General features: G+C 37.1%; 1 protein-coding gene and 2 long non-coding RNA genes across 3 annotated transcripts; 1 reads left to right on the top strand and 2 right to left on the bottom strand.

Moving 5' to 3' along the window:
* Window positions 1-57,635: 57,635 nt before the first annotated feature.
* LOC138918806 (uncharacterized) lies at window positions 57,636-59,993 on the bottom strand. Its single transcript, XR_011428576.1, has 2 exons — window positions 59,753-59,993; window positions 57,636-58,667 (listed from the first exon to the last, which is right to left on the bottom strand). It is a non-coding gene; the product is annotated as an uncharacterized lncRNA (long non-coding RNA).
* On the top strand, window positions 59,699-285,431 carry TMEFF2 (transmembrane protein with EGF like and two follistatin like domains 2). Its single transcript, XM_001502318.5, has 10 exons — window positions 59,699-60,719; window positions 63,011-63,120; window positions 70,396-70,525; window positions 75,673-75,699; window positions 183,846-183,942; window positions 238,144-238,292; window positions 239,000-239,059; window positions 279,541-279,664; window positions 281,468-281,626; window positions 285,103-285,431. The coding sequence occupies exons 1-10, from the start codon at window positions 60,548-60,550 to the stop codon at window positions 285,197-285,199; spliced, it is 1,125 nt and encodes a 374-aa protein (XP_001502368.1). The 5' UTR covers window positions 59,699-60,547; the 3' UTR covers window positions 285,200-285,431.
* LOC138918808 (uncharacterized) lies at window positions 205,019-208,616 on the bottom strand. The gene is made up of 2 exons (XR_011428578.1): window positions 207,502-208,616; window positions 205,019-205,858 (listed from the first exon to the last, which is right to left on the bottom strand). It is a non-coding gene; the product is annotated as an uncharacterized lncRNA (long non-coding RNA).
* Window positions 285,432-288,358: the final 2,927 nt, after the last annotated feature.

Genomic DNA, 288,358 nt, shown 5'->3' with positions numbered 1-288,358 from the left:
GGACTGAGTGAGAACAAGACAAGGACGCCCACCCACCATTGCTATTCATCATAAATGATAGCAACAAGGAAATATAATATAGTAACTGGAAATTCTAGCCGGTATAATAAAGCAAAAACTTGAAATAAAAGCATACAGATCAGAGAGGAAGAAAAAAACCGTCCCTATTTGAAGATGGCATGATTGTACATATAGGTAATCCCAAGGAATCTAAAAAAAAAGAAATCCTCCTAGAACTAATAAGTGATTTCAGCAAAGTCAGAGAAAACAAAATGAATACACAAAAATCAGCCATATTTCATTACATGAGCAATATATGATTGGAAACTGAAACTGAAAAAGAAATTGTGTTACCATTTATGATGGTTCCAAAAAATGGAATACTTATATAAAAATCTAACAAAATGTGTACAGTATCCATATGCTGAAAACTATAGAACACTGATGAAAGGAATCAAAGAACAGTTAAATAAATGGAGAGACAGATCATGTTTATGGAATAGAAGGCTTTATATAGTAAAAAGATGAATTCTCCTCAAAATAATCAACAGGTTTAATGCAATTCTTGTGAAAATCCCAACAGAATTTTTTGTAAATATAGACACACTGATTCTAAAAGCTATATGGAAAACAAAAGGAATCAGAAAGACTAAAACAATTTTGAACGAGCAAGTAACGTTGGAGGAACTCCACCATCTGATTTTAAGACTTCAGTAACCAAGACTGTGGTAGTAGCAGAGGGATAGACCTATAGACTAATGGAACAGAACAACAGTCCTGAAATAGAACCACACACATACGGCCAGTTGATTTTTGATGAATGCAAAAAGCTATTCAATGGTATAGGAATATTTTCAAAAATTTATATATATGCCAGAAAAAAGAGAATATCAATCTCGTACTTTATACAAAAACTAATTCAAGATGGATCACAGATACAAATGGAAAATATAAAACTATATAACTTTTGGGGAAAAACGAGAATATTTTCATGACCAGGGATCAGGCAAATAGATCTTAAATGCAACACCAAAAGTTCAACCAAAAAATGAAAAATTGATAAAACGACTCATCAAAATAAAAAACTTTTGCTCTGTGAAATATATTAAGAGAATTTAAATACGAGCTACAGACTGAGAGAAAGTATTTGTAAAATACAAATCACCAAAGGACTCACGTTAAAACTAAATAAAGAACTCTCAAAATAAGAACGCAAACAACACAATTAAAAAATGAGCAAAGGACTTGAGCAGATACATCATCCAAGAGATTATATGGATGGCTAATGAGCCCATGAAAAGTTGTTCAACATCATTAACTATTAATGATATGCTAATTAAAGTCACTATATGATATCATCATACATATGTTAGAATGACTTAGCTAAACAATGTCAAAGTATTGATAATACTAAGTACTGTGAAGACACAGAACAACTGGAATTCTCAAACTTGGCTGGTATGAATGCAAAGTGGTACAGGCCCTCTACAAAAAATTAGGAAGTGTTTTATAAAGTTAAAAATATCCTTACCAGGTCACTATTCTTAGGTATTTAGACTAGTAAAATGAAAACGTATGTTCACACAAAACCCATACACAAATTTTTAACAGTAACTCTGTTTATAATTACTGAGAAATGGAAATAACCCAAATATTCTACAATGAGTGAATGACAACACTGGGATATTATTTAACAATAAAAAGGACAAGCTTTTGATAAATCTCGCAGGCATTATGCTAAGTGAAAGAAATCAGTCGCAGAGGTCACATTTATGAATGATTATATTTATATAACATTCTCAAAAAAGACAAAACTCTAGTAATGGGGTTGGGAGTAGAAAGGTGGGGAACATATAACTACAAACTGATAGCATGAGGGAGTTTTGGGGGGGTGATGTCAGAGTTCCATCTCCTGATTGCGGTGGTTACATGAATCTATGCATATGTTAAAATTCACACCACTGTATACCAAAAAAGTCAATTTTAATGCATGATAATTAAAAAATAAAATTAAGCAAGGAGTAATGGGCCTTATCTCCTTGGGATTATGTATTTATTGAATAGTCACATTACTGTAAAAAAATTCATCTCACAGAATTCTTATAAAGTTATAAAGTAGACCTCAAAATTTCTAAAAATACTATGTAGACAAGGACAGATGTTCAATTATCTAAAATGCTCTTGTTTCAATAAATAGTACACTTATTTTGTTTTGCCACAAACCGTATCTTAAACAAACCTAACGATCATTGTCTGTTTCCTCAGGAATGCTGAGACTCTGACATATGAACATTTTCTCAAGTCGTTTAAGCCCCTTCTGTTATGCTTTCCCTAAATTTCATAATGCAGAAAGACCATTTTGATTCTGGTTATATTAGCTGGCATTGTACAAGGTTCTAGGCAAGTTTTACTAATGTAATATTTGATTGTTGGTTAAAAATAAACTTCTTTGATGGTTTAACAAAATATAGATTCAGTTACAAACACAATAGAAGATCCTTGGGAATTTTAAATGAGGACATGCCTATTTCATAAAATGAAGCTGATTCTCTGAATAATATTATTAAAGGTCAGTGCCACAGCTGTGCATTTGATGAGCAGCTGCGTGAGCCACCAAGAACAATGAATGATCTGATTGGCACCGGACCCGGCCGTGCCAGCAGTTAGGGTGGAAGGATTCTGAAAGGATTTAGAATGAGTAGCTACTGGGTCCTGCTGTGGACACCCTAACTACTGGAGAGTTTAAAGTAAATGGAATAAAGATAGTGCAATTTGAGAATAATATAGATATCCTATGGAGACTAGGCTTGGATTGAGAATAAGAAGAACAAAGAACATTCCCCAGAGGCAACACATAGAGTCTCTTCAAAAACATTAAATGAATTTAAATCTTTTAGTTTAAGAGTATCAAAGTAGGATGTTTTTGACAGCATTTATTGAAATGGTGGAAAAATTCACACAATCCCACTTTCCACTGGAAAGGTGGCACATAAATCTTATTTACTTAGATCTAGAATTTGTCTTGGATTTTTATGAGCCCGGAGTAACAGTAAAATTTCTCCTTCCAGGAGGATGATTGGAAAATAAAGGAACATAGGATTTGTTGTTCAAGTAAAACAAGGGAGTCAGCCACTCACAAACGCACGTGTGCTTATTTGTGAATAGGTATTGTTCATTTCATTTGTCATTGTTTTAAGACCACCGTGTGCATGTGTGTGTGTAAAACACCTTTAGCATTGCTCTTCATACACATAATACCAAATATGAAAAACACTCTTACTGGCACGTTCTACAGTTTTCAATGCCTATCAGGGCTTACTCTTGCCTTAATTAGGGACAGTTTTCCCCTGCTATAGTTATTCCTCTCGATTGCTTCCCCACTATCTTCCTGACTTTTCTTTATTCTTTATCCTTTGCTCTATCCAAAGCAACTGTAACATGGGCTCTTCCCTTGGTCTTCAGCCTCCTGGACTACTCTACAGATTTTGGATGTTCCAGTGTTTATAATTGCTCAAGCCAATTCCTTAAAATAAATCTCTTTATACACACACACACACACCCCTATTTTTGGTTCCATTTTTCTGGAGGATATTGACTAAAACAGTTACCATTCTGTACTGAAGAGATTAACTATGAGTGTGGAAAAATGACCAACAAAGTTGGTCAGCCATGCAGAATAAGTTTGTTTTTATTTTATTTTTTTAAAGATTCGCACCTGAGCTAACATCTGTTGCCAATCCTTCTTTTCTTTTTTCTTCTTCTCCCCAAAGACCCCCAGCATATAGTTGTATATTCTATTGTGAGTGCCTCTGTTTGTGCTATGTGGGACGCCACCTCAGTATGGCCTGATGAGCAGTGCCATGTCCGCGCCCAGGATTCGAACCAGCAGAAGTGGAGTGTACAAACTTAACCACAGGCAAAAAGTAAAGATTACATATATATATATCTTCATAATTGAATTTCCATGTATAAAATAAAAACTTTTTAATTATTTGATGACTTTCCCTTACTCTTTTCTCTGGCCCTCTTAATACGCTGCTCGTATATTTCTGCTGGCTTCCTCAAGTTTTCTTCCCTCTCATATTAACTTACTCTTCTTGAGCCATGTGGTTTTATGCTTCAGAAATGTCTAATCATTCTCTGTGTGGCGCTCTACGATGTGCAGCTAGACATTTAACTAATGTTACAGTAATCATTGATCATATTTTTCCTACTACCTATTTCGCTGGCCTGTTTAATTTTTTTTATCCTTCTCATTAGTTGTTCACACTTTTATTCTTTATAGAAATGGATAATTTGCTGCATTATTCATTTCTACCTCTTAAATCTTTTCATAAACATGTAACCTAATGCACTGATGAGTGAATCTTGCTTCTTTGGAAATTATCCTAAATGCCATCAGCTCCAGAACATTCTCTACTGTAAGGATTTAAAGCAGGAGAAGGCTATCTTAGTCTACATGGAGAGCTCCCAGAGACACAGGGCATGAACATCAGTGGAAGACGTGGACTCTGCACCAAGGCTACGTCTGCAGGAGCTAAATTGGAGGAGAACAGGAGTCAACTTTTAAGTTGGCTGATCGTTAGGATGAAAGGATTGACTTATATCTTTATTCTTTTGAGAAGAAGAATGAGCTGAAATCCTGGCCCACTTATCCTGAACAATTACATAACATGTACTTATCAGTGGTAATAGAGAATGGAGATGAAGAAATTCTCAGGAAGTCTCTGTACCTCATTTTAGGCATAATTTAAATGTCAATGATAAGAACTATTTAATCTGGCTTTTACTAAAGTCTTTTCTTTGGAACATTAATTCTGTTTTATGTCCTAAAAAAAAGAAAAGAAAAGAAAAACTCTCTAGAGAAATAAGTTTGGGAAATGCTGTGTTCAACAGAGTTTAAACCAGTTTCTTTATTGCAGGACAGCTAGAAGCCTTCCATCTCCTAGTGTGCACTGTGGATTTCTAAAAGGGAGATATAACACGCAGCATCTCTTTATCCTATTAGATTAAAGCACCCTTTTTTTTCAAGAAGGTTCTTAGAGCAGTATTTTATAGATCATTTATTGGAAAACACTGCTCAAATCAGAATTGGTAACAGATAGAAAACATACATGATTGCACTAAATCTTCTTTATCTTCCTTGATAAACCTGCCAAAAGAGAGCGAAATTCCTAAGGGCAAGTAGACACATGGGAGAAGAAATCAAAAGTCGTGGATAATCAGTCTGCAAATGCTTCAGAGTGAACCATACTTTTAGTAATAATTGGCCTCCAGATTGTTCTGCAAATATGCTATTTATTGGAAATGTAAATCAACACACATCCCTACCAAATACCTTTTTAAAAGTAAGCTGCTACATTTCCTAAGCAGTAATCCTCTCTCCTCCCTCTCCAAAGCTAAGGGTGCTCTCCACCAGCATCCAGTCTGCTAGTGACTGGGAAAAGGTCCAGCAGAACCATGGGTGAGCACTTCCCCTCTCAAAGGAGTGATCACATTGATTAGTAGCTGCTCCACAGGAGCTGGGAGACAGATGCCTTTTTCTAATTACAGTTTTAGCACCTTCCACTCCACATTTCCCTGCTGCTGAGGGTGCTGTGAAGTCTCTGCAGATGCTTATCGTTATCAGTTAAACTCCATTTTCAATACAAAGTAGTATTATTACCTCACAGGAACTCGAAGTACAGGCTAAATTCACATGGTGCAGTCCGAGACTTCACCTGAGTAATACAAAGGAGACTATTTATTAGTCTCTTACTGACACAGAGAAGTGGAGGCCTCTGTGGGTCTCTGGTAGCTTCCTTTATCTTATACTGGATCATGAAGAGAGCAGGAAATGATACTTGTGCAGATCATTCCTGGCATCTGCACTCAGTGATCACGAGAAAGTAGAGGGACCAATGAAAGGAGCGGAAGAGCTAAGATCAGGGGAGTAGAGCAAGCCGTGTCATTTCATGCCGAAAGCTCTCTTCTTAGGGCTTCCACTGTACCTCTCCAATGGCTTTGTAGCTCCTCAGACTCTCTTATTGCTTCTTTCGCTTTAACCTCGTGCGAATGCTGGTGGGTTTTTTTCTAAATCAACAGCTCTTTCCCCACTAAACACTCTTCACTGGGACTCTAATCCACTCCCATGGCTTCAGTCACCAACTCTAATTGGACAACTAACAAAATTGTACCTAAACCCCTGCCTTCTCTCACGAACTGCAGAGTCATATTTTCCTTTTCCTGGTGAATATCATCACATGGGTATTCAACTGCTGACTCAAATCAACACATCAAAAGGAGAATGTTTCTATATCTACTCCCCTAAGCCCATCTTTCTTCAAAAAAGATGTTTTTATAGACATTAAATATTTGCATCGCGCTAAACATTATTAACTAGACCATTAATTCAACAAATATTTATCGAGAGCCAATTACAGTGAAGAAACTGTCCTAGGGGCTGGGAATACAGCAGTGACGAAAACAAGAAAACAGTATCAGCCCTGCTTGAGCTTATATTCTATATTCTATTCTGTATTCTGGATTGCAACAGAAAATAAACAAACATGTCAAACACATACTATAATGTAATAAATTTATGGGGAAAAATTAAGCAAATGAAAAGAGTCGGAGGCAAACAAGTAGCAGAGAAGATGAATGAGACTGAAGCAGGATGAAGTAGGAGGAGAAGAAATTAGTTCAAAGATACAGTGAGGCCAGATCATGATACAATTGCACTCAATCCAGGCTACTCTTTATAGTTACCTGACAAAATGTTTTTAAAAATATCAATGCCCAGATCTCATACGAGACTTGTTAAGTTAAAATCTCTGAGTACGAAACCCAGATACTGGAATCTTTTAAAATCTCCCAATGTGATTTTAATATGAGGTCTGTGTCAAGAACACTGAAATGTGGGCTTGCTGGCTGTTGTAATGGCTTAATCTACTCTGAGTAAGATGGAATGTTTTCATTAGAGAAGCAACATGATCCTACCTACATTTTAAAAGGATAACTCTGGCTGATGTGTGGAAAATAAATTGTGGGTAGGAGTGACAAGGGCATAAGGATGGAGACCACTGGTGGGCTCTGGCAGTAATTCAAGTGAGAGAAGATGGTAGACCAAGGTGGGAGCAGCGGAGGTAGTGAGAAGTGGTCATTTTCTGAACATATTTGAAGAGAGAGTCAACAGGATTTTTTAAGGCATCAAAGGTGAAAGGAAGAAAGAATTCAACTTTAACTCCAAGATTTTGGTCCAGGAAGGGTGGAGTTGCCATAACTGAAGTGAGGAAGAATGTGGAAGAAAGCTTAGAAGGGAACATTGAGAGTTGCTTTTGAACTTGTTACGTCTCTTATGTCTCTAGTAGACATGGAATGAAATAAAGGCATCCAAGACTCTGAATTAGACAAACAGATCTAGAACTCAGAAGTTCAAGGGAGAAGTCCAAACTGGAGACAAACATGGGGGAGTCACCACCAAATAGAGGGTTTTAAAGCCAAGAGACTGTATGACAGCACCTAAGGAGTGAGTGAAATGGAAAAAAGATGTACAAGATTTGACTTCCATTGAAACTTAAAGGAAACAAGGGCCGGCCCAGTGGCGCAGCAGTTAAGTTCGCACGTTCTGCTTCTCGGCAGCCCGGGCTTCGCCTGTTCGGATCCTGGGGGTGGACATGGCACTGCTTGGCACGCCATGCTGTGGTAGACATCCCATGTATAAAGTAGAGGGAGATGGACACGGATGTTAGCTCAGGGCCAGGCTTCCTCAGCAAAAAGAGGAGGACTGGCAGTAGTTATAGCTCAGGGCTAATCTTCCTCAAAAAAAAAAAAAAAAAAAAAGGGAAACAAGCGGCCAGGGAGGTAAGAAGAGAACCAGTAGAGTAATGGGAAAGAAGAGAAAGAAATGTTTCAAAGAAATCTGCTTCTTCCAATACTGTTGCTAAGTCTAGTAAGATAAAGACTGAGTATTGGCTATTGGAGTTAGTAATACATATATATGTGTCTGTGTGTGTGTATTAATACACATTGGTAGACTTGATGGAAGTTTTAATGGAATTCTCTGGGCAAAAGAAATATTAGAGTGAGCTCAAGGAAGAACCCAAGGATTTGGCTTGGAAACAACTTTTTGATAAGTTGTGTAATAGAAGGGAGCAGAGAAGTGTGCTTGTAGCAGAAGAGGAAACGGGGCTTAAGAAAGTGTGTGGTATTGTTATAATTATTAGAGTGATGACAACATGTTTTGTGACAGTACAAGAGTCCTCTAGAATAATTACTGGAGATACGTCCTTGAGTAGAAGCAAGAGAGTGCGATCTGATGCGTAAGAGAAGGGTCTGAGCTTTACTGAGACTACCAACAGTTTTTCCAAGAAACAAATGGGAAGACGAGGATAAGGGAGGATGGTGGGATTACACGGAAGTTTTTTTCTGATTGTTTACCACTAAATTTTGGAGTGTTTCTAAATTCCCTTCTCCCATAATATTGCTCTTAGGTCAAGAAAATTCTTGCCTTACAAAATGGCTTTCAAATTCTTCTAGGTTAGATGGATATACTTTTTAAAATTGTGACATCTTGCTTTTCCAGTGCCAAAGTAACTTTATCTCTCCTTCCACTTTCTAAGCCACCCATATGTCTCATAATTTAGTGATTTGCTAAACAATTATCCTTCAAAAATAAATGATACATTGTGGGAGATAACATCCTGCGTGAGTTTACTATGAGAAAATCATGAGTCAGATGTAATGATTTTTCTCTCCCAGTCTAAGAGCCCTCACAAACATTCTGTCCCCAGCTCCCAACTTTCTAGGAGAATTTTAATCATCTGATTCCAACAGACTTCAATTCAAATAGAAATAAACAAACGATAAAAAAAATCATGCCTCCCGCTTTAACACGTGTCAGACTGATTATATAGTTTCCAAAGGATATCCAGATGAGACTGTCCCTCATGTAGGAGAACATCTTATTAGTTCACAGAAAAGTGAAATTTATTGAATACTGATTATAGGTACGTATCAGTCCATGGAATACTGATAACTGCGTTACAGAAACATTCTTCAGTGTAACGACTAACAATAATACTTAGATTAACTACCTTTTTTTTACGCATAAAACAACTTTTAGCAAATCCTACAATTAAAGTTGTGCTTATCATTTTATTGTCAAGGAGAAATTTTGGATGCTTACATCAGATCTTGTCATTCTTTTACTGTGTCTGGAACCATGGCAGCATATTGAAGAAGCCCAGACAAAGATCGAGTTTCCACAATTTCCAGCAATCCCACAGGAATGAGAATATAAGACGAGCACAAAATACCTAATGAGGTAAATGTAGTTGAAATTTTAATTGATAACATTAAATCAACAATAAATTTATCCATTGATAACATTGTTAAAAGCAGTATAAACAGGATTTTAACTGATAAAATTCATTAGAATATAAACTCCATGTGGGTAAGACCTTTGATTTTTTTTTAAACAACTATTCCCAGTACCTAAATCAATACCTGGTTCATGCTTCAATATATATTGTTCAGTACATGCTGAATGATGAATGCATAGATAATTTTTCCTGCTTGCAAGCATTAGTCTATGGTCTTTCGTGATGACATATATGCCAAAGGCTGAAAAGAATATCATTGTTTTTTTTATTGAGTTATTGATAGGTTACAATCTTGTGAAATTTCAATTGTACATTAATGTTTGTCAGTCATGTGGTAGGTGCACCACTTCACCCTTTGTGCCCACCCCCCACCCCACCTTTCCTCTGGTATCCACTAAACTGTTCTTAGTCCATAATTTTAAATTCCTCATATGAGTGGAGTCATACACAGATTATCTTTCTCTCGCTGGCTTATTTCACTTAACATAATTCTCTCAAGGTCCATAATTGGGGAAGCCGTGTCTTCCATGGCCAAATCTCTAGACCTCCCAGGGATTCTCTGAGCTGCCCGATATTCTTTTAGCAAAGGACTTCTTCTTAAATTTGTCAGAGACAATTTTTGTTATTGAAAACTAAGAATCCTGAGAAATACAGGATCCCCCTGCTCCTTGGAGCCCAGAGGAGATTTCATCCCAAGGACATAGCTAGGCTTAACCGCTGGGGTCCCTGCCTCTTTATTGGAACTTTCTTCCCTCAGGGCAGAGGAAAGGATTTTGGGAGAGAATTGGAATAAATTGTGAATCTGATGCTAATAATACTTTGTACTTTCCTTACAACTTTTGTTCCCCACAGAGCTCAAAATGTTTTACAAACTCAGCTTTTTGTTCTGTGGCTATTATTCCCAAGGATATTACACTTGAGGAGAATATGCATTCCTAGAAAAATTGGCAATGAATTGTTACATATGAATAGAAACTGAAGAAAATCTTGCTTCTGATCCACAACTAAAAGAAATTCTTTTGCTTGCTTGATGATATTAATAATCATGAGGATGATATTTTAATACTACATGTGTGCATTACAAAGGAAAAAGCTCTAGAATCAGTCCTTATTTATTTCAACTGCTTGGACCATTAGATGAAGAGCCATGACTGGCTATTTTTGCTATGTACTATATTGTTTTGAAAGGGGCTGTTTTGACATTCTGGACTGTTCAGAGTAATTATTCCAGTTTTTATTTCTTACAAAGAATGCAGTATTATAACACACAATGGAAATGGCCATCTTTTCTATGCCTCTCTATATTTTTAGAAATAAAAACAATTTTTAGCTAAAACAAATAGAAAAAATCACATAAATGTGAACTACAGGATTCGATCTGTTTAGACAACTAAACTAGGAAATTTATTTTGGCCCCCCCCGCCCATGGTTTCCAAGTCCCCGCCTTTAATTGTGTGATCAATCATAGTGTCTATAAATAACTAACAAATTACTGATCAAATGATTTCTGTGGTAGGCAGCCTCCAAGAAGGTCCCCAATGCCTCTTTTCTCCTGGTCGTCACACTCTGGTGTAGGTGCACCCCCACACTGTGTTAGGGGTCACTTGGGTGACCAATAGCAAGTGTTATAACCCTTATAATGTTATATGTATTCCACTTCTAGGATTAGGTTATAAGTCTGCAGCTTCCATCTCGGATTCTCTCTGTCTTTCTCATTTCTCTCTCATGCCATAAAAAGCCCGTGAGGTGAGGAACTCCAACCTCTGGCCAACAGGCAGCACAGAACTGTGAAACTGAGGCCTGCCCACAACCACGCCAGGTTGTTGAGACTCAGCTGATTGCAGTTTCAATAGACAGCTTGAATGCAACCTTGCGAGGCAGAACCCTCCGGCGACGGTGCTTCTGGATTCCTGGCCCTCAGAAATTATGTGAAATATAATGTATTCATTGTTGTAAGTCGCTAAATTTTGCAGTAATTTGTCAGCTACTATAGAGAGCCAATACCATTTCCAAGGTGTTAATCTGAAAGAAAAATTATATTGTAAAAATAAAAATTGTTTAGGTATACATTTGATTGGCACATGGCATATCAAAAGTGAGATGGTCATCACCCACAATGATCAGTGCCTCTGCCCTCAATGCCATTTGCAATTCACGTTTAGCTGTTGGTAATATTAACAAAAATTAAATGAAGTGAGAATGAAAGCAACTTTGAATGTTATTTAAACAAACAAAACCCTTCATACATTTATATTGACTACCTTAAAAATCTATTGGTTTTAAAGTACCGTCAAAATTATTTTGATTTTCTATTAAAGTCTATCCTTATAAGCAAAGACTTTGAATACAAAGGGAATTTCTCAGGGAAATCTAAAAGATTTTCTGTCAAAATCCTTAGTCCATAATTCCTTTAATTAATTATGGGACAAATTAAGTGTCTACCATGGGGCAGATACCATTCTAGGCACAGCGAATAAGATTGCAGTAAAGAAAATTTAAAAATCCCTGCCCTCAAGAAGTTACATTCTGGTAATTTCTCCAAAGTATTCACGACCTTTGGGCAACAAATTCTGTAGCCAATGTCAGAAGGCTTACTGCCTCACATAACATCATGGATTTTCATAGGACAAAATATTTATTTATATTGTGCGGAAGCCTGTTTTCCTATGAATGGTGTTCATTAGTTTGTCCTCTAAATGACACACTGCGTATCTGCGTCCTCTATTATGCAACTTCCTGCCAAATATCTGAAGAGTGGCTATGGCATTTCCTTGTGCTATCCCACTCGCCCCCCCCCCCATTTTTTTAACTACGCTAAAACTTCAGTAACTTTATATGTATTTTTGAAAATCTAAATATCAGAAGTTTAAAGGACAGTAGTTGCTTAAGGCTAAATGGATTTTTATTTTTGCACATTTTTGCTCTATGGTAAACGCCAATACATCATAGCCTTACATTGTTACATTATTAAGTTGTTCCCCTCATGCACATTAATATGGCATTAGCTGTACATACAGTATCTTCTTTTAAATGTCTCATTGTTGGCAAATGGAATTTTCAAATTATCTGCATTTTAGTGTTCCGTTTTGGCCTTGCTTTGGTGGGCACGAAGTTAAAGCACGGTTCTCACGATGCTGCCTTGGGATGAGACTGCTTGGAAATCTGGTATAGATCATCCAATGCGGTGAGAGGGACTCATTTTCTCTGCCATAAATATACAGAATCAGTGAAAAGCTGCCCATCTGTATGCCTTGTCAAATGTAATGTATTGCACCTTGAGGACAGAAAAAGATATTCAGTATATACAGTAGAAAACGGTTAGCGGTGAAAGATGAACAGGATGCCAGAAAGGAAAAGGACAGCTTGTATTTAAAACATATTCATCATTTTGAATGGGATACCTGGTCTGGATGGCTGCATTCTTTGACAAGGAAGGGAAACCTTGAGTATTTGGAAGATGTTGCCAGAAAAAAAAGAAGAGTGAGCAATTTTCTTCAAAATACAAAGTAGTTCTGGGTGCATCATCTTAGTGCTTTCCATTGTCTGTCAGTGACTCATGCTATATCCAACTGTAGCTTTGTGTTTTCTCCAATTTTGAGAAGACAATATATGACTCATTGACAGACAACGGGAAATGTTCCTCAAGATAGCAGGGGGCATGAGAAACAAATATCTGGGAACTAAGTTGTAAAGAACTAATTTAGGAGTTAAGATGCCACTGTCCACCTCTATCTGTACATCTCTTCTCCTACAAAAAATTTATTTGTTCTTCTTTAAGTAGAGAGAAAAGATACATTGTGTTACAATGGAAATAATAGCCTTAGAATAATAGTACAGCTACTCAATCATGTATCACAGTGTTCATATATTTTCCTATCACAGACAAAGTTGAAAAACACTGATCGCTATTGTTGTTGTTTTTAACGCATGTAATTTATAGTACACATCTTTTTAAATATAGGAATAAAATAGAGGACTGGCAGAGAACAAAAAATAGTAGATATTTGGCCATATTAATATACTTCAATATAGTAAAATCAAATTTTTAACTTTATCTAGATCTTAAATATACGGACTTCCACTTCTTTTATGCAGTTCTTTTTATGCTCATATGTTAGTGTTTATCTTAATATATGTTGCTTCCATCTGATCTCAATTGAAATAAAAAATTAATGTATTCTGTTTCCTCCTTATGTTTCAAACTGATTTTATGTATTTCTGAGAGTTCTTTTCTTTTCCACGACATATATATTTTGCACTGTACAGGGATTTTACAAAAGTCCCATTTTTTCTTAAGCAGTAAACGATTTTTTTAAATAATGTATATTAATAGAGCAAAAAGTTTAACGTCATTCATTGAGAAAGAAGTTCCAATTTTTGAACCTTTCTGTTTTACCACATCGTTTGCCAAGAGCGTCTAATGAACACCCACATTTCGTATCACACTGTGTTTCTCTGACCTTGCAACGATTTTTCACCACAGACTAGGCTGAAAGCAATAGCACATGAAAACTTCCAACATGCTATGTCTCCAGCACAGACTACTTCATGAAAATTGTTGATTCTAATGGTTTTCTATGGAGAGACTCTTTCACTGTAGTTGCAGTTCTATGTGTGTGTTTACATGTGTGTGTCACCTGATTTTATGAAATTACTCTGCAATCACAAATCTTAGTGTTTCGCTGATGTTCTTGGGAGATTCCAAGTCCAGCCTCATGTCGATCCAGCCAATTCCTCTGACATCCTTGGAAAACCAACATCTACTCTTGCATTTGTTCTTCCATTTTTTACACTTAAAAAAAAAGATAGATTTAGCATCAACTATGTTCTAGATACTGTCTTGTTGCTGCAGTCATCAACATGAATACTGTGTATGCTGGTTCCCAGAGGGCTCCCTTTCTCCTTGGAGAAATGAACCCACAAGCAAATAACTAGATAACAGTATTATATGCATCAAATTGGAATCAAATCGATAGAAGGTAACGAAAGACTCTCTCTTCCTTGGAAAGTCAGAAAAGACCTCATAAAAGAAATAATGTTTGAGCTAGATTCCAAAGAATTGTTGCCAAGTAATTGAAAAATAAAGGAGAAAATGTAGTCCAAGTAAGCCGAGGAGCAGTAGTAAATGTTTAGAAGTGTGAGTGTGCATGATAATCCAAATAAATCAAGTTTCCAGAACTGACATGTGAGATGTATGCAGTGATTGAACAGACAAAAGAAGACACCTGCAATGTATTTCTTGCCGGATTGAGAAGGCTTTAAATGTGTTTCAGGATTTGGATGTCATCCTCCAGGTGAAAGGACACCACTAAAGATTTCCAAAGAGAAAGACATGCTCATATGTATTATTTCAGAAAGTCCTTTTGACAGTAAAATAAAGGATGCACATTAGGGTTAGGAAACTTGAGGCATGGATGTCAGTAAGCAGGCTATTATAATAGGCCAAGTGAGAGACAAGTAGAGTCTGTCTTAAACTGGGGGGCATTGGGTGGCGGGGAAGAAATATGAACAAATCAAAGAAGTGAAAGCAACTCTTAGAACACCAGACTTTATGAAGAGACAGAAATCGCCTCCTTATAAATTTCGTTTTTCTCTGCTACTTGTGACCTCTGCTCTGGGATTCCTGCATATATTAAATAAGCTTGATTAAAAATATATATATAAGAATTATCTTCCTTTTAAATCTGTAATTTTCCAGACCAGATAGATTCATTCCATTTAATTTTTTATCATATGACGTGATTTTCACCTTATCATCTTGAAGGCTCTCCTCCAGATATGCTCAAATTTCCTCTTAAAATTTTATACTCAAATTTTTATTGTTTTATTGATTTATATTCGTATTTATAGTTATGTATTGTACATTCTGATTCCCTATTATAAGAAAATAATACCTCCTTTGCCTGTTTCAAACATACACACAATGCTAACTTGTTTATATTCTCTCTTCATCTTCCTCAGGTTATCTAGCAAAAATCAGAGAATTAATACCAAAAAAGGGATTATGAAAGGGCTAGTTGTAGCAAATGGAATAGTCCATCAAAATAAAAGTTAACATACACAATTATATTGATAAAATGCAATTAAAGAGCTATAATTAACTAGATTAGTTCTTTTTAGGCAATGTGAAGATAGCATACATAATATTTCTCTAATTCTGAATAAATTATTTGGATTTTGGTAATAAAGCTCCTCAACCGTTTCAGTTATACAGAGGCAGAAAATAGCTTGGAACTTAGTCTAATACTTCCAGTTAAAATGATAAAAGTAAAAAATGAAGTTAATATATTAAGTTTTTTATTTTAACTTAAAGTTACCAAGTTAAACTATCACAGAGTAGCATTTTTGTAGACAACTGACTATGTAGGCCATTGACTGAATTTTTAAAAATTTATTTTAACTAAATTTTTTTCGGGATATACTCAAAATTTCTACATTTTAACAATTCCTAAAGCCAAGACTATTCAACTTGGCATGCTTTTTGGCTGAACAATGACAGAGGCTGTATTTATTACATTTCCTTCTGACTTTTAGTAACTGATGTCTTAGTAGGGACTATCAGAGTGACTACTGACTAGGTAATTAGCCAAGAGCACTGTTTCCTCTATATGTGTTCACACTCCCTAGGCAAGAGACAAAATGTAACTGTCACTTTCAGAGTTTCTCTTAATATGGGCAGCTGAGGCTTTCGAGGAGAAAACATAATTGCTATCCTCGTACACACTCATCATTAAACTGATAATACTGTTATCTCTCAATCTTTGTTAATAAAGATGACTGCACTAACAAAGATGTGTAGGTTTTGTCGGATTATGGCTGTGAAAAAGGCACAGAAGTTTTCATTTCAAGGGAGCAATTAGAGAAAATGCATGGAATTTTAATTTCTCAATGTGCTCAATAGCAAAAGAGGACATCTGGCTGTAAGCAGACCAACATGCAATCAAATTAACATTATGAAAATACCACTGGCGATTCCCATTTTCTTCCCAACATAAACTACTTTTGAATTCTTTGTAGTTTAAAATATTATCATTTTATTTGGAGTCTCAGCCAAGAATTTCATCTCCAAAGAGTATTAAAGTCATAATCGTTTTAAAAGTGACTGTCTTTGGTCTCTCAACAGGTCCAAGTAGGTTTGGCTTAGCCAAGTGGACAAGTTGTCATGACGAGGCTTACATAGCATTGTCTCTGGCTTTGTTTTCCCCAGAGAGACCACAGCCTGCCCACTTTTAAGGAGGTAAGAGGTAAGATTATCCTTTCAAAGGGAGGAGTGAGGCTTCCATGAGTCTTTGTGATGTCCTACTGTATTTCTGGCATGTACTATCTCTGTATGGGACTGAATAGCTGGCTTTGATGCTAGTCCCTGATGAGTGAAAATAATAGCTAGTTAGGAGTATAATCAATATTATAAACAAATCCATACAATCACACTTCAAAAAGATTAGTATATTTTTCTAAATAGTGCTAATTGATGTTTATGATTCAGAGGTTTGAATAAATAGGATATACATATATGAAATCATATTACTTTACAAATGCTGATCAATTTGTTAGCAAATATTTGAACTACAGTGCAACTCTGTGTGTGTGTGTGTGTGTATTTACATTCTGGAAAACGTGGTTTATTCAGCAAACAAATATATTTTATGGCTATCTTGGTAGTTTTATTATTGTTCAAGAAACAAACTTGTATTTCACATGTCGTGTGCTGGTTAGTGATCTTCATCATTCATTATTCAAAAATAAAACCAAGTGCTTGCTATATTATAATAGCCAAACCATTTAAATGAAATAATGAAGAGAAAACAATAATAAATCTCCTCCTAGTCCAGACTCCAAGTCCCCTGCTCAGGAAGTAAACGTCTTCATAGTTTATTGTTTATTCTTCCAAAAATTTTTTACGTGGTTATAATTAGATATGGTATAATATTTTTATGTTTTCTAATTTTAATTATTAATAATGCATTTAACATTTTTAAAATATTTTACTGTCATTGTCAATACGATGGAAAAACTAGATTATTCCAATGAAAACCAATTATAATTAACTTGTTAAGTTTTGTTTTCACAAAGCATTGTTGGATAGATTTCCAAGATATAATACGAGCATTAGGATTTCAGACATAGCAGAAAGAGAGAACAAACCTAGATTAACTTAATTTCTATAGATATGTTCTTGATGCATCAATATGAAAAATACTTGTCTTATTTTAGAAAATTTTATATTAAGAAACTCAAAATCAAGTTGAATACTCCATCTTAACGTATATTGTCCTACAAGTAAAGAAATATTAACAAAAATCAGAGAGAAAAGCAATCTCCATATAACTTTATTATTTCCCATGGGAAAACAAATGCGTAGTACATTGGGAATTTGGTAGTTACTCCAAAGAATTGAATTTTAAGTACATATGTGGTCATGTGTGGAAACGGTCTTCTTTGTTGGACATGGGGTAAGTTTATAATCATTTGTGCCAAGACATTTTTCGGAGCAATTATATTACTTGTTAGAAAAGTCCAAATTGGGATCATAGGAAAAGAAGAAAAACAAAGAAATGTGAGAGACAGAGAGATGTCCAGAGTTGAATACATGAGTTACTCAAAGTGGAATAATGGGAGGTACAGAGGAAAGGTAAGAACAATAAAGTGCCTTTCTTCCATTGTCCTGCTCAAGTAAAGTCAGGAAATAAGCAATGTCTCTTAAGCGTCCACCTAAGGCCCAAAGGACGACAACCATAGCCCTTGGTGTTCTCTCCCAGCCACTCCCAATGCTCCACCACCCTGGAAAGCAAGCAATTGTTCTCTGTCGTAACATCTTATCCATGTTTATCCAATGTAATAATAATAAACTGAACCAAAAAATATAAATAATTTAATATTTACTTAATATAAATACTCTAGCCCCTTAGGACTCTCTTTTAGGCTGAAAATATTCTTCAAAAGGCTGACAGAAAATTTGATAACCATTTCAAGTTAACATGGTTTTGTAATTCATTAACAGTCAAAATAACAGCCACTGAATCAGTCAGTGGAGGAGAAGGCGGGCTTCTCACATAATACCTGTGGTAAGAACCCCTATTAAATTTTAATCCATTAAGCATGTCAGGAAGTAGAAATCACGAAAATGTCAAGCAGCATTCATTCATGTCTGGAAGGGAGAATAAGTATAAGAAAAATTTTGAATTATTAAGGAATTGTTAATAATAACAATGTGAAAATACATGTTTTAAATATTTAGGGAATTGGAGCAGAATTAAAATATCAAATAATAAGTTTAAGATTGGGCTATCAGTAAAGGGAAAAAAGGTTACGTCAGTGGTTCCAACTGAGAAAAGATCATATTATATTACAACCAGGATTGTCTTTTATCTGTTCAATGTTTTAGAGTAAACATTTCATGTAATAGAAATAAATATATTATTTTACAGGACTGTGTCAAGTAAAACCAAGAGCCAGTGTGAACAACGGAACGACAAAGAGTAAAACGAAAGAAGAGGAAAGTTCTTTGTTAGATTGGAAAGATTTTAAATTACAAAAAAACTGAGAGCCAGATTGGTAAAATGAGAGAGCCAAGGAAAATGAAATAACAGGATATAATGAGATAAGAAAGTGTTATAAGGGAGAGAAAGCATGACATTCTACCAAAAAAAAAAAAACCCTACAATATCACAAAAATTCAAAGGCAGATTTGCAGTTTTCTTCCTAGAAAATTGGATATATCTGCCCAGCCTAGGCAATCAATCAATCAGTGTATGTCAATAATATCCAAACTCTTAAATGTCAACGGAAATAATGTGTTTTCATGTTTGCCCATTCTTGGCTAATGAGGTAATTGCGTAAAGCTTGTGTTTGGAATGAATTGAATACATGAAAATGCATTTCAATTAGAGTCTACTTCAACTGGTACTGATGTTAGAAATTTAAAAGCAGCAATTTTAGTGCATCCATTTGTCACACTTTTCCCTGTTCATTTAAATGATGGTTGACTTGATAGATTTTAGACTGAATATATTTGCTATCTAGCAATAAAGCTTTTAAACTAAACAATCAAGAAAGTTCTTTTAATGTTGTGTGCCCTCACAAAACATATGGAATATGTAATTAGGATTTGCAATATACCAAAGAAGTATAAAAACTAAAATGGCTTGGTTTTTGATAGCTGAGCTACATTTGCCAATTTTCCTTCTAAATTCCATACTTAAGGCACGTTGTTAAAGGTCAGTAGTAGTGGTAGAAAAGGTTAATTTCGAAGTGACTGCTTAGGACAATTGCAATAAACCTTTATTGAGTCCTTTGGCCTGAAGCAGGATGACTGTTAAATTGTTTATGATAGTGGTGGTTCTTACCTGAAATAAAGAAGGAAAAATCCACATCTGTTTATGCTTAAACTAAGAATAATGAGTACATTGTTTAGTGATAGGACCTCTGGAAGATAGCTCAGCAACCTTTATTTTTTTTCTGAAACAGAATGTTAAAGTAAACAGTCTCCTATATCAAGAATTTGACAAGTTTAAGTTAGGAGTTCTTTCGAGGATTGAAAAGAAGGAAGCAAAATATATAGGTCTAATCAAAAATCCTCATGTTTTAAAAAATGTTTTCAACCAGAGATATCCCAGTTGATTTGGTAAAGAATGGAGCACTAAGCACAAATGCATATTTTGACTGCTATTAACTACAAACTATAACAAATTTTAAAATGTGGAATAGGCCCATGAGATTCCAGTAATTCCTGATGGCTCCCGTCTGGCACTCAATGAAGTCTTATTAATATAGATGTGTTCAATCACTTTTTGTCAAATGAAAATACAGTTGTGGCTAAGCGTGATGTTTAGGAAGGGCTGCCTAGGTTGGGTCTACTGACCTGAAATCGTCAAACTTCAATTCAGCAATTATTTTGTCTCTGTCATACACAAAACTACATATTAAGTATTGGTGGGGGGTGGGAGGGGGACAAAAGAAGAAGATCCTAAACAATATCAGGGAGTTCACAAACAAGCGGGTTATGGAAAAGAGAAATTTAAGAGCCTCTCATGGCTTCACTGACCTTCATATCATTCCTGGATCGTGACAAGCACCTTCCATCTCGGAGCCTTCAGCTCTTTTTTCTGATAGAAAGACTCTTCTCTGACTCTCCACCAGGCCAATGCTTCTTCCTCTTGCTTGAGATTCCAACTTCAATGCTACCTTGTTGGCTGCGGTTTCATTACCCTGGGATTAGGCAAGGTCCTGAAATAGGTACCATTCTGGCTGTATTTGCCTTTCCTTCATAGTACCCATCACAATTGCAGTAAATTCTAATTGTCTGATTAATGTCTTTTTGCCAACCAGACAAGAAGCAGAGGGTGAAAACCACTGCTATCTCAGGCATGCTTTATCTCCACACGTGGTAGATTCTAAAAGAAAAAATTAGGTTGGATGAATAGTCTATCCATCAGGAGTTTTCCATTTATTTCCTTTAATTCTATGAAGTGATATTATTATCAGTTGTACTAGGAAGAAAGAAATTCCACAGAGTAATTTGTTCATGATCACACAATTATCGAGTGGCATAGCATGAATTTTGATCCAAAACCCATTCCTCTTTCACCATACATGTTGAGTAAAGTTCTGTTAGCTTGACAATTATATAATAAATATATTCATAAAGTAAACATTTCTCAATTTTTGATCCAGCATTTTTTGTAAATCGCCTCATATTTTCTTTATGGGTAACGTCAATTGTGCTAAACATAGACCCTTACCACTTTTAGAACTGCAATAACACCTCTTTTTTGAGAATCAATTTTAGTGTCTGGTTGAATAATGCATTTAGTCCAGCAGAAAAGCTAGCAGTGGAAGTTTTATCTGCCTGAACTCCAAGAAAAATATTATTCATTAATTAGGTTAATTTCTGTCATGATAGCATATGTTGTTATCCACAGTAATTTAATCTTGGCTATTAATGATTCCCATTACAGAAGGGAATAGTTGTTGATAAGGACAACAACCAAAACGGAAGTGATTACTTATCTCAATTTTTTACGGTAAAGTATTTATCTGTTTCTGAAGTGAATTTAGGTATTTACCATTTTCAATTGCAATCCAAAGTTCTTTTTAGGGGAAATGATGGCATCTTAAAAATGCAAAAATTTTGTTTCATTAGAAGACATTGTATTGATTCCAACTAGTAAGCCTAAATTTAACTGCGAATATAACGGGTCTCTTAACAATAATAAATTATAACAATTGTACTAAAATAGGTGAAAATTATCAGCATTCCAGAGCTTGAAGTGAAAATTACTTGAGAACTTGTGAAATTAAAAGACCTTGAACTATTATTGTCAAAGACACGCCTTGACAACAAATAATATGTTGCACAGACCAACGAATTTTTAAAGCAATATTCTTCAGTGTGATCATACGGTCAAGTGTAAGATATCGAACATATCACAATTAAGTGTTTAATTCGCAATTATAAAGAAAACTCCTCATCAATAACCTCAGTTTTTCCATAGAAAATTACAAATTAAGTGAGAATTTGTGAACTCATCACACCATATCCATAAGAGGAAAGATAGAAGCAAAAATACAAAGTAACATTGAGAGTCATAGCTTATGCTCGCTCACTGTGCTTCCTTACTGTGCTTGTGGTCCATTCTCCAAATTCAATAATCTTTCCCAGCCTGGATGAAATAGTTCCTGGAGTCCAGTTAATACCCATTCTGTATTTAAAAGCTCCAGGCTATTCATGATTTCACTGTCTTTTGTGCAAATATAAGAAAGGAAAAGAGAGATTTGTTTGTGAAATGGTAGGGAAGCAGTAGGATAACAGATGAAATAATAATCTGAAGAAAAGTAAATAGAGCCATAAAAGTCAGGGGTAGCATATAGGAATGAAAGGCATACATTCACACCCCATGTCAAGTCATTTTCTCAAAGCTTGAAAACGAAAACAGCAATAAGCGAGGAAAAAGCAGCAAATTGGGTATTCTAATCTGTTTGCGAGGATTTTTCAGAGGAACAACACAGGCAGAAAGTTTGAAACACAGCAACCAAACCATACACAGCCAAATCTCGGGAATTTACCTTTTAAAAGGGCAAAAAATAAAGAGAAAAAAAATCAAGTGGGAAAGGTAAATACTTGAAAGACTGCTTTTACCTACAGATCGACAAATATCACTGAAGTGGAGTCAGCTGCTTGGCATTTCTGTTCATACTTGACTCCACTCCAGAGTAGTACATTAAGAGGAGGTGGAACGACGGGCACAGTGCAGATTATGTGTAACGGCAGGGCCTGCACGCAGCCAAGCGGAGCGGCAGAGTGCTGTGCGCCATTCACTTGGCATATAGAGTCGCAATCTATGTAAACGACTGTGAGGCTCATCAACTTAAAAGTAACACAGAGAATTTAGAGTTCAGGGTAGAATGACAACAATCATGGAGACCTCTAAGGAAACATTAAATAGAGTCATTAGCCTGGAGAAATCTGAGAAGCTGCATATTTATCGATCTTTAAACAAATTATGGCTTATCCCTCAAAGGAAAGTAGCCCATACTTTTTACTCCGTTGGGCATCACAAAAAGGAAATGAATTTAAATTGCACCATGAGATTTTTAAGTTAGACATAAAGAGATATTTCCAGGTAGAGAGAGAGTGGTTTAAAAATTAACTTTCTCCGGAGGTCGTTAAATGTATGCCGTCTTAATTGGGTTAAGCCTAATGCTGTCTCTAATTTTCTATCACATGTTTCCTTTAGTGCTGTTATATTACTGCCCCTGTTATTTTGGCATTATAACAAATTATATTTTTATTATGATGGCATCTATTCCTTTCACTGAATGCCTTTCACGCTCTCCTTTTAATACGTGCAAAACATACAAGGAATAAAATTAGAATAGTTTGTGCCAGCCCAGTGCCTTTTTCTTTGTTCTTTTTCGTAGAGATATTTTAGGGAATATTCTTATCTCCACACTGATTTCAAGTTTAGAAAAGGTTAGGACGCCTTGACTGCTTCTAGAAAGACTGAAATCTGGGAGAGAATAAAATAATATTCCAAGTATTCATTAAGCTAGTTTCCTGTAGAGTTAAAAACATTCCTCCGGCCCGCAAAGGGTGGTATTGAGAGCACGTCTGGGGAAGGCTCATTGGAAGCCTGTGGTTTCTCTCCCCCAGGAGACTCTTCCTGGCAAGCCAGGTCACCAAACTGTCTGGGCAGAGTTGAAACAAGTATCCTCAGACTTAAAGAATATTTGTTTGGTGGGGGGGAAGAAAAGTAATTTTTAAAGTTTAAGAATTTTAAACTCCATTTGTAGGATCTTTTGTCCTAGTCTGTTTAGTACTGAGTCCAATCAGATAATTCAGGGAGAGAAAAGAAAAGTCTTTTGCAATCATATTTAAACAATCGGATGAACTCTGCCCCGCAAACACGTCTATTCCAATGTTCTCAATGAAACTCTCCCTTCGTTTATTTAATCTTCATGCAAGATTCTAGAGGGGAAATTTACAATACCAAATGTGGGTCAAATTGTTATTCCTACTTGATTTAAGTCTTTAAAACCAACCATTTGTCAAGTTGGCAGTTATTAAAAAGATTAGTTTGTCAAGTTATAAATAAACATCTCGAGATGCACTGTCAAATATGATAGCCACTAGCCACATGTGACAATTTGAATTTAAATGAATTAAAGTTAAATAAAATTTAAAATCCTGTTTCTTAGTCACACGAGCCACCCTTCAAGTGCTCCATAGCCACATGTAGCTAGTGGCCACCATATTGGACAGTACGGATATACATCGTCATCATCACATAACGACAGTGCCAAGCTACATAAATGAAGACATAAAGACATGTTACATGTTACATGAATACTTGTGACACAGGAAACATTCCTTGTTTGTCTTTATTCATTATATTATAATCCAATTCTCTGTAATTTGGATAAGATTTTTTTATCAAAATATTGTCCTCAGCACAGACAATGTTAAAAGATTTGAGTCTGTATTAACCACATTCTGCTCTGGTCTCTGTCATTGGCTGAGCAAAGTTGGGCAAGTCAATCAATTCATTCACTCATTTTTTTCAACAAGTTTCCTGAGTGTTACGTTAAAGGCACTGCGCTGAGCACTGGAGAGAAGACAATGACCTAAACTAGGTTTCTGAACTTACATCCTACTGAGAGAAGAAAATCATATGCAAAACAATATGTAATAAAATATCACAAAGTATTCGTTGCTACAACAAATATTATTCATGGTAAGGAGTAAGTGGGTAGGAAAGTCCTCGCTATGGAAATAGCATTTGGGAGATGAAGCCATGCTCATTGAACATCTCAGCCTCACTGCCTGGGTCTTTAGGCCCTTAATCCTCCCTAGCTATTGCTGCGTAAACTAACTTCATATGGACTCTGACCAACTTCAGACACAACACTGTCTCAGAACCACTCACATATCTCTTGCCTCCTGCTCTAGACAGTGGCTTCCCTGTTGATGCTGAGGCATGAGACACAGCCTGAATTGCTTGGTATCCATTCACAGGCAATCTGGGAATGCAGAGGAGTCAATGCCTCAAGGTGCATACTTTGATCAATGGGAGGTGGGAGCTGAAGGATAAATTCTTCTTTCTTAATAATCCCAAAAGTAAATCCCAAGACACAATCTTTTATGACCTCAGAAGATGGGCCCATGACATGGAGACATTAGATGCACTTGATACCAAGCGGTGGTCAACTCTGTAGCACAACTGTTTTCATTTTCCTGTTTTGTTTTCTGGTCTCAACGGCCTGCCTCAGTCTCCTTCGCCTTAGTCTCTCTTTCTCTCACTCCTGCATCCCAAGGATCGCACTCTCAACTTACATCATAACACGTAAGACTTTGCCTTAGGCTTTGCTTTGTGAGAAACCCAGGAAAAGTTACTAGAGAAAGAGCCTTGTAAGTAGAGGGAATTTTTCATGTCCTTGAGTCAGGAGCATGCTTGGATTGTTGAGATACAGCTGGGTTCTTGAGTCTTGGTTTTCATGTTTAGGAAATGTTAATTTATTGCTATTTATTAAAATCTGAGGCTCTTATGCATAACATTTGTATATGGGTATCCTGTGTATTTATAAGATTACATCCAATGTTTGTGGTCTTTTTCATTTGTGCTAGGTTTCTTCTGCTTTTACAATTTTGTATCTTACATGAGGGCGACTTATGGAGTCTCAATAGAGTTTTTACACACAATGGTTGCTTAATAAGTCTTGACCAGCTGGCTTACTGCTCTCGTGCTACTACTATTGAAATTTAAATAAGATTTTTTTCACTCCTCCTCTGACCTAATAGGCCAGGGTGTTTCAAACCCTTGTGGACAGCTGCATCCCCTGGAAAATTTCCTAAATGCCTGTATTTGCCCCCTATCCAAGATACTGTTTCATTTGATCCAGGAGGAAAGCCCACAGTCTGTATTTTTAACCAGTACTCCAGACAGTTATGAGAAGGTCCTCTGAAGGCCACACTTTTGAGTGACATTATATCAACAACAAACGATGCGCCACATGGAATTTTGGCACTCTAGTGGTTTATAAAACTTGGTTATAAGCAATCTCTTTCCATAAAAGGTTTACACTTCTGCAGTACAGGCAGGTATAAAAAGATATAAATTTTCCATCTAAAACAGTATTTAATGATGAAAATAATTCACACAATTTATAAAAAAGCAAACTGCAATTGAAGTGTCAAAGGCGAAAACGTTTTAGCTATTAATTGCTAAATAGAGCTTCCTCTACTAAAGTTATCCTGGGTATTAGTATTCAACAATTTTTCATCCTGGTAAATCATAAAACCATTAAAATAATGATCTTAAGAGATAGATGATGGCAGACCAAAATCAGTGGAACCATTATTCTAGCAAAATTTGGCATTCAGTCTACTCAAGAGATGCACATTTTCTTAAATGAAGATGGAGGCACTAGATGGTAGCAGAGGTTGTGATGTGTAAAAACTTATTGCATTGCTGAAATATCTGTAATTATTATTAAATGTTCAAGATACATGGGGTATTCTGGGTATTACATTACCACATCACCTTCTTTTCCAAAATTCTTCAAGAATTCTTTCCAACTTGCTTGCAGAATTAAGTGCATTCTCCTCAGCTTTTCATTATAAGCATTCTGTGATCTGGTGCTGATTTAGACTCTTGACTTTCTCTCCTGACAACTAAAAGTGCCACTTGTGCACTCTATGCTTATTTCCAATAAGGTAGTGTTTCCCACAGGATGTCTCCGAAAACACTAATTTTGGGAGACTAATAGGTGTTATATTTTAATAAAAAAAGTCTCCAAGTTCAAATGCATTTGGGAAATGATATGATAAGCAAAATTAATCAGGTTTCTTTTCTATAGTTCTTGGAGCCTTTAGGATGCCAGCGTAAATTACGAATAGCTAGGGAGTGGATGTGGAGTGAAATATTTCCCAAATGAATTTTTCATAAAATGCTTTTTTTATGGAGTACCTGTTAAGAAGAGTGTTCTGAAGGACATAGTCTAGAAAACACTGCAATGGTGGGAAAAGCACGAGGTTTGGAATCTGGTGGCCTTGGGGTCAAGGCTCAACCTCAGTCCTTACCAATGATTTGACCCTGGATGAGTAAATCTTTAAACTTGTGTTTCTAGCCAGAAAAATGAGTAGCATTTTGTTTAATTTAGAAGGTCATTGTAATAATTTAATAAGGAAACATATATTAAACACCTAATATTGATCTTTGCCATACTTTATATGGTCAGTAAATATTAGCTTTGTGGTTTTTCCTCAACTTGCAGCCAAACTAAACTCCTCACAGTTTCCTTGAATACACATAACTCTGCTTTTGGAGGTGATAGAACCCTTTGAGGGCCTGTTATGTCCATGAGCCCATTCCTTTTTCTATAAATGGGTTAACACATACACACGTTTCTTCATGTGATTTTTGGCCTCTCTTCCTGACTGGTATTATTCCTTCATCCTTCAAATCCACCTCCTGTATGAAGCCTCTTCTTTAATCTTCACTTTAAAATTAATGTCTTCCCTGTTTGTATTCCCGTGGAAATTTTTCTTTGTACCACTATTGCACACACCCCTGTTCTTCTACGAGGTTGTACTTTACATGTATTCAGACATCAATTATTGTTTGACTTGAGTAAAAATATTTTAATTGACATAAACGTATAAGTGAAAGAGAAATGCTTTATTTTCTAGGAAAACCACAGTCAGCAAGACTCTCTCCTCTTAATGACGTAGCAATAAGGTTTAAAAGAGTGATTGTTGGTATCAACAAGCTGCCTGTTGATTCCTGACACACACTTTTCTAAATGAATTTTTTATTTTCAATTGCTTTCAGTGTTTATTGGATGATGAAAAACCTTGGTTTATTCATGCCTCTTTTGTAATCTTTTCATCACTATTGGTGCAACATTCTCTTCCAAAATTTTGGTAATTTTTCTCTTGAGGTTCTCAAGAAATATCTAAGCTCTATACTTCACTAGCTTTAATGCAAAATGTATGTGACTGCATCGAGGCCGTAAATTAGTTCATAAAATTAAAATTTCTCTTCTGGTTTGCTGCTTAAATCTCAGTGTTAAGAAGCCACAGACAGATTGGATGAAAACATGCATTTTTAGCCAAACATTCTTGGCTTGAAAGCTTGGATACACACTTATTTAAACGCATGAACTTGAAGTTTAGAGAATTTGAGCATACTCCCAATTTTGTTTTCTCTAGGAGGGGATGTTACTTCATAGGGTTATTGTGAAGAGTTAATGAAATAATATATATGTATATACTGGTTATTGGTAAACGAACATATTTTAGATAGTTTTTTATAAATGTAGTTTTATTATTTTAAGGTTTATAAAAACCTTATTTTTAACAATACTTAATTTGAGTACTGCAAAATATATTTGGTACTATTTTCATATTCACCACTTGTTTCGGTATTATTCAACAAACAGGAAATGTGGTGATTCCACATATGGACTGAGAATAATTGGGAGTCCAGGGTGTTCCTCAGTCTTCATCCCCAGCTCTCAGCCCCCAGACTTTTTAAACAACCTTTTTACTAAGTAGTAATTATGCACTGAGTTACATTTCTCTGGAAGTAATTTTTATTTGTTTACTCCTATTTCATGTTTTAGTAGAAGGTCTCAGTTAATCCAACAGAAAGCAAGAAGGAATAAATTCCACATCTTGAAAACGAAGAAAGTTATAAGGACATAAAGAACTTTTAAGACTACAAGTAAAAATGGCTTTAATATATAGCCTCGTGTGATATTTTGACCCATCAAGACCCAATGAGGCTGATAAAGCAAGTGTATAAATATTAGTGAACCTCAGATTTACCCTAAGGACAAAGCCAGAGTCAAAAGCTTACCTCATTGGTCAGCTATCAGGCTTACTGGAAAGCTGCGCTAATTTCATGGTATCCCTCCGCTCCAGTTCCCTCAGCTTTAGAAGTAGTTGCTTGCAAGTTTTGATAAATTCATTCTTGATATTGGTTCCCTCTTGTTCTCTGAGCCACAAGAGAAGCCACAATTCCTGCTAATGAAAACTAACTTGGGGTTTCAATAGGAGTCTCAAATGGACTTTAATTGGAAGAGAACTTATCGAAGAAAAGAGGGAAGCATAATTCTCTAAATACTTCAGAAGAAGAATGAAGAAAGTGATATATAATCAAAAGATTAGTCCTAAAAGACTAGAAAGACATATTTATTTTGGATTGAGGAAATAATTTATATCCCAAGACAGTTCATATTGAAGATAATCAATGTGGGGCTGTATTTCTATCGCCATTCTACTCCTGTCTCAGTGTAATGTGTTTTTATCTTATATAAAACAGGTCAAAGTTCTTTGAAAATATTAAATGGGGTAAAAAATAAAATAAAATAGCCATAATAATGACTTGATTTAAAATGTGTATTTTAAACTCAACCAAGCATACAAATTTTTACCTGACATTTAAGTTCCCTTGTTATCTAGCAGATAAAAATTATTATTTCTGTGAGAATAATTTTCCCCAATGGAGAGCAAAGTGTTCTATTTATTTTGTCAAGTCTAAGATCTCTGTGTTTCACTAGAATTACCAGCAGGCCACTGCTGTCCGCCTGGTGCCTGCAATAATTTTAAGCTCTCTTCTGCTTTGGCTCAGGTACCCTAAGTTGAGTACTTTTTTTATGAGGACCCCAAGTCTTTCGTATTAGATCAATCTTGTCTTCCCAGGTTATACTAATCCTGGTCTCTTCAGGAAACAAGTGTACGTGTTTTTTGCAGGTGTCGTGTCATTTATGGCAAAGGCAAAGAGCACCACGTAGAAACCTATAAAGACAGAGAGATTGGAAATGTGCGCTGAAGTGGAAAAGTGAAGAGGGAATAAAAATAATAGCGTTTTCAGAGGAAATGACCTTGCTTGATTGGATTTGTACAGTATTCCCACCAAACCAACCCGCTCACCGCCCCCAAGCACATTTTACACCTGCACTCCTCCGGGCTGCTGCGCTTGCTGCTCTCCCAACTTTGTGTTGTTACCCAGCTGGATTACATCCAGTATTCAGCTATTTGATAATGCCTTGCTTGTTCAGGAGCCGGGCTGATCATTTTGTTCTCTGAATAAGCTTATTATCTACTTGATTGGTAACTATTTTCCAGTTGCCCAGGACAGTACTCCTTCTCTTCTCATGCAAGCTCCTTCCTTGCCTCCTGCTCAACCTTGTGGTTCAAGTTGGACCTGGCATCTTCTTAAAAAAATCCACTGTCACTTGGCTGACACAGAGTAACCAGGTGTAAGCGCCTGACCAATACCAGGCCAATCATATTACTACACTCCTTTGCCAATTTGCTCAATTCTTGGTGTTTTGTTAGTTGACGTATTTGCTTTATCTTGTTTTGTTTCTAGTTTGGGACAAGAAAGAAGATCATTCATAGTCCATATTTTATAGCGAATCTAAACAATGTGAACTTGGGACCCATCTCCTAGGAGCTGTGTTGAAGTGGCTAATATCAGGGAATAAAACTGACATGCAAAGAGAAGAGAGACAGAGGCAGAGAGACAAAGAGAGAGAGAGAGTTCTGGAGTGCAGTGTTTGTAATCTCAGTCTTAACCATATATGAGGTCTAACTATACCTTTGCACCCTTGTGGTTTTTTATGTTAGATAATAAGTTTCGTTCTTGATATAAATCCATTCAAAAGAGATTTCTGTCTCAGAAATTAAAACACAGTGAACTAATACGCCAATATCACTCTTTAAAGATACAGGATACTATGCACGTATTGGTCTTACATATATGGAGGGATTTCAAATTCCTTGGGAGCAGTGACTATGTTTTATGTTTCCTTGCATTCCTTGTGGTACCACCACAGCCAAAGAAACTCAGCGAACCCTTACTGGTTGACCCGAACTGTAAGGCTGCTTCCAGTCTTTTGAAGTTGTTTCTTGCCACTTTCATCAAATTCTGGGACTAGTATTAACAAGCTAAGGGGGAAAATATCATAATTTACCTTGTCTTCATTGAAAGCGGTGTATTTGGTATTTGGATAGAGTATAAGCTTTTATATGGAGAGATTATACAGGCCAACTCTACCATCTTCTATATAAGGAAACTGAGATCCAAGAAGATTAAGTAACTTGCTCAGGGGTATACAGACATAATCGAAACAAGGATTAAAAATTCAGTTCACCCGAGCTAGGATTTCTCTGAATCACATCTCTGCCCCTCTCTTAATAGTTAAAAATGAGCTATTAAAATAAGCTACTTGAGAGTTCTACCAAAATGGATGTTTCAGAGAAGGGTCTTCATTGCTTATGTATTTAAGTGTTTCAAATATATTGCCATAAATCAGATAAAATAAGCTTGTAGATTTATGTATTTTTTTAATTTCCTACACGAAAAATATTTTTGGTGTCTATGCATCTAAATTATCTTTTATTTTATTTCTTAATCAGCTTTATAAAAGCCTTAATCTTTCTATTCATAGAATAAAATAGAAAATGGAGTATCAAATGAGACTAAGGGAACATCAGTAATAGTAATAGACCCACAAAAGTAAAAATTAGAGACAATCCAAATTCATTCTCTTAGCTTGTTTGTATTGTGATTTCTTTGGAATGGAATCATATAGCCAAGTTCACTTCTATCAAGTCAAATGACTAAACTGTGTTGATTACTCTTATTTGGATAAAAATCTTATCTCTGATTGCACACCTGGGCTTCTACACATTAAATATTCCTTGTTATGACATTTCAGAATATGTGAAGTATGCACAAAATTGGCTGTTTGATATTCTAATTTGCATATCAGAAAGAATGCTTTTTATTTGCTTTGTTGATGGCAATTGTGTTGTTTGAGATCAGGAATAAAATTTTGGAGTTTGGAAGTGATTTCAATGAACTGAATTATTTTTCCGTACAAAGGTAGTAAGAAGTTGGAAAGGACTAGAAATTCAAAACTTTTGTTGTCAGATTGAAAATAGGAAAGTCAACAAAACACTCAACCTACTTAGCTACCTCGTAGATAAGTTCAATTACGTTCTATTATGTATTTCACCATCAGGAGGTCAATTACCCTTGGCTGTGTTTCCTCACAGGTGATGTTTAGATTTACCCAGAAAATCTTTTCTTATCTGAATTTCACTCCTTCTTCTCAATATCTTGTTCTGACCTACTTAAGATTTAAGAATAGTTAATGATCAATTGCTCATTTATTTGAAACTGAAGTTGAAACCACCATTGAAGCTCCACGTTGACTTACCTGTATGTGGACTTAGTCACTTTCATGATCATTGCCTGTGGTTCTTGAAAGTATGCATGAGATTTTTATTAAATATTTTATTATTTTAAGGTTCCCGAGGAATACGTATATATGTAAATATGTAAACATATATAAATAATAGAAAAATTTTAATTATATATAGTCAGCCCTCTGTATCACTGGTTTCACATCTGCAGATTCAACCAACCATGGATCAAAAGGGCTACAATAGTTGCAACTGTACTGAACACGTATAGACTTTTATATCTTGTCATTATTCCCTAAACAATACAGTATAACAACTATTTACATAGCATTTACATTGTATTAGGTATTATAAGTAATCTAGAGATGATTTAAAGTATACAGGAGGATGTGCATAGGTTATATGCAAATTCTATACCATTTTATATATGGGGTGCTGCCACAACATAGCTTGATGAGCGGTGTACAGGTCTGCACTCTGGATCCGAACCTGTGAACCCTGGGCCACTGAAGTAGAGTGTGCCAACTCAATCACTATGCCACTGGGCTGGCCACACTATGGATTTTTAATGGGAAAAGAGTAGATAGAGGGAAACCAGTTAGAATTTTATTGCAAATATCCAACACAAGGGAAAAATGATAAGGGCTTGGATGTGAATGATGGTAGAGGAAATCAGCTGTTCATTTTGGAAGTGAATCAATATGAATCACTACGACTTGCTGAGGGAATGGATGATTTGATCATGAAAGAAAGAGAGAAAGCAAAGAAAATTTATAGATTTTGGCCTGATGGATTTAGATGTTTGTTTTGTTTTTTTTTTTTAACCAAGATAGAGAAGATTTGGGTAGGAGCTGGTTTGGGGTAGAATTCTATTTTGGTAATGTAAACTTTGAGATGCCTATTAAATTTCCATTTGAAATGTCAAATAGGTTGTTGAATATATAATTTTAAATTTTGTGGGAGAAATCAGGGATGAAGGGAGCTACTATACCTAGAAATTTAAAAACATGATAATTGATGAGTCTACCTAGGAACATCATGTATAGAGAGGTCACTAGGGCTCCCTAATATTTAAAAGTTGAAAAGAAGAAGGTGACCCAGTAAAGGAAACTGAAAAGAATCAGCCAATGGAGTAGGGGAAAAAACAGCAGATTGTACAAAATCAATATTAGTTTTCTTTTCTCCGTAAATAATAGCTTTACAATATTTCCATTTATGTACAATATAGTAATCTCAAAGTAATGCTATCAATCGTTTCTCTCTATTATTTTATAAATCCCTTTTGATATTGCTTTGAGACATGTAAATAATTTATAACATAGTATTAGCCTTTATACTGTAATCTGTTGAGATTTGCTTTTAAGTTCTTTTAGGGAAGATCTTTTAGGGTAGAAAGTACCGCCATCAGTTATATGGGAGATATGTTTGGGAGACAAGCTATAAATATCATCAATAGTTAGGAATATTTATTTAATGGCATATCATATAACTTTTGGTGATTGTAAACACATTTGAGATAATGTGATGTGATAAAAGTAAAGTATATTTGGGGTCAGTAGATTTAAGTCCCAGTTCTGATGCTTCAAGCATGGTGACTTTTCTGAACCTCATGGCCCAGAGTATAAATTTTACCAAATAATAATAGTGACTATGCAGCTTTCTGTGAACATTTATTGAGATAAAATATTTAAGAAGCTATCGCTAAGTGATGATATGCTATAAATATATTGCTTGTTTTTATGTGAAAGTGTCTGCAACATATGGTTATTTGTATATATTCTAATGACAATCGAATTACAGTCACTTATTTATTAATTGAATTTCCACTTTTGACTAATTGAAATTGAAGAAGTCTAAAAACTTGTATTAGGAGTTGGTTTGCGTTTCTTGACTTCTTTGATATCTAGTAATTTTTGTTGGATGACAGACATTATGCATTTATGTTGTCGAGTGCTGAATTTTTTGAAATTCTTTTAAGTAATTAACTTTTCCTGGCAGGCAGTTAAATTACTTGCAGATTTCTGTGATCTTTTGATCTTTTCTTTTACATTATTTTAGGGCAGGTCTGGAGAGGCCTTTATTCTAGGGACGATTAAATCCCTGTGTAAGGTCTGCCCCTTCTAGGATAGCTACTGAATGTCCATGCACTGAACAAGGTGGGAAGTAAAACAATTCCCAGCACTGTGTGAGCTCTGGGAGCTTTCTAGCTTACAGCACTACACTAACTTTTCTTTCCTCAGAAGTTGTGCTTGTCCAGCTTCATGGAGTCTCACCCTATTCATCCAAAGACTCAGGGAAACCTCTTTGTAGATATCTTATAGCTCTCTCCTTATGTGTCTCTCTCTTCTTTCCTCTTAGATAGTCTACACTGCAAATTAGAGCTGTCTTGACCTCCACAAACTCCAATCTCTGTCTCCTCAACTAGTTTAAGAACCACCAGATTCAAACACAGAATTTCATTTTTTTAACTAGTGAAGAGATTGAAATAGATAATTGAATTATAAACACATTGGCTTATTTTAACATCAATATTTTAAAATATATATAATTTAAAACATTAATTTTAAAATACATAAAAGATCTTTCTTAACATTGGGAATAAATGTTTCAAAGGTACTGGAGTAATTTTTGGCATGTTATTCCAAGAACAGGACAGAGTAGAAGAAGATTTTTCTCAAGAAATTGTGGATCTGATGACACTTAAGAAATAATATTTTAATCTTATCTATAGATATGATTTATAAAATAAATGAATGTCAAAGTAGTCAGGGACCAATAGTAAAGTAAGATTTTTCTAAACTGATGTCATACTTAAGTCTTTTCTATACAAAAATGCAAAGTTATTTTGGAATTAAAATGTAGTTTTGGAAATCTGATGGTCATCACAAACCTATGCATTATCAGATTCAGGTTTTATGCCACCACTTTTCATCTACATATGGGGTTTCTTTCTCCTTTTATTTGAAATTCCTGAGGTTTCTATTTAATTATATAAATAATAGAATATTTGTTTATTAATTAATTTGTCTTACTCCTTATTTTATTAAGTCAACAAAAAAGTTATTAGGTGTCTGTTATATTCTAGGCAATGTGGTAAACAACAGTAGTACAACGGGGGTCCATCACTGAAGAGTTCACAGCCCAGATTAAGATTCAGAAAAGTAAACAAGTTTATAATTGAGCATCTTGCTGTCAGGATACAGTGAAGAGGGCAATTTATTTGGCTTTGGAGAGGGAGGGGACAATATTCTTTCTAGAGGTAACATGCAGATGGGATTTTGAAGAATGAATAGAAGTTATATATATGTATAGAGAGAGAGAGAGAAAGAGTGATATCTATGTAGATAGATATTTATCTATCTATACAGACATGTGATAATGCTTGCTGGATGCTTCTTTGTAAGTGGCAATACAAATACACAGGAGTCTTTTAGAATTCAGTACTTCATCTTAAGTACACCAGACTTTGAAATCCATTTAGTACGTAGTATGGTGGTTCTGCCCATTGCAACATTCTCATAGTCCCAATAAAGAATGTGTTGTTTTCACAGAAGTGATATCTAAAAATAAAAAGCTTTTTACCAAAACATTTGAGTCAGTGACAACTTTGGAAGTAGCTTCTGGAATTAATAAATCTCATCAAGGTTAATTCAAGTTTGTTTTTCTTAACTGAATCTTGTAAGGGAAAAGTAGAATTGTATCAAGAAATCTGGATAAGTGATTAAAAACTATAAAGAGCTAAAGACATCAAGGTGGTGAATAAAAAGAAAAACAAAACCAGTTGACATTAGGCATTTTTAAGAATTTCATATTATTGGAAATGCTTTTTTTCTGGCTTTGAGAGGTACACATGAGCTCTTAGCTCACAGGATATGAAAGTTTTAATGCCTTTATTCACAAAACACAATAAAATTCATTGTCCAAAGTGTGCTTAAACCTTGGCATGTATGAATGGCTTTATTCTGCTTTCAGGCAATGGATGAATTGTAGTTTATATAATTAACATAATTAGAGTGTCAAACAATGAATGAGTGTAACTGTGTATTGGGGGAAAAGCAACAACAAAGGGATCAGGTTTTCTGAGAACTCTTATGAGATATCAAAAAATAGATTATATGGGCATCAGGGGTCTCCTGTGGGCTTCGTCCCTGGGCAGGTATGTGCCCTGAAGCCTATCACTTAATCTCCCTGGAAATGTGCTTTCTCCTCTGAAAACCAAGGGGGTGGGGCCACGGGAGCTCTGTGTTTTTGGGGGGGCCTAAAATTCTTTGATGCAACAATTTTTATTGCCTGATGAGTGAATATATGGCCATTGCTCATAAAAGTACTGTATGAGATAACACTGAACATTTTTTTTTTATCTCTAATTAATGCCCCAAATATCATGAGATATACTGAGAAAGACTCTTAAAGTGTAAGGATATAAAATACTTTTTTGGCAAATGAGAACTCAGGAGATTCTAAGTTATATCACACCTAATACAGAAGACATTCTGAGACTTAATTATAATGATTTACCCAGCAAGGAGGGAAATAACAGAAATCTTTACAACCCACTAGTCAATAGTGAGACAGAAGTTTACAAATAGCTGCCAATAAATATAATCATAAATTTAACTACATATAATCTTTTCTTTCCACTTTCTTAAGGAAATAGGAGGTAACTGAAACTTAATTCAAGCTTAATTCCAAAACAGTTTATTAAAGTATCCTTCTTATTACTGATGCCAGCTTTTAGCAAATTAAATAGTTTGTTGAAAGGGCATATGAAAATAAAAGAGGGAAAGCTTTAAACTAAGAAAGAATCCCTATTAACAGCTTTCGAAAAAATGCAACAAAGGCCTCGATCCTGAATCTACAGCTGCAGTTAACACTTTATCATCGAGCTGTGATGGACAATACTGGTACTGTAAGACTCAGGCTAAATTAGTGCTGTGGGTTTTGTTTCTAAAGACAAAAAAAAAGAGTATGAAACAACTTCAGTTCTCACCAAGCTGAATCTGTGATCCCATCTGTTCGGATTTCATGCTTTAAGAAGGAAAAAAGAAATCAATCTCAAAAACAAACCTCCTTCATCCCAACACTATTAAGATATTCAGCAGGAAAACTAGATAAAAATCCTTGGAACTTTATTCAACTTGAGCCACTTTAAATGGTAAAACCACCATGGTGTTGCAATATGGAAGGCAACCTGCCGATTGAAGGAAGCATGTGACTGAAGCCGAGAGCTGGACCTGGATAAGTGATGTCGCCTCTTTTTCTTAGCACAGTCTGAGTGGTGAACTACACATTTTAAGGGTTACAGCTAAGAATCCTGCTCAGTTCTTCCATTTTACTAAAGGCAAAGAGGTGATCTGTCTGAAACTATAAAGTAGAAACATCATGTTAAATTTTCCTTTTAATTTTTAAGTGACATTTAAAAAGGAAAATACAAGTCCATCAAAAAATTTTACTGCTTCTTCTTTGTTTCTTAGCAGGGAATAAATTTGACATAAACACAAAATACTATTGCTTAATGAAATGTTTACTAGAGAATAACTAATTGGCTTAAATAGTTTAATTATACCTCGCTGAAATTTTTTCAGTCCGTGTTTGTATTGGCTTCCTGGGGGCAATAAGTACTGAGTTTCTTTAGGATTTATGACGTTTGTGAATAATCTGCTCCATAATTTAAAACACAGTCAATGAACCGTTGTTAAATTTTAGGAAGAAACTTTAAATTCTATAATTTCTCAGAATTAAAATTTATTTTATCATTATTGATTACGATAATTTTACATGTTCCAGTAAGGCTTCAAGATAGACGGTATATTGATGACTTTGCATTTTATTAAATACAATTAATTTTATGAGACTCTTTTGGTATTAATCTGGGTATAAAAGTTTATTATCTTAATGTTCCTATTATCATGACTTAGATACATTTTCCTTCACAAATGAAAACATAGAAGGCAGACTGAAAGCCTAAAAGCCCCATATTGGATACCAGGAACTGGGTAAAGCAGGCAGCAGGAAACACCTGCAGCGGATTAAGGCAACCTACGCAGACTCGTTAAAAAATGTGCTGAAGTAGATTGATCTTCGAGTCTCGATGCTAGTAAGTAGAACAATTATGACATTCTGTGATATGAATGAAATAAGAGAAGTTCTCTTTTAAGATGATCCTAAATCCTTATCCTTTAGTATTTTCTTTATTATAATAATAGCAGCTAACATTTAGTGAGCACTTTCTATGTGCCAGACATTAGACAAAATGCTTTTGTATTGTCTAATATATGTTCTCCAGTGTAATCTCTTCACAACTCTCTTATTATCCCCATTTTTACACATGAGAAAGCAAAAACACAGAGAAGTTCAGCAACCCGCTCCAAGTCATACTGCTACTAAGTGGGGAGCTGCGATTCAAGCCAAGGATATTTAGAACTTGTTGTCTATCTGAGGATAACAGAATGGTTAAAGATCTTTTTCAAAAGGTTTTTCATTAAACAGAGAAAAAATCAGAAATGTTTAAGTAAATTGTGTGTTATTTATTCCTCATTTTACTTTTTTTAAAAAAAATTTTTTAAGGAAGATTAGCCCTGAGCTAACCGCTGCCAATCCTCTTCTTTTCGTTGAGGAAGACTGGCCCTGAGCTAACATCCATGCCCATCTTCCTGTACTTTTTTTATATGTGGGACGCCTACCACAGCATGGCTTGCCAAGCAGTGCCATGTCCGCACCTGGGATCTGAACCAGCGAACCCCAGGCCGCCCAAGCGGAACGTGCACACTTAACCGCTGCACCACCAGGCCGGCCCCTCCTCATTTTACTTTTTAACTGATATTCAGATCATGTAGAGACTGGAGTAAGTGGTCTGGATAATTCTCAAATTTAAAAAAAATTATGTTTTTCTATAGTTTTGTTTAGGTAAGTTTCCTCAACTATAAAAGATCAATGAGAAATTGAAAATAAGCATTTTAAGATGGCTACTACAGAAGTCTTCCATTTGGGGGAAAGGTCAATAAATTTGTTACTCATTAAATATTTACTTTTGCTCTAAGGCAATTTAATATGTAAAAAACGTAAGCAAGGAAAAAGTTATGTACTTACGTTATACATTATAATCCTTAAAATAGAATGCAGGATAATTTGTAGAGCAAAAATAAATAATTCAGGAAACAAAACAAATAGAAGAAACTAAATGTATCTATTGCCGTAGATATTACTTATAACAATGGTTTAACTTGGAACACTTGCGATTGCTGCTTCGCCTTAGTAGCATTCTCTGTGGTTTCAACAAGTTTAATGATAAAAATACACTATGCTTCAGCTTTTCTTTAGAATTTAGAAACAGCTTTTGCATTCTTGATCTCACTTGATAAGATGAAAAAATGACCATTTCTCTTATTATCAGGTAAATAGGTATCAGATGGAGTTTTTTGACAAAGAGCTTGGAGAAATTCTTTGCGTTAAGGTCTTTTTCAATAGTTGGGGTCAGAGGGTGCAGCCCCTTCCCAATGGTGGGAGCATCCTGATAGAAGTAGATTTTATAGAAGGCTAATAGGATGATAGCCCACAAGATGGAGTGGTGAGAGTGGAGTTAGAAAAACATTTAGGAGAAAATTAGAGGGGATGACAGAGAGGGTTTTCCACCTTTAAGTGTTGAAGTTGATAATTGTATATCCACATCAAGATTTCCAAAATGTTGTTAAAAATGCAAATTTTTACATGAAAAAGATAAAAATGAAGTCATAGATGTAAATATAGGAATCATTCATTTAGTGGGAATAATTTAATTGTGAAAGTGGAGGAAAATAATAGCCTGGAACACAGAATCAGAAGGAGACAAGAAAGTAGAGGATGGAGCATCAAGGAGTAAATCTCTGAGATTAGGCACCGCCTAATATTGATTATTTTATGTATATGCTGATCTACACTATAACAAAGAAATAAGCTTTTCATTGTTCTCCTTGGTTAAGAAAGAAGGTAACTGCTGTTATCACTTTGATTCTGTAACCCATGTAGAACTACTTATCTTATAATTTTTATATTTCCCAAATATAACAGTTTTTTTACTTCTATTTTTGTAACATTTACCTGTTTTACAGAAACTTTTGCCAGGAAATAAAATTTGACAGGCCATACTAGAAGATAGTGCCTTTGCCTCATAACTGTCACGTCTACAATCACCCTCACCCCATTGAAACTATCCTCCTTATGGATGATCTTTCACAACATCTCTTCGTACATAATTTCACTTCCTTTGTACCTCTAGTTTAGGGATTCTTATATGGAAGTTTTTAGCTTTGAATGTAAATTTTGTTATTTCTGTCCTGAATTGCAACCTCAAAACTACACATTCATACACTGAAACAGATAGTGTTGTGGGAAATAAACATATGATGGTAGAAAATTGGTGTGCGAAGGAGGAGGAAAGGTTCTGCAACAAAGTTAGAGCAATAAAAGATACCCTTTACCATTCCCTTGGATGGGTGAAACACTTTGGCCAAGGGTCACGAGCAACTTGGAATTAGGGGCAAAGATATATCCATGGAGAGGGTTTATGAGCTTATATGTGTACTCCTGAGAGACAAAAGGCGTACAATATGGCAGGTAAGTTGACCTCTTTGAGCTTAAATATCTTCATCTTCTATAAAAACAAATTATATTAAATTGTCTTTGTGAATCTTTTCGTTACCATCTTTTCTAATAAGCTATAATTTTTCTACACAGCAGTTAGAGTGTTTATTCTATTACAGGATAAAAAAATATAGTCTATGTAAACAGCTGTCACCAAAATTCATCTTAATTAGGGAACTGTACCATTTGAAAAAAATATATTGATAGGTGTTTGATTATAAGGGTTATAATTATGAGTGAAATAGTTCTGAATAAGACATGGGAAAACACTGTTTATGGTGCCTTGAAAGAGAGAAGATGAGAAAATGAAATAGAACTAGGGAGATGGTGAAAGGGCTCTTATTTTCAGATGAGTCTCTTCCCAATAAGGCCATGGGAAAGCCCACTAGAATCATGAAATACTTAATGTGTAGATTGCTTATGGAATAGATGAAGGAATTGAGTTGTAAATCCCTGTGCCATGGGTGGAAATGCAGATACAATCCTCAAGCAGCCTGGAGCACAGAATCAGAGAGAAGCATAAGATAGAAAGCTTTTGAAACTTGCAGAAACCGTGGGGAAGGCTTTGAAATCCATCACAGATGGAGGAATTGGAACTCAAGCCAAGCCAAACAAAATCTTCAAAAGCAAGAAATCCCTATAGGACATCTGGCTTACAATTCTAAATTGTGGGTGGCATTGCTGCCTTGCTGGAAGCCTCTTCATTTCTCCATTGTCCTGAGAATAACATCGAAAATCATTGACATGAATTATAAGACTATGCTCCATTTAGCTCCTGTCTACCAAACAACATCAATGCTCATGTTTTTCTAGCTATTGAATTCCTTTTAGTGAGCCAGATTCTGTATAAATCCTGGACCGAACATTTCATCTTTTCTTTATCGAAAACATCACCCCTCCTCATTTCTATTTGACCCTGGATAACAAAGTTTTAGCTGAATTTTTTTCTCCAGTTGGGCCTTCTTGAAACCCTAGATTTGGTTTAATCTCCATGTTTTGTGCTGTCCCCAAACATTTTCTGGTTCTTACCCTTTCATTCTACTCCTCATCCTTGATTTTAATTTCATCTTTGTCTTTCGTTCTAAACCATCAGATTAGACACCATGTCTATCTTGTTTACCATTCTATCCCCAGTACTTAGCATTGTGCCTAGAATATGGCAGGAGCTAAATAAATTAGTACAGAAGGACTAATTTATGGAAATACTGAATATCTTCAGGTTCTAGGACAGGTTTGAAATATTCTCTATCAGTTCGGAGTTATACTGTGACAGCCGCATTCCTCAATCACAGAGTGGTCATATCTATTAAATGATAAAAGCAACAGGAATTATGCTACATGTATATATCAGTAATCTAAAGAGTAGAGATTCCACTTGCCATCATTTATTATATGCACAACAATGTCTTCGCTCTAGTCATTACCCAAAGAAGGATTTAAATGTCCCACCTTCTGACTACCCATTCTCTGGCTGTTTGATCTAGATTGTTTGCTCAATTACTCCAGATTTTTTTTTTCCAATCAGGAACACTGAAAAAGTTTTATAACTGGCCTACCTGCTCCCTTAAAGTCTGTTTTACACCCTGGAGCCACAATGATCATTTTAAAACATAAATCCAATCTGGCTAGACTCTGAGTTAAACCCTTGAAAGCATTATACTTGGAAAGCAGCAAACCAAAAGCCCTGACATGATTTACAAGACCTTCTGTGATTTATAAGATTTGATCTCTGCTTACCCTCCAGAACGCATATCATTCATTTATTTGGCAAATATTTAAAAGCACGATTTGTGCTGGACTTTGTTCTAGTCGCTGGGGATGCAGAATCTCTGCCCTCATAGAGTTTGCTTTGCTGGTCAGCTGAAGCTAAGTCAATCTCTTCACACCACCTCCCGACCCACCATCTTCTCTGTGGATTACATCCTTTTAGAACTGTCCTTGATAAGTTACTAATGATCATCACATTGAAAACTCAAGAGGCACATTTTTAACCCTCATCTTACTTAGCATCCCCAAAGCCTGTGACAAACTATCCACTCAGCCCTATAAACACTTATGTGTCGTGATCTTCCCCTACCTAAGTAGCCACACATTCTCAATCACCTATAACAATTCACCCTCAACTCTACCCAAGCAGAAGATGAGAAAAGGACGGCGGGAGACAGAGGCTCCAAGAAACTCAATATTTCAATAAGTGCATAAAGAAACAGATGAATAGCTGCCTGAGCCCCTACATCAGCTCACTTTACCCTATTCTTTACTCTATGTACTCAAGTGCAGTAGGACCCTGCCCTGCTCCTCCATGGAAATTTTCAGAGTTAATTATTTGTGAAATTAATTATTTAATGTTTATCTTCCCCACTAAACCCATTTCCCTGTTAAACCCATTAAGATTTTCAACCTTGTGCCCCGCTGGATCTTCAGAATTAACTTAATGTCTGACTCATATTAGACATTCAATACTGTGGAATAAATAAATGTACAATCTTACCACATGTTTGCACACTCATCTGCATATTGTTCAGTGTGTAACTATGTGATAATGTGTATGACACCCAGTTGACAGAAAAGGTAGATTAATGCCCCTCGATTACTAACAGATAAATCAATATACTGATGTTGGAGGAGGTCATTGAGAGGACATCAATACCGGTTGACTCAAGAGCTGGATCCAGACGGTTGGAGATTCCTCCTCTCCTCCCGTCTTCCCCTGTCCTTAGAATGTATGTTCTACCCACAGTTCCCACAGTGGGAACCAGTTTCAAGGATGTAGCCTTGAGAGAGCAATGTGTTGTTGAGAACATCTGAACAGTATACATGACGGAACCCCGTTAGTGGCCTGCATCTTTCTTCTGTCTCTCCTTGCCTTTTGTGTAAGGGGGCCAGTTTCTTGTTTCACCTGGAAAACTCTCAAGGTTGCCACCCAACAAGTCAGTCAGGAGACTGAAGGAACGGGCCTTGGGAAAGAGGCATCCATGGGGAAATCCCAAGTTGGCCATTGACGTCTTTGTGGGGAGGGTTGGTCCACATGTTAGAGGCTTAGGGACCACTGTGTGAGCACAGAGATGCCCCCAAAGTGCCAGCTTGTCTAAGGGCTTGTTTGAGAAACTGTTCATAGAACACTGTGACAAAGAACAGAAATCAATGGCTGCCACAGTGGGCGGGCCTCTACTGGGGGCAGTCCAGTGACCACTGAGGCCCAACTAGAGGCTGAAGCTAGAGTTAGGAAGTTGGAAGAAGAGCTGAGCTTAGAGAGGGACATGCCACTGTCCACTGCTCTGCTGGCTTCAGGGCTGGGAGACAAGGTAGGAGAGCAGGATAATCAGTCGGAGACGTTACCTCACCCTTTAGCAAAGCTAGGAGGGTGCAAGCTGCCTCGTATTAAGGTCCAAATGCTTGTGACAAAGCCTGATTGGGACACTCAGAGATGGAATCCCTGGGAAGGTGAGGAGAGTGACGAGGAGGATGTTGTGGTGATTGACAGTGAAATGGACAAAGTGCCCTGTGCTATCCGACCCTTAATACAAAGGAAAGCAAAAGCATAGCAACACTGCCCCAGCCAGCAATGCTACCTCAAGTATGGAAACGTTCATGATGAGAGAATATACTCCCACTAAGCTTACTGACATAGCTGCGGCGTTCCAGCAAAAGGCCAGGGAAAGTACTCAGACATGGTGGGTGTTGCTATGGGATATGGGTGATGGGGAGAAGGCGATGGCATTTCTCTGAGAGGGCAGGAGGCAGAGAAAATGAGCAACATCACCACATACCCTGCCCTCTGGCAGTGCCTGCATGGCACTTAAGGGTTTCAAGATACTCACTCCCTTATAGACTGGATTATTCTAGTCTGCAGAGAGGTTTACTCAATGAGGGGGTTCTCTCTGCGCACATGGGACCCTGGAAACCTATAGAGGAGGCACAACAAATTCTTAGGAAGTTGGGAACAAGACAGGTCACCTATGTCTCTATCTTTGAAAGCCCTGATCAGTCCACACTCACTGGAGGAATGAAAGCCAAGACACTCCAGTCCACCCCCAGCAACTGGTATGGGACACAGGTATCATGCTGAGTTCAGTGGTGAGATATTTATGATATAATAAAGATATTTACGACGTTGGGGAATCCATTGTTGATCTGGGGGAAACTGACAGATCCTGAGAACGGGTAAAAGCTGTAGGAAAGACCCAAGACAGACAGGGAGGTTGAGAAGCCAAAAGTCTATCCCAATGCACTGTAAAGTGTCCAGTAAAAGTAACCCCGAAGCATATGTGGTTTGACCTCATTGCTGCCAGGACTCTACCTGAAAATATAGGCTGGTAACTCGATACGGTGTTGGTTGGCCTACAGAAAGCCTTGGATCCTGAACAATAGTGCCCCTACCAGCCCTGATGCTCCACCTGCTCCAGCAGAAGCCTCAGGAATACAGTCTTATTCTGAGTGGGTGCCTCCCACATCCTGGGTATAGGATGCAGGCCAAGAGTGCCTCCAGGTGAGGGCTGTTGGAGGCAATTGGAGGCCTCATGTTGAGCTCACTATTCACTGGTCACCCAGAAACAATAAAAAGGTGGTGGCTCTTGTTGATACTGGAGCCGAATGTCCTCTAATACATGGTAATACTCAGAAGTTTTCTCCCCCATCAGTGCCATTAATGCTTACAGAGGGCAAACGGGTATGGTCAGGAAAGTCCCTCTGACACTGCACATTGGGCATTCTCCCCCAGGAGAATATGAAGTTTTTATCTCTGCCATATCAGAGATAAAATACCAGAGAATATATCAGACACTGATATCCAACACAGTCAAACTCAGCAAACATCTGTTGGTGAATTCCACCTCCAGGTTAGAGCAATCAAACCAGTGTTGAGGGGATATGCCAACTGGGAACCAGTAAGTCTACTGCCCCATGAAGAGTAGTTGCTGTCCAATAATATAAATTGCCTAAGAGGCATAGGAAGTAGGAGAAACTATCCAAGAACTGCACTGAGTGGCTGTTGTATGCCCTGCTCATAGTGCTTTCAACAGCCCACTATGGCTGGTAAAAAAGCCAAATGGCTCATGGCGGATGACTGTGAACTACCAAGAATGAACATGGTAGCGCCTCTCATCCATGTGGCTGTGCCCAATATTACCACAATCTTAGACAGCTTGGCCATGGTCCTGGGAGTGTACCACACTGTACTGGACTTAGCAAATGCTTTTTTCAGTATACGTGTGGCCACTGAGTCACAGGATCAATTTGTCTTCATGTGAGAGGGACAATAATGGACCTTTCAAGTGTTTCCGAAGCCTACCTCCACAGTCCCACAATGCCTCCTGGGATGGTAGCCTGGGATCTGTCTCTGTTCTCCTTCCCCACATCAGTAAAATGGGCCCGTTATACCGATGATATGTTGTTTACATGTGAAGACTTGCCTCTGTTGCAGGACACTCTACAGATTTTACTAGAATTTTGAGAGAAAGGATGAGTGGTGAAACCACAGAAAATTCAAGGCCCAGGTACCTCCATAAAGATTTAGGGAGTTGTTTGGTAGAGTAAGATGTGTGTTGTCCCAGAAGCTGTGATTAAAATGCAACCCTATCCAACCCCTGAGTCATGAAAGAGGTACAAGCCTTTGTAGGGGTCTTGGGGTTTTGGAGGACTTTTATTTCCCACCTAGCACAGTGCCTCTGTCCCTATACCATCTGGTAAAAAAGGTCATGTGTAGGAGTGGGAGTCAGAGCAGCAAGCCCTTACTAAATTCACCCAACAAAACTTAAATAATACCCGGCAAAATCTGTCTTTACTGAACACTAAAATATCTGTAATGAGAAAAGCTGTTCTCTAAAATAAGATGGCCTTGGACGTTGTTATTGCCTCCTAAGGAGGCACCCATGCCATTATCCAAACAGAAGGCTGTGTGTTCACACCTGATGAGTCGCCTAACGTACCATCTTAATTAAATCACATGAGGACACAAGTGAACACCCTGAGTTACCGGACTCCCAGCCTAAGGGACTTAATAAATCAGTGGTTCGGATCATGGGGCTCTTGATGCAAAGAATTGTTACTTATTTGGGGAATCACTATCTTAATCTGTGTTTTCTCTTGCACGTGCCTATGCTGTTGCTGTGGCATCTGCCTCCAATGCAGCCAGATGGCTGCCCAGCGAGCCACCTCCATGCTGATGGAACCCCTTGCTGACTGATCAGGGCACATTGTGGAAGAGAGGGGCCTGTGTAAGATGGTAAGAGCTGGTCAGGAGGGATGGAGTGTTGGAGGAGGGCATGAATCGAGAGGACGTGATCCCCTGTTGAATCTGGAGCCAGACCTGGGCAACGGGAGATTCCTCACCCTCCTCCCCTGTCCTTGGAATGCACATTCTGCCCACATTCCCACCGTGGGAGCCAGTTTCAAGGATGCAGCCTTGAGAGAGCAATGTGTTGGTGAGACCATCTGGACAGGACACCAGACTGAACCTGTTAAGACCTCTATATAAACTGTTCAATTCTGGCTGGCAGGTGGGGAGATCTACTCATCTTGCTGCCCAAGACAATTTTCACATGTAAGTTCCCTCCCTTATTAAACCTGCCACCTACCTATCTGGAGTGGCTTGCCTCTTTCTTTGGTCTCTCCTTGTCCTCCCTGTGCAGGGTCTGGATTCAGATTTCACGCAGGGACTGCCTGAGGTTGCGACCCAATATCTGAAAATAAAAGCTATTCATAAATTACGGTTAATCCCACAGCAGCATGGTCTTTCCTATTCTTACCAAAGATCATTGATAAGAGATTTAAGTATTTTTATTATTTTATTGTTCTAATTATTCTTCCTAATAAAACCCTAACTTGGCCTAGAAAAGGAAAACACTCAAATAGTGATTAGAAAGTTGCAGCATAAAATATGTAAAAGAAAAATGAGGCTGCAACTTGAGAAAATTAAATACAAGATTCTGATGTAAAGATCAAAATTGTGTTCTCACCTCCCTCTTGTTACAAGAGGTGTTTCTTTGCTCTATCTAATTTATCCTATCATAAATTCACTGAGTGTTCTTGTAACAAGTAATGTGAGTCAAGGAAAAATGTGCAGAGTAACATACTAAGCAACAACTGGAGTGGACTTTTGTCCTGCCTGCATACTTGTTAGTAATAGCCATTTAATTCTCGATTCTGAGATATATCTATTCAAGGATACAGAAAAATCTTTGACGTCATCATAATTTTAAAAATTGTCTACAAAATTCTTTTGATTGGTTTTTTTGTTTTTAGTTTGAAGTTTTACATTTAAAGACAGTACTGGATAATGAAGAAGTTGGACATTGATGTCGATATATGTGCTTTGTAATCTATACCAGTGTATATATATTTGAAATATATTTTTCCTCTTATCTAAGTTTAGATTGACATATACACAAATATTGAAATGATCACAGACATAACATACAAATATGTTCTTTGGTAATAAGATATGCATTCAACATGGTTTCGTAATTCTTCATATTTTATTTCACCTCCAATATTCCCAAATTTGAAATCTTATGCAAACTTAATAATATAAGTATTTATGTTAACTAGTTCGTTGATCATACGCAACCCAACTTTTCAGATAAAATGCTTGAAAGGGCTTTTTTCTTTTTATCAAAGAGTAGATTTTTATAGTAGAAATGGAAAGTGAACCAAGTCATTTGGAAATAAACTAACACGTTTCCACACTAAACTTCTTCTTTCATATGAAAATGGCTTAAATAATTTGGTGATGTTATTTTCCCATAAATAATAAAAAATGGCTCATATAAAATAGAATGTTTACCCTAACGGTCATGAATGGGTTTTGGAGAGGTCTTTGAATCTCCTGAAATCATGTTAAAAATATGTGGCATAAGCTTATGCATATTTTTCTGGAAGAAGAACCTTTTCTTTCATGTGAACCTGTAAAATATAAACACCAGTAATATATAGAGAAGGGCCCACAAGTCCACAGTGAAATATAGCATGAGATTAACGAGATCTCGGAAGACTTTTTATACAAAGCTGCCATCGTAATGGGGAAATGGGGAAATAATAAATTTAAGACTTATTTAATGTTTGAATTAACATTATTTAGATTTTGATACGTGATTTTAAGATCAGGAATCTATGACTGAAATAACTTTAGGCCTGTCTATAGAAGTCAGATTTTAAATTGGTTGAACTGATTGATTGCCATTTCACATGCACAATTTCAGAGATATCAAAATGTCAAATCAACTGGCTTAAATTTGTCTTAAATCTCTGAAATAAAGTGCAGTAAAAATAAACAAGATTTTAAAATTGAACTGAAACCTTAAGTTATAGAGGTGACCTATGTGTGCAGACAGATTATGATTCTTAAATGTACATTTTGGTGAAATGTAACTTTCTACAACATGGCAATGCTCTGAATATGTTTATATATAATACAAATATACATTGTACATCAAGACAAGGGCATTTTGTTGCTATGTCAATAAAAACAGCATCTTCCAACCTTTACCTTTCAATCAGATGACACTGGCAAGACAATATTTTGTTAGAGAGGCAGAACTTGTGAGAGAAATAGGTTATTGTTATGGAATGTAAGCCTATTAACGCTGTAAATTTATCTTCACATATGTCATTTAAGATGCATTAGTACCCATTAGATGAAGGTATAAGCTAAACATTAATGGAGCTATTGTTGATATCTTTTCACCACAATATCCTCCCAGTTGTGTGTGCAATGTCTCTGAACAGAGCTTTCTTCTAAATGGTAGACCATTCTAAATGATATGCAATTAAGAAATGTGCTATTCTACTGCATTAAAGCACAAGGCAAATGCAAGTTATTAACATCCATTTCCAGTACAATTTTGCAAGTGAGAGAATGTGCACAACAAGGAAACGATCATTTACCTTACAATCACAGTTAAAAAACTGGTATTTACAATCCACATAATCTAGCTGGTGAAGCTTTCTTTCAATGCTTTGTAGTTATATTGACAACTCAAAAAGTAGGTTCGTTCTTAAGAACATTGAATCTTTGGTTAGAAAACATTGACTAAATCTTTTAATATTAATTTCCAGGCCCCTAAAATGGACATAAAAATACCTATGTTGTAAAGTTGATGAGAATTTTTTTTTCTTAAAGATTGGCACCTGAGCTAACAACTGTTGCCAATCTTTCTTTTTTCTGCCCTATCTCCCCAAACCCCGCCGTACAGAGTTGTATATCTTAGTTGCAGGTCCTTCTAGTTGTGGGATGTGGGACGCCGCCTCAATGTGGCCTGACCAGGGGTGCCATGTCCTCGCCTAGGATCCGAACCCTCGGCGGCCGCACTGGAGAGCGCGAACTTAACCACTCGGCCACGGAGCAGGCCCCGAGGAGAAATGTTTAAACAGTTTTGTAAGAAGCAAGTGCTAGGTAAATATGAACATCAGTGCTAATGCATAACTAAATAGTTGACCTACTAAAATGTATATTTGGTCATAAAATTAATAGTGGCTTTTTCCACCTTCACCGATGACATTGCGTTTCTCTCCTCACCTATTCACAGGATCATATGTCACAAACATCTCAAAGATATATAAGTCAATTACAAAACTCTTTTTAAAAATGTTAAAAACCTCTAAATTATTAAGTTTCACTGACTTAAGAGGAAATCATAGATCAAAATTTCAAAATAAAAAGATGGATTATGAAGAAAATCCATTATTTTCTACTTCAGACAAAGTGACTTAATTGTGTTTAAACTACATAGGTCCTATCTTCTAAAATTTCCTAGTTTTCTGGGATTCATTAGTCCACATATAAAAAATAGGAAATCTCATACATAAAGTGATTTACAACATACTTCAGATTTACATTTATTACATATTGCGTAATTTATGTAATATGTAAAATATTTTTAACATGTAAAACGTATTTAAATATGTAATATTTAAAATTTATGTATTATACAAATACACCTATCTGCATTTTATCATATTTTCCCTGCCCTTCAATTAGAAGTAATTTCTCAATCCAGAGTGTTGGGGGCTGAGATGTCCCCAGTAGTTGTCAGGTCTCTGACTCAGACTTCAGCAGCAAAGAACAAATCACATAAACTTCCTCTGCTTTGTACATGCTTCAACAAGCAGCAAATAATATCTGTCCTATTACAGAAAGCCTTGCAGATTACAGATCTCATTTAACCCTCATATTGTAACTGTCAAGTTACATATATAAAGAGGATGTAAGGAGGATCGGTGAGATGAGGCTCACGCGGCTTCAAGAGTCAGAGCCAGAACTTGAAATCAGATTCCAATTCAAATTCAGAGTCCTGGCCTTGACCCCAAAGCTGCTCACGTGATGGCTAATCCATAGCCAATTGTCAGTGTCGGGGGAAAAGTAACATTTTTAAAGTTTCTATAACTCGGAAGAAGAAAGATTTAGCTTTCTGAGAGGAAAGCACTAACTCACTCTGTCTACACGGGTATGTCATGTTAAACACTGCCCTTTGTATGTCTGACAGATGCAACTATCTTTGTATAATACAGTTAAACTCCTTTGGAAAGAGTTCAAAACCAACCCACTTTATGTTGAATTCTATAATATGGCAACTAATGTTACATTAGATTTTGGTGGTATCGCTATGTTCTATGGCAGCAAATGGACAAAAATTAGCCTGTAAGAAATTATGTTCTAACTGAAACACTTGTGTGCAAGAATATCAGAACAAAATTTGAAAGATATTTCTAATATTTCCAATATTGTACTCAGCTTAAATACATTCCTCATTGAGAGTAGTTAAGAATCAAAAGGTAAGCTTTGTTTGCTAGCTACCTCAGTATTTCCCCCTAAAAGCATAGTCATGATGTCCTGTGGCCTTTTAGTCTCTTTCTTGGGGGAGTGGGGTAGATATCCTTGTTAAAAAGACAGTGTATTATATACACTGCTGCATTAAATTTAATTAGCAAATAAAATTAAAACATCCATAAATAAGGAACTGAATAAATTATGAGATATCCAACATGGAATTCTACCCAGCCAAATGAAGTAGCTCTCCTTGCATTTATTAAGTGAACAAAGCAAGAAATAGAACAGTGTATATGGTAAGAACTCATTTGTAAACCAAAAAGATACACACGTGCACACACATGTAAATATATATAAATATACAAAAGTTTATTTATATTTACTTATATGTGTGTGTATCCTTTTGATTTCCCTCTCTCTCACATATATATATATATATATATATATATATGGCAGTGGCTCACATAGAAGAACTAGAAAGACTTACAACTATGTACTGGGGCTTCAAGGAGGAAGAAAAAAAGAAAGGAGGAATATTGGCAGCAGATCTTAGCTCGGGGTGAATCTTTCCCAGAAAAAAAAGAAAATAATGGAATATTGTGTAGCCAGCACATCTTTAAATGTGTCTCTATATATTTCAAGTATGAGAGAGAGAGGATATATGCCTGGACAAATCTAGAAGGATTCTAAAAGACTAGTAGCAGCAGTTATCTCTGTGGAACCAGAAGTTCTGGAAGCTAGAAAGGCTGTATGACTATATAATCTCTTTATTGTTTGAATTGTTTATCATGTGTAGATGTATACACGTGTACAAACATACATACACGTTACAAGTATATATTATATGGATGTATGTACATGCATATGTGCATACGTATACATACATATACATGTGCGTGTGCGTGTGTATATATAGTTTGTGTATGAGAGAGGCCCCCAAACATCACCTGCTGTATATCTTCCTCTCTCTTTGTTCATATCACTCTAAAACCTCAAATTTCATATCAAGACAATTGTTCTTTGTTTTACAGTCTGATTAATTGGGTGGTTGATCTCCTGACTTGAAGCCATGGGAAATATGAAGGTAGCAAAAAATAAAGGCACAATGAGAGGATGAGCCCATGAATAAAATCCTGCCCATGTGAGGCGCTGAGACTAATGACCAGGCGGTGGGAGCAGGGAGGCGACAGGAGGAGTTCCACGGCACCATCCATTGCTGAGGTACCCCCTGATGGCTCAAGCCTCGCCTTCTCGGTGCCGACTTTTCATTCCAAAATAGGTCTTGCTTAATAAAGGAAATCTACAAGGAACTTCGAGGTTATTCCAAAGTGCTTTCACTACATTTCCTGGTGCACTCTTTCTGGAGTGTGTTGATTGACACGCTTAGATTTAGCATCTTAATTTAATTTAGTGTCATCTGTTGAATGCTAACTATGAATAAAGCATTTTGCTACATCCTTTAGGTATACATGGACAAAGAATGATGTCCCTGAGCTGAAATTAAAGATCTTTGAAATTCAATATTATTTCACTAATTATTATATATGGAAAGCAAATCCTACATATGAAAGTCAGGGCTCATATAAAGTAAATTGGAGAATTTATATAAACTAGTTTTATAGTTGTTAAATACTTTACCATGGAAACATCTCTTCTCCATTCTTAGAGGTACTAAAATTTAAAATACATACAATTTCACAATACTACATATGTAATGTACAGTAGACATCTAATGCAGATAAATGCAATTTATGAACACATCTAAGATGGTGATGTTAAGATCGCAGAGAAAATCGGTCTATAGGGAGAAAAAGAAGGGAAATAGCTAAAGAGAAGTAAAAATGAGATGATGCTGAACCAAAAAGATGAAATGAGCATCTGCCTTAACTCTCCAGACAGCTTTCTATTTAAAGATTTCAGTCCTTCCGGTAACCTGCCTCCTTCCTCGATTAGAACTCCACATTTTCTTCTTACACCAAGCTAAATTTCTCTGTTACTCAAGTAAGAAAAAGCACTCTGGCCAAGACAGAAAACTGAGGCTCAGAGAAACCAAGTAACTTGCCCGTGGACACACAGCTTCTAAGAACCTGGGCAACGACTCCAACTCACGTATGCACAGATGCCTGGCCACTGCCATGTGGCTTCGCCTTATCATTATATCAGAAGCTCTAATAATAGCCAGTGAGTGGCTAAGAGTCCAGATTTATGCTGCAAAGCCTAGAGATAAGTATAGAGGCGTAAAGAAGTCAATTAAATTCTCTTCAAAATCTTGTGAAAGTTTCTATATTAACATTTTTAGCTTGTTTAACAATGTAAGATACAGCTTTTCAGAAAGCTGTGTTATCAGACACAATCTGTATCTGATCCTATGTTACAATCAGTGCTAAGGAAATCAGAGTATCTAATTTAGAATTTACATAGGACAAAACTGAGAAAAATTTTTAAAGGTTGTAAGGTGGCGGGGCTGACATTTTAATCATCTTCCCAAAATGTTTATGATGGCAGGAAGAGCCACATTGAAAGACAGGGCTGTGGAATATGTACTCTACTGTGAGCTGGCTTTACTGCTGTTTCTGTGAAAAGAGAAGTCAGAGAGGATGAGCAGCTTTCTCACCAAGCCTGCTGACACAAGTTTTTAAGGAGTCTCATTCCTTTAATCTATCGCTACTAATGGGGTAATATGAGGAAACCCATGGCCATAGTTTATTGTAGCGCTTTCTTGCTAAAAGGGAGTCCATGATCAAATAATATTAGAAAATCAAAGTTCAATAACATTAAACAGGTGTTTCATTTTATTGGATGCGTTTGGTTTGATTTTACTGCAGGCCTCCTCAGGGCCTTTAATATGCAAATGTGCATTGGGAAGCTACAGCGAGCTGAATGGCATTTACAGGAAGCGTTTCCCAAATTTATTTTATGACGGAAGCCTCTTTTCTCCATTTTTTCTTATTTTGGGGCTGGGGAGAACACAGGTAGAAGGAGGAGCAAAATGATTGAGAACATTAGTTCTTGAGTGACCTGCTCTGCCACTGACAAGTAATTTGAGCAAAAGAAACCAAAAAGCAATACAATGTCACAGATAATAGAGGGAGAAATGATGCAGGCTTATTGTAAAAACTAAATGAAATGCTTAGAACATAAAAGACTCGATGCTGCTAATAACACAAATTGAAAGAACTACCGTCACTAATTCTTTCCACAAAGCCGGAGAGCAGTCCACTTCTAATTTAGCTCAGTCGAAGCCGCAAGCAGCCAAAGACAGACATGAAAAGCGGTTTCATCCAAAACTGATTCAAGCTCCTGGTTCTGACTGCAAAAAAAAACAAGTTCCATAACGATTTGAAGAAAAGTATTAAACTAAGCCCTAAGATAAGGCTATGATTAAATTAAATAGCAATTGAAAACTGTTTGAATTTGTAAATAAAAAGACACCAAATCGCACTGAGGTGCCTGCTGCTTTTTTATATCCAGCTCTTTTTAAAACAACAGGTTTTTTCAAACTATTGGCAAACTAGTGGCAAACTGTTGCATATTGCTTTGGCTAAATATCTTAATCAAAGAGCACCTTTTGTGAGATGTTTATTTTTAAGAGCTTTAACTGAAAAAACCACCCTTTTACCTGCTGAAACTTGGATATTTGAATAAGGAAGTCACTGTCTCCATCGCAGTGGCTGTCAACAGAAGCCACCCATCACCATCACCAGTGAAACTTTAAAAAAATACCCCAGTGCCTCTGCCTCACCTCCACACTATCCAAGCCTTGGAGTGCGGACAGTGCACCAGTGCTTTTCAACCCCCAGGTGATTACAATGCACAGTTGTGACTGGGGCCCACTGCCCTAACAGGAAATAAACTATTTCTCCAGGGCTGAAATTACAAATCTAAACATAAACTATCAAAAATAATTAAGGGCACAAGACTCTATAAGGCATAGGGAAACTTCTACATTATAAAACTATCTCTTTCAATCACTGCTTGTTATTTATACATCATTACCTAATTATAGGAAAGAGTGGAAAAACAGCAAATTTAATTACTCAGTGAAAAAAATGAACCAAAGATGAAAATGATGTCTCTGAAATATAACATATATATTATGTGTAATATATAATTATTTATGTATAATATATGTATATATGTATAATATAATATATAATAATATTGTCAATAGCATTTTACCTACAAATTAAACACTTAATGTTCTAATACATTTGTTATTTACTGATAATATAATATGCATTTTTTATATCAATAAATTATAAATGAAAACTGAAGGAACAATGATTTGGGACATTATTTCTATCTATCTATCTATCTGTCTATCTGAGGTAGGCTAGAAATTAAGGGACAAAATGTTAAGGTATTGAGTTAGATATGAAAATTATACTGTGCTTCATTATCAATAATCAACACATTGTATACTTTAATATCATACACATATCATTTGTGTATCCTTAAATACTTTTGATTATATGTAAATATATAGCTAACTACACACACACATACACACACACATTTATGTATTCATTCATTCATTTATATAGGGATTCTCCCTAAGGCCATTACCATTAACTTGTATATTATATTTCCCTTAATCTTCAGAAGATCCCTGGGACATAGGTACTGTTATTACCCACATTTTACAAATGAGGAAACTGTCTATGCTCACAAAGTTAGTAAGTCAGACATAATAGAAGCTTAATACATATGTAGTGAACATACGCATACGGAAATGCAATACTTAATGGTAGAAAGACAGACACATACAACAGCTCCTCTGCACACTTAGTCAAAGCCTTTCTCTTGTCTTAGAAATCTCTCTGCGAAAGTCCTGTGGAAACTGAGCAAGAATTCCGATATCCTTCATTCGTCACATAGATGTAGGTAACACCTTAGTTCTCAAAGATGACTATTAAATCTTAGATTCCCAGACTCTCTGAGTTAGAATTTCTGCTAGTGAGACCTAGAATTTGCCTATATTTTAAAAAGCTTCTTAAGTAATTCATACGAATTCCAAATATGGAAACCACTGGATCTCATTGCTCATGGTTGAGACAGAATGAGTTTGGGCCTTACTGGTGCTCCATAAAAAGGGCAGATAAAGGCCTGTTTGGACAGAGGGGATATATTCCCAGTTACAGTTTCCTTTCTCAGAGGCCAAGAGGCAGCCATACAGCAGAAGATGTGACTTAGGTCCTGGGCTCCAATGTCAGAGAGAATTGGGCTGAGTCCCAGCTGTGCCACTGCGTAGGTTTGTTAAGTGGAGCAAGTTGTTTGCTGCTTTAAAAGCCATATGCCTTTTCTATAAAATGGGGATATGACATTCCTTGTCTCATAGGGGTGCTGTAGGGATCACATAAAATAATATGTTTCCTGCATGGCAGAATGTCTGACATCTAAGAAACACATACATCTTACCATTACTGAAGCATCAGAAAGTATTACAGCTCAGGAAGGAGACAGAGTTCTGATGGGCAATGTGTTTTATTTTCCCAGATTCATTTATCTTAAATTATTCTTCTTCTAGAATAAATTCTCCCTTTCCCCACTCCTACCCCACTAAAGCTCTGAGTAATCGCACACTTCTTAATGATGCCCTTTCCATGTGGGGAAAAGAAAACAAAAAGTCTTCTGGAAAAAAATTCTGTGCTGTTTCTACCTAAAAAATATGATAACTTGACTTTACCCCCTCTGAGTCCATTCTAGAGTGCGTATGCCATAAATAAAGTGTTTTAGCCCAGGAATATTGAAAGCAAATATTGTGTACTATTTTAAAATAAGAAATTTTGCAAATTCATGATATGATTGGATTAGATTACTAGTAATCATATAATACACAATGCAAAGTACAATTCGTAGACTTAGTTTTAAATTCAATCCTAATAAGTAAACTGATTTGACCCTGCTGGGGGAAAAGTTGAAGCGCTAATCCAATCACTAATTCAATCTTCACTGCCATAAAATTTAATGCCTGTCTACTTCCTTGGTACTAATGACGAAATAATGTATATATTTTTATTTACGTGTTCAATAATACTGTGCTCCGTTCAGTGAATGATGCTCTTCCGCCACTTGGTGGTGCCTGCCAGTTTCAGAATTTGTTTCTTGGTGGCACTGTAACACTAACTACAAAGTAAGCCGAACAAAATCACAGCATTCTTACTGGAAAGACTTTGCTTCAAACTGTTTAATAATTTAAAGAACCTCTGCAGAAGCAACCGCATGGTGTTAACCAGTCACAACTAGTAATTAACTCCTTCGGAGTTTTAAGTTACTTTGGACAAAATGTCTTAGGAAGAGTGCATATTATTAGAGAGCATGCCAAAAATTTACTTAGCAGAGAATTCAATAACAGTTACTCACTAAGAGGTTCTGTAAAATTTTACTAATATAGCCAAGCACTGAAATCCTAGCAAGTCCTGTTTCATTACCATAATTACTGCGTGAACACTTTTAAGGACTTTGCCTTTAGTTTCAAGCATGACTTATTTTCATCAGCCTCATTAGTTATCACAGCAGCCTTACTACGGAAAATGACGTGTTCTCAGTCTCGACTAGGCAGTTGTTAAATCTCGATCTATATTAAGCGTATATTTATGTTCTCGTCTGTGCTGAAAGGGCGCAGTGGAAGACATCTCTGATTCCTTGTTTTTGCAATATTGGCTGGCAGCTCTAATGGGTATTCCGTTTCCTTCAAGAATTTAGTTGCGCTGTCTAGAAGCCGATTTTCTGATGCCTCCAACGTCTGGTCAAATTGATCTGTTTTAATGGAGTCTTCGTTGGTGAGGAGCGAGATGCCACCGACTAGAATGCTGGGATCTGCTGCTTAATTGCCAGGAGTGAGACGCAGAGATTCAGAAATCTTTGGAGGTGGGCGGGGTGGGGGGTAAAGGCGAGGGATCTTGGGGCGGAGGCGGAGATGTAAGATAAAGGGATGGGTTTCACACAGGAAAAAAAAAATGCGATTTCTTTGAGGCACTGAGGTGCTGCACGATCACATCTCTCAAAGGAGAAGTTAAAAAGCAAGAAAGTGGGAGGAGGTTGGAGGTTAAAGTACTTAAAAAGATAGCTCCGGTACAATTTGTTTCTCTGGCATTGCCTGAGAAGAATAGATAGTCCCTCTTTTCAAAGTGTATTGGAGCCTCTTTTAACTGATTGGGGATGGAGGCTAATTGCCTGTGAGAAGCTATCAAACAATGCTCTTCTAAATTCAGGGGACACAGAAGGAGAGGGGAGAAGGCGAGATTTAGAGAAAAAAAGCAAAGGAGGGTTCTCGAAATGAAAGAAAGAAAGAAGGAAGGGAGGGAGGGAGGGATAGAGAAGGAGAGTGCAGGGAAAGAAGAAAAAAACATCCTGAGTCACTGAACAATCACACAGAAAAGAAAACACTGTGACTGCAATAACGACCCGGGTCACGGGAGAAAGCTCTTCCTCTCCATTCGTGTCCCAGGAAGCTCTGGGTCCCGTTACTAGCGACTAAAATACCATTAGGCTAAATTGTTCTAACTGCGTGAAGAATGCAGCAGGCAGAAGGCGGGTCCGCTCGCCGTTGCCCAGGCTGGCTGGAGCTGAAGGAAGAAAGGCGCAGGGCGAGTCTCCTGCGGAGTCGGACCAGCTCGCCTCGCCCAGGTCTCCGGCGATTGGGCAGAGACCGGCGGGAAGCGCCAGGAACACTACCCGCGCCGCCAGGCAGAGCGAGCCGCTCTCCTTGGATACCGCTTCCCTGCCGAGGCGCCCGGCAACCCACCCACTGCTGATGCAGAGGAGCCTTCCCTTGCTCTCTGTGACCACTTGTCCCGACCAAATCTGACCTTCGAAACATTTGCCCGCACCGCCCAGGCAGCCTCACAAATAGGCTCCCGGCTGGAGACGAGCGTGTGACGGAGAGAGGGCTTCGAACCTTCGGCTCCTCAAACCTTTGGCTGCTCAGGGCTGCAGGGGGCCAGGGAGGGGAGGAGAGAGACGGAAGTGCAGAGAGCCTGGAAGGCTGGTTGAGCCAGCTTGGAGAGCAGCCTCGAGGTCGCAGGCTCCTATGGGAACTGCTGCTGCTTCCAGGCTGGCCAGAGCTGTTCTCACAGCAGCGCCTCTCACCCTCTCCTGCTCCCTGCTCCTCCCCAGAGAAACATCCCTGGGCTCTCCGCGGCGATTTTCCCAGCCTGTATCCCGTTACAGCCAGGCGGCGCGCTCCCGCACGCTGGAGCGCCGGCGCCAGCAGGACGCCCTCTCCTCTGTGCCCGCTTTCCCCTCTCTACCCTGCTGCTACCGCTCCTTCGCCACCTCCACCCTCACCAGCTCCAGCTCCGAGAGACGCCACCCAGCCACTGCCGGCGCCGGCAGCCCGGGGTTACGCACAGAAGAGGGGCGCTGGATCCGACCCGGCGCTCGGTAGGGGGCGTCCTGGGGCGGAGAGTGAAAGGGCAGGTGGTACATAAAGGTGTGGAGGTCGCCCACCCTGAAGCCTGAGCTTCTCACTTGAGCCATCCCCGCCCAGCCCCACTCGGGCCAGCGCCTGGCGAGCTAGCCCATCTGTGGCATCCGTCGTCGTCGCCTCCTCCTTGCACCTCCTCGCCGACCCCTCCCTCCCGGGACCTGCATCCCGCTCCGCCAATCAGCGCCCGATTGCCTCTTCCCACGTGATCCCGGGCGGGCTAAGGACCTGCTGCTTCCCAAACGCCAGAGGGATGCGGGCGGCAGAGCGCGAGAGGCGGCTGCTAGGCTGCGGGGCGCGTTGACTTTCCCTCCACCCTGCCTCCTTGAACGCCTCTCCTCTGCCCCTGGACTCCGGGCTCCTCCCGCTGCCCAGCTTGCCACAGTCCTTTCCTTATGGCATAGCCTCCCGCGTCTCCGGCGCAGCTTCTCCGCGGACGACCCTCTCGCTCCCGGGGCTGAGCCGGGTCACTGGATGTTGCTGAAACTCTCAAGATCATGCGCGGGTTTGGCTGCTGCTTCCCCGTCGGGTGCCACTGCCACCGCCGCTGCCTGTGTTGCTGCTGTCCGCGGGATGCTCAGTAGCCCGCTGCCCGGCCCCCGCGATAGTGTGTTCTTCGGAAGCCGTTTGCTGCTGCAGAGTTGCGCGAACTAGTCATGGTGCTGTGGGAGTCCCCGCGGCAGTGCAGCAGCTGGACACTTTGCGAGGGCTTTTGCTGGTTGCTGCTGCTGCCGCTGATGCTACTCATCATAGCCCGCCCGGTGAAGCTCGCGGCTTTCCCTACCTCCTTAAGTGACTGCCAAACGCCCACCGGCTGGAATTGCTCTGGTAAGTCCGGAACCCCAGCCCCCGACCCCTTAAACCCCTCAGAGGAAACGCGCGTTTCCGGCACAGACCAGTCTACCCTAGCGCGTCTCCCCAGCCTCTTCCCTTCTACTGCCCCAAACCCCTGAGACGACCGACCCCCACCCAAAGGAGCACAGAGAACTGTTGCAGGCCGCTAAGGAAGTGGGGGAGGGGTCTGGGGTGGGCAGAAAGTGCAGGTGTAGGAACCTTTGCATCCTTGCACTGAAACTGGAGCTGCGAAGATTTTGAGAAATGTTAAACGGGATGGTTTTGGGGATTCACTGAAAAAAGCACCAATCCTTGGAGAAACACTAAAACAGAACGTTTCCCATCATTAAAGAAAAAGTCTAGCTAGAACGAGCTGGAAATAACTTTATGAGAAAGAAAGAGCGAGAAAGCAATAAATCAAATGGTGACTGCAGGGGAAACACTGATTCCTGGCAAAAGTGCCATGAGGGTGCCCTGGTCTCTGGTCTCGCATTCAAGAACAGGTCACGCAGATTCTAAACGAGCTTGGGTTTCAAGAGATTCAATTGCTGGCTCTCTCATACTCCTTCTCTCCTTGGCTGCAAAAGACGTTGTTTTTGCAGCCCACGGATGCCTCTCTCTTGCCTCCGAAAGCTCTTCATGGTGGAGGGAAGTTGAGAAAAGAATCATTCGTAGGTCTCCCAGGCCGGGGTGGGCATGACCAAGGCTGGGCAGGCTCACGCGCAGGCGGGCGGAGGGCGGAACCGACCCGGGTAGGCGCTGACTCCGTTTCTGGGCAGGCTTCCTTGGAGTGGGTCAGGCGCTCTTCTTGCGCGCTCAGGTCCCGTCAGTGTCTGAACGCGAGAGCTTGGCAGGCTTTGCTCTGCTGAAGCTTCCTAGTTAAATAGGGCCCGAGGATGGGAGCTGCTGCACTTGAGGTTGGCTTCTCATTTCAGTATAACAGCCTGTAGTATACCAGGCAGATTGTGGTGTGATTTCATTGGCTTTTTAAACTCCATTAACATGCCTACGTATTGTCCCCGAGGTCTGATCTGTTCTTGTTTTAGCAAGTATGTATGTAATTTTTCATCTTCTGTAAATATAATTCTGCTGTAGTTAAATCGGTCTCTGAATAAAGTGGCTTTCAGGGATATATGTGAGCTGAAGTGTATGTAACTTTGGAGAGGAGAGAATAACCAACTGTAATTTATAGGATGAAAGCATATGTAGTCTTGGGTTGTTACTGATGTAAATTTCACGAGGAAAATTATTATGCAGCATTGTAGTTTGTGCTTTTTAAAAACAGGTTGATATTTGCAACCCTATTAGATTTGGGTCAATAGATTGCCTTTGTTCTGTTTTTGGCAATTTCCAAATTTGGCATTTCTGTAAAACTCAACATGTTTTCTTTAACTCATTTGTGGTTCATGCGTGCATATATGTTATTTTGGAAGGACTAAGTTCCACTTTGCAGGTGCCTAATCACTTTTTAGGTGCTCTATCAAAGGAATATTAAACAACCTGCAAAATCAATTGTTTGGAATGTCGATAGCTTTGTGGTCCCATTCTTAACTAAGGTATTGTTTTAGGAAATAACTAACTTAAATGTCAAATTGAGCTTGGCAATCAAGAAATTCATTATTAGCCAGATATCTTAAAGAGATTTGCAGAAACTTAAGAGAATGAACTGGTTTCCCAGACAGATTGTTCAAGAACCTGGCACCCCCCCCTCCACCCCTGTTAACTTAGAGGTGATCAATCTTCATTTGAGCCAGACAGACTATCACAGAAAACACTGTGCCTGTTTATCTTTATTATTGGGCCTTTGTTTCCTCTTTGTCTGGAGAAATTCCAAATAAGGGGTTGTTTCAGACGTTAAAGCAAAAGAATGATTAAAGATGGAAAAATGATAAAATGGCATTCAGAGACCATCACCAGCTGTTTTCTAAGACGTGGAGTTTGGGGTTCATAAACTATAGTCCACTTAATAAGAAAAAAATAAAGAAGCTGGGAAGCAAGTGTTAAACCCTCATTCACCACTGCCAGTATTAACCTAAGCTAAAATAAAATAGCACTATCAAAAAAGGATATTAAAAGGGAATTAACTAGAAAACAATTGTGAAAAAAAGAAATTAATATTGATTACTTAATGAGACTTTTGAGGTTATCAACAGAGAATGACCTTGCAGTACAACTGTGATTGGAATTAAAATTTGGGGACAATTCTTTTAAAGCTTCAAAGTAGTGCTTTTTTGTTTAAGTCTATAGCATTTTTTAATGACTAGAGTGTTCTCTTTAAATTTGAGGTTATGATGACAGAGAAAATGATCTCTTCCTCTGTGACACCAACACCTGTAAATTTGATGGGGAATGTTTAAGAATTGGAGACACTGTGACTTGCGTCTGTCAGTTCAAGGTAAGAAGTCTGATATTTGCATCTTTTAATTCATTAACGAGACTACAAAGCAGGGATCTTCCTTAACAACCTGTTCCTTGGCAATTTGTATGTGTGCAAGCTAAGAGGGAAGCTGGCACCAAGCAAAAGTACTGACAAGAGAGCCAACTGATGTCAAGAAGACATAGCTTTTTGGAGAAATGTATATGCCATAGTTATAAATGCCACTGGAGGGAGAAAGCTTCGGGATGTTCTTTTGGTTTGTCAAAGGAAACGTATGTTTCTGTACTCCTTCTAGCATGCATTTTATAAGTCAGCTACTGTGGATAATAGTCAAAACAGGTGGCAGATCAGAAGTGTGGATTTGTACTTTTGTTCTTTTTGATTGGAGCTATCATCTGTTGATCATATTGCTCTCTGTTTTAATGGTCTGGGTTTTATTATCCTGGCAATCCGGCTAAGGTTTTAAATGAACTGCTTGTTAATGTGACTTCAAAGCTACTGTACTAGTTTGGATATCATGGAATTTATTAAAATATGTCAACTTTTCATGGGTACCACATTCAATTACAACTAATCTCTCAGGAAGCCAAAAGAGGGCAAATAGCTACAAGTCATTCATAAACATGAGAAAGGTGTACTTTGCCTCGTGTTAAAAAATAAATAAAAATAAAAAGAGTCAGAGACTGCAATCGTATCCTCGAAACTCGTATCCTCAAAACTAGGTTATTAGTGTATATTAAAGATGGAACTCAATGTCATTATTGTAGCCATCATCTAACAAAAGCTTTCTGCCATGTAAATTATAAACCTTCTTCTCTCTCAAAATGTTTATGTGATCATTTAACCTTCAAATATCATAGATGCCATCCTAATGTCTATATTAACCTTTGAGTGTTATTGAATTACTTTTTTTGAAAACACATGAAATCTAACATAAGCGTCAACCGGGAAATATGTGCATAAACACAACTATATGTGTGGGGTCAGGGAAAACTTTTCCAAGATTGTAAGCAAAACTAAAAAAAATAAATGATATAGAGCAAGTAAAACCGTTAGACTTCAAATTCAGGCCTAAATATTTGTTATAGTATGTAATATTTAGAATTGTTGATGAAATTTAGGTATTTTAGATTGAATTCAACCTCCCAGTGAGAGATAAGGGAATTCACATTTAAATATAGTTCGAATGGTTTATAGATAAGCTAAAAGCTTCTTGGATGTTACTTTCTTCTTTCTAAGAAAGCAATAAAACAATTGATATTTGTAAAGTGCACCACCAGCTGGTGGGTAAGGGTTGCCGTGACCCTACTACAGTCTTTAGACCATACTGGAGTGTTAGAAACATATTCAAGCATATTTAATATGCATGTGACACCAACTTCTAAAGTTTCCAGCCACACTGAACAATGTAATTATGTTCTTTCAAGGAACTACATGAGAGAGATGGAGCATGAGAACTCTCCGAGTCATACTTCCCCCAAATGTTAACTAAAGGGAAAATGCAGTTGGATAAATCACTAATTAAAGGCCCATAGGATTTTGTGAATTTTTTCCCTTTCCATTTGCAATTCCCATAAATGTCTTATTTTCATAAACAAGGGTAAACATAAGAAGTGAACTCATAAACAGTATAAAATGAACCAAGAAGAATGTTGCTCAAATGGAAAGCCATAATTCTAACAGGATTTGGCCAAGAGAAAAAAGGGGAGTTCATAAAATTCTAAATGCATGCATGCTACTATAAGGAAATGTCTCATTTTCTCATTAAAGAAATTGTGTTCAGTTTTCAGGTTCCACAGAGTCTTGGTAAAACTTGTATCAACAAAGACATTTGTGTTTTTCGTGTATTGGTCAGCCAGTTACATTTGTCATTAATTTAAATAATTGTTGAATGCAATAGATTGGTGCGAGGGGTGGAAATGAATGAAAGTTCGAATAAGAACCTAAAATGTAAATTTTCTTTTCCTAATGCCTGTAGCATTTTAAACTTACTACTAGATTACTACTGCTATTAGTTTGTGCTTTGCAATAGCTGTCAGTCTATCAGGAGAAAAAACCATTTCCCTAGTGGAAAATTTAGACTCTAGAGTGGCTGAAATAAGTTGAAGATCAGGGAAAATGGACAAATTGCTCAAAGAATAATAGGATCTTTTAGATTAGGAGTATCTTGATTCAGTCCTTTCTGACACTTCCCAATGAATTTGAGTTTTTTGGGTTTTTTTTTGTCCCAGTATCTGACGAAAGGGAGATGTCCTAAAACTCTATTTTCCAGTATCCTATTCTAAACTAGCTGAGGTCATTTACTCTCTGTTTCTCCTGCATTTTCAGATACAAGCACAAATTCTTCCCTTCAGAATAGGATGCAAACTATGCTCCTTCTGGCTGAGAGATAAATTTCAAAGAGAAATAGGTCTATGTGTTTAGAATCTGTAATGTTTCCCAATTTGGATTATTATTGGAGCACTAAAGTGAACATATATTTGTCTTCACCTCTGTTAGATGATTTAAAATAAACATATTCTACCCTCAAATATGTTATCTCATTTATTTCTCACAATTGAGAGGGATAATTATTTTCTTCTCCTTTTGAAGGTGAGCATAAATATAAATAACTTACCAATAAGTGGCTATCCCAAAGCAAGAACCTGGGTCCTTTGACATCAAATCTAATTTTTTTCCAGGACCTTATACATGCCAATAAAAACATCAGTAACAAGGACAAAAGTACCCATTTATTGTAGACAACTCTTAATATCAAAAGTAGTACAACTAATTCTTAGATGATGATGTGACTTCCAGAAATGGCCTACAACCTCCTGCGTCCTGCCTTCCTATCTGTATGCCAAATGGCATGCTGGTCAATATGGTAAATCGGTTGTGGGGATGAAAATTTTGAGACAGTGGATGGACAGGATAGATGGATGGATGGAGAATGGGTGGATGGTTGAAAGCAGGAAGGAAGGAACGAAAGAAGACTCACATGCAATTATTCATAGATAGCACTAGTTATACAATGATCAATTATCACCTTATAATTTAAAAATATGATGAAGCCTTATATTTTTTAGATATTATTTAATTCAAATGTTAAATATTTTCACTCAATAAGCCATGTTTTAGATCTGCAATTGTTTCAGTTACTAGGACTGCATAACAAATTGCCCAGAACTTGGTGGCTCAAAGCAAGGAACATTTATTTGCTCATGAATCTGCAGTTGGACAAGGCTTAGTGGAAACAGCTCAGCCCTGCTCCCCTCGGCATTAGGTGAGGGGAGGAGGGAACACAAAGGCTCAGTTCTGTACTCATCTCAGGGCTCTCACTCGTATGTCTGACTGTCAGCTGGGGACCTTGGTCCTTCTCCATGTGGATCTCTCTGTATGGGCTACTCTGGGCGTCCGCATAGCACAATGGCTGAGTTTCAAGGGCAAGCATCCAGAGAGAGAGAAAGAGCCAGGTAGAAGCTGCATCCTTTAATGACCTAGCCTCGGAAGTCACACAGAGTCACTTTCACTGCTGTCACAGTCCTGCCCACTCTTGTAAAATCATAAAAATTTTTTCAAATAAAGAAATGTAGTCACTGAGAAGTAAAAGCTACCTATGGGATGATCAAAGGATTGGGACATATGCAGGTTACCTTTTCTTTCTTTTTTAAGAAGAGAAACATACCATATCTTAAGTCGTTATTCCCAAGCCTTTGACAACTGGGAATATAACAGAATTCACTTAACATCTGTGGCGTGCCTTCTACATGCCAGACTCTATAGAAGGTGCCGATAATATATAAAATATAAGTTATGCATAGCTTCTACATGCTGAAATCCCAGCTAAAAGAAATCCTTATTATCCAAACAAGCAATAAATCATATGAAAAACTTCTCACATAAATTTTCTTTTCATTTTTATCAAAATGAATTTCGTATATTCTAGAGTGTCAAGTCATTGACTCCACTAGTGTGGCATGTAGCTGCTTCCTTAAGTAATGTGGACATTTTGGAACAAAATCATTCTACTGAAAAACATATATTTGGAAAATAAACTTAAAATTTTAAAACATCTTAAAAAAAATAGAATTCCTTTTCCCCTGAAAGGAAGTTTGCACAACACATACATTTATGGGCCTAACCATCTGGGCCTGAATCTTGTTTTTCTCTTACCAGCCAACTACGTGGCCTTTAGCAAGTCACTTAACATCTGAATCTGTCCCTTCATCTGAAACTGAGCAGTATGATGATTACCACTAAAAACTATTTCCAATCATTTAGCATATTTTAATGTAGTAGTTAGCATATTTTTATGCCGAGGGTTATCCTATTTTCCTTTATTTTTCTAATTTTAGACATGCATGTTTTAGTGTCTATGTTAGATGATGACTCTGCTAGTTAAAATACATATTATGAAAGGCAAATAATTTACATTTCTTTTTTATGAATGAATATTCCAAAATGTTTTAACAACATGACTCTGTTAATCCTCCCAAACGCCCCGGTTAACCACTTCAAATGGGGAAACTGAGCTATAAACTTGTTAAATATTTCCTTGTTGAGTGATATACATGAGGTCGGTCCTTCACCAAGGCAGTGAGAGAAATGGGAGCACCTGGGACAGACTTCCACTCCGGAGCCTTAATGACTTAGAGCATGCTTCCTCCTTGTGTTGTTCCTATTAATGAGTGCAAGTCATGGTACTAAGGGCCAAAAGCATCGTGCTGATCATCTACAGTTAAGCTCTTTTCAGCTCCGTGCAAATCTCTCTTTTGGCTTGTGCATGGAACTTGGCAGCTCTGTTTTTAGCACTGTTCACATTTGGCTTACTGCATCCCTCTGAAGTGGCATATGAGCACTTTATCAGTTTATCCGATATTTTAAGATGCATATCAGCATTGTGTACTAGCACTCGACAGAGATAATAAATACTTCCCACCCTTCACTCCCCATCCACTGATTGTGCCTGAGTAATCTGCAGAAGTAGAAGAGAAGGATAGAGAAATCCTGGGGATTGCAGAGAAGAAAATATGAGCCCAAATAATCTACACACAGAGTATTGTAACCAGGGTTGAAGATAGAAATTAAAAGGTAATCAGGGACAAGAATGCTAGGACCCGAGCATGAGAAGCTTACTCGTCCAGCCAGCCACACTAGTTATGCCTCTCTTCTCCCTATTGAAAGGGTCAGCAAGTCTACTGACTGTAATCTATTACCAGCTGTTCACTTCTTTCTGGTCTGTCCTCTGTGTACTCAGGCACCATTGCATTGTCAGTGAGTCCTCCAATCCTCCCTACATTCCACTGTCCCTGGTCTTGAACACAGCGCATTCATCAAGCACCTATCCATCCATCTGCCTCCCTGGACATGTTTCTGCCACCAACCCCATTTATTCGGTGTCTTCTCAGTACTGCTCATTGGAAGATTCAACTCTTCACTAACATATTGCTATTGCCCTTTTTCTTCAGTAGTGATGAAGATGTTCAGTCTTGTGGTAGGTATATATATACATATTGGATAGCATGTGGAAGGCAGCCCTTACACACATATCCCCTGATCAGAAGTTACTGAGTCATTGAGTTAAAGATCCTCATTAGCAAAAAGTTCCAATCAAAACAGTTTTAAAATACAGTCACATACATGCACTGAGTGTGGGAGACATTAGTGTAATAGTGGAAAGAAATTAATGTATAGAGGGTTTCCAGAATGTCTAGATTAGAAATTATAGAAATAAAGGTTTCTAAAATATGTCATATTTAAAATATTTGTCATTTTAATCATATTTAAATAATTTCTAAATAGATACGATTTAATATATAAATTACCATGAAAGCAATTATAGTGATCATAATATGAGTGTCATACAATTTGGATTTACTATTGGGAGGAAAATATATCACTATTAGTGAAAAATTATATTCAAGTTTTTCAATGGTAGATACAAAGTCAGACTCATAAAATAAGACTTTCGTTTCAGAGAACATTGACTTATACCATTTATAAAATTTTAGGATGATTAAGCCGTTATTACATAAAGGCAAAAAACGAGAGTTAAGTGGTAGATTGGGAAGGAGAAAGTACAGATCGTGTAAGGAAATAGAGTAAAAAAAAATCTCAAGTTTTTATCATCAGATTGTAACCTTATTGAGGATTTGCTCCTTTCTTTGCATAAATTCCCAAGTTTTAGGCTTATTATCGTACATAGTAAAACTTTCCTAGCCAACTCACTAGATCATTGATTTATTTTGTATGTGTTATTAATTTACAGCACATCAAAATCTCAAATATTTTAATAAGACATTGTAAACAGAAAAGCGTTTTCACATGGCGTGTGTACGTATGATTTACTTGTCTTAGTTTCTGGCATAGGTGAGTATTTATAAATAATTATCTTGATCATTGCATTTGTTATAATTAACAATGAAGTGCATCAGTAATAGTCATCATGAGATAATCACATCTCGAGCGTAATTAGCACGTATAGGACACAGCCAAGTATCTCTAATGCCTCAGAGGGTGATTATATTATGATGAGGATACCCTGTAGGTTGCCTAATTTTCATTGTAAAGTGTGTACTTTTTTGTAATGAGGTTGTTATAAAAATGAACTTTTCTCTTTATGAAATGTATATTAATAGTCATACTTTTGAATAGTCAATGATATTTACATATAGTTCAGTAGTTGTGGCATTTTTTCCTGTATCCCATAGTCTATTGTTTCTCTCTACACTGTATCTACATCAATATCCAGTGACCTAAAGATATCTGAAAAATTAAACTAGTAACCCAAATGTCTTATCCAATATTTAGAAATTTGTAAAGATTAAAATTCAGCAGAGAGAAAGCATGCTAAGGAGTAATGAATTCTTTGGTTTTTCAGCTATATATTTCTGATCCAGACACAGATAGACATTACTTATCTTTTGAATAGCTTGATTATTGTAACATGTTTTGATTTTTTCCACCAAGCCAGATGGGCTATATATTAGAAAGGCAATATTAAATAATATTGATACAGTTGTTGCTATATCGTTTTAGTATTTCTTCTCCAATCACATTGTTGGAATTGCCTGATCAATTTAGAAGCCTTTTTTTCCTCTACGTGAATCAAATGACTGATTGGCTGACTTGGCATTGCTTTTGTATATCTTTGAATGATGCCCTTGCAAGGTCAAAGACTGAATGGATACAATGGAGATCCCTGTGAAAGAAGACAAGTGCTTTCTTTTGTAAATGATTATTTCTGTTCAAGACGTCAGAGGCATACAGACTCCAGTACTAACCATAGGCTTACATCTGTGTGTTCCCCAGTGCAACAATGACTACGTGCCTGTGTGTGGCTCCAATGGGGAGAGCTACCAGAATGAGTGCTACCTGCGGCAGGCTGCGTGCAAACAGCAGAGTGAGATACTGGTGGTGTCCGAAGGATCATGTGCCACAGGTGTGTATGTGATCCTGAAGATTCCCTGAAACCTTCTGAATGGATTCTGAATTGAAAGCCATGCCTTACAGTTCCTGTTATGTTATCTTCAGATAAATAACTCAGATTATATATTGGCTAGACAAGCCTCTTATTCTTTTATACAAAGTATGCATTATTCTTATTCTACGTGTTTTACATTTCAAATCACTTCTGGAAGAAAGAGAAAATCTACCATAAAGAAATTGGTAGATTTTAATACACATGTTATTTAATGAAGTGCAGACAGTTGAATAATATAATTAGAAATTTAGATTGACTGCCCAGGTGCCAAATATATAGAAACCTATCTACGCATGAATAAAGTTTGTTAGTTTGTTCATTTTGGACAATAGCATTGTCTGCTGGAAGGCTGCTTTGCAGATTCAGTTCAGAAGTTAGGATGTGACTAAGTTTAGCAGCTCTAGAAAATTCTCTTCTTACCATTTAGCAGATTATATTGAAGAATGTCTTGGTGATAGACGTTATTTCTAATGCCATCTGTCCTTTCAGACACAGTCAGCTTGGGATTCCATAAAGCTTTTTAATTATATTGTACCATGAATGCTCTAGAGAAAGTGAGAAGAAAGAGTGACTTCATAAGTTCCTTAGCTTTTCAGGTTTTCCTTTTGTGTACACTGGTTGTTAGAGCTGAACAGCGTTACGGTCAGAAAACAAAACAAAACAAACAAACAAGAGGAAAGAAACCCAACTTGATAAAGCAATGCTTTAAACTGAAGCTGAGTTTTCAGGTTAGGCTGGAGACCTTAAAATCACTCATGTTAAAGAAGCTTTAGTGTTCCATGGTAGTTCCCCTTAATGGCCAATAAGCATCTTTTTGGAAAGTCATAATTTCTGAGGAATTGGATGATATAAGCATCTTCAGTAAAAAAGTATTGATATAAAATATGAACTTTCTTCACAAAATGGAAATATAGAATAGTGCCAGTAACAGTCTATTTTATTGAAAAGTCCATCTTGGATAATAAGTATTTCTATTCCAGGATATTATGTTAAAAGTTATGTGTATGATGGCTGGGGCAGGGTGATAAATGAGCAAGGAGAAAGTCTCATATTCTTTAAAAGATTATCTTAAGCCTATTGATTGTTAGTAATTGATAATGTTCTAAGTTGTACTCATGACTACCAACATTTCTAAGAAGTAGTGAAAGAGAATGGTATCATTCCTCATGGATAATAATGTAGGCTTTTTTGTTTGGGTTTTAATTCTTAAGTAGTCTCTTCTCCTACATGATTCTTTGCCTCACAATGTGAATGTCCTTTCTGGAAGGTGACTGGAAGGCAAGCTGGACTGGTGCTCCACTTTCTTCCTATTTGCTAAAGCAAACAGGTCATTGCTGTGGGATCTATGAGGGAGAAGTAGAGAGTGAAAGTAACAGCGACATGTGAAAGTCATGGGACTATCTTCCCCAGTAGGAAAGGTGGGGGACCACCATGCTGCACTCATAGTAAGGATGAGGGACATAGAAAAAAAGACAAGGAGCAAACTACTTATGAAAAATCAATCTGCCATACCTAATGAACAAAAATAGGATAATTGACACGTTAGGACAAATGAAATAGAAAAACATGGATCCTCTGACTTCCAGAAACTAGGAATGATGTAGTCAAATACCAGAGAATGCCAAGGAAAACATTTTCTTATTCAGCATCATATAGGATATCTGTCTGTCTCTGACAACAGCCAAATGAGGATCAGCAGGCAGTAGTCATAATAGCAATGAAGTTGTGCTTATGGCTAACAATGTTTGAAAGCAAAATCTCTCTTTCTTACTTGCCAACCTCCAAGTTCTTGTCAGAACATGCCATCACATTCTCCTGATTCATTCAAGTCTTTCTATTCTAGTCCCTAATGTGTTGGTTATACTATGAAAATAAATACTTAGCCAAGTAGAAAATTTAATCACAATTGAGTACCATCCCTAGCTCATTCACAGACTTAAATTTCCGCAGGATTCAATTAGTAATCCAGTCTTGATGAATGCATCTTCCATGACTTGTAAGTCTAAAAGGTTTTTGATTTGAATAATGATGGAGGGACAAAAGTAATTTTGATTAACCAGGTCTGACTGTAAATAAATTGAAGTTCTGACTTTTGATCTAAAAAAGATCCTCATTCTTTTCTTCGTAGATTTTCCATTTATTTTTTTAATGCTATTTGACACTGAGTGGAGGTGGCAAGTTGTGATCTCTAGGAATAAAGGCAGTGGAAGATATAACTTTCCATTTATTATATTTCATTGAACTTACAAATAACTTTTTGTCCAGAAAATGATTTCCTATTGGGCAGTCTTCTCAATAGCCTCATTGTCAATTTCACTTTTTTTGTCTTATAAGAAATGCATTGACTAGGAGCGTAGATTCAGGGCCACCAGCATGACTTCTTCACTAATAAGGCTTTAGTAGGCTACTTAACTCTGGTTTGCCAAGATGATTCATCTTATAGCAGAGAAACCATTAAAGCTTCCCATCACTATTTCATAATGATGCCATGGACTTAAGTGACCATTTTTTTCAATCAATTTCTTTCCTAGCTACTTAATTTGGATCAATCAAACACAAATTATCTTAAGGACATGCCTCTTGAATTTTTTAGAAATATGCCTGGGAAATATAAGCCATAATATGACTACCATTTTTCCTGATTTTCTCCAGCCATGTGTGTATTTATTTTAAGCCAGTCCCGGTGGTCTAGTGGTTAAGATGTGGGACTCTCACCACCATGGTCCAGGTTCATTTCCCGGGCAGGGTCATGGACCCATACCACCTGTTAGTTTTGTCATACTGTGGTGGCCATGTGTTGCTGTGATGCTGAAAGCTATGCCACCAGTATTTCAAATACAAGCAGGCTCGCCCATGGTGGACAGGTTTCAGCAGAGCTTCCAGACTCAGAAAGTCTAGAAAGAAGAACCTGGCACCCACTTCCAAAAACATTGGCCATGAAAACCCTATGAATAGCGGTGGAGCATTGTCTGATACAGTGCCGGAAGGTGAGAGGATGGTGCAAAAAAAACAGGCAGGGTTCCGGGCTGCTGTCCACAGGGTCACTAGGAATCGAATCAACTGGATGGCACTAACAGCAATGTATTTATTAGAAAACCAATAGATGAATAGGCAAGATGTTTACTCAAAATTTTAGTTATTATGTTCCAGACACAGTGATAAGCATTTAAAACATGCTATTGTGCAGTAAGCCTCAAAATAGCCCAGTGAGATAGACATTACTATACCCATTGAATAGAGGACAAATAAGCTTAAGAAGGTTAAATAACATTCCTTATGTCATCCAATGAATAATGTTTGCAGCTTAGAATCCATAAGCTTTTATGCATTTCCTCTTAAGTGCATACAAGTATAGAAAGCTGAACAAGACATGATTTAAAGAAATTTATAGTCTTAGTGGGAAACGGAAAGAAACTGTACATGTTCAACCAAAACAGGTAGAATGTATTAGTGCTATAATAGTACAATCTGTTATTAGCCTCTGACGATTATAAGTAATACTGAATTAAGCTTTAAAATTAATTCAAATAAAGTCAGTTAAAATTTTAGCTGTGAAAGTATGCAAAAAGGAAAAGTGACAAACATTGACCATTTAAGCACTGTCCCATCCAAAAGTGATGGTGCCATGACATGATTATGAGTTCAGTTGACAGGACTATTCTCCTACTACAGAGATGAATGTATCAGCCTTTCTTGATCGTTATCATTAAACAGTCAAATCATATTAAAATCCTTATTTGATTCTGCATTTAGTAAGAAGGGTTGCTATTATAAATTGCTTTACCAGTTAGCTTGCCTTTAAGGAAAGGATATGCTGGTCCAAAGACATACTCCTTAGTCACATTAGCAGTGAATTAATGACTTGATATTCTGATTTAAGACAAGGTTAGATTCTGTGATTTTAGTTAATGCAAGTCTTCACCAAGGCTGACAATTCAAACTGTTCTCCTTCATGGCAGTGCTAATGCCTAACATGATGATAAGGAGGACTATTGGGGAGGCACACATTCTTCAGTATGTGTCAGCCTTCTGTGGATTTTCATACGTGGTGCTTCTTTATATGCTGGGTCTCTCAATTAAGTGTCATGGAGGCAAACAAGTAGAGGTAATGTTTTATATCAATTGCACTAAGACAGCAAACACAAATTCGTGGAAGTGGCGTTTGATACGTCTTGAACCCTGGTTGAGATTTCAATGTAAAATGAGGGTATATCAGACAGAGAATACCAGTATTAGTCTTATTTCCTGGTATTAACATTAAAAATACATAAGCAAATGTGTTTAGAATGCAAAGAAGTGGGGAGGCATAAGGAAGATGATGTCCACACTTAACAGGTGGAAGCAGATGGAAATTCAACGGTCTTGACTCCAACTAGAAAACTGGGTGTTTCTGGGAACTGAGTTCTCAGAAATAGACAACTTTAACCAGTTGTAATTATGTGTGAGGGAGGAGAGAAAATAAGCGGAGAAAGAGAAAGGCAAAAGGCAGTTATTGGTTTTTTCTGCCAGCATCACCTAGTATATCTCCAATTTAATCACAAAGGCAAAAATTAAGCTTACTTTTCAGCTGGTTTCAAAAACAAAGGGTGCTTTTGGTTGCAGATAGACTCATCCATAATTGTGTTATTTGGAAAACATAATAGGAATTATATAAAAAGGTATTCATTTTAAACTGTTTTTTCTTTGTGCAAATGTGATTTACAAGAATATAAGCGTTAATTATGAGTTTATTTAACACGTCTTAAACTGTTTTATTTCTAAATCTCATTGATTTGTTATAAGCATCTCATTTTCAATTTTTTTTTGTTAATGATGCCAAATTCATCCTGAATAAAATAAAAATATGAGAGATTTTACATAGTGAAATTTAGAAATTATTCCAAAGCTAGATAGTACTTTTTTCACAAAGTTTAAGAATGAAAATAACGGAATTTATTTTATGTTATGTTATAGAAATTACATTAACTTGATATGATTAAATATTAGTAACTTTTTCAATTATACTACTATCTTAATGAAGAAAGTAATCATGAATTTTAAAAAAGACTTAAATGTTTTTTGAATATGTTTTTCAAGCAAAAACAAAGTATTTCTTTTCCCCCCAGATGCAGGATCAGGATCTGGAGATGGAGGTAGGAGTTTCCTTTTTATATATTTGAAAACTTACATGTGGATATTATTTGTGGATATTTATTCATATCTTTGCCATTATAGATATCTGAGACAAATTTACATTTTGCATTTTAAGGAAAAGGAAAACAAAAAAGTATCATTCTCCTTATTAGATAAATGTACATACTATGCAAATTATTTGATATATTTATAAAATCATACTTAGGAACTCTATCTTCATCTAATCTTCCTTATTCTTTTGTTTGTTTGTGTCTGAGTTATCTTTGAGATATATATGCATGTGAAAACTTCCTAATGGAAGCTTCCAAGCATATTAGCAAAGCAGAAAACTCATGAGGAAATCATTTAAATATTGAGTTTTTAAAACATGTAATACTGCCCTCAATTACTAGGTATTAATATTAACATATACATAACTATCATTTAAACGAAATCTTAATTATTGAAATAAGCATTTGAAACTGAAGGAGCTTTAGTTCATAAAAGAAAAGTTAAAAAGATAAACAAAATTTAAGCCAATGAAAATAAGATAGTATCTTTTTAACTAAATTAATCTATAGTTGTTTTTACTAAAATAACATTTATATTTTCATTATTTAGTTGTGTGTTTAAGGAAGTGTATAAGATTAGAGAGAGGCAGAAATTTGCAAAATCTGATCTAATATATTTACCGCAAAATAAGATTTTATTTATGGATTGAACCTTCACTATAAATTTCCCAAAGTGATTTTCCAAATGAAAACTAAGCAAAATCTCACCATTATACATAACAAGAAAAAAAAACTAGATATAATTTCAACAAGAATAATAAAAAGAGAAAGAATAAAAACACAATCATTCTCTCAAGGCCTTGCTTAAGTTGGATAAAACTATTAAATGTATGATTCCAAGTAAATTTTAGTTTAGTTTTTAAATGCAGAACTTGATAAAAAAAAATAATAAGGAGATGAAGGCCTTGGATTCAGGAAAGTCAGATGTCTACTGCACACCGTATCTAGTTAGGGCCACACTTGAAAGATTTGTCAAATCACTTCATGTAATGAAAGGCTTAACTAGCTCAAATAAGCAAAATACCCAGAGAACGCAACAGAGCAGCATATTGGGGCACGGGTTTTTTCCATAAAGACTAAAGCTGAACAGGAGACAAGATTCAGTAGCATGTGAGCAGGAAATGGAGTTCAATGTCACATGACATTGGACAGCTATTTGATGTTAGGATAGTCTTTCACTGCCTTCTAAGAAATCAAGTTTGTGCTTTTGTTTTCTCTAGCTGATTAATATAGTGTTCCTAAAAAAGCTTCCCTAGAGGTTTTGAAAAGAAGAACTTCTAGAACAAATTAAATCTTAAAGAGGAAAAAAAAAAGGAGAAAAGATAGTTCCTTGAGTGAATGTTTCACCATTGGAATATTAAGAAATTAATCAACTTAAAAAAGGTTGCTTTGGGAAGGAAGAAGTTTCTATGCAAAATTCTGTCTATTTTCCAGCTATTCAGTTTTACATGTAGACTGCCTAATTTGGCAGATATTGTGTTAACCTTCAGCTGTTCCACTGTTCACGAAGCAAGTCTTAACTTTTTAGCATCTTTAAAAACAAAACTTAACAAACCAGACTACAAAGCACAACGTATCTTCATTGCTCTTTCTGTTGAAACATCAGTATGATACACTTTTTCTGAGTCTCCTCCTAATATCATGCATCATTTCTTCTTTTTTTAAAATAATAAGGGGTGGTTTATGTGTCAGACACTAGTTTCCAGCTTTTGTTCACTGTAATTAGCACATAATCGTGGAAGTGACATCAGCTTCACTCCTCCTTGTTACATTTTACATTGAAATCCTTGGTTCATTATGTTATCCTGTAATCTGAATAAGGTAATGTTTTTAGGAAATAATTTTAATGTCATGAACATGATGTTTCTAACTTAAATTTCGTACACTAGTTGGAAGCTACTTTCCTACTGTTCCTTTCAATTATAGGTGCTTTTTAGTAAGAGAGGAAAAAACACAGAACTTCTTAAGAGATAATTGCTTTAGAAAGAAAAAAGACCGTGTAACCCGTTTAATTCTGAGTTGTATTCTTTTTAAAGAGTTATTGTTCTGAAAGTTGTGGTAAATAAATATTTACTCCTAGTTAGTTGTGTAAAATTTTTTTTTTTTAATCAGAGACTGAATAGTGTTTGGTTTGGTTTGGTTTGGTTTTTACTGAATTACTTTTTTCTTTAGTCTATATGTTACTTTGCTCTGAAATACTGATGGTTTTAATTTTCTTTAATCTTTTTACTCTATTACAAAATGCCAAAAAAGCTTAGTAACTAGAACCTAAAAGCCTACTTTGGAGTGGCCTGCACAATTCCAGTTCGCATATCCATTGGCTTGTACGTAGAGTATGCTTGACTTGCTACCTCTGCTATGCACGGGATGGACCTGCCTCTGTGTTCTGACCAAGGCCCTATGCCAAGGTGGCAGAGGAGCAGAATCACTTTCCTTTGAATTAAGTGATTGAAGTACCTGAGACTGTTCTTGCTGGTCTGTACGTTATATTCTCAATAATGTATACTTAATTAATAATTGGGGCTTCTTTGCAAGCACTTTGGATGGTTAATGGTTATTTTTACAATTTCTTTTAACAAAAGTTAATATAGTTCCCAACTAGAATGCGTTGATCGGAATAGTGAAGTGAACAAATTTATTGACAAAACACTTATATGTGTGACTGTCGTAAATGATATCATTAAACCTCCAAACCCAAAATCACGTTAAAAATACATCCATTTTTACTTTCCTTAGATTGGCCTATATTTTTTAAAAGAATGAGTGTTACATTAGCAATGAAGATTAGACTTGATTATTTTTAAAATAATTTAAGTTTAACCCATTTGCACAAGGGCATATCTGTCATTTACTGCATTTGAGGGAACATTTTTACTACAATATAAAAGGGATAAAAGGTTTCATAAAATTTATGTTAACTTGTTAGTATACGTTTTACAGAGTTTTAAAATCTTTATTGATCTATTTAGTCAGATGAAATAATTCAAAAGGCTAACTTTATTTAGGTAAAACATGTTCGTTGTGTCGCCAACATGATCTGCACATTTGCATTCATCCCTAAAGGTAATTTGCAGGGGTAATAAGAAACAAATACTGCCTACAAATCTGAAAGGTTGGCTTTTCCCATTTCAGTGACTGTATCTGCTTAGTGTTTAGGAAAAATTAATGGGGCCGTCCGGAGGTGTAGTGGTTAAGTTTTCGCACTTTATTTCGGTGGCCCGGGGTTCACAGATTTGGATCCCATCATGCACACCTACACCCCTCCGGTCAAGCCAAGCTGTGGCAGCATCCCATATGGAAAATAGAGGAAGACTGGCACAGATGTTAGCACAGGGACAATCTACCTCAAGCAAAAAAAAGAGAGGAAGATTGGCAACAGATTTTGGCTCAGGGCCAATAGTCTTCATCTCTCCCCGAAAAAAAGAGAGAAAACTCAATATAAAGAATCCTTTTTCACTATTAGTTTTGAACATAAGACCTGCTGTTTATGGAATTCTGGTTTTAAAAAAATGTTTAGGGGCCGCCGGTGGAGCCAGCAGTTAAGTGCGCACATCCCGATTCAGCTGCTCGCGGTTCACCAGTTCGGATCCCAGGTGTGGACATGGCACCGCTTGGCAAGCCATGCTGTGGCAGGCATCCCACGTGTAAAGTAGAGGAAGATGGGCATGGATGTGAGCTCAGGGCCAGTCTTCCTCAGCAAAAAGATGAGGATTGGTGGCAGACGTTAGCTCAGGGCTAATCCTCCTCCTCAAAAAAAACCCAATATATATATATATAAAAAGATAAAAAAATGTTTAGTTGGCAAGGCATCTACATCAAATAACCTTTTGGATAGGCTATCACTCGTAAAAAAGGTCAGGATGAACTATAATTAACTATATATTTGCCCTATGGGAAGTTAATACGTGTTAATGTGTGGACCAAATTCCAAAGAATCTCAGAGAGGAGTTGAAAGAAGGGGGTTGGTGTTTCAAGTACTTATATACAGAGACTTAATGTTGTAAATAAGAGAACGGGTGTGTGTAGGAGGGATAATAACATCTTATCCACCCACAGACTTCCTTAAGCAACAAATACTGCAGTAGGAAAAAAGTATTAAAGGCCACTCCTCTCAAAATCCTGGGGTGTGTGGGTGGTTAAAGGACGCTTTTTAACCCCTGCTTTTCTCTCTCAGTCTTTCAGTTTTATTATAAACACTAAGCTATGAATATTTTCCATTACCCTCTTTTAAAAATATTTCTGGATTGATTAGATTTTTGTTAGACTCCTAAAAGTAGAAAAAGCCCAGCAAAATGAAAACTATATTTTAACCATTAAAATAATTGTAAATGTATTATCCTGCTATAGGTCTGGAAGAGTCCACAATTAAATTTTAATAACATCTCATGGGGAGTTGTATGATAATGTCTATAGAAATAAAATGTCTCTAAGATACACAGCATAGAAACAATGGGTATATATTTATTTCATTCGATAAAATGAAGCTCTGGGTCCATTTATACATATTATGTAATTATATAGTTTTAAGAGAATACTTTAATAGATTAATGTGAGATATATATAGCAAAAATTCAAATTAAATTTACATCCATTATTTACATAATGAAAGCCTGATTTTTATTTTAATTATCCAAGTAATTGTTATTATGGTAACTTCAGTGTACAAATCCAGTTATTAAATGTTTTTATTTAAATAAAATAAAATTTATTCTCAAATTTGTCCTGCAAAATTGTCCTGAGCCAATTATCTTTGTATAATATTTCTTGGATGCCCATAATTAAGACATTTACTTCGTACACATTTTGGCGAGAACAAGAAATGTTTACACTGCAACAAATTGTAGACCCTCGTCTGCTATTTCTGATTATGTATATTGGTAAAAACTGGAAAACAGCTTTTTAAAAAAATCCTTATGTTTCTAATGTGGATTTGATGATATTCAGGAAATTGGTTGAATTGAACAAGCCTAATATAACCTGGGTACTAAGGTAAGCTTTCTAGAGCTGTAAAGCTGAATATGACACAGTTCTTTACACTCAGGGAGATTACATGTAAATTCTCTTCTCAGCAGACAATGGGAAAAATTGTGATTCTAATTATCAAAAGAAAAATAATCCCCTGCAGAAATAAAATGTTAAATATGCTGTAAATAACAAGGTATGGAATATCTACTCCATAAAATATTCTTATATAAGGCTAAATAATTGTTTCTTCCGCGTTGCTGTACACCCTTTCCTCACCTCTATTTGTACCTTCTCCCCCTTACCGTCGTGGTCAAGTTTTGGCAAGCACAGCGTGCCTCACCATGTACTTTCTTCCTTGGGTTCACATTGCAGCCGAAATCCGGCAGGCATCAGTTGTAAATAGGTTCAGCTGCAATAGTGATTTGGTAAAGAAATGCTACCACATGCGCAAGGTCTGAGATTCTTCCAGGGCCCCACATACAGGGAGAAAGCAGAAACTAGCCTCACTTTTGCCGTCCCACATCTGAGAGCTGCCTAGAGATGAGCTTATAGCCATCTGAACCACAATTGAAATCTTATCTCAGCCTTTCATGGGTTGGAATCCATTTTACTTTCTCTTTACCTCAAAAGAGAAACAATATTGCGATGGAGTAATGAAATCGAGGTAGAATGAATGAGGAACACCGTGGATAATGAAATTGGAAAAACACAAAAAGCAAACAGAAGGTGGGAAACAAAGTGAGAATGATGGAAAACGAAAAGGGAGAAGAAAGGAACCTTGTTATCAACATGGCTGTGCTTTGTTCTCACGCGTGACTGCCATCTTAAAAATAAAAATAACTTTTTTTTCTCCAGTAGAACAGTAATAGTTGTTTGAATTTCTAGGTGAGATTGCTTGAGAATATGAAATGGATGTTATAAACTTTCTTCTGAATCAGTCATATAAGTTTTTGAAAACCATATTTAGGAAAAGAAATGTAATTATTGAATGCAATGTGATAGAAATGGCTTTGGATTACGAATCAGGAGATTTCATTCTAGATTTTTAATTGACTTGAATGATGCCTGTTTGATTTTTACTCTCAGTCTCCTTGGAGATTCATTTATTTTATCAGTAAAAGAGAATGCTATCTACTTATAGGAGAGATGATTATAATAAACTAATGCAAAGTGCTTCGAACTCCAAAAAAGTAAAGATGAAATTAAAAGAATTTATATTACCTTTGCTCTTTATCCCCATTTACTCTAAGAACATAATTTCTCTGAAGGGTTTAATTAGAAGTTTGAATCTTTTAATTAGTGATTTTTAAGTCCATGATTTAAAATATTGATGCTGAGATCATAATAAGAACTCTATGAACCCAGGCACAGTGTTCAGTCTTTAGAGGAGACAGCCAGCTCTGCAACTTGAAGAGAAGTGAAATCACAGTGTTGATAGCAGAATAACTGCGGTTATGCGAGATAAAGAAGAAATAAGAAATAATGTTAAAAATTTCAAAACCAGAAATAAGTATTCTTAAAACTACAATGGCAGGCATATTGCCTCCATAGAAATCCAAAAAGAAGAAATGGGAGGGGTTCATGATATGAGGGATTTGGCATATTTACAAGGAGAAATTTTCATCAGGGATCTAAGCATTGCAAAGTTTTTCTAGGGAAATTTGAGCTTTTTAGAAAGAGATTCTTTTAAAATAGATGGGAAGATTTTATTGTAGTTCTGCTGGATGTCAGAGCATGAATAGATAAATCTATAAAGATGCCTATACTCAGGTATAATATGTGTAAAACACTGTATGGGTTATAGAAAGCACCATCATAACATTAATTTATTTAATCACAATAACAGCCTTTGGATGTGTGGATGACGATCAGAAAGGATGAGCATCTTACCCACAATCCCAACAACAGTTCATATGGTAACTAAGCCAGTCCTTGAACTTCAGGGAGGGAGGAAACTATAGTCTACAAGATTACCCTACCTCTTGTAGTAGCTGTTTGCAACAACTACACCAGACCACATATTCTGTGGTTTCTATAAACCATAAGTCCTATCAACAATCATTTGAGATTTCGTTATCCATCTCCTTACCCCTTCCCCACTCTCAGTTTTAGTTTTGAATCATCTGTTCTATTCAATGTAGTACTCAAACCCCTATGGGTTTTGTCATTGTCTGTTATGTAAGTTAATCATGTTCCTCAGTCCATAATGATGGCACATAATGATTGCCATCTACTCTCTTCTGTTAATTTTCTCCTCATCCCCAATCCCTAATCCCATTCCTTTTCTTTTGTAAGTATTCAATCTAAGGTATTTAATATGCTTTAAATTCTTGGGAAAAAAATATGGTTATGTGAGTAGCAGCAGGAAGTAATGGTCAAAAAGACAGGCTCTGGAACAAGACTCTGTGGGTTTGATCCTGGCTCCACCATTTAAGAGCTGTGTGACCACAGACAGATTACTTAGACTCTCTGTGTTTAGTTTTTTCAACTGTGATCCTAGCAGGGTTTCCTGGGAAGTATACTCTGAAATTGCGATTTGTGCATTCGAAGTTTACTGAGCAGTGCTCTCAGGATCAGCATCTGTGGAAGGGAAGAAAGTAGGACTGGGCAAAGGGAGAAGCTGAACTGGTGCAGTTAAAAATAGCCACGGGAAGGTCCATGTGGAGCTCTGGAGATGGGATGGCCCCTAAGAGCTGTGCTGAATCGAGGCAGTGAAGCTGGGCCTTTATACCCCACCGATCGTCATTGATGTGAGCGACCCCAGAGAGGGAGAGTTACCTCGGGCCAGGTGTCTCTCTTCAGCTGCAGACTAGACTTGGAGAGGGACTCAGCAGTGAAGTGTCTGTACACAACATTCCTGGCAGCTGTGAAGGGGAAAATACGGACATTGCACCATGGCATCCTCTAGGGTCTGTAAAATTTAAAACAAGGAACAAAACAGACAAAATTCCTGCCCTGGCAGAGCATATCTCAGTAAACAGATAAACAAGGAAATATAGGTTGTCAGATGGTAATGAGTACTATGTAGGAGGGGAAAAGTGGGCCAGGAGAACGTGAGGGGGGTTGTTAATTTGTTTGGGGTGACCAGAAAGGCCTGGCCAAAGATAAGGAGGAAATGAAGGAGCAAACCTTGCAAATAAGGGAGGGAAGGGCATTCCAGAACTTCAAATACAAAAGCTCTGAAGCAGGTGCATAACTGGGGTGTTCCAGGAAGATCAAGGATGGTAGTTGGACCAAGGTGAGTAGGAGGGTGCTTGGAGATGAAGAAGAGAGGTCGGGGGGACCTTCCTTTGGGGTTTGGCTCTTCCTGTGAGTGAGCTGGGCACCATTGAGGGTCTGGAGCCGAGGAGGATGTGGGGCCTGACTGACAGTTTTACAAGATCTGCATTGAGAATGTGTTGAAGTAAAGGAGGAAGGGAAGAAGACTTCTACAGTTAAAAGAGAAAAGATCAAGTTTCTTTTGTCTGGTTGTTGTTGATTTGCAGGAGTTTTTGGTGTGTTCTCTAGAGAATCCTTTGTCTGTCTTACATGTACCAGTCTGCTACCCATCTGAGGGACATTGGTCCTCAATGAATGGATATCATAGGTTTTACTGTGGTCGAATCCATTTATTTTCTTAAGATATTTTTGTATTTGGGGTTTCATTTAAGATCTCCTTCTCCTGTTTTGATATTTTTAAGCAAGCAGAAAATTTCACTTGTTACAGATAGTATTTAATACGTAGGAATCTCTGCATGCTGCAGTGCATGCCAAATTGCATTGAATTTGTTTCAAATTTGGATTTGAAAATATAGCTTTTTTTTACTGTACTAAATGTACAATACATATTGTAGCATATGATTTTCAATGTGTACTTAACAAAGAGCAATTTCATTTTCTCTGGTAAATTACACACTTGTTATAGCTTTGGGATTTAAATAAAAACCAAGAATAAATAGAAAACAATATGTTTAAATAATGTTAGCATCCTGGCTCAATGAGTCAAACCAAAAGAATTATTCCAATGACTGTCAGTTAGTAAACTGGTTCTGAAAAATCTTTTAGTTTTGTATTCCTTGCTGATCTCTCTCTGAGAAGAATAAAAGGGGAATTAACTGGGTTTTAAATAAGGCTGAACTGATGCTTCCAAGAACTTGTTCTGCAGATGGATCATTTAAACTGGATCCATTCCTAATTAAATAATACTGCTTATAAACTTAATCTTTCCCCCTGTTTTCTCTCATTTTCCAGCTGCTTTTCTCATTCCTTAACTCTATAGTTTGGCTCACATTGTGGGTATTCTGTCATTACCTTCTTTTGGTGAAGATCACAAACAGAAAGACCATTATTAGCGTAATCAGTTAAAGCAGGAGCCCATTTCTAGGATGACTTTGACACAAAAGTGATGTACTCTGCACATATTTGGTCCTGGGTAAATTGAAAAATTTTGCATGATCTTGTAAGCATTGAGTTAAGGCAAGTGTCATTCCAGTTACGCGGACCATTCTCTCTAGAGACTGTAGCACTGACAGAAAAACATGACCTTTAGCAAGTAGAATTTCTGACACCTTGGTTTAAATGGTAGTGGTGGAAACTTGGTGAAAAGACATGTTGAGCTGTATAGTGTCATCTTTCCTGAATTCTTCGAGCTTGGTGATGCATTTTGAGATCTAATCCTTAAGAGTTGGAGTTTACAATGTTGAGGATTTTATTCAGTTACTCAAAAGACAGCCATAATAGCAGCTTGAATGTGGTTATCTTTGAAAGTAGGTGTTATTTTTAAATATAATGAAAGAGAAACACAGCTGGCAGTGGAGAGAAAAAAGGGAATTGGTAGTAGAGTTATTATACTGCATCTTAAATAGTGAGATGATATTAAATGCTTGTAGCCTACAAGCTCTTGCTCTTACTGCCTCCAAGGTCCATGCTGTCCAACCATGTTCAGGCATTGATTCAGGAAACTCCCTTGGCCTTTCACGAAGAAAGAGCTCCCTTATGCTGAGCTCTTCTTTGAGATAGAATGTGGCAGAGTTACAGAGCGAGTCCAATCCTATAAATCAGCACACTCTGAATTTTCTATCATGAATAGTTCTCAGGTCTATATCTCTAGACCCTCCACCAATCCCCCATTTCAGTCCCTAGTCATCTCTTGTCCATAACGTTGAAAAAAAGGCTCCTAACAGGTCTCTCTGCTTCTGGTCTTGTCATCCTAAAATTTTTCTTACTTGCACAGTCAGAGTGATTTATATAAAATACTTATGTGAGCATGTCATTCCCCTCCTTACAACCCAACAATGGCTGTCCATCATCCTTAGAATAAAAGTCAGTCTTCCCAGTAAGAGATACAAAGACCTCCAGAATTGGTCCAAAGCCTGCCTCTCCATTCTTGCTATTAATCTTCTTCACCTCAGACTTGATACTCCAGTATACTTTTTCATTGACAGTAGTTCTTTGGGATACAGTGCCATTAGATTTCTTGCCTCTTTGCTCTGCTAATGCTCTTCCTTCTTCCTGAAGCCCTTCCTGTGTGCTTGCCTAAATATTATTCATCTTCCAAGACTAAATCAGGGATCAGATTCTACAGGAAGATTTCCTTCAATCCCTTGCTTGGACTAAATATCTCTCATCAGTTCTACTTTGCATTGCCAATCTGATTCATTGAACTAATCTGTTTGCGTATGTGCCTGGAGCTATTTACTGGTAATGTCCCTATACGCAGACCACACGGCCCCCTGCTTAGTAGGACCTTGTTAAATGTTTGCTCAGCTGAACCAAGGTTGTAACATGAATAGCAAAAATGTGTGCTTAAATTTCAAAATGTTTCCATTTTTCCATTCACCTTTGCATACTACAGTTTAAATTATATGAAATTCTGAACTAAAAGTTGAATGTACAGAGTTTCGTGTACTAAAATAACTGTAGGACTATTTTAACTTAATAGAAGCGGACTGAAGAATAACAAACCAAAAAAAGTAAAAGCACGATCCATCCCACCAAGAATAAGGCAGGAAAGTGATATTCACAAACCTAAACCAGCTTCAAAAATAAGCACCCACTTACATACCCAGGACCTAAGGAGGATCAAGAGAATCCAAGAGGAGCCTACCAAAAATACAGGTGGCCAGCCCAAGCTGGAAGGCTTTTCCTTTGCATTTCCTTTATTTTGTGAAGTGCACGGCATCTGATAGTAGTATATCAACTTATTCACTTGTGATTTACCACGTTCTCCTAAAAGTGGTGTGCCAAGAAAAAAAAAAAAGTTATTTTAGGGTTCTAGTAAGTTAGTTTGTAGGTAATTGAGGTAATTTTACTCTATGTGAATACTTTATTCCACATCCAAATTGCTCATTAAAATACCAAATGACTTTGGCCAGAGAAGAGAATCATTTGGAAATTCATTTGATGCCTTCATTTGACATTGAAGCAGTGAAAAAAAGCCTGTCTTTTTTGAGTTTCCAGGGAATTACAATGATTAGCTCACATAAAATGTACTTTAACCATAAAAGAATATTACTTGGAAAATAAAACCCTGGATATTAGTTCCTTACATCTAGAAATTTTCTTAGTTTAATGAAATAAGAGAGAAGAACTCTGTGAGCTTCAGCTTTTAACTTATGAAATATGCAACCGTATATGGAGGAGGAAAATGGCGCCGCCGTGTGATGCCAGGGAGAAGTGAGAGGAAATGATTTTAGAGTAAGTCACCTCAGTGCCATCAGACTGAAAGGGAAGATGCAGCCAGCAGAATTTCATAGGACTGTGCCTGGCCTGCGGTAGGTGCTTCATAAATATTTGTGAAATTGATGGATGAATGATCTGGTAGGGTGGTGATGTCACCTCCTACAATAGCAGTTAATTGGTGCATTTGTGCACACAGAGGCCACTCTACTACCTCCCAGTAGTGCTAACTATGGCCCTCAACTTGCTGAGTGTAGGCATCGAAATGCCATAAGAGATGTCATTCCTTCAGAAATCTGCAGTGATTCTATTTCTTCCACCAACTCTGAGTCACAGCTCTTCCCCACCTCCCCGTGCTCTCCTATTCCATCCATTTCCCCCCATAGATGAAACTGGAGCAATGTAGTTATGCAGTGCTCAGATATAAAAGAAGATATTTATGGGCGATAAAAAAGAAAAGTTTGGCAAAACAAAACAGGAGAGCAATCTGGTGAGAGAAAAGGACTTTCAATGCAAAACGTCAGAAGGAAAAAGGAGAAAGCAGTGATGTTCAACATTTTGTAGAAAAAGAGTTTTAGTGCCCAACTAAGGAACAAAAAAAGTGGAATTTTAAATAGCTTCAGGCTTGGGTAGGCTGTATGGTTTTTCATATGTTCTAACTCTTAACATTTCTTCCATATTAATGCATACAGTATTTCCTCATTTAACGCATGTCTCCCTTCGATTGTTTCTCTACCCCCAACACATATATGTTTTGAGAAGACAATCTTTTTAAAAGAGTTCCAGACGTGGATTTTCTTCCTAACTCTACCCCACACACATTTTTCTCCCTCATCTAAAGCAGCATTTATTGTCGCCAGAGGATATTTCATTAGAAAAATAGTTTTTTTCTTGCCAGACAAGACAAAAGGTTGAAATCAGTGTTCCATGCTGCTGGGTGGAAGATCAGACAGCCTCCCCCTACCCCAGCACTTTTGAAAATGTGTTCTGTGGAACTTGAATGCCTCAAGAAGCTGTTATACCAAAGGGTATCCAGTCAAGTGAGCTTGAGAAATGCAGCAGATTTTTGACCCCTTTTGAAGAGTCACATATAGGGTGACCAACTTGTTCCAGTTTGCCCAAGACTTTTTTGGTTTTAGCACTGAAAATTCTACATCCCAGGAAACTCCTCAGTCGTGCAAAAACCGAGACAATTGGTCACCTTAATCACATATGACAGACTGAAAAGTCTTGCAGTAAAGAAGCATGCTAAATTTTGTTTAAACGGTGTTTTTCAAGAACCCCTGACCATGAAACATTTTCCTTAAAGATATTAAAATCAAAGGAATCTGTAAGCCATGGTGCACACTTTGGGAAACTCTGCTCCAAACCATCCATTTGTCTCCTGGTCTCTGCAATCTTATTAGTGGTCTTCTCCCTATTGCTCTGTGTTGTAGGGCACGTGGAGACCTGAGGAATGGTCTGCCAACTCTAGCTGCTGAGTCTCCTGCTGAACCTTAGACTACGAGTACTCAAGCCTCAAGCTTGAAACTTCAAAGAATTTTCCTATAGAAATAGATTTCGTCACTTCGAAATTATTCTCCTTTCTCAGTCTCTTTCACAAAAATTTACCTGTCGTAATGCAAATCTTGGGAATTTCTACAGGAAGGTAATATATTATAAGGAAAGTCTTTAAAAAATCTATATCACAAGTTCTTTTGTTATTTGCTCTCGTATAATTACGGATGAGCCTCGAATATATGTTGGGCAGTATGTGTTAATTTCAAAGAAAAAAATTAGTGAAGAGTTTTGAGGCTGCTATTGTATGACAGCATAGGCATTCATGGAACTCTCCTCTGATGGCTTTCTCTGTAGGAACAATAACGCCTAAGGGGAGAGGAGAGAATTACACAAGGGGATAAAGATGAACAGAATGGAACACAAACATTTTTTAAGGTCTGGAAGAGGAGCAGGATTCAGATCCAGAGCTGCTTAGTTCCACTCAAGCATTTTTTTTAACTGACAGTTAAAGGCCTGGTCTGGTTGAGTAGATCCTCTGCCTGCCACTGCATCGCCGACTAGGAACCGGTGCCTCTTCCTGCACCTGCAAATGATCATAGAAGGCAATGCCCGTTTTTTGAATTACAGAGGATTGGCTGGATTAGTTGATGAAAGGGACTCTGTTACGCTGAATCATGTGTTTGTTCCAACAACGACTTAAATTTTTCTAAATTCAGAGATTTTTTTTCTAACTTTTTCTAAGTAGTTTTCAGCTCGAAATATCTGAGAATTTAAAAGTACTATTTCTGACATTTCTAGCACACAGTATTTACTGATAATGCTGAGGGAGCATTCCCTCTGACAAAGTTTCTAATTTTCGTACCTCTGGGACAAGGCCAAGCAAAAGAACAATGCGGTAGCTGCATGCTCCTCCCCGAGGTTACTGGGAATGAGAAGAAATAGATGGCAGAATACTTTTAAATAGCCTGCTGCTTCTAGGTTTGCTGCTTTCAAATGGGGCAATTATAGAAACACGAGTAAAGATGGATAATTTCTTTTAATGAAGTAAAACAGGGTGATGGAATACAGAGTGACTGGGTTTTTTGGGAATAGTGAGATGTTCCCTGAACACCTGAATTGTAAGAAAGATAGGTGCGCCCGGATCCAGAGGCAGGGCCTTCAGACCAAACAGACGAGCAAAGGCTAATGCCCTAAGGAAGACCTCAGGGAAGTCCAGAAACAGAAAGAAAGTAAGTGTAGCTGGAGCACAGTGAGTGAGCAGGAGAATGGTAGAAGAGTGGAGAAGTGGTAAGGAATTTGGATTTTATTTATAGTGTCATGGGAAGCCTTAGAAGGGGAGTAATATAATCTGGCTTATATTTTTAAAAGACTACTCTGGCTGCTGTGTGGAGAATGAATTATAGATGAAACAAGAGAGAAAGCAAAGAAACCAGCTAAAAGGATTATTGCAGGGGACAGGTAAAGATGACTCTGACCTGGTTAGGGTGGTAGCAATAAAGATGGCAAGAAGGAGACAGATGTACTGGTGTCCCACATCCACTCAAATTCCTTTCCATTTCTTTCTGTATTGACATTGGTGTGAACAAAATGTTATATGCTAATGTAAAGAAGGATCTGGAAAGGGGAAATAAAAAAGATAACAATTCAGTCACCTCATTTTGCACTCCTCAAATTCTCCATACACATTCAACATGAATGAATGCATAGGTTTACTTTTAAGACATGAAAATGTTTCATAAAAGCATCATTTTGAAAAACCAAAGCCCGTGCATTGAGCCTATTGTATTCATCTCAGGCAATTTTCTCAGACTTCAAGAGGGAAGCAGATTGATGTACTTTTGGGATTTTCAACCAGTGGCTTTTCAACAAAGCCTGGATATAGGGAAGTTTTTGTTTTTCATTTACCATTTTAAATTTGTACCACTTAAGCCTCATCACTGGTATGGCAGTAAAAGGTAAAATATAAAAATAGACAGCTCTATAATTTGGCCTTTAAATGGTTTTATGTATTTATATTCTATGTAGGATATGTAACAGATTGTGATAACAGACAGAATCAGATATAATCAAATTGCAGCCTTACAAATATAGCAAATATCATGAAACAGCTCCCTTCTGCTGACTCACAGAGTGGGAGTTCTGTTTCTCTCATTATATTTTTTCTGTAACAGCTTATCACTAGCAACACCTTTGTAGAAGTTCTTCTGCTCTGTCAGTGTGAATGTCCCCACAATAACACTTTACCTGTATTTACCATTGATTCTCACATTGGATTTTCTTCTCTGGAGACAACAAATTTGACTGGCTTGAAATATAAAACTTATGGCTTCCACTTTTAGTTTCCCAGTTCACATAGCAGCATAGCAGAAGTCACTCCTCAGTTCAGAAAACATAAGGCCCTTGGATTCAAGCTCCCCTTTGTTCAACCTCCATGGTGCTGTTCTGTTTTATTTCTCTAAAGCCGGTAGCCTCTCACCTGTGCTGTTAGAGGGAAGAATTCTACCAGCGATATATAGCATCACTACAAGTAAGGTCTACTTGTTGCTACATCTGAATGCAAATGAGGACAACAGAGCATCCTGTTTACTCTTTAGTTCACTCGCCTGTCCCTTCTAGGGTGGGAACTTAAAGGTGCCGTCAGATATTTGTAAACGTGCCTTTTGCGTGTTTCTTTCACAGAGATTATTTTAGAGTGAGTAGAGTTGTTTTCCTTTTTGTTTGGGGTTGTTGTTTGGTGTTTTAAAACTTGTTTAGCTTTTCCTCCTCTTTAACCCTAAGTTGCAACTCTGTTTTAATGCTCCAGCTTGCAGGAGCCATTCCTCACTGGATTCCTGAAGTGGGAGTAGCGTTCTACCAGTAGGGGGAGCTCATACCATGCCTATTTTGTGGGTTGTAGAAAGTCACTTTTGTAGGATTGTGTAGTTAGGGTGGAGCTATTTTAACTCTGAAGCCAGCAAAGATTATGGATTGGAATAAACGTTTTTTTCCTACAATTGAAAATTAAAATTTGCTAAAGTTGTAATTCTCAACTACAGTAAGAGTTGAGGTGTCTGGTTAACGAATCTGTATGCTGAAATGTTGAATTTTTCAGATAACTGAAATGTGGAGACTTTAAAACATGTCAAAAGATTTCTTTCCTGGGATGTATAACCAAATTTCTGTCCTCCATAAATAATAGACAAAGCGCCTGATTTTAAGGTTTTCGTTTGTTTGTTTATGACTGTAGGTCATTATAAACACGGCAGGCACAGACGTGAGTGGTGGTGGACATAGGGTTGAATGGATGCTGCTTGCACTCTTAAACTTGTTTTTCTCGTGAATATCTCTCACATAAATTTACTTTGGGTCCATTTCCCTTTCTTACTAAATTGGTGTCAAGTGTTGTCTTACGGGCACCAGAATTGTGATAAGTTAACTTTCAGGAATTGACCTGGAGCATCCTCTCTCACTCCTTTTTCTTCTTCAAGGTTATGTTCTTTGAGATGTCAGCATCCTTCAAAATACTCTGTAATTTTGGAGCCTCTAATATGGTGGACATCAAGCACCTCATCCCACAGCGTTTAGTGTATTCACAGGAAATGCTCATTTCTTATTCTTCATTGAACACCCATTTAATGACAGGCACTGAGCAAGAGACCAGAGATTAAGATAAAAGATAAGCAAGACTGGTCTCTACCCACCACAAACTCATGATCTGGATGATTCACTACTTAGTGTGTTGGGAAAAGGATGGCTCCAAAGTCTGTGTTTTCTTCATCAGAAGAAAAGGACACGGTTGTCTCCAATCTGGTCCGAATGTTTGATTTTCAAATCATTCCTGACTCAAGCCAGTTGACTAATTGAATGCATTATGGATAAGAAATTTGAAAGTCTTTGAATTCGATAGTGCACAATGCCCTCAGTTAGATGGACTTTACTTATGTAATCACTCCTGTCATACGATTCTCATCCAAATGGACGTGCTATTTCATAGGATGAATCCGTGTGGAAACACTGGTGTGGAAGTGACAGGGTGGGAGGGGGGAGCAGAGAGGAATGCGAGGTGAGATGGGAGGAGGAGACTGGGAGATGGTAAAATGTTCCCCAGCATTTACTCTGTTTCCTCAGGGTGAGCTCCACAATTGTCTAGCAATTTTCTAGCAATAAAATAGCTGTCCTCTGGTTGATAAGCCTTTAGCATGACAGAGTGATGACCCTAGACTGGATTCTCAGATTTAAATAGCTCTTTGGTTCCCAGAAGGCGAAGCTCTTTTCTCCTCTCTCCCCTCAAAATAGACTTTCTTCTGCTGTCAGCATTGCTAGTGTTTCTTGTTCCCACTCCGGTGCCCAGTTACCACAGCTTCATTGCTGCCACCGTGGCCTCTTTCCCTGTGCTTCCCACATTTCTTTCTCCATCTATCTTATTTTTCCCGACTTGGATTTACCTGAAAAATCTGTTCTATAAACATTGTCAGTTCTGCATGAGCAGACTGACCACAGCAGTATGCAGAGGCTGTGATATCATGGAACGTGTGTAGCTTCAACTTCAGGGCCTCTCACTTTGCACAGGCCCCTTCCAGGCTTCTGTACATACTTGTGCATTTGTAATGTTGTCTTATTTTTTTTTCTAAAGAAGTTCCACTAAATTGTATGAGCTCAGTTCCCACAAAAACTTAGATCTGTCTCTGTCCATGAGTTTTACTATTCAGATCTTTGGCTTATTTTTCAATTGTTTTGTTGTTTGTTGTTGTTGTTTTGTGGTTCTGTATGTAGATTGTTTCAGTGCTGGTTCTTTTTTGTTTGTTTTTTTTTGCTGAGGAAGATTCACCCTGAGCTAAGATCTGTGCCAATCGTTTTCTATTTTATACATGGGTTGCCAGCACAGCATGGCCACTGACAAGTGGTGTAGGGCTGCGCTCAGGAATCCAACCCAGGCTGCCAAACCCAGCCCCAAGGTTGTTTCTTAATGAATATTTTAAATTTTTTTTTCCTCCCAAGCGTCGTCTTAGTTCAGAGTTGTATCAGAAGCCAGGTTTTCTAATAGAGTTTAATGGATTTTTCAACAATTCTTATAAAATATGGTATCTTAAATCTCTATCACTGTACTATAACATAGATATTACATGAGCATATTCAACAAAGTTCACAGCATTTGAGCCAAGCCAATTGGTGATATACACCATTAATATGATTCACTTGGACACTCATATCTCGGGCTCAACAGTGATGTTGAAACCAGACTCCTTGTGAAATCTATTGGGTATTCTCTCAGTTCCACCTACCTCAACCTCCTGCCCCCATAAACACACACTTGCTCCACCCAAGAGGTGTAAGAGTCTCAAAATTTTAGAAGGCAGTTCCAACAAGATGCCCCCTTCCCAGGCAGTAATATCACAATGGAAAATATTCTGGAAAAAGTAAGCCTCTGGCAACCATGAAGTCTGTCCAAGCCATTGCTAAAGGAAATGGTGACCGAGTAATTCTCATTGGCCCTATTGCTTTTCATCATTAGCCCTGGTCTCAGACAAAACTGAAGTTCAAGTCCTTGGTTTAGACTTGCAGCTCTCCAAATAACTGATATGTCAAGTGACTTTCATCCATTAATTCAACGTTTTATGTATCAGGCTCTTCTTGTTCTGAGGGTTTAGAAGTGAATAAAACAGACAATAATCATGTTAACATGGCAGTGAGGTTTAGTTGAGCAGGGCAGTGAGGTGGGAGATATTGAAGGATGGAGAAGGACTTTTTAATTATCTAGAGCATTTCCTTGAGACAGATCTACAAATTCAATACCAAGCGGTTTAGAGCAGGCCATTGCTCAAAGGGACTGCTATGACAGTTCTTTGCATTACCAAATTTTATTAGACGTTGGGTCCATACAGAGGTTGAGCTATACAATGGCACTAAACTGAATATGAAGTCATTAAAAATTAAGTTTTATGTTATTCTGTTGGGTGTCATGAGAATAGCAAATCTAGCACATTCAGTTCCCAGAATCACAGCTTCATCATAATGATGAGTCATGGTGAACTAAAGGGACAATATTTTAATAAACCAATCTGGTTACTGTAGCTCCTCTATGCTCAGCAGCAGACTGCCTAGGGAGCAGGAGACAATCTATTTTTCAAATGAAGAATCAGTCCGCAATGCGATCCTTCTGTCTTGACTCCCCTCTCAACACTGTCCACTCCGTTCTTTCTTGAATACACTCTTGCCTTGGGGGTTTGTTTAACTACAGATAATAGTAGCACAAAACAGTCTCCGTGATTCTGGTTGCAAATCCCCATTTGGCATTTGTTAACAAATAAGAACCACTAAATATTTATTATGCATCTACTGTGTTCACAGTGCAGTGTGGTTAGTTAAGCAACTTTATAAGATAATCTCTTTTGCTTGAGAAGGAGTTCATAGTCCTTTAGGAGAGTGAAAACATATATATACACAAAATAATCAGACCAAAAGTCGTGATGTGTAGTCATTCAGAAAGGAGTGACTGATCAAATGGCAGGTAGTCAGTAGGGAGAACCTTAGAAAGGAGATAGGACATGAGTTAAACTTTAAAGAATAGTTTAGGTTTTGAATAACTTAGCATTTTTATCATTTTCCAGTTTGCTTTCTTAAATTCACGTGCTAAACATTTCATATTAACAAGTGGATGGTGCACAATTATTTTTATTCATGGTATCAACTGATGTTTTATGAGTAGCTTGGGTTATTTTTCTATCTCTAGGAAGGGATTAATACCTTGAATGCTTACTTTTGAGTCTCTCACTGGTTCTAGGCTTACTAAAGTGTGGGGTAATAAATTCCAGTGTCAGGGAACTATAGTGGAGACAAAAAGATGGGGAAAATAGCAATTTTCAGTCACGTTAATGTAACACGAGTAATTTTTATAGTATGTGATCTTCTGATGAAAATGTTTTTAAGTAGATTTTAAATATGTTCTCTTCCACTGAGTATCATGTGGTATTGTTTTGAAAATATTTTAGTAAGCACCAACTATGTGCCATGTGATGCACTTTACTTATGGCTAAAATGCTTGGCTAGTGTCAGATGTCTGGTTTTCACGTTAAAAATAATAAATCTAGATTTACAAACTTTTTGACACACAATATTTTAGAGGAGTAATCTCCAAAACGTATATCCAAATAAAGGTTGTCCTTTCAATTTGATCCTTCGTGAAACCATAATCCCGCTTGAACAGTAATGCCATCGGTCAATAGATTTTTTTAAGTCTGTGTTTCAGTCTTTGTTAGAGAGCCAGTATACAAATGCACGAATAAATTTCCTTGCATTACTATGAAATTCATATTTAAATGACAATAGTATTGCCCTACTCGATTATTGGCCTCATTCATTCTTGTAACAAACATTTGCACGGCACTCATGCCCTCAGTGAGCCAGGCACTGTGCCAGAGAGGCCTGGGTCGTGCCTCAAAGGAGTTTACCACTAGTACAAGAGGACAGGGTGAGAGTTTGGCAAATGAACAAGAAAGAGAGGACCATATGAGACAGAGGAAATGGCATGTAGATACATGGACGTGTGGAACATCATGGCATTTTGAGGTAACAACAGATGGTTTGGCGTGACTAGAATGAAAATGGAAGGAGAGGTGGGGTGCAGAGGACACTAAAAATGTTATTTTAAGCCAGACAATGAAGGATTTTTCTTAAGCTTAAAAAGACTTCCTATTATCAAAAATTTTTATCTGTCCTTTTGCCATAGTCTGGAAGAAAGTTCTAGTAGGCTGCTCAGGAATACTTTTATTAACATTCAAGAGATTCAAGACAGGAGGAACAAATGGCATAGATAAGCCTTGAAGTGTAACCTGTAGTGTCAAAATGATGTCTACTTCTTGTGAGCTAACTATTCCTCTTTTGGTCACAATGATTAAGAAAACCCCAAGGTATACTGAAACTCACTTTTTTGTATATTTTGTTGTTTTAATACTTAAAATGCATTATCCTATTTAATGTATATAACAATCTAAGTAATAGACATTCATCTCCCCGTTTTACAGAAGAGAAAGATGAGGCCCAGAGAAAAAAAATTGCCCAATGTCTCCAGGTTACTAAGGGGCAAAATCAAATCAAGATTCAAACAGATCTGTTTGGCACCAAGGTTAATGGGTTATACCGTGCTGCCACTTTCTGGCTTCATTTATGTCATATTTGAGTGTGAATATCCTCTCTTCTGAAGAACATTTAAATCCTTCCTTACACTGCCCTAAGTGAAGGATAGGAAATGTTGATGTTGATTTCTCTAAATCACAATATTCATATTAAACATCTAGAGGCTACCAGGGAGAGAATTTCGTAGCTATCTTATCTTCAGCTTTCTATACAAACTGTGTCTTGGTCTATTAATCCTCGAATTAGGTTAAAGAACAAATGGGCATATTGCAAAGTCCCTAAGTGAGACGAGGTTCTCAAGTGTGACTTTAGGAAACCTCTTTTAACCTCAGTTTCTCATCTCTAAAATGCAGCGTTTGGACTAACAATCCTAGCGGTCTCTTTGCATGGCCTCGGGATTCAGCACACAATCCAAAATCATTGGCATTTAATTCTATAGAGATGGTGTATGCTGGCTTAGAGGTGAGAGAACACTTTAAGTGTGATTATTTATAACTGCCAAATTCAGAATCAGATTTGAGAACTGTGATTTTTGTGTTTATTTTTAAGTACTCTCATGGCCTGCATATTTCTGACACATGTAGAATTTGTTACTGGTGATATACTCGGTTTATAAACAGAAAATTATTCTTTAAAAACAAAGTACTGATGTGTTTCATTTTTAAATCACTGGAAACAAAATAACCAGGAATGCCTATTAATAGCATGGCAGAGCGTTTGTTATAAGGTGAGGCAATAGAGTGGAAAGGTGAAGGACCCAAGCTCTGTACCCAGACCCTGTGGGTTCCAATCCTGGGGCTGCCACTTCTCAACTGTGAAACTTTAAGGAAGTGAATTTCATGCTCTGTGCCTTCATTTTCTCATCTGTGAAATAGCTTCTGCCTCATAGAGTTGCCGTGAAGATTAAATACGCCAGTGTTTGTGTAGGACCTGGAACGGTGCCTGGCTCATATGAACATTCACAACGTGGTACCTGTTGTTAGCATTTTAGATACGAGATGATTTATTTGAATTAAAGAAACTATAGAATTAATGGATAAAATAAAAATACTGGAGGTAAACTCCAAGAGGGCAGGGGGTCTTGTCTCTTTCTTTCACAGCTGTATCCTCAGCGCCAACCTAAGTGCCTGGCTCAGATTAGGGCCTCAGTAGATATTTGTTGAATTAAAGAATAGGTCAAGAGGAAACGCTGTTGAAGATTCTATTATCCTGTTTCTTCCAAGCTGTCCCCTATATTTTAACGTTTCTTATGTTCAAAAGAATAGTGCCATAGTCTATAAATCATATAACATAGTGATAACTAACAGCTTTGGTCTCTAGACTGACTCTTGTTCCAGTTTCTTTGTGATATTGCAAGCAGAAATATCTGAAAATCTTAGATAGCATAGAAACAATTGTTAGGGTTCATCTTCTTTTCTTTACAAGTAAAACAAATCAGACCTCTCCTTATTTAGACCTTTCGTGGGTCTTGGCAGTTCTCTCTGTTACAGCAGTAGCTTTATTGATCCAGCTGTTGCAGTTGCTACTTGGGCAGCTGCTGGGCAGCACTGCCAACTCCTCTGGATGCCTGTAAACTGACTTCAGAGAGAAACACAAGCTGGGAATTCCAGAAATACTGATAAGATAAGCCTCTCTTCTCCTTTGTCCAACTAGAAGCTATGACCTGGAACCGAGGATTCCAAATTTAGGAATCCCACTCCTCTGGGTGCAAGTTCATGCCTACCTTGAATAGTCTAAGTTTGATAAAAATTTTACAGACAGTTTTAGTTTTAATAATAATGCCTCAGAATTACAGATGTGTAAACCAAGCGTTCATAGAATTTTCAAAGTCTGTATCTTATTTCGTTAAAAAGGCATGCTTTCTCCTCTTTCTTCTTTCCTACACAGACACTGTTCCCAAGTCACTGTTGATTTGCCAGAGTGACAAGGACAGCCATTTTAGTTAATGAAACTAAATTACTCCTCCCAGTGGGCTCTAAGTCAAAAACATGCTGATGTTTAAGATGCCTTCGCTTTGTACTATTTTAAATATTTTATTGTTGTCTAAATGATTTTGTTGGAAGCACAAGCTTTGAAAACAAACAAAGAGATACTGTACGATTGTACAGTCTGATAGTTGTCATCCAGTGGGGTGCATTGGCTAGTGAGGAAAATTTCACTTTTTGTTACAGGAAGAATTATTATCCAATTTAAAGTTTCTGGGGAGGGATGGAAGCTTTTGCATAAAGACTTCTTGGGCTTTCTAAGAGGAAAAAGACAAAAAACCTATCTAAAGGCTTTCTCCTCAAGAAGTAATGTTATAGAAACCTGTGAGGGTGGAAAAGATGGTTTCCAAAGATCGAGATGGGAAGAGCAGGGAAGCCTTCCGAATTAGCTGCACGCAGATGCTGGCTGCACTGTGCTCAGCCTCATGAGGGAACACCAGTTTTCACTTGACTGTGGAGGTGGAATCCGAGCAGAACTGACCCCCTAGAGACTGCCTGAACAGTCTCCAGATAAAATAGAGAAAAGAACCTAGCTGCTAGCAGCAATATGGAGGTGCAGATAATTTAGATGGATTATTAAAAAGAGATGCTACTTTATTTGTTGCCCCTAAACAAATGAAATACATGATAAAATTCACTAAAGCTGATATGGAGTTCTGTCTGTGATCCTCACAGGAGACACAGGCGTCTAAGTAGTTTCTGAATAGAAACTCTCCACTACTCTTGGTCTGGAATTTGAGGTGTGACTATCAGTCAGAAATTTAAATTAGCATGCTTATTGCACTAATGTGGAAAGTCAAGTGTTCATGGGATCATTACGTACTTACGTAGTCAAGTCATACTCTCAATCAGAATGATCTCTCTTGTACACAAAGCTCTAACTAACACTGCCCTATCCGTTAGAGATAGTTGACACAATGTTACATATTATTTGGTGCCAACCCACACACACCTACCATTTCTGAGCAGCAAGTCACAAGCCTGGGTTCTAAATACTCAAGTACAATACTGCCAAGTCAGCTCCCTTTCCTTGTAATCTTTGACTCCTCTAATCAGAGGAGCCACTGGAAGCACACAGAAAATCTTCCCCATTTTCACAAGCAACCATGTGTCTAATCAAAAACTGGTTAATGGAATTAGCAGCACATTTAATTTTCTCTGCCTTCAAATTTAACATACTAGCACTGTTTTATATTCTCACTCCCTCTGCCTATTATGAAAGAATATAGGCTGGTTTTGATAAAATTGTATCTAAAAATGAAGAAGCTATTTTATGTTTATTTACTGGTTGAACCTGTGCCAGCAGTTCTAGTGTGTTCCCAAGGAGGCATCTGCCATTTCATGCATATTTGAGTAGCATCAGCACTTTCACCCCTATTCGAATATACAGTATTTCAAGCATTAGAATGTACATTCGCATCTGTGGCAGATCAGCATCTTTCAAAACAGAAAACAAATACTGTAGATGGTCTATAGTATGCATTTTTCATACCACAGGTGTTGATGTCGCCCCCAGGAAATACAAGAATGGTAAATCAACAGATATTAGCCATCATGAGTTATGGTCTGTCTTCTGAGTGTTCATTTTAAATAGTCTAATCAGGCTGTCACATGACTGGCAAAATACTGATGGTCAGCCTGCTCAATAGTTGTTGGTCTATCATGGACAGAGTAACGTTGGCTCCGACACCTGATCATTGGCCTACATCAGTGAGTCTGCACAGAAGTGGTGATGCATTAGCAAATATGCATTGGAGAATTGGCCATGAACCAATATCATTGGCAGATATGAAATGGATGTATACTAGGAAAAGATGCACTGGGAAATTGGATGCAAAATCAGCTGTGAAAATCCATAATTTTTTCAAAAGTACAAACATTATCAGGTGTATCATGCTGTATAAAATGCATTCAAATTATTTACAAGTATTAGCATTAAAAATTAAATGAATATATAATTTAGTTTAGTCTCTACCTTTTCTAATATCAAAAATATTTCTTGTATAAAGGTCTACTATATCTCTTGAGCAAATAAACTAATTCTTAGACATTATCAAGAGTAATAAATCGAATATTCAAATATAGGCTCTTTAGTGAGTATTGAAAAATTTTATTAAAATTAACATTGCCAGTGCCGGCCCCGTGGCCGAGTGGTTAAGTTCACGCGCTCCGCTGCAGGTGGCCCAGTGTTTCATTGGTTCGAATCCTGGGCGCGGACATGGCACTGCTCACCAAACCACGCTGAGGCAGCGTCCCACATGCCACAACTAGAAGGACCCACAACGAAGAATATACAGCTATGTACCGGAGGGCTTTGGGGAGAAAAAGGAAAAAAATTAAAAAAAAAATCTTTAAAAAAAATTTTTAAAAATATTAACATTGCCAATCAGTTTAAATGAGATGCCAAATTAACTAATATTTTTATCATAAGATTCTAAATGTTAAGATTCTAATCAAAATTGATGTATGACCAGCTCATTCTTACAGAGTATGCTAATGAATTTGCTGAAATGGGGTTTTGATTAACTATATTCTAAGTATAGTTGTCTCTCCTTATAATAGGAGTTAAAAAGCAGTATTCAACATTTCTCAGCTTTTTTGTATCAGTGGCCTGTAGGTTATTTCAACATAGTTCTTTTGTACATATTAGACAAATGCAATTGTTAGTTAAATAAATCAGCTATCATTAACAGATCCAATGACTCTGAGTTATTAAATAGTTCTCCTTTTTACTAATCTGTGCTCATTTCTATTAAAATAAATATTTAGTGACTATCTACTCTGTGCAGGCACCATACTAACTCCTTTGTAGATGTTATCTTTTGTGCTGTTTACAACAATCTCCAAATAAGAAGTTTTGCAATTGAGGGGCCGGCTCTGCGGCTGAGTGGTTAAGTTCACGCGCTCCGCTGCGGCGGCCCAGGGTTCAGATCCTGGGTGTGGACATGGCACCGCTCGTCAGGCCACATTGAGGCGGCATCCCACATCCCACAACTAGAAGGGCCTGCAACTAAGATGTACAGCCATGTACGGGGCGGGGGGTGGGTGTTGAGGAGATAAAGCAGAAAAAAAAAAGAAGATTGGCAACAGTTGTTAGGTCAGATGCCAATCTTTAAAAAAAAAAAGAAGTTTTGTAATTGATAAGTGTGGCCTTGCTCCTGAGGCCACTCACTACTTTTACAGCAGCATCGAATCCTTTTTGCATGACCCTATTGCGTTATATGAGGTCTTGATCTCTCTCTTGCTTAATTACCTTCTGTGAGGTTAGAAATAATTACGACGGCAAATGTACCAAGTAACTTAGTGTCTATACAACAAGATGGAAGGAAATCTCTGATTCCAGTGCCTACTTTAGTCCTTTGAAAATGGGATAGATGTGGAGGTGAATAGATCCTATGGCCGATTATCCTGTCTTGAAGCAAGCCTTGCATTTAGTATTTAACAATACAAAAGACAGCTCTTCACCGAACTGCTCAGATCACCACTCACAACTGTTGCAAGCCGGACAGTATGGATTACTGAGTTATGCATGAGACAAACATTGGCAGCCATCCTAGCGCACTCAGTTCTTGATTATGCGTGAATGAATTATTCTTTTGTGGGTAACACATGTTTCTCCGGATTGCCACCCCCTAATTGCTATTATGGGACCTCCAGCCCCCTTCCTCCCTGAACAAATCTTTCCCAACCACTCTAGAAGCCCCTAAGGACATGACTCACAAGATTCCTGAACAATTACCCTCAGCCAATGTGGAACATCCACTGTTTTTCCTGCTTTCCGGCCAGCTCTCTTTGGTCTTATTGCTCAGGAAGCCAAGTGCAGGTCTGTAATGGTGCAGCTTCGCCGAACTGGAGCTGCCACCTGTTCATGCTGCCCCAACGTCAGACTAAGAAAACGCTCATCACTAAACTCCTCTGCAGGAGTGGGGAGAATAAGGAGGCCAAGTCATATTGCTCCCTAAGGGGTGGCACTTCCAAGTGTCAGAGAAAAGTTTATGTGAGAACAATTTACTCTTTAGTTTCTGCTTACACTTCTAGTCCAGAGGATTAATCTTTGAAATTAACCTCCAAACTCCAATCATCTCTTCCTTGATTTCCTCTAAAAAAAACCCTCACCTTTCCCAATTTTCCCCTATAGTTCCTTCCTCAGTGTATTTTCTCCTAGACTCAGGTTCCAGATATTTCACACTTAACATGTGAAAAATAGAACGCTTGGTTTCGCTAAACAATTCTCCGTACAACGGTCACGGTGATGACCTTAAAATGTTACTCGGGTCAATGGTTCTCAACTGTTGCTGGACATTGGAGTCACCTGGAGAGCTTTTAAAAAATACCTGATGCCAGAGTTCTTAACCCAGATAATGAATCAGCTCTAGGGGAGAAAAATTCAAAGGAAATCATGTTGTATGACCCACCTCATCTCGAACTTTCTAAAGAGAATGAAAATGTGAACTTCATGTACTAAATTCAGCCTTTTCTCCAAGGCTATGGAAGAGTGACAAGGATTTGTACCTGAAGACAAAGGAGAGGCTGATGAGGAGAAGCGTGCTAGGTGGGAGAGCCTTCCCCACCACCTCCACTTGTTCCCTAAGAAATTATAATAGGACTGAATGTAAAAGGAAACTGTGAGGCATCTGCTGCTTGGACCACAGAGTGTGTGCCCAGGGAGCACTTTCAATGGCTTGAATGTGAGACACTTTAGGGAAGGTGACCAAAATCAGAAGAGAACTGAGAATGGAGCAAAGAACTCAGGATTCGAAGTAAGGGCGGGATGTCACTGTGAAGTAATTGTGTACTGTGGAATACACCAAAATCACCATGCTAGCAATGATTTTACTTTCTCTTACTTAGATTTGTTTCTTAAACATTGTAAAAAGCCTTCAACTGGACACTGTTGGGCTGAAGCAAGTGAGGGGTTTTCCAAGATGCTGAATCAAAGCTTAAAGACCAGTGAAACTTCCCACCCTGGTCCTTAGTTTCAGGGACAGGGCTGATGCTTGGCTGGTCCATTTATCCTTTGGTCAATGTAGGCCCACATTTTATTGTCAATAATAACAATTCCTACATGTCACTGTCCTTGTTTGTATATTTCTTTTCTTTTTTTGGTGAGGAAGATTGGCCCTGAGCTAACATCTATGCCAATTTTCCTCCATTTTGTATGTGGGATGTTGCCACAATATGGCTTGATGAGCAGCGTGTAGGTCCGCAGCCGGGATCCAAACCCATGAATCCCAGGCCGCCAAAGTGGAGCACAAGAACTTAACAACTATGCCACCAGGCCAGCCCCTGTATATATTTTAAAGACATAATTTGGTAACTGAGTTTCCATTGAGGAAAAAAATGCAGATTCTAAAAAATCAAAAAGATAGTGTAGTTTGTTCATTTGCTCACTAGTTAATTTTTTAATTAATTTTTCAACCATATGTAGATAAACAAGTATGTCTCAAAAATCGCAAGTGGAATGTATTAAAATCAGCTATAAATAGTGTATGGCAACAAAACATTGGTTTCCAGAACTTTAAATAAGACTGTTCTACGATGGGCCTTCTGGACCAGTCAACACTAGATAGAAGTTGTACTTAATAAAGGCATCAAAATATTAATTTATTGTAGTTGAAAGTTAGCCATGAAGTTATATAATATTTTGCTTTCATTGGATCATTTATTCAGTTATCTCCTTCACCAAGAAATTGTATAAAAATATATAATACTAAGTATAAGATATACTTATCTCTCTCATTGTAGTGTGTGATTACAACAATTCACCCCAGGTTATTCCTGTTCTTCAGGGGATAGCAGTGTAACCATTACTATCATCACCATGAGCACTAATTTTGACCCTAATTACATGGTACAAGTGCATAAAGAACTTTACCAACTAAGCTCTTACTCTGAACTTCATATCTCAGGCAGTCTTTGAATTCAACGTGCCCCTGAAATGTCCTCCCCATCTCCTTAGTTCAAAGCTCATTTCTTCAAATATTAAAAATCTCCTAGAAGAGTCTTTAGTAAGCACTGCTCTCTAATAAGGAAAAAGCCCGAATGAAGCTTGAAAGATGGAACATGCACAATCTGAGCTTTTTCTTCAATTCTTCTTTCCTCTGCCCTCCCTGTGCTTGTCTCTCTCGCTCTTGTGTACACACCCACTCGTACATATTTTTGGAGGCAGAAGAGCACTGCTTGCTTTTTGTGCAAATTAAATTGCAAAGAGAAAAGAATGTTGATGTAAAATTGAAATACACTTATCAGACTAACGAGCGCTTATGGAAAAGCTTTCCCTGAACACCTCCCGGAGCGCAGCCTCCTTCCCGTCGGAGTCCTACCCACAAACCATGGGACCTCCCAACCACCCAAAACCTGTTAGACAGTAAAGAGCGTTTGAAGGCAAAATTAAAAGCCTGCAAATTGTAGTCACAAAGTGATTGGTGGGATGTGATCGCCGGAAATGGGGGCAAAAATAAACCATTCTTCTGCTTCCTTCTCTCTTTGTTGTTTTCTTGTCACTTTAAAAAAGCTGGAAATGCTGAGGGCCTTAGGGACCTCCTGGACACAGAAGATAGTCTAAAAATACTTTTGTTTAAAATTTTTAAAAGCCATCCACTCTAGAATTTGTCTTCTTTCGAAGTAATCTGTTACCCAAGGCTGCTGTAATTTGGCTTTCGGCAGTAACCACTAGTTATGCCAGAAAAAGATCATAAATAAAGTCTCGACAAATGCAGTGTTTTATTCCAGAGGCAGCCAGCAGATGCTTGTGTACCCCGCGCTCTCTCGCTGGCCAGATTCGTTTTGCACCATGCTTTTACGCTGCATGCCTTAGAACAAAACACATTGAAAACGTGTCCTTTGGCCACTTGGACCTCCTCAGATCACTCACTGTAGCATTCTTCAATAATAATGAAGAGTGAACTGTCTGTTTAAAGGCTCTTCTGATAGTCAATAGCTTACCACACAGCTCCACATAGGCAAGGAGATCACAGGCAGAGTAATCAGTACTCCAGAGATGTTCTTCAATTGTCAAAATCCTGTAATGTGTCAAGTGTGGGAAGAAGGACAAGGCAAGGCAACGTAAACCTAAGGGAACCTAAATCTCAAGTTTCTCTGTGGACTGTCGATCAAGTGTATGATTATAATTTCTGATAACCTCATCTTCCCCTTCTGTGACATTCATATTATAGTGGAAATGATGAAACCTTTCATATCTAGCACCTTCTCTTCAGAATACTGTTATATTTTGACAAATAACATTGCTGCTTTACCAAATGGAATAGTAACAAGACCTTAAAAATCAAGCTTTTTTCCTTTCTGTGCTGAGAGAAAGAGCAGAAAGGACTTACCCTTGAAATATAGCCCAAAGTGATAACTCCATGCAACCAAAAAGTAAGCATTGGCTGCAGTGACTGTGGGAAACATGATGGAGTTTTCCACTCATTACAAGCATTCTCCTAAGCTCAATAGACAGAATTTCCTTAATTGAGGAACAGGCCGTACCAATGAATTTTTATGAGTTTATTCATTCTGGAAATTTTCTTCATAATGCAGTCAGTTTATTATATTAAAAATGTATATCACAGCTCAAGCAGTTTTGTAAAACAGGCATTAATACAGTACTGTGTCTATTTATTTGTACCTTGGGGAGGTAAGGCAAAAAAAAAAAGAAAACAACTGCTTACTGCTTGAAAAATCATAGCCATCCAACAACTAATGGCGGTGGTGTTGGAAGTCAGGCAAATGCTTCCACTGGACCCCAATCAAGTGGTTGGGGTTGGTTATAATGAGATAGAAGGGTTAGTCAAAATTGAATCAAGATGTAGCAGAATTGAATCTTAATTCTCTTTAATGTTAGTTGAAGATAAGACATGAAGGAAGATAACTGAAGTGCGTTGTTTGTCATTATGACCCTTTAAACTACTGTATGGTACTTCTAGCCCACAGAGCATCCTTGAGTACATCCACACACCCACTGTCATTTAGACTTTACTGTAACTATTGGATGCCGGTCCCTATTTCTAATACAGCCATAAGAGTTCCTGCTTGTTTCTGTGGCTACTGACACTAATAGTACTGGCATGGGAAGTCTTAAAGCTATTTTTAAAGATGAAGGGTGCCCCCAAAAAGCAAACCTAAAGTGGAATCCAATTGTGAGCTCTTTATGTACCCATAGTGTCTTACATGATGTCTCTTAATATGTTACTCTGGTTAAAAATAAAAACTGCATATGAAGTCTTGAAAATTAAAACAGGAATGCTTATCTTTTCTTTAGTGTAATTACAATTCCTCCTTTGAACTTCCCAAATAAAACACTCCCATGCAACCCCATAGGGAATCAACACTACTCAGCTTTCACTAGTCCGTAAATGGAGAAAGTAGTTCAAGGCTAATCACCAAACCATTAATTTGGCACTGGGTGCTCTCATGCAAGTTTCCCAGCCGGTATTTTCCAATGGCTTGTTGGAAGATTTTCTTTTTGGATTTGAAAGAGTTGCTAGAAAATGTGCAATTGGAAAATAATTTACACATACAGACACACACGCAAATTACAGGCTGTCGCTATGGGGCTCTCTATAGAGCTTGCAAATTCAGAAAATAGGATATTCTCATTCTCTCAATGAATCAGAAATGTAGCGGTCCACATGACTAAGGAGATGACTAAGCAGACGCTTTGGAGAAAAGCTTGCAAATCAGGCTGTAGGGGAAATGCTGTCATCAGACTCTTAAAAGTCAATGTGGAAAATTAATTAAAATACTTTTTAGGTCATTAACTTTTCTAGTTTTCAGATTCCTTTCTCCTTCCACACCCGTCCCCTTTTGTGTTGTAAGCTAGCCCAATATCAAAAATACTTCGAATAAGAGAGGAGCTCTGAAAACCAAACCAGGAGTTTCTGTTAGCTGTTTTTCCACAATATTTTTATTGGCCAGGAGCCTATCTTCTGAGAATAATCTATTTTTTCCTGACTTAAAGATTTTAAAATTTCCTGTGGTTGCTATAGGGATGGTATCCTGCATGATGGTAGGATTTTGGTTATTTTGTCTCATGTGATATTTACATCTTTGCAAAGATTCTTTATGGTCTTATTTTTATCCCCTGCCTGCGTGAGATCATTCTTCCAGATGTCCCGTGACAGTAAACACAGAAGTAAACATGCCTTGTTTCACTCGTCTGCCACCATTTGGATGTGGAGGCTTTTCAGTTAATCAGTTCATCTAAGCAACTGATAAGTTGCTTTTCAGTTTTTTCTTCTTCTTTCTTCAGAAGGACCCCAGCTCCTAGAAGTGGCACATCAACATAAGAAGAACAAGTTTATATGATACTTGCAATATCCTGCTCTCTATTCTAGGTTCTATAGGTAAAATAAAACATCTAATCATTGTGTAAACCCTAAAATCTAGAGATGAGAACTGAGGCATGGAGTGGTTAAGTAACTTTTCCAAAATAGTGTATCTGGTGGGTGGCCAAGTCAGGATTTGAACTTGAGCAAATTGTGTCTAAAATCTATGACCTTAGCTACTACTCTATTCTCCCTTATATAGAAATTTACTCATTTTTTCACGTGTACAGAAGAGACAGTCCCAAAATGTTAAGTAAGATAGATGTTTTGTCCTTTTTATCAGATGGGGGACATACTACTTTAAAAATGTTAAAGTCTTATTAATTAGAATCACTCTGATTCCAAGCATAATATAGACATTTAAAAATGCTATTATCAAGTTCGTATAAAAACAAATATCTTATTTGAAAAAGAAAATATCTTAAAAATTGGCACCATGTGTCATCATGTTCTCTATTGCTTTCTCTTTGCAGCTTAGCATTTTAGAGTAAAATAAAATGCGTGTATATTTAAAGGTATACAATGATAAAAGATGCCATTCATTAGATATTTTATAGAAAACATAATCAGGAGCATAGATAAATATGTATTTTGTAATGACAAATGTTGGTTCAAAATTAAAATACATAGTTAACTTTCAAAAAGTTAAATCAAATTCCTTGTATTAAATAACATTAATATTAAATAACTAATAATTTAATATTGTTAAATAATTCAGTGTTCTATGTTCTATGAGTAGCACTATATAACATGTACTTTTACATCCTTAAAAAAATGAGTTTTGTTCTGTTAAGAATATTCATCTGATTTTCCTCCAAAAAGGGAAGATATTTCAGAAAATCATGGCTGTTTCTTTCAAGTAAGTTAACTCATAATGATGTTTTTAAAAACTCCTCGAATTTGTATTTTTTGACAATTCTGGAAAACTCCCAAATCATAAATTAGTCATTATTTGGCCTTTAATTATTTTAATCATTCCATCAAAAGAGTTGACATCCACAAAGTCAAATTATAAATAGTCTCACAAATGAATATGATATTTAATAGGGAAATTATGTATGTTGAACCACCTGTTTATTGGCATGCATAGGAGCATTATTTTTTCTTTGAATAAGGTAACCTAAAAAAATAAATGGAAGCCAAACAATTATGCATTTGTCCGTATTATATTTAAGTAAGTTATTTAATCTTTTGTCACCCACTTTCTCTCACTCTGGAACAAGTATTGTTCCAGACAAGAGTCAAAGTATTATCAGATTTACCTTGAAATACACACACACACATACATGCACACACACTTATTAATTTAGCCAATTTTATGATTGAAGAATCAAGTTAAAAGAAGTATGGAGAATATTTTAATGAAAATGTTTTTGGAGGAGGGACCCATAAAAGGAGCTAGAAGTGGCTTCTATCTCTATTCCACTGTTATTGGATGAAGAAAATGAGACACTCAAAGAAAACAGAAGATGGAATGGGAATAAAAGGATGGAAAGTGTGGAACCAAATTTTTTAAAACATCAGATAAATCCACTTATGATTCTCCAATATCGTGCCCTTGACAATTATGAAGACTTAATTTTTCATACTAATCTCTCTTAAAATACAGAAAAATGAGGGAAGATTTTCCTAAGTAATATTTAACAAATGGAATCAGAAAATGAGGAGAGTGATGGTGACAGTGACAATTTGGGGAGGACTCTAAGCCCTGATGAATGAGAGTTTTCCTTGTTTCTCCTTAGTGTACTTGAACATAAATTCCAAAAAGAAAAAACAAACAGGAATTATATGTTTTTCCTTTCATATAACTCGACTTATAATTTTGTAAGTATTTTGATATCAACCAAGCTTTCAAACTAATCCAACAATACACGTAGTGTTATTTTTTAAAGAAACTTCTTGTATGAATACGTAGCTAATAAATGTTTAAATGGAATACAGACTGACCTAACTAAGAACAGGACATTATGAAGGAAAAAGTCAATCAAAATAAACAGCTGTCATGTACATATGATCTTTCATTGTAAATTGAAGCTGACGTTAAGAATATCACTAAGAAGAGAGTATAGATCTTACATCCTTCAAAGAAACCACTTGATAAATGCAGACAATGCTACAGGAAGGTGCTTCTACTACTCAGAAATTAACAAAAATTTGTTGTTGTCATGGGGATACTTAAATTACAGAAAGAAATAAATCAGGAAATGATGAATGTAATTAATTTTTCTTGAAGTTCAACTGATGCAGGGTAAAAGCATATTTATTATGTGAATGTCTAGCCACCCGTGATATTAAAAAAAAATGAATAAATACCAAATCTGCAATATATGTAAATTAGGCAAGCTTTATCATTGAAGTCCACAGCAAATACAATAAAGTATAGTTACTCACTGATGACTTTAATTTTTTCGTATGGCTTTGCATCAATAAAAACATTAAAAATACATTTATAAAAATAGAAGGCTGATTTTCATGTCTTTTTGCACTTTTTAATATGAACAAATGAACAAAGTGGATGTAATAGCCCCCATACACTAGAAGTTATCTGATGCGTAAAAACTTGCCACAGTGCTGAGCAGTAGAGCACATCTTCAGGGTGGAATCTGAGCAGTTTTCAAATGTCCAGCTCAGATTCTAACTGTAAGTTAATGAAACAATAGATCAGCATTAGAGTAGAAAAACAGATCAGGCAAGTAAGTGAACAATTGGATGTTTAAAAAAAAATGGAGGAGTAAGAGGGGTTGGGAAGGTCCTTGGTAAACCAAAAAGCCCATGCCTTGTTTAAATGAGCATAAGCAAGTTAATATCTGTAAAAGTTGTCCTGCATGAATTTGTATCCATACATGCTAGGTCTTCTGATTTTTCATGGGAAGCTGGAAATCTAGATTTTTTTTTGCAAAACCTCCAATTGTGGGCAAGTAACATAAAACATTGAAATCATCTCTTAGGCCACAAAAGAACTACTGTCAGTAACTGGTTTGTGATCTTCTTAGAGGTCTTCGTGTAGAGTTATCCTTAATAAATAGGCTAAAATCTGATCAATTAGGGAATTTGTTGGTTGGAATACGGTTGGAATCGTACTGCATTTCCTCAATCACGGGTTTATGAATATGAATAGTCTGCTGTGTTTAATCAGTGGTGGCTTTTAATAAATGAGAACTCCTTCAGTCTGTAGATATAATTCTGCCTTCATGTGGCCACTGGATCCCAGCGAAATACCTAACAAATCCTATCAGTCTTCCGTTCCAGACCGTGGACTTTTTTTACTTAACAATTGTTTATGGTTCACAATGGAACTTTAAATAGGTTCCAATCAGAGAATTTTCTACGCTCTTCCCATCATTTTTCAGTCTTCAGACAGAATTTTCACCCCAATAACAGCAAGGAACCACTATCTTTGTGATACAAATTAATGTACACTCATTCCTTCCTGGCTCTCTAATTAGAGAAGTAAATGTGATATCTTCAATGTTGTAAAATATATATGATCTTCAAATCAAAGGCATCACATTTGGCCCACTGAAAAGTAATTCATTCATTAGAGTAATCTCTACATGCCAAATTAAGTTCATCGTTTCTAGGAGAGTCCAGATTTTCAATCTACATGTAACAGACACCTGATAGCTAATATTTATAAAATGCTTAAAATTTACAAACTACATTCTCATGTAAGATCCTAAATATAATATTTTGATCCTAGATATAGTGAAAACATACATGAAACTCCTCCTTTCCCCCTTTGACTCCCCAAATAGGGTTTTTCAAAAGTATCCCAATGGATTATTTTCTTATGTTTCCTGGAAAGACTCCATTGCCTGAAAGTTATAGATGTGTTTCTGGCTTATATTATCACAGTGTTAAAACATATGGCAGATTTTATATGATGTTTTCAGTTATATTTGTTCATGTAAGTCTATGAGGATTAAGGGAGATGTTTTATGTAAAGGACTTCACTTAGCACCCTGGATTATATATGACATTCATAATTACGAATATCCTTGGTCGCCTCTATTTTGACTGTGTTCTTTCCAAATGTACCCATTTTATACAACTTGCCCACTTATACAAATTCCTAAAACAAAATTCCAATCGTAGTAATTCCATACTCCAGCTTGTGCTGTGGATTCTTCCTGCCTCTAGAAGAGGGCATAGATTTCAAGGTCCTCTCTGAGCCTATCTTCCATTGCTTTCCTTTTACCATCATGCTTTATCTAAACTGAACAACCTTCTGTTTCACTTCTCTCTCAGCTCAGTGCCTTTGCTACAGTTTTCTCATCCACCTGGAATGACTTTGCTACCTCATTCCCTCAGCAATTGTATCCTATAACAATCTTTCATATTCTGGGGTCCACTTCCCCTTCTCTATTTCAGAGCATTGTATGGCTCATAAATCACTTATCTACAAGTATTGTAACCTTAAAATTAATAAAGCACATACCTCAGCTCTATTACGAGATCACAAGTATGTTTAGTTTAAAATCTTTACCCCGTTGACTTTTGTGTGCCCACAAAAAGGGGAGGTCTCCTTCCACATACTAAATGTTCAGTAAATAGTTATTGAATTGACTTCGTAGAAGCCATAGAAACCATTAAGACCAGCTTCCTACCCAATTCAGAAATCCCCTCTACACCTTCCCCACGACCTGGCCTCTGGCGGATACATGTGGAATCTCATTACTTCATGACATAGTATTTTTCTTTCTTTTTTTTTTTCTCTTGTGGTAGTGCTCTTTTATTTAGAGAATAGTGTGCAATAGCATGGGGACAGGACCCATGGGCAGTCAGAGCTGCTGCTGCCGGCATGGGGACAGGACCCATGGGCAGTCAGGCTGCTGCGTGGGGACAGGACCCACGGGCAGGAGGAGCCGATGCTGCTGCCGCTTCTGCTGCAAACATGGGTGGAGAGTAAGGCTAAATTTAAGGCATAGGTATGTGAGCCATCTCTTTACAAGACAAAGGAAAGAACATGGAGAAAAGTTAAAATGGCATCAGTGCAGGTGGGATCTGGCCATTGGGTGGTCCTACAACTTTTAGATAAGAATCAAATCGCATTAAGTAAAGGCCAGAAGCCACCACCCTAAATCAGTTACATGAGGTTGCCAGACAGTAACCAACTTAAGTCCTTGCCTTCCCCATTAAGAGTTTCCAGAGACAAGGCCATCCCCCTTCCCCCTGGCACAGAGAGGGAGGCATCTCCACAGATGGAGGTTCCCCCCACAAATGCAAATGTCTCCCAACAAAGGGCAAGCAAATTCCACTCCTCGGAGCCTGCTTCTCATCTTCAGTTTTAAAATTAACCAGCCTAAAATCCTCATCATAAACCGCCCCCCGCCCCCCGAACCCATTTGGCCCCAAAATCTTTTCTGTTGGAAAATGGAAATTCTCAGAAAGTTCTTTCTTGTTTTGAGCTGAAAAACAATTCCTGTGGCATTTGAATGTTAAAAATTTTCCTTCTTCCACAAGGCAACATCTGATATGTTGATAGGGTGCATATCCTAGGCATTCTCTTCTCCTGTTAAACCTCACCCACCAGTGCCTCCCACATTCTGTTTTCTAATCCGACACCATTCTGGTCACCCTCTTTTTAAATGTTACTTATTTTGTCAGTTTACTTCTCTTAATAAAGAACCTAGAACTGGACAAAATGCTCTGTAAATGATCTGAGCAGTCCAGGATGCAATGGAAATGTTATATCTCTCAGTGCAGACACCACACTCCTGCAATTCAGCCTACAACTTTCGTAGTCAAATCATAGGATTAGCTGGTAGTGAGCTTCAATAAAAAACAACTCTTCAGTGAGTGCCTGCTGTCTGCCAGGCACCATAAGGCCCTTTCACACCCCTTATCTCCGTCAGTGTAATTGGTTAAAGTTCCCAAGTCATTGTCACCCAAATTGCTGTCAAGAAAGGATCTTTTATCTTCAATATGTATAATTGCTATCCCAACACAAATCTCAGATTTTTCCCTTATCCCAGTTAAATTGCATTATGTTGGCCTTGGCTCATCCCTTATCCCAGTTAAGTTTCATTATGCTGAGTTTGCCTCATCCTTTTAGCCTGTCAAGATCAATTAAATCCTGTTTTTGGTGTCAAAGATAGTAGTCAATTTTCCCAGCTTTGAGTCAACTACGTATTTGATAAAGACACCCTTTAGTTTTCAGCTAAGATACAGATAGAAAAAATGTCAAACTGAATGCAGCAGATCAAGAAGGAAGCTACCTCTCTAGAGTCTGTCCTGCTGATTCACAATTACACTCCCTAAGGGAGGGCTCTTCTGTTGGTGAGATTCACCCACACGTTCTAGCATTTGTTGCACATTCTCTGTGCTAGCTACAGGGGCACCATGAAATTCCCTTAAACGTCTTACTTAGAATATGACAGAAATCCAATGAATTATGAGATTGACTTGGCATGCCCTAGTCTGAGTGCATTCTTGGTGTTACTTGTTTATTTACTTATTTGTTTATTCATTTATTTATTTGGTTTGCATGTTCACTACTTACTAGACTTTCTGAATTAATAGTTTGATAATCCTTTATGAAATTTTGCAGTTAGGAATTATTTGACAAGTCTGTGGGTTCCATACTTTGAATTTTATCCACTTTTGAAAATTGGATCATTTGCTCATCTCTAATCTTATGAGATTTCCTCTATTCACCGCCATTTCCCAGTGATTACCCAGAATGATTTGTTTCACAACCTTTCAAATGTAATTCATTTGTGTCTGGACTTGAACATTCATTTAAAGAGGCTAAATGCTCTCAGAATCTTTGCTTTTATTTTGTGCTTCAATTACCTCTTTACGATGCTATCCTTCCTAATGTGAAGATAATTCTCCCAGTGGAGAGAAATGGAAGCAAACCACCATTTTATCATATTTAGCAGTTATTGTTTTTCCCAAGCAGTTATTATATCTATCATTTAAAAAAATCTTTTTTTACTATAATATAGTATTTATGTCATATATACACACATTTTATGCACATTTAAAAGAAAACTCTTTAGTGTCCTCAGTATAGGTAAGAAATTCCAGATATTTCATCCTCTTGCTCCTATTCTTAAAGACTGCTGCTTCTCCTTTGTATTCCTTTTTGGTTATGTGTTCTTTCCTTCATATTTTGCACACGTTTTATTCGAGTCGGAGCTCATCAGAAAGAGAGCCCAAAGCAACCACACTGGTTTCCGTGGATACCAATTCTTATTTTCCTCATCAGTATCATTTGTGATTGTATTATCAGATTTTCAATTTTTACTCTCCACCTCCTTTAAATTTTCTGGCCAGGGAACCCCAGGGGAACTATGATAGCTGTTGCTTCTTAAATTGTTTTTCGATATAATTTCCTAAAACCTAGGGTATAATTCAGTAGCCTTTTCTCAGCTACTAAAATGTCAGGGATGCTTTCTTCAAAAGTTTTCGTTATTTCAGAGTCAGGAAGAAGCTCTTCTTTGCTGGTAAAAATTACATCAGGAATAGAAACTCCCTTCATTGTTTTGTCGTCAACCTGAGGAATGCTGTTTCAGCAAGACGGCACAATTTTTCAATGTTCTCTAGGAGGACAAAGGGCTTTCTAGGAAAAGCCCAGGTGGTTGAAGTTTCCCATAAGTTGCCTCTTTTAACACTTGTGGGATTTGTATAATACGACATCAGCATCATATGTGTACTCATCGGAAATGCGAGTTCCGAGCCTCAGCCCACACCTACAGTATCAGAAATTCTGAACTCTCAGCAATGTGTGTTTCAACAAGCCCTTGAGGTAATTCTCCTGCCCACTGAAGTTTGAGAATCTCTGTCGTAAACCAGCATTCACACCTTCTGACTGGGAAGCAATGCAGAGTATTATCCTTAGCCACTTCTACTGGCTCAGATATTCTCTATTAACATCACAGGTTTCTAAGCAGATGTACACTTGTTCCTGCCTTTTCTATTGACATTTCTCTTGAACACAGAGTCTTCTGTATCACAGACATTGTAGCATCCCAACAAATATTCTGATACCTGTAAGATAATTCACTTATAATGTGAAATTGCCAATGTTACCAGAAATATGTTACCCGTCAGCCTCACTGTTTAAAAATATAAATATCTGAGGCCTTTCGTGTAGTCTGACTCCATCAGGATCATGTTCTCCTGAGAACTTCTGGCACCCTCACCGCTACTGGTGGCCATATTACCCAGACCACAGCAACCACATTTATAGGCTCTTCCTGCTCTCAGACTCCCCTCACTTGGATCCATTCCTCTAGGAATCGACCTGAAACACAGCCCTAATTATGTCGTTTCCTTGCTGGAAATCTTTGTTGATTTCGAACTCCTCAGACTGGCATTTATGGCTTTCTATAATATCATTTCAATCGTCCTCTCCAGACTTTGATTTATGACCCCCTTCCTTCTATCCCACACTCCACTTCAGTGAGACTACATATTGCTCCTGGGACTTTCCTGCCCCCAGGCCTTTGTTCATGATCTTCCTTCCTCTTGGTGTGACATCTAGTACCTTCATTTTCTTGTTAAAATCCTTACTTCACGTCTCTGGGGTACCCCACCCTTGTGAATCCTGTTCTATGCAACTTGGTTAGATGTCATCTCTCTTCCTCTCCCCTTGGTGAGCACTAACAGAACGTAGAATGTTGTACTTTATGCTCCTGATTGCATACTACTCTGTACAATGTATGGTTAGGAACTTATCATAGACCTCTTTTAAGAAGGGATTTCTGAAGCATGCTTCATCCTTAACAATATTTGTGGAATTCAAGTAAATATCATGCGACAGCAATTCATTTCCTCATTTATTCTAGGCACTTTTCTCTTTGTCTTTTATTCCCCTCCTAAAATTTTCTCGAATGGTATAGTTAATTTCAAAATGCCCAAATAGAAAATCAAGGGCTTTGCTCCCAAATTATTTGAACTGAGTGATTCAATACAATATTGTTTTATGTTTTTGATGAAAGGCCATTGAGTATAATGTTCTTTTAATAAGTTTAAAGTTAATTGTTCACCTTTGAATGACTTATTTCCAAGTGAAAGATAGTAATTTAACAAACTTGATGCTAAAATAAGAATCATAAATGTGTGTGTATGTGTGTGTGTGTGAGACAGACAGAGAGAGAGAGAACAAGGTGAAAGAGGGAGAAAAGGAGAGAAAGAAGAAAAAAGGAAAGAATTCACAAAGAATGATTGATAAATCTATTTGTGTTGGCCATAAATGTCTTTAATCTTTCTTTCCCGTCCTGTCAGTAAGACCACTACCACACACAATTTAAGTGAAACCTCATCTAATGAATATAGGAAAAAAATTCTTTAATTCTACATGTTTTTTTGCAGGTAAGTGGTGGTTATATTATGAAAATTATAAATTATAAAAAATTATTTAAAAGATACCATGTATTTGGACTGTATGTGGCAGAATTGAGAAGTTTTATGAATCATAAAATGGCAAGAGATAAGGAGGCTGACTTTATGAAAGTAGGGGACAAGTCTTAGTGATTAACCTTAGGATGAAGTATCTTTCCTTATCACGATCAACTCATATTTAAGTCTTTAAATGGAAAATGACTGGTATTTAACCTTTTATGATTCAGAGAGCCATTTAATTATAATTATAGATAATCCAATTAAAGATGGGTTATAATAACTGCAAAATTAATAGGTCATGAAATATTGAGTTTAATTAGTAGATTCTATTTATTTTGAAAAAATGAAAAAATACTCTTTTTGAAATACTATCTGAAAACTCCTTAAAATTTTAATCTAACCTAAAATTGTGAAGGTTGCATTATTTAAAAACAAAAAGACAGATGAAGCTGAAGAAAGAATGGCATAGCATGAATTTGAGGAAACAATCTGTGTTCCAAATTTTGTATTTATTGAATTTAAATTATTATTTTATACCCTTAATCTTGAAAGAAAAAGTAGTAGTAGTAATTTTTAATTTCCTCTTTCCCTAGATAATTAAGATTGTTAATATATAGATACATGGAAATGTTAATTTTAAAAAGTAATAACAGTATTAAATGACAGTTTTACTTTTTTAAGATTGCAAATCACAATGCAATACAAATGTATAGACATTTGCATCTGCTGGTTGCCTATTTAGGGAAAAGCACACAGTTGCAATTAAATTAGGCCAAGTGACCTATGTTAGCATCAGATGTAATGTTTTAATGTTAGTGTAATTTTTTCTTTTTAGAGGAGCTATAGAAACAAATATGAATAAAGGAGGGCTTTTTAAAAAATTAATGACTATTGGTATGGCAAATAATTACACAATTAAAATTAAAGGACTGTTTTATTATGTGCATAATACAGATTATACAGTGTGATGTGCCTCAATCTTTCCAGCTATTCCAACAAGCATATTAAAAAGGATCACATTCCCTTAGAGGTGCACATTAAGTCAAGTCCTCAGACAGGCAAATCCCTAATCATAAATGTCATATTTCCTTAATTTTATGCTACAGTATTTTCATATTTTAACATTTTTGAAATCAGGATGTACCTTAAAATTGAAAGGTAAGAACAAATATGAGGTCTTCAAACTCTTGTCCCACTGCATGGGGACATAAGTAAGATAAGAGCTAAAGTACTAAAATGCTTCCCTCTAAAAGTGTCCTTTTTGCCTGGATAGCCCGATAACTCCATACTTCATGGCCAGACGGCATTGCTCTGAGGGTAACACTATTTCTTTCTTTTTTTTTAACACGCTGGTAAAAAGTGTCAGGATATTTCACCTTCTCTTCTTATAAATTCGCCACTGGGTTATATTTTGAAGATAACTAGAGGTACCCAAAAGGGAATCGGTACACATTAAAAAAAAAAAAAATTGATCCAGAATATGCAATTGGGGAACTCTAAAGGAGCAGATTCTAAGGTCTGCACAAGGGTCCCAGGATTCCTGGTAGCTTTTCAGCTTTGGCCCCCCTAAGTACACAAAAATATAAACTGGCACCAGAGCTAAGATACCTAATTTAGGAGCCTCACACCAGAACAGGTTAAGATTACACTGTGCTCAACACACTCACATGGGGCACCCAGGAATGTCCCAGAGGAAATATGTGGCTATTCAAAGATCTACTGTGGTGATATGTATCAGACACACAAGTTACCCACAGTGCCCCGTCTGTGCTGCACACTGGAGAGTCCCACTGCCTCCTGGGATATGCCGAATGTGCCGCTGCAGCACTTGGATGAAATGCATTCTCTGTGAGCAGCGGCTTCCTGTGAAGAAATGCTGTTCTCCTTTAGCTTTGGAAGCAGCTGAGCAACCCATAATCAAGGTTTGCTTAATGTTGTTTTAAACAGACCCATTATCAGAGTCACATCTCTCTGAAAGCTTCAGACTTCATTACGCTATTAGAAAAAAATTAACATATTGTACCTGATAAGCTTCTGGCGTATTCAAAATCGTGCAGCCTTCCTAATGCTGACTACTCCAACATTTTTTTCTTATTAAAGTGAGTTGCACAACAATTAAAATATATGCCGTTTGTCTACTTTTTTCTTGAGATAAGGCACAACAGTCAACTTGTTCTGAAGCTAATTTTCTACCTTTAAATTCAAGTATTCATTTTTAGCATATCCTTCCTTTTGTCAAAACGTTATATCTGTGCAAGAATTTATAAAGGAAAACCAATTTGGGCATGTTTATAATAGGTGATATTAAAAGTAAGTTTGAAGGTTAAAGTGATATATTAGAATATTTGTCAGTAATCTAAGTAAAAACTAAGAATATCATTATATTGTGCTGATACTGAGATGCTGCTTCATGCATTAGTTCTTAAATATTTTTAAAATTGAGAGATTTAGAAAAAATGAAAAATATATGTATAGACATTGAGTAAAAATAGTATGTTTTGCTTTTTGAAAATAGGCTTTACCTGAAATGGCAAATTTAAGGAAAAAAACATTTGTGACAGATGCAATTTATTTGGACTTAAGTTTAATCAGCAAAAGGCTAAACTTATATAAAAGGCTGAAAATTGCAGTGATCTGAAATCTAAGGTTGCCGTGGCAAATCACGGTTGGAAACATGAATCGTATCACTATCTCACACAGTAGAATTGTGTGACTTGGCACTAAGAAAACTACAAAACAGCCCAGATCTATGTATCTCAAAACCTTAAATTAATGGGCTGCCAAAGAGCATGTACATATGACATCATCATTAAAAGTAAGATTAGAATGATGTAAAAGTGTAAGTTGTGTTGGGTAGAAAACTTTTCTTGTAGTTTTAAGGATTTTTGCTAAGCTCAAACTCACTATTAAGGAGGAAGAATAACATACAAATATAAAGAGATTATTACTCAAAATGCCCAAGATGGGTGTCTGCAACCCCCAGAGCATCATGGGTGAAGTTCCTTGTGCTCCACTTTGGCAGCCTGGGTTTGTGGCTTTGGATCCCAGGCACAGACCTACACCACTCGTCAGCCATGCCGTAGTAGCGATCCACATACAAAATAGAGGAAGATTGGCACAGATGTTACTTCAGTGACAGTCTTCCTCCAGCAAAACAAGATAATTAGATAAATAAAATGCCCAAGATTTCTTGAACTAGCATATTTTGGACTTAAATGAAAAGGAGTGGGCTTCTCAAACTAATGTAAAACAGAGTTAAAATTACACAATTGTACCGTTGCCCCATTTTTGACTTTAGACATAGTCAGCTGTATTCTTGTAATGCCTTAGCACAATGCTTCAATGTTTGCCCCAAATAATTGTTCCATGCCAACAAGTCACTGATTTCTTCAAAATAGAGGGACTTCTGCTCTAGTTTAAACAAACAAAAAACTGTGTTGTTGGTTTCTTGAATGTTCCCCAAATGAATAATTTTTACATTTTGGATTTAGGAAAAGAAAGAGATAGAAGAGGAGGCAGGAGGTGTAGCACTTAAAGACAGAAGGGAAAATATTCTAACAGCATTAAGGATTCACGCAGATAACAGCTGTGAATTAGGTGGCTTGTGATATTTAATGAACCCTGTATAATTTGCTCTATTGTTAGTCAATATGCGGCTTTCTGTAAGCATTTACAAAATTAAACCTGGATGAACAATAAGCTTCTGTAAATTTTTCTTTCTTCTTGCTGATAGAGAATCATTTGGAAATGGTCCGAGACAATTGAGATGCCATTAGTGCCCTAGCTTCTCCCAAGACTGAGGAAGGAGCTGCAGACTCTCATTTGTCAGAAAGCCTGGCGGAGGGAAGGGTCGCTGGGTGCTAACAGTCTCATTCATGCACTTAGCGTTTTAGCTGTCAGAGTAGGAATGCTTCCCTGCCACAACACATAACTAAATACGATGGTTCTAAATTATTTAGCAAAACAGCAAAACTCAAAAGTCCAAAGCAAGAATTACTCCTATATATATATAAATAAATATACAAATACAGTGGAAAAATGAATGAATGAATAGCCTAAAGTGGGAAGAGGGACATTCTTTTAAAGCAGCCAGAGCAAGTGTTTCTTTGCACTTGGGAGGTAGCTTCCCAAAACGAAAGAGGACAGGGTTTGGAGTCTACCCAGGCTGGGTTTTACCACCCTGGGGAAGTTACCCAGCCTCTCGGAGCCTCAGTTTCCCTAACATGACTGTGAGGAGAAGGCACCAAGGTCCTGTGTGTAAAACACCATATAAGGTAATGAGCATTCGTAATTTTCCCTTCCTTCTAGTTGCAAGTGTGTCTTTTCCCTTATCTCAAGTGTCATTAGCATGGCAGTGTCCGGAGTGCGTATGGCAGAGACTGAAATCTGAAAAATGCAGTCAATATCTTCCATTTGGGACAGGCAGTTTTAGCTGTCACCTTTGATTGTTCTCGTACAAATCCTGATGCTTTTTTTCCTGAAATATATCATACAGTATCTTCATACAAATAATTTAATGTATTTGAGATACCTGAATAATTTATAGGATTTCTGTATTACCCAACCTGTCATATAGACTTGGCAAATGTATTCACAACTGGGAACATTTTCATAGAAAAGAAATGGTAAGTTATTCAGATTGTACTTTTTTCCCATCACCTAATTAATTAGCACAGTATATTAAGGACTTATTTTGTGTATTAAGTAATCTTCAACTAGATGAAATGAAAGAAGATGAAAATGTCTCAGAAAATGGTTCACAAATACCTCATCGTTTTTGTTTGTTTGGAGGGAGGGAGAGTATTTCTTCTTTTTCAAATATCTGAATAATCAACTGAATTTTTCCATTTTCAGCAGGATTTTTGGTAGATATGTCCATGTTTATTGGTATTTTTTAAAACAGAATTTTATTAAACTTGCATTTTCTGAAATCTTTCACTTTTGTCTGAACTTTAAATGAAATTAATAGCTAGCATACTTTAAATTTAAGGATATTCTTGGTGACTTTTAAAATTAATCCTTTAAAAAGGTGTCTAAACGGAACACAATACAATATAAAATTAATTATAATACAAAACCATATATTTCTATCGTATTTGTTTAAATAATTATGAAGTATACTTTTTTATTAGAGGTGTGGTGAATTTCTTTTTAACTCATAGGTAGACTTTCCTTATATAATAGCTTGAGAGTAATTTTATCTCTTTTACTTGTTTTCCTCTCTCCTCTGTGCTGTATATATTTTAAAATAATATTCAGTTAGAACAAAGATAAGGAAGGAGATTTCTCAGAGCTTTGAGACACACTGGTTTCCAACTGGTTCCCTTTTCAAATGAAAAAACTTAAAAAACATAATTCTGTACTATGTACTATGTACAAGCGACTTTTGTGGTATGCTTTCCCAATAAAGCCTCTGTTATGAGACATTTGTTCATAAGAGCTTTTCAGAGGATATAAGGCCCAACTAGCTAATGGAAAAGAGTGAATTCTGGGTATATCATAGCCAAGAAACAGAAAGGGTGCTGCTATGCAAGAGGCCAAACAGTTCTAGAGTGACTAATATCTAGTCTTCCAAAGGGACGTCCTTGTTGGGCAATGTGGATGGATTCTGGGAAATAAGGAGGCACCCATGACTTGTGACATAGTTGAAATACTGGAAGAATATATCTGTGTTTCCTTTTAGTTTTATGATCGATATGAATTACTCTTCTGTCCTTACATGTTTAAATTCCATTTGCCAGGTGTTAGCCAAGAAACCCATTTTCTACCTACTTATTCATGTTTTCTGTCATCTGAAAATTTTTATAAGTGTTCGGTCTGCTTCTCTGAGGTTGGCTACATAAATCTGAAATACTTGCTGATCTTATCCATCCAGAAGATCCTGGCAGTTTCACAACTGTTCAGGGGATCCAGATATTATTCTCAGGAGTCCTAATTTGACCCAGAGAAGGTGCAAAGCATCCAGATCCACAGAAGAGAGAAGGCAGCATCCATCACTTTGGTCAGCCCTCTGTCAGGTGACCCACAGAGCCCCATCAGAATGTCTTCAATCGGGAAAAGCTTGACTGCTTTCTCAGGTGAAGGAAAGGTGATGCCGTTTATAACTGCTGAGACAGGGGAGGTGAGAAAGAGACGGATAAATCAGTTCAAATGAAGCCATAAATAGAAAAGAGTGGGGGTGCTCGCCCCTGTGGTCCTGTACCCGACACACCCTCCAATTTGCAGACTAGACATTCGTTTTCATAACGATTGCATTCATGCATGTTTATCTTAAAGTGGTGGAAGTCAGGTGATTAAATTCAAATGCTGCTGGATGAGATTTATTACCAGCAGCACTGCAGGCTCGGGCTGCTTCAGTTAAGGCAAGAGTGAAAGGTGCATTTAGAGGAGCAGCTGATCAGTTCTTGGCAGGCAGTGTTCTGCTGAAGTAACAATTTGCAGTAGTTTTACACTCCTGTCAGTGCCAGTTGGCAAACTAATGGAGATGATGGAATGAAAGAACAAAATGTCACAACAGAAAGGAGTGAGTTGAAAATTCAAACATTTTCTTATTTCTCATAATCCTACTGAATCAAAATTAACTCAGTCTACAAATGAACCGACTCAATATTGAAGAAAAGGCAGCTATCTGCACAATTTTTTTCGAAGTTGGAAAATCGATCAACATTCTTGTGACCATTAGCTTGTTCGAAACATCGTCATGATTTGTAATAACTCAGAGAACTAGTTTATAAACAAGAATATTGATTTTAAGAGAGTAAGTTTTTGTTGAGGATAGCAGTTGATACAGATGTCAAAAACTTGCATTAAGGATGCCCTTGTAGTGGTGCAGTAGAAAATCAGTGCCAAGGTAGCAGGTCAATTTTACACTATTATTTTCCATTAGCAGATATAATACATCTCTGAGGTGTCCTCCTAATAATGGTCATGTGGATTTACTCTAATCTTTGCCTGTCGCTACAGGCTTAGGCTAGGAAAACCAATTCTGTATACACCTTATAAGTTATGTTTTTGAACTTCAAAGATTTAATAAGTGTTCCTGACTTCATGATTCACTCAATTTTGTGTTTTTGTAACCCAGAGAAATTACCTCCATTTTTGACTCTAGAAAAAAATGTGAGTTTATTTATCAAAACAGGTAAGGGAAAATCGAATCAGCTCATCACATCAGAAGTTCCACACAGGATAACTAAATTTGAAATAAAGATGCTGCCAAATATCACAAATACTGGTTCAGTAAATACACTGAAGGACAAATCTTTACTTCAGAGGAACTACCAGCAACAGCAATTAGCACATCAAGAATGAGCTACAAGTAACTTGCCAAAGGTTGCAAAGTAATTTTCTCCTTAATATAGTTTTACAGTGCAGCTATGTGGTGGCTTACTCATTTTCATTTGGTATAAAGGAGAAATTTTAACATTCACATAAAAAAATAGATAAATAGCTTTATCTATTGCATGGTTGCTATAAAGCTCAGAGCCCAATTTGTGGGCCTTGTATTTACATATACATCTTAAAATATATACATTCCTTAATTTCATTTCTGGATTCCAATCTGATTCTCATACCCTCCTTTTACATTTTTGCCATTCTGTTATGCTTTCCATATTTATAAATGATTAAATCACATTGAATAAGACAAGCATATAGTTCTATCAATCTATTAATACCTGATAGTATTCTTTTACAGGGCATATAAAATACAGGGTATTTTTATTTTTATCTAGTGTTTATATTTACATTCAGTCTGTAATGGTAATCTTCTGATCTCATTCTTCTGCACTAAATTAGTCTTGGGACCAAGCAGATGTATACAGTTAATTTCATAAACACACTTGATTTCATTGCCTGTGGATCACTACAGAAGCCATGCAATACAGTAACAGGCACTGTGTTTAAAAGGACAGTAAAAATCGCACAGTTGTTTGGCAGAGCTAAGCCACTCCAAAAGGAGAAATGCCTATCCCATTCTTAAGAAAATCCACGTAACTTACCATTGAATTTTTTCTGGAACCTTAGAATAAAGCTCCTGCGTTGGCAGAGCCTAAATTCCTCTGACATCAGTTTTAGCAGAATGGAGGTTAGCTATTATATGCCAAAATATTTCTCATGCACACATCCTGTTGGAATGAGTTTTGTTACTAAGTACTTTTTCTTTTAGCACTAAGGAAATTGAATTCTGTTTTTGCTTTTTCATTGGAGAATAGAGGGGTTGGCGTGGAGTGGGGCCAGATTTTATTGCGGCTGCCTGGTGAATGTTTTTCAGGGAACGTAGATATTGCTACTTCATCCTCTTATTCAGCCATTCTCCTTATCCAGTGTGCACGATTACCTGTTGAATGTTTTTAAAATTTTTATCATTATTATCACTGCTTGCTCAGGCTCTCAGCCTTTCTCTCATGAACAAGTTTCTCTCAGCAACTCTCTCCTATCCTCGTTCTTTCCTATGTGCAGACCATACTCCTTATAGCTATAGCTCTACCTTTAAACTTCCAAAATTTGATTGTGTTACTTCTCTGATTAAAATGTCAGCCACATCGAATTCACTGCCAGAAGAGGGAAGAGGGCTAAAACCCTTAGTGTTGTGTAGAATCTTGCTATTCAAGTGTGATCCTCCAGCCAGCAGCTATCACCACCACCTGAGATCTTGTTAGAAAGACAGAATGGAGTTTCCATCAACTGACTCTGAAGTTGCATTTTACCCAGATTGTCCAAGTGGTTCGTTTGCACATTAAAGCTTGTGAAGCTCCGGTTCCAAAGGCCTCCTCAATCAGTCTAGCCCTATCTTGACTCTCCAGTTGCATCCTTCCACCACCTTCTTCCCCTTCTTCCACTTTGCTTCCTCTGGCTCTCGTTTCTCTGGATGCAAAATTATCTTTTCATGCCTCCAGCCCTCTACATACAAAGAGATCTCTTTGTCCCGAATTTCTTTTCCTGACTTCTCTACCTAAGAATCTGCTACAAATGCTTTATGACGGGAACTAAATATCTTCTCACTTGGTGTTTCTTTTCAAACTATGGCATCTGATACATCACAATTTTTCCTCTTTGCTCCTATAGTACACTTATGTATTCCTTCTTAGCACTTATTATATTATGTTGGCAGTACCTGCTAACATGTCTCTTTCCTTCATTTGTCTGTGTTTTTAGTTCCCTGATACCTAGCAAAGTTCAAATAGCATGGTAGGCCCTTGACAAATGGTTGTTCAGGAAATTCATGAAAGAATGGACACTATAAGGGTTCTCTACAACTTGCTCAGGGCAAATAATAACTATTTACTGTGGGACAATTTAAATAATTGCCTTTGGTATCCTTTAGAACAAGGGTCCAAACCTACAACCCTGGTGACAAATCCAGCCCTCAACCACTGTGATTTAAGCCAAATTGGCTTCAGAAATTAGCTTTTGCTGCAGACTCGATAATGTTTCTTAATAAATTCAACCTAAAATTACAAGGCAAACACTGTCTATATGCAGAACTTACACTGCTGTAAAGTAATTTCAAGAGCAATTGATGTTGCTTGAATCACAAATAATGTCAAGCTGCTTTAGACATTCCTGGTACAGTCAAAGTAAAGCAAAAAGTGAGATCTCCATTCCCACACAAATCTGCAGCAGATGTATTTTCTGAGCTCAAACTACAGTCCCGCAGCACTTTTCAGGCCTTGAGGCAAGTGCAAAGGAAATTTGCGTATTTCAAAACACATTTAACTGTGCAATTGAGGAGCTTCCTTCTAACCTTCAATTGGAAGTCATTAATCTACAATTTAAAGACAAGCTAAAAAACGAATATCAAGATGATCTAATAGAATTCTATAAATTCCTTCCAAGCGATAAATATACCCAATTAAAACTGTGTGTTCATGCATTTATATCAGTATTTGGCACTACCTTCCTGGGTGAAAAGACATATTCAGAGAAGCAATATATAAAATCACATTGCAGAAGGACATTTGCAATTAATTTTGATGATAGGGAGCACTATCTTTGGACCGCAATTAGGCAAAATGTTATCCCCCTAAAGAAGAATTGCATTTTCTCACTAGTAGGTCTGTATTACACAAAACTGTACGCAATTATTATTATTATATTTTGAGTTTCATCAATAAAAAAATGTGAAAATCTCGTTTCTCTTTTGGCATATAAGTACCTACATATATCCTTGATTTTTCTTCTTGGTCCATGATCCTAAAATATACTATCTGGCACCTTACATAAAAAAATTGACTAACCTCTGCTCTAGAACCAAAGACAGAGAGATTAAACATTCGAAAATGAGTAACATATTTAGTAAGTCTGTGAATAAAATGTAGACATTTTCACCCATTTAGAAGTTATATTATCAAACAGTATGTTTACGTATTTTGTAAATAATCTTTGTGAAGTATATAACAATAAAAATTTGTATGCTTTTAAAGATGTATTTGAATTATTTTCTGAGAATAGTCATCGGAATAAAGGATGACAGAAACTGTATGGGAAGCAAAAATGGAAATAAATATAGAATTTTCATATCTGAATGACTCAAGTCTAGGTCAGATTTACTTTATAAACATTTTAAATCTACTGTATGAAGAAAACTAGTCTTCAGGGAATTTATCTCTTTCAGGCAGTAAATTGTTATAATTTTTTAAAAGCTGGACCCAGCCTTCATATTTAGGTGTGCTGAATAAGCTCTCAGTTCCTGAAACAACTTACATAATTAAACTCAGCAAGTCTCTCTTCACTGTTGACTGTGCGTCTCTCCTCACACCGAGGCATTTGTGAACACATGCCAAGGGCTCTTCAGAGTTGGAGAAAGGGGAAAGGCGTTTTGTTTCGCTTTGTCTTGCATATATCCCTTAAAGACAAAGCAATTTTCAGTGTTGAAACTTTGATTCTGTTAGAGCTGTTATAGTGGAATAGTTATGTCATCTCGAAATTTTCACCACAAAGTGGTTGCCTGTTAGAAATACAATCCTCAGAGAATGTGTTCCAAAACTGGCAGTCACTCTACACAGTCAATGGAAGAGGATCAAAGCCATCTGTTAGTAGGTACATTCTTTATGAAATGATCTCTAGTCTAAAATTCTTGGTACAAAACCCTCCGTTTTGATTAGAACATCGTCGAGGAGTTTACAAAGTTGAGACCAAAACATTCATAATCTTTAAGGTGTAAATCATGAAAGAATAAAAACAAACTGCTTTCTGGTAGATTAGTTTTATTCCAATTCTATATTTTATCAAGGAAACCGAGAACCTTCGTTTAACTCATTGTTTTTGCTTTTCCTAATATTCTGTTTGGATCCCTGGCTTTCTTTAAATAAATTGCCATTTCCCTGTACTTAAGAGTCTTTCACTTCTAATTAGTTAACCTCTCACTAGTATCTTTTTATTTTCTTATGACAAGTTTGTGTGAGTATACACAATTGGATCTTAAGTAATTTTTGTCTACTTGTCATTGAGTTAATTATAGGTCTCAGAAGTAAATTCTACTATCATGTATAGTTTATGAAAATTATCTTTAAGTGTAGCTATTCTAACTTTGAGAGAGCTCTGCACTTTTGTAAGATTTCCGAAACAATCTTTTTACCACCTCTGATTACAGGCGTTCTCTGGTAGCCCCTATCTGTTGGTAATCACATTTTAAGTCTCATTAATTAAAAAATAGTTGGCTAAAAAATTTACAAATATCAGAGCTAAGAAAAAGGGTAACTTTGGTTAGTCTCAAAGCATCTATTGGGAATATATGGAATAGCACTTATTAAAAGGACGCTGTTAGATAATGATGAAAGTAAGAATAATATGTATTCTTTCAATAAAAATAACTACAGAAATAAAATGACATTGTTCTGAATGGCTATTGAGCCATAGATATTTAATATCTTGCTTAAAAGGTTTACAAATTTTTATCAGCAATCATAAATAACATGCTGCACTCAGATTAAGCATTTGTAAGAATCCTGATCTTCAGGTAAGAATTGCTGCCTTCATTTCTCACGTCACGATACTGGCAGTAACCTTAATTTATATCAGAAGATTTCTAAAAGATCAGTCTCACACTGTGATTCAGTGTGATTCAGACCAGCTTAGAGAATACTTCCTTAGATGTAAATAGTTATGTTTTGAATAAAATCCTGTAGTTGTTTTGTCAATCTGTTCAGCTTATCATCATCAACAACAAAGACTACAAAATTATTTTCTTTACAGTTATATCCAGTGACATATCAAAATTTAATATTCTTTTAGTAAAATATAGTAACTGAACTGTATGTCGTTGAATCGATTCATTCATTTATCTTCATTTTGCTTCCTGAATAACATTCAGAATTCTATCAATGTCTTGTGATCTACTTTTACTTTATTAAACATATTTATTAAATTAAGCTTATATGTATCATTATAGTTTTAATTTTTATTTTATTTACTCCAAATATATTTTCAGAATTCAAGACTAAATATTATACTAGTAAGGAAAGAAAAATTATCTTCTACAAAAATAGGTAACATTATGTGAATTTTATTTTCACATAAGATAGTTCTTTTGGATTAAAGATTGTATTCATGTTCTTCACAATCTGAGCTGTTTGTTTGATATTTGCTCTTGGGGGCTTTTGTTTCTTGATGAAAAATACCCCAAACAGTATTGGTTAAAAGCTATAACACACACACACGCGCGCGTGCGCGCACTCGCACATGGACACAAATACACTTTCCGGGCTTGATTCAATATTGTTCTCTAAGGGAACCGAGTAATTCTAAGCAGAAGACCCATATCAGTTTTGGTTGTGGATGTTATTAAAGCATAAAGGTAAAGCACCAAGCTTTGAAATAGAATCTAAGTTCGAATCTCTGCTCCACTGCTCATCAGTGGTGGGCCCTCCTCTGAGCTTCAGGTGCTGTCAGTATAATGGGGTCATAGTAATACTTACCTCATTGGGAGGTATGGACAAACAATAAGATCAAGGGTCTGGTGAATACAAAGGACTTAGCGACTGCTAGCTACTATTCACGTCACTTACTTTTTTGAACAACTGCTCCCATTAAAATCCCTGTTTCAGAACTTGTATCATGTTCATTTTACAAGTTCACTATTTATTGAAAAATATCTTTCATTTTCTCCTGCTATTTTTAGGGATGCTAATTATATCTACCATCATATGTATTCAAAACAATCTAAATAGCTTATTAGAATTGATTTAATGTGATTAAATGCCATATTTATTTCATATCATCTCTATTAAGAGAAAAGAAATTTCTTAATGAAGAAATATCCAAAGCAAAAATATGTCCTATAATCCTTGCATCCATTTACTTTTCATAACCATAGACTGGTATTAATTCGTGTGAATTAGTTTTCTTGTTTCGTGTTAACATATGATAAGTGATAACTAAGGCATTCAAAAATATATGAAAAGCATTCATCTTCTCTATAGAACGTTGTAATTTACCTGAAAAAATCAAGATAAGGACTTCTTTGTCTATTGAAAATGCCCAATTATTAATATTTTCATTATTAGCAGTCACTGGTAGAAATAAGAATAATAGAACTGAAATAATCTTTCAACGTTTGCAATCGTGCCAATATTCTTTCAATAGTACATAAGCCTAAACATTTTAAAATCAAGAAATACTTTTAATAAATGGTAATCTTAATTTTAAGTGCTTGTGTACAACTTTGAGCATAATGAGAGCAAGTTAAAACACATGATATATGTGAAATATATATTTTTAATTATCCAAAAAATCTACATATATGCAGAATAACAGAAAAAGCATCTTAAAAAGAACTGATTCAGCTATAAAGAAACGAATAGCAATGAGTGAAAAATTAATAAAAGGGATGTGCAAGAATGGCGACAAACTTTAAAATACTGTGTTTATAACAAATTAGCATATAGTAAATACTTAATAAATGCTATATGTCCTGGCGGAGGTAGGAAGAGGTGGGCAAGGGTTTAGTCTTGAAAGGAAGGAGAGATGCCTTGTAGACAGAAAAGAAGAATAAAAGTCTAGTTGGATTTTTATTCTAAGGATGAAGGATACCAGCTAAAAACAACAGGACTCTCCCTCCACGTCTAGGTACAACTCCTTTTTCTTCCCTCGTTTAGAATTGTCTACACTCTCCAACCCTACTACTTCGCTTCCTCCTCACCACTCAACCCACTTCAGTTTGGTTTCCTACTTTATCTCGCCACCTAAAAAGCTCTCTAAAAGGTTACCGATGACTTCTGGGTCATGAAATCCAATGGAATTTTTTAGTCCTCAATTTAACTGCTTAGAAAGAGGTGACTCCATTGACCTCTTAGTCTTTGAAAACCCTCTGTTTCTTCTGCTTCCATGACTTGCCTGGCCTAATTTCCTCTTATGGCTCTCATAGAAATTTCTCTGTCTCGTTTGCTGGCTCATCCTCATTATCCAGGCATTAAATATTAGAGATGCTCCATGGGCAGTCACAGATTCTCTTCTCTCTTTTCCTCTCTTCTTTCTTTCCATCTCCATTTCTTATTCTAAATTTTCCCCCTCAGCCATATCACCTATACCTATGACTTTAATTATGACCGATATGCTAATAGCTTCTTAATTTACATCTCTAGTACAGAATTTTCTGAGGTTCAAACTTGGAAATGTAACCAACTGCACAGCATAGCTATTGGGTATATTTCAAAAGTGCTTTAAAAGCACCTACAACTTAATATGTCTGAAACTAAATTAATTATCTTCCTATACCCAGTCATGCAAACATATTGCTCACATTAAAATCTCATTTTCCAGAATTTCCTACTTCAATTCAATTCTGTAAGCCAGAAACCTAGAAGTCATTATGGTTTTTGCCCCTCCCTCATACCTCCCCACCATATACAGTCTAGCATCAGGTAGCATACCCCTGGCACTCAAAGTCTGTCTTGAAGCTGTCTACTTCTTCCCTTATTCATCAACTGTAACAGACATGTTATAAGGAAGTGTTCCTTAAATCCAGAGGCGTCTTCAATAAGTAACTGTTTATTGTTGGTTAATAATTTAACGTATCCTGGTAGAAGTGGTTAGAAATAAATACAATGAGGATCAATGTAAAAGAAAAAATACCTTGAGGGGATGGAAAATTGGTAAGAAGTGGCAACCAGCAATGTGTCAAGGTAGCAGAAAGGGATTTGCAGAGAGTTAGCCTGCAGTAGATTGCGTGTGAATCAACTACATGACTTTATTGATTTTTTAAAAGCAGAATGTAAGATCCATAAATAAAAATATAGTACGTGGAATCTCATACTAATTATTTATTACACATAGCTGTCATTGATACATTTATATATAAATGTAAATTGTATATATTATAAAGTTTGCCATTTTAACCATTGTAAGTATATAATTCAGTGGCATTAATTATATTCACAATATTGTGCAACCATCACCACTTCCTAATTCCAACGCTTTTTCATCACACTAAACGGAAACTCTACCTGTTAACAAAAACTCCCCATTGGTAAATTCTAATCTACTTTCTGTCTCTGTGAATTTGCCTTTTCTAGATATTTTATATAAATGGAATCATCCAGTATTTGCACTTTTATGTCTGGCTTATTTCACTTGGCATAATGTTGTCAAAGGTTCATCCATTTTGTAGTATGTATCAGAACTTCATTACTTTTGTATAGCTGAATAATATTCCACTCTGTTTGTATATATCACATTTTGTTTATCCATTCGTCAGTTGATGGATGCTTGGATTGTTTCTACCTTTTGACATTTGAAAAGAATACTGCAATGCACATTGACATACAAGTATATGTTTAAGTTCCTTCTTTCAATTCTTTCGGGTATATACCAAAGAGTTGAATTATTGGGTCATATGATGATTCTGGTTAACTTTTTGAGGAATTGCCAAACTATTTTCCACAGTAGCTACATCATTTTACATTCCCACTTGTCCATAGTTTCTCTCATTGGTACCTTTTCAAGGATGGTATTAGTTTAATACTTAATAATTTAGGATTACCATAGAGAATTTATTGCAATGGATTAACAAAGATTATCAAAGAATTTTAAAATGAAAGTTATAAGGCATAGCACAATGACCTGAAAAATTCCTTTAGTCTAGAGAATGCTATGGAATTACCTAATATTCATTTTATTACAAAAAGATTTATGTCTATGTTTAAATAAAATCTTGTCCTTCATAGAAGTGGCTTATACTAACAACCCATATGAGTATGACATGCAATTCAAATTGTTGTTAGGGTCATCAAAAATTTGTTCTGATTTAGCCACTTTTTTTGTTTGTTGTATTCAAGCTCTGTGTGACCCAAAGTACCCAATTTAACCTTGCTGGCTAGATTAGTTACTTGCTTATGGAAACAAAAAGTTAATCGCCTACTAGGAAAATCAATTTAAAAGGTTGACCTGTTTGAACTAGCTAAGATAATTGATCACGTATAATGGATGACTAGCTATTTGCTTCTTTTTTCCATTCAATTCCAGAACCACAAAAAAGTGAACTTCGTTTCTAACACAGTCATCATGACGTTATTAAACAGAAATTTTCTGTTTTAATTATTTTCTCAAAAGAAGTCATATTGTTTCTATCTTTTGTGAAGAATTAGAGAGATTTATAAGGCATGCAGAATCTGAACAAGATGATCTCTTAATTTCCCTTGTTGCCTTGTGATTCCCTGACTATCCAACACTGTGAGATACTGAGGCCATTTTGTTGGGACAGAGAATGTGAAGTCTTCCTGCAGCATATGCTCTCCACTCTGACATACGAGGAGAAGTCATTTGAATGATTGTATTTGGGAAATTAACAGAGATCTCATTGTCTTATAAGCATGGAATGATTATCTTGTGCATGCCTGCACATTTTCTAAGTCCAAAAAGACCCTGATCTTTGTTTTGATACACTGTTTTACCAGCATATAATATCATGTAAATTGGGCACTTCTGCTTTAGTGAAGCGATTTTTTCCTAATTACGATTCTTAATCTCCCACAGATGATTGTATCTATCATAAGTATTTGCACTGATATTCATGGTAAGATTTAGAACATTGGTCTAAGTAAATTTAAGAATCTTAAAAAAGAAGTCTCAAGCCAGCCTTGATGGTCTAGTGGTTAAGCTTCCGCGCTCTCACCGCTTAGGCGGCCCCGGGTTCGTTTCCGGTGGCAGAACCACACCACCCCTCTGTCTGTTGCCATGCTGTGGTGACTCACGTAGAAGAACTAGAAGGACTTACAACTAGGATATGCAACCATGCTCTGGGGCATTGGGGGTGCGAGGGTAGTCTCTAGTAAAAGACAACAGAGAATTTCCTAGATGTCCTAGATGAAAGAAAGAAAGAAATTCTGAAGAACTTTCTTTTTTACTAATCCATCAAGATATCGAGATTCTTTATTCTCATGTGATGCTGAACTGCTTGGAATCTAGGGCTTGGTTGATCTGTATATAAATTAGCAATCCCTTAATCCTAAGTGTATTTAGCATTAATATTATTCATATTTTAACAAAGATAATGTCATTTCTTTGCTCAAAAGCTTTTAATAGCTCCCCAATAAATAGGTGATAAAATCCAAACAGCTTAGCCTTTTTTTTTCTCAGAATGTTTGGACCTTATTTCAACTCCCTTTTCAGCCTCCTATTTCACTATTACTTACCAAATACTCAATGTAGGAAACAAACCATACTATTCACTCTGCTTTGTTCACTCCGAAGTGTTTCTCATGTAATTGCCACCCACTAGAAATGCCTAACTCCTTGACTTCATCTGTAAAAGTCCAACCCATTCTTCAAGTCCAATTTCAAGGTCAATTGCCATCATCCCCATCAAACTTCTCTTGGTTCACTGAATGGGAAATAATTTCCACCTCCCTGCTACCATAAGACTTTTTACCACTGTTGACATACTTGTTACGTTTTGTCTGGAATTATACTTAGGTTTTACGTGCCTTATCTCTTCTTCTCTTGGTGAGCTCCTTAGGGGCTGGGGCCATATATTCTTCATCCTGGAATTTCCCAAAACACCAAAAAAAGTGGCATTCAGACAGGGGAGTACTTAAAGTATATTATTTTGGATTGAATGGAATTTACATTCTCAAGTGTAGCTTATAAAAGATCATTTTGAAAAGAATATAATTTATTCTTCATTAAGTAAAATAAACAAAGAAATTAGTAAATCATGGACCTCTTTTGAAAATGATGTAAGCTAAGCAGTGTCAGTGTTTCAGTACAGGAAGAAACATGAAATGGTGACTTTCTTAGAATAACTTTTTGGTTTTATTATCAAGTCATCTGTTTATTGTATGAAATAATAAGAAACAAAAAAATCCTCAAGAATAAAATTACTTTTACCTGCATTACCAAAGATAACATCCAGATATAGCAAGATATATTTTTAACCCCCCAAAGGGAGCATAGTTTATATATTTTTTGTAGTTTGTGTTTTTTCCTAATAACAGTTTTTCATGACCTTATTTCTATATCAATAAATATACTTCTCAAACATTATTTTTAATGAATTCCTAGCATTCCTTTTTTGTCTATACAACCCCCATTCTTTAGACATTTCGAATTCTACTGTCTCACTATAGTTAAATCACTAACTCTCATTGATGTGATTAAATTTTTGCTTTCCTTTCAAACCTTTTTCTCTTTTGCCAGTTCCTATTGGCAGTAGCAGTGTTTTAGAGTACCTAATAGGGACTTCCTTAACTGCTCTGTTTCTGACTCAAGCTGCATTCTCTAAAGGTTTCCTCAAAATGTGGATATGTCACAATTCTAATCTGCTTGGAAGACATTAGGTGAAGTCTTTGCTGAAGAAAAAGCAATTGGATTAAGGACATAATAGCTTAGGTTCTCTTTTATCTTGTATTTCCTACATATCTGAAAATACATGTTTTGTACTTAGTGGTCTCGTGACACTCTAATGGCATGTAATATATGGTGACTCAATATTCTAAGTTCAGAAATGCCAACTGAATTAAGGAAGTATGCCATTGTCCTTAGTATTCCAGTTCTGGAGTTATATTGCCCAGTTAAACTGTCACTGATCACTTACTATTGTGTGATGTTGGGCCACACCTATATATAGCTCTTAGCTATCATTTCTGTATTCACAAAATAGAAATAATGAGGGTACCTTCTTTGGAGGGTGGTTGTGGGGGCAAGATGAGATAACGCACAAAAAAACATATTGCCCAGTGCCTGCCAACTAGAAGGTCTCTGCAAAATCATAGCTGTTAACTATTTTTACCTACGATATTTGGAAAATAGCTGCCTACACTACAGGTTCATTACTTAATAGATATGCTGAGTAAATGGTTTTATTTATTATAGAATGAGCTATCATGCATAAGGGGGGAAGCACATAAAAATAATATTACGCTTTATGTTCACTTCAAGAACACTTCGCGAAATACATATGTAATCAACCTCTCTATTTCATGAACATTGAAACAATTTGGTAAAAGAAGTTGTGTGTCATTTTGGAATAGGTCAAATGAAAAGAGTGTGTTACTCCACATTACAACATCAATTAGGCTTCATATGAATATTTAAAGGATTCTGGTAATAATTCATGTGCTAAAATCCAACAACAGCCTTTTCAATAAATGAAAAGTTTCCAGGTCAAATCTCTTTACGATATTCATGTGTATTTTCTTGTCTTGAGTTAACATGAGATAACAGTCAGGGTTACAATTTCACGTGTAACTAACTTAAAGAAATAAGACAGGTAAAAAGAAAAGAACTGCCTTTCATAACACAAATATAGAATTAAACTGTCAAGACTTGAAATGTTCAATAAACTGCATGTAGAGTAAGATTTTTTAAATTCAAATAATTTTTCTTTGAATATGATAGGAAATGAATGTATTGGCCAGAAAATTGTGACAATTAATTGCAAAATGGCTGAATTTTAATGAAAGGCTCCAAGAAAAAAATGATGAAATGAACATGCTGCTTGCTTTTAAATCATTTACAGTTGAATAATTTATGTTATCTTTAATTCATCCAGTTAAATTATCCAAGATGAATACAATATGAATAGAAGAGGTTTAAAATTGTCAGATTTTTGCGTTAAAATGTTTGCCAATAACCACTCTCTGTTTTTTTTTTTTTAACTATTTTAATGGATTTATATATTGCGGTATGAGTTAGGAGCCTAAGCTAAAGTACACAATATAATGAGTTTGCAGGGTTATAAATATTTGACCTACTTCTTCAGACATTAAAGTAAAATTTTATATAGATAGGTTATGTGTTCAAGAAAAGAAAGCCACTTAACTGGAAATTATTCTGATAAGCTCCCCCAAATTTGACGCACCCTATTCTCTCTATTTCTGTGTCTAAGCATTCTCCAGTTGTTCGTGTCAAAAACTTTGGAGTCACCCTTAACTACTTCTTTTCTCTCAATCCTCACATCTTATCCATCAGTAAATCCTGTCTGAAGCTACATACAAATATATCCAGTATACTCCCCAGAAACGCCTACTGCTTCCACCCTTACACAAGCTGCCATCATTCTCTCCCTTTCTCCTTCTCAGCCTCCCTCCCTCTCTCTCTCTTTCATTGTTAAAGTAGTCTCTTAATGTTTCTCCCTGCTTTGGCAGTTGCTTTCCTACAGTCTTTTTCTGATAAAACAGCCAGAATGATCCTTTATATATAAAAGTCAGAACAAGTCACTCCTCTACTCAAAACTCCCAATGGCTTTCCATCTCACTCAGAGTAAAAGCCAAAGGTCTTATAATGAACTTCACAGCAATACTATAATGATCTAACCTCTGCTACATCTCTGATTTTAGCTCCTACCACTCTCTTTTTCCCTCAGCTCCTTCCTCAAACACACCAAGCAGGCTCTCACCTCAAGGCTACAGCAGCTCTGCATAAAACAAAGACAGACAATTTCTCACTTTCCTTCTCTTTCTACTAATGACTCCACCATTGCTTTGATTCTCACCAAGAGAACTCTGGAATCCAACTGCAAATGCTAACCGACTGACTGCCTGACTCAATATACACAGTAATTCATGATTTATTTAGCACTCTACTGGGTGTTTTGCTTGCAGAGTTGAAAGCAAGTCTACCTCCCTAAAAGCTTCTAGAGCATTGAGAATTAGATACTGAGTCACAACTAGGGTTTTGTTAATATATAGTTGGCAATAGAACCAGCCAAGTTGCAAAGGTTAGAGCTGACTCCTCATGGAACTAAAAGAAGATTGCTGCAGTTCTGAGATGGAGGCAAGAGAGAGACCAGTTATTCTAGGGGCAAACACATGAGAACACACATCTGAAGGTGAATCCAAAGCTGAAAGGTCCGTGTACTGGCCAAGATCCAAGCAGAGACGGGACAGGATCTGGGAGACAATCTAATAATCGTGTCATTGGTGAAGGTACTTCTCATTTGTCAGTTGGTGCTGGGAAACAGGCATAGGGAAAGGAAATACAGACAGCTGTTGTACCCATTTTGGGATACTGATGTTCAGAAAAAAGATATCCCTTGGGATCATAAATAACCATCAGAAAACAGTTTTAGGAAAAGAGAAGATCCAGAAAGACCATATTCAATGAGAAATTGAGTTACAGGGCAATGACCATGGTTAATAGGAGAGTAAAATTCAATTGCTGAGTTTCTGGGGAACCAGCTCCCGTTTTGAATTAGTGAGAAGTCGCTCTTCCATTGCTTAGGTGCAGTGGTGATCCTAGGTGATCCTAGGGTTTAGGAGAAGACCCAGGTAGACCCAGCTGCAGTATTCCATTCCTCAGAAGACTCATAGAGAAAAATGAGCTGCATTTCAGGAATAAGCTAGAGGTTGCAATTTCTAGTAAGGTAGTTAAGAAAGGCCTTATTGCAAAGGTGACATTAAAATAAAAACTTAAAGAGGTGAGAGAGAGAGAGACATGGAGATATCTGGGGATAGAGAATTCTAGGCTTTGTTTGAAGAATTGCAAGAAGGCTAGCATAGCTGGAGCAGAGTAAAGAGGGAGGGAAACAAGGAAAATGAAGTTGCGGTCAAGGCACATTCTGTGGCAACTTACACAACACCATGGTGAGGACTTTGCCATTTATTCTGAGTGAGATGGAATGCCACTAAATGGTTTTTAACAAAAGAATACATGATCTGTGTACTGCTGATAAGCTCATAAGCATGACCTTCCTTCCTGGACTAACCATTGCAAAATGGCTAACTAAAAGCTAAAAGAGTTGCAAATACAGGCTTTAATTTTACTTGTTTTTATGTTTTATTTGGTAGTAGTCTCTGATTACATAAGGTTCAATAATTTTTGCGTCCTGTGTTTTATACACATCTCCCTGACAGGCTATTATTATTTAACATTCCAATTCCTTCCAGTTTTTTAGTTAAGTTGCCCTAAAGCTAAATTAAATTACATTTATTGAGCCTTTGTATGTGCCAGGATCTGTGCTATATGCTTTACATGCAGAATCTCACTGATTGCTCCAACAATTTAGAATAATCGTCATCTCCAGTTTACTGAAAGGGAAAGTGTAGTGCAGAAAACTTTGGAATTCTGGACCATGTGCCTTGCCTAGAGTTGACATAATATTTGTTTTCACAGACCTGAGTTCCCTCTTCAGATATTTTCTTTCAGTTGACTAATATTTAGTTAGGAGAGAGTATATTTTCCATGTTGGACTAGATTTCTAAGCGAGATTCACCATCTGCATCCTCAGACGTTTGTTACAGCCTAAAGCACTCCTTGGATGCAGTAGAGTCTTAGGGATTCTGCACGTGTTCATTGAATCAGAACACAGGGGTTCCTATCCCAGCTCGTCCGTTTACTGGCTCTGCAGGACTTTCCAGTGTCTAGTTTTTGTACTTCCGTAAAATAACAGAACCTAAAGTAGGATCCAAACCTATAAGATTTTGAGGTCACATTTTAAGAGAAAGTATACAAAATTAGGTACAAAAATGAATATTTATTTAGATGGAGAAAATAAAACATAGCAAAATACAAATTTAAAATAGATGGCAAATACCACAGGCATTATAAACTCCAGAAACAATTAGCAATATCCTTGTTTTATGCCTAATAAAGCGACATAACAAAGAGTTGTTGGAAAATAGCTGGAGTCACAGTCTCCTGGAAGCCCAGGGATGAGGCCAGTTTTTCTGGACAAAAGTTTCCAGTAGGCCACTAATCCAACACAACATCACACACAAGATCGGCTTTTCAGCCTCCAGGTTAATCAAGAAATTACCTTGAAGTGTGCACAGTTTACATTTTAAGTAAAACCAGTCTGCTGTAGGCACACTCTCTCTGTTTCTTTAATTGAATTAAATTTGAATTAAATTGGGTAAGGCTGGTTCCTTGGTATGAAATATGAAGAGGTTATTGAATTTAAAACTTATTCATTCAGCTATTTTAAGGCAATTACTAACTTTGATAATAAAACTGTGAACAGGACCATAATTCATTATTAGGCTAACATTTCTTCTTCCTGTGAGCATTTGTCAATAACTTCCGGCCATGATATAGAGTGGTGTATATATTTGCAATACACTTGAGTAATACTTATAAAAACAGTTTGAAAATCTAAGAACTGTCTACAGTTTTTCCATTAATCAAACTATGTTTATTCAAAAGCACTATTGAACTAAATAAATGGTCACTCCTAAGGTGGAAAAAAAGACATTCAGTTGTTATCATGTGGTTTGGGAATGAATAGACGTGGAAGTAAAACGCTAGCTTCTTATCCGAGCTTAATTTAAACTTGCTGATGCGATCTTGAGCAATTCATTGAACATTTTTGTGACACACATTTCTTAGATGCAGAAGAAGCCAATGGTTTTAGGTCTTCCTAAAGAAGTTGGGGAAAAATGAATGTTGAAATGAACATGCAAGTCTGTGTGCTTTTAGTGCCCGAATCTGTTGGGTAGCAGCATAGTCTGTGGCAGATGAAGCAATCCTACGCGCCAAACTGAGAAAATGGTTAGAAAACCTTTTTTCCCTTAAACAACCTTTGAAGCTGCCAGTAATTAATCTGGTACAGTTTTTTTGAAAACTGAAACCAATCTCTCTAAAATGTGGGGCCCTGTACATGAGCCACCTGGAACTATCAGGTACTCTGGACAATTTAAGTTATGCTTATGTAATTGAGAATAAGGAAACTCATTTTGGTCTGAGTTCAAGGGTTTAGGAAAATAGAGCATTACCAATCCAAGAAAGTTTGAAACACAAAAGTAGCAGAAGATAAACATGCAAAAATATCTGATTGGAGTTAAAAAATAGGTCTGAAAGCTCTCAGCGTCCCTAATGTCCCAAGCTTACCAAAGAACTAGTTCACGGACTTAACTTCAAGGAGTGAATCCTAACTAGATATTACTCAGATACTAAATGAGCAAGCAAACAGTGCAGGCTTGTTGACTACTGAAGAACGCAATTTAGCTATGATCATTAGTCAAGGCTTTCAGTGTCCATTTCTAGTGAGAAGAAAAAATAACATTTGTTTGCTATAAAGATTGAAACAGAAACAACTGGCAAGATGGAAGAAGGGAAAGGAAAATAAGGAAGGAGGCCTATACTGATTGTCCCTCAATTCTCAGTGTGTATGCCCTGTGGCTGCTCCCTGCTGTCTTTTGAGAATATTAACCAAGTGCTAATGTAGTTTTAGAAAGCTGACATTGTTGGGGATTTCAAAAATATAACACCTCTGTCTTTAAAAACCAATTCTTTATTCAACAAAATTGTATGCCTGGTTTCTATAACTGAAATACTCTGAAAACTTTAAATCAATTCCTTTTGAATAACTAAACTGAATAATATTTTACCCAAGTCTTTCTCAATACTTACTCTAAACAAATTTTGTAACATTCACTCAAATACATATGATGAATTACGACGATCAGCTCACAGAAGACGTGCTTTTAGAGATTCCGTTCTGCTGCCCTTCATGGAATTGCCATTTACCCAGAAGAAAAAAATCTTCGTGAATGCAATTTTATTGAACTGCCAATTTAGCTAGTTTGTCTATATTTTTCAAGCTTTGCTTTTTTCATCCAGTTGAGAGAAGAGCAGCAGACTGCTTCTGCCCCTAGCTCAGCTGCCCTCCTATAAACGACAGTAGAAAACATGGCAGAACCTTGGTTGTCTCTTGTTCCTAAAACTCTCCTGTCTAATCAGGAATCTCTACAGGGAAACCCGCCCTGTTTCCTTAAAGACTTGATTTCTTAGCATTTGACCTAGTCTCATTTCAGCACTTGCCTTGTCAAATAATGAGGAGAATTTTTTGGAACAAATTATTAGTAGTAGTAATAGTAGTAGTGTTTTTGTGTGCGTGTGTGTGAGGAAGATTGGCCTTGAGCTAACATCCGTTGCCAATCTTGTTCTTTTTGCTCAAAGATGATTGTTGCTGAGCTAACATCTGTGCCAATCTTCCTCTATTTTATGTGGTGCACTCCCACAGCATGGCTTGGTGAGCAGTGCTGGGTCCACGCCTGGGATCTGAACTGGTGAACCCAGGGCCACTGAAGTGGAGCACATGAACTTAAACACTACACCACCAGGCCAGCCCCCAAATTATTTTAATTCTAAATGGAAGGCAAATTAGTTATTTTTTAAACATTGATTTTATGTTGACCAAAAAGTTTAAAAGTTACACATAAATAAAATATAAAAGAAATTTTTTCACAAAGGAGTGGTCAGGGTTCTATTCAAATAAGATTTGGGTTGAGAGTGTTTTTGCTCCGTAGAATACGACCTTGCATTTGATAATACTCGCTGGGTAAAAAGTCACTTTGTTTTTTAAAGAATCTATGTTAGTGTTTTATTTTACTCTACTATTGTGGTTAAATTCAAGTTAGAGATTATTATTTCGGGGACCACTTCCTCCTCTAAAGCATTGTCAAATGATGATCTACGCTATTAAATAGCAAACACAGAATCACCCATGTATTCGGTTAATGGAGGCAAATGTAACTGTCATCGGCCAAATGCTTGTAACCTTTCTTTTCTTCATCTTCTCTTTCCGCTAAGCTGCTGTTTAAAGAGACTATTATTACCACTTTGGTGAAGTCTAAATGTGATAGCGTATGCAATGTACCTAGAATCCTAGCCTTGTACCTTCCTGACTTCATTTAGAAGATTTTTAGGCTAACATGAGCTCTGAATGTGAATGTGTTTTCTTCACTGATGGCTGTGCATGATCCAATTAAAAACAAAAATATGAGGACCTAAAGAGATTCTAATAATGGAGGCCGGAGAGCACACAGTGAGGTGTAATTGAGACGTGATGACCTGTAATTGTCTTATTCCTGCTCTCCCACAAGGACAACACAAGTACTGAAAATTGCAATGAAGATTTATTCCACTTTGGTTAGATTAAAAATGTGCATTCAAATGTCTATTTCTCCAAGAGAAGAGCGTATAGTAGCTCAATTGAAGGTATCTGTTGTATCTTAAAATCTATTTGAAATATTTGAGGAAATTATTGTCTAAATTGGCAGGTGATCGCTATCCAAGCTAACAATATATTTCTGTTAGCATAGCTCAAAAGGAAATACATTAAAGAATATATGCTCTTCATAAGCTTTGGCTGAGTAGATAAGATGATACGATACATGAATTAGGAAACGAATAAGCTAGAATTACAACTAAATCCACATAATTCTATTGTGAGATGTCCTTCCTTGCATTCCTTTGTAAAGCAAGCTGTGCACAGTGCGGTAAGTGTGCATGTGATAAACAATTAAGGGAGCTTGTTACATGGAGAAATGCACAAGCAATTTTTAAAAAATCATCTCAGTAAATAAGGTGAAGCCAACCTGATTTCATTAAATTGTTTTAAAATGTATGTGTTGTAACTATACTATTTGCAAAATTTAGTGTACACACAAATCCGTAATTCAATCCTTTATTAAATATTATATTAGTATATGCTAATACTAAGAAATAATAATACAAAATAGGTGCAAAATACATTTGTGGTTTTTAGAACACTTAAAAATTCAAATTTAGGGGCCAGCCCAGTGGCACAGTGGTTAAGTGCGCACGTTTTTCTTCGGCAGCCTGGAGTTCACTGGTTCGGATCCTGGGTGCAGACATGGCACCGCTTAGCAAGTCAGGCTATGGTAGGCGTCCCACATATAAAATAGAGGCAGATGGGCACGGGTGTTAGCTCAGGGCCAGTCTTCCTCAGCAAAAAGAGGAGGATGGGCAGCAGTTAGCTCAGGGCTAATCTTCCTCAAAAAAAAAAAAAAAACATTCAAATTTAAAGATACATCCAAATTTTAAAGTATATTTTTATTTTTATAATTTTCAAAATAACGAGTACATTTGCAAACGCAAATTAAGTTTATAGGTATAGAGGATTCACTTGGAAGAAATCAGTCATGCAAGAAACATCTTCCTATGTGCAGAATGAGTATCTCATTTCTAAATGGCCTAAAAGAAAAGCTCTTGGAATATTACTCCTTAAACCATTAAAAAATTAACTGTCTAATAAATACAGTCACATTTATGTTGTTTTATATTAATGCTTCATCTACATTTATGTCTATAAAATTTTTAACTTCAGTTGAAAATCTCTTGTAAAAGGTTCTAACTGTCCTTGGGAATGAATAAGATCCAATTAATATTCCATTGATTTCATTGTTAATGGATGACCACGTCACAGCCTGAGCAGGAGGGAAAGTTAAGTCATATCAGCTGCTTCCTCTTTCAGGCACAGAACACCCATCCAAATTGCATTTTCTGTATTCTGTGGAGCAGTGTTTCCAAATCCCATAACACCGCTTCTCCTCATTATGAAAACCTCTTCACAGGGTACAAGGTGAGAACAGAAGCCGAAGCCGTGACGAATGTGCAAAGCAGCTTTTAAGTTACTCACACGACCTACATATAACTTCACTTCAAATTACGGATTATGTCAAAAACTATGACGCATGTTTATCTTACATACATTTCATTTGTTGGTTGTGGTTTCTAAATATTTTGGCAGTTGATTATTTATTTGTTTTGTGTTTAAAGTAAGTTACGGAAGACTTTTATTCCCAGAGTGCAGGAAGCACTGGGCTTGAATTAGAAACTCGAAATTGAATACTGTGACAATATCCAGCTTTGCCATTAGCTTATCCCCAGTATCATTATGGAAAGTCTTTTGGTCTTTGCCTCTAAAGTGGATCAGTGACAAAGATTCTCCCTATCATAAGGACTTACGTTGTTATTGTTTCTTGTCTTTTTGATTCTTTGTTTTAAATAGTTGTTTTCTATATTTCTTTTGCTGCAGGAAAAGTGTCAGGTTTATTGAGTTTCCCTATTACTTTATAATTTTAATATTGTGATGAACACTCTTGAAAATAAAATTAAAATAGTGTAACCCTATTTGTCATTAAAAAGCACACATTTAGAATTTATTTTCAGGGCAAGAAGGATAGCTGTATTTTTCTCTCATTGAATTCTATGATGTTGCTATTTCAAAACTTCCTTAAGGACTCACTACCATGCCGTATACATAAGATGACACATGGCAGCTGCCAGAGGAAGGCATCTATCCAGCTGGAAAGAGAGATTTCCATCCATTTCTGTCCTTCATTGGGATCAATTTTTACTTCCTCCATTAATATTTACAAAATTTTTCAATGTCTCTAATAAATACGGTGCTGAGAGATTGAATTATATTCCTCTTGAAGCTGTTATTTAGAAGTTATAGGTGATCATTGAGGGTTTTGGCTCAGTGGCAAAATAAGCAGCGTCTTGAGGCCTAAATAGTAAATTGTATATAATCAATTCTACAGCTCTCTAAGATTTTAGTTGTGAAATATTGTCAGGCCAGACAGTGAACCTCAAAACATGGGCTGCTTTGTGGCTTCAGCTGTGTCCCCTCACCCAGGTTACCTTCAAAGCTCCCGCCTTTGTAGGATCTGAAGGGAGAAGCTTAAGGGGACTCTCCCGTCTACCAGAAAAGGAAAGCTGGCTGTGGGTGACACAGAGCCACATGGCAAAAACCAATATATGTGAGATGAAGGGAGAGTAAGAAAACAACAGCAAACCTACTGAGCACGTAATAAAGGCAGGAAAGGAACGATGAGGACAATCACTTAACATGGCAGACCGTCAGTAGTTGCAGAGAACCATGTGCGTTTGAGGAAAGCTCGACCCTGATGTTTAAACTCAGTTTTTGTGATCCAGTGTTGTGCTTGCATAAATGTGAGAACTCTGCCTTACTCAAGTGAATTTACTCTGAGCTTCTAGAATATGAAAAGCAGCATAGACTCAGTTTTGAAACAGGAATAAGCAGTTAATCTGGTAAAACCCAAAGAAATACATTGACTCATCTTATTTTTTAAGAGAGTCATTATGTTTGGAAAGTCATTGGGTTCTAGGAGGAAATGCATGCATTTCTGTTGCTAGTGGGATGTTAGAATACAAATTTTCAAAAATTATTTATTTAAAGCAAAAAAAATTGCTATTAATAGTAGTGAGTATGAAACTTGATTATTGACAGCTTAATTTCCCCCTCTCCAAAATATGCATTAACTAATGCCAACTGATGTCAACACAAATTATGAGCATGCAAGAAAAACTAATTGTTCCACATTATTTTACAGTTATTATTGATTACCATGCCCTTTGCAAATCAAGACAGAAATAGAAAGTATAATAATCCTTACGCATGAATTTAGCAATTACTAGAGAGGAGGAAGAATATTTCCAAATGCTTCCTTAATCACATATTAAAATCACAGGATGCATTTAAAGGGTTTCAACTGAGTATGAATAAAATCTGACTAAATTTTAGAACATGATCTCTAATCAAGTATGCACTGATTTAAGAGGAGACTTCTCATTTCAAGTTTGAAAACTGTTTCTTCTTTCTATAAGAGTGGCAACCTCTTTGTCTACCAACAGCTTAAAGGCAAGATAAAAATTGAGAAGGGTGTATCAACCACACACACACACACACACAATTACTAAGAATGTTTGCCCTCTGGTTATGTGGTAGAATTTTATTTCAAATGGTCGGTGTTCAGGTGCCACTTGAAATGTGTTTGGGTCAGTGTCTTTGGAACTTAGCCTTATGCTACATTAAATGGTCCTGGGTAGGCTGAGATGCTACATTTACACATTAAAGTAAGAACAAAAGCAAACAAAGAAGCGTGAAAAGCAGTATAATAAAAGTCACATAATATGAAGCTTTTATCTGTGTCCCAAGCCCCAACTCCACCTGAGCCTCTCAGTCTAAGCACCTCATAAACCTCCCCCGAAATACAGTCTACCCACATTCCTCCTTTTCAAAAGATTATTTAAATAAAGTGGATAAGCCTCATTCAAACCAAATTAATAATAAGTACATTCAAAACTAACTGTTTGTAATATCAAAGTTCAAGACATTTAAATATGCCTTGTAGAGAATTACCAAGACCTACTGCTAATACCATGAGTCTGAAAACAATCCAGAGGCTTATAAAAACAAAATGTAACAAAACCCTAGTTCTGGGCCGGACACTATGACTGTAGGGCCAGCCCTAAGAGGGATGAAAACCCAGGCCTTCCTTCCTATCCTTCTCTTCTTTCTTCCTTTTTTTTTTTTTTTTTTTTTTTTTGCTGTTTATTCTTTCTGACTTTATAGAGTAATCAGGGTTTAAATGTAATCTCAAAGGCTTTCATCTTGGATTTCAACTCTAACCTCACTGCAGTTGATCTGGAAGTAACCAATAAGGTCTGACTGGGCCTGGGTCTACATGTCATCAAATGGCAAAATTTACCTGGGGATTTCTGGCAAAAGCTCTTGTCTGGTTCCCACGTAGCCACCACTATGGAAGAGAATAGAAATGTTTTATGCTGTCGTGGTTGAGGTCTTGGAATTCAGATTTAGAACTTGTATCTAGGTGATTTCTTGTGCTATTTTCTATATGTCCAGTTATGGCTAGTTCTTAGGGATGAGGGACAGCCAAACTTCTAACAGCTGAAGAGAGGTGAGACGTTATTTAGAAACAGGCAAGAGTCTATTTGGGAGTATCAAATGAATACTTCTTTATGGACAGAGAATTGGCAATAACATAGGAACAGAATTTGAAATGTATTCTAGAAAAAGTTATTAAACCAGATCAAATACTCCCTCCGAAATAAATAAATAGCACTAAAACCTCACTTTCCATATTCTTGTCTTGATTTATTTTTCTTTCCACCTACTGTATCCCATACCTATTAATCTATTTGTGTAGCATCTATTTCTTCCCAGTAAACTGTGCACTCCGTAAGAACAGGGACACAGTGTGCAGGGAGGGTACCTGCCTTCAACTGACCCCTAGTCTGTAAGCAAAGCTGAAGAAGGAAGAACAGCTCAACAAACGGCAGTGATGTGCATCCGCCCGAGCAAGGGGCAGCTGGAGAAAACATCGAGAGAAACTTTCCTAAGTGAATCCTTTATTGGGGGGTTTATATTCATTCCCTATTGCTGCTGTAACAAAGTACTACAAACTTAGTGGCTTAAAAACAACACAAATTTATTATCTTAGGGATCCAGAGGTCAGAAGTCCAAAATAAATCTTCCGCTGCTATGATGTGAGAAGAGCTGTGTTTCTTATGGATGCTCTAAGGGAGAATCTGTTTCCTTGCTTTTTCCAGCTCCTAAGGCTACCCACATTCCTTGGTTCATGGCCCTGCACCGCAATGACTTTTCACTCTCTGCCCTCATTGTCACATCACCTTCTACTCATTTGATCTGCTGCCTCCCTCTTGTAAGGATCCTTGTGATTACATCGGGCCCACTTGAATGACCCAAGACAATCTTCCCATCTCAAAGTCCTTAATCGTGTCTGCAAAGACTCTTTTGCCATGTAAAATAACATATTCATAGGTTCTGGAGAGTAGGACATAGACATCTTAGGGAGGCCATTATTCTGTCTATCACAAACTTCTATACAAACCTCTTTCACAGCCAATCTCCAATCAAAGACGAATATGTTGGTCCTTGGGAACACTGAAGACTTTTCTAAAATGTGGAACATTCTCTTCTTGACCATTTATATAGTCTCAAAATTCTTTTTAGAATTCCAGATAGTCTATCAATTATCCTTAAATGCCACACGTTTAGTAAATGTCAATTACCACATGGTTATATAAAGAATCTTATACATTTTAGAGTAAGTATATGGAGCCCTGCATATTTGAAAATAAATGGAGAATATTGAAGAGAATCCCTGAGCAGCAAAGTCAAACTTTATCATGATTCCACTTAGTTGACGCTGATTCAGCCAGAAATGGGAGAAAGCATCACACAGAACACAACAGGAATTGTCATGCCAATAAATATCCAGCCAACCATCCAGGAAGATTATTTCTTGTAACTGAGGTTTAATAAGAGAGAAAGAGCTGAAATTTGAAGGTTCAAATCCTGAGCAAGTACCTGGACTTCAGATGTTTCAGTTTCTGATGAAGAAAGTAAGTTATCTGTTTTTAAAACTAACTTTTAGGGGCTGGCCCAGTGGCACAGCTGTTAAGTTCGCACGTTCCACTTTGGCTGCCCAGGGTTCACAGGTTCGGATCCCGGGTGCGGACATGGCACCGCTTGGCAAAAGCCATTCTGTGGTAGGCATCCCATGTATAAAGTAGAGGAAGATGAGCATGGATGTTAGCTCAGGGCCAGTCTTCCTCAGCAAAAAGAGGAGGATTGGCAGCAGATGTTAGCTCAGGGCCAATCTTCCAAATGAAAAAAAAAAAATTCTGAAGAGGCAGTAATATGCACCTGCTGGAAAGAGAGCAGGATATCAGGACATAGATGTCACTGGACTTTAAGAATTTTATCTCCGTCTTTTTTTCCCCAGTTTTCAGATACTTTGGCCTGAAGTACACATAGCAATGCAGAGTTTTTAATGAGTTGGAGAATTATACTGAAATTCAGAACTGTGATAATAACCTCCAAATTAATATTTTCCTTCAGATAAATTGCATTTGAACAAAATCTAATCTTATTGCTCATAAAATGACATCATAAAACCAGAATGCCAACTCTCCCAGCAAATGTTACAGACAGTCCACTTTCCAAGTGTTTGCTCTTTGTGTTTAGCTATTAAAATAAGAGTTTAATTTAAAATGCATGAATAAGCTTCTTACTGGATTGCAGACAAGCAGAGGAAGTGAATTTTTTTTCCCTCTCTTTTAGAGAGCTAATACTCTATCCTTTTCTTTCCTTCATGCAATTACAAATGTAGTAGGTGACGCGGGGGTGTGGGGGGTAGGGCAGGAGAGGAGGGCGTTGAGCATAACTGCTCAGTAACTACCCCACTGTCCTGATAATCTCCATGGCTTCCCTGGCGTTTCTGCCACTGTGTGCCTTTTGCTTAGGCTGGGATTTTTAACTCTGTCACTCAGGAATAGGTGTTTGAGAGGAGCCCTTAAACAACCATCAAAGCATTAAACAGCTACACGCGCAGGAACCTACCACAAGTACCACCATAAGCTGCTGCAGAGAATCCCTAAGCCTTGCGGCAGGTGTGATACTACTCAGACTAGGAGTCTTGGGAACTGGGAGTTGACAACAATGTCCAAAGGACCCGAGGTGAAAGAGCACACAGCTTGAGTGTGTGAGACAGATGCTGCTTCTTGCTGCGTTCACCATCTCCCACATGTAATATTTCCAACACATTAACGGAGCATTGGCGTTTGTGGCATGCTTAGTGACAGGAATAGAACCGTGAAATTAGTAATGTCTTGCCAGCTTTAAAATGTAGATGAATAACTTCTTGTCAGAGCAATGAAATCTTTCTCATCCTATAAAAAAATCTCTGTATAACTAATGAGTCTTCTGGGCCAGCCTACCGGCTCTGTTCAATTCCTTCCACTAGTTTGCCTGTTCAACTACCTGTGGCACCTGGACTATGGAGATTGGTATTTTCAGAATTGATTAACACTCTAATAAATTAATATGCAAATGCCCGAGTCTGAGTTGCATCCTGGATGTAATGGGCAAATTTGACGTTACCATTTGAAAGCTATTCCTGGTGTTCCTACATCAATTATCAGACTTCTTTGATTCTTCTTTGTATAGAAAACATGTAAATTAGCTTATATCACACACCTTGAAAGGAGAGCCTGGGGTTGGCAAGGTGTCAGAGAACTGCCGTTTTGACTGATTGTAGTCCGAGTAACTTATTATGGTAATAGATTGGGTTTTATTATATCGCTGCTTTTGGCAGTGATGATATTTAACTACAGAAGACTAAAGACATGTCATGATGCAAGAGAACTTTATGAATGGGCGAGTACATTTTTGCCACACTTGAAACTGGCAAGCCAGATCAGTAATAAACAATTCTGGGAAACAGCAGTCACTCCACTAAAGAATGCACATTTTTTGCCTGTTGGCATTTCCTTCAATTGTTGAACCAAGAAATGTTTATTGTTTACTTTTTATGTGCTGGCACTAGGCTAGGCCCATGAAGAACACGTGACCATAAACATGGCTCTGTTCTTAAAGATCTGATAGTCAAGTTTTTTTTTTTTTAATTTTTTAAAATTTTTCTTCATTTTTCTCCCCAAAGCCTCCCGGTACATAGTTGTATATTCTTCGTTGTGGGTCCTTCCAGTTGTGGGATGTGGGACACTGCCTCAGCATGGTTTGATGAGCAGTGCCATGTCCGCACCCAGGATTCGAACCAACAAAACACTGGGTCACCTGCAGCGGACGCGCGAACTTAACCACTCGGCCACGGGGCCAGCCCTGATAGTCACGTTTTTGTAAGGCAACATGACAGAATACAAGATAATACATACTATTTCTAATTTGCAGGGTACAGAAAATAAGTGATGTTTACAGAAAAGACAAGCAGATCAGTGGGGACAGAATCATATAGGATGATTTGATAGTCAGCTGGTGGATGAATAGAATTTCATTAAGGAAAAGGAGAAAGGAGGTCACCTTAGACAGGGAGACCAATGCATGGAGGAAGAAAAAGTATGGTTATGCAGGGAACAGCTGAGACCATTTCTTAGGCTTAATGGATGCCATGTTCTAGGCATTGTGTCACCTGATTTACACGCCTTTTCTTGTTTAATCTTCTCAGTAAAGTAGACGTTATTATCTCCGTTTGACAAATAAAGGAACAAAAACTTAGGGAGGTTCCGTAAAGTTGTACAGCTTGGAAGCAGGATAAGTTGGACTCAGACCCAGCCTGTGCAGTGCCACATGGCATGTGGCCTGAGAGGAGCATGGGGCACACAGTGGGTGCACGCAGCTCAGTCTAGGGTGGTGGCTGTGGCACCCAGAGGTGGACCCAGATCGCAGATGCTGTTCTCAGGAGAAGTTATCAGGGCTATCTGGATATGGAGACAGGCAGGGGGATTGTCAAAGAAGACTCCAAGGGCTTCAACCTGGAAGTTGGGTATTGACTTTAAACCTCACTTGGAAAGAGAGAGGGGAGTCTCTTCTCTCAGATCTTATACTCTTCGGAGTTATCAAAGAACTTCGAGAGCAAGCTTATTTGCCACTTAGAGACCCACATTCAGTCATCCTCACCTTTGGGAGAAAAAAGTCTGAGATTCTTGTTCCCTAGACTGCTGACCTAATTCTTCTATCCAAGTAAGTAGGTCAAGCAGGAGGAAGAGCGGGTGAGTGGGGGCGGGGAGAAAGCCTTACCTGAGCCTAGAGGAATTTAAAAAGAAAAGGAAAGGAGGTTAGGAAAGACTGTGCTGGAGCCCGGGGAGCAGGAGGTTTGTCTAGATACTCTATAGTCAGTGAAGAATTGGAGCAATTAGCTGATTCAATCCCCCAACGTCACTTCTGTCTCGATTTTCAATATATGTGTTTGTTAAACAAGTATCTACTGAGTACCTACTATGGTAAGTGGCTTAAGGGATAATAAATATAAATTAGACAGAGAACCTGCCCTCAAAGAGTTCACTGAGAATTATGAGACCACACAGCCATAATTAACCCTACAGCCAGGGCGAAGGTGATTGATAGCCCAAGTTAGGGGCCAGGTGCTCCAGAGTCGAGAAAAGAAAGACATACTTCAGGAGGAAGGGCACGGGGACATGGAAGACTAAGCACAAAAGATCTTTTGGAGGTGGTATTTGAAATGCACAGGAGACGCTTTGGGCATTCAGAGATGGCAGAAGAAAGAAAACCAGTTTTTGGCAAAAGGAACAGCATGAGTTAAAAGATTGGGAGGTGGGAAAGCACAAAGTACGAGAAAGAAATAAACTGAGTGCTTGGGTTTGCCTAGAGAGCAAAGGGTACATGAAGATTTCAGAAGATATCAGGATAATTGATTCAGTTTTGTGCTACATTCTGCAGATCTGTTGTTTCATTCAAAGCAGCTGATGCTGACACCACCAGTAATGTTATCAGGGTCAGCTTGCCCTGACCCAGTTGTCACTCAGTGCTCTTGTCAATCAGGTGAGATGAGACCCTTCTCTCCCCTTGTAAATTCTGCAGCCAGTGGTGATCTGGAAAATGCAGGGATCAGCTAAAAATCCATTAACCAGATATTCCTATGGCTCGTGGACAGATAGGCCCTGTAAACCGTTAGCCTTGGTACAAGTGTGAGCTTCCTCTCTCCAACTACCCCTCAATCTTCCATGCCCCTTCACGGACTCAGTCCCTTCTTACCTGTGGGCACCATTTAGCCTCCTTGGATGTGTTAGGGAAAATAAAACATCTTATTTGCTTTGCGCTGATGGAAAGTTTCTGGAAGTGATAGAAGGAACTGAAGTCCTCACAGAGCCTCTACAAGAAAAGTATTTTCTCACTGCTGAGCTACAGACAGAAGAATCCAGCACTGAAACACCGCAGTTCCTAGCGAATCAGGAGCTATGGGACTTGAACCATGCTGGAAGAGGTTTGTCTTTTATAAATCAATGTTTGCTTCAAGGTGAGGAACAGGGACTAATTGTACTAAGTATTGCCTCCCAGAACTTCTTTATAAAGAAATTTATTTTGAGTTTAATAAGCAAGCTCTTTCTTCTTTTGTATTCAAACATATAGCTGGAATTTATGATGTAGAAAGATAATAAATGATTAACCATATGATTTTATTAATAAAGATATTAACAGAGGAAGTCAACAGACATAACAGAGGGATCTGAGTCTACCAGGGAGGATATAAAGAACTTCCCCAGAAATAGGATTTATCTTTGCACATACTATACGTTAAACATAGAAAAGTTTCTAATATAGTCTTTAGTCTCTCTCATTTCATCAGGTTGTAACGGATCAGCTCCCTTTTTGTTTCTTCTTTAATTTCACTGTGGTAACATGGTTGAGTGAACACAGACATGGTACATTTAACCAATTTGGCACTATGCCTTAGGTTTATTAAAGAAACAAAGATTTGATGGGCTGTCTCTAAACTCTAGCCTCTCACGTAATTCCTGCAGCTGTAATATTGGCCTAAGGTGACTTCTCACTCTGCTGGTGCTGGGACTCAGGACACTGTGAAAGTAGAAGCCACACATTTTGAGACCAACGTTTATTCCTTAGATTTCTTTCCTCTTTGTAACCTGAGTATTGTCTTCTCTCTACCTTACAAGTTCCACAACCCTGACACTTTATTGACTAGAATTATAGCCTGTTTTTCCTCCTTGCTTACACTCCCTTAGAGCCATCATGGTTGGGGATTAAATGTTTTGTAATGTTGGGAAATAAATGAATGAATTACTGTAAGGTTTTTCCCAATGAACAGGCAAAGTTCTCATCATTCATTAATTAGTTGGACTTCTTTCCTAGAATTCCTGCCCAGAGTAGGGTATAGATATCTATTTGTGAGTTCCCAGATTGAGAATTTAGTTTTATGTATAGCGTGGAATTTTTTTAACGTGAAAACGATATATATTTCAATTCTTTTCTTCCCAAGTCCAATCTAGCAAATTATGCCTAATTTTTATGATACATATGTCATATTAAAAGAGAAAATTGACTTCCAATATATTTTTCTGCCATTATAACAGCTAGGCAAATTGTAGCACTATATGCTAACAAATAAAAATATTTCAAAGCAAGTGTCTTTAGAGGTTGCAGATAGGCCAAACACAATGGGAAGTATGTTCCAAAAGGAATAAAAGACCTGTGAACTTAAGGTTCCTTGTCCTTTGGTAGGAGATTTTTCCAATTCTCTATTGGCTTGGTACCTACCAATATGTAGACGGATCATAAAGTTTGATCATTACTATGAACATTTTTTATAACCCAAACTTACAACCCGTGAACACCACCTCATCTCTCAGCTAACAGCCCTTTCCTTTTCTGGAGTGTTACCAAGGTGATACATACTATGGAGCATGTACTACTAAAAAGATAAGAATTGCAGTAGAAATATTTCATGAGCAAGCAGACTGTAAGCGATTTCTATAATCAGTGATTTTGAAATAAGTCTACATAAACTTTGACTCAAGACAAAATCTCATCAAAAGGCTATTTTTTTCCAAAAGAAACTAGGACCGATTACAAAATAATTGGAGTTACCCTTACTCATGTAAGATTTTTGAAGGAAAGAAACTTTAATGTACTTTTATATAGCTTTTGTGGTGGCTCACTGATACTGCATAACAATTATGGAGGCAAAAAGAAACCAACGAGTAACCAAATGTACCAAACGCTTAAATGCTGTTAGTTGTGGAGAGATGTCAATGAATTCTATAACCAATTACAGTCATGCATCGCTTAACAACAGGGATACGTGCTGAGAAATGCGTCGTTAGGCGGTTTTGTTGTGCGAACATCACAGGGTGTACTTACACAAACCTAGATGGTATAGCCAACTATACCCCTAGGCTGTACGGTACTAATCTCATGGACCACCCATCGTATATGCCATCCGTTGTTGATCGAAACATCATTATGTGGCACATGTCTGTACTTGTTAAATAATTCCTTTTATTTTCTGGTATTATTGATGATAAATTAGCCAAAGATGCAGATTTAACTAAACTAACAAATTTCATTTGTCATATGTTAATGCCTTTGATGTTTACAATGGCGTGTGGAATTTGATGGGGTCTGTTTTCCTGTTGAGGGAACTGACACACAAAAAGATGAAACAATCTGTTAAAGATCACAGCAGCCATTTTAAAGCAGCTCTGCGTCACATTTGAGAAATGGACCTTGTCCATATGAACAAATCCCTTGAAACGCAGGGCTCTGTGGCATGCTGATTGCGTGATGATTAAGTGCTATGAGATAATGGTAAAAGTCATCTCCTAAGAGCTCTGTGATCAGATTTGTACATTTGCACTCTGAATTTTTGTCCCAATTTTGTTTACTGAATCTTGAAATTACCTCCTTGGTGTTTTTCTTTATGCTTATATGAGTTCACCTCCTCTCTATCTCCCTAGATATGGATTTCCCCTTCATATTCTTCTTTAATATGGTTATTAGATATAAACTGCTGAAGATTCCGCAGGTGAAAGAGAGATGGAGCCAAACATACTGTTTTGAAGTCTGCGTCCTCCCAGCTTACCTCTTCATTTGGCTGCCTGAGATGGGATTACCTCCCTCTATCTTTAAGAGCAAAGCCTTTCAACTGCTGTCGGTTTCATTTAAAGAGCCCACAATGAGTGATGCCTGACTCTGTGGTGCTGTTTCATGTGCAGAATATCCTGGGGTGCATCAGGAAAGTGTAGCCCTGATGGCTGGTTGATCTCATTTTGGCCTCGCCGAGTTGGTTTTCAGCGACGTGCTGCCTCCGCCTAGCACTCCATCTCAATTTACTGAGGACCTGTGAGCTCAAGTAACTTATCCAAAGTCACACATGAGTGGCTTACCAGAATTCATACCCCAGAACTGTCATGGTTCCTAAATCCTTTATTATGAGCATTATACCATACCATCTTCCAGGTCTCAGTATTAACATCATGTAAATTTATTCTCCAGCATGATTCATTAAAATGAAAATGGGCCATTTTCTCTGATTCTCCGAGTACTTCAGAAGAAGCGTTACATCCTGAATACAGATTTCATCTTAGAAAAGGAGACAAGAAAAGAAGTTAAACCTTTACTTGTATTGGAGCCTGGTTCATCTTAAAAGGGCTTTATTCCAGTTTTCGGTTTAAAATATTTAAAGGAAAACCAAGCAGTATTAAGGTTAAGAATAGCTACCGTTGCATTTTTACTAGCAGGTAAAGCAAGGAAACTAAAAAGTGACTCTAATTCAATGGCGGAAACCTGATGAGTTCCCTCCAGATTACAAATGAATGTAAAACTAATTAAAAAAAAAAAACCTGTGTTAGACACTCACACATTTTTAAATATTTTCTGTCATCATAAAATACATAGCATCAATTTGCTTTTTTGATGGCATCTCATTTTCTGTTTAAATAGAGAATTAAAATGATAATAGAGGAGTCAGCCCAAGGTTGCAGCAGTTAAGTTCGCACGGCCTGCTTCAGTGGCCCTGGGTTCGCGGGTTCAGATCCCAGGTGTACACCTACGCACGGCTTGTCAGGCCATGCTGCGGCAGTCACCCCACATATAAAGTAGAAGAAGATGAACACGGATGTTAGCTCAAGGCCAGTCTTCCTCAGCAAAAAGAGGAGGGTTGGCAGCAGATGTTAGCTCAGGGGCTAACTTCCTCAAAAAAAAAAAAAAGATAATAGAGTAACCACATACACAGCTCCCACTACAAAATAATATCACAAGAAATAAAAACTCAACGTCTAAGTGTGTTTAAGATTATATTCAACAGGTAAAAAGGTGAAAATAAAAGTGGAGAAATTATAAATGTGACTTTGTCTTTTTCTTCTCTTAATGAGTCCTCGTCCTTTGGATCCATTCTTTTTCTTCTTTTTTTAATGTAAAGAACATTCACTTTTTTTCACATAGATGCTTAGATTAACAATTACCCTCAGCCAAAATCATTTATTAAGTACCCACTATGGAAAAGCATCTTAATTGGCACTATTTTGATAATAATTATCTCCTTTCTCAAGGAAGTTGTAATCTAGCTGTGGAACAGAGCATACATATAATGATACAAGCGTACATCTATGACACAAGGAAGGGAGTGCTAAATAAGGGGCGCACACAGTAAATAACACAGGTGTTTAGATGAAAAATAAATAATGATAGAACAGAAAATGAGCCCTCCAGACCAGGGCAGAGGCACAGAGACAATGAGGGACAGTAGGAAGAGCCTGACTTCAGGATTCCAATGGACCTATTTTAAATCCTGTCTCTACAGCTGTTAGTTGTGTGCCTTTAAGCAGGACTTTTAACTCCTCTGATTCTGCATGTGTAAGTAGGCATGATAATGCCTAGCCCATAGAGTTATTTGAGTACTAAATTAGGAAGTGTACGTAACTACCTCCTCCGGGTTTGTCTCTAGGTAGGTGCAATTCAGTGGTACAATTGTTCTAGCGGTGGTAGTAGTAAGAACATTTTTGAAACTCCTGGGACCAGAGCCTGGCATAGAAAAGGGCTTGAATGAAATTTCGTTCTCATTCCTAAGCCCTCCCCTTACCTCCAACACCATCTAATTCTCTAATTGCTTGAGCTGAACCCCGAGTCAAAATAGCTCTTGGAAGTTGAAAAAGGGAGATGGACATTTCAGATATGAATGAAGAGTGTACAAAGTCTGGAAGTTGAAAATAAAATTAGGGCATTCAAGAAACAATAAATTTCTGTTTTGTTTTATTTTGTTTTGTTTTGCTGAGGATGTGCTAAGTGTTGATTGTGAGGAGGAGTACCGTGATATGTGTTTTGAGAACTGACGAGCTATCTAATGGTACATGTGGTAACCGCTATGTAGAGACTTTTTCCCTACTACTTTTTGACTTCAAAACAACTTTTCTCCTAAAACCCTATAAAAGTCTGGCTAACATAGACATGTTCCAAAATGCAAGAAACATAACATAAAATACAATGTTCTGTTTAGCACTTTGACATTTTTTACTGTCTTCTATTTTTATTTAATTGAAAACATATTTTATGGTTAAAAAATAAACCATATTATCCGAAGTGATAAAAATTGATTTTTAGGGATAGCAGTTTTGGAAAATGCACCAAAATAAATACCAGATGTAGTAAAGATAATCCAAATCTAACTGTCAAGAAAGGTCATTTGTCTATAGGACCCCAGGATATAGGCAGCCAGTTTTAATAAAAACTCATTCCAGAGTAAAGGGAATTAGCAAACATACGAATGGGAGAAAATTTATCCTTACACATGGTACAAGGGACACAAATGCAATAACTTTATGATAAAAGTGATATAAAGTTAAATGATAAAATGCTAGCAAAAGCTTCACTGACTAAGAAATTCATTTGTTTTTAATAGCACTGAAATTTGGATGATTGCTTTAGAAAACCCTAGAGGAAGATGGCAGATAGGTCATATTTAGCATGCTCACTCTGACTTTCTGTCTAACCATAGTGGCTCTTTGGAGCACTCTGCTCCAAGAACTCTAATCCACACGGGGTCTTAGCAAGGAGGAGCACTGACTTCAGCACAGTGTCTGCTATGCATAGGGGCACAGCAGTAAGAAGTAAAGACGCTAAAACATTTTCAAACTCTTTGATTAAAAAACTCCACTCCTAAGCACATGCACCAACGCAAGAAAGAAATGATGTGTTTATGAAGATGTTCATCACAGAATTAACTATAATGGCCAAAAAAGGAAAAAAAGGCAACTTCAAAAACAAGTAAAATAGCTTAATACACTGTGACACTTCAGCATTGATTTTTATGCATGAAAAAGTATAGTTTTAAAGATCACATAGAAGACTTTAATATACCCTCTGTTGTTTTTCCTCCCTATACCATGCCCATAGCAGGCGAACAAAATAGCAACTGAATAAACTTGAAAGCACTGGGACTTTCTGCCACTGCGATCAGTTTTGTATCTTCTCCCTCCCCTCTGGCATTTTTTTCTAGTAGTTATGATTCCCTGATTCTTTGGAAAGGAAAGCCTGATATTTTGTCACAGTTAATTCAGTGGAAATTAAGTTTTAGGTATATGAATTTAATAAATTGGCACATCATCAGGCTGATTGTTTTATCTTTCTTAAATTAGAATTAATATGACCAGAAAGTAATGACTTCCATCTTGTGCCTCTTTATAGTGAAATTTGCTAATTAAACAAAACCTCAGACTACTTGGGAGTGAAACATATTTTCATGTCCTGCATTTCCAGGCTCAGTAGTAAAGTAGACAAAGCTTCTTTGCAAAGAAATTTTTCAGAGAAAGCTTCTAGACTAAATTACGAAGCATACTGCATTTTCTGATGATTTCTGGTAAACCAATAAGCTATGTACCAAGATGCTGCTAGAAAAACAGAATATCACTTTCTTTTACCAGTTGTTTAAATATGTTTTGCAAAGGCGCTAGTATTGCATCTGAAAATACCTATCACGAGAAATTCTTTTTTTCATTCTTCACTGTCTGGCATAACAAAAAATTTCTGTTCTTACAACAGTCCTGTACCTTCTTTCTAAACATCATGACAATGAATGCTAATTTTAAAAAATACTTTATTCAGGTAGCACAAATGAAATTACGAAAGATGGCTTCTTTCAAGGTTTGCTTATAAGTATCACACCTATTTGATCAACTATTTTTGTGCAAAGCTTTATGTGTAATGAGAAGCAGGTGAGAATTTAGCAAGCAAGTAAGCTTTTTGATATATAAAACAGTAGCTCATGTTTTGGGTTCGGCAAAGAGATTATTTTGTATAAAGTCTTTATTGATGTCAAAAAAGAAAATCATGAGGCAGCAAAACTGATCATTTCAAATGATATGTATAAAACTTGTGCATTTGCTGGGTATCTGGAAACATCAAATTGACTGACTTTCTCTACCTCAGTACAAGATACAGAAAAGTGTCCGAGAAATGTGTGCTGCGTAAGTTCCTGAGAGACTGACTATAGAAAGCCTATTGATGGTAAATGATTTGTCATAATATGGTGTAATTGATGTGAGAGAATATACCCTATGTTTATAATAAATTACCCTCTAGCATATGCAGTCATTAACTAGCCATTTGTAAAATCATCTTTGTTCCCACAGCCTCAACTCCCTCATTACAGTCACCACGTTTTTGTGTAAGGTAGAGGCCAGTTCTAAAAATAATATTATGGTGTTTTGGATTAGGGGAAGTTAATAAAGTACACTCTATACTTATCATAGTCTCTCAAGCTTACATATTTTTAATCTTCGTGGGCAGTGTTTGTGCAACATGATATACAAGCAATCCAAGTGCTTTTGGTCTCTAAAAGCTAAGAAACAAATGAAGAATTTATTTTTAGAAAACTGTTCAAAGCTTAGATGAAGAAGTGACTGAGTCATATAAAATTTTGGAGGAATAGAAAATCATTTTCATCTTCTTTTATTTATTTGTACCTAGCTTAGCTAGGGTCTGTTGCCATAACAGCAAGACACAATAATACGGTAGCATTTGCTCTCACGTTACCATCCAGGACTGCAGGACAGACGAGTAGCTTTGCTCCAAATGATCATTCAGAGACCCAGGTTTTTCCTAACTTGTTGATCTGCAATCCTCTAAAGCAGGGGTCAGCAAACTTTTTCCACAAAGGGTCAGAGAGTAAATGTTTTAGGCTTGATGGGCTATCTATGGTTTCCGTCACGTATTCTCCCTCTTTTTATTCTTTTAACAATGCTTTAAAAATGTAAAAACCATCCTTAGCTTACGGACGATATAAAATAGGCCCCCGGGCAGCTTTGGCCTGTGGGCTACAGTTTGCTCACCCCTTCTGTGAGGGAATTTCCTGCATATTAGAAGCTCTATCAATGCCACATCGATGTGCCAACTTTCAGGAAAAGGAAAACAACAGAAGTCGAAGGCAAGCAATTTCCCCTCAAGGAAGTGATGCAATAGCTTTACACATCACTTTCAGTTATATTCCATTCCCAGGAACTTGGACATATGGCCGTGTCCAGGCACAAGACCAGCAAATGAAGCCGCTAAGTAGTTTTCCACATACCCTGCTAAAACACTACTACTATATGTGTCGCTTCAATCCTCTGGGAGGTAGACGCTAAGACAAATTTAGAGTGCAAAAGGTTTATTGGAGGAATAAAAGACAAAACGCAGAGGAAGCAGAATTGGGCTGGGGAAGCCCTCACACTGTGATGCAGATCTGAGACCTGGGAGAGGAGAGACGGAGGGGAGCAGGATTGGGCAGAGCAGACCTTGGAGCAAGATGCAAACCTGGTAAAAATTAGGTCAACCCTATGTGCATCTCCAGAGCAAATATTGACCGCTAGGGGGGTCCTATGTTGGGCAGGAATTGCCAGACCCTAGTGCTCCAACCATGCTGTAGCGCCATAAGAAGAAAGTGGCCTAGACTTGAAAGCTGAGGCGAATCTTTAAGTCGCTGACTGCTGGAGGCTCCCAGCTAACTGTGTATCTTGCAACTAAATGGCAAATTCTTTCTTCAAATGAGATCTGAGGTGGGCTTATCCACAGCTGCCCGTCATGTAATAAAGGGAGAAGGGAGTTAGGGAACACTAGCAGCTGGCACAGTATGTATATATCCCCTTAGTAGGAATAGAATGCAAAGAAGTGCGGATTCCACGACTGTATGAGTCCTGCTAAACCTACCAAGAAGGAAGCAGTGTCACAGCAGGCAGTGTCATACCTACTCTGAGTTTGGGCAACATTTATGCTTTTTCCTTTTTTCAGGACTGAATTTATATATAGTTGATTATAGGGTCCACTTTGTTGTCAGATTTGTGATTTATTTTTTATTTATAAGCTGACACTACATAGAATATAGTTTGCAGTTTGTATGAAGTGAAATCCAACTGAAACGTTGAGAAAGATCTGATGAGGGCCCTAAGCCTGAAGTCACCATAAATAATATGTAATATAGATATAGAGAATCAGCACGGTTCAGTTGTGAATTTTCCTAAGTATAGGAAAGTATACCTCTGAAGTATATCTCTAACACCCATGGTAAAAATTCTTACTCTCCATTGCAGTCCAAATCCAACAACTGGAATTAATTTGAGTAAAAGGGAAGACAAAAGACTAAGTTCAAATATAAATGTTTTTGTCCACATTCAATAAATGAATCCAGTGAATAAATAGCTCCCAATGCAGAAAGGTAAAGAATAATAATTTCGACCATTTATTGAAGTCCCTGCTATATGTCAAGACCTATACGAACGTTGCATCTAATCTTGGAACATCCCTGCAAAAGTTTTTGTTATCCTCATTTTGCAGATGGTGGAACAAAGGCTCAGAGAGTTTTGGTGATTGCATGAAGGCACATGACTGGTATAGACTTCACCGTGTGTTAAACTCAGATCCCCATGACCCCAGCACCCATCATTTTTCCATGATGCCATTTTCTTTCTAAAATGAACAATCCTGTGGAATAATCATTCTTTACTCTTCTTAAGAGTGTTTACATTTAGTCATATTTGAAAATCATAGCCTTTCCTAAAATACTCTAGTCCAGTACAAATTAAAGTGAGAGAATGTTGTGTATAGCTGTTTAATGCAGACTCTGCTTTTTTGCTACTGTTTATTTTCTGAAGCTCACACACATGGGACCAGGTTCAGTTTAGGAAAAATATTTAAATCATATTTTGAAATATATGTTTCATTAGATCTCTTTCTTATAAGAAATCAGAAAGCTGTGCTTACGTGTGTGTGCGTATCCACGAACGTGGCCAAACGTGAAAACATAAGCCTAAATATCCATGACATCTTTCTGTATCCTCTCATACATCATTATGTAATTGACATTTCTCATTCTTACCCTAATTATTACCTGATCTAACGATCAAGAAGTAGAAGAGAGACATCCTTGGAAGGTTAATAAGCCATCCAGAAAATTAGTTTAGGATGATCAAACCTTAATGATTATTATTTCTCATTATATTAGATCACCTGAAAAATTTGAGGAAGAAAAAATAAATTGGCATCATTGGGCAATTATACTTGTAGTTTTTTACTGTAGATTTTACAGATGATCACCAGTTATGCGTTCTTTTCATATCTCAAACCAAAGATTTTTTATAAATTATCCTACCATTATTATAGTAATCAAAGCCCGTTTATTTGATCATCATCATAATGGAGTACTTGAGGCATTTTCTCTTTTGCTAATTGACAGTTGGTCAGTTAAGAGGTGCTTTTCACAAAATCTTCCGTAACCCGAAGGGTTTGAATTAGCTTCTAATAAATGCCTGAGAAGCTCCTCTAGATTCTTAAGTGCATTTACTAAAACTCTCAACGGCTATTTTCCACCTTCTGGCCAGGAAATGCCTTTGATCCGCCATCTAGCTGCCTTTCTTGCTCATATCTATCTGTCTCAAGCATTGTAACCCTATTCATCAGCACAATGACGCATTATCATTTAGATATCATTTTCTGAAGCCAGATTTCTCTGAGAAAGAAAACGAAATGCAAAGAATAGGAAAAGGGTCAAACTGAAGCTCGGATTGCCCTATTTGGAGAATTGTAAGAGGTGACGTGTGATCAGAAGACCAAGCCTTGAGCTTGATCTTCACTCCCACCCTAATTACACACCTAGGTATTTCCTGTGCTGACTTTTGGCTCACTGGCTGCTCCCTGCTCGCCTGCATGCCACTTCCTCATCTGTGATGAGACCCCCATCCCCTAGAGCTCAGGTGCCGCAATATTGACATCCACTTATGCAGAATTGGTTCCTTCAATTTCACTCTGTCCTTCACTTCCTAATAAGTTAAGGTAGCAGGGTACAGGGAGTGAGTTGGACTAAATAAATAAATGAACTTGCTGATTTTTAAAAGAGAGAGCGAGCAGTCTTAACTTATTCAAACATTTTTAAAAATATTTCCTCACAGTGCCCTAAGCTCCATGATGACAGGGACTTTATTTAGCTCACTATTTTATCCCCATTACTATCAGATAGAAGGTGTTCAGTAAATGTTGGTAGAATGAATGAATATGCTGGAGAAATTGGTCCATATCATTGAATTAAAAATTCAACATCTAGTTTTATCTTGTTCCTTGATGCCATTATTCCTTTAAGTAAATAAACATTTAAAGAAGATATTTTTGTGATGCAAATGCCCCCAAATATCAGGAATATGATTAATTAATGTAAAACTTCCGTTTATAATAGGAGAGGAAGAAAGAGAAATGGGGAGAGATGAAAGGAGGGGAGGGTGGGAGGGCCAGTTATACATATTAGTTTCTCAAATATAACAAAGCAATATAGATTTGAGTAAAGTTTATAACTATAATATACACCTATAAATACTAACTTAAAAATGACTCTTTTTCTTGTCTCAGCCAAAATTTATTCATCTTTTATTCAACAAATATTTCCTAAGTGCCTTACTGTATGCCAAATATGTGTGGGTACCAGGACACAGAGCAAAATAAAATATTGCTTACCCACAGAGAAACCATAGAAGTAGTTCCTTCCATCTTTCCTTCCTTCCTTCCTTATGTACAGAATACAAAGTCAAAAGTTAAAGAATAAAATACCATCTGTAGTATCTCCCACACTATTTGAATTAATCTAGAAAAGTTGGCAATTGAAAATCTCCTTTTTACCAGCTGAGGTTTGCTTCCTCGGTTTGTATTCTAGTGTTTAAAATAAATATTTTGCAATTAGGGTGAAATATGTTAGTGACAGCTGCAGAGACCGAAGCCTTCTATTTATTCAGATACCCATTTATCTCCAAAATATCAAGGTAATGGCAGATCCCCAGTTTATCACTACCTATAGATGTGAACACAGAATTAAATCTCTATGTGCCTTCATTTTACTTTAATGCCCCCCCTCAAACTGATAGCAGTGAAAGGTCTGTTGACGTCTGTTGGGAAGATAATTCTTCTGTAGGAAATTTTTAGCCACAAAAATCAAGTCTGTCCTATTACAAATAATATAGTGCTCGTGGCACCCATGTTGTCTTGGTTTAAACTCACATGGCAAGTGTGTACATGGAAGAATTAGATCCCCATGAAAAGGAAACATTTTTGCAAGGGTATATGCTAAGCAGTATGTGTATATTGGTGGTGTACCCTAGGCACAATAATTAACCTTAGTGTATGAGGTAGGCATGCTAACCCAAACTATAAATATAATTGCAAGTGTGGTAGCCAGATCCTTGGACAGAGGAACAAAAGATATTCATTGAAATCACATTCACTCTTGAGCCAGCCCTGATGGCCTAGCAGTTACAGGTCAGCATGTTCTGCTTAGGCGGCCCAGGATTGGTTCCCGGATGCGGAACCACACCACTTGTCTGTCAGTAGCTATGCTGTGGCAGCAGCTCACATAGAAGAACCAGAAGAATTCAGTTACAACTGTACACAACTATGTACTGGGGCTTTCTGGGGGGAAAGGAGGGAAAAAAGGAGGAGGATTGGCAACAGATGTTAGCTTAGAGCGTATCTTACTCTGCAGAAAAAAACAAAAACAAAAAATCTACATTCACTCTATTGGGCCCAGTTCTGGTCATCTAATCTGTTAAGCTTCAAGCCACAATAATACCGATGCTCATTATCAAGATGTCTAGAGACTAAATTAGAAGATAGCTATGTTTTGAGCACTTGAGCTGGAGTAAGAGTGCAAAATCTTATTAATTAAGAATTTCTGTTGTGTTTATTAATCAAAGGACAGTATATACAAAAGAGTCACATAGTCATATAACACATGTATGTATCACAGTAAGATATTCTCTCTACCTCATGGGAAGATGAAAACGGCCGTCATGCCACCTCTTATTTTATAAGGTTGAAACACTAAAACAAAAGTAACTGAATTGAAAGAAGATGGATTCACGATTACTATTATATGCTGTATTTGAGTAATGCCTTTCTAGAGCAGCGAGCACAGTCCAATGGAACATTCTGTGTTGATGGAAATGTTCTATATTTGCCCTGTCCAATACAGTAGTCACTATCCTCAGCTTCCTATTAATTACTTGAAATGTAGCTATTGCCTGTGAGAAACTGGATTGTTAATTTGATTTTGTTTTTCATTAATATAAATATAAACAACTACAGGTGGCTGCTGGCTTCCGTATTGGACAGCATAGTTCTAAAGCCTTTGATTTCTGAATTTTAAAAGACTTGTCTTTTTTAGAAGTAATTTAAAATACTGCTATTAGCATAATCCTGCTAGTAACCAAAAAATATATGTATAATAAATATAGTTACATCATCATTTAATAAATATTTATAGAATATTTAAATCGAAATTAGATTTTATATGTTGAAATAAAATTCCTTGAAGCAATTTAGAGATGAAACTCAATACACTTCCAGCCTTCTCATCATCCCCTTTTCCTCAGTATATTAGGGTTTGGCAATCTGTGGTTTAAAATGTTAAAACTGAGTATTGTCATTGCTTAGATGAGTCAAACCATCTCAGAACTAGTAACAGCAACTTAGGGCAGGTTGATACCCAGGTTTGGATATGCCACACTAAGTGACATATTAACTTCTCTACTGGCTTGTTAGAAGAAAGATTGGATGTCTGAAAGCAGAGACGTGAGAATACTATAGGTTCCCACTCTGTTAGCCAGCCAACTATTTGATTTATTTGATGAGTGATCCCAGACGACCCTTTCAGGCACTGAACCATCAAAGAGTTATGTTGCTGGGTGATAAGAAACCTTCAGAGATACCTAAATCTTCTTTTGCCACTGGGAGTTTCATCTGTTTTGGAATAAGGTACATTTTTATGTATGATGTTTCTATCTAGACAGCTACAGGAATATTCAGAAAAGATTCACAGACTTAAATCAAATTCATACTGACAAAGGCCTTAAAACCGCACAATATTTACCAAGAATATGTTAGACAACACCTTATTTTTATTTTGTTTCCCAAAGGTTGCAGGGGTGGTTAATGTATTATACATCGAGAAATCCATTAATCTTTTGATTAGCATTTATTTTCCTTTATTTTCCTTAGAGACAAACAAACAAATGAGGAATGTTTTTAATTTGATCTCTGGAGTGATCATAGATATGGATATTGTATCATTTAACAGATGCACTAAGCAAACTAGGAGGGTTTTTAATGTACATTTCTATGCAAGCCAAGAATGCAACTGGCTTCTTAATTTTACTGAAGTTCTTGGACCAAATTTTATTTCTAATCTAATGTGTCTGCTGTGATCATGTATAGTCTTGGGCTTTTTAATAGAAGTTAAATCCAAGTAATTTGTCTTAAAAAAAGAAAAAGTTGAAAGCTTCCCAGTTGCATTAAAACCGATGTCAAACCTCCTCTTCAAACATATATTAGAAAAGTGGAACTTCTGGCTGTTCTATCCAGCTCACAGATCTCTCAGTATGTGGCCCTTTTTGCTAAGGAGACTTGTTGTTTATAGTAGACTCCCCTTGCCCTGTGCCTCTGCCAGTTGTATCTGATACATAAGAAAAGCTTTCTTTGAAACACATCTTCCCCATTTAGAAATTCTTCACTTGAATATTTTTTTTCCATTCCTTTGCCTATCTGCACACAAACAAATCACTCCTCAGCCATCTGACCCCCTGAGGGGTAAAGTGAAGGTAGGCATTTGTCTGAGATCCCTTTTTAGGCAAAGGAAGATAGTTAACAGCCTTCCTCTGTGACCTGCTTGTCAGGCAGTGTGGGAGGAGGGGAGGGACGAAACTGTGGTCGTGAAAGACAGTCCATGTTTCTGACGTGGAATTTAACAAGGCAGGAGGAGTGCTCTTCATTTCGACACCTGTTTTTGTGTTGGGGGAAAGTATTTCTTTATGGAGGTGGTTTCTCTCAAAAATGAATATAACGGCAGATTAGTCCCTACATCCTACCTCATATTTAGGCATATTTTGAAAGATATTCTGTTTAGTACATTTAAATCCCTTTCGCCACCCCCTTCTTTTCCATTTAAAAATTCTGTCAATACCACTGCTTGTACAACTACATAATTCCATAAGAACGGTGCTTCAGATACACAAAGAAAAAGCAATTGAGTATAGAGAAAAATTAGTTGCTGCGAATCAATATTTCACAAGACTTTAAGTATTTCATTTTATGAACAGTTTCTTTGAATCACACTACATATTTTTCAGGGAAAGAACCTATTCATTTTATCTGATCTAAAAATACGAATATGCATGAAGAAATCTAAGCAGCAGTGGAGAAAAATGAAAGCAACAGTACAGAATGTTGTGTGGGTATGAATTTGGGCAGGAAGCGGAATGTGTTTTGAGATAGGGAAAAAATATTTTTCTATTTGGGGATACCCCAAGTCAGCCGCAATCTGAACTTTATGTCAAAGGGCTTTAAGACAGTAAAAGCATGCATGTGAACATACATTTTAAAATACCAAAAATTATTAGGAAACATTTCCTGTATCCTCTGAGAAAGTAAAATTGGGCCTATTTAAGGATATAGGAATTTAGTATATTCTTGCTCTATTTTGATAGTTATTATCAATATTAACTCTAGTGAAAGAGTAAGGTTAAATTGTGCTAAATGTTCCAATAATTTCCCCCCGTCTTCTCCCCAGTGACAGCATAACACTTCTCCAAATCATATCTACTTCACTCCACTTTCCCATATAAGGCCATGCATTGCTCACTTCAAATTGTTGTTTTCAGACCACCATTAATGCAGTCTGTCATTATCATCCAGTAAACTGCTTCTTGTTCAAAACTCATACTGTTTGCTGATACCACCCTTTCCCCATATTTTAGGTATAAAGCTGATGAACTCCACATTGCTGCCATTTTTCTCAATGAATCAGCACTTGGCTTACTTTCCTTACACTCTATTCCAGGGCAACCATCAGTAGTTGGGTACTTGGGAGTTGCTGGTGAAATCGACGCAATGGAGCAGAGGGCATCCAGCCCTCCTAGCCTGATGTATTCAGGTTATGCTATGTTATGCAAGGTTATACAGTAGTAACAAACATGCCCCAAAACTTAGTGGCTTAAAAGAAGCAAGGTTCGTTTCTCATTCTCACCACATGTTCACTGCAGGTTGGCTGGGCAAGGCGCTGGGTGGGGACAGCTGGTTATGCCTGTGCAATCAGTCAGGGACCTAGACAGAGGGAGCAGCTATCTTAAACATTAACTCTATACCTGCACCCAATTCATCAGTCAATCTTGTCAGTTCTCTCTCCAAATTATGTGGCAGATCTAACCACATTTTAGTATCCCCCTGCCATAGCCCCATAATTTTGACCTTCTTCCTGCCTTTCTCAGGTACCCTTCAGTAGTCGAGAAGGTCTCCAACCAGCAATTAAATGCTCTAGCCTGAAGTGACCCATGTCACTTTCACTCAACAACTCAATAGCCAGAACTAGTTATGTGGTCTGTTCAACCACAAGGCGTCCAGGAAGTGCAACCTGGCCCTGTGACTGAACATTTTAATGCACAACATTAATAACTACCACAGGGTCTATCTGATATTTCTTCTCAACACTGGCCCCATATCTCCTCAGACTCCTCAATGTCAGTTTGGCTGTCTAGAAATGCGGTTACACCTTGTTATTACCTGGAAGCACTCTAATACAAAGATCTCACATTCTGAAATTCCCCTCTCTGACCACTACTTCGTATCTCCTCCCAAGCCTTGTGCTAAGAATGGATATAAACGCAAAAGAGACATATGACTTGACCCTGAAAAACTCCTAGGACAATGGAAGAATCAGGAAAGCAACCCAACTTCTACAATGTGATAAGTTCTAAGAATGTGAGGGTGTATAAACCAAGAGCCAACACAGCCCAGGAAGGAAGGAAAAGGAAGAAGATGAGGCCATCTTTCTTGAATGGTGTGATGCTGCAGCTGAATCTTCAAGGTAGAGACAGACTCAGCCATGGAGGTGGGGAAGAGAGATGCTACTACAGACAGTGGAACAACGCATGTAAACCCCCATCACAGTGACAAGCAGAGCTATAGTGTAAGGAGCATGCCAGGGGGCTAGAGATGAAGGTGGAGTCAGAGGTTGCGGGCAAATCATGAGGCTTTGAATACAATGATAAGGACTGTGATTTTTATCCTAAAGGTAACAGGAGAACTTAGAACTAAACAGAGTTGTATCATAATCAAAATTTGGACTTTTAAAGTACCATTTAAGTTTGCTTATTGACTAATATTTCATAGTCATTAGAAATATTTCATTGACTTCTAAACTGAGGCCACAATCTTTAATCAAATGAAAAACAGTAAAGCTCTACAAAAATATGCTTTTTGATTTTATTATTAATTCCAACAATGTAACTCACAATGTTATAATAATACAAATATTTTGACCTTCTAAAATGTTTCCTTCTTGAGTTTATTATATTTATGAGTATGTTCTTATTTATTCACAAGTCAAAACGTTTTTATGTCTGAGAATTTTAGCATATATGTCTCTCAATATTATAATTTTTAAAACAAATATTAAACAGAGGTAATAAACTACAGTCCCTATTCAACTTAAATCTTCATGATTTAGGCTAACAGCAACTTTCCCCAAACGTGAAGAGTATTTTTTCCCCAAATCTGCAAAAGCAAAGAAATTAATTCACTTCCAGTTATCTTACAATTCAGGTGTGAGGTGTTTAAAAATAGAAAGTCCATGAATCTTGATGAAACTATATAAATGAAAGTGGTTTGAGTTTAAAAACCTAGTGTTTAGAAAAGTGGTCTCATTATGAAATTCCAAATAGAACATTGTTAATTGATAAAAATTATCTCTTTCCATTTATCTCTGGATATCTTTGGCAATCTAACGGCAATAGAATTCTCTCTAAAATTCATGCAATTTAAAAAAATCTAGATGTCCTTTCCACAATTATTCATTCTTTCCGCTTTGCAGATTTAGATTGAGCTAATGGGTCTGTGTGTAGACATATTGATTAGCTTGAAGGCAATTTCTAACCTATTCCAGCACTTCTTCGGCTTTCTTAGACCATTTTGTGGGTTTGGTTTTATTTTGTGTTCTCTGTTTTTCCATTTTGTAGGAGATATTCATGTCTTGTTTCACACCTCAAATTGGGTAATTCTGACCTTTCTAGTCTGATACTTTTGAGAATATATATTTTTCTTCTTGTTTTCTTTTGTTTATATTGATTTGAAATAATGTATGTGAAAGCACCTTTTCTTGGAGGGGGTGAAACTGAGGCTAGTGGGGCCTTCCTGACTTGCCTGCTAGTGGGGCCAGATTCCTAGAAGGAGCTCACAAGAGAGGTCTTCCAGAATGCTAGGGAGTAGGCAATAAGGAATAGATTTGAAACCAGAGCTTGAAAGGCAGTTGTAAACTGGAAAAGGGAGTCATAAGAGTGACAAACTCCACCAACTAGAGTCAACAGGCAGAAGGGAAATTGTAGAGATGAAACGGGGTCTCTCCATATGGAACCAGCAGGGGTGGAGGAAGGTGTGTGGCTAGATCGAGATAAGACTGAAACTAAAGACAAACACTGAATTCCAGCCCTAACATTCACCTGTGAATTAATTGATGGTTCCAAAAATTAGAAACTGATTCTTAGTTAGCAAAACGAGGCTGGAAAATAGTACAGGCAATTTAGAACAATTATTGCTAGAACTACCAATTTTATGAAATGCTGTGACCTCTTAAAATTGGCTTCATGATTACTGCTACTTTTTTATTTCACTGGCCTATTTACAGCAGTCCCCCTTATCTGCAGGGAATACGTTCCAAGACCCCCAGCGGATGCTGAAACCACGGATAGTACCAAACCCTATTTATACCGTTTTTTCCTATTCATACACACCTATGATAAAGTTTAATCTATCAGTTAGGCACAGTAAGAAATTAACAGTGATAGCTAATTATAAATAGAACACATAGCAATATACTGCAATAAAACTTACTGTAGATCTTAGCAAGCTCAGCATGTGATTTTTTTTCTTTCTTTATTAAGTCGAGAACTTCCACCTTCTCACTTAAAGGAAGCACTTTATGGTTTCTTTTTCACATATCTCAATTGCCAGCATCACTTCTCTTGTGCTTTGGGGCCATTATTAAGTAAGATAAGGGTTACTTGAACAAAAACACTGAGATACCACAACAGTCGATTTGATAGTCAAGATGGCTACTAAGTGGCTAACGGGAAGGTAGCATGTACATCGTGGATACACTGTACAAAGATATGATTCACCTCTGGGGGGGGTGGAGCAGGATGGTGCAACATTTCGTCATGCTACTCAGAATGGTGAGCAATTTAAAACTTATGAATTGTCTATTTCTGGAATTTTCCACTTAATATTTTTGGACCACAGGTAACTGAAACCTTGCAAAGTGAAACCACAGGTAAGGGGGGACTACTGTATGTATATATTTAAACAAGTCTTGATCTTTATAAATTTCATTTTTACGTCTCATTCGGACTCGGAAGTCAGACTCAGATCGAATATGCTTTTCGGTGAAAACCAATGCCCATAACAGGCAAGTAGAAAAAAAATGATAAAGAACTTATTTTATCCTTATCTTCATCAATAAGAAAAGAAAATGTCACTTTTGTACTTTCTTTGTTCCAAGATCCAGTGTTCTAGAACAAAGAGCTCTGGGCAGTTTCTGAGGATGTCTGCCGGAGACTTCTCATCCTCTCTTACCTCCTCTTCCCTCAGTCTTTTTATCCCTTAATATAAGAAACCAAATGAGAATGTTCTAGCACAAGACTTCCTCCATAAGTTCCTCTATTTTGTTATGTTGTTTTGTAATTCTTATTTTCCTGCTCCCACAAAGATTCTTATTTCAGTATCACTTATCACGCCACTCACAAGGGCCAAAAATTCACATTTGCGATGTTCGGCCTTAGACTTCCTTCAAAAAGCCTTCTTACTTGGAAAAAGATGACTTGACTTGACTTTCATCATTTTCTTAATGTTAACACCTTCGGGTGGCAGAGCAGTTTAGAGGCTGCAAAGCACTTTCACCCATCCTCCTGTTTAATCTTCACCACAGCCTGTGAGCTAACCAGGGCAGGCATCTCGTTTTACAAATAAGAAATCTGAGGATATAGACAGAATCCGGACAACCCAAATGCAGCTCTCCTAGCACTAGGCCTGATTTTTGTCTGTCAGGTAACAGCCTTTAGGCAACTTCACGTCATTTTCAATTTTAAATGGCATGATCAGTTTTGCATTTCAATAAGGCACATGGGAAATGTATTTAAAAGAAACAAGTTTGTAAGTGTAGAGATCAGCTAGTTAGAAGTTTAGGCAAGGTATGATGAAGAGCTGAACTAGTACAGACCTGATGGAATGGGAGAGTATTTAGGAAAGAAACGTGACATGTAAGTGGTCACTAGACCGTGAAGCTCTTCTGCCACAACAAACGTTAAGTAGCTTAGAGTTAACTCTATTGGCAATTTGCTCTTTATCTGATGATTCAAATGAAACTTTCTACATCACAAAATGCCTTTAAATTATCAACACCAAAATTCATGTACTAAAGACATACAGAAGTCCAAATTAATAAATAAATATCTGTATTCATCAGAGATTTGCTAATTAGAAGAATTAAGCACAAAGTTGGAAAGCAACAAATTAGTGTAAGAAAGACTTAGGACTTCGGTCTTTCTTCATTCACATTCTCTCTCTTACAGTCTGCTCCCTTCTTATCACATCCTCTCAACTGAGGACCTTTCTCTTAAGTACAAATACAATAGAGGCAATAAATACAACCACAGGAGATCTATTTCATTGTCCTCTTTCCAGTGTCACCTCGTTTCTACATCTGTACCCACATACTCTGCCATCCTTTCTAGAGCAGAAAATGTGTTCCTACCTCTAAGATCAACCACTACACCTGTGTATAAGCACATCCCTTCTCAAGGACATCACTTCTGTGATTATGCCTTTGCTTGCCTGCATAAATTTGTTCCTCTCTCTGCTCCATCATTCCTCTCAGCATACAATGATGCCTCAACTCCATCCTTGCATAAAAATCCGCTTCTTGACTCTGCATCCATATCTAACTAATGCCTCATTCTCTGTTCTCCTCATCAGCAAACCTGTACAAAGGTGCACCTCCATTTACTGTTTCCACTGACTAACCTCCTAATCTTTTCTCAGTCTCCTCTCATTGGGATTTGGTACCCACTATGCTCTGTAGTAGCTCCTGTAACCCAAGCCAAAGTTCATAACTTACCAATAAAAAATAAATTTCTCATCTTTTAGCCATTTAATAAGGAAAAAGTTTTAAATTACATGAATTTGCATAAAATGATTTAGATTAATTATACTGATGATAATAAAAGTAGTTTTGCTTATAATTATCATATAATTGATATAATAGAGTTTCGTGAAGTCTGGCATAGTAACTTGCTCTAATGCATCCTGCCATGCATAATATCAAGCTGAATAAGCTTTTTTTTCCTTCCTTCTTTCCTTCCTTCCATCCTTCCTTCTCTCGTTTCTCCTTTCCTTACTTCATTTCTCTCTTTCTTCTTTCTTCTAATCAACTGAGTATCTTCAGTTCTAACTCAGATAGGACTGAGTGAAATCAGTCAGACTTGAATGATGACAATAGAATTGTGCCTCGACATCGCAGAATTATATTAATCTGAAATTATTTTTAGTTCTGCAGAAGATAAATTATATGTGATTTCTAAAGAAGCTTTGTCAAGCTCTAGCAAACTAGCTTAATTATGAAAAATTAAATTTTCTGTAATGATCTCTTCTTTTGAGTGTTTAATATAAAATTACATTTGCTCAGACATGAACTTGGTTCTTAGGCTTTTCAAGTGGTTTTTAGAATTTCAAACCACTATGTGTAAGTATAATTTCAGACTGCCTTTAGTTTTGGACAATTTAAATCACTTAAAAATTAAAAATTATCAGTGGAGTTATACTTCTTTTAATTAAAAAGAAGCGAAGCTAATGAATTTCCTCCCTAAAATCTGGACACATCTTACTGCATTATGGCACTGATACATATACAAAATTAATCTGTGTTAGTTTTGTAAATAAAAGACTGAAATGCTACTTCTCTTGCTTTAGCATTTCAGTAATACAATGTAATAATATAATTATTATTCATATGACAAATATCCCTATGTTATAATCTGAAAAAAAGCATTTCTTATTTTTCTTTAAAGTCATATTGGGGTCTTAGGAAAATGTTGAAAAATGTAAAAGCACATGACTCTGGCTGAAAAACAACAACTTAGAATTGTTTGAGCCTCAAGAAACTGTCAGCAGCTTCCATCATTTAAATTCAGCTTACTCACAGGTGGGAGAGGCATAGGAGAGGCAACACTGGCATACAAAAAGCAAAATACACAAGTTGTACCAATTGAAGAATGGAGTAGAAAGTTTCAATTTAAATTTTTCTTTCTCTTCTTTAAGAGGAATTTGTCCTTCATTAGAAGGCAAACTCAAAGTTCACCTTTTCAGTGATAATGAGGTAGTAATTTATGCAAGTTATTTTAAAAGAAAAATTGCTGTTGATAATTTGATAATCAAGTAATTTTAGTTACAACAGATGCATTGAATGTTATCACTGATGAATTCTTTATCTATCTAAATAAAGTGGGAAAAATGACAAGACTACCAATAATTATTTTGTCATCTGCCCAGTGAATGATATTGACTCTAAAATAGAAAGAGAAAAATCATTCTAAATTTTGAAAAAATTTAGATTAAGGTCTACATAAAGTTTGTGTAAATGTGTTTTTCTCAACTTTGCAATAATTTAAATGGTTATAGAACCAACTTTGCAATAATTTAAATGGTTATATAACCAGTATCTATGGGTCATATTTTAACTTAGAAATCTCATTCCCTTTGTGGATACAATTTGATATTTTCAGGGATTGCCTACTTTATTTCAGACTTGATATACGTGGAGGTTTCTATTTATGCATATTTATGCCATGTTTAATGTTTATACTATGCTTAATTTAAATGGGACACCTTATATAACTGCCAAAGACGTATAATAGAGCTACATAGAGAAGAAAATGTGAACCATACATAGACTGGGAAGGTAGTGCTATGTTGGGGGAAAAATGAAAATGTAATAGAAGCAACATGCCTTAACTATGGCAGAATATACGCTGAGATAGAAAGGAAATAGTACAAATTTTGAAGGCAGAGTTGGAGAAAATTAAAAACAGATCTAGGCTTGTATAGATAAGTAATGCAACCAAAATCTGAGGTGTGGAAAATGTTGTGAAATATGTTTCCCTAGAATTTATTAATAACATTAATTCATGTCTTATTAGTCATCTTTCACTAGGTAAGGCTACAGTTACAAACAACCTCAAAATCTCAGAGGCTTACAGCATCAGTGGCATAATTCTTGCTCCCATGGCTATAGTCAGCTATGGCTCTGCTCTATATATCTTCTTATTTTGGGATTGGTTGAAGAAACAGCTCCTGTTCTGAAATGTGTCTTTTCTATGCAAAGGAAAAGAGCAAGAAAGTAGAAATCCACATGATGGCTTTTATATAGCTTCTCACTACTGCTCACATTTCAAAGGCAAAAGCAAGTCATACGGTCAACAGTGACATCATGGAACTTCAAGTCATATGGCTATGGAGAGGAACATATAGTCCTTTCATTGGAAAGATAATACAATCTACTATAAGTATCATGTGCCAATAGTGTCTCCCATGGAGAATTTGAGGCCACAGATAAGTCTTGAAAAGTTAGAGCAAATATGGGTCAGAAGTCAAATAATCATTTAATAATGACAGGAAGGAGTCTACATGGGTACTGACATCTCTGGCTTTTTGCCTTTGAAATTAACACAAAAGAGGAGGATAGCTGTTTAACATAAAACTAATTTTGAAAAGGAACATGAGTTTTATGCATAGGTACAAGTGTGATATATAACAATAAGAATTCAAAGAGTGGACTATAGTAAGTAAAAATATATTGTCATAAACTTCTTAAATTGTTCATGAAGTAATGGGTTAATTTAAGGATATATATTGTAATCCCTAAAGCAACGACCAAAATAATGACACAAAAACACTGAAAAAAATCATTAGGAATGCTAAGATGAAATTAAATTAGTGTTCTGAGACCTGATTCCCAACATGGCTGGGGAGGGGGAGGCAGTACCCCTATGTCAAGAGACAATTCTCAGACAGCAGTAAGGTGTCTGAGAATTCTACTCAATTCTGACACTATCTACCCACAGATAGAATCATATTTCATAGGTTGAGAGCTCACTTCTACAAGACTGCACACCCACCCACCCCAGCTTCAGATGCCAGTTGCAAGCTCAGGCTATTACTTGCGCTTCTGACCAAATGGCTGTAGATTGGACGTTCCCTCAACTGCCTCCTTGGGTTCAATTAATTTGCTAGAGCAGCTCACAGAACTCAGAGAAACATGTTACTTCCTAGATCACTGATTTATTATAACAGGATATAACTCAAGAAGAGCTAAATGGACAAGATACATAGGGCAAGGTATTTGGGAAAGGGCATGGAGTTTCTATGCCATCTCTGGGCACACCATTCTCCCAGAATCTCCATGTGTTCACCAACCCAGAAGCTCTACAGACCTTTTCCTTTTGGATTTTTCTGGAAGCTTCATTACGTAGATATGATCAAGTTTGACTTATCCCAAGAATGCGAGGTTGGCTCAACGTTTAAAAATCAATCAACGTATTTCACCACGTTTATAGGTCAAAAGAGAAAAATCATGTCCATGTGGGAAAAAAAAAGAAAGAACCTCAACCTCTACTTCATATCATGTACAAAATCCAATTTGAGATAGACCATAAGCCTAAACCTAAAACACAATTTAAAAATTAATGAAAATAGAGACTTAAAAAAAGCGTAGAAGAATGTCTTCATGGGCTTCGAGTAGAAGACTTCTCAGAAGTGACACAGAAAAGGCAAATCATGAAAGAAAGAAACTGATTTCATCAAAATAAAAATCTCTGTGCATGCAGAAAAGGCCAAAACACCATCAAGAAAATAGACCGAGAAAAAATATCACAACACGTATATCTGACGAAAATTTGTACCCAAAATATATTAAAAATTCTTGAAACTTAAGAATAAAAACAAAAACAATAATATTTACCTTAAGACCCAGTTATCCCACTGCTAGGTATTTGTCTAAGAGAAATAAAAAGTTATGAGCACAAAAAGTCTTTAACAAGAATATTTATAGCAACTTTATTCATAAATACTCAGTTATTGTTTCTAGCCAATAAGTGAAAACAAGCAGATGTCCTTCAACAAAAAAAAAATGGATAAATAAGCTGTGATATATTCCTTCAACTGAATACCAAACAATAAAGAGAGAGAAACTGCTGATATATGCAACTACCTGAATTAATCTCAAAAACTATGATGCTGAGTGAAAGAAGCTGGACACAATAATTACATAGTGTATGATTCCACTGATGTGATGTTCTGGAAGAGTTAATCTGTGGTGACAGAGATCAGGTCGCTGATCTGCCTATACAGAGAGACAGAGAGGTGATAGCAACATGTCCAGGAAGGGGCACCAGCGAACTTTCCGGAATGATGGAGGTGTTCCTTGTCTTGATATGCATTCTTCAAAACTGATTAAAAGATACACTTAAGATCTGAGCATTTCACTGAATGTAGATTTTAACACAATTTTTACCAAAATAAATGACACTGAATAACTATGTGTTTGAACATTACATTTCACTGTGTTTTCAGAAATAGTATAACATAGGTTAAGAATATTCTAAGAGGCCCAGAAGACACTGTAGGGAGTTAGGAAGAGAACTGGGCCACGTGGGCGCATCCAGTGTGAAGACCTGGATTGGGCAGAACAAGGTGGAGATAAAAGAGCTTTGGTTACCTCCAGATGAAACCTTCCAGGGTTGGGAGAGTTGAGAGAGAGGGAGGTGATTTGCTCATCTCTTACCATGTCCCAATCCAGAATCTTCTTAAAGGGCTTATATCAGTTTTAACTGTAGGATGGCATTCTAGGTAAAATGTGCTTTCAGGAGTTCCACCTTCCTCGCCCCTCAAATTGCCTTCCATCACTTGCTGAAACCTGTTTCTATAGAAGAAAAGGGAATAATTCTTGTACTTCAAAACTCAAAAGGCTTAAAATGCAAATTCATGGTTAAAATAATACTTTTGGATAAATGAATTTTATTTCTATATAATCTGTGGATAAATGCAAATAATTAGGCACCTATCTTTCCTGTTTCTCTTAGTGTAGGAAGAATGGAAAGAAGGAATAATCCAATTCAACACATTTACTGAGAATCCACCATGGGCTACATCAGTGGTTTTCAAGCTTTTGTAACCGTGACCTTTAGTAAGAGATGAAATTCACATTGCAACCCTGTGTGGATGTACATATGTAAAACTAAAACAGTGTTATAAGATAAAACCTATAGTTGCTAAATAAGATGCACTGTGTTTTCTATTCTAGTATCTTCAGTTTCGTGTTTACAAAAATACTGGTAGTGACCCACTAACTCCATTTCACTACCTACTAATAAACTGTGAATTGTGAACTGAAAAACACATCGCTATCCTTGCTAACCAAAGTATGGTCTGTGGACCAGCAGCATCAGCATCTGGGGGCTTGTAAGAAATGCAAAACCTCAAGCCACACCTCACACCTACTGAATTACAATCTGCATTTAACAAAACTTCCAGGCGCTTCGTGTGCTGGGCAAAGTGTCAGAAGTCTGGAGCTAGATGATGCGTGAGGAGGATGTTCGGGTCAGATGAAGTCTTCTCAATATTGTTTAAGGCAGAGATTCTTCCTCTGGGAAGGTCTGTTTTCTAGAATATGCATATCCAAGCCCAAGCCTACGAATTCAGTATCTCCAACGATATCCCAGGGCATTTATGTTAAAAGTAAATAAATGAACAAAGACAATCTACTAGCGCCTCTGAGCCCAGCCCTATTTAAGAACCACTCATCTATAGGATTAGATGAAAGCTGTGGACTGATTCATTTGGCGGTTTGTTACAAAGGTACAAGCCTGTGCTTCAGGTAATATAGAAAGATTTTACTTTATTTTTCATTGTGGATGACTTCGTATAAGGTCATTGCCAGAATACTTATTGATGGAGGTGTTGCTAATGCTACTTCTGGATTTATTTCTCCATGTAGGAGAATTTCCAAACATCTCAATTCTACCAATAATTGTCCTTTTATAGAAATGTAATGTGACTTCCAGTAGAAACATCATTATTAGTTCTGCTGAGTTAGCATAATTCACCCCCTGGATTACTTCCGGTGGATCCCTAACCAAGGATCTCTGCTTCAAAAGAAAATGGGGCTGCCCCTGAGTGGCTGTAACTGTTCATTAAGGACCTTCCCATTGCATTAGTATATTTCCTGAATGATGGGAAGTTTTAGTCTGGGAGCTGCTAATCTTGCTCACATTAAAAGGCTCTCTCTCATTAGCAACTTCCGTGTTGCATTAATAATAAGAAAGTAATAAAGAGACCGACCTCAGCTGTTCAGTCTCCCCTGAGGTGAGGCCCCAGCTTCCTTTTTATCCCCATGGTCTAGTCTAATGGTCTTGCCTGTATTAAAGTAATCGAGTGGGTAATAAGTGCTGTCTATTTTATCCGAATATAAAATTCCTTCTTCTTTCTGGGGAGGAATATCTTTTTTTAAGACTTCCAAATTTAAAACTATTGCAATTGAAGTTGATCTATTTAATTCATAGCTTTTTAAAAATATAAGTGCAAATCATCAAGTTCAGGAAAGAAAATGTTACTTTAGAAAAAATAAATCTCTCTACCTTTCCTGGGGAAACTATAAAACAGAGAACTCTCCTAGAGATCTCTTCTTATCCTTTTTTTTTTTTGGTACATTAAATCACTCATCTGCACAGCAGTAAATTAAAGAGTAAATCAAGGAATAAAGACCTTTGCTTTTATAAATATTAAGAGCTTTCTTGTTAATAGACAAAGAAGAATGATTAAAAAAACATTAAAACAAAATAAGTAGGCTTGGATTTGTTAGGTTTAGGGTGCATGTTAATAAATTATATCTTTGTTAAAAATGTCATCTTATTAGGGTTCATAAAGATAGAAGCCAATGCCATCCTTAATTGCTTATATTCTTTTTCTGTTGAAAATACATAACCCAGGGGCTGGCCCCATGGCCGAGTGGTTAAGTTCGCATGCTACGCTTCAGCCACCTGGGATTTGCAGGTTCGGATCCTGGGTGCAGACCTATGCACTGCTCATCAAGCCATGCTGTGGTGTCATCCCACATAGAAGAACTAGACTGACCTGCAATTAGGATATACAACTATGTGCTGGGGCTTTGAGGAGGGAAAAAAAAAAAGAGGAAGATTGGCAACAGATGTTAGCTCAGGGCCAATCTTCCTCACCAAAAAGCATTAAAAAAAGAAAGAAAATACATAACCTTTTGCAGAAGTGCACTTTTTACAGATCCTCTTGATTTAAACATCTTTTATTAAGCATATGATCTGTCCATGGAATAAGATTATCTATGCAGTAGTTAGGTTGTAGCAATTTTTCATCTACAAGCAAAACAATTTTTGCTTTCAACTACATATTTTTTAATTGGGTAAACATTAATCCATCATCTCAAAAGTGTTGCTCAGATTTTCATGCCTTGAACTCAAAATACCAGAAATTTTTTCTTGATTTACACTATTGTGTCTTAATCTTTGAAAGGTTAATTTTATAATTAGGTTATATATTGCATGTTTTTCTCCTTGTAATTTGTGGAGAGAAAAAGGACCAATATCAATAATCATCGTCAATGACAATATGCACATTTAAAATGAAATATATGTTCATAACCCTCACAGAGGAAATCACTATGATGCGCTCTGTGCAATATCTATGTAAGATTCAGGAAATTACTGTGCAAACCAATTAACAGCTGTTTTATAAAAACTTATAATCAACATATTTTTCCTTAGAAGTACTTAATATCTTGAGGGGGAAACAAAGGAAGACATATCTAATAAGTCAATCCTGCCCATTTAAATTTTTTAAATTATGTATAAAAAAATATAAATAACAAAATCTGTAATTTAAGAATGAGAAAATGCTAAGTTTTTTAAATAAAATAGACACTAGATGTTTCTTTTAGATGAGTAACAATCTAAATCCCTTTTAATTAAATAACTCTTTCATATGGTCTATTTATTAGCCAAGAAATTTTGATAAATCTAGTAAACCCTTGTGTCTGATTTATTTTGCTTTTAAAAAGAGAAGTGCTCACCATATCCCAATGGATGGCATTTTATTGTTAGAGTTTCCTCAAATTTAGGGAAGAAAGGAGTTGAGTATGACATTCTTACGAAGCCCCAGTGGCAAACAGGTCCATTGGAAGGGTAGCAGCTGTAATATAGAATAGTCTTAGAGTTGTTGGTATTATGCACACTTATCTGAATTCTTTGTTTCTTTTTTTCTGTCCTGCAGTCCATGAAGGCTCAGGAGAAACCAGTCAAAAGGAGACATCCACCTGTGATATTTGCCAGTTTGGTGCAGAGTGTGATGAAGATGCCGAGGATGTCTGGTAACGTGCTTTTTTTATTCTTTTAAATGAAAGAATGACAATAGTTAATTTCTTTTTACTCCATCAACCAGTTCCCAAAAGAAGACGTTTTCAGCAATTTTTTCTTATCCAGTTCCTACGGGGGGAAAAATGAGGGCTATAATAACAGTAAGGAATTTCTGAAGCTGAATTAAGAATTGGGCCACCAAGCAGCTGTCCAGCGCATTACTTGATAAGGTACAATAAGATGTCGTTGAGACTCTCAAATCCTGTCCATGTTAAGAGATGGAGAGAAAAATCGTATTTACCAGAACAACTCTGAAGAAGCATGGTCAAGAAACAATGATAGTTGCTAATCTGCTTTCCAAGTTGGTGGATCTGGGTAACTAGAGAGATGTTACTTAAGGGTACACATATGCACGCCTGTAGCTGAACTGGGAAGATGGTAAAGCAAAGAGTGATGTCTGGGCCGCTCTGTAGGATCAACTTCTCCCTTCACGCAAGCAATTCTCAGCTTATCCTGTAAAGGTATGCTGAACAAATAATGAAAATATTCATTATTTTGAATGGGTTCCAAAATGTTAGCCTCCTAGGGCATCCACAAGTGTTCATCTTGCTCTGATCATACCCAAACTGAGCCATCCAAAATTCGGAGGGAAGTCTTTGTGGTGTGATAGTGGAAAGAGGCAGTCTCTTTCTCTCTCCTTCTCTTTAATTTTTACACACATAGGAAAACAGCCCAGGGCCCTTTGTTTTCTTCAACATGCAGACTGTGTTGGCTTAAAGCAGTTAAAAATCATTTTGATCAAAGTTGCCAAGAGAGTAAATCGTAAATGTTCTCACCCAAAAAAAGAAATAGCTATTATGTGACATGATGGAGGTGTTAGCTAACACTATGGTGGTAATCATATTGCAATATATAAGTGTATCAAATCAACATGTTAGACACCTCAGACTTATATAATGTTATATGTCAATTGTATCTAAAGTTGGGAGAAAAATTCATTTTGATCAAACTTTTGTAGGTGAAGAGGGAAATTCATCTAAGGGACGAGAAGAAAAAAAATTAAGACAAGATAATTTTGGCAAGAGTGAAACAGTCTGCGGCCAGCCTGGTGGTGCAGCGGTTAAGTTCGTACGTTCCACTTCGGCAGCCCTGGGTTCGAGGGTTCAGATCCTGGGTGCGGACATGGCACTGCTTGTCAAGCCATGCTGTAGCAGGTGTCCCACATATAAAGTAGAGGAAGATGGGCACAGGTGTTAGCTCAGGGCCAGTCTTCCTCAGCAAAAAGAGGAGGATTGGCAGCAGATGTTGGCTCAGGGCTAATCTTCCTCAAAAAAAAAAGAAGAGTAAAACAGTCTGCACTTAAAATATTTTAAAATATTTTTGAATGCAAATTAAGTCAGGATTGCAATTGAGAAAACTGGGGTTCTTAGGGTAATTTAACTAGGTACTTATAGATAAACACTGCTCTTGACTAGCCATGTGAAATAGCCACCCATTACTAAAAGTAGACATCAGTAGTTTCCACACCTGTCAAACATTCCTAGCCAACAGGCAGCTAGGAGCCAAGTCAGGGAGTCTATGCACTGGTTTGACCATCTTGAGGCAAACGAATGGGTGTGTTTTAAAGAAAATCTGGGCATCTTAATGGCTGATGAATTTATGGTTCCCAAATCTAGCTGATCATCAGAATTACTTTGAGAATTTTTTAAACACATCAATTCTTTAGTTCTACCCCAAAATTAATGTCAGAATTTCACAAAAGTGGGGCTTAACATTTTACTTATCTAAAATGCCCCAAATGGTTATGGAAATACAGCTCTAAAATAAATGACTGACTCAAAGAATCCTTCTCCCCACTTAATGCTTCAGGGCTCTGTATAGTCATAGTCATTGTATATTAAAACACGCTGATGAAAAGTGTGCCCTTAAAATATTTCATTTTTAATGTTTGCTGGTGACTGCATCTGTGGTTCAACATTATTTTTAAAGCTAATTATCTTGCTGTCAATTATTTTACTTTAAAAAAAATTCACATGGGTCCCTAATTTTTTCTTAAGAATTTCCATTCCCCTGGTTTCTCATCTCTTTAATGATCATCTTTAAGTGACATAGTTCCACTTTACAAGTGCAAAGATTTAAGATGAGATAATAATAGCAGCGAAAAATCACTGATTGCCTATGATGGGCTTGGTCCATTTGTACGCATTTTTTTTCTCAGTTATCTTCTAAATAACCTTAGGAGTAGATATCATTATGATCTCTCTTTACTAAGAGGAAACTGAGTTTTAAAGTGTTTAAGTGGCAGGGCCAAGATGAAGATATGAGGCGAAATTAACTAGAAAGTATTAGCATAACAATTCAAGCAAAGATGCAATTAAAATAATATTTCTTTCCTGTCCTGGCTGGAATAGTGAGATGGCCAGATTGCAAGGCAGCTTAGATCCAGTGACTCAAGACCTGCAGGTTTAGAGCTGGTGACAAGGGATATGTCTACAGCAGGCAGTGGGAAAACATCCAGGCAAGCAATATCACTTCTAGTATTCCAGCAAAAGTTCAGATCCGTGAGATGAAGACAGGCGTGGTAAGGAGAGATGGGCAAAGCCAGTGACATCCTAAAGATTCAACAATAGACTGTAGGGCCCAGCCGTGGCAACTGGAATGAGAAAAGGAAACTCAGCTACGAAAGGCCAAAGGGCGAGGCAGAACCTGTTACTGAGGAATTGGCTAGCAATCGGGAACACTAATCAGGGACTGGTATAGGAAAGACTGCATGGATACCCACTTGCAGGAACCAGTGGAGAAAACCAAGCCTTGGTTGCAAGGGGCTGGGACAAGCGCCTAGATCTGGGAAATAAATTACAAGGTCAGGATGAAATCAGCAACAAGGCTGACTGGATGCTGAATCAGTTAGCTTTTGGCTAAGACATCTTGTACGCCCCCAGCGTAGAGACAAGATTAGCTCCAAAATGTGGAATAAAGCTGAACCTCCAGATGGGGCTAAGTGGCCATAGCTGTGAAGATTAGACGGCTGCAGGGGGCAGGGAGCCAAGAAGATTATTATACTACCCAGGCAAGAATGAAAAGTTGTTAATGTTTAAATAAAATGTACTTAAAATGTTCAATGTAAGCAATAAGGAATGGTGCTGAAATGATAAGCATATTGATTTTCATTTACATAAATACCTTTCTATGTTAACATATTGTATTTAGTTATGGCCATGAAGGGCAGACTGGAAACAGCTGAAGGACACAAGAATAAAGCAATAAATGAAATTAAATAGGTATGCAATGAAAGAGGCTATAGAGTGAGATAGGAAGCAATAGGGAGGCATCTGACTCCAGTACTAGTCAACTGGATCCGGGGGCTTTGATGTGCTATCGATTTTGGAAGAAACCGTGGCCAGGTCCTCTCGCAAACATAAAATACTGCATATGCTGTATGGCAACAAAGAATACAACTCAGTGTTTAGTTTTATTTTTTCCTTGACACTAACTAAACTACAAATTTATGTACATAATTTCGTCAACCCTGCATTATGCAGTAATAACAAGATGTGAATAAATGCTACTGAGAAATAATGCTATTATTGTATCTGCAATATGGAAACAAAGGGGGGAAATTAATTCCTAGTCTTTCTTTCACCCTGGCCTAAGAAATTAACATGTTACATTTCACCACGTGGACTAAGTCTAGCTATTCAAAGATGTTCAGATGCTTTCTAGATGAAGATAAATCTCTGTTAGAATCAAAAAGCCAGTACTACACAATCGATTTTGTCTTCATGGTTAGGTGAGTTTTTGGGTTAAGAAGCAAGTCACACTGGACATGGGGAAGAAAAAAAATAAATAAAACAGAGAGGGATAAAGAGAGAAGAAGAAAAGAAGAAAAAATAACCATTAGAGGATGGCATTGATAAACCATGATACTAATGACATAACATTTTAATGCTTTTATTTTGAGTAAACAGATGGTTTTAAGCTCATGTAAGTCCCGCACTTATGTTCTATGATTTCATTTCAAGGTTTTTCTTTTGCCTTTTTCTTCTTCTTATGGAGAATATCAAGGCTGTAGAAATCAGAAAATGGTCAGGTTTTCTCAGTAAGAGAGAAAGACTATTGCTACCAAAGATTCTTCAGTTATAGATATTTACCTAAGTGTAAGAAAGGATTAAGCTTTCAAAAGAGAGAGTTGAAAGTCCACAGGGTAAGTGGTCCACACCACGGTTACAACCACTTTCATATGAGGCATCCCTTTATTTAGGATGGACTTCAAAAATAATTGGAGCACCTGTGCAAAGGGATGTGCATGCCTGCTTATGGCAAAGGGGTTAAGAGGGGAAGAAAAGAAGGGCTTAAGAGATTGTTTTTCTTCATATCTAGATGGGAAAAAGTCAAAACTAATACATTTATACATCAAAGAGACTATCAAATACATCCTGCCAAATATAATTTATAAGGAAAAAGAATGGTTTATAAATAAGTCAAACATAATAAAACTGGTTCATTGCAAAGAAATAAAGCCCCATCTGATAGCACTGGGAATACCAACTTAAGATTTCAACAAATATTTCTGATACTTGGTTGGTTTTAGAAACAGCTTTATATTCCCTTAATTATCTTACTTGATAAATTATTTCGGTAAGTCCAAAGTAGGTCAGTAGTAACTCTTTGCACTGGGAACTACTCCTAAGAAGTAATTAGCCTAGAACTTTCTGTTGGTCCTGTCAGTCAGAAGTAGTTCAGAGCCCTGGGGTTGATACTTGATTTAATATAAGAAAAAAGCAAGTTGGTTCTGGGTCTGATCATAGGAATGGCTGGGTAAGAAATTGGCTGCATGCCTAACGTTTCCAGGGTGTCAGGATAGATCAAGGAAGGGAGCACAGGTGTAAGAGCAGATGCAGCTGGGTGACAAATGGCATAAAGGGACAACTTAAATTATTATGTGTATTTGATTCATATGCATGCATTATAGCTGTTATTCTTATTTTAACTTTGCTCTTGTACACTCTCTACATTAGCAATATCATATTGGCTTAAATGCTATTAATTCCTCAGTAGCCATTCATTTTGTCTTTGAAAGCATTAATAATTTTTTCAAGTTTTAGTGCATAACATCCTTGGGTTTGATTGCAATGGTAAAGGAGCAAAGCAAAGTAGTTGCAGTAAAGCAAGTTGAGAAGAGAAAATGAATGAGCATTTATGTTTTTATTTCATTGATGTTCCACAACTGAAACAGGGTGTGGGATTCGGCGTTCCTTTTGTGAGTGTCTCTCACAAAGACAGTTTAGTTTGAAGTCTTTAACTTCTTGCTCCTCTGATCTGAGAAGGCTCCTTGTCACTAGGAAGGCTGTGTGTTGCTGGCATCATTCCCACCTTTAATGCGTTTTGGACCGTGGAGCATCATGAATATTTGAAGCAGGGCAATGGCTGTGGATGATCCTTGGCACTAGATTTCACCATACATACAAGCAAATTAGGCATTAGGTCCTGCTGACTTCAGTACTTTGGGTTATGAGTTTGATAGGAGAAATTAAGACACCGCTGAGGAAAATATAGAAAATGATTTCTTTTAAAACTACTACTGGTGAACAAAAAGATTGTGCTGCAATTGGAAAATTTCCAATTGTTTTCTACTAAGTAAAAAGAAGATCGGTTAGGGTTGTATATGAGATATCTAAAGATGAGGATGCTGATAAAGTCACACACTTTTAGTGACCTAAGAGTTCTTTCAGCCGTCCCCCAGGGGGCTTCCCTTTTATTCACTCCCTTTGCTCTCTTGCCTTAGCTGTAAATGTGGGGACCATAATTAGGACGGGCTTCTAACATCAATTTACTCATGGAGAGAATGAAAAAACAGAAACAAAAAGGAATAGGTCTGGTCTAGAAAATCCAAGGTTTTTGTTGAATGTTACGGAATGAGAAAACCTTTCAGTTCCAAGCTTCCTGTAGTTGGAATACTGCCTCCCTCAAATTGCCTTTTCTCCCCCGCTATGAAGATGACGCTGTCGCCTCGGAAAACTGCCACAGTATTTTCTGTTGGTATGGATGGGTGGGGTCTGAAGAGTAAAGACATCTCTTTCCTTCAAGGCTTCGACTTTCCCAGAAAAGCTTTCCAGAGAGAGAGGGAAATATACAGCTCCTGATTTGGGGAAACACACATCTTTCCACTCCCATCGTTTCAAGGGAAAAATGCTCTCATTTTTAGCAAATCTATGTCCAAATGTAAAAGTTTGCATTTGATGTTGTTATTTCCTTCTTTTATGTACTTCTATACCATCTTAATAAAAAAAATAATTTGTACTTTTTAAAAATTTCACACAATGAAATAAAATTTAGAAGTGCAATTATAGTTAAATAGGACTAGTATTTGTAACATGGTCTGTACAATTGTGCATATGTTTATATGTTTTTATAATTTTTATTTAGCTCATGCAGTATAGACCATGTAACTCCCATTTTATATAAAGATCATGAAATACAACATGAAGACAGAAAAAAGGAAGCAGAACTCCTAAGTACAGATGTATTTCTGCCAGTAACGTATCTATTTTCTTTACCTGTTCCTCTTTTACTTGCTTTTTAAATCCTGTTGGGGACTCTACTCTGCTCACAGGGTGCTGCCTGATTTCTGGCGCTCACTCACCAAACTCTCACCCTCAGTTTTCTGAGTCTCAGCTTCTAGTATGTTCTGAGTCAGTGATTTCTGTCCCTTAGAATCAGGGAATACACACTGCACGTTCCAGCGTCCCAGTGTAACATCCCAGTCTCAGAGACAAACAGATGAATCTCATTGTAGTTCTCAAACTATGAAGGAACTTCCAAAGCATGTGTTTCCCGTGTGGCAGGCACCATCAGAGGGTTTCCGTACATGGAGCCGTTTAATCCACTCGATAATCTCATGAAGTCAGATACCCTAATAATTCCCAGTTTACATAAAAGGAAACTGAGGCACAGAGATGTTGAGCAAACTACCCAAAGCCAAACAGTAAGTGGAAGAGCTAGGATTTGAACTCTGCCAGACCAACTCCAAAGACAAGCACTTATCCACCGCTCATTGTCTTCTCATATGTTTAATGACATAAATTGTGTGTGTGTGTGTGTGTGTGTAGTATACATTACGTGTATACACACACAAACTGAATATATCTAATATATGTTAGATACTGAGCTACAATATATCTGAATATATCTAATATATGAATGCTGAACATATCTAACATATGTTAGATATATAATATATAGATATATACATATATGATATGTTAGATACATGATATATGAATACTGGATATATCTGACATATATTATATATATATCTAGCATATCTAACTTCATAAGTTTATTGAGTGGATTAAACAGCTCCATGCACGGAAACCCTGTGAGAGTGCCTGCCACATAGGATATATATATGCCACATACATATATTAGATATATATCTAACATATGTTAGGTGTATTCAATATAGAATTTCACTTTTTTTTCTTGAAATAGAATATAAAAACAATACTTGGGGGCCAGCCCAGTGGTGTAGTGGTTAAGTACGCATGTTCTGCTTCAGGGGCCCGGGGTTTGCTGGTTCAGATCATGGACACAGACACCACTCATCAAGCCATGCTGTGGCAGTGTCCCACATACAAAATAGAGGAAGATTGGCAGAGACGTTAGCTCAGGGACAATCTTCATTAAGCAAAAAGAGGAAGATTGGCAACAGATGTTAGCTCAGGGCCAATCTTCCACACCAAAAAAAAAACTGCCGAAGACTTGAAATGCCACTTTCTGATGAAATCCACCACCAGCAGGTCCACATTGTCTATGACACCCTTGAAGTATTTTCTTTCCCACAGTTCTGCCTACCTTATTTCTTTGCCGACCGTGTAGTTTTCCTTTGTTTGTTTCCTGTGGAGGTATGGAATGATTACCTATGGAGAATATCCTTATTATGACCACATGTGTGCCCCATTAGATGAGAAGGTTATCAGCCATGAGATTGTAGAGAGGAGAATTAGCTTCACCAAACCCCATCACTTTGAGCTGCTTCAGCTTCCATTTATTTGCTTTGAAGTGGCAATGGCAACCCTGTTAAGGACCAGGTGAAAATTATTTATATGTTATAACTACTGATAGGTTCCGGATATTTTTATCCAGAAAAGAGGCATATAACACAGTTTTTAGAGACTAGCCATTAGAGTGCTCCCCCTTCATTTAATGCTGGCACGCCACTCTTAGCAATATTTTAAAGGGCTCTAGAAAAAGCCAGGAGCGCTGAGGAACCCAGAGAGTGAGGGCACTGTGCAGGAAGCCACCTGCTAAGCAAGGTTGTACTTAGCTTCATGTCTTAGGGTCTTTGGGATACTAAGCTAATGGGCTACAGGCTCCTTTCCAAGTGGCAAAGGAGGGCTTATTACAATAGCATCTCCTTGCTGCAAAAAGAGAAATTATGAGATATAGAGAAAGAGGGAAGAATCACCAAATTAAATGGCAGATAACTATGACCCATATGGCATTGGGTTTTAATCTCTCTCCTGGTGGCAATGCTCTGCTGAATCTTTTTATTCAGCGCTTAAAAGTATGATGTCAAGCCTCTTATTTCCCAATCTATGTATCTTTCTGATATTACATTAAAATTGATTTTTTCTTATTATAAAAGTTGTACACATTTATCATAGAGAATTTGAAAAAACTAGAAATATAAAAACTCTATCAAAATGTCATCCTGTCATTCCAAGATAACCCCTGTAAAATTTGGAGGTGTATTTTCCTCCCATGTCTGTGCTTATGTGTGTGTACACAGGTGTCTGTGTCGTGTGTGTATGTATTTCTAACAAGAATCTAATTGTATTTTACACATCCACAAAGCCTCTTTCTCAAAAATTTTTCTTAACCTTGAGGCTGAGTTTGGAGGTTGTTCGGAACGCTAAACAAATTTACAAATAATATATTTAGATTTCAACATAACTTCTGTGGCCCAAATTCTAATTATTCTTTCAAAATTTTTGCACTTAGGACAAATGGATCTGAAGGTACTGTCCTAACAATTATGATCTAGAAAATTTTAAAAACCTAAATCTCCTCTATGTTAGACATTTTTCTTGGTTAACCTCGAGAGACTAGATGGGGTATGTACTGAAAACATTTCCATTGTTTGTATTCAGAGGATTCATAATAAATAGCTTTCTGAGGTATAAGCGTTATTTACAGGGAAACTGTCCTCCCAAAGGTGTTTTAAATTGGGTAGAAACTGTTGCTGGTCTTCAGTGGTTTACTTCCAGATAGCAATATATTGCATGTGTTGCTTCCTCTAAACAACAAATCAGCTAGCCATCCTCAGCAGCCCACGTCAGTCTGTTCCAGACACATCCCCCTACAAACAGGATGGGTGATATTTAATAAGTGATTGAACACATTGTAAAATTATATGCGACACCCATCGGAAAATCAATATTGCCGAAGATCTAAATGCTTATTATAGTAAAAGAAAAGAAACGAGTATCTGATTCTTCTAGTGTCCGCAGTGCAAAGTAAACTTAATCAGGAGTGGGTCCATTCATTCCTTCATCACTAAGCTATGAAGGAAACATAGAAATCAGCATGATGCCCTTGGGATGGATGATCTTCCAAAGATCCTTTACCACGGCTCTTTTTTATTCATTGCAGTCTTTCTGAAGTCTTTGAAATAGTAGTTTACTCTGTTCTCAGAGCTCATCCTAAAATGCGCTTTCTACAATCAAAATTATATTATCCAGGGTAGTAAAAGTAATGCTAGGTCCCAACTAGCCATAAGTGCCTATAATCATTGGATATCAAGAGAGGCATATCAGGGAGAAGTGCCAACAATTGGGGAAAAAGCAAAAATACGAAATGAAATAAAATATTTGCTTCCCATTAGCAAAAATTAGTGATGTATTAATGTAATAAACAGATATCCACACAAATGTGGTACTTTAAGACATTCAAATATGACATCAAATTGTCAATTATGACAAAGAAATAAAAATATTATATTTGATTGAAGTATGCAGTTTAACTTTAATTGAATATGTTTTTCCTTCTATAGAAAATTTGTTGATTTGGGAAAAAGAAAATACAACAAAGCTGTGTGTATTACAGCAACATTGGATGGCTGGGCTTAGGAAAAAAAATAAAAAGATGCCCTATATTGATCAATATATCAGAATCTGACATTTCTGTGTAAAGCTATTACATCCTTAGGGGTATATTATGGAATGTTTTATACCTGCATTCATAAGTCTTTTAACAATTGTCTTTTTGCTATAATGTTGGAGAAGGTATTTGCCTTTTGAGATATGCATGGCATGAAGGGCCAGCCAGGAGAAGAGGAAAACCTCCTAACATATTAAAAACCTTGCATTTTTCAGACGACTGTCTCCTCTCCTGTGATTCTCTGATATCTCTCTGACGCGCAAAGGGCAAGTAATGGTATCCTTATATGACAGATACACACATGAAGCCCCTGAAAGGTTAAGGGTGATCAACATGTAGTAAAGAGGAAGGGCTCAAGTGACTTATGCCACCATTAATCAAAGCTACCAAAGAGACACTTAAAAAGGAGAGAGAGGGAAGAGCTGGTGTGACACAGCGGAAAGACCACTGGATTGGTGGTTCAGGGAGCTGAGACATCACCTTGGATAAATCTTATCATTTCCCTCAGCCTCTGCTTCTTTTCTTAAATAGATCAGATTGCATAGATAGATGATAGATGATAGATAGGTACATAGATACATAGATATATCTATAGCCCTATTGTAATATAATTCATAAAAATCTCACTGATTTAAAGCATACAATTCAACGGTTTTTAGTACATTCACCAAGTTGTGCAACTAACACCACAATCAATTTTATATTTTCATCCCTCCAAAAAGAAACGTGTAGACATTAGCAGCCCCGCCCTGTTTTTCCCCAAGTTTCCCTCCTCCATCCACCCAGGCAACAAATAATCTATTTTATGTCTCTACAGATTTTCCTATTCTGACATTTCATATAAGTGGAATCATTCAACACGTGATCCTTTGTGAGTGGCTTCTTTCACTTAGCATGATGTTTTCAGGGTTCATCCATATTGTAGCATGTATCAGTATCTCATTCTTTCGATAAATGAAAAATATTCCATTGTGTGGATATATCAAATTTTGTATATCCATTCATCAGTTGATGAACATTTGGGTTTTTTCCAGTTTGGGGCTGTAATGAACAATGCTGTCTTGAACATTTGTGTACAAATGTGTTTGTATACAGGTTTTAGTTTGGACATAAGTTTTCATTTCTCCTGAGTATACCCTAGGAACAGAATTTCTAGGTCAAATGGTAACCTTGTGATTAACTTTTTGAAGAACTACCAGACTATTTTCCAAAGTGGCTGCACCACTTTATCTTTCCACCAGTTGCATATGAAGATCCAAATTTCTCCACATCGTTGCCAACAATTATTACCATTTTTTTGAACATTACAATCCATGTGGGTGTAAAATGGTATCTCATTGTGGTCTTGATTTGCATTTTCCAGATGGCTAATGATGTTGAGTCTCTTTTCATGTGCTTATTGATCATTTGTATATCTTCTTTGGAGAAATACCTATTCAGATCTTTTGCCATTTTTAAATTATTTATCTATTATTGAGTTGTAAGGTTTTTTAATATATTATCGGTATAAGCTTCTTACCAAATGTAGATGTTATGCACATATTTTCTCCATTTTGTGCAGTTGTCTTTTCACATTTTTCATGGTATCTTTTAAAACATAAAAGTTTTGATTTTGATGAATTCCAATTTGTCTGTCTTTCCTTTTATCACCTGTGTTTTTGGTGTCATATCTAGGAAGGCTTTGCTTAACCCAAAGTCATAAAGATTTATTCCTATATTTTATCCTAAGGGGTTTATAGTTTTAGCTTTTATATTTAGGTCTCTGATTCATTTTGAGTTAATTTTTGTGTATGGAGGAATGAGGAGGTCCAAAATCATTTTTTGCATATAGATATCCAAGTGTTCCAACACCATTGGTTGACAGGACTATTCTTTCTCCATTAAATTTTCTTGGCACCCTTGTAGAAATTAGTTGGCCCTGTATATGTATATTTTTGAACTCTCATTATATTCCATTGATGTATATGTCTATCCTTATGCCAGAACTAACTCCATTTCCTCATAAGTAAAATATGGGAAATAAGAGTGTTGGTCTGGACGATTTTCATGGTTTCTTTGAATTCAAACATCATCTAAGATTGGAGCAGAATTGCTGTGGGTTAGAAAGACCTACTCTGCAAGCATCCCCAATGGTCCCAGTGGCATCGTTCCTCTTTCCTTTTTGGCCTAAAATTTCCGCTAAGTGATTTTTAAATTAGAAAAGTTGGTCTATTGTGTCCAGAAGATAACATTTATGACTCTATATTTTACCCTTCATACAGAAATTAACAGAAATAAGTTTTTCATCTTGGCTAGTCATCTCTTTAGAAAGCACAGAAAATAGGAGGCTCTTCAAAGAATATGAAGAAGAGTCTGCAAAATGTAAAAATACAACAAAGCTATTTAAATAAGAGGAAAAATTCAAGAGTCAAATAATAAAACTATGTTGAGGAGAAGGAAGAAGGGGAAAAGCAGGATCGAAAAATTAATTTAAGGAAAAATCAAACTAAGAGAAGCTGCTAGAATTAATCAAAACCCTTATCTAGAATTCAAGGTAAGGAAGAAAATGAATAATTCTTTTGGTGTAATTAGAAAAGATAACTAGTTCATCAAGAGGTACTTTAACAAGTTCTGACTCTATAAGAATTTATACTGTATGCCTTTAATAACATTTTGAATAAAATAAAAGACAACATCCTTGATAACTAGCTTATAAATTATATAAAATTATTTATATTGGATCTTAATGCAATGTATTAATGATAAAATTCTAAAGTTGTAAAATTATAACTCTTTAGAGGTGATTCTCTGTAAGACTTCAATAATGAGATCTAGATTTGTCACATTATGGTATCTGACTCAGAATAGATGGCCAATGTATTTGTGAGTCTTTTTCTCTGAATTATAGTTACCCCAGCCAAAGATTAGACACAACTCCTAAAATATTTCATATGAGTCTTAAGATTAGAGTCCCCAGGTACAGCTAGCAAAATTAAGCAGTCGTTGAGAGAGAAATAATTTGTTCATGCAGTGAGATAAGGAAGAGTGCCAGGGGTCTTGAAATGACCCTAGAACAGTGTCTCTGATTTATTCCAAACCATTCATGAACACCTTGGAAATTAGATGACTTGGTTTGTGACTATAAAGTATCATTTCCTTACACAGTTTTTTCTGTAAATATTTTATTTTACTATTAATTAAGAATAAAGGATGTGGTTGTTATACAAGTTTGTGCAAAACGAGAAAACGTTCAATTTTGTATGACAAATATCCTCGCCTTGATCATAATTAGTTAAATGATTAAAAAGTAGAAACGAGAAGCAAAGATAAAAGTATGCAAAGCAATAGCAATATATCATAATATAGGGCCTAATGATTATGATTATGAGTGTAGAACACATAATGTGACTTTGAGATATATTTACTTATAAGACTTCCTATCAATTCTGCTCTATTTTTACTCAGGCAATAAGTAACCAATAATTTGCTAGATATATTTGACTATATTTTTTCTAAAAATCCTCATAATGGGATTTGTAGTCCTTTATTGCTATAATCAAGCTTTTAGGAATTTTAACCCACTTCTTCCTCTATTGTATATTTTTTCCCCAATTTTTGTTTGTCCCAAACCAAAGTATAGTTTCAAATTAATATCTTGTACTGCAGTGTTAAATTAGAGGGGGAAGAAATCTTTGCATTAGCAACCAAGCAACACATGATAATAAAATAGAGTGCACGAGGGCAGTGGGCCCACATTTTTTTAAGTGTAATTTAGTTTAATTCTATTTGTGCTGCCTGTAACATTGGCTAGAAGGGTTGGTGTAGAGCACTGTGGGTATTAAAACTGTAGCCTGCAAAGTTATTAGTCAGGAAGACTTTCTTTTTAACAGGAAATAAGACAATGCAAGGGGCACAGCCGCTATCTTAAGCATAGAGAATGGCAGTGTCTACAGTAGCTGGGAAGATTTGGTTTGAAAGGTTTGAGAACATAATTTGATAATAACTAAGCATTAGTGCATGCTTATTCTGTGCCCTGCACTCCCCTAAGGACTTTGCATTTATTAACCCAGTTGACCCTCACAAGAACACTGCAAGTTAGGTACTATTACTATTTTAGTTTTAAATATGATGAAATTGAGGCACAAAAGTGTTATTTGTCTAAGTAGCTTGTCTAAGTTTACTTAGCTTTTAAGAGTCAAAGTCAAGATTTGAACCCAGAGGCCACACTCTCACACATTTTGTAAACATGGTACTTCAGAAAATGTGGGATGCAGTGGAGAATTTCAAGACTCAAAGGAGAGAAGTTTCCTTGAGGAAATAGAGAAAGAAACGTATGTTTAATTAGCATGTAAGTCAAGTATACTGTCTCATTTAATCCTTCACAACAGTGCAGTAGATTAAGTGTTATTTTTCTCCATTTATGCAAAGGAGGAAACTGAGTATTAAGGAGGTAAATGACAGGCCAAATGCATGTTTCTAGGTAGAAGCATTTCTGCATTCAACCTCAGATTTTTCTAGGATAATTCCAAGGTCCATGCCGTTTTCATTGCCTTGTGCGAGAGGGAAGATGTTAAGGTAAAATTAAGGTGGTTAAAGAAACTGTCCTTTCAGAGGAGGGAACGACTTATGACTGCGAATGTGTGTAATACCTGAAGAGTTAGAAAAGTACTTATAGCCAAATGACGGAAGACCTAGTTGTCGAGTATATTAATTAGGGTAAGTAACACTAAGTGTTATAATAGATTAATGCCAAACTCCCAGAGGTATAACACACACACACACACACACACACACATACACATTTATTTCTTGCTTTCATGACAGTTCAAGGCAAGTGTTCCTAATCAGGTAGTTCTACACGTGGCCTTGTAGGAATTGTGCCTCTTTCCCTATCATGAGCCTGCCTTTCCCTAAATTGTTGAGGTCCTGTTCATTCATTTAATAGAAAGCAAAAGAGAAGAAAAGGATCATACATGCGAGTTTTCACTGATACGTCCCTCTGGCCAGAACATTTGTTACATAGCAAAATTAGCATTAAAGAGAAAGAACCCAGTAAGGCAGTTTGGTAATGGTCCCTGAGAGAGAGACTGGAGTCAGGGAAGCTGTATAGCAGAGGTAGATATTTATTTAGTCCATGTGACGAGTTATGCTCTGAGTCCCGGCAGTACAGTGTATAACATAGACAAGATTCCCACCTGTAACTAGCCTTCATGCTGGGAAGGTTCCTGTCCAAGATGACAACATAAACTTCCCAGGAAGAGGAGAGATGGGGCTAAGTGATAAAGAAACAACAAAACCAGTATGCAAGCAAGATGCTTTCAGATATTGGTGTTACAACAGAGTTCTGAAAATCAGGGTCCTGGGGGAGGGGGATGCTCCTTAAGATTGGGTATTTAGGGAGTGACTTTTTGAGGATTGCTATTTGAATCAAGTAGCAAGAAAGAGCCAGCCTCGCAAAGGTCTGTAGAAACAGAACTTTGAGCAAAGAGAACCTCTGTTCCAAAGGCCCAAGAGTGCAGTTGAGCTTAATGTGCTCAAGGAACTGATAGAAGGTTAGGGTAGCCAGAGCCAGAAAAGGAAAATAAGAAAGAAGATCTTAGTTGAAGTTGAAACGGGGCCTGATCATGAAGGTTCCAATATGCCTTAATGAAGAGTGTCAATTTTATTCTAAGTATGCTGAAAAGCCTTCAGATGTTGTAATCTGGAAGTGATATGATTCAGTCATCTCCACTCTCACTTCCTCCTGAGCTTTACTAGACCTCTCCAGAACATTGTCATTGCGCCCTTCTCACATATCCCAGAGCATTTTTGCTTGTTTCAATCTTAATAATGCTTAGTTACCTGAAAGTGTGGCTATGTGACTTCCTCAACTGGAACCTCCTAGAGAGCAGAGACATATTTAATTAATTAGTTAACAAGCACACTTATAAATGAACTAGTAACAAGCACAGTTCCAAGAAAGCACTTAGGTCCTGAGTAAGTGTGTGGATAAATGAATGATACATAAGTAAGTGAAGGAAGGAATGAAAATAGTTAACGGAGTAGAGAGCCATATCCGCTTGTAGTTAGAGTCTGCAACATGCTCTTCACTTTCACTGTGTCGTTTGATCCACGCCAGCACAATGGGTGCATGGGGAAGAGTTTGGTGACTGCACAATGGTGAGAAGCAAACGAGTAGAAAAAGAGTCTGAGAGAAGGGAAGATTCTGAGGCTGAGCACTGGGGAGAATAATGGCACACTTTGGAAGCTGGGATTGGGAAGTAGGGTCAATTTGGAGTAGGGGAGGGAGATGGGGAGAGAAAGGTACGTGCTTATGCAGCGGATAAAAGGCAGAACCAAGTGGAATGCCCAGTAGGCAAATGATTAAAGGTTAAGTTGTGTGGTGCAGACAGAAAGAGCTGCAGGAGTGCAGAGAAATCTAATAAAGAAAATGGATTTCGGGCTGAAGAATGAGAACAGACACTGGGGAAGCAAAAAGTTAGACTGCTGGGTAAAAGGAAACAAAATATTTATTGAAAATAATGTGATATTGGAAAGAAAGGACAAACTAAATAATGGAAAACAGAAGGATATCAGGGTACATTAATTAGAAATTAGAAATAGGCCAAAGAAGAAAAGAACTAAAGCTGCTGTCCTCCATTTGTTTAATTAAAAGAGAAAACTAACTGTCCTGGTGCTCACTGAATATTTCAGATTTTCCACCTCCAGAATGGGGGAAATAGGACTGTGTTATAGGATTGTACTTCCTGGCTCCCTTGAGGTTGGGGGAACTCATGCGTCTGGTTCAAGACCTTGATCTGTGGCTGAGTGTGTGATTGCCAATACAAGACCCTGCAGAGTTTTTTTCTCTTTCTGGCATAGTAACCGTCAGTGTTCAAGTAGGTGACTGTTTCATTTTCCTGGGTCCTTGGGTGACATGTGACTTGAACAAAAAATAGATCTTTGTTGTTTTAAGCCACTGAGATGTTGAGGTTATTTATTACTGCAGCATAACATCTTATCCTGACCGACAAACTTGACATGAGTGAGAAAACAGATGTAGAGTGAGATTGACTATGGAGATAAGGAAACAGTGGAGAAATTAAGGGTCATTACAGAAGGCAGAGACACAAAGTTGGCAAATGATACTGCTGTGATCTGAATGTTTGTATCCCCCTGCAAATTCATATGTTGAAACCTAACCCCCAAGGTGATGGTATTAGAAGGTGGGACCTTTGGGAGGTGATGAGGTCATGAAGATGGAGCCCTCACGAATGGGATTAGTGTCTTTATAAAAAAGAACCCGGAACCCAGAATGCTAGCTTGCCCCTTTCATCTTGTGAAGTTATAGCAAAAAGACAGCCCTCTATGAGGAAGTGACTCTCAGCAGACACCAAATCTGTTGATGCCATGATCTTGGACTTCCCAGCCTCCAGAACTGTGAGAAATAAATTTCTGTTGCTCATAAGCCACCCAGTTGATAGTTTTGTCATAGCAGCCCAAATGGGCCACGACATTGACAAAGCTTCTAACATGCTTATCCCCAAAGGCCTTGCAGTGGGGTGGCCAGGGAAAGTTAACCGCAGATGTGTTCAGCTACCCATCCATGCTCTACTCAGTGAAAAGTAGAATAGGCCATCTCCTCCAGGGAGACTGCTGAACTCCTCCGCCTGGCTGGCTGTGTCACTCTCCCCTCATCCGCTTCACGGCTAACATGAATTAGGTTGACCTGCCTGAGAATCAAAAAGTTAAAGGACAGTTAGTGGTGCTTCCAGATCTTCGGCACCGCAGTGCCTGTGACAAAGAAGAAAAAAGAACCAGAGATAATCAGAACCCAAAGCATAAAATAGGACAACGATTTATAAAGGGGGAGAGCAAAATGCTTGATTGGCTTCTGACAAGGAGGATATATTTAGGAAGATAAAACCAAGCTTACAAGAATAAAGCAGAAATTGACATTCCATATGAGGCCTACAAATATAGAGACGAGTAAGTAGAAAAGAGAACCCAAAAAGAGGTTAACTCATTTTTGTTCCTACAATGTGCAACATATTAGGAAATTTTTTTCCCACGGAGGAATGATGAGGAGGGGGGAAGGGAAAGGAAATGAATATCTTTTTTCGCTCAATCTTTGACTACTTGTAGTGACCTAATTTTAAATTTGAGGAATTAAACTTAAAACTATATATGAGAGAGTGTTTTTAATATTTCAAATGGAATCCTAAGATTCATTGTGAACTTTAAATAAGAATCATTAATTAGTTTTTATTTATTTTTAAAACTCAAAATCATGTTTTAAAAAAAAGAAAACTTATTTTTTCCTTTTTCAAAGAGGAAAGGGGAACAAGTTAGTAAAACTCAGTCTGCTAGGAAATTTCTTTCACAAGAAGAGACTTCTCCTTGTCTGACAAAAAGATAATCAGATGCTCATTCTGGCATTGAGTTGTACCTGATGACACTATATCAAAGTCAAAGTCTGACAAATCTGTCTCACTTCACTCATTGGCCATGAACCAAGAGTTCAAATCCTGTCGGTCATGTCTTAAGAGACAAAGACATGCTTGACAGATAGATGCATCGATGGATGGATAGATGGACAGACAGACAAGTGTAATGGATAAATTCATACAACAAGGCAGTTTGGTGTCTTGAGAGAGCATAAACTTTGCGTAAAACAAACCTGAAGAAATGGTTCTTATGCTAAAAGCAGTCTAATTAAGAGCTCAGATGCTTAAGTCAAACTGCGGGAACTTAAATTTTGGTGCTGCCGCTTATTCCTGTGTGACCTTAGGCATGTTCCTTTGTCTTCCTGAGTCTCCATGTTCTCATCCACATGAAGAGAATTTGAACATCCATTTTATGAGGATGTTAGGAAGATACATAATAACTACTATCATTAACCTCAGTTGTCTTTGAATTTCTTATTTAAAAACTTATACTATCTCAAAAGCGTTTCTCTTTGCCCATATCATGCTAATGTATTGTTCAGACTGTGATTTAGAGAATCGTCACTCGCTCTCATTATTGGTGACCTGTATGATGGTGCCCTGGTTTATCTCAGAAATTCTTCATAAGTCTCCAAAGCATCCCTTTAAATAGGCCTTGAATCTGGAAACCTATTCTACTGAGGTGGGGGCTGGGGGCGGTAATGAAAACAATCAAACCAATTGTTTGGGATTGTGTAAATGAAATTAATGCCTTAATTTATTTTTTATACTATAAATAATAATGTAGGTGTTAAATAGATTAAAGAGTTTAAACCAAGAGAAACCATACCAACCTGAATTCTTATGAAAGTTTTTGTTGTTCTTGTTAGAGGAAAAATAGTTTAATTTATAATATAAATATTATTCACAATACTGTTTCTTGATTTCTTACTAAATCCGGTGCTAAATAGTTTACAAGGACAATCATGCTTAATACTCAAAAGGGCCTTATGAGGGTTACTATTCTCATTTTGCTGAAGAGGAAACTGAGGCTTAAAGGGTTACAAGGTAACTTACATCATGTCATACGGCTGATAAGTGAAGTGAAGCAGGACCTAGACAGAGGCAGTCTGGTTCCAGAGCCCAGGCTCCTCACTACCGCGCTAAATTGCCTCTCAAATAATCATAGTGTGTTAAGTCCATCTGGATGGGACCTTGGAGATCATATAATCCTGTCTCTTTGCATTACCACTTGTAAATGTAAAGCAGAGAGATGTTAAACGATCTGCCCAAGGTTATGCACTTCCGTTTTCCCCTCAACATAATAACACACTCTCATTTGAAACTCATTCCTAAGATTTATACAAACTAATGGCCAAGTCATGACATTTTTTAATTGAATGCCCAATAAAGGAATCATTCTCGCCTCATTTTTCCATCTCATGTTCATGAACAAAATGTAAAAACGTGTTGCAAAGCCAAAAGAGTCCTTATCTTCACTAATAGCCTGCTTTTTCATAGAAGGAGGAAAACCATCCTCAGGCTGGATCTGTTTTAAATGAAATAAGTGCAGGTCATTTTCTTCATGAAGAACATCTCTGAGGCATTAAGATGTCCTGACAGACCTTCTAAGTTATGTCACTTTAAGTGACAGCCAACCCAGGACTTGAAGAAAAGTATCATCTTGCCTCCACCACTAGTGTTATGTAGTTTATGAGGTCCTCCCGGGCGCTTCACTACAGTTCCCAGTAGAGAACCAAAGGGACTAAAAGTGCTTTGTCTTTTCAGTAGACCCATTGATTTTATTTTTAACTGTTGATTTTTTGTGTGTGATCCATCTTTACTCTTGCTTTATTCAGACATTAGAAGAGATGTGTACAAGTATGTATAGTTATCTGAATAATCTGATTATGAAGTCAGGAATTACTTTTCTTGGAAGTTTAAGAAGGGTCACTTCTACTTTTTACAAAGCCAGACAGCAAGGACAACTCTAAATTATTTTCCTTGAAAACTACGTACCATGGCTGAACACAATTTAAAATTCCATCGGTTAGGTAAATTTTCTGTTAAAGGTTCTACACAAGAGCTTATTCTGGTCTTTACATAAAGGCCCAGGTCTCTCACTAACTTTGCAACCTTAGTTGAGTTACCTAGCCTCTCTGAACCTCAGCTTTTCTACCTGTAAAATGGGAGAGTAGCTATCTACCCACAGGATTTTTGTAAGGGTTAAATGCTAAGACGTATATAACATGTTTAGGATAATCTTTGTTGCTCAATAAATATCTGGTATTATCTCTGTGAGTTCGGTATCCAATTACAGTACATTCATCTAGTCCTGAGGCTCCAGTTGCTACCTTTAGGCATATGATGGACAAATATTTTTGCAGCCCTGACTTTCAGGCTCTGAGTATTTATTTATTTATTTAATACATATTTATTGATTATCTACTAAGTGTCAAGCATTGGTTTGGATGCTAAGTAAACAAAACAGATAAAAAGTTCCAGTATTGAGTTTACTTTCTCTTAGGAAAACATGACAAATAAGTTAACATATATGTAGTTTATTAGATAAGAGCTCAGATAAAATAAAAAAGCATAGAAGTAACATAGGACTTATTAAGTCATATTGGACAAGTGTTAAGGAAGTGGGGCGTGAATATTACAATTCCAGATAGGGTGATCAAGAAAGGCTTTCCTAAGAAGGCAACATTTTAGTAAAAGAGTGAAGAATATGAGGAAGCCAAGGGTATCAGATAATTCTGTCCTGTATCATTTATTGAGCACTAACCATACACCATGTATTTTAGGTATCTCCTTCACTCCCTATGTCCAAATTCAATCCATCATCTTCCCTCCCAAACCTGTTACATCTGCAGGGTTTCTGGCACCACTATTCTTCTAATCACTCAGGCAGGCAATTAACTCCACCATTGCTGATGCTTCCTTTTCATTCTCCTGTCCACACACACCAACGTCTGTCTACTCAGCTGCCAAGTCTTACAAATTTGACTTCCACAATTCTTTCATGCGTATTCTATTCTTTTTCATTTCTGTTAATACTAGTGTGTTTCAGATCCATATTACATTTACCTGGTCTATTTTAATAACCACCTAGCTGGTATGTCAAAGTCCAATCCGCAGCAGTCAGTTCGATGTTCATAGACATCAACTGGCTTGTCAGTCCTCAGTTCCAAAATCTTCAACAATTCAGTGGCTCAACAGTATCCAGCCTGTGGGTCAGCTCACCCAGGTTCCTTTGGCCTTCTCATCATTGAAGCAGGATGGTTACAGCAAACTCGTGCATCACGTTCTTACAGCACAGCATCCAAGGGCAGAAAGGAGCAATCCTCTGTCTCAGTGAAAACGTACACATTGCCATGACCACCTGCAACAGGAGATTTCTTTTTATGGCCATGGTTATGTCACATATTTGCACTTGTAACAATCATGGGTAGGAGGAAGACCAATCAACATGCGCTCCCTCAATACATGAGCTTTCCAAAGCTGAACAGAATCAAGGATTCTTTAACAAGGAAGGAGAGCAAGAATGGCTTTTGGATTGACAGGAAATAACTTCTGCTAAACCCTCTACTGATAAACTATTGAGTGTGATATTCAAGCTTCTGAGATCTACCTTCCTGAGATTTTTTTCTTCTATAGAGTACTTTAGCCACCATGTGCTCTGAATTCTCCCAGCTCCATGCCTTAGAGCAGTTGTTCTCAATGTGTGGTCCAAGGGCTAAGATATTATTTGCCTCTTCCATCCTCATTCTCACACAAATGCACAGTGGAGTTTTCCAGAGGATACTTAATATGTGTTATTCAACAGATTCAATGCAGAAGCAGATATTAGAATCTGGCTTTCTTCTAGTAAGCTAAACTTTAAAGGAATTTTCAAAAATGTACGTTAACCTTCCTCTCACTAAATTTATTCTTATAAAATATATTCATTTTCATAAAAATATGTTATTTACAACATATAATGCATGTATTATTGTTTTTAGATGATTAATAAAATTTTTTTCTAATTGTAGTAACATTGGATTATAACATTACATAGCTTTCGGATGTACATCATAATATATTTCAAATTCTGTGTAGATTACATCATGTTCACCACCTAAAAACTAATTATAGTCCACCCCCTCACATGTGAGCCTAATCACCTCTTTTGCCCTCCCCCTTCCCCTGTGGTAACCACCAGTCCAATCTCCAACGCTATGTGTTTGTCATTGTTTTTATGTTTGAGATCAGACAGTATTTGACTTTTTCCCTCTGACTTATTTCACTCAGCATAATACCCTCAAGGTCCATCCATGTCATCACAAATGGCCGGATTTCATCATTTCTTATGGCTGAGTAGTAGTCCATCGTATATAAATACCACATCTTCTTTATCCATTCGTCCCTTGATGGGCACCTAGGTTGCTTCCAAGTCTTGGCTATTGTATATAATGCTGCAATAAACATCGGCGTGCAAGTATCTTTATGCCTTTGCCTTTTCAAGTTCTTTGGATAAATACCCAGCAGTGGGATAGCTGCATCATGTGGTAGATCTACTCTTAATTTTCTGAGGATACTCCATACTGCTTTCCATAGTGGCTGCACCACTTTGCACTCCCACCAGCAGTGTACAAGGGTTCCCTTCTCTCCACATTCTCTCCAACATTTGTTTAAACACAAATTTTTAAATGCCTTATTTTTTAGTTTCTACTGTGGTAAATATCAATAGATATAAGATGTGTAAATAAAGGCTCTTAGAGGTCCTCGATATTTTTCAAAATTATAAAGGTGTCCTGAGATCAAAAGATTTGAGAAGTGTTGCCCTGTCCTAGATTACATAGTATCGTCTACCTGCAATGCTATATCCTCTATCACTAAATGCTTATCAGAAAAGACATGTCAAATGATCCTCCTCAGTCCTTAGAACTAAGCTCTTATTCCACTGAATCCCAATGCATTTGTTTTCTATAGCTGCAAAATAAATTATCCCCAAATTTATCAGCTCAAAACAACTATATTTATTACCTCATAGCTTGTGTGGATCAGGAATCCAGGTATGGCTTAGCTGTGTGCTTCTGACGCAGGGCCCCTCCTAAGTCTGCAACCTGGACGTCAGTGTCAGCAGGGCTGCAGCATCTCAAGGATCACCTTGGGGAGGACCACCTCCACGCTAGCTCACGTGGCTGCTGACAAGGGGCAGGTCTTTCTTAGTTCTTAGTCAAAGCCTTCTTGCAAAATGGTAGCTTGTTCTCTATCTCTACCTCAGAGAAAGATGTCAGGTAGAGGAGGGAGGGAGGGAAGAAGAGAGAGAGAGAAAGAGATAAGGAGGAGCCAGAATGTTTTTGTAACCTAATCTTGGAAGTGACAGCCCATGATCATGACCTGCTTGTTGAGCTCAATGCAAAAGGAAAATCCCTAGTTTTCTCTCCCCAAAAAAGATAAAAAAAGTTCTATTGAAGGCTTTCTTCCATTCTTTCATTAGTCTCTCTTTCTTGAGTTGTCATGGTGATTTTTATTTGCTATGTCATTCTGAGTTGGGAAAGATTAAAATTTTAAATTATCATTATGTATTTTACTGTTAATTTTTATATTGTACAAAGCCGGGTTTAAATGCAAATATAAGAGCATTTAATTTGTATACAGAGTTATTAAAAATGACACAATTATGCTTTTAGCTCATACATGCATATACATTTCATTCTTACCAGAACAGTAGACACTGCTGCACAAAACTAACTCACCTGTTTTTTTGTTTGTTTGTTTGTATTTCATTTCTTGATACTCACACATTCTACCAACCCTCTCTGTCTTCAGTGTACTGGTGAGTAAGGAAGGACTAAAAGAAAAAGGCGCTATGGGTTGTTCTTTCTCTTTCCTGCTCAGTCATAATTTTCAGCAAAAGTGGTTGGCTTTTCCAGGGAAGCAGCATAAAAAAATTTCCATGATACAGTTCCTTGGTCATTTTTGTCTCTTAAGATGCCGTTGACTTCTTCCTGTGTTCTAAGCAAGTTCTGGTTTGAAGGGAAAGGACATCTTCTCAGGCTGTCAGTGCCCATTTCCTCAATGGTAGACGTAACCCACTTACTTTGTACTTGCTTTGAGTCTTACTGAGCTCCGTGAATCACAGGTCCACCGGAACCCTGTGCTCGTGGGGCATCGAGAACACTGTGTGAGAATGGGTGGCCAAGAATGGAGGCAGACAACATATCACATCCCTCCCTTCTGCTCGTGAACATGCTCCACTGTGTCACTGGACTTCATTTACGAAATTCAAAGATAGATGTCAAGTCAATGACAACAGAGCATTAAACCAAGCATATGGCCCTGCGTGGATGGGTCACATTCCCACGAAACCAGCCCTGCCCATCACTTTTGCTGTATTAGAGGAGAGTTACTGGTTCCAGCCCACACTCAAGGGGAGAGGATTACACAAGGGCGTGAAACCCAGGAGGCAGAGATCATTAAGGGCCATGTTAGAAGCTGCCTGCCACATCCAGTATCATTTTTCTCTTCTGACTTGTTCCTTACTCCCTTGTACTCTGTAGTTACTTACGTGCATGTTATCTTAGGTACTGTTCTAGACAGTGACCTCCTCGAGGACAGGGTTCCTCTGTGATACATACCCTAGCATGCCTTTGTCATTTGTAATATGGAATACACAGCAGGCACTGAAAACATGCTTATGAAATGAGTGAATGGATGAATGAATAAATGATGCAGTGGAAGTTTGATTTATATTCTGGTGAGTGGTCTTTGTGAAAAAATGATCAATATGAGAAATTGACTTTAATATTTTCCTAGATATTGCAAGGTCTTATGACAGACTACCTTTGTGACTTCAGACTCTTATCTTTCCACAAACCACATGTGGTGATTTCTCTTTTTACCTCCTTGTCATAGACTGTCCTCCCTTCACACATGGGTTCTTTCTGACCTCTAAAACATTGTATTTAGGTTATTGTCATGGGTGAATTATTGTACTTGAGAAGAGAATTAATGATACAAAGGACAGCTGGAGCATATCTGGAGGAACTGTTCCATTGGCATTTACATTTTTATTTTGAACCGCATCAAAATGGCAGGGGAGCTACGCCCTTTTAATGGTTTGCACATGTGGTCAGGCATTGTGTGAGTAAATAATGCTTCCCAGAGCTTGTATTCAATTTTCAGAAAAAGAAAATAAAAATGAGCAGAAGCCTTTGTAGATCTAAGCATTTTCTTCAGTTTTCTTCATCGTTCTATCCCACAATGCATAAGCTTTCACTTCCAGATCTGTTTCAAGGGTCCTTTATAATGACAGAAGCTAAGCCTTTGTTTCCGAGGAGCAGAATACAAAATGCATCAGTGTGCCATTTAAGAAAAACTATTTTGTCAGTCTTGTTTATGCACTCAAGATAATACAGTGTTTTAAAAAAAGGTTGGACCCAGTCTCTGCCTGTTTATTCAATATAAACAGAAGCATCCCTTTTGACATTGTAAGGACAGGATGTGTGCTAATTTCACCAAGTAAAAGCCGCTGCACTTGGCAGTATAAATCCTTGTCTAGAACAGCCTTGCTGCTTCACAATATTGTGAAACTGCACATAAAGGATAATATGATGATGCACATCAAATATTAATGTGCATTGACACATAGTCATCTATTACAGCAGCCAAGTGCCCACACTGAGCCGCTGGAGGGTTGCGCCTTCCTTCACCTTTGTCTTCACACTTCAGCTTTCCCTCCTCCTCCCATGTCCAAACAAAACAAAGCACTCTGTAGCCTAACCAGCAACTCCAGGGAAGTTCTGGCAGCAAAGCGGCTGGTGTGCTCACAGTGGCCTATTTACTTACGATAGGACACCTGTTGGCTCATTGTGGTCAAGAGAGGCGTGATATTTATTGCTTCAGATTTCTGATACTGTGAACTGAGCAGAAGTGAGAGGCACCCAGGGGCTTGGGGGATGGAGGAGAGAAGTTCACGAGCCATGTGTATGTATTTCTTTACCAATTTCTTACCAGCATTTTAGCGATAAATGCATTGTATTTTTGTCATGTTTCATGTAAGAATATATGAATAACCAAGCAACAGTTCAACTCTGCAGTTTAGAAATAAATGTGTTGGTTAAATAGTTCAGTCAAGTATGTATTTTTCTCTTTGTACAAAGCTACAAAAGCAGTTGCACTGCATCGGTGCATCGCGTTCAGACATTCCACCTCCCCACTGTGTATCACACCGCCTCGAGCCAGCACCCATCCCCTATCCTGCTTCATTTTAGACTAGGACCACACCTAGATAGGAAGGAAACACTAGGAAGGAAACACACTGTTTATGGACTTCTAAATCTCCCAATTTAAAAAGACATATGCCAAAAATGAGTGTACTCCTTCCAAGCAGATTTTTCCATTACTGTGGCACATGTTCAGATCTCTTCCCATAGAAAACACAAGTAATGAATTTTATACCCCACGATAATATACTGAAGCAGAGATTTCACTTTTTATTACACAGAAAAACATTTCTCCCCTTTATAGCTGTGCCCGAGTGAGAGTTTCACCAACATCTTGGATTTGAACTGTGCTGTTTTCCGTATCTTCCCATCTGGCATGCTTTTTTTTTTGTTTTCAACAAAAACCCTATGTCATAATGAAACGCCTTCCTGTGTGTTGAATTTCTTCCTCAGATAAGACCTTACCTCGCACCACCATAACCAACAGCTTCACACTTGATCGTAAGCCCATCCCTTGTCTTCCCCTGCTAATTCAAAAGCTCGATAGAAATGCCTTAATTTGAAATTGAACCACCAATAAGAGTCCTAAAAGAGTGGGCATCATTCTGGCAAAACAACCAGAGGCATTCTCTCAGTCACCAACACAATGCCTGATATAGCTTGAAGTCTGGATTTCTCACTGACTGCCAATGCATTTTCTCCAGATCAATTATTCGTCCTGACTGAGTAAGCTTCTGATCACCTCCTCTCATCTGGACATTAGTCTATTTCCTTTACATTAGGCAATAGTATACCTCATTCCTTCCCTCTTTGTTCAGACCTCTCTGCTTCTCATTAATTTTCTCCTAGTCAACCAGCCAGCTCTGGCCCCCTGTGGTTACAGGAAATTACCCATGCAATGAACTTAATTTAGAAAACTCTGCTGCATAAAGAGGTGCCAACATTATTCTTCTCAGAGTCCCATCTATGTTTACTTTTATGCTTCAGCCTCTCAATGGTCAGTGATATAAAAATAGACACTGAATTTAAAATGTTTTTGCAGAAGCCACTGGACAACTGATAAATCTGAGGATAGGCTTCAAATTAAGTGCTTAAAAAAGTACAACTCTGGCCTCTTTCTTATCCTCAATGTGGAAAAACTCTTATGAAACACTGACCACATGCTCTGAGAGTGTGTATTTTAAAACTCATGTCTTTAATATTAGAAAATATTATGCACAGTTTACAATCTGCTCTGCACAATTTACAGCAGGTAAATTCTAACTCAAATTTTGAAATTTTACTGTAGGATAGCTGTTTTAAAATGTCATTCAAGAGCTACCAGTGTTCTCCACATGCCTGACACAGCTCTGTGGCATATGACACTAGCATAAGGAAGCATTCCACTTAATTTGATAAATTTCGCAGCTTCTCGTTGATTTCACTCAGGAAAAGATAAGAACCCACCATATTTTAAAAAACAAAACAAAAATAACAAAATACCGAAGAATTCTTTACAGACTACAGTCTTATGCTATATTTAAATTGAAACAATGTTTTGGCTTAATATAGCTTGTGTTGACTTAATGCAACTTGTAGCAAAAGGAAGAGCAGAAAGTACCTGTAAAATATAATTCCATTTTTGTATTTATGATAAATCAACTAAGGAAAATCCTCATGTATCGGACATACTTTCAAAGTTATCCCATGAATAAAGAAATATGGGAATATTGTGCTTTACTAATAATAGACATGTGCACAAGCGGTATATGACTGTCACAAAGTACGTCTATGAGCTGGCCATGCTTTGCTTTCAAAGCCCTGCCCTCTGCAGTGTTCTTTCACAGAATTTTAGAGGAAAGACTCTATTAGTGTTAATCTTTCTTTAACATGCTTTTTAATCACTTTGAAACGTGTGATGACCTTTAATCAATGATAGTTGCTAAACCTTCCTCCAGCAAGTATAGTCTGTCCCAAATTCAGGTAATCAAAGGATAATAGAAACATCACTAAAAGGAGATTATAGATAGTGGTGAAGGGAAAGATCTTCCAGTTTTATATTGTTTCCAACTGGCAAACCTCTAATGAAATTTTTCCCGACTAATAAAACAGCTAGAGATACAGATGGATGATAGACAGATGTAAAAAAAATAATAACATCAGAAAAAAAAAAAAACTGTATCCGCTTCTATGGCCCGGGATTTGCCGGTTCAGATCCCGGGTGTGGTCGCATGTTCTTGAGTGTGTCCCACATATAAAGTAGAGGAAGATGGGCAAGGGATGTTAGCTCAGGCCCAATCTTCCTCAGCAAAAAAGAGGAGGATTGGCAGCAGATGTTAGCTCAGGGCTAATCTTCCTCAAAAAAAGAAAAAAACTACCAAAACCTGCGGATATTTTACTAACTACAAGGCCAATAAAACTGGATTTAAAAGTGCAATCAAAATCCACCAATTCTTTGCTTGCAGAAACAAAGACTACCCACCTACCTCCAGCCTGTTTTGAAAAACGTAAGGACAAACCAATATAGGTTTTCGTATATAGGTCATAGGAAATGATCTGGCTTTTGGAGAAAGCCAGAATACTGCTGTTCCCCTCCTCTTTCCCATTATCACCTCTCTTTCTCCAAGTGCAGGAAGAAACTACAGTTCCTAGAATACAATTAGACAAGAAGTGAGAAGTACCTGGCATTGGTGTAGTTCCCCCTCACACACAGGCAAAATGCTTCAGGTAGAGGAGGTGGGGGGTATACAGAGAATTGTGGATGTTGGACATACCCGTGACTGTTGATTTTTGTGAGGTCACTCTATTCAAAGTGTCTTAAAGGAAAGGAGGAGGACTGAGCATTTTAGGTAAAAGCCTAATTACTGGAAATTGGACTAGAAAATGTGGCCATCAACCCACCGCTCAGATGTAGATGCAAAAAGGGGCAGGGAACAGGATACATTACAACCCACCCCCCTTGCATATTGACAGACTAGGGTTAGATAAATCAGGCCTTATTCAAAGATAAATAAGCAAGCCAGTAAACCAACCAAAAAATCCCCAACATCTTCTATTTTTCATCCTCCATAATGTAGGAAAATCCAACATAATACTTAAGATGCTGTTGGGAGATACTTACATTATAGGATTATTGTAACGAGATAAAGAATACAATGAATTTAAAGCGTTTGATCCTGGAAAGTAGTAAACAGCCAATAGAGAGTAAGTATTATTATTATTATTGATAAAAAAAATTGGTACTAAAGAGATCATCAAAAACTGCTTTCTTGAGTGTAAGCAAACAATCCAAAAAACAAAACCTAAGAGCAGATTAAAAGAAAAAATTCCCAGGCAGAATCAATGAATTAATGAATAGATGTCCACTCTAAAATATATCCCAGAACTTGTTTTTGATGAAAAAGATAGAGAAAAAAAACCCTGACAGACATCTGGGTGGAAAGAAACAAGTTACCTACTCTTTCAAAAGGGTAAAATCAAGGAAATAGCACCACTATGAATGTTACAGAATCAGAGAATTTTTATGGGCATCAGACCTCATGCATCTGTGGGAGCTGCTGAAGAAGTCTGTGAAAGGCTGCTGCCTCTGCATGGTCTTGGCCCTGACCTCTCTATGGGTCAGCAGAGTCAGCAGTCAAGAGGAAAGGCTGGACGTGAGACAAGGAAGACAACAGCACAAACTGGAACTCTCAAGGACCAACTGGAGCACACATCTGTCTCTCACAGTCTCCAACCTTGACGATACAGGTGACTTGCAGAAGTTAGCACCTTTTACTGTGGAGCTGCACACCAGCCGGCTCAGGACTCAGAGAAGCCAGTGGAGGAAGTCTAGGGGGAGCTTGAGATGCTGCAGGCCGAGCTGCTGCCCTGCAATGAAGTGAGGCAGCAACAGACACCAGCAATCAATGTGGCCTACAGCTGCACCTGGTGCCTTGCATGGACTGTCAGAGTATAATGTCTGCTGCTTTCCTTCCAGCTAATTCTCTTGTGGCCAACTCTAGCCCAGAACCACGCAGGCAAGGGATTTCTGGGAAACATAGTTCCAGCTTATATACCTATAAAGGAACAAAATGAGAATGACCTCAGACTTCTCCTCTGCAAATTTTAATTCCAGAAGACAAGGAACAATAGCAATTGAATTATGAAAGAACTAAGATATGAGCTAAGGATTTAGTTCCTGTGTTAGTTATTTTTTTCAGGTTTGAAGACACCTATCCTCTTCAGCTCATTCAGATTTTGAAAATATCCTTAGGCTTCCCACACCCCTAGCTGCCATTGCTCTTTCTCTGCTGGAAATCCTTCTCCGCAGCTCAATGTCGCCATATATTATAAGGCTCCTGGGGCGGTTCTCCAAATTTCACATCTCTGCTTGCATCTTGTCACTCTTAGCTGTAGAACATGAAATCCTGAATCTTAGACTAAAAAAATTTATCTTTCTTTGTCCTCTCTCCATTTCATGTCCAGCCAGTCCTTCTTTAAATTGGCTTCTGGTATACTGTGGTTCCTTCAATCAGGGGCCTAGGTTTACTACAAAATCAGTACATAGAAAGACAGCCTTTAGGTCCTCCCAGCCCTTGTTCATTAACAAATTCCAGGCCTTTTGGGTACCTGCCTCTTTGATCGATCCCAATTTCCTGCCAGGCTTTTCTTCATGTGATTTCTAAACTCTGTTTCCCAGTTTCAGTCACCAAATTCACCCCACAGATTACAAGTACTCTGGAATACGTAAGTGCGTCTGTTTTTTTGTTTTTATTTTAATCCTCCTTAAATCAATTAACTTAATGTATAAGTTAAATATTGAATTTTAGGGGGAAAAAAACTAGCAATTTCATTCCCTGTTAATTAAAATCAACGACATACATAGGCAAGATACCACTAAATCTTCCCTTTCTAAAAAACAACAAGAAAAGGAAAATAGAGTATAAGTCAATTTTGTATGATCTATGTTTGTAATATAAACTGTTGTTTGTATAATGGATACTAGGGCTCAGCTCTTTCTTGGGAGCTGTATAGAAGCTCTTCTCCCCAAGATTGAAACAGTTCAGACTGTCCACTGGTAATAAATAAATGACAACTTCAGTTTCTTTTTCTACATAGTACACTAAATTAACAAAAATATCCCTAAAATATTTATATCCTCCTGACAAACCATCCAAGCTGATCAGCCTGGAGTCTGCATACCTTACACGGTTGCTCCCCCTGGGGCTGGCCCTGCCATCAGGGAGGGACTCGTTCTCCATGATCCTGCCCATTTGGAGCAGACTCCCGAAAGCCCTTCATTTAATCTTCTCTGCAGACCAGCCTTTGAGAAACACTATTGTGAAAGAAGATTTATGGTATATTTGCTGACTGATCAAGAGAAGATAAGAACTGCTGAGTCTGCTTTGAAAAATGATAGTTCTCTCTGCACCAAAAATGTTTCATCTGTTTTATCCTTCAGTTTTTCCTATACACTCTCATTTTTCTTTCTTTCCAAATTTTATTGTTTCCTTTCTTAATTTCTATATTTCTTTAAAGGAGTGGAGGATTCTGGAACCTTCAATAATCGAAATTCCTTCTTCCTTTGACATCCTACTTTAGCCTACTTATTCTGAGAGTCCTGTGATCTGTGCTGCTAGGAAAGTGACAGGTAAAATAAAAGGAAGTTGAGTAAGCAACGGTTCCCATCCCAGTATCAGTGTGATGATTTAAAAAGAAAGCAACAGGGCCCACCCTGTGGCCAAGTGGTCGGGTTGGCCCGCCCTGCTTCTGCGGCCCAGGATTTGGCCGGTTTGGACCCTGGGTGCAGACATGACACCGCTCATCAGGCCATGCTGAGGCAGCATCCCACACAGCACAACCAGAGGCACTCACAACTAGAATATACAACTATGTACTGGGGGGCTTTGGGTAGAAGAATTAAAAAAAAGAAGAAGATTGGCAACAGTTGTTAGCTCAGGTGCCAATCCTTAAAAAAAAAAAAGGAAGAAGAAAGCAATACCCCTGTTTGGAAAGAAACAGTCTCTCTTTAAGGTGCGAATGAGGAGTATGTATTCTTAAAACTTTTAAAATGCTGATTGAACCATTTGAAATGATCAGAAAATAAGAAAACAAATGCTTAAAAATACTATTTAATAGATAAAGTTTAGCTGAGTACTACACCATTTGAGAGGTCACTTTAAAATGGAACGAAAGTTAAAAAGTAAAACAAGACATTTATTTTGCCCTGAAAGTGTTACATGCAATTCACTATGCTGTTGAGAGCACAGGGGTGGTTGCAAGTCAAAGAAAGGTTGTGTTATAATTGATACTCTGAATTGTTAAGGAGATGCAAAGGTGAAATGGAATGCTTTTTATTATTATTTTTGTTGAAATCTTATTAAAAACTTTTAATGGAATGCAAACTAGAGTCCACCTTCAAGGTCTTGAATTAGATGAGATGCAGCCATTAATAGTATCAACTAACATAAAGGTTTTTGAAAATAACTTTCCTAACACAGACAAGGGCTAATGTGTTTTCTAATTTCTTTGTATTTCCTTTACTATTTCAGAGAAAGTCTTGAACCCAAACAATATAAAGTTTGATCATCATACTTAATCCTGATTCTGAAATATAGCTGAAAATCTCTGGATTACAATTTCCACTCAAAAAATAAAACTAATAAATAAATTCAGCATTTTAATTCAGTGGTTCTCAGTCACAATTAAGCACTCAAGCACCTGAAAATTATGACATTCTTTGCAGATTTCCATGAAATAATGAAATTTTAATTGAATTGAAAGAGCTAGGAGGAATTTCATCTGCAGAAATACGACTATTTTTATATGTGTGCAAGTCTCTACATGTTAAAAAGCAATGACTCATAACATGTATTTGAGAATTAACACATATAAGGTTTGTCTCTTTTCTTATGTGCTCTTGGCTCATTCATTTTGTCATCTTATAGAAGCATATGCCAGTAGGCAAATTGAAGAACCAATGAAACTGAAAAAAGTGGAGAGGATGGGGGGGGGGGGGGGGGAATTCACAAATCAGAAAAATTTCTTTTCTGTTTTTCTCAGAGAATTGGAAAAAAGCTGTTATTATTTTATTTTAGTGGCAGAACATCTTGGTTGAGCTCCCAACAGAATCATTTCCTAGAAGCATAGTATGAAACCTACTATTTTAGTGTGTATCTGCTCAGATACATTTCCAAGAGAGAACACTTTCTCTATATGAGCAAACAGAAATAGTATAATTACACTGAGTTTCTTCACATTATGAAAAGTGAAGGCCTTTAAAATAATTCTCATGGTGCAAAACCAATTCTCCACGTAATGTTCTGATCATTTGGAGCACGGTTTGTATATTATTCTAATTATTTGACTAACGTTGTCTGTCCTATTGGATAACCACCCAACTTCTCAATGCCTTTTATTCTTAGTCAAGAAAAATTTGCAACCTTTAATAGAGATATACCACCATGAAAAACCAATGCAAATACAAGGACCCTGAAGAGATAAAAAAAAAAAAAAGACAATATTTATAAATGCAATATCTTGTGCATGCTATAATCATCATTTCAGAGGAAGGAAGCAATTTTGAAAACAAATTTTCAAAGCTATTTTTACACTAACATTATTTTTTTCTAAACATGCACCCATTATGATAGAGTTATCTTTTCCTTCCTTAAGCTCAGAATCGTCAAAGTTAATTTCCTGGTATGCGATGTGCTTTTATTTTTTGTTATTTAAATTGTTTAGCCAAAGTTAGATCAGAGTACCCATCTATTTATACATGAGGGCACCATGAGCTGTGTAACTATCCAGGTGAAGACGTTCCCGATACCTCTCAGCAATGATTCTGCTGGAGGTGTGTTCAGTAATTTATCAACATCTCTTATGCTCTAAGAATTCCAATAAGAAAAGTAAAAAAGATGGTATCATCCGCTTCAGCTGACTCTCCTCTTTTAGTAAAATCAAATAGTTGGCAAGTGATCATTAATATGAAAAAGAATTCATTCGACATAATATTTTGAGATAGTACTAGTAATAATCTATATAGTTACAAGTAGTGAAAGATCAGCCTTCTAGATATTTATTTACTTTTGTTTTATTTATAAACATAACAATCTCACCAATGTTTTTTCTTCCAGAAAAATTATTTCCAAATATTTTTGCCTTAAAATAAATACCAACCATTACAGTAGATGTTGTGTGAATGTGAGTAATAGAGAGTAACAATATTATATAATAATATTGATATTATTGTGGTGAGAAGGAATTGGTTTGATGTCTTAGGTACAGTGAATTAAGAATAAGATGTTTGCATATCCTGGCCATTTCCTAAATGCAGCAAAGTTAATTTTTTTTTTCCTGAGAAAGACTGGCCCTGCACTAACATCTGTTGCCAATCTTCCTCTTTTTGCTTCAGTAAGAGTGTCACTGAGCTAACATCTGTGGTGATCCTCTTCTATTTTTGTACGTGGGATGCCACCACAGCATGGTTTGATGAGCAATGCATGGGTCCACACCAGGGATCCAAACCTGCGAACCCCGGGCCACGGCAGCAGGCACGAGAATTTAACCACTATATCCCCTAACTGGCCCCAAAGTTAATTTTTCTACCTTGAAAAAAGTCACAAATCGACCAAAACAAATCTGTCTAAATTCGTGGAAAAACTGAATTTTGCCACTTATGAGTTTTTCAAGTTCATGACTTTCAAATGTTTAAATACTTAATTATACTTTTGCTACCTGAAAATATATTGGTTGACAATTTCGTACAGAAATCATCAGGAGACTTGAGTGGGATGGGTAGAAAGGGAGAAAGGAAAGAGAAGATGTAGCACCATTCCCAGCCTATCCCCATCTGGATTGCCAAGCTGCCGGATGCCAATTGAATAGGACAAAGTCAATCAAATCCCCTTTTAAATAATGATTGAATAAAATAAAATGAGAGGAAGAAAGACAAGCACGCTAGATTCAATGCTCAAAGATGAGTGTGAATACATGAAAAATGTTTGCAAAACTGAGAAGGAAGGAGAATCAGGAAGTGGTTATTTATGGTATCTTAATGTGTAAGGGTGAAAAAAAAAACTATGTATAATAAGGGTAAGCTAAAAGCAAAGGGAAAATGTTGAAACACTTGAACTTTTTGCTGAGTAAAAAAATCTAACACAGTTATATGGAGTTTTTTTCTGGCTATCTCAAATGACTTTAGAAAGAATTGGAAAGAAAGAATATCTGTTTATTGGCAGAGAATAGAAATCTGAGGCTCAGAGAAACTAAAACAGCCTCTAACAGGGCTTGCGTTTTTACAGAATCTGACAGAACTTATCATCCTGCTAGAATCAAATGGTACAAATCCCCCCACCCCACATTCCCCCTAGTCCCTTGCTTTCACTCTGTCAACAAGCCAGAGGCTTGTTATCTCAGATAAGCTTGTCATCTGAGTAGCAGCGGGGAAAGTGAGGGGTAGATTTGGTGAAAGACTGGAGGCGGAGATTGTGAGAGAAGAGCTATCAACCCTGACTCCTGGCCTTCTGGCTTGCCACTTGGTTCATGTGAGTGTCAATTACTGAGGTGGGAAAACTGAAGAAGAAGTACATTTCCGGGAAAAGAACAAGAGTTTAATTTTTAAAGTTAGTTTATGATGTTTATGAGGCACCCAAGTGGGTATATCAAGTAGGCAGTTGGATTCTAGTGGATTCTTGGCTGGAAAAATAAATTTGAACTTGTCAGACTGTGAATAGAAGAGATTACCTAGAGAAAGACCATAGAGAGAGAAGAAAGGGGAAATTAGGACTGAGCTTTGAAGAACACCGACCTGTAGAGCGTGAGAGAGAAAAAGAGATATTAGGCTGAAAATGGGGAGCATGGAGGAAGTACAAGAAACACTAGGAGAGAATGCTAACACAAAAAGAGAGCAGAAGAAAAGAACGGTCATCTGGAGCGAACACTACTAATGGGTGTAACCAGATCCCTCAGGCCTCGTCCTTTCTCCTCTATATTGATACACAGCTTTTGAACGGGTCTCCCTGCTTCCAGACCCAGTCTCTCCAATCCATTCACATACCTCCTATTACTCTTCTGCTTCCATTCCTCAAAGTTCCTTGAACCTTCACAGTAAAGTTCAATGTCCTCAGCAGGTCGAAGATCTACCTTATGATCTGGCCCCACCTTACCTCTTCCGCCTCACTCTACTCTTTACCTCGCATACACAGGGACCTCTAGGTCTACCAAGCCACCTGCAGCCCTGCAACAAAGGCTTCATGCCTCTGTAGTTGGGCATAAGCTCTTGCCTGTAGCTTGAAGATTTGTCTCCCACTTCTGTGCCCAACCAAGTCCTACTGAACTTGCATTCCTTCTCTAGAAAGCTTGACACTCCACCACACTCAAACTCAGTTCATCTCAGCTTTGACTATGCCTCTAAAACAGCCCTCTCTAATTCATGTTTTGTCCCTTGCTCTTAATTGTAGGTAGTGTCATGTTCCCCTTTGTAACCAAAACAACAGTGCTGCCTCATGTTATGTGTTTGGCACAGATCTATTGAGTAAATGACTGAATGAACGAGTACCCCAGAATTCTGCCTTTTGTAATTTTCCTGTTACAGCTTTCTGCCATGTTGCTTTATAATTACCCAGTTGGAAGATGCAGTATTTGGTAATGTTAAAGAAAATGTAACTTAGTTTCTTTTTTTCTCCCTCCAGTTGAGGAAAGCACCATTTGGACTCTGAATCTCATGAATATTGGCTGAAATAGAGAAATGTCCAATTTCACTGAACTTCTAATAATTAGCTAGTAAAAGGATGTGTGTGAAAGTGTGAAAGGCTGTGGGATGGACTCACAGGGTCCTGAGTATATTTCACCAGTTGAGAGCAAGGTCTCAGGCCAGGAGTGAGTATTAGTGTTTCACAGTTCATGTGTCAATTGATGAGGCATGGGATTAAAGTGGTATTATTTAATTGAGTGCCTTATGCAGTTACCGAAGAGTTTTGGGTTACCATGGTTAAACTGTAGTGTTCACAAAGAATAAATGATGCTTGACCAATCTACTCTAATTAAGAATTGTTAATAAACAAAGGTAGATATGTCTTCACTAGTTAATTAGGCTATGTTGAATGGAAATGAGAATCATCCCATTCAGCTCCCTGGAGCCTGATGCCTATTTCTAATTACTTGTAGATTGGTATAGTTCTAATAATTTTTTAACAGAGTGAAGTTAATTGTATCTCTCAATTCATGGGATTCTATCACCTTTAGTCCATGTACAAGTTCTTTCTTCTGATATGGCTACCACTCCAAAAATTGGTACTATCATCATTCTCTATATCAAGCAGTCTTTAGAATTTATAGGTTAAAACTTGAGTAGCCTGTTGTGTATCCTTCTATGCGACTCAAGGCATGGTATAGATATATTGGTTCATCTCTGTACAGACCTTATATTTAGCCAATATTCATTTTAAGTGTCTTGTCCTGTGAACTGTTCATTATCTATGACTGCAAGCATACACTGCAGTTACATTAGGCTGACACAGTGATTGCTTGAACTATGACACTGTGTTATGATATAGTAAGACAACACCAACATTTTGTGACACTGGCATTATGCTTCCAGGAAAAAGAGGATGGACCCTAGTCTCTCAAGCAACCTGCCAGCTCTGGTTCCACTTTCCTGAATATGATACCAAGTGCAATGGTGTATACTTTCCCAGAGAAAGGAGCCATCTTCCAAATGTCACACTTATTGTTCAAATGTTGAGCGACTTATTAAGTGATCACCATTGTTTCCTGCATATGCATTATTCTTTTAAAACTATAGTAGCCCTTTTATTTAGGGTAGATTGTTTAAATAAGATTCCTTTAAAATGTATTCTATTTAACAGGCTTGTGCTTTCTGCTATTTAAAAACATTTTTAAAAGGATAATCATTCTTTAACCTTAGAAAAATAGACTGTAAATTGTGTCTTTTAGCCAGTTTCAGTCTTTAATCATAAATTCTTCCAAGGGGGCACACATATTGCAGAATATGTAGCCAAATGGAACAAGCTCAAAATTAGCATCTAAAACCCTGTAACCATTTTAGTCCTTACCAGCCTGGGAAAAAAAGATTCTACGACAGCCTCTAGAATGCCATTCAACCATTTTAACATCTCTCTGTCAACAACAATATTCCACTGACAAGTCACAGCTATAATTTTTAGATTTAATTTTTATGAATCTTTTTTGCATATAAAACCTTATATAGCAACATATAGTCCAATCCCTCATATAACTAACCACCACCCTAACAGTACGCTGTTTTCCCCCAGCAGAGCATATGTATCAGGAAAGCAGAAGAGCATTGTTGCCTAAGAAATTGTGCTAAGCAGAGGGAGGTTCTGTCTTCCTTGCGTTTCCTTGCACTATTAACTACATCTACCACACAGCATACCCCTGACTAGTATTCTCCAGAAACCATAGGCAAAATAAAAACAATGCCTGTGACAAGGGAATTCACTCCAAAATATTTATGTGATATTTAACATGCCTTCTTATTCCAATTCGTATTTAGTAATAGTTACATATAACATAAGCAATAAATTGATACATATTTTTCTCCTTGTTCTATCTAAATCTTTGAACCTATGAAAAGTACTTTCACCCAGTACAAGCCCAACATTATTCAGTTTTCAGTAACTGCTGTTGCGTCTTTGAAATGAAATAGATCTGTTGATACAAGTATAATTGGAAATCAGATCAGAATGATCAAATGATCAAATTACTTAAATTAGACACATACTGAATTGTCTAAAGATGAAGAAAGTGCTTGATCGGCAAAGGCTTACGGCAGACAGTAACGTTCAATCATTTTCTACATCTGCAGTAAACACTGACTCATTCTGATCTTAAGGATAGTAATAACAAAGGTTGGTACAAATTAAATAATCATTAAAAGAAACAGGGCTGATTGAGTTTTTGTTCAGCAGGAGAAGATTCTGACAGATGGGGAATCTAAACCATTTTGAGCATCGCAGTGAAAAAAAAAGATTGGAATTATATAATATGGATTTCAGTGCCAAAAATGTACATGGATCATGAAAAAGCTTATTGTATGCACTGCATGTAGCTTAGGGCTGTCAAACTGTGGGAACCTTTACCATTTCACACTGATTACTGAAGACTGTTCTTTGGGACACAAAATTCATCAACATGTTTAAAATAACCTAGTCCACCTAACAAGGTTATTTGGCCCATTTTTTTGGTATAAATGCCAAAATGTCTAATAACATACATGGTAGGCATTCCATTTATTCAAAAAATATTTATTGCATATCCACTGTCAGCTAAGCATTTGATGAAATCAAGAAATATTTATTGCATGTAAGAATAAAGAAATACTTTTCTTGATAATTGAAGCAAAGTAATACACATTGATCTAATTAACCGTATAATGCAAATCAAAGCTTTGTCTAGATCACTAAACTATAAGTACATATTTAAGTTAGAAATGTATTCATTGATTTACTTATTTATTCAACAAATATTTATTGAGCACCTATTATATGCCAGATATGGTTCTAGACCTGAAGAATACAGCAGTGAACCAATCAGATGAGGTCACTTTCTACATGTAGCGTACATTGGAGCAGAGAAAACAGACGATTAAAGAAACCAAGTATGTCATGTAATGTCGGGATTCAGAGATGGAAGCGTGCTGATTTCAACAGGGTAGTCGGGGAAGGCTTCTCTGACAGGGTCATATTTGAGCCGTGTAAATATCTGATGTAAGAACATTCCAGGTGGAGGGGACAGCAGATGAAAATTCCTGGTGGCAGATGCATGTAGGGTGGGTCGGGAGAGCAGTAAAAAGTCCAGGGTGGTTGGAGCAAGGAAGGAGTATAGAAGATTGATAAGAAGAGGAATTGGAGAGGTAGCCAAGAGCCGGATCATACAGGGCCTCATAAACCGTGGTAAGAACCATAGATTTTACTCTAAGGTCCCTGGGAAGCCCTTGCTGGGTTTTGAGTGAGGGAATGGTTTGAGCTCCTTCACTTTTTCCAAGCATCTCCCTGGCTGAGCTGTAACTGACTCTGGGGAGGCAGAGTAGAAACAGAGAGCAAGTCAGAGGACCTTTCAGTTCCCTGGTGATTTATCCATACAGAGCATATGTATACCCATCTTTAGCTGTTTTTTGATTCCTAGCATCTTAGGGTCCTAATTCTGGATGAGCCTCTACATTTTTTTTCTACATCATATAAGAAAACTTTCATTGTATACACTTTTGTTAATTTTTCTATACCTTGTCATTCCAATTTAGATAATTTTTCTCAATACAATATCTTGAATCTTTTATGAGCCAAGTTACTCTCTGATCTATAGGAGTATAAATACAAAGCTAAATACAAAGGTAAAGTCATCCCATTTCCTTCTAGATAAAAGATATTTTTAATTGTATGTTACTTTTGATTAGAATTTTACATTTAAAAAGTGGTTTGTCATATTAGAAAAATCCCAAGTTAGAGACTAGGCCAGTTCATTCATTGGGGGCTAGCATCCTATCAGGAAAAGTATGAACCTGTAATACTCCAACTCTGGTTGAAGGGCCCCGACTGAGACAACATCTGGATGAGTACTGAAGGCTTCCTGCGTGTTTGTTGGCATTGGTCCCATTGGTGCCTTGATGTGTATCTGATAATGAGCTCAGCCAGCCCCAAGCCTGCCTGCCTGTCAGCTGTCAATCTCGGTAGATCATTTGTGAGTAAGAAATGTATAGAATACATGCTGTTCAGAGGCACAAACAAAAGTTATCACCCAATGGTTTTAAATTGTAGTCAACTACGGGCTGATTTATTTAAATAGAATTTATGGTTTTTTTCTATGTCCCTTTATAGTGTGGCACTTAAAGGTACTTATTTTGAAAAAAATAAAAGATAATATGTGATAATAAGAATTAGTGTTTTGAATTCAAATAAATTAGAATTTAGCTTGCTTAAGATAGAAGACTGACAATTTATGAAATGGATGAGTAGCATAGGTAAGGATAAATCAAATCCCTAACATATGCTGTATATAACATATAGTCACAAGAAAGTTAAAATAATGAAAACATTGCCACGTTTTAGGTAATAACTTATGATAACTCTAGTATTTGTTACAGTCAGTAACTTATTAGTTTAATTAAAATGAGTTTTCCTCTTAGAAGTAATTCAAAACAATTTTTTACAAAACATATTGTATTCCCAGGGCCGGCCCAGTGGCATAGCAGTTAAATTCACATGCTCCACTTTGGCAGCCTGGGGTTTGTGGGTTTGGATCCCAAGTGCAGACCTATATACCACTTGTCAAGCCACGCTGTGCCAGCATCCCACATACAAAATAGAGAATGATTGCCGCAAATGTTAGCTCAGCGACAATCTTCCTCAAGCAAAAAGAAGAAGATTGGCAGCAGATGTTAGCTCAGGGCCAATCTTCCTCACCAGAAAAAAAAAAAACCCATATTGTGTTCCTGTAGTTCCACTTACTACAGCTGAAAGCAAAGTCCACATTTGATTATGCAGTTTAAAAAGCTTCTGAGATGAGGCCAAGAGCAGGACCATTTTGCATAGCTATGCTTAAGAATAGAAATGTGGACATTTTAATTAGAATAAAAAGAATGGCACCATTAGCAAATAACTCTAGCATGAAAAATAAATGAGAGCAAAAGAATTCAATGTGACTTTATGCATGTTGCTGTGTACATTTATCTAAAATCTATAAATTGAGTTTGTTTCCACAATGTTTGAAAGTACAAGCAGATTCATCTCTCATTTCATTTATATTGTTTCTGCATACAAATACAATACATTTGCATCATCTTTATAGACAATATATTAAAAAAATGTTTTTCTGCATGATTGTCAAAGATTTTGAAACTTTCCATCTCCTAAATGGTAAGTTTCTCTGCTAGATAGTAAGCTCCATGAATTGCAGGGGATTTTTTTTCCTAAGTATTTAGATTATATACTTGACTTAAATATTTGGAGAGAGAGAAAGCAGTAAAGAAAGAGAGAAAGGTAAGGAAGAAGTGAAGGGCAGAGATAACAAGGACTAGAAAACATGGAGGAGTGAAGCAAACTTATTTTTAACATTAATCAGTACAATGATGTCCTAAGGTTTTACAAGAATTTGTAATATTTATGGAAAATTAGATAAATAAGCTATGGTTTCTATATTTTGAAAGTTATATAGAATTTAAAAATATTAAAATTTATAGGACCATGCCAAATATCTCATTTTTTAAACAGAATACACTGGAGATGTTATCTGTTAACAGTTTCTTTTTTTTTAACCAAAAAAAGAAGGAGACTTCAGTCTTCTTGTACTTCCAAGCATGGCAGGAAAAAACCTCAATTTATAGATTTTAGATAAATACGCATGGCAAATAGTTCTTTTATCCACAATGGAACAAAGCTTATTTGCAGTTGATCAATTAGGTGTAAGTGGAAAGATAATGTAGTGATGGGCAGCCTGGAATGGACTAGACCAATTTAATACAGGATGGAGAACAGACTCTCCATGAGCAGGGGAAGCAACAGAACCTGCTATGCACCAAATATCACAAGAAGTTGTTTTCATTTCTTCTCTAGCTATACCCGCAGACAAGCTTTCGAAGTAGGTATTATTATGAGCTAGGAGTTATTTTCCGCATTTTACAGATGAGTGAAGTAACTTGCAAAATGAGGATTTTTAACTCAGGTCTGTCATTCATTCAATAAGCATTTATTAGGTACAGATAATGGGCTGAGACCCTAATTACAAGATCCACGGGTCCATGTTTTTCCCACTACACTGTGGAGACATGTGACACAGGACAGGCTGGAGTAAGAGAGTAAGGCTACAGATGAGGAAACAGCAAGCAACCTAGTCGAGGGAGCATCAGGCCCAGGAGGGAAGCGTTCTCAGATGATAAAGAGCATGGCTGGAGCCCTGGACAGTTAGGAATGTCTGAGTAATTCACTGATTGGAAGGACATTAAGGAAACTTTAAAAAATCAAACAGGAACCCTCATTCATCCCTTCATTCATTCAACCCTTATATGTAGAATGTGCAAAGCACTGTGCCAGGGGTCCGGGAGGGCAGGGGAGAATGCCAAACCCCTCTAGCAGGAGGCCATTACCCGCTTACCCGGAGTTCACAGCCAGGAGCAGTCACACATCCTTTCCCTTCTCACCTTTTAAAGCTTAATCTTTTGGAGAAACTCTGAAGCATTCTTATCTCAAAGCAAAATGTTCAAACATTTCTACTCAAAGCCCTTCATCCCAAGGGTTTCGGAATAGCTCACGACTATTTCTGGCTGACAACACTGCCATCCAGCCCTGTTTGAGAGCAATCGAAACTCACCGGCGATGCTGCAGGAAGTCCAGGAGCAGCGCCGGCTGGAGCCTGTAAACTGAAATGCCACCATGTGTTTGCGAGTTTAACATTTCAGTGGGCGGACGAGTAAGATGAGGAGGGAGAAAGACAAGCTGATTCCCTTCCTATAATAAACTCTGCTCAAAAGTCACTTTTAGACAGACAGAAGCTCAATCTTAAATAGTTATTTACAAAGAAACATTATTTTATTTTAGTAGAATTTCTCCCTGCCCATATTTGTTTTCAAATTTGGTTTAAACAATTTAGAAATAAATTATCCAGATCTAAATCAAAGCAAAAATATTTACCAAGGTTGGTAATTTAATCATTTTAAGCAAAACGTCAAATCTAATATTGTTTTAATTATATTTTGAAACTATCAAAAATAATATAATGCTTGTGCATCCACCACCTGGTTTTAACAAATACAAACATTTAACCATATTTGCTTTTGATCTTTTCTTTAGAAACATAACCTTACGGCTAAAGCTATGCGCATCCTCCTTCCTTAATTGTATTTCACACCTTCTCTCTCCAGAGTTGTAGTATAGCATCCTATGAATATTTTTATTCTCTTTCATTGTTCAGATAATGAAATTTATGATAGCATGCGATAAAATGTATTAAACATTATTTTAAAATCAAATTTAAATTGAATTGAGACTAAAATTAATAAGCGAAAAATAAAGGATGAGGTAATCATAAAGGGAGATGATTTGGTACAAGTTTTAATTATGAATGGGGTTAGTTCATACCAGCATAATTTAATCAACACTTCATTTTTATACTCAATTATAACAGAATAAACTTTGGGGACATCAGTCCGGAAAAAACTTTACAAACACACTGAGAGTTAATTCCATGAGGAAATGTTACAAGTATACAAATGTCACTTTATTTTCCTGCCTTTATATCATAAGATCAATAAAATCGATTGAAACTTGTGGATAGATATTTTAGTGTTCCACGTACCACCCATCATTCATTTTCTACACACACACACACACACACACACACACACACTTACTCACTTACTGCTTATCTCTGAGTTCCCTGAGATCCTAAATTCCCTGAGAGAAAGAAAAAATCTTAGTTCTGAAGCTGGCATTATCTAATCAAAGGAGAGATCCCAGACCATCACATGAAACTGCCTTTTTTCTCCGAAAAGAATTATCATGTGTCCTTATAGGAAAATAAATAAAATTAAACAAACAAATGAAAACCATCTTAACAATTTAATGGACAGTATTTTCAAACTAGCAATTTTACCACAATGCAGAGCCATTTTTTTACCTCCTGTTTCTTATATCTCATGGATAAAATGCAAGGGCGTGATGTTAAATTGCAGCTTTATGGAAAATCTAGGCTGTAATGATGTTCATGCATATTTACTCCTGAAAGTCCTTTGCCAAATGAAAGCATACCAGAGGGCCAGTTTGTAAAATGTAAACATAGAGCTGCCTGGCTGACTGAAATGGGGATGGAAATCCCACAGCTGGGCCCAAAGGAAAATGCCTAAACGTTCAATCCCATTAGTCGTGACAGAAAGGAGTGAGTGTGAATTTAGTCTAGCATGTTATTCAAAGGCAACTGTTTTTTCCCCTAATTTCATTGTATTGTTTTTTCTTCCAATTTCTTATTCTGGGGTTGTCATGCCTTCTGACTTTGTTGTGTAGTAAGACCCATCTAGTCAGAGCGACCACACTTCTTGGTAATCACAGAGTCACCCTTGGTTATTGAATATGTTTTCCAGCTTAATGAGCAAGAGCATACACATGATGCTAATGAGGGATTTGTGCTTCAAGATACTTTTAAAAATGTACATGAGTAAGAAGAATTGTTTACTTTGATTATTTTAGGATGTAAATGCAGCTGCTTCAAAAAGGAAAAAATAATCCTGAGAAAAATGCAATTGTGATACCTGAAAATGGATCACAAGCTCACTCCTGCTTCAGCTCTGGCACATATAGTGAAGAGGGGTGAGGCCCCACACACCCTCTTGGAGGGCGCCTCTTCGCTCTCTAAGGCGGTGGGCATTCCTGGGCACTTGTTGCCACAGTGGTCTGAAACCCTTCCTGATCAGGCTGGCTATACGTTAGTCCAGGGACGGTTCTCTTTAGACTGCAGTTAAGGGTGATTACATGCTATCACCATCATGACAGAATCCTGCCTGCCGCGTCCCAGTAGCAAAGAAAGAACATTCTCTCTACCAGGAGAGGAAAGGATGCCTTCCTGAGTCCCACACACAGCGGCATCCCCAAGCCTGGCTGCTCCTCTCATAAGTTTCCTATTTGGAACACAACGCAAGTCAGGAAAAAGAGCAGCAAAGGGCAGAGCCGGAAGGGCATGTGGTGACATTTTTGCCTTAGTACTTCACTGTAATATGCCTTAAGAATCAAGCCACTAAGCCCTATTGATTCTTGCTTTTCTTCCCTAGAGTGAATGCCTCACTCCTGGGCTTGCCTCGCTGGTCGCTCTGACTGACAGCAGTAGCATGGTGACTGGCCCCTCTGCCTGCACTCCACTGCAAGCGTAATCTTCCTAAAGCACCCCTTTCATCACGGTGACCTCGTCACCCTGTGCTCAAAAAGCTTTCAGGACTCCCCATTGCCTCCAAGACAAAGGCCACTCCTTGGGCTGGAATCGAGGCCCCTTACAATCTGTCGAGCGTTGTATTCCGCTGCTTTTGATGGGAAGAGTTCGTTCCAATCAGACGGATCTTCGCGGTCCCCCCCAGCAGCCCGTGTTGTGTGCCTCCGCGCATTTCCTCATGTCATTCACTCTGACTACAGTTCTGTTAAATCCTACCCATCTTTTGACACAGTTCAGTTTCCCCCTTTTCGTAGCCCTGTCTTGTGAGCATTAAAACTGGGAGTCCTATGGAAGTTGGAGCCGAGTGCCTGGCGCAAGGGCTCCTCCGTAGTTTGATCCTTCGCACCGCTCTGTCTGGATTTTACTTGGTGAATCACTTCTGCTGACTGCTCCGACATTGATGTTTTTGGATCAGTCTATTTAATCACCTTTCCCTGTCACCTGACCCCACACACATATCACCTGTAGCATGGAGGAAAGCTTTTCAATGCGTGTCACTGAAGCATGTACATTAAACAAGAACATTAAATTCCTTATAATGGAATGAAGAGGAAAGTGAGAGTGTGGCTGGAGCCAGAGTAGTTGAGATTCCTCAGTAGGATATGCGAGCCACCTACCTTAGAAAGAGCAAAGGAACTTACTTAAATGCTGATTTCTGAGTCCCATCCCAGAACTATTGCATCCAAATTTCTCATAGAGAATCTTACATACACTAAATTTGGGAAATTTCAATCTTAGAGTGATAAAGAGTATTTATTCCAATTGCAGCTCACCACAGCAGCACATCAGAATCACCTGTAGCATTTTTGATGACTGTGGTTGCCTTGGCCTCACGTCACACCTCCTCAGTAATTACAACTTCTCAGAAACTTCGTTAAGCAGTTATTCTATTTAATCTCTACAATCCTGAGTTAGTACCTCCGTTTCCACCTGGAAAAGTTAAGTAACTAATCCAAGGTCATACAGCTAGTCAAGGATCAAGGCTCAATTACACACAGATCTGATGCCACATTCCAAGCTCCAGTGACATTCCCCGTGTACCTTCATTATATCAGACTATTTCAAACCATGGCCATCAGTCTCTTTGCCAGGAATTGTTCCCCCTGTTTGATATATGATTCTGCTTTTGAAAGTTCTGACACCACCCAGCAGAAGAGTTTCTCAGCTCAGTTTCCCTTCATTGAGACACCCACTGACTGGCTGTTTGTTGACCTAGGCTTTTTCCAATCCTTGAGTCCCAATATTCCCAAGACTTTTCCTAACTGTAGGCCAACTTCTGTGCTTTACTGCCTTATAAAGAGATAGATATTAATGGCAAACAAGTTTTTTCCATGTACAAGATAAGCCTGGTCCTCCTTGGAAAACCTCATTGCAGTCCTGGGTAACCTGTCTGGAGAAGGACATTGTTCCATCCTCCTAAGTTTCAAAATTAAAAGGATTGCCCTTCTCAAATTAAAAAAAGTATTGACCCAAGCTTGCGCATGTTACCTGAGTAACAATATGGTAGACTTACTAGCCTTGCCTCTCAGTCAATGCTTTTCCACACTTTGTATAGAAAGTTTAAGTTTTTAATGGATTTTCATGTATCTCAGTTTCTCCCTCACCACTCACAGTCATTCCTGAATTGTAGTTTCTGTACAGATAAAATACTTACAGTCAAGTTCCATCAAAAAGAGTGACGTGAAAGTTAATGAGTAAATGGGCTTAAAGTATCACAAGAGTCTTGAATGAAAGATACGCACTGTTTTTACTGTTATTAACATAATGTAGCTCATCCATTAGGGTTCTGACGGAGAGCACAGACAGCGGATCTGACCTCTTTACTGGCCAGGCCAGGAAGGGACTGCATAATAGCCCCAGAGAAAGGCTCAAGGGAAATAAACCAGTCAAGGTCCAAAACAACCCCCGAAAGCCACCCTTCCTGTGGTGCAATTAGGTGCTTTAAAACGGATCAGGAATGTTGTATGGTCAAAATTCGGAACAGACATCAAGTCACAGACCTTGCGAGAGGAATAAGTGACAGGTATGATGAAACAAAATCTAGTGAAATTAGAGGGCAGCCACAAACCAGACACATGAATAAGTAATTTGCTACCTGGCAGTGTTCACATCTTCACACTTTGGTGGATGATGAGACGTTGCTAAATACACAGGAAAGGCTTATTTAACTCATTGCCGAACATCCGTGGAAGAACCATTTCAACGGAGGCAGGAACTAATGTCAAGCCCCCAAAATATTCATGAAATAATTACGAATGTATGTGAACTGTCTTAGACACCACCTTTTGCTTCCAATAATTTAGGCTTTTCACTCCATCAAGTGGTCTTCTAAAATTATTGGATGTTTCTCTTCTTTCTTACAATTCAGAGAGCTAGGGTTTTCAGTCAATGTTAATTTTCTTTGAAGAATTCTCAGAGGGTAGTATTTCCACATACAGATCCCTGAAATTATTATTTTCAAGTAGGGCTGATTCTTTTTCTTTGTAGCCTAGAAGAAAAGAGATCTATGTAATCGCAATGTCAAAATGTCAAAAGACTGAGATAGGTTGAGAAAAAGAAGAAGGAAAGAAGAGAAAACACAAAAAACCTTAAAGGCACCCATGCAGTCCTCAGCCTTACAAATCCTTGGCTCACATGAAATACTGTGACATGCTGTAATTAACTAGTTACTCCTCTCAGAATGAATAATAATGCAATTATTTGCCAAAAGCAGTGAAGAAGGGATAGTTTCTGTTTTTAAAAATGTCTGCCTTTCATTTTACAGAAAAACTTGAATTAATTTACAGAAACTGCTAGAGCATAGAATGACCTGCAGTTTCATCATTACACCGTATGATAATTCTATTATCTTTTTATCAGAGCCTTATATTTTTCAGTGTTTTGAGATAGCAATAAACTGACAAATCACTACCTTGTTCAAATTATATTTGTTCTTAAAAACTGTACCTAAATACCAAAAAGGTAATAGTAACCTGGATGGTGAAAACGTGTCCTTTTCGCAATTGGACTTCGATGACATTGAGGCCACTAAGGGTTAGTGCTTTGTTTCCTTTGTCTGTGTAGACACGAATAAAAGGAGGAAGGCAAACCTTGGTTCTTAAGAGCCTTCTCCTTCCTCAGAGAGTCCATGTGCCAAGTAGCGCAAAGCTAGGTGAGAGTTTATATGAACATATCTCTGCTACGTGTTGATGTCTAGACAGTGACTGTTTTCTTTGACTCCTTCCAACTCCATCCCACCATTCTCTCAGTAACTCATTCAACAGACACTTATTGAAGACTTGCTATGAGGCATGGTACTAGGTACCAAGAATTCAAAGGTAAAAAAGGCATGTTGCCCTTGAGAAAGTTGCAGAAAAGTAAAGTTGTAAACTAGGAAATAGGCACATTAACAATGCAGTAAATGCCACCTCAGAGCCCACTCTCCACACACATTCATACACATATTCATTCATTCATATAAACATGCAAAACCCTTCTGCCTCGTGAATGTGAACTTCCAAAGATTCCAGATTCTTTAAAAGTTCGAAGCAGAAACTGGGAAAAGATTCAGTGCTAAAACTTTCCAATTTTGTAATTTTAGTAAAGTCAGACGGGATGTGTGTGTATTGGTCTAAATGTGTGTTTTATGTGGAGCCAACTTTATAAAGAGTTTTATTAAGGAAAAAGTATTCTGAACAACTGATGCTGTAAGTGTCAGATTAATTTAATACATATCAGATTAGTTACTCATTCTAACACCAGGTATTAGTTCAGAATGTCTTAAAAAGAATATTCACTGATATACCTCTATGATACTGAAAAGCCTGGATCTCTTATTTAGGAAGACAGAGCTAAGAGTCAATGTGATTTAAATTCATAAAGTCATAATAAATATTCCAAGAGTAGACATAGCCTTGTTTTTTCAAGCCCTATTCATCCAAAGTATTCCTTTAATTAGTTAATAGTAGGAATTTGGGTCTGTGTTGTTTTTCATTGTACTGAGCAGTGTGTGGAACAGCGCAGGCTCTGGCATCAGACTGCCTAGATTTAAAATTAGGTTCTTTCCTGTACAAGCTGCATGACTTCTCCATTTTCTTAGCTGGAGGATGGAGATAGTAATAGCAGCTACCTCATAGAGATAGAAGTGTGAAAGGAGTAATAGCAGATAAAGCATATAGCACTGGGACAGGCACTACCATTAAGTAAGCAAGTATTATTATTACCATTATCCTCAAATTCAATTGAATATTCATTTGATCTCAGTAAGGACATTTAATATTTGCCAAGAAAATTATTTAGCTATCCTGTCTGTTTTTATGGCAGTATGGTGATGATAATTTATGTTAATTTTACCCTTTCTTGAAGGGTATAAAATCATATTAATGTGTTCATTCATTTCATTTATTTATCTATTGAACAAGTAGTTATTGAAATTTTACTGTATACAAGATATTGGGCAAAGCATGGAACTCAAAGATAATTTTACCAATAGAGATCAAGGCGGCCTCAGATTTTCCGATCATGGCCCTGGGAGCCTGCATGGTTTTCTAAGGAAGCTTAATAAACTTAGATACAGAAAATATAGTAAATAGTGATCATATAATCAGAGTTCATGGGTCTTACATAAATATAGAAATGATAGGTCCTTGGTAAGCCAGTCACAACATTTCCTTTCTCCCAAGCTACATAGTTTTCATGCCATTTCAGCAAATTATTGAAGCTTCTTCCACTCATTCAAAGAAAGAAAAATATTCTCCGTAGGCTTCCAGTTTCCAATGGTTGCTGAAATTCATAAGCAAAAATTTGTTTATTATACTCTTGCATTAATTTAATATATGCAAGGCCACAGAGGGGGGAGGAAAGATGGAGATATAATGACAGTATACAGTGGGGAAAAAGATACATATAATCCATGCTTTCATGAAGCTTATATCACAGCAAAACTATACCTTACTTTCACCTCAAGGAATCTAGATCTTCCCTTTGAGATGAGAATAGAAATGCAAAATGTCTATAACTTTTTCTTAGCCATTCCCTGAAAGGCTTATTTAAGGCAGCAAGAGTCAGGAATTTCCAAAGGGGAAACAAATCTTGAAAGGAGGCCCTGAGTGAGCAATGCTAGGAAAGGAAGGAAAGAAGATGTTGGCAGCAGAAAATCTGTGGAACTAAGGCCAGATCAGTCAAACTGGGAAAAAAAAAAAAATAGCCACTTGGAAAAGGAGGATCTTGTAAGACATCCTGAACAATTGTTTAATTTGGTGCTATGGCTTAATTAAGTGAATTTTTCATGGATCATTGAATCTAGCCAATTGAATTCAACCAAATTTTCTCTTCCCATCTCTGTTCTCATTTCACCATTTTGTTATGATATCAAATGGGTTTCGGAACTGCCAATCATTTCTTCATCAAAGTTATTGTGGTGTACACCACTGAATTTCATTGGACTTAATCTGGAGAAAACTGCAAAGCCCTTGATATGTTACATAATTTACTATTTAGATAAGGGAAAGAATATACTTTTCTCTTTGTTCTTCTGCTGCTAACAGATAATTATTTCAGTGTCTTTCAAGGAGATAGACCCTAGAGTCTAACACAACAACAGTCAAAAACTAAATTGACTTGAAGGTAAATGAACCACTTTTTTAAAAATACAAAATTTTGTGACTTTTTAAATTATTATTTATTAATTTATTTATTACCAACGGTTAAGGAAAATAAAAGTCTGATCTCCAAAGTTACACTTCTCTAAACCCACTGTGGAAAGGACCAAAAGCTCTTTGAACACGTAGGCAGCTCCTACTCTCAGGTTTTTCGGATGCCAAGAATCAGCTGAGGTAGCAATGCTGTGATCCCGGTAGCTGTCATCACATACAGCATCATGGCCAAGGTAGGAGCACCACTCCTCAATGACTTAAGCATTTCGAGATGGTTACCATCTGTCGTTGCTATTTGTCCCCAAATAGGTGAAAGTAAAAATAACCAAGTGTTCCTAAAGCAATTCTCTTACCAAAAAAAAAATTAAGTGCATTAGCACATTTCCTGCTAGCATTTTTAACAGAGATCTGGGTAATTCTGATACAGATGGTCCGAGAAGCACTAGTGTGTAGACAAACCCTCTCTCACTCACCAAACCCATCAAGCAGCGATTCCCAGGGAGTGAGATTGGTGCCAGGCTGACTGCTTAAGAAAACAGAGTCCTGGGCTCTACCCCTAAATTTACTGGGGCCCAGAAACCTGCTTATAGATTGATATATTTAAAAGTTTTCTGGGAAATTCTAATACACAGCCTGCAGTGAGAGGAAGGGGATGATATTTTCCTCTAACACAGCCATAGGGAGTCCTTGTTCCGCAACCTACTAGCTCTCTGATCTTTCGTAACATCATTGGTCTGTAAGATGGCTGTTGTGAAGATTACATAACGCAATGCGTGTTAGAATCCAGCGTGTAGTAAGCTAGTGGTCGTTGTTATCGTAGTATTATATGCCTAGCTCTAAATAAAATATACAGAAGTAAAATGTCTGGTTCACTACTTTGGGAAGCATGCAATCTATTTAGAAAAATAATATAAATATTAATAAAAATTTAAAATATGAGTTTATATTCTGAGGCAGTAACATATTTGCACCCCTAAAAAAAATCAACACAATATTCTGAGTAACAAAGTAGATTGTAAAATACAGGGAATTATAAGAATGTGGGAAAAATCATGTAAAATTTGCTTTAAAATGTCTAAGTTTTCTAGTTCAGGTGCCCTAATTCTTATTGACTCACCAAATTTTTATTCATATTATAGAAAAAGATTAAAATCATAAGTGATAGTCAACTTGTATTTATTATTTAAAAGTAGAATTAGAAAAAGAATAGTATATATCTGAGAAAGAGGTCCATGGGATAGGTTTGAAGGGGCCAATGGAACCCCTGACATTTTATGCAAAAAATTGTTTATATGAGTATGAGTATTTCTGAGGAGGGATCCGTATCTTTCACTTGATTCTCAAAGGGTTTTCTGGCCCCCTCAAAAGTGTGAAGCACTACTGAAAATTCCTGTTTAGCACATTTTATGCTCCTCCTCATGTATGCTGGAGAAATTTAACTCCCAATTGCCTTCCAAATAATCTCCTTGTTTTCCTTCTCTTAAATGTCCTCTGAATCATTTTCCTCGAGCTTTCGCCATTCAAATATCCTGAGAAAAGAAGTGACAGTAAGATTTATTTAAGGAAATTGTAAAGCAGAGTTTCGTAGCTACCTCAGCCCATTCAAAATCTGCAGGCATCAGCGTGGAAGTTCATGTACACGTTTGAAAAGTTTCAGTGGCAGAGATCAACTGATGACTATTTTCTGAGTTTTCCCCTTTGATTTTGTATCCATTTCTCAGCCTTTTGAATTATTTTTGATTAGTTCTGTATTTCTTTTCATCTCAGGTAGAAAACTGAAGGAACTTCCCCAGAAGGATACAATTCAATTTTGCCAACTTGCATTTTGCCAACCTGGCAATTCTTCCACTTTGTGTTTTATTTATAATGTGGTAACAACACTATTGATGTTACACATTCTTATTTCTCTCTTCCGTTAGGTGCGTGTGCAACATTGACTGTTCTCAAACCAACTTCAATCCCCTCTGTGCTTCTGATGGGAAGTCTTATGATAATGCATGTCAAATCAAAGAAGCGTCATGTCAGAAACAGGAGAAAATTGAAGTCATGTCGTTGGGTCGATGTCAAGGTAATGTTCCTACCAAAATTCATTTCAAAGAATGTTTTTAGTCTCTGTGTAGAAATGAGAAGTGAAGAAAACTCCTTATTAGGAAGCTATTTCATTTTCTGAAAGGCAGTCTGATTCACAATGGATAGTAGAGTCTACTAGCATTTTTGGGAACAATAGAAGTTTGAGGGCCTACCAGCAACCGTCCACGTAGGACTGTATCTTCATAATACCATAAACACAGAAACCAATAATCAGAAGAGAGCAGTCATTCTCCTTGCAGGGGAAAAAAGGAAAGTCAAAACCATTTTTAGCGAAGAATCTAAGGCTTTATTAGACAACCTCAAAATTAAAAGCAAATCATACCACTTTTATGCTTTGATTCAATAGAAATATTTCAAGTACATTTTTAAAAGCAGGATGTACTAGGATGTCCTACTTTGTTTCTTGTTCAGAAAGAAACGTTTTCTTCGTTTTTGACTTGTTATTCTTTTACTCAACCTATCTCAGTTATAGTTGTGAACTTTCTTGCCCTAAACTTTAGAAAGCTCACATTATTCTATTATTCACTCTCGAACAAAAATTGATGTTGTAAGTCTGTCTTTGTATAAAGGTTGCTTAGAACTATAGTTGTAAAAATTCCTTAATTGCAATGAAGATACTGTTGGAGAGATAAGTGTGACAGATATTTATGAAAGTTAATCTTTATTGTTAATTTTTTAACACAGATAACACAACTGCAACTACTAAATCTGAAGATGGGCATTACGCAAGAACAGATTATGCAGGTATGTGATATTTTCTACTACAGAATATGAGCATGTCAATAAAAAAGTCCTGGGGAATCATTGTTTGCCATTGATCCTGAGTTCAACCTTGCAAGACTTCTGACATGTGCTAGTCTTCTCTTGCTTAGTTCAAATTTTCAATAAGCAAGAGTAAATTTTTGTTGAAGCAAATAAGACACTTATTTTTTGCCAGAGTTAAAGTAATTGTCAAAAATATCATAAAATCTAATTAACTTGTTTTGACAGTACAAATAGCACAAATGACAAAAAATTTATCAAATTAATGGACATCGATGGAAATTAATGCAATTTTTGACAGTATATTGTAATAAATGTAAATGTTCTTGTTTGAATTTTTATAAAAGTCAACAATAAAAAAGTTTACTAGTCTCTTTAAAATGCTAGAAAGAAAGGACAGCTATAACTAGTAGTGAAGGCTGTCTATATTTAGACACAAAGTTAAAAAGGTATATATAATTTACTTTTTAAAATTAAATACTTTCAATTTATTTAAAAACTAATATGTAGCTTCTGACACGTGCAAAATTATAAAGCATTTTATTTTAAAATGGAAATTTTATTTAGCAATTATAGGATATTATTATGAGGAACATTTCTACCTAATATAATTTTCCTTGGGTGGGAAATAATTTATGGGTATGCAAATAGGATTTTAATAGATTCTTAAATTTGGAGAAATTTAGGCTAAAATATATAGAAACAAAATTATTGAAGTTGATAATATGTAGGGCTTTTAAAAAAAATACAGTTTTACCTATGAAGCATTTCTAACTAGATTTATGGCCAATATTCAATCAAAAAGAATTGCCTCGTCTTTCAAAATATATACTACCATTCATTCTTTCTGAAATTGCATTTCTTTTAACAATATTTCTGATGTTATACTTATATATAAAGTAAATCTTGATGAAATTTAAAAATAAATTAATCAATCAGATGTTTTACTTATGGATACCTCAGACCTCCCAGAATTTGAGAATAAAAGAATTCTTTTTTTTAACTTTTCATTTTTATCTTAATGTTTTTCAACATGTAAATAAAACTTTTCATGTGCTAGAAGCCTGGAATTGTCACAGACAATGAAACATGGAAACCCATTAGTTCTACTATTCTGTAGCTGTTCCCAAAGTGTCCAGGAGAGATATTAATAGATGTTCCTTGAAAATAATAGTCCGTGGACAATAAGTTTGGGAAGAATCCAGAAAAACAAAGGAATTTTTTACTCAGAACTTTTTACAGTTCTTATATGCACTGTAAAATTTTTAACAGACACCCTTTTTTTTTTTTACTCTTTGTTGGGGAGAATTTCATATATATACATAACGCATACAAATGTCGGCTGTATAGTATCATGAACTCACACGTGCTCATCACTCTAACTCAGTAAAAACAAGCCATGGCTAACCTAGCCCTCTCCCCACCCCCATCCTCTTTCCCTACCTTCAAAATATGTGGAAATAAATCCCAGGAATCGCATCATTTTATTGATAAATACTTTAACCTGCATCTCTAAAAGATCAACCCTTTTGTAGCAAAATTACAGTGTCATTATCACACCTAAAATAATTGTGAATAAATCCTTATACTTCAAGCTTGCCATTCCTAATTAAACACTGATTGCATAATTTAAAATTCCCCTTAAATTTGATTTAGAAGTCTTTATCTTCATTGATGATCTTATTAAAATACAACATAGACCCCTCTTTAGAAATTATTTAGATAATAATCTGTTCCTCAACATTTCCAAGATTCCAATAGTATTTGCATTTTCCTGAATTTTGGGACACAAAGTTTGGAAAAAGTAAAAGGAACCAAATGGAGACTCCGTATGTCATTGTCCTCTTAATTTCTGTTTCACAAGCTCAAAATTCCCAAAGGAGGAAAAACAGGAACCGAGTGACTCACATTCCTAGAAGTTTGCCATGTGCTCACAGCTCATTTAACATCACAGTCACTTCCCTCGTGAGACAAGCATTCATGGACTCTCCCACCAGAGGGAAGTACTGATCTTCACACACACTCATCTTTTCCTTATATGTCTTTAATGCCATAGGTTACAAACCTTTAGCAATTCCCCCCTCCGCTTTTCTTTCCTTTGAGCCTACCTTAAATCTTTTAATACAAGAACACACATTTCTGATTACAAAAATGGAAATATATTTTAAAGAAAGCCTAAATCTTAAAATAGGTATGCTGTGCCTTATTTTTAATAGCATTTAAAAGAAAGAGACTCCAACAAGGAGGGACTGATTTATAAAAAAAAATAAGTGCCCATAAAGGAGCCCTGCCTCCAACAAGACTAACGGGCAGTAGACCCAGGCATGAGCAAACTTGCATGGAGCTGTGACTTCCATGATCCTTACCTCACCTAACTGCCCTTCACACCAGGAAACCAAGGAATTTGCCAGATCCTCCCAGCTGGTGGTACTTTCTGGTTGGGTCTGACTTGGGTTTCTGTTGTGCTCTCTCTCCTTTAATGAGACGGAAGGATTAGTGAGTCCCGAATCAAGAGCTTCGGATCGTTGTTTCAAGGCAGGGTGACAGAACTGCTATCTGATAAGCCAAACGGGCCACTTAGTCTTATTCTTGCTTGTCAGTCTGACTGGGGCTTAGCTTTCAGTCTTTCTCTTCACTCGCAGAAGGGTTCAGAGAACATGATTTTATAAAACCATAAAGCTAGGGCTTTCAAGGATTTCCATTGTTTCAAACTATTAATATTAAACTTTCCTTTTGGAAGTTTTTAAATAGCAAATGTTTTACACTTCTTGAAATTTGCAACATTTTCTTTAAAAATGTATATATTCCCCTCGTGTCTTGTAATGAGAACAACTGAAGTTCAACTATTTTGGTTTTTCACCTCTGGTATGTGTATTTTCTGGTGGTATTGCTTTTCTATCTAAAAGTCTGGTCATGCTTCAGAAAAAGTGGCTACATATTTTTCCAGTAAAAATGTACTTAATTTTATAAGTTGAGAGATGTAAAAAAACAAATAACCATGAAGTTAAACTATTTTGTCTTTTATCATCTAGAAAATGAAATGTATTTTCTTTTATGACATTCTGTATCAGTTTCCAAAAGGATCTGCAGTGGCTTATAATTAAAATATATTCAATGAGAGTGTTTCAAGAGAAATTGAAAACATAAAAGTAGAACTTTGAGGAAAATAACTATATCAGCAACATAGACTACTACAGCTACTGCCTTTAGCCCTCAGCTTCCTTGCAACCAATGTAGAGAGAAATTACGATGGAATCAATTCATCCAGCGAATATTTTCAGAGTCCCTGCTATACGCTCTCCACTGACCTGGGCTTCACCAAGGTGAAGACGTCACCCAAGGTCCCTGCTAAATGGAACTTAGCTTTTCGTTGTCTGATAAAAGTAAATAACCAGTACAGAGACCAAAGATGAAGTTCCCCTAGTGCTAAATTCTAAAGGAAATGTTTAGCATAGATCTTTTTATAAGACATCACTGGAAAGCATAGGATGGATAAAAGCTTCAACAGTGATTTTTATAAAATATGCCAGGAGGCTCTTCATATGGCTGGGGATTTTTTAAATCAATTTTTGATAACATTCTAGAACATAGCATTAAAATATGTATAACTCAACGATACTGTTTCTATGGCAGACTAAAGTAATGAGTTACATTTGTGTATATTTCTGGATTAGAAAAAATAAATAATTAACACAGAATACCGAGGGAAATAGCTGTGAGGGAGAGCATGTTCAGTTTATCCTCCTCATGTGTCTACAGGTTCAACAGGAACTAAATAAGATAACAGTCAGAAAGCCTGAATAAAAACAGAGAATATGTTAGATTATAGTATGTATATGGGGGTAAAAATTTCCTGTTTTTATTAGTTTGTAATGAGATAAGTAAGCCCTGAGTCACCTCCATTCTTGGGAGGGAGCGAGGGTCTCCCTAGCTCTGAGTCTAGGCACAAACATGTATGGAGTCCATGTGTCTACTTGTTGCACGTTGCACTGGGACCATTCACCCTTTCTTGTAACATTTAGGGAGGATTAAAAACCTTTTCCTTATCTTTAAGCAATAAATTAGATATTAAGCTCAGGTCTGCAATATGAAAGAAAGAAACCAGAAATACACATGTAAACCAAATTCTACCCATCCTATTGTTATTCCGTCAACCCATGTTTCCACACTAAGAGGGAACTGACATCTTGAAAGGGTATCTAGATAGGCTAAGTGAATTGTGATAATAACTCGTTCTCTGTAGAAGCCATTGCAATTTACAAAGGCTTTTTCACATATATTGTCTCCTTCAGTCTTGACAACAGAAATGTGAGGGAGATACTCTATGCATTTGACAGGTGAGAAATGAAGGTTCAGGGAGATTAAGTAAAGAGACTACGTGATGGAGCGAGGGTTCAAACCATTATTGCTAATTCCAGAATCCAGCCAAGTGTGAATGGAGAGGGAGCAGGGGAAAAGTGTCACTGTCTAACATTCTTAGGTGCTTTGGGACTCACTCTGCACCTTAAAGGTTAACTGCTTGGGAGTTCCAGACTCAAAAATGTTTCACCATGATGTCTACATTGCTGTGAGATGCTGGAAAGAGTTACTTTTCTCTCAATTTATGCCTATATCTTATAAACATCCTATAAGTGTTATGCTGTTTGCTTTTAAAATTCTCTTGTTCTGTTTCCTATTTCCCCACATGGACAAGAGAAGCCAAAGAGAACAGTGTTTGCTACCAAGTCATCCAACATTAATAGAAAATGTGTGTGTGATATTTTGTGGTTTTACAAAGATCCATTCATATTACCTTATTTGCTCTAATGTCAGTCCAATAAAACAGTGTTGCAAATACCAGAGGAAATAAAATTGAGGCTCAGAGAAACTAAGTGGTTGACCTGGAACTAGACACGGTATTTTGACGTATTGACCACCCACCCATGCAAATAGGACACTGGCTTGATTTATTAACTATTTGCCTTGATTGTTCTTCCACTCTACATATATAGACACGAATACCAAGTGGGTACATATCATATTTATAACATGAATTAATTCAGTCATGTGGCAAAAATCTGCATTTAAAATGGAAGCTTTTTGCATTTGCTCATGAACAAGAGGAGCGCTTCACCGGAAAGCATGTTATGTCTAGGCCAATAATTTGATCTGTGGGAAATAAATAAATAGCAGCAAATGCAGGCAGCAGCTTGTAGCACAAATATTGGTATCAACAGTGAAATAAATAAAAATGTTTGCCCAGACTATTACAGTGCCACCAGACTAGCCTAGAATATTTAAGCTCAGGAAATGAATTAAGATGTCAAGATTTTCTCAAGGTTTCTGAGGGAAAGTGTCTCAATTCAACTATTTCCCCTCTGGGATTTACATTAGAGTCCTACAAAATTCATGAAGCTTTCTATGAACTCTAACTTCCAATTTTTCCTGCTCTCTTGAACTTCTGTGCTTTCATTGTTTTCCCCATAAAATCATGTAGCCAGTCATCGGTAATATTATGTTATGTTCATAGTTATAGATAAACACAGAAATAGTATTTGCAATACAGATGAAGATTTTCTACTGAAGAGTTGCCTTGGGCCCTGGTAGACACTCTGGGAAACTTTGTGTTTATGCCCCAGTTCGTAAATGCATCCTGCATCATTTATGGGCACTTTTTCCTACTTTCCTGAAAGGCTTCTTTCTGCAACAAATTGTTCACTTTGAGGTGTTACTTCTCTACCTTTCTCTTCCATAAGGGTGAGGCACCCAGTTTAGAAGTCAAAGCCATGTAATCAGACAGGGCTGAGTTTAAACCCTGGCCATGCTATTATTGATTATTTAACCTTGAGCCAATTAGTTAACCTTTCTGAGCCCCAATTTCATCTGTTCAATGGAGATAATAAACCTACTTGCATAGGGTTGAAGTTTGAATTAAAAGACATTATGTAAGGCATTAGCAGCAACTAGTAAGCTAACTATTGTTATTATCTTCCTTTCCGTCAGACAATTGAAAGTATATTTTTATGGGAAATATAAGACGTGGTATGGGATATGGTCTGTTCATGTGATATGTGTTCAGAGTTTTTATACATATATTACCCTTTATGAACTCATCCAATTGCAAGAAGTTTATTTTTTTTTCTGTTTGAGTCATATAACAACTTGTTGCAAGAGACTTTGGCTAACTTTCTACTTCATCTATAAAGAAATATTTATTAAGCATCTACCATTTTTAAATCTTCAGTACATTGATATGTCTAAATTTTCACATGGCCAATTTTTCGGTTTTCGTCCATTCAACATAATTTTACATATGGTATATTTTGATCACTTTAAAAGAATATGATCACCAGATTATTTCAACATGAGATTCAAATAGAAATTTAGTAATAGTATGTAACATTTGACAGAACTGCAAGATCATGATATCACTTATATTTCTTTTCTATTTGACCTTAAAAATTAGTCATTTGTACCCCAAAGTATGTGTTTGAAAGACCTACACATTCATTATTCACAAGAAATTTATGTAATGGGTGACCATGCTGATGGGGAGGTGTCAAGCAAAATTAACTGGAATGTGACATATGAGAATTTATTCTGTTTATGCAAAACATTATTTTCACTCAGAAAAGTTAATGTTCACACATCATAAATCAACACACACACACACACATACACCTTAAAGAGGCAGAGCATCAAGGTCAGAAGAGATGTTTTCAACAAAAACTGATCACCAGGGAAAAACAAGTCTACTTAGCAGAGGAGGAAAAGAAGGAAAGCTGTTTCAGCTCAAACATCTAGATGTCACTAGTGAAAGTGACATAATTATCCACCTTAATTTACCTTTTTACCTTAAGCATATTATTTCCATTCCTGGGAAAAGTAACATAAGTGTGAATAGAATGTGTGAAGCTGATGTCCAAATGCTCTGTATAATGTGTGAAGTTATGTCCAAATGCTCTGTATAATGTCAGGATACATTGTTTTCCATAAAACTAAGAAATAGAACTCAAGCAGTTTCAAAAAAACAAACTATCCAGAGCACTTTGATTTGCTGCTTTCGTTAATGAGTCTGACATGCCCTAAATATATGAGCCAACACTACCAAGCACATTAAAACTTCAGTTCTCACATCTTGACGATTTGAGACTGTGTACAAACATAATCAACTAAAAATATTTTTAAATATCTGTGAAACTAAAATCTCTCAGAGAAATTGCATTTCTAAACACTGTTGCTTGTTTCACGGGTCATAGCTTGTTCCCTCCAGTTGATCATTTGGAAAACGCTTAGATTTTAGTTTGAACTCAAATGTAATCAAGAGGAATCTAACTTATGAGCCAAACTCCAGGCATAACAGTGTTTGGAAATCAGTGATAAGGCTTGAGAGAAGGGGTGGTCCAATAACTTGAAAGTAGCAATGAGGACCAAGGAGGACAGCAGCCCCCACTGTGAGTCCTGACATGCAGGCGAGGAAGGTAGAGAATATGGCCACCTTGTGAGAAAGCTGAGGAGATGTGGTACTCTCAGGGAAAGCTAGTGCTTTACTGTGCAAGAAAAGAGAGGAGAATTTCAGTGAGGCATCTGAGGATAGAGGGGAATTTGCCAATTATGGAGCACGGTTCCGGGTGATCTTTGGGAAGTAGTTGGAAGATGGGAGCAGAGAGATGGGTTTAGTCAAAGGCAGAGAAGCAACAAGGGCATATCATGAATATGAAAATTCGGTGAAGATGGACAGCTGGGACAGGACAGGGTGAGAACTAGACATTGACTAAACTCATGATAGAAGCTTTTGGACTTGTAGACTCAGAAATCTAAATTTTCAACACACCAAAAGTAAGCTTTTTTGCTCAGCAGTGAACTCAGTTAACTAAATTCAGTATCTGTGTATTGATTTGCACTGAGAAAGAGTTACCTAGAGGACATGGGTCCTCTGACCAGTGCATTCTCTTCTTACAGTTGAATTCTCTGAGAAGCCCAATTATAACGAGGTCGCTTAGTGTGCCTGAATGGAGCATATATTCTTTAGATGTTTAAGGCACCAAGCTAGGACAGCCTTCTGCAACTGGTACACAATAGGGATGCTCCTGCCCTCAGATGAATATAGACAATAAGTGCCGTTGGCCAGAACCTCCTCTCCCGTGGTCAGAGTTTGCACTAACACTATTGGCCTGTGTGACTCTCCTTTGTTGAGTTCCATTTCTGGGTAGGTCTTGTCCAATCTACCTATTCTCCTAGATATAGTAAATTTTGTCAGGGGAAAGTTGAGGCCTGCTCTCCTGGAAGCCACTTCATAACTTTAAGGCTGTCTAGTGCTCTGGAAACACAGGGTAATCCTGCTCTCCTAACTTCTGAGTTCCTCTGGGGTCTCACTCAATAGCCCCCAAGAAAGGACAGTATTAGTACAGAATGTCAATATTAGCCATGTTGGATTGGGAGGTCCTTCTGCATTGTGTAAACTTCAAAAGTTTTTACACAAAGTTAACTTTGAAAGCCATGTTTTAACATATAATCCAAAGAGGTTTGACCAATAGCAAAGAAAAATGAATAAATTTTAGAAAGCAAGTTTAATATCTTTGGTATGTTCTAAGATAATTCTTAGCATTTATGCTAATAAATATCCTTTATGGTAACATTGTTAATGTTTAATTTTATAAAACATAAACAGAATGAGTTTATCAATTATCCCACCAAGAATGAGACAGAGGGCTCTTCAAAGTGTTGTGAATGTATTATCCATCGTTTGATTGTGTCACATAATATTTCTGTAAAATATAAAAATTCCACTGCTTTTATTCTTTCTTTCTCATTTTCTAAGATTCAAAGCTGCATGTGTCATACATCAGAAAACCCCCTTCCAAGAGTATTTCATTAAAAAATTCATTTAATGATGGAAATAGATGTCTGTTTAACAACAACAAAAAATTTTAATTAATTTTTTAAAAACCATTCAGAAAGTGAAGCCTAAAAGTGAAGCTCCATTTGTCCTCTAGAAATTAAGTATTCCAGAAAGATCGTGTTATTAGTCTACAGAGTTTAAACCAACAAGCAATTAGTGTTTTGTCAGGCAATACACATTCAAATTCACTTTTTCAGATTGACTGTTCATGTACTGTCACAATTATTCTACAAATCTTGCACCACTGGGTTTTTTCCTATTTACTTTTCTGTTATTTAAAGAGCCCCAGGGAAGTTGAAGTTTTCAGTTGTTTGAAATAATCTCTGAGCAAATCCCACTCCTGTCCCCTCACTTGTAGCCACTCACCCTTCCTCACAGTTAGCATGAATGCCTTTGTTTCTGATTTTTGATGAAATGTAGCTATGGAAGCATGAGGAAGAACCAACAGGCAGGCCAGGGAAACGTATCTAAAAATAGTTTTAATAAAGTGTCTATGTTGTCTTCTATATGTAGATCAATTAATAATAAGGATAACACCTCGTCAGTAGTGATAGGAAACCATTAACTCTCACTTATCTAAGTAGATTATCAGGACTACATTCTGACATTCAAGCTGGCTGCTTTTTGCAATTTAGCGTGCTCCTTAGCTATTCCCCTTAGCCAGGAATTGGTATGTGCTGAAGAAAAACAGTGAATCATAATGTTATCCTAAGAAAACCTTTGTCATCTTCATTAGAATCATTATCATCATTATCATCATCATCCTCATCATCATAATTCCCTGATAAGGGAATTAAAGCCACTGGAATAAGATCACTTAGTTCATTCCAAAGTCAACTAGAAATTATATATGTGTTATCTATTGTTTTGGAGTCTCTAAAGGCTATTCTCCAATGATACGAGTCATCATATTTATTTCTTAAGTTCATTTGAATTTCAGACCAAATGACTTACAAATAGCATTTTGTAGGAGAAAGAGCCTGGAGTAGGAATGCAGAAACTTTTGACTTAGTCTCATCTCTATTTTACACTCATCGAAATTTACATAGGCATTTAGCTTCTCAGAACCTAAATTTTCTCATCAGTAAAATTTGAAAATAAGATTAGGTTATAATGATGGCTCTCTAGATTTAAGATTCTATAACCAAGTATATAACTTTAGTTCAGAAATCATGAACTTGAGGGAAATGTGTTGACCACTACCTTATGGTAATGGTTCTCAACTGGGGTGATGTGTGGCAATGTCCAGAGACATTTATTCAGCCAAAATGCCAATAGTGCCAAGGTTTGGAAATCCTGGTTTATGGTATTGGAAACTATGGGAAAGTACACATTACATTGGTTCTAGAAATTAAGTGGCAGTATGAACTCCAGAGCAGGGCTCCCTAATCACTTCTCAATTCTCCTGTGCCCCACAAGGAGACACAATCCTAGACAGAGGATCGGTGGCTTGGTCCAGGTTTCTTTTCATCTCGCTGCTTCAAACACATACACACTAATTTAAAATGATGGTAATCCCATAAACAGAAATATCCTTTAAAGTTTCACAAATAAGAGGGAATATCTGTTTCTGAAAAGGCTTATCAGAATGATAAAAATTAATCTAGCTAAAATGGAAGTTAGACTGACGGTTATCATGAGTTATTGAGGAAAGTCTTATAGTCATAATTGGATCTCATCTTACTCAGCATTCCTAGCTAGTATTGTAATAATCTGGGTCCCTGCTTTGCTTTTGTTCAAAGCTGTGTCATCTTTTTGTTCATATTAGCCACTCCTTACGCATTTTGACTGAATTGCTGAACTAAATACTGCCTGTTGGAAAGATATTTAATGATGTTCTCTGAGGAGGCAACAGCAACCATTTCAAAGCTTCTTTTTATTATTCCACGGTATAAATCTTTGTAAATCTTGGTTCATAGGAATATATTTAAAACCAACTGTCTAAATTCTATTAGAGTTTCCAACAGGAATTCTTAAGACTGAAATTGTTGTGTTGTTTGCGGAACAAAATCCTTGATATGGCATTAGAATCAGGTATTCATGAAAACCTTCAATGTTGAAACAGAAGGAGAGCTGACGATGTCTCTTAATTGGGAACTTAGCGCTCAACTAGACTGCCACGTTCCTCAGGGAAGGACACCAATGTGCAGTAGCATGCATTGGTAGTGGGACACCAATGCGTTGTTTAGTGGCAGCCAGGCACAGCTCCCCCTTGGAACGGAGACTAAAGCCTGCTGCCTCGGTTTGCTGTTGTACCTAGTGAAATAAAGTTATTGGTTTTGCCACAAGGACAATGAGGATATTTGTTTAAAAAGACAACTTGAAAAAACAGCAAAGACAACAGGAAATGATAAATGAGCGAGTCTTTGCTACAGTAATTACTTTAGTATTGAAACAAATGAATAACTTTCACAGCAATGCTATTTTCTGTCTTAGATTATAGTGCTACCTATTCATGCAGTGTGTGTACCATTGGCCTTTATACCTCACCAAAAAAAATACCTAAGAAGGAAGAGTTGGTAAATAAATTGTCTGAGAGGTTTGTGTTAATGTTTTGAAAAAGTTATGATGTCTTCTTTGGAAACAGACTATATCTCTGGAAGTTGGGACAATTTTTTTTCATCTACACTGATTTTATGCCAAACATTAGCCATTGAAAAAAAAACGAAGTAACTCTTTCTGGTATAGACAAATGAAATAATGTACAAGTATCTATGATCCATTTATTGAATGTTATTCTGTATATGATTTGTTAATTCCCTACTGAAATGTTTTGATTTTGTGGAAAACACACTGGGCAGGTTATCAAAAGACCTAAATTCTAAACCCAGCTACTCAGTTTATAAATGTTATATAATCTGAGGAAATCTCCTAACTTCTCTGAGGATCTTTAAAATGGAGATTATATCTTTTCTGCCTTTTTCACATATTTTGGAGATGAAAACCCTTTGTGAGATGTGACTCACTATGTAATTACTAGGAATTATTATTGGCAGAAATTTAGGATATGGATACTTCTTATTCTAACATGTTTTCCATGTTGTCATCAAAGTTTTAATTATTTTTCCAGATTGAAATAATTATTTAATTTGGATAGCATAATTTGATCTAATTTTAACACAATTCAAACTGAAGATTTTTTATTTTTTAAATTTTTATGTATTTATTTATTTTGTGTGTGGGGAAGATTCGCCCTGAGCTAACATCCATTTCCAATCCTCCTCTTTTTTTTCTTGAGGAAGATTAGCCCCGAGGTAACATCTGTTCCAGTCTTCCTCTACTGTGTATGTGGGATGCCTCCACAGCATGGCTGATGAGTGGAGTAGGTCTGCACCTGGGATCTGAACCCGCAAACCCAGGGCCACTGAAGTGGAGCACAGGGAACTTTAACCATTTGGCCACAGGGCAGGCCCCCAAACTGAAGATTTTTGGATTCTACATTTCCATTTTCCTGTATGGCTGTATTAATTGAGTCATATAAAAAAACATGATGACAAGGCTGTTGGACTCAATAGTCCCTTGACTATGTATAAAGATTCGAATTTACGCCCAGGTAATTCTGTTTCCTGCTGATTGGCTTAAGTCTTGTTCAGGTTGCACGTTCCAAAAGCACAAGGGCTGTTCCAGGCAACCATTTATACTGTTACAGTGATTTTCTTCCCTCAACGTGTTCCAAGTAATGGAAGAGTTCATTGTACTCAACAGGTACAGAATGTTTCAGAATTTGAGTAAAAGTTGTATTAGTCTAAAGAAAGATTATTTAGTCCTGTTACGAGAACTCTATTACAGAATTTGAATGTAGCAGTATACCAATCGAAATTATGAGTTAAAAATGTTAAGAGCTTATTCCAGATAAGACACATTCCATCATTCGCACATTTTGGTTATGAGTTTTACCCACAGAGAATTTCATCAATAAATACAAACAGTTCTAGTACTAGCAAAGGAAGGATTTTAGGTTTTAACTCTTATCCTCTCTGGGTAAATGGAAAATAAGGAAATAAACTCTGCAGTCACTTGTGTTCATGAAGATTAAATTCTCACCCCTTGCCCTCATATCATTGAGCCTCTATTCTGTATTTAAATTTCTTTGGAGAAGTAAATTGCCTGTTTTCTAGATCACCTGATCTATTAGTTAATAACCTTCAATATAACAAAGGAAATGCTTTCTTTTAGTAACAACGATTTTTTTCCACTGGGTCTTGATTTCCAGGGTTGCCCTTTATTCCGTTAAAAAGAAAAAGAAGAGAAACTTTTGTAGTTTACCTCCATAGCTTGTATTTACCTTTACTTATCATAATATTTTTAGTAGACGAGCTATTCAGGGTTTAGCGGAATACATCTACAAACTATTGTTAGGCTTTGTATTAAATTTTGAGCCTTGAAATAGCATAGTTCATTCACTGTTCTATGTGACATTTTAAAAACCTGAGCAAACAGTATTATTCTTGAAAAGGAAAAGCCCTTTCTCACTAGATTCAGCATTTAGAAACAATATTGAATTGATTTGAATCAGAAAATTGTCTCAGAAAACCTGAAATGAATATAAACATTAGAAAGATGATCTCACCTCTTACTTCCTTGGTCTTGTACTGTTTCTTTCGAGTGGTTATTAATATGCACTCACTGTATGTGATCAGATCCATCCCAAAGCCACAGTTCACTCTTGCTTTTGTCAGGGCCCGGGCCTACTGCACTCCCCACTTCAAGTCTGTGCAAGGCTCCTGTGCCCTGGGGTAGAACTCTATTGTTCAGGAGAAGCATCTTATAATCGTCCTACCAGGCACTGTCATCTCATATGTCAAGATCACTTGTATATTTTACTACTATTTCTTCACCCCGGCGAAAAGAAAGTGGTGCTTTAGGTGAGCAAAGCTCTCCTGCCTTACCCTTCAGGCAGAATTCTTACATTCCTCAGGGTGACAAAGGTTCGTATCCCTTTCTGCCCCTAGGAGAAAAAAAATGACTGAGATGCATCATTAATCATGCAAACTGTCTACTGCAACAGTGCCAAGAAAATGATCTTTCCCACACCAACCATCAATATTCCTGACACCTGTCTAAAAACTCGGGTCGTGCATATCCATCTGCCTTTAGAGAAGTGTCAATGTGCAAACATCCTTCCACTATTTTTAGGGTCATGTTAAAAGTATTCATCACCTGCCTGTCAGTTCATCCAATTTGTCATATTATCCTGATCTACCAATGTCTATTACTTACTGGTCATTCTCCTTTTGCATTGTGTTTTTAGAGCATTAGGGCATAGGATGTTTTTGAAACTGTCCAATATATAAGAGGCAGTGGCATTCTACTATAGGCCAGAGTTCTCACCAAGAAATTTCTATGCTCCGTGTCCCCTCATGCTAATGGAAAATGCAGACGTTTGAGTTCCTGTGCCTACTGCAAGTTCCACTTCAATCTAACTTCTGGTGAATGAATTCTGGTTTCTGATGACTTTCATTGCAAAATCCACTATATTTCTGTCTTGGGAAATGGTTCCAAGGGGTTAAAACCACACCTTACAAACAAAACTTTTAAAAGTAAGGGGTTAAAGAAAAGCTATTCTGATAAAAATGCCAACACTCAAATGCCTAGAAATGTTGTGTTCTGTGCAAAATTAAGTAGAAATTTAATAGGAAAATATGATTCAGCATCAGAAACTTAAACAATAGGATGGTATGTCTCATCTATTATTCTTATCATAAAAGTCATAATCCCTAAAACTAGTTGGAAGTCAAGTCAAGTTTTACACTGGTCTCAATCATTTCAACATTTTTGCTTTTCATCTAATGTAATTTTAAAACTAGTATAACTCTTTATCCACCCTCCTTGCCTTTTTTTTCCTTTTACCTGTTTTCACGATCTTCTTCTAACACCTGTGACATGGGTTACAGGATCTTTGAATAACAGAGGCTTTTCCACGCAGGTGGGAAAATCTCTGAATTGGCATTTAATGCACCCTTGATTCTAGTCATTGCTGCACACTAACCCCCGGGAGACCCATGTCAGGTCCTGCATTTGGCCAGCACTTCCCTGAGCCTTAGTTCCTTGCCTGTAGATTGTAGGTTTCAGATAGATGATCTCAATGTCAGTGCCAGATAATAGGGTCATCCATTACTCTGTGCAGTGATGGCATAGAAAGCCACAGGCTGAAGTGCTCAGTCTGTGATTCCAGTGACTTTCTCCAGAATTTGCATAAATACGTTAAAATCCTGAAACTGATTAGCAAATTAGTAGAGCGTCTCTTCAGAATCATTCTTGTTATAATCAACATTGTTTCCCCAAGCTCATCAAAATGGGAAGTTCTAAGCCTAGAAAAGTGCCCGTTATTCTCAGACACCATCAAGTGATATGACTTTAACCGTGACACCCTCTAAGTAAAGTGCCCTGATTCTCAGGCTGGTGGCATCCAGGACTTCAAAGTGGCAAATGTGACAAAACCACTTGAGACCCACAAAATCTACTCATGTGGAAGATGCACTGCTTTCGAGAGATTGTGATTAGCTACCTATTTGGGTTCCGAATTTTAATTTGTGAACTTCTTATGAGGGTTGATCAATTTTCACTGATACTGGTAGTGTTTGTTTTGACTTTTTGGAAATAAGGAAATTCGGAGGCAAACTACACCCAAACCTCCCTCTAGCTTTAAATTCAGAGTTGTATTACTCTAACAAGCACTCTTATGTTAAATGATGATTAGTATTCAAATAACTTTTTTCCAGCAAATAGAAAATAAAGCCTTGAGAGTGCTGAAGTAGAAATAAAGTAGTAGAAAGTAGTAGAAAAAATAGATTTATTTTTCACTTACTTTGTGTCATGCATTATATGTACAACATGCTATCTTATTTCTTTACAACCTGCCTGGAGGAGGTCTAGTGAGTCCTTTCTAGAAATGAGGAAGCAAAGTTCAGAGATGCTATGTAATGGAGCAGAGATTCAAGCTGGTGGAGTAACTATGACTGGCAATAAGAGAAGTCAGAGGTATTACAGAGGAGTTGGTGTCTGCATTGAGTTTGCCTGGCAGAAAAGAGAAAAGAACATTATAGACATAGGGAACAGCATTTGAAAAGGCAACGAGGATTTGATGAGCAGGCATTTATAGGGAGTGGCAACTAGTTTGGAATGACTGAAGCATAGGATGAGGAAGGGAACAAATGGGCTGAAATAAGAAGTGGTGTGCAGCCTCAATCAGGATCTTTCCTCATTTGAAAGGAAAGTTGAAATTTAGCCTCTGCTCAATAGGGGCCATTGAGGTATCTTAAATGATGTCATATTTTTTATTCAAAAAAACAAACAAACACAAAACCCTGGCAGCAAAGTGAAGAACAGGCTAGAGAGGGAAGGAACACAAGGTAAGATGAGGTAAGAGAACGTGCTATTAACCAAACAGGGAACAATGAAGCATGAATGTTGTTGATGATGGTGGCAGCAGAGAGGAACAGATTTGGGGTGAATTTAGCGACTAAAAGCTTACGAGATTTGCTAACTGACCGGCTATGAATGCCAAGAGAAGGGGAGAGTCAGGGAAAATGGGAAGGTTCCTTGCTTGGCTGCCTAGATGAATGAAAGTTCCATTCTCTAAGACAGGGAAAACAATATGAGGAAGAGCAGATTTGGGGGCAAAATATTGAGTCAATTTTTTATCTTTTTTGCTTAAGGACATCAACATAGAAATGAATACATGGGACTAGAGGTCTGGAGAGAAGTGGAGATGAAAATAACGATGTGGTAATCCTCAAAAGAAGCTGAGCCTAGGGGTCCCAGGGGATTCAGGTAGAGGGAAAAGTGAAGATGACCTAGAATGAATCCCTGGGGAACAGTGGGGCCCATAGAAGCAAATAGAAATTGTGGAAACACTAAGTAGCTTCTCTCTTTTGTTTCCTTCCCTGTTACTTCATGTTTCTTAAAATTCTAATGTCAAATAAATGGTCATTTCGTTTTCAGAGTTACAGTTAAAAGTGCCCTTACTGTTGCAAAACTTATTTTTCTGTACACTTATGTCTGAAGCATACTATTTGCTCCAGCCTTTTCTGTGCTCTTAATGATGTGCCTCAGGGCCGGCCTGGTGGCATAGTGGTTAAGTTCCTGCACTCTGCTTCTGTGGTCTGGGATTCACGGGTTCAGATCCCAGGCGTGGACCTACACACCACTCCTCAAGCCATGCTGTGGCGGTGTCCCACATACAAAATAGAGGAAGATTGGCACAGATGTTAGCTCAGGGCCAATCTTCCTCACATACACACGCACACAAAATAAAAGATGTACATCCCTCTTATCTTCTCCTAGTAGGACCCTTCACAGGTCTTCAAGAGAAAGCCTGCTTGGGCACTCCACTGAATGTCCACCTGCACCCTGTGCATTGTCTGACAACACCATGTTTGATTTTCTTCACACTGTTGAATGAGACCAAATTTTATTTACGTATTTGTGTTTTTAGTCTTTTATTTTCTGTGTTCTTTTGTTATAATATAAACTTGATGAGGACGGAGAGTTTGTCTTGTTCCCCTCTGTAAATGCAGTGCCTGGAAAATTGCCTGGCATATAGTAGACACTCAATAATTATTTGTTGAATAAATGAATAAGACTGATAGTCATCTCTCTAGAAACCAAACTACGTGAGTTTTTAAAGGAAGCTCCCTGTCAAATTAATTTCACTTTTGCTTTCTTCTTAAGAAATTTTGACCATAATAATATTTCTGTCATTTTACAAAACTTTCAGTGCAAAGCCACAAAAACAGAAGATGCTAAAAGATAGATAGATATATTAATTTTCACCCCTAAAAAATGGATTCCCAGTTTGAGGGTTTCACTTTTTATCTCTACTAGGCATTTGAAAAACATTTTAAGGAAGGACCTGTATAGAAAATATAGCTCAAAACATTGCTTTGGAAGTAATAGCAGAGACTGTTTACTGAAAGGGGAAGAAAGAGACCTTCATATGCAAATGTATGGCATTTGAAAATGTCATATAGCTACATCTACATATAAATAAGCTGCTGTCTGAATTCCAGGGAAGAGAGACTTTGTATAGCATTAGCCAATTTCTGTATCAAAATAAAGTAAACTGATAGAGTTGCAGTGCGTGAAGACATGGAAGCGCATATCTTCACTACCTCTTAACACAGTTGTGGCGCTCCAGGTCAAAGACCACCTGGCCAGAGTGCAAACCAAAATGAAATCGAATCTCACAGCCCTTGAATGGTAATAGAAAGGAACTGGCTAGAAGAAAAGGGATTCACAGATCAAAAAAGTGACAACTTCCTGTCAAGTCTTTGCTTCCGTCTAAATGCTGATATGGAAAGCAAGGGCCTCATGATGTCCTCTCTGCTTAACCTTTATGCCAGGATTGTTTTTTATGTGAGGTTCTAAAGGTTGAACTAAAAAAGCAAAGACTGTTAATTTTTACCTCTTTCTTATTTCATGTTTGTTCCACTGCCTTCGAAGAAGATGGTCACTTTGGGAAAATTCCTCTTGGTAAACCATAGTATGTAAATTACCAGATGGGGATAAATAACTCCTTTATATTAAATGAATTATCCTTTCAGGACACCAGCGTACCAGTCTATAAATTATATTTTTCCTACACTGTTATGGTGCTCCTTGCTTCTGGAGGAGTTAAGTAGCCCCACCTGAATAGACAGCCCATTCCTGGGGACCAGGTGCCCACGTATAATTTTTACAAAATAGGCCGTTTTCTCCTTTCCAAGTTGAGACAATGGAATTCATCACAGGGAAAAAAATTAATAAACTATTTTATGCAATTTTTACTGGCCATTTCATGGAGTCTGTGTGGGAGTTGTGTTCCTCTAACAGGAGGAGCTATCTGCAATCTGTCAGGTAGTGCCTGCACCGCAATTTTGTCTTGGGTATTAAAAAGCAAAACAGAACCTGCCTTCATCTTTGCACAGCATATTTATAAGGGAACTGGGCTAAGAGAAAAAGCTTTTAGAATGATAACTGAAGAGAAACACTTGAATTTTAGAAAAAAATAAAATTTAGTAACCTTAAGGTATCAGTGGGGAAGAAAAATGGAGAACCCAATAGTCAAAGGGAACCAAGAGATCAGAATGGTCTTCAGATGGATAATATAATTGCCAACTTTTATTGAATAGCTGAGTGCTTGGTCCTTTATTAGTGCTTCTCTTTGAAACGACCCTTCAATGAAAGAATTATTATCACCATTGTAAAGGTAAAGAAATTTAGGCTCAGAAAGTTTAAGCAATTTTCCCAAGGTCACCTAGCTATTAAGCTGAGAATAGGTGTACACAGATCTCTCTTGACCACAATGCTGGCTGATCTCTTGCTATTACACCAGCCTGCCTCTTGATATAGAGGGTAAGGAGAAAACAGGTAGCAAGATGCCTGTTGGCTACATTTGAAAATATACAGTCTCTTGTGGCAGATACTAAAGAAACCAAAAGCAAATCCCTAATGAGGATTAAAAATATCATATCAAAGAACATGTTCAGAAAACTAAAAAAAGAAAAAGAAATAGAGAAAATTTTGTTGACTTTTTGCTAAAATGTGCTGACATGGAGATATTTATGTTTTTCTGAACATCTGTTGGATATTAGTATGTTTTTATTCAGGATGTTCTGTTATTAATGATAAAGGGAAGCTGAGTAATTATGGTATACTGCCGCAATGAAGGAATATCATGCACAGATTTTTTCCAATGTATTATAGCATCTCATCATTCCATCAAACATAAAAACATAAAGCCATTTTTAAAAAAAGGAATGGATGTTATCTTATTGTAGCAAAGTTGTTTCCATCGGAATAGACTATATTGTGTCAGCATCTCTTGTATTTAAGAGATGAGAATACATTTCAAGTGATGAGATTTGTTGTTAATAAGTGATTCAAATTACACTTTTAATATTGCCTTGAGTTTAAGAAGTGGCCTAAACCCGATGTATATTTGTTTTGCCAAGAGAGAATTCCATTTCTTTTATAAGATTGCATGGAAGAGAGATTATTTTATTAGAGATAGACACACCATGGCATTTGTCCCCTTTGTAGATTGTCAAAACAAAGTATATCTTTACCGACCCTATAATCCTTCTCCTTCGCTGTTATTGAGGGCTCCTTCAGTTGCCCAGGGCTCTTGCAAGAGTCCGCTATGGAATATAACTGAATCTCTTCCATAAAGTGCCAGCAACGAAACACACTGAAAGGCTGGCTGAGGCAAGCACGAGAGCGGACCTGCTAGTCTTGCTGGAGAGGCAGCCTCCCCTTGAGTGGGAGCACTGGACATACTTGCATGTGCCAGCTAGTGGGTGCCTACTTGATTGCAAGGCAATACAATAGCTTTATGGCATGTACCACACTCCTGAATCCACGCCCGCTACCCTTTACTCTCTGTGCTCCAGAAACTGACAGTTCCGCTACGAGCCATGCTCTATGTCCCATCTGAGTTTTTATATATATTGTTCCAGCATGGAATACGCTTATTCTTCTTTGTCTAATTCTTGTTCATTCTTCATGTTTCAGCTTAGATATCTTTCCTCTGGGAATGATAATGATTATAACGGCCACTTCCATTTATTGGGCATTTACTGTGTGCCAGGCACTATGCTAAATAAATGCTTCTTTACATTTACAGTCTCATTTACTCGTTACATATATTTGTTTAAAATAGCTGTAACTTATTGAGTACTTACTGTGTGCCAGCATTGTTATAAATGTTTTACAGACAGGCATCAAGGTTAAATAACTTTGCTGGGGTCACAGAGTTGGGAGGGGCGGGAGGAAGCACAGACTTGAACCCAGACTGTGGAGTTCCAATCCTGAGATCTTATTGCCTCACAAGTGTTAACAGATAGTACCATTACTTCACCATTTTAAAAATCAGGAAACGGAGGCCATTCGCTCCCCACCTTGACCCTGGAGTCTGGGCATGAGGGCTGTGTGTTCTTGGCCTCTATCTTCACCCAGTCATCACGTCGCATTGTATTCACCAATTTGCTTTTCTGTTTCCTTCTTTTTGATGAGGAAACAGAAGCCTTGAGGAGTGAAGTAACTTGCCAAAGACCATTAACAATATTAAATCGCCATGCTGAGATCTGAGCTCAGCTCTCTCTGTTCCAAAGTCTGTATTTTTCCCTCTGAGAACAATCTCTTGTAAATGCCAGCTAGGGCATTTCTCCACAGACATGCATGCCCGTGAAAACAAAAGCAAAGTGACCTGAAAGGGCTCGGAGAGTATTTACTTCTAGGTCTACTGCTTTGTTCTTGTTTGGTTCCTTTAGATTTGTTTTAAAACCTGACTATGAGGACATGTGATGACAATAATAACTAAAACATTTATGAAGTACATATTATTTGTTGGCTGTTGTTCAAAGGGTTTTTATATGGGTATTCTCATTTATTCCTCACAGTAACCCTGTGATGCAAATACTATTATCATCCCCATTTTACAGATGAGGAAACTGATCCCCAGAGGGGTATGTGACTTGCTTTACGTCCCAGACCTGGTAGGTGGAGGAGCCAGATTCTGAACTCAATTTGACACAACTTCTCATTTATAGAAGTCAGATCATTCTCAGTGTTACCAAAAGTTCACTGTCAATTACCAAAATTATTTAACTCATATAACATATCAACTATGTATTATGAGACTAATCACAAACCTGCCTTATGTTCAGTACCCTCAGAGAATACTGAGAAACACTCAGAGTATGAGAGAGAAATGACTGTGCCTAAGGCACTTCATGCTCGTATTTTACTCCTCATTTCTATGGAATGACCTAGCTTGAAAAGATGATAAAGGGCTTGCATGGGTCCAGCTTTGTTTAGCATGAAGACAGATGGGATCTCAAGACCCTGCATAGCTCTTCCTCTGCTGGTCATACTTCTTCTTCTCTATAAACACTGATCTGCTTTAATTGACATGGAAGATTCATTGTTCCGAGTCTCAGACAAAGATCGCTCCATTGTATGCGTTTAAGCCTGGTGGGGCTGTGAAAGGATAGTTTTGTCACCTCTAACCGCAATTGGGACATGGTAGCAGTTGCTTCCAGTGACCCAAGATCAATAAAAACATAGAAATATGAAAGCAGTTCTGACCCTTAAAAACAATTAGCCCTTCCCTGGTACTGCCAACTATGATAGAAAGATTGTGGTGCTCCTAGGGCGTGGAAATATACCCAGTCAAGTTTGGGCATTGGAGCTTCTGTTTCCTAAAAACAGTATAAGGACATGAAGACGATAGTGAAAGTTAGAGTTTTAATAAGCTGAGGAAAGTAAGATTTCACATTTTTTCTATGAGAGGTTGTTAATAGATGACAAAAAGCTTTGAATATACCCACTCTAAACTGATCAAGTAAGAGTAAAATCTTAAATTCAAAGACTTGATTATGCTTTTAAGGATCGCCTCCCCGTACGCAAAAAGGAAAAATCATTTGATGACCATTATTTTTCAATTAATGTATTTATTTTTCTTATAAAAATAAAACATTTATAATATAAAATTATCTCTAATATGTATTTTTTCTGTTATCAAAATTCTTGATAGCTTTTTTCTAGTTGAATAATATTTTATCGTTTAGTTACACTACAATTTACTTAACTATATTGTACTATTGCTGAAAATTTAAGTAATTTCCCAGTTTTCATTTTTATAAAGGATGTTGCAATTGACTTATTTATAACATGAGTCTTTGTCTGCTTTTGAGGCTCTTGAGATATAACTCCATATTAGTTCTTGAAAGTTTGTACCATTTTCTCTCCCACCAATCGTATCTTTAATTCTTGTCTCTGCACTGTCAACCACTGGCCCAATTGATGTAAGATGTGGGCTTCAGATGACTACAGTCCTTCTCCAGATACACTGAATGGCCTATTCATAATGTACCATGCTGAACAATTTAGCTAGCCTGCTTTTTGAGACCAGCTTTTAGACACGGCCTCATGTGAAGCTTAAAAATAAGAATGCCCTAGGCATGGTCCAATGTAAGTAAACAGATTCAAACTATCCACCTAGTAGAAAGACTAGAAGTAAGTAAATTAAATGTTGATAGTGGTTTTCTTTAGGTTGTAAACAATGAGGACTTTCTATCCTTCTTTTACTTTCTGTATTTTCTACTATTCTTAAATCAATGTGAATTGCTTTTATAATGAAAAATACCCAATATACTTTATTTGTAAGAAAAAAAACATAGAGCTAAACAATTTAGCCCTTTCAAAAAACCCACGTTCTTCACATTGAGTGATACGCAGTTTCCTACTAGAAAGTGAAACACCTATAGTCCTAACTATACCTACAAACTCAAGTGCATGAGCAGGGCAATCTTAGGAATCTCTCCAGGCAAAAAACGCTTCTGTCTCAATTATCTAAATCTTTCAGACAAAATTGTTTTTTGGCCTAGAATTATCCAGATGATTGCCTCTTTCATTTTTCTCCTAACTCTACATGTGCAACTCTAAGACAATTCTTTACCATTGAAAATTTTTGAAGAAAACATCAGATTAAAGAGGAGAACACAAAGAAAAATTGGATGTGGGTATATGAGAATTCTCTGTACTCTCTTTGTAACGTTTCTATAAATCTAAACTATTTTAAAACAAAACATTTATTTAGAAAATGAGAACTCATGGCTTCTGGAGCAAGTATTCTGCCTTTAACTCACTGTGTGACATTGGGGAATAATTGAATATTTCTGGCCTCCACCTTCTAATGTCTCAATAAAAAAAATACACACACACACACACTCATATTCTAAAACTTAGCTAACATTTAGGGGTGTTGCAGTCTCAAATAAAATAATAGCTACAGAATAACTTTGAAAAATGTACATCATTAAACAGAGTAAAATAATAAAGTAATTTAATAATCTTTTGGCCAAAATAAGACCAATGCTATATAATGGAAATTGAAGAGGGCAAATCTACAAACTTCTTATCTTTAAATAACTCATTTTCTTGTGGTGATTTTTTCAAAACGAGAAAAGAATGCTTTGCTTAAAAGCATTCCTCACTGATGTTTCTTCAGAGTCTAATTTTTCCCTTTCATTTCATGATATATCTTATCTTGCCTTTAAATTTACATCTCAACATCCCTTGTAGACCATTATAAATGTCCTTCTTCCTACTTTAGATATCATGTAGAAGATTTGCATATAATAATCATAACTTTACTTAATATTATTAATAGGCATTTAACCCCTAATAACTTCCCTACTAAACTCTGAATTCCTTCCAGTTCACATCAGTTCTCTTGTAGACATACTCAAACATAAACATAGAATTTTCAATGCAGTTTCAAAAATCATAACCAGAGATCTGTCATGTTTATACATCAGAGCATAATTGCTCCTCCTCCAGTCTTCCCCGTTATACAAAATAGCACTACCCAGATGTTCAAGCCAAAACTCTAGTCATCTTTGATTCATCTCTCCCATTTTCCAATACATAAACAAGTCATATTCAGTCCACATCAAAGATATATGTGGAATAGAAGTATTTTTTTTCCTCTCTCCATTCCTACTACCAAAGTCCAAGACTTGGATGTGGTCTTTCACCCACAGTGCCAAATGATCTCTGATTTATTCTCCCTGCTCCCTCTGTTTCCCTCAATGATCTATTTTCCATACCAGTCAGATCTGCTTGAAACTACCCAAATGGTTTCCCATTGCACTTTAAATTAACTTGATACTCCTTACCACGGCATGTAAAGTTGCACACAGGGAAGATCTCACTGGGCTCTCCAATTCATTTTGGCCCTCTCTTTACTACCCCTGGCACCCTCTGTTCTAGCCACAATGCTGGCTCCTGCAACATCTCTCTCCTACATTAGAGTCTTTTTCCATTTGTTCCATTCACTCAGGCAGGGGCTCTTCCCAAGCTCTTCACCTGGCCCCCTCTTTCTCAGCCTTCCTTCCTCAATACGCTTCCCTCACCTCTCTAAAACAGGTCTCCCACCTACTCTTCCATATCTGAACACCATACTTTTCCCTGTAACATTTCTAATTTCAATGTTAGGTTTTTGTTTGTTTGTGATTTTGTATATTGCCTGTCTGACTCTCTAATGTGTATGCTCTTCAGGAGAGAAGCTTCATCTTCTTAATTCATCACTCTACACCTTGTACCCGCAATATTTGGTACAGAGGATGAGATCGACCAATATTTTTAAAGTGAACGAATAAATTGATGAGTTAACTAGGTACAGGTAGGACTGAAGTCTAGTAAATTTCAAAACCTCATAAGAGAAAATATTTCTTACCTTCTCTGGATCCAAAGGGCTCCGTGGTCACATGCCAAGATCCAAAACATGTGGGTTGAGATTGACAGCAATAATGATGGCAAAAATGAAAAATTGTTTGAATTAACTGTGTCATACTTCACTCCCATCTCTGGACATAGCCATTTTGTGCTTTTTCTATTTCAAGATAAATGGTTCCCTGTAAGCCCCAATTCTAAATGTCAGCTGTTTTATATCTAATGGATAAAATAGGTGTTTGCCTCTCTCCAAATTCAAATTTGTACACGTCTTATAACCCCTATTGACTTCTTGAGTGGTTCACTGTGTACTTGGAGAGTGTAAATTATATACTGAGAGTGTGTTAGACCTGTTAAAAGGTAAACTAATACTACGAGACCACAAAGTACCATTTAGTTAATAACTAATTCCAAGCCCTAAATGTTGTCCAATTGGAAACTGTTGAGACCTGCACCTCATCCTTCACTATTTCTAGAGCAGTTTTTTACACGCAGGGGTATCACTGACTAGAAATTAAGGAAGTGCCGGAAGCAAATCAATTTGTTCCAAACTGGAAAGAAAAAAAGAAAGAGAGAGTGAACTCATAGCTATTTAGAATACTTAGGGAAAGAGTTGTCCCAGATTAAAAAGATTTGCGCTTAACCAAAGGATAACATTTCAAATACAAGAACATTTAATGTTCAAATTTTCATAATGGAGTACCCTAAACATCCATCCTTCTTAAATAAAAGATGCTAAATAAACTCTAGCATTTTCTTAATGAGTCAGAATTGCATAAGAAAATCAGTTATTCAAACATTCTGAAAATGTAGATAGAGATAAGGTAGAAATCATGCCTCAGATGTGACCTGGAATCTTTTTGTTGAAAAGGTCATTAATGTCACTTTGCTTCTTGGTCATTTGCTTCTTTCTAATAAAGATGAAATGCAGCATCATCTGTTATATGACAAAATGAACATGTAAAGTAACTGCCTTTCCTATAAGATGAATTAATGAATCAAAAATGAATGCAGCCCTTTCCGTAAAGTTTTCTTATTGTCTCAAAAATTCTTGTTTACTGTGGTTGTTAGCATCCTTTGACACATCAGCACCTTCAAAACATAATTTTTGTGTTGCAAATGCAAGGAACCACAGATATTTCAACATAAGCTTAACCTAAGGTGGTCATATAATTTATCATCCAAACTTTTAGGAGTGAAAAATCACTATTAATAATTACACTAGGAAAATAAATGTAAACCAAGACTGTCCAGGTCACACATTAGCTGAAACCAATCCTTCAGGTCATTTTCGTTGATTCCATATGGGCTAGTAAAAGGTATATTTCATCAATGTAAGAGTTTGGTTGCTAAATGGTAACTGTATTAGTTTGCAAGGCTGCCAAGCACATTGGCAGAAAGCGGGTGACTTAAAACAGCAGAAACTTAGTATCTCACAGTTCTGGAGGCTAAGCGTCTGAAATTAGGGTGATAGCAGGGCCACACTCCCTCCAAAGGCTCAAAAGGAAAATCCTTCCTTTCCTCTTGCAGCTTCTGGTGGCTCCTGCATTCTTGGCTTGCAGCAGCACAGCTCCAATCTCTGCCTCCGTCTTCACTTGACCTTCTACTTGTGTGTCTTCACATGTCCTTCTAATAAGAACACCAGTCACTGGAGTTAGGGCCCACTTTAATCCAGTATGAGCGCATTTGAACTAATTACTTATTTCCAAATACAGTCACATTCTGAGGTTCCGGGTTGACGTGAGTTTTGAAGGGACACTATTCAACCCGGTACAGTAACAAATAAAATATTTGGTTGTTATTTTACCAGATAATCACTTACATGTACAGTTTTACTGATAATAAAAAAAAAGCGTAATCTGGTCATGAAAAAGACTCGTTCGCTGGTATTCTCATGTCTCTGTAACAGGTTAAATGGAGACACCACATGGAAATCTATGACAGATTAACACATCATTAAAAGTTTTATTTAAAGAAGTAATACACCATCAATAACAGTCTTATTCTGCTTAAATACAAAGACACTTGAGCCACAGACATGTACCAAGATATAATTGAGAAATATCATCAAAACAGAATAACTTCTCTACGCCAATAAACTGCTCAGGGGCTATGCTCTGTTCAGAAATTACTTCTTAGTGAAAACTACAAAATTCTGTCTTAGTGTTAATTCCATGGCTTTTTTATTATCAATTTTATCTGGAATGCTAATTTGAAATGTCAAACAAACTTTCAGAAATACTCATAGCACATAGCACATTTGTTTCTTAGAATTATTTTGTCTTATCATGGAATATTAAAAGAGATGGTATAACTTCCAACCCTTTCACTGAAAATCCTTTACATTAATTGGGTCAGGTACCAACATATGGCAGTACTCCAAATCCGTAAATGAATCCAAATCTGCACTGTAAATTCTCTAACTGCCCTTTTTTGGCCATGACATCATACAGGAGAAATGTGCAAACACATCAATTACCTATACTTGCACTTTCAAGTCATTTATAGATATCTTTCTTGTCTTTTATAGTTAGCAACAAATTTTTGCCCTCCAGCCTTTTGCCTTTCATGGAAGAAAACTAAAGTGTATAGCAAATATGGCTTTTACTTGTGCATCTAGTCCTGTCATACTGAATATATACATTCTATTGAGTAGATTAGAGTTCTCTGCCGTGTTATACCTTATCTTGTCACTTAAGGTAAGGATTGTCTGTGCCTTTAAGGGCACATCACTGAAGTTCAGCTGGTTGTTTGATGCAAACAACTAATAGGCACTAATCTTTTGAAAACCACTACACCAAGGTACACGTGACTACCAAATATATTGCCTATGCCTGTAATATTCATTCGTTTATCCATGCCACTTATTGAACACCCACTTTGTGCTAGTCCCTGTTCTACACGCTGGAGATATTACGGTAAACAATACACGGTCTCTGCCCTAAAAGGAAAGTACAATCTAGTGCAAAGCTTTCTTTTGTGCCATGAATGGGTAACACGTATGTTCACTCATCGAACCACCTGAGCCCTTAGGTGGCTTGGGTGGTTAGAGCCCCCTGGCTGTCTCCTCCTTTTACCTAAAAGCAAATATTATCATTTTCTGCATGTGTGGTGATGTGAAAAATTTGGAGATGCTGTGGTCTAATGCAATGTTTCCCAGAATGGAGTTTAGAGGAATAGTCCCACAAAATGATCCCAAAAAGAAGAGGGAGGTTCCGTAGACAAATGAGTTTAGGAATACTCCATAATATGTGTCCTTTCTTAGTATCTCACAATGCAGCTTAGCCTTTTAAAGAATCAGAAAACCAGCAGTAAAGACACCCATATAACTTTTTTTAGTTCACCCTTTCCCAAACTTGTTTGACTATAGAACCCCTTTTTCCCATGCAGCCTGCTCCAGAAGCAGCAATGCATTGACAGTGGTCACCTTGGGAAACTCTGGTGTAGAGCGCATGTCCTCTGTCCTTAAGGCCTGAAATTTAGAAGCACAGATGGCTGTTTGTCCTTCTCCATGAAACTGAAGAAATGTCCCTCCTCTGCTGCCCCTTCTCTTGTGCTGTCAACACCTGCTATTTGTTGTGGCATCAACTCTCCCAGTTGCCCCCCTGCCACAAGTGGTGATTTTGCTTCCGTTTATTCCCTCTTTCTATGTGTCTTCTTTCCTGCCCCCATCACTTCTCTTTTGACTTTCTCTTTTCTACAGACTAGCTGAACTTATAAAGATATCACCAATGGACCAATGCGCCTTTATTCCCATTTGAAAATTGTGCCAGTCCTAAAGGGTATAATCTGCACCTTTTCCCAGCTGTGTTATTTGTTCGTATACTCAAGAGAATGCTCATTGGCTTCCACACTGGGAGTTCTTCTTGCTATTCTGTTAGTTATCTAACAGAGCCATGAAGGAAGCCTAGAGGTTTGAAAAAGTTAGTCTCAAGATACCTGAGATTTGACAACATTTAGAAATCTCTCCCAGATACAGGCACATGGCCTATTCTTTGAGTGTTGTGTTCTCAAAAGAGGCAAAGATGTTCTAAAAGGAAATGAATTGTTCAGGCTGACTGCCAAGGTCAAGGAAGACTTTATGAGCTGAAGGTCCCTGATGATTCTCACCACATCCAAGGTGGGTGTGTGAAGAGCAGCTTTGAGCCAACCACTGCTCACACACTCATGGACGTGGAACAGCTGCTGAGATAGGTACTTTACAGAGGAGTAGCTGAGCAGACCTGGGACCAGAAAGGTGGGGCAGCTCGAGGGTAGTTACCAGGGGAAGGAAGCAGGAACCGGGAAGCAGGGGAACCTAGCATCAGATGGCCAGAGACAGAGAGATGAGGAGAAGGGGCTAGGTGGGGTCAGCAGTATCGTGTTCCAAATCATCTGAGCATGAGAATCCCTAGGGGTACTTTTTAAAAAGACAGACTTCAGGGCTGGCCCAGAGATTTAGTGGTTAAGTTCCCATGGTCTGCTTCGGTGCCCTGAGGTTCGCTGGTTCGGATCCCAGGAGCAGACACACACACCACTCATCGAGCCATCCAGCGGCAGCATCCCACATACAAAATGGAGATTGCCACAGATGTTAGCACAGCGACAACCTTCGTCAAGCAATAAGAGAAAGATTGGCAATGGATGTTAGCTCAGGGCTTGTCTTCCTCACACACACCTCAAAAAAGACAGACTTCAGGCCCCTCAGCTGGTGATTCTGATTCAGTTGATCAGGACCAAGGCCTAGAAATCTGTTTTTGGCAAGCACTTTAAGTGGTCTGCACTAGAACCAGCAGCATTGCCCTTAAAAGAGAAATTCTAGGATACTAAACCCACTCATGTACCTCATTAAATGTTGCCACTTGTAAGAGGTCATAGTATAATTGTGTTTATACAAAACTGATACACATATACACACACTTCTGTGAGGGTGTCAGAGCATCAAGAACGTCTTCTAAAATCCTGTAACATACAAATGCTAAGGTTCTGTACCTAGAAATGTTATTCAGGTACCTAGCATTGCATAATATGCTGGACAAAGACTGTCTACAATTTCTAGGTTAGGCAGGTTATTAATATTTAGAATCAAACATTCCACTTAAACATTATATAATATTTCTAGCTATTGGACATGCTTTTACCACAAATTTTATGGAACTTATTTCTTTTTATTTTTTCCAGAAAAGAAGTCCAGTTTTAAACCTGTTTCCATAGAGAATTTTACATTATTCCTAGTGTCTTTTCTTAAGCACTTTGAGATTCTGTTCACAAAAGTCTATTGAAGAGTAAAAGCTATCCCTTTGTTCCTTGGTTGAAGAAACTAAAAAGCTCTCCACTTCTTTTTAGAGTGCACTTGCAGAAAACCAAGCTCGTCACTAGCCTTCCTCATTGCAGTGTCCTCAAGTGTATCTGCACCATAGTTTTGGAGTTTATCATCTATTATTTTTAAGTATGAGAATAAATGCATAGTTGTATTCAGAAGCAGACAAGTAAGGAAAATGTTTTATTAACTTATCCTAGTTTCTATTTTGAAATGCATTTGCCTGTGTTCTGTTTGTTTTTTTAATAAAAGTTTCCTTCCTTCTTGTCCTAAAAAATTTCAACCAGCATTTCTCACTTCCGGACGATACTGTAGGCACAGTGTGAATGGCCAAATGAGAATCTGTGCATTCAGAATTGCCTTTACGTGGTTCCAGTGTGATTTTTGAGGTATGACATGCACGCTGATACCAGTTTTTCCACCCAGAAGAACTAAATTTCCCATACTCTTCATTCTTTAAGTGAAGGTGATTATATATCATTGCTTTATAATCACACCTCCTTAGTTCACAGAGAGGATATTATTTTAAAAACTAGATGATCACATTTCTCCATGAGCCCCACCAGAAGCTGTAGAAAGAAAGAACCACGTCCCTTTCTCTGGGTCCTTTTCTGCAGGATCTGTAGCCCCCACAGCAGACATTGTTTCATAGGCACTTCTCGCTCTCCTTTAGGTTATTTTCTGATGCCACCCTCACGTGACAAAAAGCTGTTTCCATGACACAATGTTAAGATCCTTTTTCTACTGGTATAACTTCTGGATATTGTTCTGCAGCTTCTCCAGGCTGGGCAACTGTGTCAGTGGGGAAACCTTCTTTTATTTAAAAAACTACATGTTCATTATCCTTTCTGTGCTATGGTCTGTGCTAGGTGCAGAGACAACAACAGCAAATAAATAAATAAGGCAGATCTAATACTTGCCTTTAACAAAGAGTTTATGAACTACTGTGTCACACAGACAAATAAACAACAAAGAATATTTGGAGTGAAAAGTGCTAGGAGAGAGGAGTGGTTTTAAGTAAGAGAGGCCGTAAGCCCAGACTGAGTGGGCAGGGAGAACATTACAGAAGCTTCTTAGAGGAAGTAATGTCAGTGATGAGACCTGATGATGAGTAGGAGTTGGGTAGATGATACAAAGAGGGGTAATGAGCATACCAGACAAAGAGAATGACATTTGGAAAGTCCTAGAGGGCAGAGAGAAATTTCATTTGATGAGTGTAGGAGGATACCAGAGAATTACAAGAAGTGAGAATGGAGAAGCTGGGACCAGATTCTGAATGGCCTTCTAAGTGATTTTAAAATTTAATTCATTGGCGGAATAATAAGGAATAACAAGAATTGTTTCTTTTGGGGTTTTAATCAGTGCCATCATGCACTCATATTTTTCTTTTAGAAAGATTACCCTGGCTCTAGTGTGGAAAATCGATTTGGAGAGGCAAGATTGGAGACTAGCTGAGAGACAGTGATGGTCTGATCTCAGGGAGTAGCAGTAGAAATGCAGAAAATGAAAAAATTGGGTAGATACTTAAGTAGAAATTATAGGACTTGATGATTTACTCAATCACAATTTGAAAGCGAAACCGAGATTTCTGATTTGGGTCAATGAGTAGATGAATATGCCTGGGATAAGAAGGGGAAGGAAGCGGGAGAAGAGGCTGATGAGTTTGAGGTGTCTGAGAGATCCTACGCACTTTGATATGTGGATATGAAACTCTATGAAAGTGTCATCACCTATAGAAACGTGATCTGTGTTGGCTAATCCAAATTTGGAAATCAGAGGCATTTAGGTGACAGTAGAAGCATTGAGTGAGTACGACGTTCCCTCAGGGGGAGTATTTAAAGTATAAAAAGAAAAGAATTTTAGGAAAGCATTCGCTCTTAAAGCATCAGTTGCAAAACAAGAGCCTACAAAATAGACTATGAAGGAACAACTGAAAAAACAAGAGGTCAGTGATCTGGAAACCAAGGGAAGAGAAGACTTCACAAAGAAGGAAGTGGTCAGCAGTATCAGTTACTGAGATTGGGACGGTTGACAGTTGATGTCTGAGAAGAGATACTCGTTTTAGCAACAAAGATGTTGTTGATTGAGCTTGGTCTTAGCAGTTTCTCTGAAGGGGTGGCCAGAGAGTGGTGGGTTAAAGAGTGAATGGGAGTTAGTGCAGGAAGTGAAGAACAGAAGAGGAGACAACACTTTTAAGAAGTTTAAGTGTAAAGAGGAGAAAGGAGACAAGAAGTCCATCAAGGGACATGGATTGAGAGTGGTTTATAAACTTTTATTTTAAGAAGGAACACACACAAAATGTTTAAATGCTGCTGGCAGGAAGCAAAGAATGAAGAAGAGGTGAAGCTACAGGAGAGAAAGGAGGTAATTGATGGAGAGAGCCCTTGAGGAGGATGGAGAGGTTGAGATTCATGATGGCTTGGCCTTAGACAAGATATCTCTCCCAAGGGGAGAAGGAAGAAAAAAGAAAAGAATTGGTTTCAGAGCAGCGGTAGGATCCAGGTGGGTTAAAGAGCCAGGCATCATAAAGGGCAAATAATAAGTAAGAAATGGAGGCCAGATGTTGTCTTGTGTTTTGATAAGTTCTTAACTGTGTGGTCTGCCTGTTACACTGCAAAGAGCCCTGGGTTTGACCCAGTTCTACTTATCAATTGTGTATATTTCTAAGACAGGTAATTAAACCTATGTGAACTTAAGTTTCCTCAGTTATACAAAATGGGATTTTTATAAATCTACCTTGAAGGGCATGTTGTAGATTCGCAAGTAATTGTAGATATGTTTACTATTATTATGTCTTGAGAATCTGTTTCCTTGGGAGGGTTTAGAAGACAACAAGCAAAATCATGGGAAACAACCAATAGATAAACAGTGTCTCATACACAGTCCACAGCACAGTGACAGACACAAGGAGGGTACTCAAGAAATACATGTATAACAAATGACTGAAAGTCACGTTTTTTGTCCTGTCTACATTATTAAAACCGATGTTTCTACTGTGTTTGCTCCAGCCTATGCTCCAGTGTAAATCCCCCACACTCTCTGCTGACTAGTAACTTCAGGATCCCAGAGGGAAACAAATCGGTCACCTGAGAAGGTTTATCTGAACAGTTTATCCATTTCTGCATATGCAGCCTGTGGAGGGGAAAAGAGCTTGACATAGCCCAGAAGGTGAAAGTGGACAGAACCTGGACTCTCGTCACTTGGTCGTCATTTTCAGTACTGCCACCAAAGAAGCTCACTGAGAAAATATGCCCAGATTAGCCACTAATCAAAGAAATTTGGCCAGAAATGCATAAATTTAGTGCAAGACAAAAGAAAGAAGGGGAGCGGAATATCCTTGGCATAAAATGACTTCCCATAATTTTTTTCTTTCTCTAAGGTTTATAGTAAACTTTGCCTTTGAAGAGTAGCTTTCAAGTGAGAAAGGCTGCTGCAGCCAGAGCTCAGTGGGGAGAGCGGCAGCAAATTGCCACAGATAAGCTTAAGGCAACTCCAGCTCGAGACTCCCTACCTCTTCCCAAGGCCTGATATTTACGAAGTGTTGTCAAAGACTCTAAAGTTCCATAAAATACTATATTTTTAAAAGGTCTTCAAGCTAAATCCTCTAAACCTATAGGAGTTACTCACTTGCTGAGAGTTAATAGGCTCTTGACTGAATGGTGAAGTTCAAAAAGGACCATTTGAGGAAGAGTACAGTTTCTCCCAGTAGCTTGCTCTCTTTACTCTTGAGGGCTCTGCCATCTCAAGCCAGGCAGGGCGGTTCTAAGTCAGAGGATAGAGCAAAAGGCTGAAGATCTGCTTATTTGGCTTTTAATAATAAACAGAAAAGAATGTTTTCTTTATTTGTTGGGAGTCTAGAATTTCTAGCTAAATCTGTGTGAGCCTTGTTATGCCAAATCCTTGAATTATAATAATTGTATTTGGATTTTGTAAGTTAAAGTGTTACATACAAGTTTCTCTCCCAAGATTTCACAGATTTCTCAGCTTTATCTATGTAAATATATTACCAGTAGAAACTGAGATAACAAAAGCCCATGTAAATAATCATCCAGTATTGTTTCATTTCCATCACTCCGGTCCCCAGATTACTATAGCTATTTCGGATGCTGGTACTTTTTTCAACTTAAATTCAGGCAATTCTTGAATAATATCATTAGGGCCCTGCCTGAGAATGTAGTAACATGAAAATTAGTTTTCTTCCAGTTTATTTTAATTTTATGTCCAATAAAAATATTTATGCACGCAAGTGGTGAGATGGATAATCACATTTCACATTTTATATTAGTGCCTGATCGATGGTGAGATAAGAAAGAATTTCTCTCCATCCCCATCCATCCTGCTCCCAACCCATACCACTGCCTAATTGGCAAAATTTTGGGTCCACATAGTTTTAATTGCTCTTCTGAAAAAATAGGATAATGTTCAACTTGCAGAAAAAATGTTGAATTTGTAGCATTTGAAGGACTTGGTCTCTGTTTTGAAGTTATCTTTCTAAATCTTAACAGAGCTTAAATAACTAGGAATGTTGTGACTGGGTCTCTGCTCTTTACAAAACTTGAGAATCAACTGTGTCCTTAAACGCCTCCATGTCCCTTGCAGTAGGCTGTCACTTTTATCTAGCATTCTCATTTGAGTCTCTGTCCTAGAGGCTTAAAAAAGGAGAGACTCTTCTCATCTGCTCATCTGTGCCTCGAAGAAACTATAACAGCAGGTGAGGCTCTTATGGAACTGGTTCAGTTGTGAGAACACATATTGCATTACATTCAGAACCCGTTCAATAGGATGCTTTTCCGGTCTTTAAAAAACTTCGATTGCAATTCAAGCTAGATATGAGGCTTTGCTGCCACCTCACATGTTCATACTCGATAAGATAAGGAGAGGGAATCAGAAGAATTATATATATTCTTTGAAACCAGCTCTAATCAACAACAGGGACAATCATGACTTTACTTCTAAATTCAGAATTTATTTCTGTCCCAGGCACAATATAAATATAATAGAAAGAAAGGTAGGTTTTTTCCTAGTTGGTTAAATAAGATTATTTCCAAATTGCTTTGGAGATATGGCAGTAGTAGTTGAAGGGTAAAATCAAGTGATCACCACAGGTGTGCAAGTATGAACCCCCCAGTGCTGGGTTTCTTTGTACTGTTATTAAACATAAAAAAATAGAAGTGTTATAGAAATACATTCAAAGTGGAAATTTTTAGTTTGCTGGAAAAGTGTGGCACCTTTTGTGTGCCCACAGGAAAAGACAGTTGAAAAGATAATAAACCAAACTGTACAACTTATCAGTATGAGCTGGTCAAGATAATTTGTGATGTTAAAGCGTGATGTTAAAAATTGAATTTAGGGCCAGCTTCGGTAGCCTGGTGGTTAAGTTCAGTGTGTTCCACTTTGGTGGCCCAGGTTTGGTTCCCAGGCGTGGTTCTCAGTCACAGACCTACACCACTTGTCTCTCAGTGGCCATGCTGTGGCAGTGGCTCACATACAAAAAGAGGGAGATTGGCAGCAGATGTTAGCAGAGGGAGAATCCTCAGGAAAAAAAAATTGAATTTCGATCCAAAAACATATTATTCCCCACAAGGAAGACAATACATAATGAAGATCACATTATGCTAGGCCTGATTTGTAGACATAGTAAATATTTAAGACATTTTACACTCTTTGAAAAAGTAGAATTCCCAATAATTAAGGCAAAGTGATTTCCTTCATCTACTGTATCTGAATAATATCCCTATTTCTCCACTTATTTTTCCCAGAGTATCAAAAATAATCTTATAATAAATATTAGCAATAGAAGTAAATATTAGAGTTCAAAGAATCTAGAGGTCTGAAATAATCTGATCCATCACAAAGTAACAATCTACACCATCTGAGCGATGGAAGCACAGCTCCTTTTTAACACCACCAGAAACTCACTCTTTCACTATACGACTCATCTCCCTATTGAACAACTCTAGTTGCTTAAAAATATGTAGTAGGTATCCGCCTCTCCAAGACATCCACTAAATCTTGATGATACTTCTAGTTTAGGATCTTTCCAACTTTCTCTCAGACCTTCCTGGGTAATCAGTGGTCTAAAGGATTTGTTTATATTCGAAAGAAAAGCCTGATGAAAGCAAAATAGGGGTATCTCCAGAGAAATATCATCCGACCAATGCCCAAACAGCCTCCGAGACTGTAGTGCATTATGGGTAGGGTCTGGTCCTCTAGCCAATAGGTGCAGAAATTTGATCATAGAAAATCTCAGAAGTGAGTGGGCTGAAGAAGGCTGATTTGTGCCCCAAAAAGGGCATAGAAACTCAAAACCTGTCTATTCTCTCAAACAAAATAGATAACTGTCAGAGGGATATGATATTCAGGTGACACTGTCAAAGCCATTCCCAATGAGGAGGCTTGAATAGAAGTGAAATTAAAGTAAACAAGAGAAATGGGCTGACTGAGTGAATATTTAACAGCATCAGATGCTGATAGCCTAGTGCATCCATCTCTGCAACTGGGCCTCTGGGTTTCCTAGTTTCACTTGGCTCCTCGGGGCACACCACTCTGAGGAGCACTTGAATAGGTGACACAACTTGACTTGCAGATGCTCTTTTTGCCAAGCTCTGACCCTTGTCCAAAGGGAAACATTCTTTCTTCAGATATACGAATAGTTTTAGTCAAATTTTATACTGTCATATTTCTGCTTTGACCCATGATGTGTTACTTTAATGGATTAATTCTCTGAATGACATCTTATTTCCAGCTTTTTGGGGAGAAGAAGGCAGGAGTAATGGTAAACACACACACATACACCCCACTCTGGCTCTATTGATTTAACTCTCTGAACGCCTCTGCCTGGCTCTATTTCCTTTCTACTTACCTTATGGTGAGGTAAGGCCTTGCCATTCACCATTCCTTCTCTCTCTTCAGCCCTCTCTGTCTCTTTTCCTGAAATCACTAGGATAGACACAATACCTGTAGCTGTGCTTTAGAGCAATGTGCTTTTATAGCTCTTGACTGGAGTGTTGACTAGTAATAGGCATGCAGCCCTGTTAGCTCTGCTGCAAATAACCCAGATTATACCAGGAATTGTTTCTTAAAAGGGTCGAGATCTCTTTCAGAACAAACCATCTGTAAACATTTGAACAGGAAACTGGTAGAGGATTTTAAACAAAGATATGAAGAGTTTCTACCATCATCAGCATCTCTCTCAGAAGAAAGAGCACAACCTTTACATTAAACCTCTTTTTAAATGGAGGACAGAGAAATTGTTGTCTACATCATCAGCCACTGGAGAGAACATACAGACTTCCAAAGTATCATTCTTATATGATTTTAAATCTTTAAATGCTTTATTGTTGCTTGAGTCCCTATGCGTAAACATCAGAATCACAAATCTTCACTATGGTCCATACGCATATTTGGTTGGGATATTAGATTTCTGTGTCTCTACTCTTCTTAATATACTTAAATCTCATTTCTAAATATGTCTATTGTATTACTAGAAGCGGTTATATATTCAGGTTTTCAATCAACTGGTTTACTTCGTTGGATTGACTATAAATTTGCTGACATGTATTGATGAGTCCTCATTTTCTTTCCCAGCAATCATTTCTTCTACTCATTTATTTCCAATCTCTCTACTTTCTTATTTGACAATATCCTACGAACAGAGCACCCTAAGCTTATAAGGAATGGAGTAAACTAATTAGCAGATTTTATGATGGAAACTATTCCCCTCCCATGTGATCACCATGTCTGGAGAATGAGCTTGGTGAAAATACATAGCTCTTATCATACTAAGACAACAACCTCACTCAAACAAGCTCTTATTTTGCCCTTGGACTTCAGTTCATAATTGTGGATGTGGTACAAATCCAGAAACAAACAGTATGGAGTGAGGAACAGAGTTAAAAATGAAATAGCCTAAAAGCTAGATTTTGAGTTAAGAAAATTCTTTATCTTCTTTTGCAACTGACAGAAAGAAAAAAATAGCCCCTAATAAGATGTGTTTTAAAAACACTATCATAGTTTATAGCTGAAATGCAGGGAAGTTACAGGAAATTCTCCTGCATGCAGGTGTGCAGAAGCACTGAAGGGTTACTAACGAACACTAAATACAAGTGTTGAATAGCTTGTTATGGGGAGAAGATCCAGAAATAAGAGTGAAAATCAGTGCTGGTTCATTACATCAACAGTGGGGCCAGCAAAACCCACTGCTAAAGTGTGCCTTTAACCAGCAGGTGCACGGTTTGACCACTCTAGCTTGCAGCCCCCTGGCCCTGGCGCAGGATGAGCCCAGTTTTCTCCATGGATTCATGAATGACCACAAGCCTCTCGAGGTGCATTGAAATACCGTGGTGGCCCATTTTGGTCACATATTCCCATATTGGCAATTTCACCCTACATTATCCATTTCAGTTTTGCTGTGTTTGCTCACTGCAGGGGCAGTTTGTTACCAAAATGACTATGCCACAAAATTCCAAAGTAGCTTTGAAGAACGGGAGAAACTGAAAGAGAAGGTTCTGTATATTCTCGGTCTTTTCCATGGAAGTGATTCCTTCAGTTTAACGGCAATTAGCAAAATAGAAATAGTATAATGCAAACAAAAAATCACCTAAATTGGTAAAAAGACACAGATATAGAACCAATGAATGATTTCAATGCCATTTCCAGTTTCTCTAGCATACTGATGATGAATCCGATATTAATTTGGATATGTAATCTGAAATATTATCCATCATAGCAATGTATATAAATATCTCTACACAGAAAGCACTTAACATATTTAACAATTTACCAAGCTTTAATGTTTTGTAGATGACACCTAGATCTTAAAATATATAAATATGTTACCGTTCTGCTTCAACATAAGTAATACATTTGTCTGATTCAGTAATACCAAAAGTTTTTTTCTCCTGATGAATATGCTCATCATCCGTGACAGCCAGTAAAAATGATAAGGGATGCACAATAATAAAAAACTATAGCCTTATCTGGAAATAATCTATTTCATTAAAAGAGTAATTCATTCTCAATCTTCCGTTACTGCTGACCAATTACGGTGGTGTTGAAGAGCATCTTTAGATTGAAGTCAAGAAAGTTATATTTCTCATGTGTTTGGAGAGGAGTTTTAAAGGATATCGCAGATTATAGAAGACACTCAGAAAAGGCAAAACTTTATATTATAAAATGAACATAAAGAATCAAAAGACCTCTTAGAGATGGCTTTACAAATATGAAGCAAATATATTTAGACTAAAAAAGATCATAAAAAATATTGTAATATCTTCATAGAAACATAAGAAAACAAATGAAACTTGTTAATGACAGGCGAAAGGGTTCATTTTAGAACATAAGTTTTTTCCTTATCATAAGTTTAAATTTCACATAGCATTATTAACATCGGCCAAATATTATGCATTAGAATACACTTATAGCATCCTGTATGTGCTGTGTTAGTGTCTACATAAGTGATTATGAAGTAACATTTGCTCCTTCAATAGCTTTATTTTGACAATAAGAAAATGTATGGATGCTAGTAAAATTCATGTTCACCGTAGATGAAAAAAGCCTGAAAGAATACATTTGTTAAAATTTGCATTTAGTTTTGGAAAACGTCTAACAATTGAACGCTGCCGTATTTTAACTTTTAAGCTCCCACGTTGAGCAAGTATCAAGGTATTGCAGCAATTTACTTTTAGGGACATTATGCTGGGCTTTGAATTTCAAAAAATAGAAAATTACTTCTTGAATTATTTTATGATCAATGTATGGTCTTTACACAAGGAAAATTAAAGCTCTCTGACAACTCGTAGAAACACCACTGGCTGTTAAAGATGTAGGAAATTACATAAAAGCATGAAAAGCCCTGGGTAATTTTGCAGTTTCATCTCTAAAACACAATTGTAACGATGTCTGTCTTTCAGTGCCGTCTCCCTCTTTCTTCTGAAACATGGCCTTTTAGTTCTTGCCGTTTTAAAATATCTTTGCCTACTGTACTTTGCTTCTTAATGTACTGGTTGATCTTACCAGGCTAAGAAAGTATTTACAAGGGGTGCTTGCTTTTATCTATGTTCACAGAGAATGCTAACAAATTAGAAGAAAGTGCCAGAGAACACCACATACCTTGCCCAGAACATTACAACGGCTTCTGCATGCACGGAAAGTGTGAACATTCTATCAATATGCAGGAGCCATCTTGCAGGTAATATTTTCACCCTTTAACTTTTAAAATGTATAAAGTAAAAATGTGAAAACTAAATTCTGGATGTTTACGGAGAGTTGGATGGCATTCTGCCTGAATGAGTGATCAGCAGCAAAGCTTTTCTCTGCATCTCCTACACACACACACTCCCACTAGCAAATCACAAAATGTGTGTGCCTTACACACCCAAGTACTATGCAACACATTATTATGTATACTTTTCTAGTATAATTTGAAATTGTGCTTTGGGCATCACAAGCTCCTTAAAGACACAGGCTCCTCTGTTTTATTCACCACTTTCCCCTAGGCACAGAACACACTTTGCACATATCAGGTGCTCAATAAATATTTCTCGAACAAATGAATGGATGAGGCCTTTCTGTCCATTAGATAACATAGTTGCTTTGGGGAGGTCACCTTTTCAAAATCCTCAGGTCTTCTCATAAATATGATCAGTCTTGGTGTTGCTAGGCGCACACTCTTTTCTGTCGATCTGCTATCCATGTGACTTGTATAGTGAGATTATTAGCTACACCTCTACAGTTTCAAACTCACTTGAGACACAAAGAAATTGCTTGCCTGGATTTAGTTAATAAATATAAATATCTGCTGAATATTCATGGTAGAACGTAATTATTTCAGAGATGGTAAAGCCAAAGTGGAAAAACGAATGTGTTGTTATTAAAGGAATATACAAGTGGCATATGATGAAATAGGTTGTGTGTTGCTATACATTGAAAGGGGTTTCTCCCTTTCTCTGTCTTTCTCTCTTCTGTCTCCCTCTCTCTTTCCCTCTCTCTCTCCCTCTCTCCTCAAGAACTGGCTTCCTTTCATGTTTTCCTTCACTGAATATACTAGCACCTGCCTTCCAGTGAAGTCAGGCAGAGGGAACATAACTGGGAAGTTGTTTCTGCTGCCGTGTCATCCTCAGCAGAGTCCCCATCATTAAACCCTTCTGATGCAGAGAGGAAACAGCCCAGGATGTACTGACCAGGAATTCAAAGTGCAGTACTCAAATAATTGCACAAAGTCAATGACAAGTAGCTCCCCATTAGTATTGTTTTTACGTGAGCTGTTTTCTCATTTCATTGTCAAATGTCAATCTTAACACGCAGATTGTTTCCCTGAGCTTTCTGGTGAAGGTTGATTGAGTGAGAGGTAGCGTTGCTTCTCAGATGGATAGCACGTGGGCTTGTTTTACAGAACAGGGTTGCCTTCATCATAATTACTTTTTTCTTCTGAAATTTAACTCTCTAACATAAGCAGAAGACTTTATGACCATAATAATCAAAGAAATTACTCTTATTGTACCTCTGGCCCTAATATTTTTCAACAATTATTCTAATGGTAACATAAAGAAGGCTTTATCCCAAACTAAATAAATACATAGCCCTATTTTTTATACCCATGTCATCAGAAACAAACCTTTTCTCAAATAATCTCGTTGACTTAGGTTGATTAAACAGCAAGTTAAATAAAATGTAAAGCTCACCTGAAAAAAACAGAGAGAAAATTATCCCTGGACATCTGTTGTCTCTGTATTATCATCACAAATTATCTACCAATCCTCCAATCTTCAGAATTCATTATTATAAGTATAAAAAGAACCCACATATCTTCAAAACCAAAAACACAAAGATGTCATGTTGAAAATAAGTAGTTGAGAACCATATCTACAAAGCACCATTTTTTTAGAGAGGGAGACAAAAAGCGCTAATGTCATCATGAACATAAATGCCTGTCGGCCACCTACAAAAATGGATCCAGCAGCTACAGGTAACTGGACACTATAATTTCTTGCAGGTGTGATGCTGGCTATACTGGCCAACACTGTGAAAAAAAGGACTACAGTGTTCTCTATGTTGTCCCCGGCCCTGTACGATTTCAGTACGTCTTAATCGCAGCGGTGATTGGAACGATCCAGATTGCTGTCATCTGTGTGGTGGTCCTCTGTATCACAAGGTCAGTAACGATACTCAAGGCCATTCAAATAAAGGGAGATTTTATTCCTCCTTGTCTTAATCAGATCACTCTAATTATGAGTCCTTTCATGGACTCTGCAACCATCCATTCTCTGGAGTCCTATTTCCTCATCATAACAGCATTTGAATAGCCAAATGAAAAGACATTGATTTTCATGCTGGAGTGGAACAAATTATTTTCCTTATTTTTGCATTATGATGGGGATTATTTATTTTCAAAGCGAAGGTCTTTTTTTTTTATTTCTAATATATAATTCCAGTCTTTGTTTAAATATGCTTCTCTCTTTTAACTATGAAAAGTCAGTCTTCATTCAAACTTCTAACAGACTATTTAAATAACAGCGTTTCTTATTTACCCAGATCAGTATGCCAAATGAGGTCAGAACAGATTCTATATAAGGCCTAGAAAAGTATTGTTACAGCTCTCATTTATGGTACGTATGTTTCCAAGTATAACTCTCAGATATAATCATTTTTAACATATTTGATAAAAACAGCAAATGCATTTTTATCTTAAGTTGACAAAATAGCTTTTAATCACAAAATTCAAAGAAAATAGTTATAACAAGAAAGATTATGTTATAGACCATTAAAACCTTTGATATATGGAAACATACAACGAATCTCACAACCAGCTTTTATATCAAACCCCAAGAACAATCCAAATGGTCATTGTTGCCTGGAGAGCTAGGTAGACAGAGATACAGAGATCTCATCCACTTTCAACAGGAAACAAAACCAAGACTAGTCAGTGATGTCTGACATTGGACTTGGAGTAAAGGAGTGGGGCCAGGTACTTGCTTAACTTCACCAGAGTGTAAATTCATAGTAACCAAGAATTAGATTCTAAATCAAATGCATGTTATTTTTGTCCTGTCTAACCAGAAGCATTATTGAAGATACTTCTTTCTGACCCAATTTCATTTTCCTTGAGAAAAAAGTTCCAAGGAAGTTTCTCAAGGTCTTCGCCAAATTCACAAGGCATTTAGACTTCCATTCATTTGTACAGCTCACAGTAAATCAGAATGTTTCCCCAAAAATTATTTTCCAAAGACAGGAAAATAAAAGAAGGTATCATATCTTTAGAAAATAAAGACCATAATATATCTCAGTGTCTGTATTGCACTATCTTCTTTAAGGACAAGTGTGGCATTTGCTCTTGAAAGAGACAAAATATGGTTCATAAATCCTTGCCTGGCAGAAAGGCTTAAGGGTAGATAATTGACTGGAGCTTTGTGCTGCTCTAAGCCAAGCTGAGTTCATCAACTCGACTCTCACGTTTAGATGCCAAGTGAGTCAATGGATTATATTAAAATAGATTCTGGGGAACAAAAAGATAACTCAAGTAACCAAAAATACAGAGTATAAAAGAAAAGAATCTAAAACACAGGAAACTGCACCACATTACTCTAAGAGTCTGGAGCCTTCTAATATCTAAGGAATATCAGTACATGAAAAACAAAATTTGTATTTAATAGATATAATCTCATAACAATTTGATTTCCTACTTCATGTACTGACAAAAATGCAAAAGTTTAAATGCTTTAGCAGATGTTTTCAGGTCTGTTATTAATCACAATTCCATTTCCATACATAATAAACACAACTGGAATACGCAGAGTCCTTACCTCACCAGGAATTGTGTGTGTATATACTATATGTGTGTGTATGTATCATATATGTGTGTACACACACACACAGGCACACATATATACATTTAATAATGTTACGAAGAAGGAACAATTATCCCCATTTTTAAGATAGGGACTCTGAGGTATGAGAAGTTAACAAATTGCTGAGTTTACACAGCTGAGCAACAAGGGCAGAAATGGAGTCCAGCCTGCCTAGTGTCAGAGCCTGCGCACTTAATCACTGCTCATAGTGCCCTTGGCAGGTCATGATGTTGTGTATTCTGATGCTCAAGACAACCTAAACTGAGCTCCAAATGAGAGCCAGCCATTTTATCAAGGCATATGGACATTTTCATTTTCCATGTTTAAACAAAACCAACCCTATCCTCTGTTTACTTTTGAGAAGGAAAAATAGCATATGAGCTAAATTAGCATTATTTCAATGCTATCCTAGGACATCCAAGCCTTCCAAAGCCTTTCCAGGAGTTGTACTAGTCAATAGACCACACTATTCCCAGTGTGGATTCATTTCATTCACTTGAAAACATTCTGCTTAAAAACTAGACTTTCCAATTAGGCCATCTCCCCCACAGCCCTAAACCTTTCCTTCCTAGCGACCTGGCCACACATGTCTGTCAAGACCTATTCCAACATATCTAGTTGCTAAGAGATTTACAAAATCTCACAGAGCTGAGGTCCCTCATTCTCTCCTATTTTCTTCCAATCTCTTCCCCTCCTGATCTCTCCCCTTTTCCACCTCTTTTCTTTCTCTTCTCTTTTTCCCACTTTCTTTTTTTTCTAATTTCTCTTCCTTGTTTTTCTTTACTATTTTAATTAAACCACTGCCCTCCTAAATACAATGTGCGTCATAAAAAATATGGACATCTAGAGACACATTCTGGAATGAAAAGAGTTACCATCTTGAGAAGTTGGATTTTCAGTCTTTTTGTCTCCACCTCCCACTTGCTGGAAATGTGACTTCCAGCTCCATGGTCATTTTGCCGACCTCCCCCCAGAAAAGACCATATATATATATATATATATATATTTATATATATGTATACACAAACACATACTATGTATATTTATTTATTCATCTATAAACATATATATGAATATATATTCTCTGATACCCCACAGTTTATTATAATAGGACTTTATATGAACTTTATGTTGTTCTTATTTGCATTGTCAAAGCATCCTTGTATTACAAGAGAAAAGATACAAGATCAGAGCTTTACAGATAATCTGACTGAATATTAGCTGTTTATAGAAGCTAAATAATTGGTACCAATTTATGTCTTTAGCTTACAGTATTAATGGACAAAAATAATATTAGGCTAATACAAAACAAGATCCCTTTCCACTACATATCAGATATTAACAGTTGGCTCATCCTCTGGTTTGATAGGGTTTAAACTTGCAGCATTGAAATGTCAATACAACATTCACCCCTAGGACATTTACAATATGAAATTGTTGAAGACCTTTAAAGTGAAATTAGATGAGCTCAGGACTTGCTTGACTGCATTGTGCTGAGTCATTCTTTGTGTTTTAATGAGTAAGCAGTTGAGGACTAGGTAAACTTCCTTTTCAGCTTCTGCCTCTGTTCCTCGATCCTCCACAACAGACACTTAAAGACAACTGCAAGGAGAAGCGGAAAAAAAAAAAAAAAAAAAGAACACCTCTTCCCAAATAATCCCAGCCTCTACTAATAATAAATTCTTTCATCTGAAATATTTTAATAACTTGCCTAATCCACAACTTCACTCTGTGATTCTAGAATAGCACTGGACTAAGATTTGTAAACTTTCCAACCTTCTAGGAAATGTCCCAGAAGCAACAGAATTCACAGACAGAAGCAAAATACAGGGCACTACAGTTCAGACAACACAACAAGAGCGTCCACGAGGTTAATCTAAAGGGAGCATGTTGCACAGTGGCCGGACTACCGAAAGCTTGGACTACACAATACAGTATTATAGACAAAAGAATAAGACAAGAGATCTACACATGTTGCCTTGCATTTGTGGTAATCTACACCAATGAAAACATGTACTACAGCTATATTTGATTATGTATGGATATATTTGAAATAGTATACATTGTCTTGATGTTTTTCTGTAATGTAAATAAACTATTTATATCACACAATATAGTTTTTTCTTTCCCATGTATTTGTTATATATAATAAATACTCAGTGATGAGAAAAAATCGGCATTCTTAAATTTGCGGTATCTCATAACTGTAAATATAATCAAGCTAGTACAATCTGTACAGGTACCAGTATTTCATCTTTCTCCAGATCTTGGGACAGAGCATTAGTTTATACAGGACTCAGTGGCTAGGTTTTGAGTGATTCCAAGATCAAGGGAAATGATGGTTATTGGAAAGGAGAAAAAATAATTTACTTTATATCGAGTGAGGATAAAATATTTCAGATCTTTGAATCATCTCTATTTCATCGAATTTCTTCCTTGGTCCTCCATCTTCAGCCCCAGAGCAGAAAAATCTCTGGCAAATAAATTAAATCAAAGAAGAAGGGGAGGGAAAGTGTTTCATAACTCATAAGGGAGAAGGAAAGAAGATATTGGTTTTGATTTGGGAAGCATCTTAGAATCTCCCAGTGAAGTGCATATATCCAAAGGGTCCAGAACAAGTTACATGTTAGGAATATAGAACACAAAATCTTCTCCATTTAGGTCAGTGGAATTAACAACTAGGGGAAAAATTTAATAACATCGTTAAATGTGAAACACAAAATCATGAATTCTCAGAAGCACCTTGCTATATTTATAGTATACAGCTCTTTAAAAAGAAGTTAGAATCACAACCAAATACCTCATGAATACCTTTATGGCTAATGCAACACAATTACTTGAAATGGACTAAGATGATAATGTTTCAAGAAAACAGAGAAATATGTTTGAGCATATTTATATGATGCGATAAGAAAGAAAATTAATCGCATTGCATCTGAAAGACCTTAGTGGGAAGTTGATATGCATTTTTGAGCATACAAATAGGTATAACCACTTTGTTTAGAAAAAAAATAAACTGTGAAAATTCTCAAAGAATAAGTTGAAACTATCAAACCAAATAATTGCCTTATTATCATTTTGTTCTTCATAGCTTTCTATGGCTAATATAGTAAATAAAGCTTTCTTTGCCTCCTTCAAATGACCTCTGCATGGACTAAAAGGAATGACACTCCTGGGTCAAAAAAAAAAGACAAATATCAAATCAACACATTCTGAATATAAAGTATTCAGTGAAAAATGTTTCCTACAGTGATATTTAAGATATTTGTTAAAACATTAAAAAAGGTGACAATCTAAATAGGATTTAGGACTCTGTGAAAAACCTGCTTTTCTAGGTTAGTCATCACTTTGAAAAGTGTGACTCTATTGGCACAACCATCACTCAAGTGTTTCCATAAATCGGTCCTATGCTGCTTGTACAGAACAAACTCCATTTAAACTTCTGCATGGGATTTTAGTTTGGGTAATAGGTGCAGAGATGTAACTGGTACTGATCTCCTTTGTAAGACAGTAGTTGTGGCAAACAAAACCTCCTTCCTCCTAAAGGAAGAGTGAAAATGCAACATCACAGAGCTTAGTAGACTTTAAAAGAAACAACAATGCTACTGACCTTAACTTATAAGAGTATGAAATGACTTGTTTCATTAAATGTTGGTATGTTACTTTGCGTGAATTTTTATCAAAGGATCATAAACCTGAGTGTTGGAGAAGTCCTTAGAGTTAATAGTAATAATATAATATAATAAAGTGCATTCCTGTTCACCTCCATGCTCACTCATCCCCTAAAGGAATCCCTTGTAAAAGGTGTATGACACATTTTACGTGAGTATTTATTATGCACCAGCCTCTATTCAAGGTCTTAGGGAAATACAAATAAAATATGATCTTTACTCTAAAAAAACACAATCTAGTCCTGACAGGTTTTCATCCAGCCTCTACTTGCATATCTCTTATAATTTGGAATTTCATTCTTGGATAATTCTAAATTTGAGACTATTTTGAGAAGTTGAAATATACTTTCTAAGGTTTCTACCCATGACTTCTATTTTTCCTTTCTGGAACAAAGAGAGAATAGTAACAAGTATTTAAAAATATTTGGACAGATATTTTGTTTTCCCACTCATTCCATGACTTCGTTCCAAGTATTTTCCTCTCCAAGTGAAACATTCTTAACATCCTCATTTGATGTTCATGTGATATGGTTTCCACTTCCTCGTAGCATCTGTGTCATCCTTGCATAGACAAACTCTACTTCATCACTATATTTCTTTAAGTGTGGAGCTCAGAATTGCACAGTCTACTCCAGTTGTGGTCTGATCAGCACAGAATATAATAGAACCAGTAGTAAGCAAATTTAACTAAGAGCCATGATCTCCAAATTCAAGTCTCACTTTGACTGCAGATGTGCTGTGAAACCAAGAGAAGTTATTTCACATCTCAGGCCTCAATTTCTATCATTTCTATCTCTGTAATTCCAAGATGCTGGATATTCATAAACCAGGCACTATACTTCTATTATTGCTACCCAAGACCATATTAACTATTTTTGCTGCCTATCCGCAACTTAAATTCAAAACTCTTTTTAAATAAACTGCTAGTAAGCCCTGTCATTCACTCCTTCATTCATTCATTCATTATACACTTGTTGTACATTATGCTTGTCCTGAGGGCCACCAATCATTAGCATCACACTAAGCTATGAGAAGACAAAGGTAAATAAGGCGGAGTCCTGCCTGTAAATAACTCATGATCAGATCATCCTGGTTCTTTGCATCAAAGATCTCACTGCTTTGTGAGGAGACTGAGAGGTAAATAAAAATTATAAAGAATGTAACAAAGTTTATGATCATGGTCAGTTCAGAGTCCTTGGGGACCCTACAAGAGGACCCTCTAGGCTGAGTAGACATGTCTTTTCAAGTAAGATACACAGGAGATGATTTCCTCTTTCCCCACACAGACTCTGACTTCTGCTTCTGGGATTTTATGCACTCCTCATGCTCTCTTCATGCCCTTCTTCTCTCCACAATACCCAGAGCAAA

This window comes from Equus caballus, chromosome 18 (assembly GCF_041296265.1).
Source record: "Equus caballus isolate H_3958 breed thoroughbred chromosome 18, TB-T2T, whole genome shotgun sequence".
NCBI lineage: Eukaryota > Metazoa > Chordata > Mammalia > Perissodactyla > Equidae > Equus > Equus caballus.
This window is presented reverse-complemented; position numbering and strand designations above follow the sequence as displayed.

What these genes read in the sequence shown, in the direction of transcription:
- TMEFF2 (XM_001502318.5), top strand. Translation starts at nt 60,548, where the DNA reads ATGGTGCTGTGGGAGTCCCCGCGGCAGTGCAGCAGCTGGACACTTTGC. An exon ending in CGAAGGATCATGTGCCACAG is followed by an intron (nt 70,526 to 75,672) that starts GTGTGTATGTGA and finishes TTTTCCCCCCAG; the next exon opens with ATGCAGGATCAGGATCTGGA. An exon ending in GTGGTCCTCTGTATCACAAG is followed by an intron (nt 281,627 to 285,102) that starts GTCAGTAACGAT and finishes CCAACCTTCTAG; the next exon opens with GAAATGTCCCAGAAGCAACA.